The following is a 220,178-nucleotide window of genomic DNA, read 5'->3' as shown; positions in this document are numbered from 1 at the left end:
GATATTTGTTTCGCTCCTCCACCAACAAAGGACATCGAACGTCCTCGAAAGGAGCAAGGACAACAAACACCTGATCCACAATGGGAGTCGAACAGCGAGTTGCTGCCACAACGGAAGTGTTAACGGTGCAGGATTTGTGGATGTCCCGCAAAGGCCAAACATAATAACAAAGTCCCGCGGAGAGAGGGGGAGCGGAAATCGACGGGTTCTACGTACATAAGTCAGGCATCTAAATGAATGTTAGGGAAGATCTCCTAAGCGCAGCTCAATAAATATCATAACGATTGAATAAACTCGTCTACTTCACACATTTATACATTTAAGAGTAATCAGTCAAGTGGTAAAAATAAATAATCAATAGGGTTTCCTTTTCCTAGAATGATTATCTAAAAATCTATCCAAAATGAGGTACAATTTTGTAATCTCAGGAAACACTCGAATTTGATAAACTACTTTATCCAAAACAAAATAATTTATCAAATTCAAATTAATATTTTCATTCTTTATGAGAGATGTCATTGTTGGCACCAAAAATATAGTCTAGATAATTATTAACGATCAATTTTACAAAAGGATAATACATAATATATACATTGTATACAGATTCAGAGTGACAACTAAATTAGCCATCTACAATTAGCAATAGCCGTGCAAAATCTGAAGGATAAGTAAACATAATAAGTGTTGTCCTAAAACAAATAAAACATGTGAATAATTTCCCTGACAAATGTTGCCCTCTCCCCGTTGCGCATACGCCATGTGGGGGCTGGGCAGGTTTTGAAAGGAAGAACGTTTCAATTTGCGGGCCAGCAATTGGCAACGCTCGGGCGAATTTTGACCACCGACGGTTGACCAAACAGCCAACACGGGCAAATGGTCAAATGGGCAAATGGGCAAACGGACAAATGGGCAGGTGGACAAGGTGGACAAGGTGAGCGGAGCTGGCTCAGTGGGAGCTAATTGATGCATTGAACAACTGACGGACTGCAACTGGTGGCTGGGTGGTCCGCCTACAACCGGCTCGAGATGAGGCCGAATATGCAGTTGCTGGGAGCGGAGACACTTTGTCGTTGGGTTGCCAATTGCATGGACTCAGAAACCGAGACTTAGGGGCGGCAGCAGGGGCGTGCCCGGCTCACAGCTGGCTGCCCTGCCTCAGTCTCAGCCTCAGTCTCAGTCTCAGCCTGAGTATCAGCCTCAGTTTCGGTCTCAGCGCTTGTGTAAATATTTCCCCGTCTTATTTGTGCCACACAGCACACAAAGCCGGACGGTCAGTTGGTCCGCCTCCCTGCCGCGGACGGACGGTCGGGGGTTTTGGGCCAGATATTGTTTTAACACATTAGCAGCGCAATGCAACAAATAATTTCCATAAACTGCTGCGCCGAACCTCTCTGGACCTCTCTGTCGCTCCTCCGGACCCTGGGCTAAATGGAGCGACAACACGGCAATAGACTCTCGGCCGAGACAAAACAACACAGCCAACAAAAGTAAATTTCAATGCACGAAAGAGATATGTCACAGGAAGAAAATATTAGTCTTTGTCATTAGGCAAAACAAAAAAAAAAAAATATATACAACAAAAAGAAAAAAAAAATGGGGAAAAAACGAAAAGAAAAGAGGAGATCGGAGGGAAAATCAAGAGGAAACTGGGGGGCAGGGGCACCTGAGTACATGAATGGGTTATGGGTTGTGGCGCGATTATGATCGTCGTCGTCGTCGTCGTCGTCGCCGCCGCGATGATGATGTTTGCCCACCAACAACGGCCGCGACTTGTTGTTGCCACATACTCACATGATTTAAGCCCGGTCCCAACACGAAATGTTTCCCATCATAAAAGACCGCTGCGCTCAGATTGGACTTCTTCTGCTACAGCTGGAGGTCCCAGTTCCAGTCGCAAAGTCCAAAAGCCAAGCGGTTCGAGCGGAGGAAAACCTAAGAGACCCTGAAAGACTGACCAAACTGAATGCCTGAAAGAGTGTCTTTCGGGCCAAAAGCAAACGAAATTAAAAACGGTTCAAATGCTTGGCTTGAGCAAGCAACTCACCAGCCCTCTCCACTCCATTTGGAGCCCCTCCTGCCCTCCACCCAATCGGAAATGCCCGGCGCGGGAGGGGACTTTTCTTTCCCCAATCGATCACCGCTGGGAAATCGCCGGGGGAAATCGCAGGGGCAAAGCCCAAACCATTGCGAATACATCTAAATTTATCCATTAGCGATACATGAAGTTCTAGGCCGGAAATGGTAGGGAAATTCCCCATGTAAAGCCATTTAAATTTCCCTAAAAGCTAATAGTTTTCGTCTAACTACTAAAGCAAAACCCCTAAATAATATATACTAGGTTGACAAATGGTATATATAAATTAAAAATGTATTCAAAAGCCATTTAATTAATTGAATCACAAAACTAAGGATTTAAATACTTTGCCATAATAATTACTAAGCATAAGTTTAAATTATATTTGTAAATCGTTAAAAGGTCAAGAGACTGGATCTTGAATATAATGAACAAGAAGTTGAAAAACCTTCAGCTTTGTGTTTTTTACAGCTAAATATAGTAATTATATGTAGATACACAACATTCAGCATACGCACAATAAATAGCAAGAGCTTAATGAATCATTGTAGTTGGTTCATAAAATGATCTGTCCATTAAACGATTGCCGCGAAAAACTCTAGTCACACAAACTACGCAAATTAAATTATCTTAGGCTTGTGCCACATTCGCATTTAATATGAACTTACCGACTTGACGTCAGAAATACAAGCGGTTCTCAAGCGCTTCTACGCCTATTTTCAAGTGCTATCTGATTTCCGCTTAAATTTCTATTTAGATTAGATTAGGGCGGGCAAAAAATTTCTCAGGGGTCTGGGGGTCAGAGTTAAAGTTTCGGTGGAAAGCTATGGGGATTCCGGGAAGACCTAACCATTTCCCAATAAGTTCAACACCCATAACTCGCTCATTTGCAATTGTATAACTTGCCGTAAAATGAAAAGAAGTTATTCTGTTTTTAATTCTGTCGGAAATTCCAATCGTTCGCCGGTAGTCCTTATCTGGACTGGACAGAGCTCCCCCCCCCCTTCCTTCACCTATTAACGGCCAAGGTCGCCAAACATTTCCCGAGGGCCGAAGAGGCGCCCTCATCTCGCCTCCACATCCCCAGCAGCAAACGTTCGAGCATCCAGGTCCCAAGCTCAAGTCGCACATTTAATTTTTCGGAGAAAAACGCCAGAGTTTCTCGCAATTTTATGATAAATTCATTGAATTTTTTTCGTGCGCCGAAAAGTAAAACAAGCAAAGTAAGAAACTCGAACAGCGACTTGAGAAGCACCCTAACAGAAAATAGTTACTATATAATATAGTTTTTGTTAATGAGTAAAGTAAATCCTTTCTTAACTTAAAAAGGTTTTATCATTGCTAATTAATTTAAATAGTTTGAATTATTGATATATATTTGCTTGCTGGTGATGGTTAATATATGGGATTGTCATGGATATACCTTTTTACCAGGGTATCCAAATAAGGCCGCAAATAAACTCGCTCGCGGCGGTGACGCTGAACAACAACAGCAACAACAAGTTGTGTTGGCTGGTTATTGACTCAGTGATATGGCAACAAAATCAGCGACTCCAACAACAACAACAAGGACTACAACAGCAGAACATACAACAACCAAATCGGTGACGACACAGATGCCCCAAAGAAGCTGCGTCAGTCGGTTGCAATTTCAACCGGCATATCACAAATGTTTATTGGCAATAGTTCCTCAATCGACTTATCAGTGACGTCAGAGGGCGCTGAGCTGGCAAACATAAGCAATCTGAAACTAAAACGGGGGTGGGGGGTGTTTTTTACACAGCGAGTCCATAAACAACACGAGCGGAAAACGGCCTATAAATAAACGCAAAATTGATGTTGGCGTAAGATGCTTAACATTTTCATTGACTCAAGACGGGACTTCTTCGCCGTGGACCGTAGCTGGCGACTGGGATGATGATGGAAGGCCCCGGGACTCATCCTCATCCTCATCCTCATCCCCAGTCCGGTGTCAGAGTCTGTCATCCCCGTTGATTTGTGTCGAGGAAGCAAGTGCTCCAAGTCGCCAGCCCGAAGAGGGAGCTGCTTGGGAGCTGATCTTCACGATCATGCTCATCCCGTCATCCCGCGGGAAGCACACTCAGCGAAAATCTGCGGAGCCAGCTTAGGACCCAAGGACCCCATAATCCGCACGTTACAACTTGGATAAATATATTTAGTACCTTGAAAATAGTTTTCTATTTTCGATTATTATTTTTAAAAGACTAATCAAAGATGGAATTGTAAAAAAAATATTTTTAGTTGGAAAAAAAAAAAACTAATTTTGCAGGTATACCATTTTGTAGTCCCATTTTTATTTTTATATGTTTTAAACTTCGAAATTTTGAGTTTTGTCACCTATTCAAAAAATCTAATAGAGGCAGTACAAGTTGTGGCTAAATATAGCCAGATCATGGAATTCTATTTTAATCGCTGAGTAGACGAATCTGTTTTTATTAACTAGCTAGAAAAATTAAAAAAAATTTTTCCAAATTAAAAACAACAATTTTAATGTAGATTAACAGCAAATTCAAACACTAGAACTCAGTTTTAATTGAGTCAGTTTTAATTGAGTCATTTTTCTGCAAAGTTACTATTATCAGAGTGCGAGTGTGTCCAAATAGAAATAAATTTATCGAAACTCACCCAGATAGTGGCGATTTCTCGCCGTGCAGATGGACGACGATCTTGACGAACTGGAACGCCTGGAACTGGCGCGCTTAGATGGATAGCCCCGGAGATTTATCATCAAGCCACTCAAGGGGCACAATTAAAGCCGCTCCATCTCTCTTTCTCGCTCCATCTCCGGAGTGTTGAAAAGTAAGGAAGCTTTAACAAATTACCGCCCAGTGGCCGCTCGCTTGGTCGCTTGGTCGCTCGGTCGCTCGGCAACGGGCTGCTTATAAAGCGCTGTAAAAATTTGCCAAACCAACACCAGAGCCCGGGCCCTTGACCATCTTCAGTTCCATCTTCAGCTTTAGCTTTAGCTTCAGCTTCAGCTCCAGCCGCAGCTCCATCTTCATCTCCATCTTCAGCTCCATCTCCATCTCCATCGCCGTCTTCATCTCCATCTCCATCTTCAGCAGCAACTCGATGTCCGTTCTTTGCCAGCGGCAAACTTGGGCGCATACTCCGGAACGGGGGACACTGGGGGATAACTGCGGATGGTGGGGTAAGGTGGATAACTGGGGGGTTCCGAAAGGGGGAGGAGGGGCATTAAAGGAGAGATCTGTGGCGCGGACCTTATAGAGCGAGCATCGCCGGGGCAGAGTCACTCATGTCATGACAGCAAACGAGCGAGCGGCAGACTTATGACTGAGTAATTGCTGGTGATATTTATGCGAGGAAGCGTCCGACTTTTGCGGTGCGTCTCTGTCGAACCCCCCCCCCCACCTACTCCCCAGTTCGCTCTCCACCCCCTCCCCTCCCCTCCAACGCTGCTGCTTATTATCGCTTGCCCCACAACGCGCTCGCTGCGGCATATTGATTAGCAGAAAAACAGTCCACACGCCTTGAGTTATGACATTTGACTTGTACACCACGCCAATGGGTGAGTAACCAGACTAGGATGTCAACAAACACAATACCCCCCCCTTCTTATAACTTACCGAGATTTGAAATTTTTATTTCATTCACAGGGAATGCTGAGTGATGCAGTTGCATGGTAATTTTGTTTTCATTTATTATAATATAATAAAAAAAATCCAAGAGTTTGATTTTTAAAAAAGCTTATCGGTTAGTGATATTATTTTTATTAGCCATTGGAATATAAAGTACAAGTTCAGCTGTTTTTCCAAGTAATCTTTATTATTATAATTTAAATACAGTTAATCAGGGACTCCAAGTAATTTTAATTTTCATTAATTTACATGGAATTTTTTTTGGAATGATTGATTATCTTTTTGAAAATAATTAGTTTAATAGTTTGTATTCATTGGAGCATTTCATAAACATATTACTGAGATAAATCGTATCCATCTTCCTGTTTATGCTTTCCGGATTATTTACCACAAATCTTTACGAAGTGGTTAGACAGTTGAGTCAAATAGCTTTTAAACTTGTTGTTTTTTAAATGCTAAATTATAAAAAATAATTTATATATTTCTGTAGGAGATCTGGGGATTCGTTGACTTGGCTCTTCGTTTTGGGTCTGACTTCTGACTTGGGGCACATGCACACACTCTCAGCTGGATGTTGCTGCCGTGCATGTTGCTGTTGCTGTTGCTGTTGCAGTTGCTGTTGATGTTGCTGTTGCTGTTGATGTTGCTGTTGTGCTGTTGCTTTTGCTGCGCTTGCTGCTCGCATAACATCACATACCGCAAAGCAGTGTGTTTGCTGTCTCTCGGAATGTAAATCATTCGCTAAGTACGCTTGATTTAGGCGACCATCGCACTACATTCTTCGACGAGGACAGAGCCGCCGGGGGGAGGGGGTCGGAAGACTGAGACTGGGACCGGGACTGGGACTCAGGCCGAGGCTGTGAGCCTGGCTGACAGATGGCTGGTAGTCCGTCCGAGGTTTCGGCGGCGCGATGCAGATACACGAGCACTTTCCAGCCAGGGCTTCAAGCTGACGAGCTGACGACGAAAGCAATACGCCATACATAACTCATCGCACATAATGAGACTGCAATAATTCACTTGCTCTCCATGCTCTCGCTCTCTCTCTCTCTCTATATATCTCTCTCTCTTTTTCTCCGCCTTTCTCCCCGTCTCTCTCTCTTTCTCTCTATCCCCATCTCTATCTGTCCCTGATCCCCATTTCACCCGGCTCGCAGATTCAGAGATACTAGGCCCAGACTTTGGCCCAGACGGCTGCCCACACGCAGAAAAAAGTGTCATTGATTTAAGCGATTCAAAGAAACTTTAACAAAATTATTTTACATATATACAGCGTACGCACATACAGCTTATAAAAATCTAAACCTAAGATTATCCTGAAGCCTTCATATTTTGTTTTGAGAAAACTATTTCCAGAGCGACATATACCTTTTTGATTGATTTCCAGTATATACAAAAAAAATGTTGAAGAGTACATTGAATCCCTAATTTAATGATTATTTAACATTCATAAAAAATTCAATGTATGCAGTCCTTGAAAAAGAAATATTCATTTTATTAGTGTAACTAGTCCGATTGTTGTTGATTAATTTACAATGGTTTACATAAATAAGATGTTTTAAAAAGCGTAATTTATTGTTTAGTTTTTGTTGAATCATTAACATCTTTTCGAGTTGTAATGTCCAAAGTACGAACTTTTGAAGGCTATTTAAAATCTTTGGTATTTGAAAACAAATATGCATTAACCCCGCAAAAAAAATATCACCTAAAATAAAGTACAAAATCCTTAAGTACCCAATTACGATTATAACATTATATGAATACAATTTCTTATTTGTTATGTTATCATCGTGAATTCACAAATTATTAGGTAGTAATTAACATGTGTGCTCCTGGTTATTTGTTTCAGTGCCTCCTTGGAGGCAGAAGCTTCGGAAACTCCTCCTCCAGCCCCGTTTATCTTTCCGATTCAACTGCAGGTTCACGATCAGGTTGGCGATCGCACTCGCATTCGCATTCGCGTTCGGAGTCGTCCGTCCGCAAGTGGAAATCTTCATGCACTCCTAGTTTTCTGTAATTAAGTGTAATGAGCGTAATTGCTAATGTGTAGCACGGATCTCCGAAGATCTCTTTCTCTCTTTCAGATTTAGTTATAGCTCAGAGCCGAGCAGCCCCATTCCGGGCCAAACCCGCTGGATCGAGGATCGTGATCTCGGCAAAGTGAAATTAAAATGTATGACAAAGTGCGTGCAATAATTCGTGCAAGTTTAATGAGCGGAGCCGCAATGCGATGGACATCGTCTAATTGCACTAGATATGGATATTTTAATTGAATGAGAACGCTGTCATATTAGTGGCCAGTAATTAGTCCGATTTGTCCATCGCCGGACGACGGGCCACACTTGGTCAGTTCCCTATCCTTTGCCATTTCTGCAGTCGCTCGCCGCCACCGATGCCTCCTCCCTGGATTTGTTAATCAAATATTGTCTCGATCCGGTGCACAGTGGAAAACATGATTTAGAAATTGCCAAAAAAAATTACAATTTTAGTGAGATATATATAACAAAATTCAGAGGTTATTTACTAATAAGACAAGAAAGTACATTCAAGACTTGGACAATAAAACGCCGTACATTAAGGTGGCTTACCTCAAGAAGTTTTAATTTTGGTTCGTTTTAATTCTAAAGCTATTGAACATGTTGTAGCCAGTTTTTGATGGTGAAAAATTGAACTTAATGGATGTATAAAATACAAAAGTATTTTTGTAATTACCCAAGCTAAAACTTGTGGGGGAGGTAGGGTTTTGAAACCATTTCGATCCAAAAGTTGACCAATAAAACTTCCATTCAAAGAGGCTAAAATACTCTTAATTAAATCAATACTTTGACTTCAACGCTTCGTATTCCGATCTTATTTTTTCCCACTGCATACAGCTGCCGTTCGCCTCGGATCGATCGGCTGGGATCGGATCGGGCCCAGACTAGCTCCATAATGGGCAACCAATTAACTGCAGTCCAGTCGCGTTCGGTTTAATGAACTGTCCAGGATAACATGAGCACTCGAGCACTTGAGGACCGACTGCAACTGCATCTGAAACTGCAACTGCAACTGCAACTGCAGCGATATCAGTTAACAAGATCGACACCGCATTCCACATCCCTTAAGGCGGTGAGGCGGGGGAGAGTGGGACGGCGGGGGAGGGAGCGGCATGCCGGGATTCCATATTCAAATATTTGACCATCGCATTCGCCTGTGAAGTTTTTTGTCCTGGGCCTTTGTCCGAAAGGGGTTCCGTCAATATTTGACGGGCCACTTGTGAATTGTGACCTCTTCGCCCCTTTTGCCAGCGTGTGTGTGTTCCCATTGAGTGATTGCCTTCGTGTTTGACTGATTGACTTGCGCATACCCCCCACCCCTTTCTCCCCTCCCCCTCTCCCTCTTCATCTTATTATCCGTTCTGTTTGCGCCCTGATCCTGTCCAGCGATAAGCTGGCACCACCCCCGCCTCCTCTGACAGGATATCGCAGGCACACGCTCATCAATTTTTCCACCTTTTCTGATTCAACATCAGATGCAAAATATGTGCACCTGAAGAAAATACTTTGGCTATAAATCTATTAATCTTTTTTACTAATCATATATTAAATATGATTTTAAACACATGAAAATGTAGGATTGCTAAAAAGGTTATTAAATTATCGGATGTTTTTATAAGCCCCAAAAGAGAAAGTTACATATAACATATTTTGGTCTGATATCAGATTTATTTTCCATGTTTCTCTTTCCTCTCGATTAATTGACTTTTAATAGAGAATATATCACTACTTTTTCATATGTATATATTAACATATTTTTTTCCTGAGTGTACGCTGTGCCTCTCAGTTGCCGAGTCTCTCTTCCCTTTTCGTGTCCCGAAAGTCTGGCGCCAAACTGGCCATTAATTATATCAATTCCATTGTCGCAACGCTCATCAAAATCGGCATCTGAATCGGCTGCGCTGCGCTGGAATTTTTAGGGCCTTCTCACCTGGGTGGTGGACCACCTTTTTCGCACGGATCGCAGCCTGGAGGGCGCAGAAGCAACTGTTTCCCAAATAGCCGCAAAAGGTCAAGAGCTGATGTGGCATTCATTGACAATTAAAAACGCCTGCCCATTGTCCGGCACTGATCACTTCATTGTGCGATTGTCCAGCTGCCCCTCGCCCTTCGTTGTCCTTGTACCGCTTCACCATCACCCTCCCCCCCTTCCCCATGCGCTGTACCGCTTTTGTCCCGCTGGCAGGCGATTCAATTGTCGTTTGTTGCCCGTTGCCCGTTGCAGAGTGGGCGCGTCACCTTTGATCTCGCTCGATCGATCCCTCGGTGGTTCTTTCATAATTTGTGTCACTTTATGTTTGCGGCCCTCTCGAGTGCTGTTTTTCCGCCAGACAATTGAATCCCATTTCGCAATTGAAAACACCTTTGGACCTTATTAAGCGGAAAAGCGGGGGGTTGCATGAAAACGCCAAAAAAAAAAAAAAAAAAAAAAAATTGTCATGAAAAGGCCTGCTCATTGTTAAGTGATCGTAATTTATTTGGGCCAAGGCGCCGCTTAGACGGCTTCAGACTGGACCATGTCCTGGTCAGATGGTTCTTGAATGACCCGATTTCGGGGCAAACAAATAGAGAAAGTTAAAGGGATTACAGCTGGCCAAAGGATGAGTTATGCTGTAAAGTGGGCATCTTTTGATGGAAATATTAAGGATACCAAATGCTAAATCTGGGAGATCATTTTTGGTAATGTAATAAGGAGATGTTAATAATAACTCAATAAAAATTTCTATTAAAAACCTGTTAATTTATTTGTATAATAAACACTAAGCCACTGAGGGAGGTAAATTTAGCATGACAGAAGTGCAATTTTAGATAATTAAGCGGCAAACTCAATTAAACTAAATGTTTAAAGATAACCTCGTTAAAAACACAAGCATAGGCTTTTATTTATAAACGCTCACGTGATTGTTTAATGATCTTGTGATCAAATTAAAATGTTTCCTTGGCTTACCTTGTGATGGAAATAAAAACTTTCCTTGGACTCGATGAACTTCTTGGAAATGTCACACTTTTCCTTCTCGAGCACTTTTGCGTTGGCCTTCTCTGTGAAATTGGGTTTTTCACAGCCGTCAGCAAATGGAGCTCAACCTCCAATTTTGCAGCTCGACAAATGTGTTTACAGTAAGATCTCTTCTTGAGGAAACTTTTTTGGGGGCGGGGGAGCGGCGACTTGTTGCCCAAGAGCAGCTGGCCAGCGGATTGAGAAGCGGTTTCGATTCCGTGAACGGAGAAACTGCTGAGTTGTGGACGGAGATTTCAACACCTCACTGGAGCAACCCCCACCTCCCCCCCTCCCTGAAAATCTTCCGTATTGCGAATAGATTCCCACAGGCGGACGGATTCGATGAGCCAGCGATTATTGCAGTTCGTGGGAGAGTCGCGAATCGAAAAGTCCACGCGAATCGTTTTACAAATCGGAACTATTGGATATACTGGACACTGGACACACGCCTTGATGGGCGGGCTGCCCCCCCCCCTGCATCCCTCCCCCCTCCTTGCCGTCACCCTGCTCGTGGGGCCTTGGGAACATTTAGGGAACATAAATGTAACGCCATTATCTGAGGAAATCAGCAGCGGAAAACATAACTCAAAAATACACACAGCAAATACAAGTTAAATATAAAATAAGAGGGAAAACAAGAAAAACACAAATGAAATAAGATATTTTAAATTAATTGCCGCCGCGTTGAAGACCAAGACCAGACAAAAAAAAAAAAAAAACAGTTCAGTGCACGTGACTTGTGACGGGAACAGTCGGACACAAAATATCCAGATTCAAAACTGAACAGAAAACAGAAACAAAACAAAATAAACATTTAGATTAGATCAGTGGCAGGCGCAAAAGTTCATTCAGCAGGAGCTAGGAGAGGAGAGGGCCCAAATGAAGGTATCGACCACAGGAATACCTAGCTTTTCAGTATTAAAATAAAGTTAAATGTTTTCCAAAAAGTATCCATATAAGATAAGAACAGTGCAGATAACAAATATTTACTATAAATAGTCGGTAAGTGTTCTTTTTAGTGGTTTAAGTAAATGTGTTGTTAAAATTGCATATATTTTGTATCAATTTTTGTAAAACAATATTTATTTTTAAATACTAGTAGTAAATTTGTTTATTTTCATTGATGCTGTTTGTGTGCATTTTTAAAAGACATTTTAACAAGCAGTATTATTTAAGGCCATCTAACCACAAAACAAAAATGGGCAATATTGCAAGACTAACCATTAATGACCATTAGTACTTAGCCCTTGGATCGCACAATCTGAACGATAACGCATATGCCCAGACAAATAAAGGGTTTCCGGACTGGGAGAGCTGAAGGAATTTCAACATTTCTCATAGAAAGACATAATTTTCAATTTAATAAAGGTCAGGCCAATAAAAACCTATCAAAACTGAAGATAGATGTGCGCTACGTGCACCTGAAAGGGACAAAAGGGTTGACGCTGGCCGTATTGCATGCAAAGCAGCGAAAAAGAGAGGGGTTGAGTTGACTAAAGTAGAGATGGCGATGGCGATCCGAAAGGCCATGAATGGGATCGCATAGTTGCATGTGCGCCGCCTGCCCCATTCGGATCTCGGACCTGGCCAACATCCCAGTGATCTTGGCCAGAGATCACACGGAGAGGCTGCCGCAGGGAGAGGACACAATAAAATCAGTCCGATAACCATCTTAACTGGGGATGGGAACGGGGAACGGGAATGGGAATGGGAGTGCATCCCTCTCTGTCGCTCTATCTTTGGCATATTAAATTGTTGAATCAGTCACCGAAAAGGAGTCGGAGTAGGAGTCGGAGGAGCAGTGCTGGGCAGACAAATCGGAGCACGTACACCGAGTCCGAAATTAATGACAATTGCTGATTGTGTGCGATAAAGCCGATTCGGGTACTCCGGCAAACCGCAGAGGAGAACATCAAAAATCCAGTGCTCAGTGAAGGTGCGCGCTTAGATCCCGGCCCAGCGATAAGTCCCGGGAGAATTGGTGATCTGGGGAGGGGGTGAGGGAACGGAGAACGGAGAATGGAGAATCAAGAGCGGCGACGAACATTTCTTGTCGTTAAACCGCTGGTGTTGCTTGTGTGCAGCGCAGCTGACAAAGGGACAAAGGCGAAGGTGACCCAGAGGAGAGAATTATTATATGGCTCATAAAATATTTGAACAAGTCTATAAATGCCGCGTAATTCTGTTGCAATTAAAGCCGCGGCGACGATCGTAAAAGGAAATTGCTTGGACACTTTTATGTCTCTCTTTTACTTTTGGGCTCTCATCCAAAACGGGGCGTATGCGCAATTTCGGTGGGAATCTACACCGAGTGTAATTGATATGGCGCCAGCAGGAATCCCCATTCCCATTCCCCCTTCATCGAACGACCACCCGGTCGGCAGAAAAACTCCCGATACGTGTGTACTTTCAATTGTTTTATATTTGATTTCTAAAATGTTAATACCTACACAAAGCTATGTTACATAGAGGTGTGTATAAACGTTCATATATCCGTGTATATAGTCGGGGGAGATATATAGCTTGTGGCCTTTACTTTAATCATCTACTATCACAGCATCGTAATACAAGGCAATGTATATCTAAGTATACTTAGTATCTAGCGGAATGTGCGGCAGATTGTTGGCGAGTTGACATAATAAATAATACAATGGGACTTACAGCTACGCAAAAAACAAAAAAAAAATACATTCGTCCTTAGATATCGATATCATTCGCTTTTGTTGATTGGTTGATTGTTCTCATTACTTATTCGGTTTTTTTCATAGCCTTGGGTGTGTCTGGGATTCCTCGTGATTCGTCGTGACTGGTGGTATGGTGGCGTGAGTAATAAATAGAGGATGTTTAATAAATTAAGGATGTCTTATGTCTTCATGGAATGAGCCTCGTTTTCGTGGAATGGAGGTTTCACCGGTTGTGAGCTATTAAGTATAAGCTTAAGCTCTTTCTCATTAGCTTTTGATCTGTTTGACTTTGCCACCTGAAACCATCTGCAAGGACTTCTTCTGGCACAGCTGCTTCCGCTGGCCGTCGAGGATCTTGCGAATGCTCTTCAGGTACTGGACGAACTCCATTTTGACGAAGAGTGCGTCCACCTGGAGGTCGTTGGTGGCGGGGGGCGGGGCCACTTCCGCGCCGCTGGCGGCCAAGGTCGCCTGGTGGTGCAGCTCGACCAGCGGCGTTTTGAACTGCTGCAACCGCTTCTCCATCAGCTTCAGCGGTATGATCTTGTAGGTCACCAGCGGCGAGGCCTGCCGCTTTTTCTGGCGCTGCTGACGGGCCTTCGACGGCGGCTGGCGGCCGTACAGCAGATTGGTCAGGTTGATGGCCCCCTCCACGCTGCAGAGCACCTGCCTCGCGGAAGTGCGCATGCGCAGCAGTTCCTCGGACAGCACGCTTTCCGCCTGCAAATTGGCATAGTCCCAGTGCATCTTGGCGTGCCGCAGATAGCTGAAGGCGCCCACGTAGAACTGCAGGTCGCGGTGCACATGTCGCAGATTGAGCTGGAATGGGTTAAGGAAAACGGGAATCGGCTTAGTTGGTTTGCCAGCACAAAACCGCAATGCTTATAAAATAATCATGAGTGATATTCGTGTGAAGGTTCTAAAGTGCCAAGGTATCTTGAGTATCTCTTTGAAGTAAGGCCTGTTAGCAAGTTTCTAACCGCAGATGCTTACAAAATTACAAGGATAATGTTTATAACCAAAGAACAGTGATAATAGGATCCTTTAAAAAAAAATATAATCAATCATATTTTAATTTTTGTCATTTAATGTTTAATTCGGGTGCATATTATTTTTACCTTGAGTCATTTTACATTTAAACTTTTTCATTCTGAAGATCATATTGATATGAAATATAAATTACGATTAAGTTTTTATTATATGAAAATTTCAATTAATATAATCTTATGAATGTTATTCGTAACTCGATAAGGAAATATTTACACAAAATTTTAAAAAGATATCAATATATATAAAACTGATTAATAAATCGTTAATACAAATTTAAGTATTGTGACCCAAGATCACAGGCTCATCTAATGTTCTTAGTTTTGGTCCCATTGTTTTTAAAGCAGCTTGGTGTTGTTGATATCAAAAAGCCTTTAATGATACGATATAGTGGTCTTACTTCTTGCAATTAAAGTCCCATCATGGAATTGTAAAATCAAGGTATTACGAGGCAGGGGACACTGGATATGTGAACGTGCTGTTCGCTATCTATATGGCATATATTTAGTGGCTATTTGGCATATAGCCCGACCAATAGTTCGATTGTTTTGGGTTGAGTGAACCGCGTTGGCTGCGCTGCTTCGTCGAAACCAACACTTCCCTCCCCCCCTCAAAAAAAAAAAGAAAAAAAATGAATGTATCTGCCCGGCGGCTGAAAGTGAAAATTGAGCCGAACGCTCGGCGCTCTCTCGTAACTGTTGTTTGAGGTCTCGGCTACGCTTCGGCTGCTTGCTCGTGACGTATTCGTCGTATCTTCGTTTCATTCATGCCGCTCGCGGCTCGCCCTTTCTCGCTCGCTCTCGCTTGAGTTTCGGGGGAACCCACGGCTCGGTTCGGCTCGCATGAATCACATATCACATATCACGTATACGTACCGCGAATTGCGCCCCCTTCCCCCCTCGCACCATCATCGTACCGCCCAGCGAACGCGAGTGTGTCATTTACAATAAATGAGCGTTGAAAACTGCTCAAACAAATCATCGTTAAACTCCGTCCTTCTTCCGATCCCGCTGCTATCAGCGGTCGGAATATGTGACGTAAAAAGACGGCCGCTTCTCGGTATCGAAACGAACCGATGCCTATAAATAGAGTTCTTCTATCAGTCCGTCTTGGCACCTCGTCATCGGATCGGGTTCCGTTCTGGGCTCTGTTCCGCTTGGGGATGTCAACAATTAGTTGGCGCAATTGGCATTGACGTAGCCGATATTGGCCAAATATTGACACTGCACACATCCCGAGCGGCAAGTTCCCAGCTTGGTACAGAGCGAGAAAAGGTTGTAGAAAAGTGGCTTGAGGTCTTAGATCGTTTACAAAAGTGAGACGGGAAATAATTTTTTTTTTCAATTTAAAAATTGGTTTAAATGACAAATTACAGGCTTATAGCCTCCAATATAAGTCTGTGATTTGTCATTTAAATGCCTGTGTTTTCTCTCTGTGTGATCTCAGATTCAGGTACTTTTCCCCACCTATGACGACAATTGAGAAATTTCAGCGAAAGCCAAACTTTGCTCATCGCCCTGAATAGGCGATTGAGTGAATTGGCAAATGAACGGAGTGATGGTGTTGGCTAAGTTTAGCAGAACGAGTAATAAAAAAACTCCAAGTTGGTTTGACCTTTGAGACACCTGTACTCTGATCGCGACGTTTGGCTGACTTTAGATGAGTCGGCTATTTCCCTGGTCCAAATGTGGGCTATTTCGAAACCAAAACCTCCTAACCACGCTCTCGATTTTAGAAGGGGGGCCCTCATAAAACCGTTTATGACTATGCCAAGTGAACTACCCTCATCTGGTTATCTGCAGATAATTCTGTCTTACACGAAACTTTCCCGGACACCTTCGAATTAGCACATTGAGGCAACCAAACCGATCTCGATTGATCCACCCCCTCAATGACGTCCAATGACGCCTAGAAGTGGGTTAGACCCTTTTTGGGGTTCGGTTTGCCATGTGGTCACGTCGTATTGACTTGTACCCGCCGTTACGATAAGCCGGCTCCGCGATTAGTCAATTATTCCGCGAATACTGGCTCCTACATTCCTGAGCCCATACTCCACACACTCCACACACTCCACACGCCCCACTTGCCCCACCTAACCGGCGACATTATTCACGGGCTTATCGGTCACCTCGGGTTTTTCCTCAGCTGGGTTTGCTCATTTCCCATGCCAGGGCGAAACTATTTCCGAATTCCCAGCCCCCGAAACGGTATCATTTGTCGGGGGTGCCAATTTGCCATTACTAAATGGCTACACTTCAGTTAAATGAAATTGTGTGGGCCCTCAACCAATCTACGCTCCAGACTCTAAAGTTTCAAAGTGAGAAGCTCCATAATTTTCCTCTATCCGTCAACACAATAATTCAGATATCGATGCCGAATATAATTCAAAATTTGATTACCTTCTGTTTGTTGTTGTTTACTTGTCAAGAGTGTAAATAAATAAAATTTCACGCTTGATTTTATTTTGTTTGTCCAACGAATTATCCACTTGGAATTATTTAGCTCGGTTTTTCGTTTCAGCTTTGAATCGGTTTCGAATCAGAACGATCCAATATACGGGGTAAGGCAATCATAAAACGTGATCTTGAATCAAGGCCGGTTCGGTGGGTAGGGAGATGGGGAGGGGGGTTTGCTGCGATGGATCTAAATAAACAATACTCAAAAAGGCGAGCGCACGCCGTCAATTTACTCTTAATCTTTATGTGGTTATGGCATCGATTGCTAATGTTCCCCCTCGTGCTGTTGTTGTTTGCCAATGCAAATCGACGGTTAATGGGGCGTCCCGAAACGCTGGCTAATGCTGACGAATCGGGGCGAGGTGCGGTCGGCAAGTTGAGGCTCTGTGAACTGGATGAGGGACGCTACTCTGAAACTTTTCTAACCACTTCTAGCTAATCTCAACTACCATGCCCATCATCCAGTGTCAACGATCAGTTTAGTGTTTTGGCCAAACTATAGAGACCACTCTCGCGTCTACCGGCACGATTCCTCGGACTCGGACTCGGTCTCGAACTCGGACTCATATGACCGCTCCACTCGCAGTTAACTTGTGACGGCCTGTTTGCACCTACGCAGGCCTCACGTGACCCTCTTTTTTATCACCTCAAGCTGCTCCCTGGCAACAGAAGAACCCACTTTGGCGTGTTTGATGTTTGTAAGTGATCACTCACTGGATGGCAACTGAATGGTTGTATCTTAGGGAAAAGTAGTCGGATATTTAGCTCACCTGCTGACTGCTGTTATTCAGACGGGGCAGAAACTTGTAGTTGACTTTGTGCAGGGTCCACTTTCGCCTCTTCATGATATCGAGGGCCTTGGAGTTGTTGGTGGCCAGTTGGTCCGGATTGGTGGTGGTCCTGGCCTTGTCCTCGGACTGAACGTGCCTCAAATTCCGAGCGGTTTCAATTTGCAGGTTCTGTAAGATCTGTTTTTTTTTTCAATTAGTTTGGTCCTTTTGCGGGGGGTGTGATTTAAACTTACCATTTGTCGCTTCTTGCAGCGTTTCGCCTGGCGATTGCGCTTCGGATTGAGGCCGGTGCGATTGTGCCCGCAGGTGTTCTCCCACTCCAGATGCGATCTGCTGGCCTTCAGTTCCTCCTGGAATCGCAGCCAGAAGGTGACCCCCGAGTGGCTGCGCTTCTGCAGGTGCTTCAGCGGGACTATGAAGCTGGGAGCGGAGGTGGAGGTGGTGGCGGGGTCGGGCGTGGGTGCAGCCGAGACGCCGCAGCCGCCGCCGGAGCATGGGAAGTGCAGAAGCTGGCTCATGACCAAGGCGAGCGTTAGCAGCGACCAGATTCCTTTCGGACGACGTCGATCCACGGACGGCGGCGACAGCGGCGGTTGCGTTGGATCCCTTGTGCTGGCCGTTTTGTTGCCGCTTCCGCTGCTCCTGCTGACGTCGAGCGGGCGGTCAGCTGTCGTCTATTGGGCGGTACCGAAAAAGAAAACAAAGAACAGACAAATAGGGTTTAATACAATGGCACAAACCTTTGGCTAGCCTTGACGTCAAACATTGGGCGCACGTTAGTATTTAACATAAGAAAACCCAACAGGTTTATATATTGGTCTAGACAATTTTCGGATATTTATATATATATTTATAGATTTGCCAAAATGAGGGCTTGGTGCTCGAGCGATGGTTGAATATGTTACCCGCCGAGTAGGGACCAATTACCATAAGTCAAGACTAACGGACGCGTGTATGAACTTAACCGACTGGTTATATATTATCTCCCCCCCTCCCCCCTTTTTCCCCACACTCCTTGTGCTTGGCCAACATTTGCTTAATATCAACCAAAAGCAAAGCCAAAACCAAAACCAAAACCAAAACAACGAACCCAAGCACGTGAGTGTGTGAGTGGGCGATGATGATTGTTGGCCGCTCTCGGGGATTCCCACCTGGACATATAATCGCAATTGTTTGGGGTCCCGAAGCGTGCGTGATTTGTTATTGTTATCGTTTGCGCTTTTTAACTATTGCTGTCTTTATCTGTCTGACATAATTATTTAAAATTAAAAATAAATTTCTTTATTTGGCCGCCTTTTCTGGCTGAATCATCGTGTGTCGGGGTGGAGGTCGACTGGTGCTGGTGATTGTGATTGTGGTGCCACTGCCATTGGCAGGTGGTGCTGGTGGGGTAGGCCCTGTCCGATCCACACGTATCTGTATCTAATACACTGGACAACATGGTCAACGAACTTGGCTTCTTGCAAACTTTTGTGAAATTCGCCCGCTCTGGGCCGTTTCTCTCTGGCTTTATCGCCCCGGCCCTGTCCTCCGCTCTTGGCTCGAACCTTGTCCATGCCGAATCGTTGTCGCTTTTCGCCTCAACCGCTGACGCATCCATTCGCCGGCCAACTACCAATACACCACCCCCCCCCACCCCCATACCTCTGCCCCCTCCCCCATCAATGGACGCACGAAACGTGTAAATTAATTTCACATGTTTCGCTCTTTTGCTTTAGTTTTTTTTTTGATTTTCGGAAAGGTTTTTAAACAGCCCAAAAGAACCAAAAGTATTTGCGTATCTATAGTATCCTAAAGAAGGGTTCCAAACAATTTATGAGTTTTCGTAATTGTAATACTTATAAAATGCGTGATTCACTTATAAAAACAAATCTTCGGAGGCTGTCAATATGTTTTCCTGGAAATTCTGGAAGTGATCCATGATAATTAGTAATTTTTTTGTGATTCACGAACGACCAGACTCATAGGAAGCTGGAGATAGAAGGGCCCCTCTCTGCTGATTAATAACTATTCCTGGGTCATCGGAGTCCCTACCCCGATATGTTATTGCACTGACTATTTCATCAGTCATTCCTGGCCATTACATTAAACACCTGCACTTATCAGGTGGCTTCCGTTCTTTCCACCGTCGAAAAACCCCAACCATAACAAAAGCCAATCTCCCTTGCGATACTGATACTTAAAGTAGTCACATTTACTCACCATTTACATAAAAATCGTTGTCTGTGAATTCCGCACAAATTTCAGTTTTAGTTGACACGCTTAACTTGGTTGTTTTTTTTACGGAAGGAAACTTCCAGAATCCAATGCAAAAAAAACGAAAAAAAACAAAACAAAATAATAACTCAAGCGAACGCGGAATCGCAAAATTGGCGAATTTTTGTATCTCGGTGAGAGGGACTATCGCGCTAAGTGTCGACGCGCTGCCTTCGACTGTCCGCTATGATTTGATTCCGAACCGATCGAATTGCCCGCCGTCGAAGTCGACTGAAGTCGCTGTCGATTTCTGGAGAGGCGGACGTGGAGAGCGATGCCGAGAGTGGAGTGTAGTGTAGTGTAGTGGAGTGGAGTGGAGTGGACTGGAGTGGATTGGAGTGGCTTTCTCGCTTGTCTTTTCTTTTTTTTTTTTTTTTCCCCTTTTTCTTTTTTCGCATGCAGCTATTTGGGGCCGGCGGAGACGTACCGAACTTCTCGGTCACTATGAGAATACTAATGAGGAGGCGGACGCCCGACCGCCGGGCCGCTCGCTCGCGAAAGAGAGATAGCAGCTAGGGGCGGGAGTGGGAGTGGAAGTGGGAGAGGCGAAGAGTGGGAGAGGAAGAGCCTCTCTCGACGGACGTGAGTGTCTCGCTTCGGTCGACATGAGTGTGCAATCTCCAGGGCAGCTCAAGAAAAGCGCTCAAAACATTCGCAGAGTGCCAAAAACAAAGCGAGAAAGCCATAAAAGAACACAGCTGAGCGAGCGGATGGCTGAGACTGGGTGTGTTTGGGCCTGGAATTACCCTGTACATCGGGACAAGGTATAGCAGAAGGAATGGACAGAAATGGATTTATCATTATCCCCTCAAGTAAGTTAAGAACAAAGACGTAGAGTGTCATACAAATATGTCTCAGACAGAAAACCACAGTAACATATTTTAAATAATCACTATAAAAATATTCCAGTATCCTAAAATAATTGAGATAAGGTTATTTTAATTGCAACCACTTCTTCAATATGTAAATTGGGTATGCTGTTTTTTTGAAAACATATCTTATTGGGCTTAAGAAGTTTCTTAATAGAACTAAATATTTATTCTGAATGCTAATAAAGAAAACTTGTATTAGAATATTGTATAGGAATATTAAAAGTGCTACTTGGCTTAGTCAACCACTTTCATTTGTAGTAATATGGCAACAATTTATTACCAGCTTAGCGCGAACCAAATAGATTTATAGCCAATATAACCCAGCCTAATGGCCGTGAAAAAAACCGTTTAGTTATTGATTAGGCCAGCCAGATTTCAACACGATGAGAAATGCTCAAAATACTCAAAACTCATTACAAATTAGCGCTCTCCAGCGGATGACACATGCTCGCGCCGCGTAGAGTAATTGATCGATCGTTAGGTGGGCCGATCTCGGCCAGATAGGGCCCAGTCCATATGGCTATCTAGCCGGGCGGCTCTCCCGCTCGCAGATAAACAAAACACAATTCGTTTGCCGGTCTCTGCGAGAGTGGAAAATGACTCTTATCGGTTGACTTTCACTCGCCGCCACTTCCGATTCTCCGATTCTCCGATTCCGATTCCGATTCCAGTTCCGATGGCAATTCCGAATCGGATTGCGATGTAACCCCCGCAAATACTGAGCATGAATTTCAGTTATTTCCGTTCAATTTCACAAGAATATTACTCATACGCGCCGTCGGCAGACAAGGTTTCTCAACTGCGAGCCGAGCTCTCACGCTCGTTAAAACACAGCGATTCATTCATGGTTGCCGCTCGTCGGTCCGCTCGCAGAATGCGGATGCCCCCTAGGGTAAGGGGCGAGGGGCGGGGTGGGGGAGGTGGTGTAGTTTGGTGGGAGATGACATGGGGGCGTGGCATCCTGAAAAGCAGTCTAAATTTCACCGCGCGCCAAAATCATGATCAATCGAAAAGTTATTGAGCACTCATCGTTACTCATGGACAAGTGGCGGCGACGTCGCCGTTTACCGCTCAGTTTAACCAAACACCATCGCCACCCCTCCCCCCTTCCCCCTTTCACCATGATCCATCACGGGCGGTCAATCAGACGTATTGTAGCCATTGTCATGATTGGGTCGAGCTATTTTTAAACTATTGTGTCGAACACAACCACGGATCGGATAATATTGGCTTTGACTTGAGCTTATCGTGTTGATCTGTCCAATTGGCGGATACCCGAAATCGGTATTGGGCTCGAATTGACAAAGATTGGCTGTTACCTATTCGTATTGCCCCTTGCCAGCGTTGTCTGTATTATCGCAATCATTATCATATTCGGTGGCGTTAGTGTAAAACCCTAATGGCTAATGCATGACAGCCGATGGCGATGACTGGGGTGTCGGTGGCGAATGAGTAATATTTGACGTCTTTGCCGTTGATCATGTGGGGGCGAAATGAGACACGCGTGCGGCACATGGGAAACTCAGTCTCGGCGAGATTTAATGAATGGAAATTGCTGGCCAATGTGCCGATGGAATTAGAAAAAAATCGAGGGGAAAAATGCACATAGTGGAAACGTTTTTGGCCAGTGGTGGAAGATTTTGCATTGGGAAAAAAAACTCAAACGGACTTTGACACGTAATCGGGCATACTGCTTTCGAGGGGTCCAGTGGAAACGTTGAGCGGGGGAAGAACTTCTCGGGGCACATCTCGAACTAAACACCTAATTACAGTGAAAAGTACGCGAAATGTTACATTTTAAGTGGCTTATTAAGTGTATTTCGCGATTGAATGCAATGTATGCTAATATGCTTCGAGAAGGATTTAATTAAGTTGGAAAATAGTTGACTTTCTAGAACTTATAGAAAGTAAATTAATGTATTACCGCAGGTAATGTACATATGCGGTTTACATTCCTCGGTTAGGTACAAAAATATCTCACATATTTTACAAGTCATGCTATACTTTTATTTATTAGTAATGGATGCATTAATTTTTAAACACACAATGCCTACAAACAATTATATGAAAAATAGCTTAAAATTGCAAATATTTAAGAATTCAAGCCCTAGATCATAAATTAGATAAGATAATATTTTATTAAGATGGGGTAATAAAGTTGAGTCGTTTTAATCTTAAATGGCTACCGTAGCTTACAAAAGGGAAACACAGCGACTTCCGGAGTGTTCTCCCGATAAGATCGTATTCTATATTCTGTTTTCTAACAAGTTCGCGTCAATGCATCGCAATTTTATCAAATCGGACGTGAAATGAGTGGGCATAAAAATCATTCAGTTGGCCCGAAATTCCACCGTTATGATATAATGTCTTGTGATTGTAATCTTCGGAAATTAGTTGCCTAGGCGGTGCTGATAACACTCCGTGAGTCGCCCCCGCAGAGAACTTTGAACCCGCCGCTGTCGGCGGGATGATGGTGCCAGCTCATCTCGAGGAATTTGAGTGGCTGTAACCGCATAATGCTAATTTATTGTCCAATCGATTTGAAACAGCAACTAAAAGCTGCAAAGTCAGAAGGAGAATGAAGCAGCGGGCTGTGGAAGTGAGTCATAAAAGCAGCGAAATCGCGGGGCGAGAAAACAATGCCAAATATTTTACGGCTAATGAAATTGGCTGCAGTGTGTCAGGGCGCAGTGTTCTCGTTTTGTTTTACTCATCGTTCTACACACTATAGCCACACTACTTCATTCATAGATGGTCGCCCCGCCACATGGCGTATGAGCAATTTGCAATTGCAAATTAATAGCTGGCCGTGTTGATACTTTCTGCTGAGGGAGCGGGGGCCGCGGGGCCTTTAATGCCCTCCAATTTGGGGGGATACCACGGCGCGGTTTTCATCTTTGCCGACCCAACGAATTTTAAAAGTTTCACACATAACAAAGTGCGAAGGATGCAGTCAAAAGAGCCCAAAAAGAGCCAAACTTAATTAGCGCCCATTGCAGAAATATTTACGGCAAAACAAAATAACACCCATTAAGGCAGCCCCGGCGGGGGTAGCGGCCCCGGGAGGTGGGTGGAGGGGGGCCCGGTCGGAGGGGTGGCGCAAATGCGTGATGATCACCGGGTAACGCCCCTCGACAAAGCCCCAAAAACGGAACCACAGCAGCAGCAGCACCAGGAGCGTCCACAGAGTGGGGAGGGGGGGAGGTGGGGTATTGGAAGATGGATGCATATGGAGCGACCATCAAAGGCACTGCACACTGCAAGAAACTTCTGCCAAGTCCCAAAGTTATATGTAGGTCTGCAGAAATTCCGCTGATTTATAATCATTAGTTGCACTGAACTTTTCTTTATGATCTTATGTTATTACGAGCTGTTAAAATCTTAAAGTCGTTTTATATATTTATAATTACATATATAATGATTAAATTTCTAGTCGCCTTATCCAAGTTAGAAGTGTCCGTAAATGAATTTTATTTTATTTTTCTTAATTTTAGTAATTTACATTTTATATTATAGGTTTAAATAATGTAAGCTGTAAAGTATATGCAATAGTATGTTGCTTGTCGTTAGGTAATGGACTATTAATATAGTAAGTATTGTACTTTGCAGTCCTAAAATATATTTATAAGGGCTCAAAGAATATTTGTTTTTGGGTTTTTCAGTTTATTGTGCTCTTCTCCACCGACTTTTCCCGCCGTGCTGCGACCAAGGGAGCGGGACCGGCGACTCATCCATGGGAGGTGCAAACGCCTCGGCGCAGCCCGATTTGATCCCAGCCGATCCATGGCAGCCCGGCCCATCCGTGCTCACGTTCTTGGCCATGGCCCGTCATTATGAGCCGTCACCTTGTTGTGTAGACATTGGCCATGGCCACCGCACAGACGCAGACAAAGATGGAGCCGGTCGGCAGTCGGCGGTCGGTGGATGTGGCTGTGGCTGTGGATGTGGATGTGGATATGGATGTGGATGGGGATGGGTGATCGGCGGAGGGGATGCAACTGCTAATCCGGTTCGACTGCGGCGGCAGCGGCGGCGGCAATCGCTGGAGTGAAATCAACTCGTTAACTCGTTACCAAAACTGATCCCATTTAGCGGCGGCGCATCGCGAACCGGCGCCAGTCGCACAGCCCCTTGGAATGCCCTACGGCAAGGGGAATCTATGGCATCTAGGTGGCTCTGTTGATGGCCAACTTGGGTGTTTTAGCTTGCGTAGAGCTCATCAACATTCAAGACGAATTAATATTTATGAAAATACTTCTAAATATAACATAATAATATAATAATTATTTGTTTTATATTTGTCAATTTTGTTTAAACTAAATAACCTATGAAATCTTTCATACAAACATTTGTTTATGAAATTTAAATTGTAAAAGTAGGTAGGCTTTTATAACTGAAACGTTTCTGCATGTTTAATTTTGGTAACTCTTTGTTTTTAAATATTTACTTAAATCTTGAATCTTGTGTCAAACTTTATGATTAATAATTGTTCATTTCCCCAACACATTTCAATATTGTGATTATATTTGTATACCTATATTAAAACACTAGATAACTGTTAAGTCAAGGCTGCAGCGTATTCGATGGCCGTCTTAGCCTGGTCAAAAGTAGAGCACACAGCGGGCCAGGGGGCGTGGTGAGCGGAGGGGGTCCGGGGGCTGGGGTGGAGCTTTGGCTATAGCTCTGGCTGTGGTTGCGGCGCATTCGCGTCATCAGCATCATCATCGCCAACACCTTCATCATTATCGGCGGTGTCGGCGTCTAAACCATGCCCATGCCCATGCCCCTGCCCCTGCTACCTACCCCTACCCCTTCCCCTACCCTCTGCCCCCTACCCCTGCCCTTACCCATCGCCCAAGGCGGTGGCTGTTGCGGTGGCGGCGCTGCTCTCTCATCGGCCGCCAATTGCCGGATCCCAAAGTCGAAGTCGCAGTCGAAGTCGAAGGAGGGATCCCAGTCCCTCCAGATCCCATCCGTAGGTGGCTGTGATGATATACTTTGGCCATTCGGCTTAGCTGTTGAAAGGGGGCTGCAGGAGGAGCTGCAGATGGAGATGGAGTTGAAGCTGAAGCTGGAGCTGAGCAGATCAGAGCAGGAGCAGCTTCCGCTGCGAACTGGCAATATTGTTGCATTGTTATTCTTATTGTTATTCCTCCGCCAAAAGAGGGGCAGTTGCTGAAGGATATTGGAGCCTCTGCGGCGGCTCTGGCATCCATGTTATTAACTTATTTTCAACCAATAAAACGGCAATGAAGCGCGGTGCTAAGAGGGGTGGGAGGAGGGGGGGCGAGCGACAGAGGCACCGCAAATCAGTTCCCACAGTTATTACTTTTCATAGGCTCAGGGGCAGCTAGCTGGCGTGGAAGTAATGCGATGTCGGAGTCGATTTCGCAGAGTGCGGGGGAATCGAGGTGGTCGGGGAAGTCGGGGTGTTCGGAAAGGAAGGAGGTGATGGCGCCTCCGTTTGGGATTGCCCGTTGATTGGGCTTGACCGCAGGAAAGTGTCAAATGACAGTGGAGGAGCTGCCAGTGGACTGTGACTGGAACAGGATGAAGTCAAGTCGAGTTTAGGTCGGAGGAAGCACTGCAAGTGTTGATGGCGCCCGCTCGCCGAGGGCTGATTAATGCGCAGCCATTAATCCTCGGCCAGCAATGGAGTTGCAGAAAGAGACGGCATCGAATCTGGAGACCACACAATGCGAGAGCGCTGGCCGTAATTGCAGCAGAAGCGGCAGCAGCAGCCACTAAACAGAACAGATCTCAAAACAGATCACAGCAGATCGGATCTGAGGATCTGAGTATCTGAGGATCGGGGATGGAACACACGAAAAACTAAATCCCGCACCAGATGATAATTATGTAGAATGATAGTTCCTTTCTTGTCCGATCCAAAGCGAACTGAACTGAACCGATCCCATCCGATCCATGCCCCTGCCCCTTCCCCTGCCCCTGCCCGACCCCTTGTTTTCATTTTGAAGTGTACAATTTCACAACATTTAATTCAAGATTTGACGGGTGGCCAAGTCGGGCAGGTCGTCTGAACAGGTTCCAAGGCTCCGGGGATTGAGCGACAGGTACGCACACCGGCCCACGGAGGCATTGTGTATGTGTGTGTCTTACAAGACCTCCCGCACATGTAAAACATGCCGATTCATAATTCCGCATTTTGCTGCTTAAAGAGGAGCGAAATGAGTGGACAGCCGAGTCCAGCAGTCCACCTGTCCAGCAGTCCATCAGTCCCGCGGTCCAAAAGCAGGGTTCCTGGAGATGGGGAGATGGAGATGGAGATGCCTCACCTCAGCTCAGCTCACACAAGCGTTGACTGACAGGCCGCAGAGGAGCGGGAACGGGAGCGGGAAGGGGGGAGGGAGCGGGGGAAGAGGACTTGTCCCGGACCGGGGACAAAAACTGCTCTGAAAAGGGGAGACGCCTCGAAGTATCGGGCTGTGGCCGCAGGCGATCGATAAAAGAGGACCACCCGAGAGCTCCTGGCTTTCCAGTTGGCAGTCTTCTTTGCGATCCGAAGGTGATCCTGTCGAAATACCTCGTCAGTTCCTGGGCAAATGCAAGCCTCCTAGAAAAAAACCTCCCATTGGTTGGTGGATGGTGGATCCACCCATTCAACCATCTGCAATTGCCGCTAAAATAACTCAGGCTTGGGGTCCTTTTTTTGTCTCAAGGATGTTCTAACCTTAGCTACTTGGATACCCATTTCTAGTCCTGGCCAAGAACACAAATACTCCCGCACACACACACGCTGGGCTACGAAAAAAACACACACACACAGATACTCCGATGCGAAGACAAATGAAGCAGCGGCCAAAGCAGAAATACGATAATTGAGTGCTCATTTGTCTTACACGCAGCCAACAGACAAGTCGGGAAGGGGTCATTGGAGGGGGCTTAGGGCGAAGGGTGGGACTGGTATTGTATCTGAAGCTCTGTATCTGTCTTTAATGCCCACATTGAAGTCTTTATGACAGCGCCGCAATGGGACTGGGACTGAAAATGGGAATGGGAATGGGAATGGGCATGGAAGTCCGCTGGGATCGAGAGCTGCAGTCCTGCATCAGTGTATCGAATGTCCTGGCACTTGATTTCGGGATGACAAAGGTAAACGAATCTGCAGTCCATTTCCTTGGTGTGCCTGATTTCGCATAATTATACAGATGTCAGCTGTTTGGGCCACATGTATGCACGTCGGCTTGATTTGATTTTCCTCAATCGCAATTGTTTTGTAATGGCCATGCCATGTCGATGGCCAGATAGTCAGATAGCCAGATAGCTAGATAGGCTAGCCATCTAGCCATCTAGCCAGCTAGCCATCTAGCCTGCTAGTCAGATAGCCAGATAACCAGATAGCCAGTTAGACCAAGAGCCAGTTGGCCAGTTAGACAGATCGACAGTTGGCCAGACGAAGTGGGAAATTGATAACCAAGACTGGTACTGGTACTGCCACTGGTAGAGTGCAACTGCAACTGCATACCGTATCGGGTATCACTGGCGGCTCATTCGATGGCAAATTAATATAATTATCGTTGCACGAACCGGAATTACACGGCCGGCAGCGGTGCAATTGTCAGAGCCAGAAACCAAGTCCCCCAGCCACCTCTTTATCCAGTCCAAGACCGAGCAAATAAACAATCGGCTCAGCCCGGTCCAGGCTATAATTAACGCCACAAACGCAAATATTAAGCCAGCATCGATAGCAGCAATCTGCCAGTCACTCAGATTTGTATCTCTGCCCGTGCATCGTGATCTGCATCTGCATTTGTATCTTATTGCATAAATAGAAGCGCATGGGAAATGGGGAGTGCAGTGGGCGTGGCAGGGAATCGGCATTGGATTCGAATTCGGTTTCGGATTCGGGATCCGTTGATTTTCATATCTGAAGGTTAGTCCGGGGCCAGTGCCATGTCACTCTCAATTTCCATTTCAATTTCAATTTAAGTCTCAGTTTCAGTTTCAGCTTCCATCTGCAACTCAATCACTTTTTGATGTCTTGATTGTGTTGCCAAATTGTGGCCAGACTGCGACTTGTTAGCAAAGTCAATTAAATGTAATTAGTCGGCGCAAGAACAGTTCAATTAGAGTACAAAGTCGGCCATAGACTAGAACAGCGAACACCTGATACCCTCTCCGGGAAAACCCAAACTCTACCATGGTACAGACAGAAAAATAGTGTGGCTTGCCTAGATAATTCTGTTATGGACACTAATCACAATACATTTACATAAATATATGTAGGTTACATATTTTATTTAGATTTATAATATTTATGTTCTTTAGCGCTTCTCGTATTTCAATAAATCAACCAAATGATTACCACTTGCCTTCATTTATTTTATCTCACTGAAAAGAAATCCTCTAATTAAAATTATAAATTTTGCAATCACTTAAAAAAGTTTAAGAAGACTTTTTTCGATACAAATTAATTTGTTTCATCTCCAGATTTATACCTTGTAACTGACAACCCATAGAGAAGAGTATATAACTATTGTACACATGCCAGTGCATTCGCAAAGTCTCGTTAAAGTAAACTGATGTCAAAAAGTTGAAGCCGATAGGTGTTGGAACCACTTTGTCATTATTGGTTCTTAATGGAATAAAAATTACAGCTGTTTGAAAGTGCCAACGACAGGAACTGTTCAAAGTGCCAAAACGAAATACGAAAGTTGGGCAGCATATCACAGCATAAATTGATATGGGAGGCCACTTCTTTCGGCGCGGTGTAGATGATCCCGACCTCCGGCAGAAGGTGAAGATGAGCTCGCAGGAGGTTCGCGTATGTGGGTACAAATGCCAAATTGCAACTGCAATGGGGAGTGGGTGATGGCCAGTGGGTATGCCGATTGCGAGCCGAGGACTGCAAGACTGCAAGACTGCAAGTCGTGACTTACCCTCGCCGCGATCCGATAACCGCAGCTGGGAAAAGGAGAAGAGAAAAATTTACCCACCAGCAGGATATATTTAAGACCACAAAAGACCACAAATGTGTTGGCCAGAAGACTGGTCGGTCGGTCGATCGGTCGGTCGGTCGGCCTGCGACGATGATGATGAGGCACAAAAAAAGGCAAACCTCTGGGCCAGCCGAATCTGAATCTCAGCCTGTTGCCGAGGCACTGAGGCACTGAGGCCTTGCAGTTGATTAAGCGGCGGCAACAAATTTGCATATTTCATTGAGCAGTTCAATCAAATGGAGGACAGCCCGACGAGGCTGAAACAAAACGTGGCTGTGTCCCCAACTGCCACTTTTCGTTTCGCAGTCGCAGTCGCCGCCGCAGTCGCACTCACCGAAGATGTGGCAGGAGTTGGCTTTTGGCTGTTGGATGTGGCTGTTGGATGTTGGATCTGTGGCTGGAGCTGGAGTTGGAGCTGGGAGTCACAGTCGGCGACAGATTCAGATTCGCAGACGAGGCGAAGGCATTTTTGTCGTTGGTCGAGATGCAAACGGAGCGATTAGGTCCGAAATAACTCATTCATACGCAGAGACCAGGGCCAGGATGTGGCTCTCTCTCTCTCTCTCACTCTCACTCTTGCCATCTCACCATCCCCCCCTCCTCCCCCTAATCAGCGGAATGCCATCGCAGGAGCCACAGAACAATGGCTCAGTGGATCAGGAGCAGGAGCAGGAGCGGGCATCCTGGAGGAGGTGGTGCAGCGGCTCCGGAGTGCAAGATGGCGAGAGATCAGCCATCGGCCTGCCAAGATGGCGATGCCTCCTCCTCCTCCTCCTCCTCCTCCTCCGCCGCCGCCCCCATCTCCCCACCTTCTGTGGAGGCATTTGCATAACCACTATCTGCATCTCCTTCCCACAACACTTGGCTCCTCCTCGCCTGCCGTCTCGCTCTGTCTGTGGCTCGTCGAAGCGTGCTTAATGCGGGCGGACACTAAGCCACGTGTGAAATTCAATCACCAGCTCGGCCAGGATCAGCTTGTCTCACTCTCACTCGGAGCAGAGCCAGTGGCTCGAATATCGCCATCGTCATCCTCATTGTCGTCGTCATCGCCTGGACACCTCGTTAGGGCCTCAGCAGAAAGGAGAAAGAGGAGGACGAGGACGAGGAGGAGGAGGAGGAGGAGGAGGAGGAGGAGGAGGAGGAGGAGGGAGGAGGAGGAGGAGGAGGAGGAGGAGGAGGAGGAGGAGGAGGAGGAGGAGGAGGAGGAGGAGGAGGAGGAGGAGGACCGCACAGCGGCGTGGGGTCCACGATTCCCGATTCCACAATCCAGAACCTGAACCCAGAACCCAAGACGGGGCTCGCTTCACTGCGGTTTCGGTGTCGGTTTCGGTTTTCATATTTTGAGGTTCACCGATGTGTTAACAGGCGGCGGCTGTCGCATATTAGGCGGCCTGGCCCCCGATCCGCCGGCCAACTGACCACTGACCACTCACCACCAACCACCAACCACCGACCACTTACCGCGGACCAATACCAACGCCAGTGCCAGTGCCACTACCAATACCAAATACCATGGGCCCCTGGCAAGTGTCACGTCAAGCACATAAATTAAACACACAACAAGTAGGAGCTGTGTTTTCGACTAGGAGATACCTTGATGCCTTTGAAAAGTTTTATTAAATTGTTGGCAAATGATATTTGATGGTTTGGGCATGGATGCACTTAGGTCTATGCCACAAACAAACGCCCTACCATTAACACATTCGATTTAAAACTAATTGAATTTTAGTGACCAGTCTTCTTAATGTGTGTTTTTATCGTAAATAAATGGAAATGGAAAAACAAAAACTTCTTTCCAAATTGGAAACTTAACGAAAATGGGAAGAAACAAGTTTATATAAAATAACAGCAAATACAATATATTAGGGATCATATAGATTATATTACTTAAGCCTATTATTCAAGTATTTCAAAATAATACAATATATGATTAACACTTATTTTATAAATATTTTGGTATTAACATTTTCTGCCCGAGATACGAGCGACATTTCGAGGACAACAATGCTTATTGTCCTTAGTGATCTTTAACATCCCCCCCCCCACGAAGGACATTTGCCATGCCCAAACAGCTATGCCCGATGATCGGGAAAGGGTATGGGTAGCATCTCGGACACGAGAACATGAATAAGCAGCCGATCGAAACGAGCACAAGACAAGATAAGCAGATAATTTTCTAGCTCCAGCTCTGGACTGCGACTCTTGGCCGCCGGCAGAGCGCAACAACAATGGTAGCGAAGACGAAACAGCGGCATCGGCATCGACGACTCCAAATTGGACCACAGAGGCTGCTCCCCAGCCCGTTCCCCGATCCCCCCCTGGTCCCCTTCCCCCTGTCTGACCCAGTGCCTGGTACCCTTAACAGCGACATGATGTTTTACTAACCAGCGAACGGCAACCGGCAACCGACAACCGGCAACTGGCAAAAGACGGGCTGCTAATAATTTGTGTACGCGACGCCGCCGAACAGGAAAGCCGGGTCCCCATCTCGAGGACCGCTCACAATGGATCCAATGGTTCCGATGGCGATCGAGGAGGGGCTCCCCCTGTTTGGGCCATTGTCGTCCTTCGCTTCGCTTCGTTTCGTGCTAAACGTGTTGTTGCCAAATTGTGAACAAGATTCATTCATGTTTCAACACATTGAGCAACACGGTGTCTGGGTCTCAGTCTCAGTCTGAATCTGAGTCCGAGTCCGAGTCTGAGTCGCCAGATCGGGCAGCTCAGGATGTGCTTTGGCTCCGCCGTTGCCAGGGCCATCAACCGTCGTCAGCCAGCTCGTGTGAACTGACGCCGCCTCATCGAGGAACTCGAACCCCCACCCCTCCCCCTTCAGCAAACCCTTTATTCAAATCAGTGCGGTGAAATATTTAGACAACTTCGATCTACGGGGCCGAGATCGGTGATGAATGAAATGAATCCGGGTAGACAGTAATTAGGAAGGGCTTTGGCTGTGGGACAATGCGAATCGCTAGACACACGAGAGACCCCCTGACTCACCGATGGAACTTTGACCCTCCTTCTAACCATAAGCACCCCCGCACCCCCCGGTTGGAGATCTTGTGGGCCAACCGGAAACGTCCGACATTCCAGCGGCATTCCACCGCAGTTGGCCATAAAAATAAATACAAAAAACAACACGAAATACACACGAAGTGCGCGCTCGCTTATTGTGTGCCTGAAGATGTTTCTTATTATGAAATTAGACTGAACCGGCGGCGCGACACTTGGCCAGCGCTCAATGAATGAAACCGAAATGAGAAATGAATGATATCATGCGCATTGTTAGCTCCCCTCCTCTCATCCTCTCATCCGATCCCTATCCCTATCCCTATCCCTATCCCTAACCCAAAACACAGAGCCTGCGGGTCGCTGTCGATCCCAGGGACCGGCAAACGAGAGAGATCAAATGCGATAGCGCCACGAAAACGAGCCACCAGCAGCAGCAACAGCGGCAACAGCAGCAACGTGTTGCTCATTTAGCTGGCAGCCCAAACGCGGCCATAATTCAACGCTTTTGATAACTGCGTTAGGTTCGGGCTGCTCAAACTCCTTTCGACCGGCGGCCCAGGATCGGCGCGCGTCAGCACTTGGAGGGACCCGGGAAGCGAGACCCGAGACCCGAGTCCCAAAACCAGAGACCCCAGGCACAGTGGTATGAAAGGTCTTTAATTTACCTCTTCGTAAAATAAACTTGACCTAAAGTGCCACTGCTGAAGTTCCTTTATATCGTTGGAAAGTCTTTTACGGGCTCAACAAGCTATTACATTTCATAAATCATATTATTTGCGTTGCTTTAATCAATATTGATCAACAAATTAAGCTTTAAGAAAATTAAACGATTTTTGATTGTTATTTATCCACAACTAATTACTTAAGGTACCGATCCACTTTCCTTTTAGTTCGATTTCGAGATTCAGGATTGCCAGTTGATTAGTCATTTTGTAACGACATCAATAGGACGTGACATTCCACTATTAAACCATTATTTGCCTTGTTGTGGTCAAAATATTGCGTCTTTTTGGGCGAAAAATCTTAGTGGAAAATTAGGATCAGGACTTAAACCTTTTTTAGTTATAATTTGTCCAAACGTGGACCCATAACTGGATAACAGAAATTTTTGGAATGTTAGCTTATAATGTTAGTCTAATCAAAGAAAGATCTTCAGCACTTTCAGTCGGAATTCGAAATTTTTTTTCAATTTTCAAGTTTTTCAATTAGAGTTCTAAATATATAACATATTGTATACTTTTGAACAAATAAAAGGGGAATATTGTATAGTATTGTATAATAACAGTCATACTATATCTACAAGATGAATACTAATCGTTATAGATAACTTCAAATTTCATATTCTTGCACCACTGTAACGTGCAACTTGGCCTGCCTGGTAGTACAATTTGATTTCGGTGTTTTCCTGGCGATTTGTTGTGTTTGATTTGCTGCCTCGCCGTCTTGCTCCATCCTGGTGTGCCCCGTCGCACCACCCTCGCAACACCGCACCACCGCACCACTGAACCACTGAACCACCGCACCGCTCTGTCGCATTCCAGCGGTGCCGCAGCGCTTACATTGTTCGCTTTTCGGTTCATTCAAATCCTTTCGGTAAAATTCTTTTGTTTGGTGTCAAGTTTAACAAATATTTGCGGCCTCTTGTCTTGTTTGTCCCATGTTCCTCGCGTGTTGCTGCTGCCGCCCGTCATTGTTCGTTTGCCGAAGTGGCTGCGGTACACGCTGTACGACTACACTCGTATTCGAATTGGTATTCGTATTCGTATTCGTATTTGTATTCGTATTCGGATTCGTATTCGGATCCCTGTGCCCGGCGACATGGGGGCGTATGAGTAATCAGTGCCGCCCGCAATTAGTTGGCCTTAGACAAGGAGCTCCGTGGAGTTCCGCGGAGCTGAGGACTGCGAAGAGTGAGAGTGAGTGGCATGCAAGTGGAGTCCTAGGCAAGAGCGATTTGCTTCCCATGATTGCCCAAAGTTATTGCTGTTGTTGCAGTTGGGCTCCATTGTTGCAACTCTCTTATCAGTGCGCTTTTTTTTCGAGCCTTTGTGCGAAATTTTTGACTCCCTGCTGCGTGAGTCGCACAAAATGCCACAAGAATTGCTGCTGCTGCTGCTGCTGCTGAAGCGGTGCCCCCTGGTGGGCGGGGCCGGGGGGCGTGGCAGGGCACAGGCAATGGCAAAGGCACTGCTAGCCAAAATGGAGACTTGCAACTGGCATCCGGCGACTGGCGACTAGCGACAAAAGTGCCACTGCAGCAACACCATGACCAAGCTGCAACTTCAACTTCAACTCCAACTGCAACTGCAACAAAATGAAACCGTAATTGTTTGTTTATTATGACTCTGAGCAGTTGTTGTTGCTATCGCATGTTATTGTTGCTGCTGCCGTTGTATTGTTAAAATGTTAAAGTGCTACACAATATTTATATTGGCATTGTCTGCGAAAGCTGCCACAAAAATGCTTCCAGCTGAGATCGAACTGCCAATGCCCTAAGTTTTAGGCTTTGCGCTCATTATTTATAGCAAAAGAAGCAGAGTCATCAAATAGGTAAGCCACATAGTCAACTGTATTTTCCGAGACTCAGCTTATTAAGTTATGTTTTTGGATATCAAAAACTGTCTATATTATATTTAAAGCATTTTTAAAATACTATCCAAACCAAATAGGGAATTAAATAAGTTTTTTTCAGCGTTCTTGTTTTAGTGTTAGCTCACTTGAGTTCTAGACATGCTAAAAATGCATTAAGTGTATAAATGATTTCACACCCGATGTTGATATTTCTGGAACTTTGAGTCTGAAAAACATAATTTTGAATACCGCCTTAAAGGCAATCACAATACGACATTACAATACTCACCAGACAGCTACTGGCATGGCCAGCTGGTCCATGGACCCTGCGGAGCTGCAGGGCAGCGTGGAGCGGAGCAGGCCGAGATTGCCATCGGAGACACCCTCGCCGGCGCACAGAGGGGAACCCAGCAATGTGTGGCACTGCTGACACTTCAATGGAGCCCCTGCGCGGAGCGGGGGGGAGGGGAAGGAGGGAACTGGGCACTCCGAGGTTGCCTCATGCTGTGGCGCTATGCTGCGATTATGGCCACGGATTAACTTCCTCTTTTGGCCATCATCATTGTGGTTATTGTTGCGGTTGCTGCTGCTGCCGCTGCTGATTTCCGATTGCTGCGGTCCGGCACTCGCGCTTAATTATATCTAATTCGGACGAACCCTTGCCGCCTCTTAGGCGCTGATTGCGACCTCGCAGCTCGCTTATCGGACGATTACGCCGACGTGACTTGGCGGAGATAAGAAAGCCCGGGGATTCGCTCCCTTCTGGAAAATTAGCCCCGGCAAGCCTAGAACTATGCAATGGCAAGGGATCAGCTTCGGCAATCACATTTCATACCTAAACCCCCGTCATGAACAACACTCCATAGAAATCAGAAAGTTTAGTTTTACAATGATTGGAGATGTTTAATTCTTTCCGAAATTCAACATAAAACCAATTCAAAGTTCTAAATAACAAGTTGTTGTACTTTTAGTAAGTTCTTAACGAATATTTAAAATGTTTTTCTTTACAAAAATAATGTGGTTTTCCTCCTTCCTATATTTAATTCATGTTAAAGTCTTTTAAAGAGAGACAAACATTAAAAGATAACTAATTTAAGTTTGCTTAAAAGCTCATTTCTTGACCAAAATATGTTTTTAAATATAGCTTTAAAATGATTAGTTTTAAATATTTAACAACTATGTGGTCGATTAGGCGGACTTTTGAACACCTCTCATCTGGCATTTGATGTGGCAGCATCTGTCTCGCTCACACTTCTACCTGGGCAGGTCTAACACCTTATAACACCCCATAAATCAAGTGCTTAACCGTTTTTAACGATCGCCGTGTTTCGCAACCTTTCCGAAACCTTTTGGCTAAGCTCCCCTTTGGCGGCTGCTGAGCCGGCGGCAAGGTCAGCTCTTTTTCGGCCCGATTGTGCAACCCCTGACATTGAGCAATGTGAAAATGTGTGTGGTAAGGGGGAGGGGGGTGGAGGCAGAGGAGGTTGGGTGAGTGGACAGGAAATGCCGGCCGACATTCAACTGCAACACTCCCCCTCTCTTTCCATCTGCAAACGGGAGACATCTTTTCACCTTGGCGTCGGCGTTGACAGTTTTCAGTTTTCAGTTTCAGTCGAGATGTGAGACGAGTTTTCCCAGCGGCGGCAAAGTAGAAACGGATCCCGAAAGCAGTCCAACAATGCCCCGGGGCCGTGTTAATAGAAACGTTTCGAGATTCGACAGAACGACAGAACAGAGAGACGAGACGAGGTCCAAGCGAGAGTTCCCGGGAACTCCATAAAAATAGCTAAACGTGCAGGGGCCGCCCAGAACTCTACTACACTCTACACTACACTCCCCACTCCCCGCTCATTTCATTTCAATTGACCGACTGCCGATGCTGATGCTGGCATTCTGGCATTCTTGGCTGCGAGTGGGAGAATTCACTTTCATCTTTTCAATAGGCAGCCGAAGGAACAGGACGATCAGCTGTGGGTCCTTTAATGTCTAAATTCCCGAGGCAGGCTCAAACCTGATGTGTCATACCGCCCAAGACTTGACCTGCTGCTGAGCTCAGAGCTCTGATCTCTGATCCTTTTGGGTCCTTTGTTCCCTGCTAACTGTTTCGGCCAGTCCCTTCCCCCTTCCACCTTCCACCTTTCTCCCTCTCCCTCTCCCTCTCCTCGCTCTTTGTCCGCCGTGTAAATATTTTCCCAGCATCCTGCAAACGTTTTGACAGTTTTTATTAGATCAAAAACCGGCTACAAGTGGCGTGTGATAAATTGCGGCCAAAACGCAGCTAAGCAGAGATGGGCCAGCCCAGATATAGACGCACACACACACAGGGAATGGGAATAGAAATAGGATTGGGTATATAGGGATAGGGAAAGGAATCGGGGCAGGGGTCTAGGAATAGAAGAAAGATCAAGTGTCGCTCACTTGGCTTCCCTTTTATTGTCTGATAAGTCGTGACTTTAACGCACACACACGGGGAATGAAAACGGGAACGGGAACGGGAACTCTGAGGCCATCCCACCGGAGTTGAGTGGCGGCAATTAGGCCAGGCCAAAGTCCTGTTCCCTCGAGCATCTCAAATCCGATTAGGATTGCTTACTCTAATTTAAGCACTTCAATTATTAGGACAATGAGATTTGGCAATCACTTCAATTCCTGGCAAATCCCTTTTCGTACGGACCAACATCAACCCTTTATCGTATAGTTTTGGGGCGCCTTCGCTGCGCATCATAACTCATCATCGACATTGGCAACCCGCGCGAGTGATTGATGAACTGCCGAATCAGTACTAGGCACACTCACTGCTCAAATATGCAGGATACCCCAGCGATGCCCCACTGATCCCCCATTGATTCCCCACTGATCCCCCATTGATCCCCCATTGATTCCCCATTGATCCCCCATTGATCCCCCACTGATCCCCCATTGATCGCCCATTATCGATATCCAATCGGGGAAGCCGTGTTGAGAACGCCAGAGAACTATTCGGTTCGAGCCGCACAACTGAAAATTTCGAGTCAACTTATTTCCCATTTATAGAGGATGCAAAATTCAACAGTGATCAGCAGGGTGAACGCGGGCCTGAGTCGCTGCCTGAGCCACCACCGGAAATTGTGTCGCAGCATCGCCGAGCTGGATTGCCTCATTTTCAACGACGAGTTCCTCAAGGATCCACGGACCCAGTGGTTGCTCCACCAGAGGCGCCAGAAGGAGGTCAAGCACAAGGTCAGCAGCTCCTTGGGGCGAGTGCGAAGTGAGGTGGGTCGTCTGCTCGACCAGTCCAACAATACGCTTTCTCCGCATTCCGCAAAGGTGAGCTGCGATTTCCTAGCCGCTGTAAGCACTTACCTATTTTCCCTTTCACAGAGTAATCTGGCGGTCACACGGGCCTTCTGTCAATTGCTTCAGGCCGAACCGCCAAGTGGAGTTCATACGCCCAGGTCCAGGACCCACACAGGACCTCTGCCCGCCTTCACTCCCTTGCCCTCGCCCGAAAGACGTCCCAGTTTGAGGGTCAGTGCCAGCCTGCCTCGCACTGAGAGGAAGGCCTCCTCCAAGGCATGTTGCCAAAGTGGTTAGAAAGGAGATCACAAAAGTCAGGGAACCTAATAAGAACCCCGTGAGATGGAAGAGAAATTGCTGGAGAAATCTTGGAGAGATCTGCTCCCAAGTCTGACAGAGATCTATGAAATGGATAGATCTGTGGCAGATTTGCGAGCTATATCTGTGGGATGTCTCGAAGTATCGGCAAGTGGCGATCTCCCCAAAAGGACTGAACTTATATATCCCACACATCACGGGATGCAACTGGAGGAGGAGGAGGAGGAGGAGAAGGAGGAGGAGGAGGAGGAGGAGGAGGAGGAGGTGTTGCCCCCGCGTCGGTATCCGTGCTGCTCTCGTTATTGTTATGAATAAGTTAATAACATGGCGGAAGGCTTCTTTTGTCGTGTCCCAAACAAGCAACAACCTGGCAGGCAGCGCTTATTAAATGATTGAAGCCTTTGGTGGGGCGAGGTGGTGGGGACATGGACATGGACTTCGACTTGGACTTGGACTGAGACTGGGACTCGGACTCAAGCTGGGGGCCCCCATAAAAAAGGTGGAAACCTGGTTCTCGTCTTTTTGTTGCCTGCTCTTTTTGAGCGCTGCTTTGTGGTTTTTTCCCTTTTGCGACCGACGACCAGCGACCAGCGACCACCATCAATAACAGAGCCCGGGCCATATTTATGATTTGTTAAGCAACGCCGAACGTGCGAAAGGATAATCACAAGCGCCTGCTGGCACGCCCCCCTCTCAACCCCCTCCCCTCCCCTCCCCACCCCTCGCTGACCCACCCATCAGACCCCTTTTTTCGAAGGGTTCGTCGTCGTGTGTGAGGCATTTCCAAAATTGAGTCAATGACTTTTATTTTTACGACTCGCCCTGGAGAATTGTCCAAGATGGATTGGATGGACGGTGCGGATCTGCATCCAAACGTGGCACTGGCTTTTATGGCACTGCGAATTGAGCTATTAGAAGGGGAATTTTGATTTGTAGATGGAGGATCGTAGTTGTGGTGGCACCTGTTCTGGATCTGCATCCACTCGAACTCTGACCACCGGCGTTGGTGAAACGCCCTCAATACCGCGTTGATTCCAATCGCTCTCGTCCACTCAACGACATCAATTATGTACTACAAAATTGTACAAATCATTTTCGTGAGGCCCTCGAAGTGTTCCAGCTGCCAGGGGAGTGGAGAAAGGTTGGACAGCTGTAAGGATCGCACATGGTGAGGACGAGGATGAGGATGAGGACGAGGAGGAGAGCTCTTTGACACGCTCGCAGGATTAGCACCGGTTGAGAAGTGGGAGCAGGAATGGGGGTGGGGGGTTGCAGAGAGCTGTGAAAATTCTTGACATCTTTAATGAGCGCCGGCTTATCAATGGCCTCCGCCGTCATCCGATCCACAGCCACATCCTCATCCACATCCACATCCACATCCTCATATCCACAGTCCATTCCCAGTCGCAGTCTGATTGTTAACCTTTGAATCGGGGCATTAAAAAACGTTAACAAGCTGCGTAGCGCCGTCGGCGGCGTTAATGTCGAAATTGGCGCTGGACCAGGAATGGCCAAGATCGCCAGATCGCCGGTGGAGTGATTGCGGGAGGGGATGGGGGGGGAGGTAAACTGGGGCCTGCGACTGCGACTGGGACTGGGACGAACGTGTTTCTTAATGAAACAAAGCTTGAATTTTAAATGAGCATCATAAAGAACAATGAAAATGCAAGGAACAGCAACAACAAAGCGAGACCGGCGATCCGTTCGATGGACAAACGAGATGGCAGGGGGAGGGGGGGAGGGTGGCGGTGGTAGCGCGGACAGCGCGAAATAAAAGCGCAGAAATGTTAAATAAACAATAAAAAACAATCCGCAGCCACAATCCCCCCGTCGCGGAGTCTGTCAAACTCGGCCAGCGGATTAAGCGCGGCCTGCGCACAAGACGCACCAGAGATGGATATGGCTGCGATCCCAGGCCATCCCCCAATACCCGACTTCCCGTTCCCCCGATCTCCCGATCTCCAAACACCCCGCCCCCCGAAGCCCATTCCCCTGCGAAAACCGCGGCAAAGCCAAATCGGAGCAGGATGGGGAGAAGTCAGGAGGAAGTGCGTCCCAGTTGACGCGCCGACTGGTGGATGCTCTGCTTATCAAATGAAAATCTAGTATCCCTAAAGGAATATGAATATGAATTCTTGGGCCACCATATTACGCATTCAAAAAAACCGTTCAATTTGTTGTATGATATGTATGTACATCAATAAACATCTTGGTCTATTAAACTTAATTTTAATATTGGTTAAGTTTTTAAGTGTTTATGATTTTAGGTTGTCACTTTTTCGTTACCTTCTCATCTTTGCTAGTTCAAACACTTTTTATTAATCAGAATAATAATATAATTTGTAAAAATCAAAAACATGCAATGTTTGACTCTATGAATCAGTACATATTTACATCTTTATATCAAATACGTATTAAAATTGCTTTGAAATACATTTTTTTAAAAATATTTTTGTGTGAAATGCAATGTTTTGTTTATTGCTGTGCAATTTTAATTTTATTTTTGCATGTATTTTTATTTAAATAAGATTGTTCTGAAAGGTATGTCACTGAGCTCACTAATTAATAAGGGTTCCTTAACAAGCTTCCAATTTATTTGTCCCAAAGAGCCTCTAAAATGGTTGGACTCCTTTAAAAAGTCAAAGTATCGCTCGATAATCATGTGGGTTGGGATGTAAAACTTTTGCCGTCGCTGCTTAAAGGATTCGCAAATGATTCTGCGGTCAAAGATGAAATGAAATGAGCCCAAAGGATTCGGGGGAGGGGGATGGGGGATGGGTATGGGGATGAAGGGAGCTGGCCATAGTTGATTCTCTGGTGCTGGCCATAATTGGTGCTCATCTTAATGGCATTAAAATTGCATTATCGCTGTATTTATTGAAACGGTTTGTTTTAACAAGATTAACTCGACGATACCGCCAACAACAACAGCAACAGCAGCAACAAAAACAAAAACAACGACGACGGAGACCACAAAATGATTAACAGCAAAAGCCGCCACAAACGGAATACAACAAAAAAAAAAAAAAAAGAAGAAAAGAATGAGAAAACGACGATTCGGTGTCGATCCGAAAACAGCGTTAAAATACGTGATATTTATGTGGTTGCTGCTGCCGTTGCTTGTTGTTTGTTGTTGTCGCTTGATTGGCCACAGCCATTGTTGTTGTTGTGCTTGTTGCTGCTGCGGGGGCCATAAAATATTTATAACATAATTTCATATCATTTTTAGATGATTAGATTCAATAAGGCGGCTTCCAGTTCAGCAGCTGGACTTGAGATACATTTGTATCTTCGAACGGTGTCGTCTATCTCCGTTCTCCGGATTCCCATTTGAATGGGACTCGGAGCTGCCTACTCCTGGACAGGAGCAGCACTCACAGCTGAGTCAGCGATGACGCCCACATGCATTCCCAGAACCCTAGAGTAGACCCAGTTCAGACCACCAGTCAATCCAATCGATCGATGATGATCCAATATTGCAACCCTTCCAAAGAATTCCGAGAAACTCTCATAATTATTATTTATGCATACAAATTAAAAGCAGAGCGCAGTATTTGCCAAAATCCGATCAAAGCGTTTATTTATGGCCGCCCGGTTATTTTTTTTTTTCTTCTCCTCAACGCGGTTATTTCATCAGGCCCCGAAATGCCAAAGAGTTTGGAATGCCGCGGGCACTAAAATGCCCTAGTCGAGATACAGATATGCGGCGGTACTCCGATCGCTCTCCATTTCGAAACTCCCGTTAGGTGCCCCTTTCCCAGCAGCCTACCATGTTCTTCTTGGACGAACGTGTTTTATCAGATCCTTAAGCATTTGGTTATATTAACGCTTTGGGGAGCTTTGGTTACACCAATAGCCGAAATCCGTTGCCAAGGGCTGGAGCCTCCCATTCCGCTCCAGATACCAGATACCAGATTTGACGCATCCACTTATCAACGGCGATCGTGCGTCAGCGGCAACAATTAAATAGATTGAATGCGGATTGCGGCGATTTATGACCTGCAGCGGCGCTCGACACTTGGCACTTGGCATTTGCAATTGATTGTCGTGTTGCCCAATTAAACTTATTGCGGGCCGAGTAAATGAAATGTCAAATAAGTTAATTAAGCAACGGCCGGTCAGCGGAGCAGACGAGCCTCCGTTACGGGGGCGTGTTGCCCCGATAAGATGATAACATGATTACACCTGGGATGATAACACCGACGACCTTGTTGCATCACCCGGTGGCGCAGTTGCTGCACAGCGAGAAAGGATACGAAGTCATTCAAATTCCTAATTCAAGGATGCCACAAACAGCATTAATATAATGATTCTAGTTAAATCTAGATTTTATTGATCAGCTTTTGAGTGCTTTTCATCTGACTTTTATGAATCGCGCAGGGGTCGGCGATCAATATCAAATGTGACTCTAAGCCGGTTAATTAATCTTAAATTGCCCGTTATAAAAATTCTAACGATTGTTAAACGATTATGTTAAGTCAGGAATGTAAGGAATGCTTTGATAAGATTGCAGCGGCTTTTGTTGCATTTTTAACACAGAAAAAAAAGAGTAAAGATTAATGGGGTAAGTATTAAATAAATATATCATAAACCTTTTCCAATTTGTGACATTCAAAAGCTGTGTATAAAAAGTTCAAATATCCCATTACAATTATTATATATCTTCAAATTTTACAAATTCATTAACTAAATATATCTTTAGCTAAATATATTAGTTTGCTGGTGAAATAGTTTAGGTTCTGCGGACCGAAAATTGAAACCAACAGAAAAGTGATTGCTGATTGCAGATTATCTCCTTGCGACCCATTCATGATCGTTCGTGCTTTCACATTTCAAGTGTGATTTTGTTTGATTAGATTGCGATTATCGCCATTGCCTGACCCCTTTTCTTGCCGTGTAGCTGTGGCTGTCTCCGGCTGCAGTGTTAACCACCAATAAACAGAGTAACCACCGTGGTGGTGCTGACTCATCGGGTGGTTGCCCCGCATAGCGACACACTCTGATTTGCAAGCCGATTTCAATTTGCGGGGGCTTGGATTCCGAGCACCGAGCTGAGTTGGTTTCTCACCTGGCGGCGTTTCCAATTAACAAATGCGAGTCGCGTGCCTTGACGTCATTGGGGCTCCCACCAATGCCCAACCCCTCCCCCCCCCCCACACTTTGCCCACTTAACCTGTGATATACAAAGGTCGCCGATCGATGTTTACCCCATAATTTCGAGAGAGAGACATGAGACAGCTCATGTTTTCAGCCGGCTACGTCAGCGTGCCTCGATTTCAAGAAACATACAGTTGATCTTGGGGGTTTTCAAAGATAGCGGTTGCACATTGTGAAATTCAGTTGTGGAAGCGAAGTGTGTGTGTGGGGGGGGGCGACATCGGAAGTGGAAAAAGTGGGGCCCACCTTGTTGCCAATTGTTGAAATGAATTGAATTGAATTGCCGGCGGTTTATGTCAAGTGTCTTGGTACTTTTTTTCAACTTGACTTAGGTTAGGATTTTCCAGCGATTCTGACAAGTGATGTTGTGAAATGATGGCAGATTGAGTTTGCCCTCTAAAAATAGGCATACAATGGAAGGGATTACCCGGCACGATCCGGTGATCTTTATGATATTTGATTTTCCACCTTCATTAGTGGTTAGTAGTGAATGCTGACGGATATTTCACCAGCGGAGACAGGTTTGTGTTTAGCCCAAATGTTGGCTATTTTTAGACGCCAAACGCTATCTTCGTCACTCTTCCCACACTTTGTGGGTCAAGACGTTCCGCTTGTGACGTCACGAAAGAAGCGGCGCGTGTGCTCCAAAGTTCGGCTTGCCATGGCTGCCAAACTCTCCACCTCCGTCTTCCATTGGCAGCTAAAGCTTTTGTGGCGTCATCTACGCATGACGCATGTCTCACCTGGGCCAAGTTCATTGCGTAGGTCGTTCGCACAGACTTTAATTGGGTTATTAGGAAACGATGAGTGCGTCGAGTGTATATTTTTGGCACAACGCCTCGCTTTGCCATGGTTATAATTGGCCATGGTCTGCTACCCCAGTCCCAATAATAATATTCCCGATGCCCCCAGTCCGGAAGCAGCTACCCATCACCCCAGCTCCGTCTGGCTGCAGTTCGCCGGACGGATTCGTTTTAATTAGCCGTTTATTGATTGACGCCAATGGAAACATCTGAATCTGTCCCTCGGCCCACGGGGGCTGAATCATCGCGAAGATAAGATGGCCAGGCAGCTAATTGATTGATTGCCGAATGACCAGATCTAGGGCGGGTCACCCTTTCCACCTTTTTGCGTGGGCTACTCTTGGCCAGCGCAACAAAAAAAAAAACAAAACAAAACAAAAAGAAAATAAAAGTAAAGAAAAAAGGTGGAAACCCTGGGCAATTATGCGCGGACACTCGACTCGTTTTGCTGCACTGCTGCAACGTCGGCGGCAGCAGTTCAAAAACCTCGAAATAAAATGCAACTAAACCCTGAAAGCCTCCTTCCCCGCATTGGCTGTATCAAATTTTGTTTAATTGTCGGCTGGGTTCAGTGCTCAGTGCTGAGTGCTCAGTGCTCAGTGCTCAATGCTCAACGCTCAGTATGCAGTCGTCTTCCCAGACATGGATTCTTCGACATTGTAAGCGCTTTTGCTGCGTTGGCATCTTGTCAACCTCAACCTCAACCCCCCTCCCCCCCCTCCCTCCCCTCCCCCCCTCCCCTCCCCTCACCCGTCTTTAGATACTCGTACTTCTGTGCCAGTGGCAGATGCTTCTCCATTCCTTCGGCTGGCTGTTGTGATCCCGTTTCTGATGCTCCATTTGCTGGGCGAGTTGTTTGCACTGTAAATCGATACATTTGCACTTGGCTACTTACAAATGTCTGTCCGCGGACAGGCAGCAACATGGACAACATGGACAACATGGACAACATGGACAACAGCACAGCGACGACGTGATTTCAGTGCGGCTTTGATGGTGGTCATTGCATGCCACCAAAGCCACAACAAGTTGATCAGGCCTCCTCAGTGGAGCCACAGCCTCAGGAGTGGGGGCTATCTGGAGCTGGGACTGGAGCTGGGGTATCCTCTATCTAGGGCTGGGTCGAAGCACTCGCAGCCCTGATCGAGTTGCAGTGGCAGTGGCCCACCTCATTAGCCTTATTACATGTGCCACATCAAATTAACAACAAGAAGCTGCTCCGATGTGACTGCTGTGCCAGTGGCAGTGTTGCAGTTGCAGTTGCAATTGCAGTTGCAGTTGTGGCAGGAAAAAAATGGAAAAAACCAGTAGAAACGATGTGCTAGACGCTGAGATACTTCCTACTTGCAGATACTTTTTACTCAGCTGAAAATTCTATAAATTGCTTATAGTAATTTGAGAAAACATTACAATGCCACTACACAAAAATAAAAAACAGGCATAATAAGCATGTGATACGACTGAATTGAATACTATCTAATTTTAATTGTCTGATATGTGGACACAATTGATAAGCTCTTGAGTTTTTATGACTAAAATTACTAAGACGATTGTAAAGATTTTTGGGAAGTGGAAAAACCTGACTCATCTGCAACTTTTTGTTTGCGGATACAATTTCCAAAGACTCAAATGATTAATGGGCTTGAATCAAAGGTATAATTTGTGTGTTTATGGATGGTTATTATGCGACCCGATAGTATTTATTGCGCCGCCATATACCCTTGAATGGATACCAATGCTGGGTAGATGGCAGAAATCCGTCAGAACCAACAAAAGCCACTGTGGGAGCCTGAAAATAGCCAGTGATAGAGAAGGGGGAATTGCTGCGAGTTTCCCCCAGAGAAAAGCCCGGCAGTCTCAGCTGCATGACCCTGCCCCCGGTGGTCCCGCTCCGATTTCTGGGTCATATTTTGCCCAACTTCCAGTGACATTTGAAGCTGCCGCCGTGCAAAAAAAAAGTGGAGAAAAAACCAACAAACAACCAAACAAAGGCGGGCAAAAAGCAACCAAAAATAAATAAATAAGAAATGCAGGCAAGGCACGACATGGTCAGGTTGTTTTAAGACCCAACTCCGCCGCGCTTTTTTTATGAGCCAAAGTTGCTGTTGCTGTTGCCGTTCGTATGTAAATCAAGTGGATGCGTTTTGGAGCGGCCAACTGAGTGTGGGGGGGGGTGAGGGGGCGGGGTCTAAGTGTACGTGTGGAATCTTGAATTGCAATTTCAATAACGAGACACGGAACACTTTCAAGAAAACGCCGCAATCCCCAAGGCAGCCGTCGAGGCAACACCCGAAAGACTCGGTCACTGGAACTACGGCGAAGATTAGATACACTAGCCAAATAAACTGTAATCAAAAGTGCAGTCTCTTATCGTGCGAAAAACCATATGCATATAAAAGGGGGACTCCCTTTCTTTTCGACCCAGAAAAGTGTTTTTATATGAGACCTCATCAGGTGTCTCAAGGCCAACTGTCTATCTGTTTTTGACTTTGACTTTGTTAATATTTTTCAAAGGTCGACTTGCATAAGAAATAAATGCAATGCAGCGGCAGTAGAAAGCGATAGAGGTATACGATAAAGTATAGGTTCAGTTGCGGTGAATGGCTGGTCTTCGCTTTTGACCAGTACATCTATTTACCCTTTTTAGGGTATCCTCTGCGGGTGAACCTTGAAACAGCCGAAATGAGCCATCAAAATTGGAGTTAAAGAATTCAAGAAAGGAAATCGCCCTGAAAATGGTAGCCGGGACAGAAGCTGAAGCCGAGACAGATCTTCGGCACAGCGCAGGCGATCGGAATGCCGTTCCGGTTAGCCGGCCATCAAGAAAAGAGACCAAGAAAAAAGCCAGCCAACAAAAAAAAAAAAACGGCTGGCAAAGGCGGGCAAAAACAAAAACATTAATTGCTCATCAATTGCTGGGAAAGGCAATCCGCAAACGAGTCCAAAACAAAGCGGTCGAACTGACCCACACAAACACTTGTTGTTTGCTCTGCTCTTCAACCTCCCTACCTCTCCCCCCCTATCCACTACCCCTACCCGCATCCCCCTTTCCGCTGCCCTTTAGTGGAAATTAGGCGGTGGGGGCAAGGCCGTTGCGCCTATGCAAACTGCGAAATTTATTTTTGGCAACAGCATCACCACAGAATCTTGGGCTTTCTGCTTTATGTTTGGCCACCCGAAGACGAAACGGAAGTGTTTTCGCGATGTGTAAGAGCGCCAAACGCGAAGATGGGAAACTTGGAGCCCGGATCACGAAGACCGCAGCTCGAGTGAAGTTTGCCGGCGGGTAAAGGAATCCAACCGCCGGCTGGGAAACACGCGATGAGTGGTCCTCAGTCAGATACGAGAATCATCTGAATCTCAGCTAGAAATTGCCCATGGCTAAGGGTATTCTAACATCAGGTATCAGACCGATCACAAGGCCAAATTCCGTTCATTGAATTGACTTTTGTTAAAAATAATCTAGTGTAAAACACTGCGAAAAGTAACAAGCAATTCTTAACACTGAGAATGCAGATTAATACAAAATTAGACCACAAAACTGATCAATTATTACATTTTAATTTAATTTTACAAGCTATAAGCCACAAAAAGGCAATCTAGTTTTTTCAAAAACTAAGCAATATTTTTAATCGTAGTTAAATAAAATTTAAGAGGCATCTGGTTGAAGATAATCTAGTGCAAGTTTTAAATTCTACAAAGTGAGAGAACTTGTTACTGGTCTACCAGCGACTTGCAATAAAAAACAACTTAAATGAACTAAATATCAATTTGCATTTATATCTAAGCCCTATGGCTTTCCATTGACTATAAGGAGCTAGGTATTAGGAATGATGGATGACCCCTTAAATATCTTAAAATGCCACTTGTAAGATTTAGCTTTCAACATTTAATACTTTTAAATGAGCAAATTTGTTAAGAGCTGACAACTGATAATTTATTTGTATTCTGTACAACTTTGAGCTGGGGAAATGGAATTAATCCCAGACATGGCTGGCGAATTGGTTTATGAAGCCGGTTGAATCATCGCCTCTTGTATCTCAGAGTAATGTCTGGCTGCCCCCAAGTTTTAGTGACTAACCCCAGCCACAATTGGGGTGCTCAATCAACGAACCTTCCCCCTGCAACCCCCCTTACCCTCCCCCATAAGCCAAAACCAAAAAAAAATGAAACACCCATGTTTGCCGGCAGTGCTGCCGTTGTCAATTTGCCAAGCGCAGGGCGGTGTGTGTGTCAATAGTCGTCCGCTCGAGCAGAACCGCTGAACCGCTCGAGCGGAGGAGGAGCTGGAGGAGGAGGAGGGGGTGGAGGGGTAGGAGGGGGAGGAGGAGCAGCGCTGGAAGCAGCGTTCCCAGCGGCGCACGCGACACTTGTTGACACATTGAAGCGGCGGCAGCGCAGTCCGCGTTACTTGTTGTTGCTGTTGCTATTGTTGTTGTTGGCACGCGATAAAGTTCGTAGCTCGACTCGCGGTTAGTCATAGTCATAGGTCCGGGAATGGGTCACGGGGTTCGGGAATGGAAATAGCAATGGGAATGGGAATGGGAATGGGGTGACGGGTCTCCAGCTCTATGCTAATTACTGATCGCCCAGCGACAAGTGATAAGTGGCGATTTCAATTATGTTGCCACGCATTTATATTAATAACGGCGATAATAATCTGGCGAAGTCGTTGCATTAACCGTGCGATTTGTTGGCATCAAGGTATCAGAGTATCAGAGTATCATAATACATTGAGTACCAGAGTATCAGAGTATCAGGGTGTCGCTTGTGTATTATCGATTGTTTGCCATGCCCGATACTGATAATAAACGGCAATTACATCGAAATTCGCAATTGGCCGAGGCTCTTGTATGGGGGGCTCGCCAACGTCACAGAACATGACACCTACGTCAGCGGAGCGCAAATGCCAGTGGCTAATTTTAGCGCCAGGTGCTAAGCTGGACTGAGCCGATTGGGTTAATTGGGTGCGCTGGTGGGGGATGTATGGGGGAAATCGCAGGGGGATAATCCAAAATAAGCAACGATAATTGCACTTGCCCAGTGGAAGGTCCTAGTTACTAGCACTCTTAATGCCTAAATAGGAATCCCTATAAAATGAAAAACCATAGTGGGACCAACTGAGATAGGTAAAGTCCGCTTATTAAACTTAATATATAATTAAGCTTATTAATATGGATCTCTTAATGAATTTATATTATGATTTATTATTTTTAACTTAAGCTGAGGTGCAGCCCCAATTTCTTTTATTGGCTGGCTGAAATACGGTAAGGGAATCTATTTATTAAATGCCATTACCATTACTGCTATTTTTATCACTGACATGACAACTAAATACAAGTTGTGGAACTTCAAGCTTCAACGGTAGACTGATTAAATTCTTGACTCTGCCGTCATTATCTGGGTATCAGTGCGAAAGATACAATACACCAGTAGTATCCCCATTGATTGATCTAGTAACTCAATTGTCCCCTGTGCGAAGAGCGACCTCCGGCTGAAGAAGTGCGGTGAGTCAGCCCATTCATGTGTCCAGTGGATGTGAGTGGATTCCTCGCATATCCATCGACCCACTGCCGTGGAGTGGTGGCGAGTATCTGGGTATCTGGTTATCTGGGGTTGGCGGGGGCGGCGCCAGTCTTGATTATTCATTCATGGAACGGAATTAGTCAACACCCATCGAAGACAATTGGCTGCGAGGTGAATTCCCCGGCCGACGACGCCTCAAAGTTCAGCCTCTGACGACGCGTGGCGATAAGAGTTCAGTGGAAAAGTTGGCTCAATTACTGTTAACCGGCACACTGAATCAAAACTTTAAGTGCCTCCCCTTCGATGTAATTAGCTCCCGTTTTGGGAGACAATTCGGCCAATTAGGCCACAGTGGGTCGCAACAGCCGGAAAAGGCCCACCAACCCATCGATCAACATTCGGGGATGGCTTTGCTTTGATTCTGTCCGATGCCATCCCACTGTGACTATACAATTTTTCCACGCTACCTTATCAGTCTAAAATAGAAATAAACACAAAACGGCACGTCATTTACGCACTAAAGACCCCCAAAAAGTTGGCCAAATATTTGAAGACGTCGGCAAGTCATGCATTGATTTTCAGCCGTGCAATCGATTTTAACACGAGGGATGAGTGTTGTTTGGGTGCAAAGTTCACCCCGTTTGGGGATCGTGATATCACGTATGAGGTAGCTGGGAATTTATCAGGGAAGCGGGTGGAAAGACCATTAGAGGATCCGACGATCGTAAATCAGAGCGGCGATCTTGTCGAGATACTGGAGCAGGCCAAGAAACTGGACTATAAAGCTATCGCAGAGTCACGGAAGAGTCCATTCCCAGTTCGTTGGCCCGTTGTCCGGTTGGCCAATGTGCGTCAGTTGGCATTGCTTTGGGCAGATGATCTAATTACCGATCAGATTTGGTCGGGCTCTTCGCGGTCAATGGAAAGTTCCGCAGTGAAATCGTGACTGTGCTTGCTCGCTGGCCTTGCGAGTGTTGAATGTTGAATGGACTTAAATCACAGTCCTTGCAACTTACTCCTTGTGTCACCAATTTCATAGATTTAAGTACGATCACCTGTACCTGTGACAATTGGGTTAGAAGTAAGACGACCAAATCCAAAAGAGGTGTACGGAAATATCAAAAAGGATTAAAAATCATTTTAAGACTTGTATCACGCGGAATAAAGCCAATAAAATAAACAAATTGAATGTGTGTAAAATATCCTAGTTTGAAGTCGAGTTGGCATAAGTACAAATATCGATTGTTATCTGTGTTGAACCAAATTAAGTCTAGTTAATTTTAATCCGTCGGCCTTATTAGCCTATTTAGTACCAAAGCTGTTGACTTCTGGTGCCCAAGTCAACCTGTTTTGGCCACATATGATGATCTTGTGGAAGAGTAATTCTGACGTGGGACTGACGAGGGGGCAGCCATACATGTGGCACATGTGGATGATCGACCCAGAGATCTCTCCATTGTCGCGCCCAAGATTTCCCATGGCCTCTTGGCCGCAGACCAAAAAATCCCCCTTGTTGAAAAACATGATTTTTGAACCCGGTCCCCAATCAATGCAATTAATTTCGCATTGAGACCGTCGAAAAAAAAAAAAAACTAACTATGCCACGCCCACCACCGCTCGGGCGGAGGAGGGAGTTGTGTGTTGTGTGTTGTGACGCAAACAAAAAACCTCAATGGCAGACAACAAAGTGAAGGTGTACATAATGAGACACATGTACGTACGCACACCAGCTCGCTTCCAAGAAAAATCCCCTGGCAAAGAGTTGTGTGGGAGCCCCTGGCGGAGGGTTCACTTCGGGTGGGGTGGTGGACCAACGCCTAACGGACCCCAACTACTCGTACGTAATTGATGAAAAGTAAATACGAAGTGCAAATATAAAAATAAATGTGTGAACGATGGTGGGGTGTGTGTGGGGGGGGTTGGAGCTCTGCCGCTGCTTGGGCAATCATCAAATCCAATCCAATAATAATTATAAGCGTGGCGCGCACTTCTGACTCCCATTTCGATTCCGATTCCGATTCTTTCGCACGACGGCACTTCGTTGACTTCATTGACGTCCACGCCGGCGTCGACTGCGCCGCTCTGCCTGGGAGATAGCAGGAGCGGCAGCAGCAGCAGCGGCAGCAGCAGCGGCAGCAGAAGCGGCAGCAGAAGCAGTACCGGAGACGGAGGAGCTCGCCGGTGGCGGCGACTGAGGCAGCGGCGGCGACCGAGGCAGCGACTGCGACTGGGACTGCCTCACAGGCGGACGGCGATTTTCGTATAAATATAAAATTATGCGACGGGCCGAGACCATGAATCAGTTTCGCTTAGACACACGCCAATGCTAATTGTCCCGGCCTGTGAACCCGACACAATCCGCGACACAATCACACCGTACAACCAACTCCGGTCCGAGACTGATCTCCCCAGTGAACAGCTACAGCTACACCTACACCTAATCCACAGTATTAACCCAGTATTAAGCCACACACAGTATTCCTCGATGGAGAGTGCCAAAATAGAACGTGATCCAGCCCCAACAATGCGACATCACAGTAAGTAGGGGGTGCAAAGTCTGACTCGTTGTTTTTTGGGTATTTGTTTTGGTTTTTTTGGGGCATTCTGGTTCGGTTCAATTAGATCACCGCTTTCCCAGCCCCAAAAGCAGATAACTTTCCCTGTCTTTCGCAATTGTTTATAAAAAGATGATTTGCTGGCTGGCCCCGGCTACCCCATTACGGAATAACTTCGATCGGTTCCCATGATAAATGCTGCGTGTGTGTGTGCTAGTGTCTTCTGGCACTGGGGTGAATCCCCGTACGGACGGCGAGTGATCGAACTGTTAATAATCGGCTTCGACGCTAATGCCAATGCTAGTGGCTAGTAGTTGGCGAGGTGGAATGTGGAAGGTGGAGGTGCGATCCATTAGCGACCCAGTGAGGGCCACTTACTTACCTCCAAAGCGGGTTCAATAAAAGCTTTGATAAATACCAAAAAAACATCTTCCTAAGTTTTGTATTTAAACACTATCGTTGAAGTGAGATAAACAATCAGTTATCCTTTAGGTACTATTGTGCTTCCAGATAGGTTATTGAACCCAGTGAATCAGTCAACTTTTCCTTTGCCATTCCTTTTGGCCAATACTCCAAATTTTTCCTCCCACAAATATTTATAGCTCCGATAAGTTCCGTCCGCATTTGATTCACTGCGCTTATGCTATCGCACTGGATTCCTCACATGACCACGCCAATCGATCGCGTGCAATCCTCTCCAGCTGCGATCTAATCGCCGATCGGCTCACATGAGTTTTGGGTTCCTGCCGGGAACTGGGAACAGGGAAGCGGGAGGCGGGAAGTGGGAGGCGTGCCACTTTCGCTGGCCCAGTGAGATCGTAAAGCACTATCACGGGTATTAATCATCGGATTGCGGTGGCGTCGGCTCGTAACCAGAACTTTCCAATATCTCGATTACCGGCCAATTAGTGATTATGGCCTTGGCCAGCAGCTGATCGCAACAACAACAACTAGCCGGGCAGCACGTGCCTTATCGAAGTCGGCTGAGCAGCCGGCCGAGCAGTTGGCAGCTGGCAGAGCAGTCGGCGCAGCGTTATCAAGTCGCTGACCTACGGCAACATCGACTTCCAGCGGCTGGCTATTGGTCGAGAGCGGCTGAATGGCTAAACGGCTGAACGGCTGAACAACTGAACAACTGGACGCTTGAGTGGGAATTTCAATTATTCAAAAGTCGAGCGTGCTGCCTGGGTGGCGGGCGATTTTTGGCCGGCCGACTGCGCTACGTCACCGTTTAGAGCAGCCTCCGTTGACGTCTGGCACACTGTCTGGTGGCGAAAAACCCAAATACCTATGAGTAATATTTCTGGTGAAATTCAGCCAAAAGTGGAGAGGCGGCCGCCGGCGAGAGCGACTGGCGAGAGCGATTGGCAATGCCCGAGCATGACAAATGCTCAAAACAATTTCGAAAATTGCTCAAATTGCCCGATCGCCAGGCTGCTGTAATTGCACTCACTCACTCTCTCTCGATCGATTGGGATTCCGAGATTGAGACTGAGACTGAGACTGACTCGAGTGGCGGAGTGCGTGAGCGACGGACGGCGGACGGCGGACGACGGACGACGGACGACTGCTGACGGCTTAAAATTTTGAAGCACTGCTGGAGCGGCAGTCACTTAGCCAGCAGCCGTCGAGCAGGAGAGACCGCAGCTCGTCGCAGTTAACCGATTGTGATAGTTGGCCAGCCAGCTAGCCAAGTTAGCCAAGCAGCAACCACCAGTTAGTGTTAGTGTTAGTGTTTAGACGCGAGTGCGTGCTACCTACCGGACCAATGCCAGCCTTTACCTTAAACGGTACGCCCGGGGTTTCCATTTTCCCTGCTCCATCATGGTCAACAACGTCCAACAACCCCCCCCCACTAACGCATTCTCCTCTGCCTCTCTTTGCAGTCAGCGAACAAAGCCAAAGCAGCAGCAGCGATAGCAGCAGCAGCAGCAGCAGCAGCAGCAGGCAACACAGCAGTGGTCAGTGGAGCTGCCACAGCCGGCAGCTTCTGCTGGTCATCATGATCCTGGCCGCGGTGGTGCCACAGACACAGGCACGCCACCTGCGCGACCAGGTGGCATTGGACTATGCCTACGACGAGGACAACTCGGCCGGAAGGTCGGCCTCGTCCTCCTCCTCCTCCTCCTCCTCTTCATCGGGCGGTGTCCTGCCCGCCTTCAATGCCGATCCGTACCACGGCCTGTCCGAGAGCTTCGGCGAGGGCAGCTACGACAGCGATCTCAGTCTCAGCGAGAGCAGCTACGAGGAGATCGCCCAGGCGGCCATTCGGGCCGCCAAGAGGGAGATGCGCCGCCAGAGGACGCGGCACGCCCGCAGCCACAACCTGCGACTCTTCGCCGGCAGCAAGCCGGACGTTCCCGAGTGGGAGAATCCCTGCGGCGGAACATACACGCCGGACGAGAGCCTCGGCGACAGCAGTGCGAGCCAAGGACGGGTGATCAAGCGCAAGGTGAATATAGTCCCTGAAATTTGGTCTTAAGACGAAAGCCAGCCAGTCACATACCAAGAAATTGGGTTTCATTTTCTCAAAATGATATCAACATGAGTAAATATGTTGGCATATTTATGAAGAAATGATGAATAGAGCTTATCCATTTCCCAAATACAAATAGTCGTGGGTGGATTTAATGGCTTCGATAGCTAATTTAGCAGAAAATTGAACCAGAAAGATCATTTTGTCACTCCGCGAAGATGCATTACTCATCGTTGCCCCTCTTCTGCCCCTTGCAGCACCTCGAAAACCTGCGGAACATCACGATGAGCGAGTACCAAGACATTACCCACCGCGCCACGCTGGAGTACGGCAACCACCAGCACTTTCAGCGCGAGTACAAGTTCCTGCCGAACATGACGAAGCCCACGAGTGCGGTAAGTGTTGGATCTTGAGTGACGATGAGTCTGAGGAGGCTGAGAATGAGGCTGACTCTGAGACAGAGCGAAGCGGACCTGCTCCGCCCTGGGCGGCGCAGACCAGTTTCGCCATGTCCGGGCCATGTCCGCCTCATTTGCATGCCCTTCCCAGAGCATCCAACCATGCCAAGCAAGCGACTAAGGAACGTCTTATCTCTCCTCTGCAGGTGAAGCTCAAGACCTGGTACCGCCACATGCAGACCTTCGTGGGCAGCTTCTCGTATCTGGGACGGGCGCAGTACAAGTTCCGCAAGGATCAGCAGAAGAGCCTCAACGAGGCGGTCACCCGGGAGCTGCACGACCTGCTGGTCAGCGCCAGGTCCATGCTCTGCGAGATCGAGTCGACCATCAACGCCTCCTATCCGAACAGCAACGGGGCGAAGCTGAGCCGTGTGAGTCGCCAGGCGATGGAGGAGCGGCTCAACTTCCACACCCCCGCCGACGGTTCGGCGGAGGCGGACCAGCGGGACCTGAAGGTCAGCAAGGAGCTGTACTTCCAGTACCTGGACAACGTGTGGAAGACGCTGCACCGAGCCCTGCGCCGGCCCAAGCGCAACAGCGGCGAGCGGCGCCACCCGGCGGCCCACCGAGCGGGAGGGGGAGCGGGGGCGAGCGGCCTGCGGGCGGGCAGCTCCGAAATGCTCGACCTGGGCTCCAACTCCTCCAACGGGGCCGGACTGAACTCCGGCTCCGAATGCGGGTCCGCCGAGTGCTAGGTGGAGTCCACCAGGCCGAGATCACGCCCTTCCAGTATTACAGCTCCACAGCTTGAAAGCCAAATAGAGGACCACCCGACGAACAGAGCGGGAGAGAACGAAGAATTTTTGTCGAATGCCATTTAGACACGTACTACTAGTATTTATTTATTTATTGAGTATTGAGTATTGAGTATTGAACATTGAGCATTGAACATTGAGCATTAGAGCATCATTCCATTCCAGTTGCCAATCCAATCCAATGCAAACCATTTCCCATCTGGACCAGCGCCACCTCGACTATTTATTTCCCATTTAGGATATGCCCACTTTTTTTTCTCTATGTGTAGTAATTTATTTATTTATTATTTGTATCAATATTGTATTTATACCTATTTATTTGTGAACGGCGGTAGAAGTTCGCCAACAAAAACCAACAAAAAACCAGCCACAAACAAAAAAATGCTTAAATCTACTGTGATTTATTTTAAGTACTTTTTTTGAATAGTTCTTAGTGAATGTGAAAAAAACGATTGTGAATGAAAACGAAGCGAAGTATTGTACAGACATCCTTGTGCTTAGTTGTAAGTTTGTGCAAAATAAACTTAGAAAAGACAAACGTTCCTGAATATTTATTTGGTGTGGTCTTAGATGGATTTTACTCCACATCGAATTTTAATTCCTCAGCTGTGTACTTACTGTTGGGAAATACAAGTTGACAAAATCCCCTTATACATTTTGCTATTGTAAGCCTATACTTCCGATCATAGGCAGCTTATCGGGTGAGATAATCATTATCTACTCATTTATGACTTAATGGGCTATCCAATAATTGACCCCCGTTTGATTCGAGTAAGGGTAAAAGGGAAAGCTACCTTCGGCCTGTTGACATGTTTATACACTTTCAGTTAACGAAGAGTTTCACCTAATTTGCCAGTAAAAATGCGATTCTTATAAAATTATAGTCGTATTGCTGGAGTCTTAAAATAAAGCAAACGAATTCAGCCAAAGACAGCAATAGTTCAGATTTGTATACCACCTGTAATAGAATAAAGTCTATGAAATATTTCTAAAGGTAATGAAGGACGGCAATACTGATATATAATACAATTTATATATAAACATTATTAGGTCGAAAATGCTTTAAACTCTAACTCTATATTCCCTTTTAAGGGCCGTAAGTTTTAGTGATATTATAAGCCATATTTCCACCATTGATTGCACAACCGATCGCTCCCCATTGAGTTTCCCGAGGGCTTTCGTCACTTCCGATCGGAAGCTGGCTATCGGGCAATTATATTGGCCATATCTACCCCTTTATGGCCCAATTAGCTGGCCACTTGTGACACTCGTCCGCTTGCCCGATTGAGTCCGTTTAACCCAACTAAATGGGGTTTTGTGTGGAGTGGCGCCCCTTCAAAACGCCAAGAGGCATAGGATCGAATCGGATCGGATCGGTCAATGGGTTTCCGTTTGCACTCCACGCAGGAATCAGCACGTCCGCTGCCCGCATTCCTTATCGAGGGCGCGCATCTTATCGCGTTATTCATGCCCGCGGCATTCGATGAATGCAGTCCGCGGTTGGTTTAATTAACTCATTAAAGAGCTTGACCAAACGGCCGTTGGCCAGTCATAGTCACACTGTCTGGGTGGCTAACTGGCTACCGTTGCCGTAGGTCGCACTGCCGTCGCATGCCGGTGTACTTTCCGCTGCACCCGCTCGCAAAATCACTGCATTACTCATACGACGCGTGGCCGCAGACACAAGCAATCGCACGCCCCCTAGCGGCGACTTTGGTGTAGCTGACTATTAAAGTTAAGCTTTTTCCAAGCAACAAGCTTATGTCAGTTAGCACTTGAGGCGCACCACTGTAATGTATTAATACAAAAGCGCGAGAGTATGCAACACTTGTTCAGCGTATGTAAAAGTATGCTACATAATACGTACACTCATTTTACAGTATTTTTGAGCATTCGTTTTTCAATTTAACGTTGAACAAATTCTTGCCCCATTTTCATGTCAGATATTTCTAATTTTCCGATGACTTGTAATATAGTGACCCAAAATTGGATTTCGAGTGTCCATAACTTTACCAAATTTAATCCGATTCCAAAGTGACATACCTCTAAAGACTTGTGATTCGATCCTCCAAAAATCTACATTTAAAATTTTCAATTTAACGTTGATTAAATTTTTGACCCATTTTCATGTCAGTTATTTCTAATTTTCCGATGACTTGTAATAGAGTGACCCAAAATTGGACTTCGAGAGTCTATAACTTTACCAAATTTAATCCGATTCCAAAGTGGCATACCTCTTAAGACTTGTGATTCGATACTCTAAAAATCTGCATTCAAAATTTTCAATTTAACGTTGATCAAATTTTTGACCCATTTTCATGTCAGTTATTTCTAATTTTCCGATGACTTGAAATAGAGTGACCCAAAATTGGACTTCGATAGTCCATAACTTTACCAAATTTAATCCGATTCCAAAGTGGCATACCTCTAAAGACTTGTGATTCGATCCTCTAAAAATCTGCATTCAAAATTTTCCATTTAACGTTGATCAAATTTTTGACCCATTTTCATGTTAGTTATTTCTAATTTTCCGATGACTTGGAATAGAGTGACCCAAAATTGGACTTCGAGAGTCCATAACTTTACCAAATTTAATCCGATTCCAAAGTGGCATACCTCTAAAGACTTGTGATTCGATCCTCTAAAAATCTGCATTCAACATTTTCAATTTAACGTTGATCAAATTTTTGACCCATTTTCATGTCAGTTATTTCTAATTTTCCGATGACTTGTAATAGAGTGACCCAAAATTGGACTTCGAGAGTCCATAACTTTACCAAATTTAATCCGATTCCAAAGTGGCATACCTCTAAAGACTTGTGATTCGATCCTCTAAAAATCTGCATTCAACATTTTCAATTTAACGTTGATCAAATTTTTGACCCATTTTCATGTCAGTTATTTCTAATTTTCCGATGACTTGTAATAGAGTGACCCAAAATTGGACTTCGAGAGTCCATAACTTTACCAAATTTAATCCGATTCCGAAGTGGCATACCTCTAAAGACTTGTGATTCGATCCTCTAAAAATCTGCATTCAAAATTTTCAATTTAACGTTGATCAAATTTTTGACCCATTTTCATGTTAGTTATTTCTAGTTTTCCGATGACTTGTAATAGAGTGACCCAAAATTGGACTTCGAGAGTCCATAACTTTACCAAATTTAATCCGATTCCAAAGTGGCATACCTCTAAAGACTTGTGATTCGATCCTCTAAAAATCTGCATTCAAAATTTTCAATTTAACGTTGATCAAATTTTTGACCCATTTTCATATCAGTTATTTCTAATTTTCCGATGACTTGGAATAGAGTGACCCAAAATTGGACTTCGAGAGTCCATAACTTTACCAAATTTAATCCGATTCCAAAGTGGCATACCTCTAAAGACTTGTGATTCGATCCTCTAAAAATCTGCATTCAAAATTTTCAATTTAACGTTGATCAAATTTTTGACCCATTTTCATATCAGTTATTTCTAATTTTCCGATGACTTGGAATAGAGTGACACAAAATTGGACTTCGAGAGTACATAACTTTACCAAATTTAATCCGATTCCAAAGTGGCATACCTCTAAAGACTTGTGATTCGATCCTCTAAAAATCTGCATTCAACATTTTCAATTTAACATTGATCAAATTTTTGACCCATTTTCATGTTAGTTATTTCTAGTTTTCCGATGACTTGTAATAGAGTGACCCAAAATTGGACTTCGAGAGTCCATAACTTTACCAAATTTAATCCGATTCCAAAGTGGCATACCTCTAAAGACTTGTGATTCGATCCTCTAAAAATCTGCATTCAAAATTTTCCATTTAACGTTGATCAAATTTTTGACCCATTTTCATGTTAGTTATTTCTAATTTTCCGATGACTTGGAATAGAGTGACCCAAAATTGGACTTCGAGAGTCCATAACTTTACCAAATTTAATCCGATTCCAAAGTGGCATACCTCTAAAGACTTGTGATTCGATCCTCTAAAAATCTGCATTCAACATTTTCAATTTAACGTTGATCAAATTTTTGACCCATTTTCATGTCAGTTATTTCTAATTTTCCGATGACTTGTAATAGAGTGACCCAAAATTGGACTTCGAGAGTCCATAACTTTACCAAATTTAATCCGATTCCAAAGTGGCATACCTCTAAAGACTTGTGATTCGATCCTCTAAAAATCTGCATTCAACATTTTCAATTTAACGTTGATCAAATTTTTGACCCATTTTCATGTCAGTTATTTCTAATTTTCCGATGACTTGTAATAGAGTGACCCAAAATTGGACTTCGAGAGTCCATAACTTTACCAAATTTAATCCGATTCCGAAGTGGCATACCTCTAAAGACTTGTGATTCGATCCTCTAAAAATCTGCATTCAAAATTTTCAATTTAACGTTGATCAAATTTTTGACCCATTTTCATGTTAGTTATTTCTAGTTTTCCGATGACTTGTAATAGAGTGACCCAAAATTGGACTTCGAGAGTCCATAACTTTACCAAATTTAATCCGATTCCAAAGTGGCATACCTCTAAAGACTTGTGATTCGATCCTCTAAAAATCTGCATTCAAAATTTTCAATTTAACGTTGATCAAATTTTTGACCCATTTTCATATCAGTTATTTCTAATTTTCCGATGACTTGGAATAGAGTGACCCAAAATTGGACTTCGAGAGTCCATAACTTTACCAAATTTAATCCGATTCCAAAGTGGCATACCTCTAAAGACTTGTGATTCGATCCTCTAAAAATCTGCATTCAAAATTTTCAATTTAACGTTGATCAAATTTTTGACCCATTTTCATATCAGTTATTTCTAATTTTCCGATGACTTGGAATAGAGTGACACAAAATTGGACTTCGAGAGTACATAACTTTACCAAATTTAATCCGATTCCAAAGTGGCATACCTCTAAAGACTTGTGATTCGATCCTCTAAAAATCTGCATTCAACATTTTCAATTTAACATTGATCAAATTTTTGACCCATTTTCATGTTAGTTATTTCTAGTTTTCCGATGACTTGTAATAGAGTGACCCAAAATTGGACTTCGAGAGTCCATAACTTTACCAAATTTAATCCGATTCCAAAGTGGCATACCTCTAAAGACTTGTGATTCGATCCTCTAAAAATCTGCATTCAAAATTTTCCATTTAACGTTGATCAAATTTTTGACCCATTTTCATGTTAGTTATTTCTAGTTTTCCGATGACTTGTAATAGAGTGACCCAAAATTGGATTTCGAGAGTCCATAACTTTACCAAATTTAATCCGATTCCAAAGTGGCATACCTCTAAAGACTTGTGATTCGATCCTCTAAAAATCTGCATTCAACATTTTCAATTTAACGTTGATCAAATTTTTGACCCATTTTCATGTCAGTTATTTCTAATTTTCCGATGACTTGTAATAGAGTGACCCAAAATTGGACTTCGAGAGTCCATAACTTTACCAAATTTAATCCGATTCCAAAGTGGCATACCTCTAAAGACTTGTGATTCGATCCTCTAAAAATCTGCATTCAAAATTTTCCATTTAACGTTGATCAAATTTTTGACCCATTTTCATGTTAGTTATTTCTAGTTTTCCGATGACTTGTAATAGAGTGACCCAAAATTGGATTTCGAGAGTCCATAACTTTACCAAATTTAATCCGATTCCAAAGTGGCATACCTCTAAAGACTTGTGATTCGATCCTCTAAAAATCTGCATTCAACATTTTCAATTTAACGTTGATCAAATTTTTGACCCATTTTCATGTCAGTTATTTCTAATTTTCCGATGACTTGTAATAGAGTGACCCAAAATTGGACTTCGAGAGTCCATAACTTTACCAAATTTAATCCGATTCCAAAGTGGCATACCTCTTAAGACTTGTGATTCGATCCTCTAAAAATCTACATTTAAAATTATCAATTTAACGTTGATCAAATTTTTGACTCATTTTCATGTCAGTTATTTCTAATTTTCCGATGACTTGTAATAGAGTGACCCAAAATTGGACTTCGAGAGTCCATAACTTTACCAAATTTAATCCGATTCCAAAGTGGCATACCTCTAAAGACTTGTGATTCGATCCTCTAAAAATCTGCATTCAACATTTTCAATTTAACGTTGATCAAATTTTTGACTTATTTTCATGTCAGTTATTTCTAATTTTCCGATGACTTGTAATAGAGTGACCCAAAATTGGATTTCGAGAGTCCATAACTTTACCAAATTTAATCCGATTCCAAAGTGGCATACCTCTAAAGACTTGTGATTCGATCCTCTAAAAATCTGCATTCAACATTTTCAATTTAACGTTGATCAAATTTTTGACCCATTTTCATGTTAGTTATTTCTAATTTTCCGATGACTTGTAATAGAGTGACCCAAAATTGGACTTCGAGAGTCCATAACTTTACCAAATTTAATCCGATTCCAAAGTGGCATACCTCTAAAGACTTGTGATTCGATCCTCTAAAAATCTGCATTCAACATTTTCAATTTAACGTTGATCAAATTTTTGACCCATTTTCATGTCAGTTATTTCTAATTTTCCGATGACTTGTAATAGAGTGACCCAAAATTGGACTTCGAGAGTCCATAACTTTACCAAATTTAATCCGATTCCAAAGTGGCATACCTCTAAAGACTTGTGATTCGATCCTCTAAAAATCTGCATTCAAAATTTTCAATTTAACATTGATCAAATTTTTGACCCATTTTCATGTTAGTTATTTCTAGTTTTCCGATGACTTGTAATAGAGTGACCCAAAATTGGACTTCGAGAGTCCATAACTTTACCAAATTTAATCCGATTCCAAAGTGGCATACCTCTAAAGACTTGTGATTCGATCCTCTAAAAATCTGCATTCAAAATTTTCCATTTAACGTTGATCAAATTTTTGACCCATTTTCATGTTAGTTATTTCTAGTTTTCCGATGACTTGTAATAGAGTGACCCAAAATTGGATTTCGAGAGTCCATAACTTTACCAAATTTAATCCGATTCCAAAGTGGCATACCTCTAAAGACTTGTGATTCGATCCTCTAAAAATCTGCATTCAACATTTTCAATTTAACGTTGATCAAATTTTTGACCCATTTTCATGTCAGTTATTTCTAATTTTCCGATGACTTGTAATAGAGTGACCCAAAATTGGACTTCGAGAGTCCATAACTTTACCAAATTTAATCCGATTCCAAAGTGGCATACCTCTAAAGACTTGTGATTCGATCCTCTAAAAATCTACATTCAAAATTTTCCATTTAACGTTGATCAAATTTTTGACCCATTTTCATGTTAGTTATTTCTAGTTTTCCGATGACTTGTAATAGAGTGACCCAAAATTGGATTTCGAGAGTCCATAACTTTACCAAATTTAATCCGATTCCAAAGTGGCATACCTCTAAAGACTTGTGATTCGATCCTCTAAAAATCTGCATTCAACATTTTCAATTTAACGTTGATCAAATTTTTGACCCATTTTCATGTCAGTTATTTCTAATTTTCCGATGACTTGTAATAGAGTGACCCAAAATTGGACTTCGAGAGTCCATAACTTTACCAAATTTAATCCGATTCCAAAGTGGCATACCTCTTAAGACTTGTGATTCGATCCTCTAAAAATCTACATTTAAAATTATCAATTTAACGTTGATCAAATTTTTGACTCATTTTCATGTCAGTTATTTCTAATTTTCCGATGACTTGTAATAGAGTGACCCAAAATTGGACTTCGAGAGTCCATAACTTTACCAAATTTAATCCGATTCCAAAGTGGCATACCTCTAAAGACTTGTGATTCGACCCTCTAAAAATCTGCATTTAAAATTTTCAATTTAACTTTGATCAAATTTTTGACCCATTTTCATGTTAGTTATTTCTAATTTTCCGATGACTTGGAATAGAGTGACCCAAAATTGGACTTCGAGAGTCCATAACTTTACCAAATTTAATCCGATTCCAAAGTGGCATACCTCTAAAGACTTGTGATTCGACCCTCTAAAAATCTGCATTTAAAATTTTCAATTTAACGTTGATCAAATTTTTGACCCATTTTCATGTTAGTTATTTCTAATTTTCCGATGACTTGGAATAGAGTGACCCAAAATTGGACTTCGAGAGTCCATAACTTAACCAAATTTAATCCGATTCCAAAGTGGCATACCTCTAAAGACTTGTGATTCGACCCTCTAAAAATCTGCATTTAAAATTTTCAATTTAACGTTGATCAAATTTTTGACCCATTTTCATGTTAGTTATTTCTAATTTTCCGATGACTTGGAATAGAGTGACCCAAAATTGGACTTCGAGAGTCCATAACTTTACCAAATTTAATCCGATTCCAAAGTGGCATACCTCTAAAGACTTGTGATTCGATCCTCTAAAAATCTGCATTCAAAATTTTCAATTTAACGGTGATCAAATTTTTGACCCATTTTCATGTTAGTTATTTCTAATTTTCCGATGACTTGTAATAGAGTGACCCAAAATTGGACTTCGAGAGTCCATAACTTTACCAAATTTAATCCGATTCCAAAGTGGCATACCTCTAAAGACTTGTGATTCGATCCTCTAAAAATCTGCATTTAAAATTTTCAATTTAACGTTGATCAAATTTTTGACCCATTTTCATGTCAGTTATTTCTAATTTTCCGATGACTTGTAATAGAGTGACCCAAAATTTGACTTCGAGAGTCCATAACTTTACCAAATTTAATCCGATTCCAAAGTGGCATACCTCTAAAGACTTGTGATTCGATCCTCTAAAAATCTGCATTCAAAATTTTCAATTTAACGTTGATCAAATTTTTGACCCATTTTCATGTCAGTTATTTCTAATTTTCCGATGACTTGTAATAGAGTGACCCAAAATTTGACTTCGAGAGTCCATAACGTTACCAAATTTAATCCGATTCCAAAGTGGCATATCTCTAAAGACTTGTGATTCGATCCTCTAAAAATCTGCATTCAAAATTATCAATTTAACGTTGATCAAATTTTTGACCCATTTTCATGTCAGTTATTTCTAATTTTCCGATGACTTGTAATAGAGTGACCCAAAATTGGACTTCGAGAGTCCATAACTTTACCAAATTTAATCCGATTCCAAAGTGGCATACCTCTAAAGACTTGTGATTCGATCCTCTAAAAATCTGCATTCAAAATTTTCAATTTAACGGTGATCAAATTTTTGACCCATTTTCATGTTAGTTATTTCTAATTTTCCGATGACTTGTTTAACGTTGACCCAAAATTGGACTTCGAGAGTCCATAACTTTACAAAATTTAATCCGATTCCAAAGTGGCATACCTCTAAAGACTTGTGATTCGATCCTCTAAAAATCTGCATTCAAAATTTTCAATTTAACGGTGATCAAATTTTTGACCCATTTTCATGTTAGTTATTTCTAATTTTCCGATGACTTGTTTAACGTTGACCCAAAATTGGACTTCGAGAGTCCATAACTTACCAAATTTAAGCCGATAATGCAGCGCAAAATCGACATAGCTTCATTGTTTTTAGTAATATAGGCATACAAATTAAAATTTAGTGGTTTTGTAATAACTGCAAGGGTATATAAGCATTGGCTTGCCGAAGTTTGGCTTCCTTTATTGTTTTACATGATTTTACTTACATGCGGTTAAAACATTTGTTATTAACAAATAATTGATTCAGTCGCCTTAACATGACAACAAATTTTCTAGGAAGAAATATAATGATGAATTAAATGAGATCTCTGCTTAATGAATTTGAAGAAGTGTGAACCCAATTTTGTGTGTGTCCCAGGTGTGTAAAGCAAACATGTCAAGTTAAAATTTCAACTGTTCAGTAATTTCTACATTTTCACCAATAGCGCCACCTGGATTCAACTTCCCTGTATTGCTGAAGATACAGGTTCTTTATAGCAGGAGCCTTACAACTTCCGTTCAATCAGTTTGAATCCCGTTGGTTGAATAGATATTGTTAACGCTTTCTCATGGAATTCCCCTTTTTCAAACTCAAGCAAAGAATATGAGGAGTTACAGAAGCATTTTCCACTGGTTTCGCCAGTAAGCCCGGCTTAAATCACTTTTTCTGGGGCGAAAAGGGGAAAAGCGGGGTAGTTGCTGGGCCAAATCAGCCGCATGATGCGATGACAACGAATTTTCATTGTCGCCATTCAAGCGCAAAGTGTTCGCAAATCGCCCATTAATAATTTGAATTAACTTTTGTTGCCTAGCCAAACACTCGGCAGTTCGGGAAGAAACACACACACATACTGGGGCACGTGAATACAGGGACACCCACACCCACACCGACACTCACACACACACAGAGGACGCATTAAATTCAATTAACGAGACATTGTAAATATTGTCACACCTTTCACAAAAGTCAACACGGGGCCAACACTCGAAACTTGTCGTTGTTGCCACTTTATTCTTTGTGCATGCTGTGTTGCTGTTGTTTGCATATGGATAGCGCGGACCAAGGGGGCGGGGCTGTGGGCTGCATACACTGCAAAAAAAGAAGAACAAAAGCCACCTGTTGGCAATTGAAATAGGGAAAGAAAGCAAAAGAAACTTTTAAAAAAAGGGAACATAAGCAATGGTAATTGAAATAATAACCTACCGAAAAGTACATAAACCATGTTGTTCGTTTTTAAATTCAAATAAAAAATCAGTAAACGCTATCGGTTTTACAAAGTACTTTCATTGCACCACAGCTTTTTAATTTTTTTCTTTAAAGCTTATCTTTTTTAAATATTTATGATATTAATACACTTGTTTTGGCAGTAAGAAATTCGAGATACCAGCACCAGTAGGAAAAACTGTGACAAAATGTACAGAACCAATAATAACTTGAAAATACTATTTTACTAAGCTTTAAGAAAAAAATTAAATTCTTTTACATTTTTTTTAGCCCGAACAGTTTTTTTCTCCTAGTGCAAAGAGCACGGTAAGCAGCCAGGTAATGGATCAATTCCCGCCCTGACAACTCGCCAATTTTTGATTCCAGGCACTAAGGTTAGAGGTCACACGGCTATGGGACATTACGTACGTGAGCTGAGCCCAGACTTTTCCGAGTGCAAGTGTGTGCGTAACTGTGTCTATTTGATATGTTTGGCTTGTCTGCCACCCATTTCGATGATTGTCGCGGCCAGAGGGGGGATGTGGGATGGGGGGATAGGAGATGGGGGGTGGTAGCATCCTGGGCAATATACATATGCGGGTGTGGAAGTGGAAGTGGATTAACGGCTGGCGGGTGCATTCCGTACCAGTACCAGCCAGAAACGGAGATGCTCTGGGATTGCTCCAGGACTGGATGTAGGGATGCCTGACCTACATTGCAGAAGGGGCAGCGAGGGGGGAGCCCTCCGCTCCAGGACCCACAATCTCAACCCACGTAATTACGGAGCGCTCGGCGACCGACTGGGGGCCACTGGCGCCATTAACCCTAACGAGGCGGCGTCCTTTTAATGAATATCGGGTTAATGAATATTTTATAGAAAAATGTGCAATGCTCGCAAGGCCGCAGATAGTCGTACCTGGCCTGGCCTGGCCGGGACTCAACTGGTCAGCTCGGGGGGTTAGAGAGAGCTCTGGTTTTTTGCGAGCTTTACTTTGAAGAACCCTCGCTGGGGCATCCCTTTTTATCCCACTCAATAAAAATTGCAGCGCATAGCAAAAGGGTCACGTACTTTAATTTGGCTTACTCCGTGAATGAGTGCAATTGAAATGAATAGAAATGTGCAGCCGCTCGGTTCGTCGAAATGGGAAAGCTGTCGCCTCCTGAAAACCCCTTAGCCCCCTCCTTAGCCACCCTCCCCCCTCCCCCATGACCCGACTACGTGTGAGCTTTGAACAAATTGAGCGTGGGCGACCGACTTACGATGCTTGAAATATTTGCTAAGTGCCAGCGAAAGGGTTTCCAGTGCATTTGCATGCCGGCAGCCCAATATTGGATTCCCCCCTCCCCTCCCCCCTTCGATTTCAAGGTGAAAACCAGCTAAGAAGGCAGGCGAAATGCTCTAAAGGGGACTCACCCAAATTAGATGGGGGCAATTAAGCTGCCAAGTGTCGGAACTGGTAGGTGGTAGATGGTAGCTGGTATTTTTACCCTAATGGAGCCGTGACACACTTCTGTTGCACATCCTTTTTAATGCCCGGCAAACTACAAAAGTCGCCCTGACAACTGCATTTTTTGTATTCATTCCCATTTTACCATCAAGCCAGTGAGCCCGGTGAAATATTAAAAAATGTATGAATACAAGGTAATCTATACAGGCACAAACAGCAGCAGCATCAGAAGCCACAAAGCAGCGTTTTCCCGTTTTCCCGTTTTCCCGTTATTCTCGCTAATGATGTGCCACTTTCTGGCTCCGATTTCAGTTAGCCTCTGACCCAAATATTTTTAATTGGTATCGTGTGCATTAAAGTTAATTACTAATCCTGGCATTCACTCCACACGGACAATAGCGATTTTTCGGAGGTGGCCTTTGTTTTCGGCTCATTACTAAGCTGCAGCCATTCGCTTCGCCAACTAAATATGATGGCCTCATGGATATAAATTGGACGTAATCGGTTTATTAGCTGGGATCGAGGAGCAGCCAGCAACCCCTTCGCCCCGGGGTTGCCTTTGCTGCCTTGGGTGCTTTGGGTGCCTCGGATGCCTTGGATTGTTCTGGCCGGGACAGTCGCCCGGCTTAAGGCAATTAGGCATCAATTTTCATTGCCGTTTTGGCCATTTTGGAGCCACACTGTTTTGGGCAATTAGCCGAGTGCGAGTGCGAGTGCCAGTGCCAGTGCGAGTGCACAGTGGAGTGGAGTCGTAGCCTTCCAGTCAATAATAACTGAGGACTCGGGAGGGACACCCCCCCTCCCCTTTCGAAGGCCGTAATTCAGGGGGTTTTAAGTTGTGGCATTGATTTGCTGCCAGGGATTTGGCCAACGGGGAATCCAAGTTTAGGCCTCTCTGCAGGAGTGTGTGTTAATGCGGGCTTTGTTTGGCCCAAGGCTCAAGAAGAACAACACTGCGAAAAGTCGGAGAATAGAACGGAGAAGCATTTCCCAAGGCGGGCGAAAGTCCAAATGGCAGGTGAGCAGTAGTAACAGCAGCAGCAGCAGCAGCAGCAGAAACATAAATAAATTATTCAACTCTCTACCAGGCCGGCCAGGAATGGCACAAGGCCTAGTCGTTTGGCTCCTTCTTCCACCCCCTTTTTTCAAAAGGGCAAAAAAAAACAGGACTCAAGGGCATCTGCTGAAGGGCGGTTCGGGTCGGGTCAATCGTTCACGTGAATGCGTTTTGAGTTGACTACTACGCACACACAAAGCCGAAAAAGAGAGCGGAATTGGGTCAACTTGAATTGGCGTTTGATGAATACGTTACGACTTCGAGGAACGGCAAGTTGGCGGGGAGTTTAGCTCGGTCTTGTCTGTCGAGCGAGGCGACAGGAAGTTTTACTATTTTTGGCCGTCTGTATTCGGTATTCCGTATTCCGTATTCCTCGATGGGTGTGCGTGTCCTCATTCGCGGAAGGGACAACCGAATCGAAGCCCAGGATTCCCTTTAAATGCCTCCTTAGTTATCAATGCATTCTCCAGCATGAACAGCTTACTAAAGGATCTATTCAATTCGGATTAATTCTCAGTTTGTACTCTATTGTTCTTCGTTAATTCAAAATGCTCATTGTGCCGCTGCAATTGCTTTGTTTTGAACACCAAATTTCTGCCTTATTTGGTTGTTAATTGTTTTCGAGGAGCAGCTTACGAATTATGGGCTAGCATGAGCCATTAAATTTAATTAATATTTTGACAAGCTATTTCATCAATCAGTGGTTTACCCTTTCTGTGATTGCTCTACCTTATTTCCCGGTTGACAAAACTAAGACACCCCACGACAGGGTACCAATAAAATGGGGGGGGAGTCGCTGAGAGAGAGCAAAGTCTGGAAGTTAGTCAACTTGGCTGAAGTCCTGTCACGCACGTAAGCCTTGAAAGCCGAGTCGAGGAAGATGGGAATGAGAATGGGGATGGGGATGGCCAAAGGAGGCCCAAGGATGCAGGGAAAAGACATGGCCAGACATGGCTACTGACCGCCAATAGACGGGCTCCACCTGGCAAGGACTCAATATCCACGTCTTCCAGCTGCGAATCTGATTTATCAGGCAGGACCAGCTCCAACCAGCACTCGCCAGCTGCATTTTGATTAGGCCAGCAAGGTTAATTGGATGCGATGGGAGTTCGATTGAAGGCCGGACCGAGCCACCCTCCCCTCCCCTCCTTACCACACCCATCACCCTCCTCTGTGCTCCAGCTGTAGTGTCCCATTACCGAATTTCCCCTTCGGGCTAAACAAATTGCTGTCAACGACAAAAGAAGCCCATAAAAGTAACGCAAATAAACAATTTCACTTAAATATAAAACACGGACGGAACCACGGGGGGGGTGGGCGCTGTGGGGTCAGAGGTCGATGTCGATGTCGATTCGCTTAGACGCTTGATCGATTCGGATTTCAGTTCCTGTTTGGAGCGCCGAGACGTGGACAATTAGTTCGCAAGCAAATGGCCCGAGACGCCGAAAGTACCGCAATGTGGTCCTCGACGGGGGCGGGAAACCCCACTCAAATTAAGTGACAATGGCAAGCAAATACATAATGAATTATTCCATAAGCTGCTAAACTGGGTCAACTGCTCCTTAGTCGCCAGCCACCGTTCTGGGGAATCGGAATGGGGAATGGGGAATGGGGAACGGGGAATGGGGGTGGCACCATCCTGGAGTTCGTGGCATCCAGGACTGCGGCTTGCCGGCGGGCAATTGTATTTGATATTTATCGCCCTGCAGTTACGGCGGCGAGTACACAGCGAAATAAAGCAGAACAGCCAGCGGCTAACGGGAATGTCAAAGATTTGTGGCGGAAATAAAAATATGAACCGGCAGGGCAATGTGACAACAGAACAATGAGGCCGGGCCCTTAAGATAAAATACATGTTACTGGAATCCCGGGGAATGCCTGAAGACACAAATGCATCCACGGTTTTTATGGCTTGTACAAGTGTTTCAAAACCCCACACACATTTTATGGCCAAAAAGGTGAGTCCAATGCGTATTTTTGTGTTTATTACTTACAGATTACAGATGTCAAAAGTAAAACAAGCAAATCATTTCATTCATAGAAAAGCCTTTTAATAATTCTAAAAATCCTTTAAAATTAATGGAAAGCTCTATTAGCATCTATTAATTTTAGCTTAAGTTACCTTTTAATCTCGCCATGTGCAATGAGCTATGGCCCAGAATACGTGCAATTATTTTCTTGGCCTAACGCTTAACTCTTGAAGCTTTAAACACCACACTTTTGATGACAAAAGTAATGCACATATTCGCTTTAAGATATTTGATGTCAATCAACAGCCCCCATTTCGCAGTAAACCTAAATCGCTTTAACCGAAAATGGAGTGATTAAAAGCCTAGTCCCCACTATTTGACGGCGCCCACAATAGAAAGTTATACCTCCACTGCGATCTCCGGTTTCGCCCCCATCCTCATCCTCCTCCTCATCCCCCGGAACTCGGGGTGTCATAATTAGCCATTGTTCGGCTCGACTTCTGTGCGAAAGCGCGCTGGCATCGTTCTGGTTACAGTTTCTGTTCTGGTTTCGCTTTCGCTATCGGTATCGGTATCGGTTTCCCACCCGCCCTTCTACAATCCGCCGCCGGGGGAGTGGGGTGGGTGAAGGGGGGGGTGGGGGAGTGTCACGGGCTCGACAACAGCTGGCACCCGGCACCCGGGGCGTATGAGTGATAGGCGAGCAGGCGCGAGGAGGCTGGGCGCCTGGATAAATCATCCCCATTATGGCCCGCGGATAACGCTCCGCTCCGCCCCCGCCACGCCCTGCTCCCTTACCACCCCCCACCCCTCCCCTCCCCCTCCCCCAGTCCGCTACACTCCCGCGTTGAGGCTGAGCATATGCACTTCTGGTGTATCTTCCCAGGACCTTAGGCCAATCCCGGCTAATGGGTTCTATCATCGCAGTGCATTAGCTAATGCCGGGCACTGGTTAAATCGCATAATTGATGGCTGCTGAGTGACAGGCGGTGCGAATTACGCAAATGGAACTGGACATTCGACATTGGACCTGGGCAAATTTACAGCGGATTCGAAGCTCTGATTAATGAGACGAGTCTAAGAAAGATAAGCCCTGCATGGAAAATTAGTCGAGAAAAGCAATATAAAATCATCCACAGCAGTCGAGCATTATTTAAAATCAAGATCTAGTCTAATTAGGCCTTTGAGCCAAAAAAAACTGCTCAACATGGGAGATTCGTCGGAGAAAGCAATAAAACATTGTCGAAAGCTCATTACCAGTAGTGAAATAATTTAGGAGCATTATTAAAAACATGATTTAGTCTAATTACTTATTTTATTGAGGTCCTTTGAGCCAAGTTGCTCGCTGTGAAGCTCCTGGCAGGACCGGAATTGCTAGGCAGCCTTTCCAGTTACCAGTTCGCTGTTCGCAGTTCGCTGTTCGCTGTTCCGCTGAATGGCTTCCGTTCCGTTCCACCGTACAATGTCAATGAACTTGGTAAACAATTTTTAATCACATGCCTCGACACCACCAAGCCGACTTGACGCCGATGCCAAATTAAATTGAATAAATCTCAGCACGCCCACGCGAAGGCAGCTCAACAGTAATGAAGTTGTGCCTGCTGTTCCCGAATTAGAGGGCCAGGCACTTGACTCTGCCAGGACTCCATCCCCCATTCCCCCCCTCCACCCCACTGTTTTGCTATTTCTCTGCCCCCCCCCTGCTCCTCGTCCTTTCCCTCCCCTCGTCCTTTCCCGCCCCTCGTCCTTTCCCGCCCCTTTTGGCACGGAGGCAAACAAAGGGCCGCGTGAAATATGCCACGAAGCGAAAGGACGTCCTGCGTCCTGCGTCAACACGCAATTGTTGACGAGTTGCCAAAAGATTTGCTGCTGTATTGAGCGAGGATGAGGATGGGGACGAGGAGAAGGAGAAGGAGCAGAACGAGGACGCAGGGAATCCACCTGCGTGCCTGGCCAGCGTTCATCTTGTCCGGGGTCAGCGGGTGGCCCAGGCGAGCGGGGTCAATGGACGAGCGATTGTTACGTGCTACGTTTGGTTTTTAATTGGCAAAACAAACGTAATTAAAGCATTTAGCAGCCAGATTGAGTAATGAGTAATCGCCAGCAGAACCCCGACACTAACAGCAATGGAAACCAAATCCATCCAGCGAACCAGCAATTAGTGGCCAGTGCGAGTCCAACGAGGAGCGATAACCAGGAGCAGAACACCCATCCAGGCCAGCAATTCCACTCCCTTGGTGGTCAACTGACTACCACAACTACAATTCACTATTTATTATAAAGGTTTCAGACGAACGCCACCAGCTTACAACGTATAATTTAGTGCTCTTTGTGAGTGATGTTACAAAATGTTTATATTCTATTCTTTTGAAATAAGAGTTATACTAACAAAATATATAGTCCAAATCGCGGTTTTATTGAAATTCTATTTAAACAAAGTTGGTTTTGAGGTGTGTCGGAAATTGTAATTTGAATTGCGTGGCATTGGTAAAATTCCTATGGTATCTGAATAGAAGCGAAAAATTCGACATGCTTCGAAGGTTACTTTGAAGTGGGGTTATACTATCTTATCAACTGGCATATGAAAGAGCTTTAATATAAGTAGGTTCTCTGTACCATGAAATATAATTGAGAATATAGCTAAGGGTTATGGCAGCCAGGCAGCAGATGCAATCCTTTTTTTTTTTTTTTGGGCGGCACAAAGCTCAAATTTCAGCAACTGGCGACTGGGGCCTTGGACTGCGGAGTAAGATTAGCTGACAGCCATACCATAATTAGTTGGCAATTGTCTTGGCCTTGATGTCCACCACCCAACGATTTGCGGAGCAGCCCAACATTCTGTCAGCCATTTGGCTAAAATTAAACGACCCAAATGCCGACTTGATTTGGGAAATGGCTGGGAAATCCATTTACATTTTGGCAGCTCGACACGCTCGATTAACAATTCCAGCCAAGCACAAATCCTGATCAGGAATGCACTGCCAAGGCTGCTCCTTTCGGGGCATTTGGAAAACTTTTGAATGCATTTCAATTATTTTGCATGTTCATCAGATATACAAACTGGGATTCCAGCCCCGGAACGAGCCAGGGGAGGGGCAGAGGAGGGAGAGGGGGGTTGGTGGCATCTCAAAAATGCCAGTCACCAGGCAAAAATGCATTAAACAACTCAAGTTACGAAACACGACGATGACGATGACGATGACTACGCCGAGGACGTTGACAATGCCAGCACCGAACTCAGTTGAACTGGCAAAGGATATGCAATGGGTGACGGATGGATGCGAAGGATGCGAGGGATGAGGCGTGGAGGAGTGGCCCGGCTTGAGCCACCTCACCGCATCGCACACTATTGATTTAATCATTCAAACCAGAAGAAAAAGCCTCACTGGCCGGGATTGAATACCCTGAAATTATTAAATATTTTATTAGCTTCAAGAGCGGCACATATATTCCTTATAGATTTAATAGGCTATCTATACTTCCTCAAGTATCAGCGAATGCATTTATATTTATTAGCTTTAGGAGTGGCACATATATTCCTTATAGATTTAATACAATATATACAACAGGCTATTTATCTAATAACTGGATATCTCCAAGTATCAGCGAATGCATTTGTATTACAAATAAAGGAAGAAAAATAGAAATAAAGTTCCACTTACAACCGAATTCACTTTTACTTTTTGCCTTCTAGGACTGAATCTGAAATTTAATAAACGGCTTTAATACCTGCCAAAGTAAAAAGAACAAGGGAGTAGCTGTTGCCCCACTGAGGGTATCAAAAATGAGGAGTCTGTCGAGGAGGAGCTCATACGGAGGAGGATGGAGGATGGCTAATCTGAGCCCAGTGGCAGTACGGGTTCCACGACCCAACCTACTGAACACAGCGCCCAGCAATGCCGAATGTGGAACATGCTGCGTCAAGGCATTTTTGTGGCCAAAGTCGCAAAGTCTGAGCCCAGCAGTGAACGTAGCAAAAACGGGTGACTGAGCGTAACTCAATGGGGCGAGGGGATGGGCTGGGGTGGATTGGCAGGAGCGGTGGGACCACCAGGACCTCCAGTTCCACCAGGACAACTTTGTGGGCGGGGCAACGACAATAAGCAGCAAAGGACAAGCAACAACGGCGACAACAACAATATCTAACAAGAGCAATAACAACTGCCATCGACAAAAATGGGGGATGTGGGGTAAATGCGACAGGGGGGGGGGGTGTAGTGTTGTATACAGCAGGGCGCACAGAAATTCTTTTGAAAACTCTTTCACGGCAATTTCGCCAATCTTTTCTCTTTTCTGGTCTGCTTTTTTTTCGCTGCTCGATGGCAGGAGCATCCAATTAAGGGGCGTCCTAAGGATTCCGAAACTAGTTTCCAATGTGAGCCTGCGTAGAACAGAATATCTAAAAGAGCGTGCACGAATTTTGTTTAAAAGATAAAAATGTAATCTGAGTACCGTTGTTCATCAGTACCTGTGAACTTTTTCTTTCTAATGAACTTTAAAAAATCACAAGTAGGTAATACTCGTGATATAGATTGTTCGCAATTTGCCCGCAAATTGGAAGCTGAAGCACATTTAATTATCCAGAGCAGCAAGAAGCAGTTTTCATTTCAATGTCCATTTTTCCTTCCTTCCTTTCTTCTTTTCTAAATAACAGCGTTCATAGCTCATAAAATTCGAATTTTTAAGTAGTTTTAACTGCAAATCAACAATTAGCTCAAATATTTATGTATTTTTTTTTTTGGTTCAACCAATTTAATTTAGTTTTGAAACAAATTCATTTTCTGAAAGTATTCAGTTTTAAGAGACAAGCATAATATTGTGTTAGGTGCATTTTCTAATGCAGCCAACAACTTTAGTGGCCACCCTCGTTTCGCGAGCTTTGCCACTGACCTACTTACCGAAAAATGGCTGACTCGGCGCAGGCGGAAAGGAAAGCAAAGGAAAGCAAGGGAAAGCAAAAAAATGGGAGGCGGAAAGGCGGGTCTGTCTGCTTGCTGAGCCAGAGGAACACTCGGCGCTGTTTGATCTGCCTGGACGGGAACGAGAGCGGGAAAGGGAGCGGGAATGGGAGCGGGAATGGGAGCGGGAACGTGGACCTGGACTCGACGGAGGCATTTCGTGGGACTGAGAGTGCCACACTGGCAGCCTCTGCTGATGCCAAAAGCTGAAAAGTCGCGTCGCAAGGCGACAATAATTGGCGCAAGGTGGCCCAGTCAAGGAAAAACACGCAGCCACACAGACAGACACTTGAGGCGGCTCACCAGGCGAAAGGGGGTGGTGGAAAGGGGAGGTGGAAAGGGGGTGGTGGAAAGGGGAGGTAGAAAGGGGGGCCTGCCTGACAGAGTTGACAATCAACAAAAGGACACTCACACACACACACACGACAAAAATGACAGGAAGCAGCGACGCCAGCGCCAACTGCAACCGAAATCAAAATCAAAATGAGAATCGCAAAATGCAAAATGTAAAACGCCGCAAATTGCTTGTAGGCAACGCAGACAACAACAAAAACTATAACAACAACAACGACCGCGCTGGCGACGGATGGAAAAATGGAAATAGAAGATGAGCGGAAAAACTGAGCGGTACAACGATAAAAAGCGGGTACTGCAGCCACAGAAAATAGTTTCTGCCACTGGCTAAATCGGAATCGTCTTAGCGAATTGGAAACATAATGAAAATACAGTCTTGGTGACATAACAACACATAGTAATAAATAAAGAAATATAATTTATTTTGTACTTTATAAAATTTGGTTTAATATACAACTAACAAATCAAAATTATAATGTCATTGTATAAACAAAATGGATACCAAAGTAATAACATTTTAAAATGTGAAATCTCTAAAAATGTTTAATATTTCTATAGACAAATATTAAACCTTTTCACGACATTATTTCTAAAACAGGTTAAGATAATAAAAAAACTAATTATTTTTTAAAAAGTCCTTATAGCCGAAAAGGATCTAACATATCTTCCAACCAAGTGAGCTCCATCTCTAACTGAACTTTCGCTATTCTTTTGTTGGCCCAAAGGATGGGTGTGGGAAAGGGGAAGGGGAAACTGCAGCGAGGTGGCGAACACACACATACACACATACACACACACACACACACACTCAAACACACAGTGACAGTGGAGAAAACAGGGTGAAGGACAATGCGTGCATAACGCTTATTGAAATAGTTCTCAAGTGAGTTCGACGCTGGCGTCGACGTCGTCCTCATCGTCAACGTGGGCTTGCCAAATGGGCCGAATAGGGTGGCCAAAAGGGTGGCTAAAAAAGGGCGGCTCCAAAAAGGAGGGAGGGGGGGGTGAGGGGTGGAAGTGGCCTACTAGTTGTGTGCTAACTAGGAGGCTGCCATTTAATGCACAAGCACAACCGGTTGAGACAGCTGATATTTGCAGGCTGTGCCTGCCTGCAACTGTCTGGGTATTACACGACTGTCTCCCGCACTTTCTCCCACTTTCTCCCAGGACCCCGCTATCCCGCTATCTGGCTGCCATTGCCGTGATTGTCAATACGCAATCCGTAATCCGGCGAAGGCTTAGGAAACCGAAAGAAGATAAGCACCAGCTTACCAGCAGGACTACTGCTGCTGCTGCTGCCTTCAGCTGCCTTCAGCTGCCTTCAGCTGCCAACTTTTCTGGGTGGTTGTGGGTGGGTATTGGTCCTCTGCAGCTGTGGCCATCGCCAGCTCGGTGTTTTATATTTATATTTGTTTTGATTTCATGCGCTGCTGGCTGAGCCCCAACCTGGGCTAGATTGTTTGCCTACCAAACACCCCAACAATCCAACCACCCCTCACCCCGCCTCTGGGTTACATCATAAGGATGAGAGCAAAAATATAGCAGCTGCAGCGGCCATCCTGTTGATCAACTTCCTTGCATTCAAGTGGGGAAATTTTGGCCCAAAAATATTCCCACTTTTCAGTGGCACAATGTTGAAAGCGAGGGAATTTCGCCGCTTTCAACCGAGCGTTCAACGGAGCGTTCAACGGCGTTCAACGTCAATAAAGGGAGGCGTGCCAGCCAGTTGCCACTCAGTTGCTCGTGGGCACTCGAACGGCATGGACGTGTCGCAGCAGCAGCAGCAGCAGAAGCAGCTGGAGCATCATCAGCAGTAGATTGGCCAACTCTCCACCAAGTGGCAGCAACAGATCACACACTGCCAACTGTTCTGCTTTTTTTTCAAGTTTTTGTTTGGTTTTTTTTTTTTGGTTACTGAAGGGCTTACCCTAAAAAGAAAGCAAAAAACAAACTGTGTTCATAAAGTTAGAGTGGAACTGCGATAATTGCAGAAAAGCAAACTTGTTGGTGGTAAAAATAAAAAATAAATATACAAAAAAAAAGCGAGTGTCGACCAGTGCGTGAGTTCAGTCCGAAAAGGGATTCAAAAGAAGGGATTGAGAGGCGGAAAAAGTTTTTGGCGCACAAAAGTAGGCAACGGAAACGCAGCGTGAGTTTGGGTGCTTGGCTAAGCCGTAAGCCGTAAGCCGAAAGCCGTAAGCCATAAGCCCTTTGCCAAACTGCAACCGCTGAACGCATTTAAGTGCAGATTTATGTTTTGCCTCTCCGACAGCTCCTCCACCGCCGAGTAGTCCTGCCACCCACCGAGCCACCGAGCCACTGAGCCACTCAGCCACATCGAGACACTGCCAATTAAAGTTGCCCCAGCAGCTGCAACACCCAGTCACTGCCAAAAAAAGCGACGACGAAGAGGAAAGACTTTAGCCAGCAGCTGAATTATATTCACAGTTGCGAATAAGTTTTCGAAGAACCACTGCCGAAGAAACAACAATAGAGCAGCACCACCACCACCACCACCACCACCACCGCCACCATCACCACCGCCGTCAGCAGCAACAACTACAACTACAACTACAGCTACAACAACGTGTTGCTGCCACAAAACGCAGCAGCCGCAACGAGAGCGTCATCTCTGCCCTTCGCACGCCTCTGCGGGTAAGTTGACATTTCATTTTCATTTTGAGTGCATTTTCCCGCCCAACGAAACCCCACCATCCCCCACCCCCAGCACCATTTTTAGTGTTAGTATTACAGTGGGTCTTGGTGTGTGTGTGTGTGTTTATGTGAGTGTGTGTGTGTGTATGTGTGTGTGTGTGTGGGTGTCGGGGTCAGCGCGTTATTACAAGTTATGCCCTGTGCCAGCAGCTCGCAACTCGCAGATTCAGATTCAGATTCAACAACAATGGCCCTGGGCACCCCTTAGTCCTTAGCCCTTGGTCCTTGGTCCTTAGTCCATAGTCCATAGTCCATGGTCCTTAGTTCTTAGTCCTTAGCCAGCACCCAGGGCAGTCGAGAGCGCAATCCAAACTGGCGGCAAAAGTCACGTTTGTCGAGTGGCAGCACAACACATTATTTAGAGCCAAGTCCCGCCAGTTGAAACTGACAAGCTCCGGCTCGCAGCCAGAACGAGCTTAAAATGTGTGGGTCAAATGTTAAACGGCCATCAGCGGCATCAGCTGGCAGCAGTTAACGACGGTCCCCCGGGATCCACCGCCCAGCGAAATATGGACTGAGCGAAAAAGGCTGTCTACTGGCATCGAAATAGAGCGCTGCCACACTATGAACCACAGTGTGCCACACTGACTCAATTGCAATCTGAATAAGTGAAGAGAATAATTACCTTATTAAAATTAAAATTAAGAAAATCTTCCCACAAGCATTTATTAGGTGTTCAGCTTAAGTGGTTCATAAAGTAATATTTAAAAAAAAAATTAAGCTTACTTTGCTGACACTAAAGACCTATAATAAAGTTTAGAAAATATTTATTGATTGTGTTTTATAATTTAATTATTGACAGGCTCACTTCACCAATTAACTCTAGATATTTTTCAGCCAAAGCTTTCACATTAATAAAGACATCCCTGCAAAATCTTAATAAAGCGAATAGACACCAGTGTTGCCATTGTTTCCTTTTTATACCCTTGCAGAGGGTATTATAATTTTGGTCAAAAGTGTGCAACGCAGTGAAGGAGACATCTCCGACCCTATAAAGTATATATATTCTTGATCAGGATCACCTCCTGAGTTGATATAGCCATGTCCGTCTGTCCGTCTGTCCGTCTGTCCGTCTGTCTGTCCGTCTGTCTGTTTCTACGCGAACTAGTCTCTCAGTTTTAAAGATATCGAATTGAAACTTTGCACACACCCTTCTTTCCTTTGCACGCAGTATATAAGTCGGAACGGCCGGGATCGGCCGACTATATCCTATAGCTGCCATATAACTGAACGATCGGAAATGCCATAACTTTGGTGTTTGTAAAGTTAGGAAGTTGGGATTTTCTATGGGTTTTGTATTTGGCTAATCAATCCGACATGCCGAATTTCATAAGGATCGGCCGACTATATCCTATAGCTTCCATATAACTGATTGATCGGAAATGCCATAACTTTGGTGTTTGTAAAGTTAGAATGTTGGGATTTTCTATGGGTTTTATATTTGGCTAATCAATCCGACATGCCGAATTTCATAAGGATCGGCCGACTATATCCTATAGCTGCCATATAACTGATTGATCGGAAATGCCATAACTTTGGTGTTTGTAAAGTTAGGAAGTCGGCATTTTCTATGGGTGTTATATTTGGCCAGCCAACCTACCAAATTTCATAAGGATCGGCCGATTATATCCTATAGCTGCCATATAACTGAACGATTGGAAATGTCATAACTTTGGTGTTTTTAAAGTTAGGAAGTTGGGATTTTTTATGAGTATTAAGAATGCATCATATGAATAATTTTGGAGAATATAATTTACAGAGTATTCTGCAAGGGTATATCAACTTCGGCTCCGCCCGAAGTTAGCTTTCCTTTCTTGTTCAGGAAAGATTTGTCCATTTTTAATGGTCTTTCCTGGAAATCTGTTCTTTTTTTTAAGAATCGATATGTGCATTTGAAAGAATCTGATTTTCAGCAATTTTGAAAGTGAAGACATTTTTGTTTCCTGTAGATTTCGTGAAAATGTAGGAGTATGGTAAAACTGAATGACTTTTATTTATAAACTTACCGCAGAAGTTTATTTGTGCCGTAACCAAATTGATTGATTGATATGATATGAATGTTTGAAACTTACTATGGCGTTTCACAAAATAATTCTTTAATGATTAAGCCTGGCAATGCATTTCTTTAAAGACTCAATTCTTAAGCATCCTCTGTTTAAAAGTGTTTTTTTCTTTTTTGTTAAGAAAATTATGAAGTAAAATAAGCTATTAAGCTAATTTAGTACGGAAATCATGCAAATTTCTCTGTTTTTTGTTGACAGTTTCTTCTGGTTTTTTTGATTTATCTGTCCCTTTTTGATGTCTTCTGCCAACACTGTTTCGCACTAGTTTCTCCCCGTGGATACGCATCCTGGCGACCTGCCTGGGTGTTCGCACGAGGGAAGGACACTAAGGACACACACTTTGCATGTTTATCTCGCCGTGGGTGGCAATCCCGGCGGAATGGCCATCGCCGTTAAGCAATTTCGATAACTGCGAAGCGACAACGTCAACCGGTCATGCCAATTTATGGCCAAAGTTGCTACTGTTGCTGCTGTGCATACAAATGTAAATTTAAATTGAAAATTAATCGGGCAGCGCAGGCGCCGCTCTTAGCGATAAGTTTTCGATTAAAAACTCGTTTAGCGAGCCACCAGAAAATCGGGCAAAAAAAGAGCAGTGAGCGTGCGAAAATTCGGCTGCCTTGGGGTTTTAATTAAAAGCTTAATTGGAGGGCGGAAAAAATTAAATAAAATGATTGCGTAATTAAAAGCAAACAAAGCCGAAAAATGCCAGTCGCCAAAAGGTGGTCAACAAACAGAAGCAGCAACAGCAGCAGCAGGAGCGGCCATGTCCTGCCAGGGAAATTAAAAACTTAATGGTCAGAAAGGACACACATGGCAGACTGTCAACGCTCAACGACTTTGGCCAACAGATGGAACAAGTTTATCGTGTACATTTTATGGGGACAGGGGATGGTGATTAGGCAGCAGCGCCACCAGATTGGGGAACTTTTCCGGCGGGCGCAGTACAATGGTGCCGATATAGACCAAAATAATCATAGTCAGCCAGAGTCTGATTTAAAATTAACAATGAATATCAATAAGTGGTGAGGTGACGTAACAATTTTTGAACATGGAAAAGAAAAATCCAGTTTAAAATGTATTATCAAAATAATTTTGTTGGCTTTTATAAATCTACATTTTTTTGGCCATGGTGCAATTCGAATTCCCCATCCAACAGTATTGTTAAATGTAGCATTGACCTACATTAATCTTTTTGCCATACAGAGCTATAATTTTAGTAAAGCCAAAAAACAAATTAAAATTTACCAAGTCAACTTTAAATTTTTTTTCCCGTGCTATACACATACGATGTATTTTTTCCGGTGTGCTTTCCCCATTCAAACCCACTGTCCTTGACTTCTTGCCTTCCCCATGATTCTGGGAATCTACTTAAACTTTGTCTTGAGTTGATTTCCTTTTACAGTTTGCTTATTTTTGTTGCTGGAAAAACTTAATTTGCCGTCCGTCCGGGTGTGGGTGTCCATATGAGAGTGTGTGTGAGTGTGTGTGTGTATGTGTGTGGCTGACATGGCTTGTCCTGCTGGCTTGTCACTAGGGCCACATCGTTTTGTGTGTAAATTAAAGCCCGAACAGTCCAGATCCGCCCAGAAAATAGAAAAACTGTCCACTCGCACACAGACATATGGCGAGGCGCACACATGCAAGGATATTCATCTATGTCGCACATCGTTAAGCGCTGCCAGTTTGACTTAATTTGCGTTAAACTTTTTTGTTAAACATATCATTCGCCAGCCAGGCCCCGGCCGCAATGGGGGGGAAATGTTGGGAAATGGGGGGCTCTGGCAGGCCCCAAAAGAAAATAGCCGAACGTGAAGCGGGAAATGTAAACAAAGGCATTAATCATGCCAGCACACATGCGCCAGCAGACAGGGATAGAGATAGATGGATCGCTGTGGGGGAAAAAAAAAGGAAAAGCGGGAAAAACCATAGCAGGTCCATTAAGCTACGCTTCGGTTTTGCCTTTTCCTTTGGCTTTGCTTTCCCTTTTCCTTTTCCCTTTCCTGCGTTTCGGTGGGAAGATAAACAGGCCAAGTCACTCTCACATGGCATTGTCTACTACCCCCATGTTTGTTTAAATGACAAACTGCTGTTTGTTAACCGAATAAAATGAGAAAGCCAAAAAACGAGAAGGGGTTAAGGGGAAAGGGAAGAGGAAACGTAAAATGTAAAACAAATCCAGGTCTGAAATCGAGGGATGGGACCCTGGCCACAACCAACCGATCCGGGCTTCTATTTATTCGCCAGGCAAACTAAACCGCAATAACTGTAAGTGCTCGGCAAACAGCAGCGGCGAGGAGCTCGAAAACCAAAAACTAACAAGCGACAGTTGACAGTCGACACCCACACACCCCAGTGGCACCGAGCAGGCACCACCCTGCACCACCCGGCACCACCCAACATCACCCTGCACCACCCTGCTCCACCCACATTGTCAACCGACCGAGGCAGTCGTGTGTGTCGGACTGGTCCGGCGAATTATTATGATAATCGCTGGCATAAATTATGCCTGGATCCGACTCGGATTGGGAGTCGGAGACACGTACACGTACACGCACACGCACACGCACACAGACTCCGAAACCGACGCCCGGACTCAATGCAGGTGTCGTTTGTCCTACAGTGAGCACTCTCGGCAGGAACCATCCGGTCCCCAGTCGGTGGTTTCGCCTGGTTTTCGAAGGCTTTTATGTTGTGCCTTGGGGAAATTAAGTTTGTGTCATGTTTGTGTCACCGCACAAAGCTCTAAGTAAAGGTGTTCTCCGAGTGTTATGCTTTGCCCGCAGAGCGCCCACAGTGCGTATGCGTGATATGCAAATGGCGGGCCAAAGCAAAAAAAAAGTGCTGCATACTTTGCGGCTGCAACCGGAGGCTTCAATCCACGCTCTTTTTGTTCGCCATTCTGACACAAAGCCATTAACGTGAGCCCGCTGTTTGCCCTTAAAGCTCAGCCCCCTCCCCTCCCTCCGGCACTTCACTCTCTTTTTGCCACGCTTCCTTGGCCAACTGGCTCGGGGGCAATTTATCAAATATTTTATACGAATTTCTGCTGCCTGTCAACGTTGATTTTAGCGCTTAGCCGGGCGCGTTATGTGGGAGTGGCGGGCCAGGAGCAAATAAAACACACCTGTTGCCGCAGCCGACACGTCAATAATGTGCGATACAAACACACACACACACACTCCTCGCCGGAGTGTCCTGTCGCATAATAAAATACACACATGACGAGCAGGAGAAGGAGGACCAAAGTTCGACTGACAGCCCAGTAACATGATGTTTTTCTTGTTTCTCCGTTGTAGGTGTTACAAGATGATGCCGCCTGCCAGGATTGCCAAGATCGCAACCAATTCTGCCCGGGCTTGTCACCGGCAAAGATTCTATGAACCCAATGCAGAAGTACGCTGGCAGCACTCCGAGCACTAAACAGGCTGAGTGGAGCCACTAGCACCCCGAATCCCATCAGGTATTTTCCCATTTTCAATCCCCTAATATCCCCCGATGGCCCTTGCCATCCACTCTACATTCTCCACTCTCCATTCTCTATTCCCCATTCATGGCCAAACTTATTTACGGGCCGCAATTATTTCCAGCATTTTATTTTTACGTCTCTCTGGCAGTTGCTTTTCAATTTTTCGTTGATTTGTTTGTGCTGCGCGTCGGCAATCAAAGTCCCAATTGTTACGCCAGTTTCGCCCCCTTATCGCTTGTTTCTCTGTGTGTGTGTTAGTGTGTGTGTTTGTGTGTGTGTGTTAGTGTGTGTGTGTGTTAGTGTGTGTGTGTTTTCTTTTGCGCTTTGTTTTTATCGCACTGTGTACAAGTGAACGCTTCCGTTTCCGCTAGTCGCGTCACAGTCGGCTCGGTTTGAACCACCCCCACAACCGCCTGAAAGGTTCTCCCTATTTAAATTACATCGGCACTCGCACATTCCAAAGCCATTCATTCCGGGTCCCGACTATTTTTACACACAATTTCTTTGGTGGCTCGGGCTCGGGCTCGGGCCCGCTTTACTTACACAAATTAAACTCGATTCGCAGCGGAGGCAACAGCGGAGGAACTATGATAACGAGGCTCTACAACACCGAAGAGGATCCCGCCTACTGCTCGTTCATCTGGGGCGCCAATCTCACCAGCAGCGCCGATGTCCTGGCCAATGCCACGTCCGTCTTCAACACCGACCTGCGGGACGACTTCTATCGGGTGAGTGCGTTTGCTTTTGGCCATTGAATAGTTGCTGCTTCTGTTGGGGGCACCCATCACCCATTACCCCTCCCCCTGCCCCTGGACCAGTTGCACCTTGGGCCAGTTAGTTGCCCTGGGAACTGGTCGTGTCCTGCGTAGCCCTTGCAGGATGCCTGCTGCGCAGAAAAACGGTTGACTACTTTCGGGCGCCGCGGGAAATGTTTTTCAAAAATGTTCTCGGCTGAGCATGAGCCGGAGGGGCAAAGGGCAAAGGGCGGGGAAGGGAGCTGAGAGGAATTGCTCATTTCAGGGCACAGCAGGCTTTGTTGCATGGCCTCCGTTTCCAAGACACCCAGTTCTGCCTGGCTCGCTTAACTCTTTAAAGTCGAGCTAAACCTTTGGGAGAACCAGACCAATATTTTATTTTGACTCTGCTATTAAAAGTTTACACACTGAATGCTACGAAAATTAGACATTGGTTGTGTAGGTGTAGGTGCCAGGAAATGTATTCCATCAACTCAGATTTAAGCTTAAATCCCAGACTTTATGGGTGTTTAAAAGTATGTAAATAAAAAGGGGACCGTCGTCTCACAAACTCAAAATATAGTGTTGTTGATAAATTTGAACTAGGTTTTTTGGCAATAGAGTATATTCGTATAGGTAATTTTTTGAAGCAGATATAGATACCTTTTGAAATCATTGAGAGTTCATAGGTGTATATTTTGCCAAGCATCATACCATACCTTTACTAAAAAAGGGTACCAAAAGTTGCCCACGCTGGCTGACAGACAACCAAAAGCTGCTTTGTTCGCAACTTTGGCTCAAGGCGAGCCCCGGAAAATGCAAAAATAGAAAACAAAGGGCGCAAAAGGGGTGGCAGTGGAGGCTCCAAAGTGGTGCCACCAAAGTGGTGCCACACACATGGCAACGTAGGAGCAGGGGGCATGCGGGGAATGCGTGTGTGCATAAAAAGTCACAAAATAAAAGTGTCAAGTTGACTATTGAATTTTTATCTGCGGCCGCCCATCCAAGAGCCAACAAAAGGGGCGAAGCCACAAAGAGATGATTTACGAGCTGTTTGGTAGCCCCTTCACACCCACCCACTTGTTTACTATCCTTGCAGGATGTGGAGGATCCGCGGACCGAATCGCTGAGGGAATACTGCTATGGCCTGGTGCTGCCCATCATCTGCGCCATGGGCATCATAGGCAACGTTTTCAACCTGATTGTGCTCACCAGGCGCAACATGCGTGGCACCGCCTACATCTACATGAGGGGTAAGTACCGGGGCACGACCACACACCCGCACACCCACACACTCACGCACACAGAGTCCCAAGCAAACAGGAAATTCTTGAGCCAAAGGACCAACCTCAATACATGATACATTTCGGCAGGATGAAATTCCTATTAATCTGCAAACACAGCCAAACCAGTTATTCGTGTATTTGCGCTTTGAGGCCGTGTTGCACATTCCTAATACACAAGCCTAATACTCGACTGATGTTGGTGGTTTATCGCAAACCCAAGGCATGCACAATTGCTCAAAACGGGAATCCAAACCGAACAGTTTCCATTTTAGCCTTCCTCAACGCTCGATTTCTTTTGGTTGAAACCCCTTTGAAAGGCAGCCCAAGCAAGGTGTCCTCCCATTTCAGTAATTACTGCAGTTATGCCTTTGTTCACTTGTAGCTGTGATTCTGTGCCACCGAAAATACACAAAATTCAAGTGTGAACCAAATTCATTTAATTAGCAAAAACATAAAGTCCTTTAACACACAGCATGGATTTATTGTTCAACTGCAGGGATTATTGTATTTTTGATTCATTTGCAAATTAAAATAGAAGTAATATTCAGTATTAAATTGTAGATTCCATCAATATAAACAGTAACCATTTCAAATCTAAACTTACATAAAAAAATGCTAAGTCGTTTTTAGTTTCTGTTAATTAGGATGCTATTTTCCTTTGTCACCGAAATTAAACAAAATATTCTGCAACAAATCCAATTTAGTTGGCGAAAAGGTAAACTCCTTTGACGCCATACGGCATTCTCTCATTTCATTAATTAAAACACAAATAATTTTCTATGCAATAAATTGTAATTGCCATGAATTGTAAACGGTATCCGTTTCAAATCCAAGCTTATTTAAATGTCATGTCTTTATTAGTTTTTAATCAATAGCAAACCAACAATGAATACTGCCAAAGTAAGCAGCACAAAAGATTGCAATTTTCATTAGATGTGAACCGGATCTATTTCACACTTTCACACTTTCACAATTGACAATTCAATTTATGTGAAGGTGAATTCCTTTGTCATCGAATGTATGTGATTTTTTGTCACTTCAATGAGCACTGTTGTTGCTCGTCCATGAAAATACATTGGAATTTTCGTGAAATGTGAGCAGTAAATGATTTCAATTTTAATTCGCTCAAAGGTAAATTCCTTTGCCTAAGCAAACAGTTGCAGTTTATGGTCTGTGCATGCAGTGATTAGTGAATTTACGTTCCTTTTTTTTTTTTTTCTAGCAGCATAAAGGGAGGAAAATTTCATCAATTTTCAATTTGCAATCTTTGACTAAAACTGCATCATAATCCTTGTATTGTTCGCCAGGACTCCACGCTGCTGCCCGTAATGAATTTAGGGCTCTGATTTCATTTGATTACCACATATTTCCCATTTGCCAGAAAGATTTTTTTGACTTTTCGCAACAAGTCCAAAGCCCATGTTGCGATTACCCATATTGGATTTCTGGCCCAGAGACACACTCGTACGTCTTCGCCCACGCAAACATTGAATTTCCTAAGCTTCATTGCCATTCCGGTGGGAGGAAGGGAATTGGGCTCCAGTCTTGACTGATTGTCAAATTGAGTTTCGCTTTACAACATGTGTATTCCCCACCGACGAACGTTTCTGGCCATTGTGCCCCCGAATTTATTCATTAACCTCGACGATTTCTGCCGAAATTGAAGCTGCCACAATGCGGCTAATATATGCGCACTGCCGTCGTGTCATGTGCGTGTGCAGCCTCATTGAAAGTTATTTCATTAGATGAGACCGGTTAACCCCGTGGAAATTTATGCAGAGCCAGGGCCCCTAAGCCTATGCCACGCCCATTTCCCCCCCCCACAACTACCCCTTGCCACAACATTCCGTTGTGTTAGTCAGCATGTCAACTCTATTAGACACTCGTTTGCTTTATGGCGCTTTAATTGATTAATGAGGCCCACTCTTTGGGGCGGGAAAAAGGAAACTTTGTCACTGCGCCGCCACTTGCTGGTTATTTTTTAGCCTCGACTATCACTCACGAGGAAGGAAGAGGCGGCCCAAAAAGGCAACGAACAAGGAAAACAGAAACAGGCGACTCACTTTACTTGTCAAGGAGTCCTCGCAAGTCCTCGCAAGCCGAAGCATTGAATACCCTGAGGTAGATGAGTGGATTGCAGAGCCCAATGATTTAGGCCAAAGTTATGATATCCCGAAGACCCCAAGCCATTCTAAATACAGATCTCAACAATGCGTCTAAACTTTTCCCTAGTCTCCGCACTCCCATCCAATTACCGACCGATAACTCCTAGACTTTACGACCTGCCAAAGGGCAAAAGTGCGTGGCCGATCTGACTGGCATTTTAATACCCCATAAAAGAGTATCCTGCCCTTGCAAAATGCGAAAATAAAATGTAAAATGCTCCAAATGTAATACGCATGCTAGGGCAGCATAATTGATTGCCCTTTCGACTGCCTTGGCCAAAAATGTAGGAGGAGCGAGGAGTGAAAAAGGACTAAAGCCCGGAACCCAGAAGGAGAAATGCAAAGCGAGACCCTTTGGCTGGTGAGTGACTGAAATATCACCAGCCTCAGAGCGCTGTTCAAGTGGCAGTAAATAAAAGTTGTGAGGAGCCTCGGCGGCATGAGTAATAATGACCGAAATCAGAGCCACCGCCCCTCCCAACGCTGCTCATTTTATTAAAATAACAAAAATATTTTGCTGCTCGCAGCCTTTTTACGATGCCAACCGACTGGCGGCCCATTTGTTATTTGGCGGTCATTGCCACCAAATGGTCTCCTGTCCCTAGTCCTCGTCCTTTTCCCAAGGACTAGTGTGTGTGCTGACCAAAGTTATGCAGTTGCGGATGGGAAAAATGTTTTATTGCCAACTGGGGAATGCCAAAATGGCCAGGGAGATCCCCGATCATAGCCGTTTAAATCGATTTAAGGAAGATCTCGCTTAAAGCACTCCATCGCTATTCCAGCTACAAACAAATTCCAGAGGCGACAAGTCCAACACTTGAGATTTGTATAACAAGGGGGTGCTGATGAGGAGAGATAATGGCAGGACACTTGTCAGGCTTGGCGCAAACAAAACTGACATTTATATTGATGTGTCCCTGTACCCAATTAGATGCCCATCATTATGACAGCCTCCTTTTTCGGGGAAGTCATACATCGAACATTAAGCCCTGTGTGCACAGCAATTTGGCGGGAAGTGGCAGCAGGACGCACATGATATTAGTAATAATGTAATTATATGGTCATAAACAAAATAATAAATCAATAAACAACACACACGCGCGCAGGCACACGAGTGAAAGTTATCAAAAAAAGAGAAAGGGAAGTTGAGAAAGGGGAACCGGAAGGGAAAGCCATTCATTTGGCCGCGACTCGAGTGTCTCTGTGTCTGCATGTGTGTGGGTGTGTGTGAGTGTGTGTGTGTGAGTGTGCGTGTGTGTGCCGTTACTTCCTGTTGCCACATGGCGGAAACGGCGCCATAATTATGCCATAAACCCAACCATAAAGGACATTTTTATAGATTTGCCCGAGTTAATCCCTTTGTTTTTCTGCCCCTTCACCCCCCCCGTGCCCCGTGTGTGTCACCCCCTTTCCCCCCCTTTTCAGCTTACTCCACCGCCGCCCTGCTGGCCATCGTGTTCGCCATCCCCTTCGGCATCCGCATGCTGGTGCACAAGGATCGGGGGCAGTGGGAGGAGTTCGGGCCCGCCTTCTACACCGCCCACTTGGAGCTTTATTTGGGCAACGGCTGTTTGGGTGAGTCTCGGCTGATTGTGGACTTGCCACAGGGAGAGCTTTCGAAAGTAGGAAAGCCTTTCTTACCCGACATTCTTGGTGATTCAAGCTGGCCAAATCGCTCGACATTTTGTCAATATCCGTACTATACATATTTTGTATTACAAAATCCTCTACCGACTTCACTAAGGTTTTGAAATCACTTATAAAGATGTCTAAAAGTAGGCAAAAATATTTTTACGGGATTCGAAATCCTCTTTTTAAAAACTACTTTATTTTTTGACTGCATTCTTTTAGACACCTTTTCATGGTGACTTCATTGGCACCTTTCATAACCTTTTCGTTTATGTTTTAAGAGCTTTGACTATTTAATTGCCAGTCACGTTTGAATGCCTCTTTCATATATCAAATTTAATAATTTTATTATTATTTAATATTAGTTTTTTTGAAATATCAAGCTCAATTTATAACGTTAACCCCATTTCTTGGATCCATCAAGGCGTTGGCGTGATGATGTTACTAGTTCTGACCATCGAGCGCTACGTCTCCGTGTGCCATCCCGGATTCGCTCGACCAGTGATGGGACCACCAGGGTAAGCAGATTCGTTCTCTGGATTGGCCAGTTAAACCAATTCAATTTATGCCCTAATCCCTGCCAGAGTTGTGGTTTTCTTCACCTGCTTGGCCACGGTGATCGTCTACCTGCCGAGCATTTTCCGTGGCGAGCTGATCAAGTGCATCTTTGGCTCCAGCGACGCATTCGTGTACTTGCGGCGCGACAACACGATCTACCAGCAGACCATCTTCTACCGCGTCTACAAGATAATGCTGGAGGTGATCTTCAAGCTGGTGCCCACCCTGGTGATCGGTGGCCTCAACATGCGCATCATGATGGTCTACCGGCGGACCTGCGAGCGCCGCAGGCAGATGGTCCTCAGTCGTCCGCACGCCCACGCCCACGGCCACGGCCACGCCCACGGGCAGGGGCACGGACACAGTCACGGTTATTTGAAGGACGACGATCCGCGGAAGTTCGCCGAGGAGCGGCGTCTGTTCCTGCTGCTCGGCAGCACGTCCATCTTGTTCCTCGTCTGCGTCTCACCGATGGCCATTCTCCACATGACGATCGCCTCGGAGGTGTACCCGAGCTTCCCCTTCCAGGTGTTCCGGGCCAGCGCCAATCTGCTGGAGCTGATCAACTACTCGCTGACCTTCTACATCTACTGCCTGTTCAGCGAGGACTTCCGCAACACCCTGGTGCGCACCATTAAATGGCCCTGGCTGAAGGGCAAGTGCTGCCACCAGGCGGAGCACGAGGTGAGTGCCAGTCCACCGGCCACCGCCGGAACCGTAGCAGTAGCCGTTGCCGTTGCCGGAACTGGAACCGCGCCCGGCCACGTTACCAATTTTAATCCGGCCATTCCGGCGCTGATTCTCACCCCCGCAGAACACGAGGAACGGCCCATCCGGCTTGCCAATGGCGTGCTTCACTAAGGTAGATAAGGGGCGCCACAAACACCACATAACCACCACCTCGGGCCTGGGACGATCGAGTAGCATTTAGCCAACGCCCATCGTCCATCGTCCACCGCCCACTGCCCACCACCCACAACCACAACCCAACCGCCCATCCGCTACTCGAGATCCGCACTCCGAGAACCCCCCCAGCCCAGAGTAACCCCTCCAACACTCCCCCCAGGTCGCCGAGGTGTGCGGCCCCTTACTCTCGCTAAAGATACCGCTGCATTCAAGGTGTTGAGATAATGATAAGATAAAACGATATTTAATAACCAGCGCCAAGCATTGCGTATATAAGTGTCTGTGTATGTGTGTGTTCCTTAAGCGTATTTATAAATATGCGGATAATTTTTTTGGTAGCTTTAGGATTAGAGATTAATTCAATTTGATCGAAAATACATAAATAATCGGCAGAAAAAAGAAATGAGCGAAAACGAAAATGAACTATGAATGCAGCTTAACAACAGGTACGCAATTTAGTCCAAGGGATCTAAAATATAGTGTGGGTCACCTCATTTCCAAAGATCCGAATTTCTAAACAGAACAGAAAAGACAATTTGAATGGTTTTAAGAAATTTGAAATTTTACCAAAGTTACAGTAAGGTTACAAAATAATCGAGGTATCTCTTTCCAATCAAAAGTTATTAAATAAGAGATAGGGGAGACTTTTTCAAAAAAGTGCCATTTATGTAATATTGTAACACCTGTTTCTTTGGTAAAACTTCAAGACTTTAAAAACCACTCAAATTGTAATTACTTTTTTTGTTGGGAACCGAAAAAGCCAAAAAGTGTAAAGAGATTCGTAACTTTGAGAAATGAGGTTGTCCCCAACAGATACAGATATGATGATATCGTAATATTATACTTAAAGAGCTCGTATACTCTAGTTTTAGATGGATTTCACAGACAGATACAGATACAGATACAGAACAGATACAACAGACATACAGACTAACATATTAGACAGACAAGTGGGACAGAAACACAGCGAGAGAGAGCTAGACGATGATAAGATACTGACATACAATACTAATATATTTACTTACATATATCTATATGTGAACGATATTTATGTAAACGACGTATTTATGTATACACGCGTAACTTTAAGCGAATATATTTATATATGCATATATGTATCTATTGATTATAGCATTTAAGTGCGCGCAAGTGAAATCCCGATTCCAGCCCCAGATCCAGATCCAGATCAAGATCTAAATCTGGCATCCTGCTGAGCCCTTTCGTCTGACGAAATTGTATTGAAACTGTATTGTTGAGTGAATTGAGATTGAATTGTTAAGTTAATTAATTGTAGTCACACTACTTATAGTTCTACTTTTAATTCTAGTTATAATTCGAGGTCTAAGTTATCTAGGTATCTAGAGTAATCGAAGCGATTTTAGAATACCCCCCACCCCCCCTTGGTTGTCAGTCTGAAGGGGAACTCCACTGAACCCACTCCTCCGTTAGTCCAAGGACCATTGACCCCTGACCCCTGACCCCTTGCCCCGCCCCCTTGCAGCACGCGTAGCTAACTTTACTAAATGTGTGTACCTAGTATTTTAACAAAGCAAAGCAACCGAAACTTCCCAGTGATGTCTATTTACCCAGCGTCAGTAGGTGCTGCGCAAGTCCAAGGCTAAGCTAAGGCTTGCATTGCATTCAATTTACAAATATCTAAATGTATATCTACCAAAACGATATCCGCGGCAGAGTCCCTTTCGGCAAAAAGAGTTGGGTCAAACTAATCGGAATTCGAGAGGAGTGTCGAAACAACCAAAAAGCTGATATGGGCAAGGTGAATACAACCCCGGTACAAATTCTAAAAGAATATCGAAAAAATATATTAATGTTGAGATCCTCCTTAAAAATTTTTTTGCAAATTCAAAAACCATTTTCTTAAGTGAATTTTAAATTTCTATAAGAACTAGACAAAAACTTTTTGATTTAAAAACAGACTGGTAATCTTATGGCTTGCTACTTAAAAATTCAATAAAAATTCGTTAACCTATGTTAAAGGTAAAATATGTTAGAAGAAAAAGCGTACCGATTCGGAATTATGCCAAAAGTATACCATATTTGAATATGTGTTTAATAGTTTTTGAAATATGTAACTTATTCTGGTCTTTCTGCTTATTAACTCAATATTATTCTACTTCCTAAAAGAGCATTCTCAAAAATCGTTAAGTTATTAACAAATCATAAAATGCGTTATGGGGATTGGCCAATATATTATATTTTAAAATGTATTTGATTAATTTAAAAACTTTAACGATTCAATATCGTACAAAATTCTTGCAAAAAATAATATTCAATTGTTGACTAGAAAAACCTAACAAAAAATGGTGAAAAAAGAATTGCAATTACAATTAATATTTTAAAGTATATTCGAAAGAAGTTATCGAGCCCGTTACAAAATTAGTTAGCATACTCGCCAGGATATCGAAGAATATCCCTGCATTTGGCAGCTACTCAAAGGTGAATTATCACATTGATTGAACTTAGATCCTTTTGTTTTCGTTTTCCCGAGCTCAGCTCAAAGCCAAGAGAAAAATTAATATTTAGGAACGTAGATGAACGAATTGAAAAAGTGAAAAGTCAGGCAACTTGAGGCTTTTAGGACACCAGAAACCCGGAAATCAGAACAGGCAGCACGAAGGCAAATCAAGAATATCCAGAAATAGAGTCAGAGCAGCGTGAACGAAGGCAGATGGAGTTTAAGCGAATAAAGCATACAACGCAATGCATAACTTACCATAAACAGCATACAAATACCCAATCTAAGCAAAAATTTTAATTGGTGTCAAAGTTCAAGAATAAAAGTCAAGAAAAGCAGCTGAGGACTTTCATTTTGGCATGGTGACCGGGTGTGAATTGGAAAGGCTAAGTATTATGTGCAAAAAAATCTTTATTAGTAAACTATAATTAACAGAAAAAAAAGTTTGTTTGTGGAGGCGTGGGAAAATGGAAGAGCAGCGCGATCATCACACAGCAGCAGGAATAATACCGAAAGCGTTCTTACAGCTAACCCTTAGACTAGTCTCAGTTCCCGGATCTCTCTCTCTATCTCTCTCTCTCTCTCTATCTCTCTCTCGTTCTGGGGGGAGTCCTTCACCTTCACCAAGGTCGCCACACCACCAGACGCTGCTGGACCAGATCCGCCAACTGGCGCTGCCTCTGCCGCTTTCTCTCAAAGATCTGGTGGCGAATTTTCAGCAGGATGCTATCACGTGGTGCCGGCACGGCTGCACTGGAGGATTTGGCGGGCGAGGATTGGTGGAGCTGCTCTATGAACTCCAGGTCCATCTCATGTGGCGGCGACGGGAAGTGCACCTTCTCCGGTTCCTGCTCCTGATCGGTGTCCTGATCCGCGGCCAGATTGCACTGATATTGCAGCTTGAAACGTTGACGCTGGGGAAGAAAATAAGGCGAAAATCCAAATTAGTTTCAAAATAATAGTATTTCAATCCCTTTGAACCAAACTAAATATTTAGCTTACAATTAAAAACCAAACAAAGAGTTATCTTATACAATTTAACGTTTCTCAACTTTACTGCAATATGATAAGCCCACAGTTCTGGATTATAACACATATAAAATAATACAATATTTATTAATTTCCTGCTCCTAGCTCAAAAAATGAATTAAACTTCCCTCCAATTCTATTGGTTAATCTGTGGATTTGTTTTCGCTTTAAAGTGCGAAAGTTTGAAAAAATAAATAAAACATTTTTCCTAGTTCCATTTTTAGCAATATCTTCTGATTAGATTAAGATTAATTTGAGGTTTAGCTTTAATCCCTGGAAAAACTCTGGTTAACTTCCTGTTGAAACTGAGGTGCTCACCTTCTTTCGCGCCGCATTCTCGGCCAGAAATCGGCAGAGCTGCTGCAGTTGCTGCTCGGCCAGCTCCTCCTTGTCCTGCCCGATGTGATCCGGCTCCTGATCCTGATCCTGCTCATGCTCCTGCACCAGGTGATCCTCCAGGCGGCGCTGCTGCTGGCGCTGCTTGATGGCCGCCTGCACCTTGCACCTGGTGGCCGAGCTCAGGCTGAGATCCATGCTGCGTTGCTGCTTCAGTATCTTGTAGATGACGCCCATCGATGGTTGATGTGGCTCTGCTGTGGGTCCTGCGATATCACCGATACACTCGTGTCTATATATCTTCGATTCGAGCGCGTCGAGCTGCGGCCAAAGACTGTCCCGAACCGCTCGACTTCCCGGTCTTTATATCGCTGCTTTGCCCGTTTTGTTTGGAGATCGACTCTCCGAACGATTAAAAATAAAACATAACTCGTGGGCCCATGTGTTGCTGGTTGCGCGCCAAACTCGAAACTCCGACTCCAACTGCAGCCCGCTTTATGGGACATTGCTCAAGTGGAGTCGGTTCTATTTTCTGCTCTCATTACAATGCTTTTTAGCAGCGCAACGGCGCAACACATGTGGCAGCACCCAAAAATAGATCCTCTCACACAGCTGCAACACTTTCGCTGCACCGACTGCAACATGCAACATCCAGCGACGGCAGCAACATCGGCGCATGTGGCCGTCGCGCAGCCAAAGTCCCATTTCCATTTCCATCTCCATATCTCTGGGTCCTGCTCCTGCTCCTTCTATTTTTCCGTCTCCTCCGCCACATTCATTCCCAAATCACGAACCGAATTTTTTCGTAGCAGTTCGCCGCGAGAAACCGCATGTTTTGGCGCCGGTTTTCGGTTTTAAAGGGTAGCTGGGGTATATCGATTGTATTTCATAGGAACATCATGTAAGGCAAACACCAATAAATTACTATCTCGTATTTTCTAGTGTATAACTTTCGTATCAATGTTTAAAAAGCTATGGACATTAGTTGTTTAAAGGGTGCTATGCCTTTCAAATACAGATGTATTAAACAATTTTAATAAGTTGGTTTTCTATATATCCGCTTGCTTATCCTAGATAATTTCAGTCTAATAATTTGATTTTTAAATCCCATGTCATTAAAAATTATACAAACTATACCTTCAATAGGATTTATCTTAAACGTAGTTAAAATTAAATACATTTTTTTGCTTGTGAACAATTTATTTATTTTCAGGGAGCAAGAAAATATTGTTATTTGTGTATTGTACATATATTTTTAAAGGACTAAATGTTTTTTTTAAGCCGTCACAAATCAAACTCTTTTTTGCTAATACCCACAAATAAAACAAAAATAAATAAAACTCCATTCCCTATTGCTAAAAAATATGCAAAAATCAACCAAAACAATAAAATAGTATTAGTTTTTTACAAATCCGGTAACTATCTTTTTCGGTACATGGTTGTTTTTAGTTTCTTCCGGAAATTCCTATTAAAAAGGGGTACTCCAAGTGTCGTACCCTCCTCTAATGGATCATCACCGAAAGCAGCATTGTGTAGAGCGTCATAATCGCAGTGCCGCAAGATGGGATTGGATCGGATCGGATCGGCAACGGAAAATACATATTATAAATAGCGCCTGGGAAAAAACACTTTGCAGCGGCCACTCATCTGTGTGTGTGCGTGAGTGTGTGTGTGTGTATGTGTGTGTGTATGTGTGTGTGTGTCTGTGTCACGGCATGCACTTGAACTCTGCATTCACATGTTGTGTGTGCAATGCGACTCACTCCCTCTCCCTCTCCCCCTCACTCTCACTCGCACAGCCCTCTCACTCGCACCATGGTACTCGAACTCGTACTATCGCATGCCTGGCGTGCCTGCGCCTTGGCCCTATATATATTTTTGTTGGTCTTTCTCCTGTTTTATTTGGACTTCAAGATGTTTCAGAGTGCACTTCAAGTGCGTTACAATTTGTGTCTATTTTTGGCCGCTTGGGAATATCTCGGGGAATACACAGCGATAGCTGGTTCTTGAAGAGGGGAAAAGGGAGATAGATAACGGGGATTTTTATAATGTAAATCATTGCCGGCAACCCCATCTATATCGGTACGAGATGGGGTATAATTGAAACATGTTTAACGAGCAACTTTATAGGCGTTTCAGCCCATTGTCCATGGAATTAGATCCGCCTCTAGGGAATCGGAATGTTTGATTGTCGAGGTGATAAGCGTACAGTGGGCCAAGTTCGATTAAAAACCCAAAATAAGTCATAACACTTCGATGTCCATTTCCCAAAATTATCAAAGTGGACTATTGCGTTTGGAATATGTAGTAGTAATACCAATAAAAACCTTTCTCAATTTAAGCAAAATAACGTATGTAGTTACTGTAGTTTTTTATAGGTTTTAAACATGTTGTAATCTAAGCAAGTATATACAGAAATGATGCTAAAAACGTTTAATAAGTGGTCATTTAAGAAGTAACCTACTTTTTTGTTTCAATTGCATATCAATCTACTGAAGCTGAAGGATTTATGGCGTTACATAAGTGTTTAATTAGGTACTCAAATTATTTCCAGTGTGTCCGACCCACTGTGCCTCTAATGATCCCTTCCCGAGCGTCAGATTTTCGCGTGAGCGACCGCCCCTACTCTCTACTTAAGTGCGTCTGTTCTTGGATTTCAGATGGATATTCATGTGTATGTAAGCCCCATTAGCCAGGGATTGTGTACTAAAACGACTGTTACAAATGTAATTTCGATACTCAACTCGGTGAAGAAATTGAAGCCCTTCACTTGACTCAGAGCGGTTGGCTTCACTTGGCTCCTTATCTGTCGTCTGGGGCTGCGTTCGGGCAACCCTTAGAGTGACAATTAGCTGTTGGCCTGGGAAAACGTTTCCCACAATATCGGTCGATTGGGGGAACAAGCTGTGTCGTAAAGGAATCTTCTGGGGCCTGTTCGTAGAAGCAATACCGAAAAGCAGGGCGAACCGAATCGAGTTGCTACGAAACGAAATGAAACGAAGCGAGCCCAACAAGTGCAGGTTCCTGAGAGGGTAATAATTTGATGTCTCCATATCCCTCCGCTTGTCCCGGGCTAATCAATACTCGATACGATCTATAGTTTATGGGCTATACGTCTATTTCGGGACTTCCGCTGTTCTCCAATCCGAGATCTACGAGTACTGCGAACTTGGGCTGGAAATATGGAATCCCAGCCGTAATCCCTGTGACCCACTGATGCCGTCATGAACGCCCAACGCGTCGTTGGGCGCGAAAAGTTGTCAATGTCACCCGGTGGGGCCCCCAGAAGAGCGCGCCAATTTCCACCGCCCCACCATCCCACCGTCCCACCACCACCACGCGTAATTTCCCACGCTCCCAGCGAAAAGTTAGTGGGATGAATGGGGGGGGGAGACCTACGAGGGGGAAGCCCTAACAACTTGTCAGCGGAGCTGTTAATGAGCTGCGTGTGTTGAGGGAAGACGTGATGAATCTACACTGCCTCGGCCCACTTGTGGAGCTGAAAATCATAAGTTATCTGCAGGTTCTTAAAGATCAATCAAAACCAAATCAAGAACTTAGATCCCTTAGAAGAAATGCAATGTACAACAACACAGCGACTTGGCGGAATACTTTAAAGGCAATTTTATTTTATAAAACTACAAAAATTTTAAAAATGACAAAGAAATCTTGAATTCTTGTCTAAATTATATATTTTTTCTAGTTTTTAATTTTTGTATTATATGTTTTGTTTTTATTGCATTTATTTGTATCTTTAAATCTTAAGAACGTAAATTGATTTATGAAGCAAATCTTTCCATACCTATATATCTCAATTTAATCTAAATTTTTTGAAAAATTCATTCCCAAAGAAATTAAAAGTTAAGATACTATGAGCCTCGTAGACAAAGCTCATATGCTGCAAGGTGAGGGTATCGAAATACATTACGATTTGCGCACGAGCAGGGCAGACAGAGGGAGTAGTGACAACTATGAGATGATCTGGGGATCGGACCAAAGTTCTCTGGCACACAACATGTGTTGACTGCCCCAGCCTCCCCTCCCCTCCCCTCCCCCTGCCACGCCTCCTCTGATGGGGACGCCCCCTGTCCCTGTGTCATGTGTGGCGTTTAATAGCTTGCCTCAGCAGCTTGCCGCACTCGCGTGCACCAGGGCAAGTATGGTAAGTGAGAATCGAGCGTGGGAAACCCGCGCTTGCCGCAATCTCAAAAAGCCATTTGAAAAGCCCAGGCCTCTGCAGAAAGATCAACAAAAACAAAAACAAAAACAAAAAGAAGGCGATTGGCAGCAACCGAGACACTTCAGCTGCCACGGAAGCCACTGCAGAAAAGCCAAATAAACAGAAGCACTCAGAACCAGATTCTCTCCAGCTTCAGCTGAGGTTGTAATCGTCGGATACACGGAAAAAACTTACTCTAAAAAATTAAATTCAAATATATAAGAAAAAATTTAAGAATACACGACTGTATTTTGTGTTTTATCCATTACATAAATGAAGCTATTTCCAATTTTAATAAATCGAAAAATATATTTATAAAATCGTTAAATATTATCATTTTATATAATACAATTATATACTTTATACGATCTTGACTAAAATTATAACAATTTCCTTCCATTCATAGAAGGTAACATAATATAATTAGATTGGGCTATTTGAAGTATGTATTGTATTTGCCGCAGAGATATTGCAGATTTTATGTACGAGCTATTAAATTTCATCAATATAAAATTATGTAAAAAATTCAGATATAGCAATTAGCACTTATCTTTAATATTCCAATTAAAGTTCAAACCGCTTCAAATATTTTTTGAAGTGTGTAGATGTTACTGGTCATGATCGTGATATTGTCAAATAAGTATTTTGTGGTGCCGCATTTGGTGGCCTGATAGAACGCAATATGATTGCGTAACACAATTTCGGCAAGCGGATGTCGACTCCCTCCACCTCATTTTCCCCTGCCGCTTGACCATCCAAGTACCCCCCTGATCCGTTGCAAGATCCCTAGGCAAAATGTGTAAACAAAACCCGGCGACATTCATATTTTGCCATCGGGACTTTTTCTCAATGGAGAGCACGCATCTCAGTCGGCGTCGCTGCTTTGGTCGCGGAATATGACAGAAATCGGAGATGGTTGATGCGAAAAATAATTACAAATACATTAAGACTAGAAAACACCTCGCAGCAATTTTAACATATTTAACAGAAGACTGGAAACAATAAATAAATGCATAATATCAATAAAATAATGTTGTTCCCTAAAATAGACACGTTAAATAAATCAGGTAACAAAAATATATTATGCAGAAAAATAAAAGAGATTAGTGGAGAGGCCTTAAAAATCATGTAATAAAGATGTTTAAATATGCAACAATGTATTTTGAGTCCGGAAATCTGATTGATTCATAAGGAAAGCTTTTTCCCTTTAGAAATATCATTTCAATAAGCTATATATTTCCTTAAAACCAATATACCCTGAACTCCATTTTACGGGGTATCTCAAAAGTGGCGCTGCTCTACTCCGCTGTGCCATTCAGTCGCTCAAGACCCGGCTTACTATTTGGAGGCCCGGATCAGGAACTGGGCCCGGCTAACGATGCCAAGTCAAAAGGATCAGGAATCCGATGGACTGAGCGCGGTGGGGGCCATGTCCCGCACCCATCAGTACCGCAAGGTGATGAAGCCACTGCTGGAGAGGAAGAGGAGGGCTCGCATCAACCGCTGTCTGGAGGAGCTGAAGGACCTGCTCAAGGAGATGACCTATGTGGTGAGTGGGGTCACCAAAACCCAATCCTGCCTTTACATCTCAGCTTCCTGAGCAAAATTAGTGGCTACGAACCAAATTCGAGTTTAATCTTAAAAGATAACCTGATTTGATAAGTATCAAGTTGTTATTTGTACGGTTTTGTCTTCTTAAGAATATCGATTTCAATACTATATTTTTTAATTTTGATGTCTAAAGGATATGTTGAAAATAAAGATTAATTATTATTATTATTATAATTTACGTTTAAAATTAATAAGACCAAATTCACCATCCTATTGTCGGACAGATCTTTTTTCAAAGTTGTTGTTGTAAGCACAAAATTTAAATTTTTTGAAATTGTCAACAATAAACCAAATTCAAGTATGTAAACTGTAACGAACGTTTAAATAGAGTTGTACCAAACAGTCCGTTTTTAATAGGTCAGGCTATGAGTTGTTAGATCTAAATTCATGTATATTTTTAGGACGCCGAAACCTTGGTCAAACTGGAGAAGGCCGACATCCTGGAGCTGACCGTTCACCATCTTCACAGGCAGCGCTGCTCTGAGGCCACGCCCATCGCCGCCCTCTCCGCCAGCCAACTGCAGCGACTTTCGATGGAGCGGTACTGGTGCGGATTTCGCCAGTGCGCCTTGGAAGTGTCCCGATTTCTGCAACGTAACGATTGCCATCTCAGCGACAGGTTCCTCGAAGAGATGGAGCAGCTGGTGCCCTCCAAGCCACGCCTCTGGAGACCTTGGTAGCCATCCTGGGGAATCCCCGCCAAAGCTCCTTACCTCGCCTAGTTAAAATGGCACTTACCAATCGATTACTCTGGGTTAGTTAAGTCTGTAATTACGCAACAATAAGCTTCATAATCGAGGGTAGAATACCATATAAATAATGTCCTTTTTCAAGTGATTCCAAATCACTTTAGAAATATTTTACGAATAAAACTACAAATTAGATTTCTTTTGCTTTAAGTTTTTCTTTTCGCAATAATTCCAAAAACTTGTTAGTTATGTGTGTGTGTGTAGAATGTGTGTAGTGTGAGAATGAGTTTCCGCTTGGGATTTGTTTAGAATCGATTTAATTGTTAATAAACATTGCTTAATGCATTCGAATGCTAAACTAAGTATTGCTTATGTTGAATATAATGCACACAAAGTAAGGATTTCATCTGTTATCAGTATCGTTAACGTTATCAATGTAGTAGCTTACGAGATACCCAAAAAAAAATACATATCAATAGAGTAGTCGACAAAGAGTGTTTTCGAGATTATCTTTAAGCTTCCTATTAGCTTTAATAGCAATACGTGTTAGTGTCTGGCCGTGAAAATGGGATTTTCCTAGAGCCTAAGATGGTTTTTTTTTATGGTAGGCTCTCAAACTTTCCGCCGTTGTATGTACAGTACATGAGTTTCACAATAATTTGGAGTTTGAGTGTAAGAAGCGCAAAAATTGATTGTTGCTGCAGTTTGTTTTAGTTTGGTTTTCCATCGACCTGTTGATTTGTATCTGTTGCATATATGTATAGGTATATTCATAGTTTCGTATATATATTTATTGATATCTTATCAGCTTCGCTTGATTTCTTTTGTTTTTCTTTCTCGAGGAAGGCATGCAAACGTGTGCAGTGTAAGTGTGGGTGTCTTCTTAAAGTCAAATCGTTTCCAACAATAAATCTATGCAAAAACAATTTGCAAATTGCACAAGTAAAATACAAATGGGGATTTCTATATAATAATAGGTGTATATATAATTATAAATATCTGTGTGTGTATATATATATATATATATTTATTTCTCTCCCTATATATAAAGTGTGTATATCAATTTATTTGGCCTTTATCTATGAATATTTAAATACGAGTGTACAACTAGAAATATGTATCGGGTGCTGGGCAATCAAAAAAAAATAGGGGTAGAAACCTCGGAATCGGATTTGGAATCGGAATATCGGTGTCAGAGAGGATGAGACAAGCATTATCTAGGGCCGATCCAATCTGAAACCTCAGCGGCAAAGCAAAAATTCTATGTTAGTATATCGAATTCTTTTTGGTTTTTGATTTCTAAGCGGGAAGCAAAATTTATAGCCAAACTTAAGGAGTTCACTACAAGGCAACTTTATAAAAAGGGATTTATGTTTATGAGGGCGAAGGATTGATAGGGATATTTGGATATGGGTTGTTATAAGAGTGTTCAGATAACGGGCTACAGAGAAAGTTCCCTCACAATAAAGTTCATTTAACGATCTAAAGCTGAACCACATATAAACTATAGAAATTATTTTAGCATGGTGATTAGATAGCTCTTCTTTTTCAACAGAAGATGGGAACAGCTCATCCAACCAAAAAGTGAACCGAAAAGAAATTCATGTTTGTGTATCAGAGAGAGATGGAGCGATAGAGAGAGATAGAGAGTGAGTCCATGATAAGGGCGATAGTTTCTGTTTTTATTTTTGGTAAGGCATTAGAAGAGGGTTTCCCCCATTACGATATACTTTCAAGCTCTGGTGAGGTGTAAAACAAGTACAAATACAAGTAGAAACACACAATTTGATATTATCGTTGCTCTGGTAAGGCATGCACAATAAACACATAGAAAAAGGTTAAAGTTCTATCAAAGATTCATCTAGGAGTGGACTCCTCTTGTCCGAAAAGTGAAGGTACCATAGCAAGATGAAGAGATGAGGGGGGCCATTACATGGTCCACAGCAAAATCAGGTTGATTGTCAAGCTCAATGGGGAAGAATGAGGAGTGGAGAGTAAAGAATCGGGGGATTCAAGAGGAGTCCTTAAGCCGCATGCTGGTTATCGCTACATAATCCACATGCAAGTGTGTCCACAACTCTTCTGTCATCTCTATAACTTTTAGTTTAAAGGATCGATTATCTGGTTAGCTAGAGAGTAAATAGTGAGTGTGGGGGCCTTAGCTTAGTTTTAACTTTCATTTCGATTATCAACACGTTCGATTATCAACAGTTAGAGCAGCTGGCCTGGCAAAAACCCAAAAAAAAAGAAAAACAATCGATGGGCGTCTAAGCCAATAGCGAAATAGTATCGGTATAAATATCGGTATATGTACCAGCTAATTCGGTGCTGCATTATGTATGTATATTCATATTTTTAGGTAGAGTAGCTGTAGCTTCACTTGATTCTCATTTTTGTTTTTTGCAAAAAAAAAATTGCTATTTTCACTGGCCTAATTAATCGACCATCGCTTTCGCTTGGCTGGTGGCACTTATCAATAGTTGTCAATTTAAATTTCTCGTTTGCTTGGCAAGCATTTCAATAAAAATGCCTAAGAACATTATGGAGCAAGTGCCTAATAGATAATTTAAGTATGTTTTATTTTAATCAATACCTATATTTATCCATACTAGCCGCACACATAAATATATATATTCAAAAAAGCGCTTCCTTGAATTAAATTGGTGTTCTTTTGTTTTCAATTAGTTAGCGAATTTTTTGTAACAATTTTCTTTTTTTTTTTTAGCTTTATGCGGCTTGGCTCTTGTTAATTGAAATATTATGTATATATATATGCGTATATAATTTGCTATTAGTTGGAATTTCACTTAAGACGAGTTCTCAATGGGCTAAACACTGTGTGTGTGTGTGTGTATGAGCGTTCTTTGTGTGGGTGTGTTTGGATGTGTGCGGGAGGGGGGGGTTGGGTGTTGGGGGCTATCGAACTGCCCCCCAAAAAGTCAAATGGCATATGGTACACGGGTGTGTGTGTGTGTGTGGGCGTGCTTGTGAGGGCGACCTTTGACCCGTCTGATCGTTGATCCATCGTCACCTATCACTGTCACTATCGCTCCCTCCCCGCCCCTCCTCCACCGCCTGCGCACGACTACAGGTCCCGCGGTTAATCACCACCTAAACTTAACGCCTGCACTATACGTGGATCAGCTTTACTGCCCTCGCGGAATTCCTCCAGCGTCAGGCGATCGTCGTGGTTCTTGTCCATCTGGTCGAAGATCTTGTCCACCCGCTTCTGCGGCGTGTTCTCGTCCTCCGTCTGCTGCTGCTGGCCCTGCAAAGCGAGTGTTTACTGTAGTTGCATTGCCAACTGGTTGGGAGCAGCGATACTTACCACCATCTGGTAGATGGCATCCACTATGTTGTACATCTCCTCGCGGGTTATGTAGCCATCGTTGTCCACATCGTACAAACGGAAGGCCCCTGCGATATGTTGAACAGAAGACATTATCAATACTCATAAAAATAACCACATAAATAAACTGAGATTACAGCTTAATAAGAAAGGAAGCAAACTTCGGCAAGACGAAGTTTATATACCCTTGCAGTTATTACAAAACGACTACATTTCGAATTCTATTCCTATATTAATAAAAACAATAAAGATGTGTAGATTTTGTGTTGCATTTTGCGTTCGTTTCTATGGCAGATATATGATATTGTTGTCCAATTTTGACAAAACTAAAAACGAAATTCTGATACAGGATATAATTACTATATCTCACGGGAATATTTTGATAAACAGAAAAACAGCAAAGTAAAATATTTTTTAACTTATAACTCCCATAACTGGCAGTATGAAAAAAACTTTATAAAATTCTTTATATTCAAAAGCTTAGAGTTTGTGTAACAAAAGTTTTGTGTCTATAACTGATTTTCTTTCGATGGAGCTAAGACCTTCAGTTTATAAGAACTTTCTTTATATAAACTCATAGTTCTATCACCGAGAAGTGCTAATAGTTCTGCGTCATTCAGTAATAATTAACTTACAGTGCAGCTTCTCGTCCAGATTGCCGCGTGATGTTATTGACAGGGCCCGAATGAACTCCTCGAACTCAATGGCGCCATCCTACAAATAAGGATATAGAAATAGTTATGGCATACATTGTTAGTCAAATCTTTCATAAACATGGGGTGCCACTTAATAGGAGTTTTAAATTTCAGTCAAAAGGTTTCTAAAAGTATGCAGTGAAATCGAGAAGGTTGTTCCTCAAATTTTTTTTTTTCTTTTTTTTGTTTTTAATAATAAATCCGTTTAAATAGTATAATATCTATTATCTTTGTATATATGTCCTCATACGTCCGGTTATGTTCAAATGGCATTGAGCAATTCCGGCAAAAATAAATAAAAAAAAAAAAAAAAGAATGTGGCGTTAGCAAGATAGATAATTCCTGACATAAACTTACTATTTATAATGCCCTCCTTAGTAAATTACTTTCAGATAAAAAGCCCTGGCAAATGGCTTAAATTATTGTTATTAAAAATGCAAGACGTTTTAAAAAAAAATCATAATAAATCCATTTCAAAGTAAATTGTAGCATACTTTTAGAAAACCCATCAGTTATTTGAAAACACTGGTGATTTGTGAAGCATCCCCTGCATTTGAAAAAGCATACAACAAATCCAAGTGCTTTGGAACTATTTCAAAATGCTGCACAACAAAGGACGATAAATACAAAATTTGCAGTCCAGCACTAAGTACCCCCTCCCCCTCATGTCCTTAGCATACTCACATTATTCTCATCGAAGACACGAAATACCAAGGAGGCAAATTTGCTGGGGTCTCCGTCGGGGAAGAATTGCTTATAGATTTTGATGAAGCCCTGCGGGTAGAGAGAGAGCGAGAGGGCACGAGAAACAGATATAGAGAGGGGGGGGAGAGAGAGAGGGAGAAGGGAGATGGCAAGGAAAAGCGGTTAGACAAGTTAATGTTTGCTATTGCTATTGCTATTCAGTGGAGTTGAGTAAGCAAGTCAGAACTAGACACATAAAATAGCATTAAAGTGAAAATTTCGAAATTCTCCAGTTAAGTGAAATAAACGACTCTCACGGATGGGTGGATGGTATTTTGGTGACGATAAGGTATGCGTTCGTATATGGATTGTAAGTGTATGTAAGTGTAAACCCCACAAACGTGAATTTATGGGCATGGCTACTCCTCCTTTGGCATGAGAATGCAGTTTATTTGCTGGCACTGCAGCTGTGAATCGAAATACTTGAAAATGTCAAATCAATGAATGGATTACCCCGCCTCCGGCGACCGGACACATGTACGTATGGTACAACTTGCATTTATTTTATTCATGCCACAAAAGTCAGCCACAAAAAAAGGCAGTGAACGTTCGGAAAAAGGACAAACCGCATTTCAGGATCTCGGGGCGGAGTGTGGCTTAAATATAAATGTGTGTAAAATATATATGCAGTTTGCCGGGAATGACCCGAAATAAGAGGATTCCGTTTGTGGTCGGTTATGATGAAAGCCAGGGTAATGATGATGATGATGGCGATGATGGTGCGGGGATAAAACATGAGGGGTACTCACTTGTTCGGTCAGCAAGCCATTCGGACAGTCTTTGAGAAAGCCCTTGTGCCTTCGGTGTGTCAGAGGTCAGAGGTCGGGATAGCGGATAGCATAGCGCACAGAGTTCACAGGAAGAGACAGCGGGTGTACAGAGAGAGAGAGACGGGGAGAGATAAATAGATTAGCATAGGGGAAAGAGAGCCAGAGAGTGGACAGAGAAGTAACCAGAAATAATATGGATCAAAAATTAAATTAAAAACCAATAATTGTGGGTGCACGCACACAGACAACAAATGGAACATAAATATTGACCCGGGAAAATGTTTACCTCCGGGGAAAACTCGCACGCACACGCACACGCATGACCACGCTTTTGCATTTTAAATTCTATTTACATTTTATTCCGCACTGCCATTAATTTCAACTTTTCCCTCTGCGACCGCAGTCAGCAAGATCAATTTTGCTGCAATTCCACCCATTAATTATAGCCACACAAACGCATTGGAAAATGAAACATTTAAGTCGGCGCGCTATCGAATTGAAAAAGAAAATGAAATTGCTGGGACACAAAGTGAAGAAATCACACAAAACGAACGGGGCGTTTTTTTTTTTTTTTTTTGGGGGGGCTGAGGGGGTTTGAAATCCATGAAAATGCTTACCATTGACGAATTTCCTTCTCGGTGACTGCAAAGAGAGTTAAAGGGAGAATTTTCAGATTAGTTGAGCAATTGCAGACGGGAACAATGAAGCGACGGGCTAAGCGGCCGCACTTAGTTGCGCCTCAAGGGTCCCGAGGCTATCATTCTTAATATCAACATCAACCCAACACCCCGCTATCAATCCGCCATCCGATGCCATCCCCATTCCCCATTCCCCATTCCCCTCACCCTCCCATCATCCAGCACTCAAGTGCCTTTGCTGAGCCGCTGAGTTATGGCGGCTTAAGTTGGTCTAAGGCTAGGCTACCCTTGGAGATTGATGGCGCTCACTTGACAGGCTTAGCGGACAAGCCCTCTTGCCCCTCAATGCCCCTCAATGGCCAAGCCTCAATACCCCATCCACCCATCTCGTATCTTTTGCTGATGCTGCTCATACTCGCGCCACGCTGCGTATGAGTAATATGCAAACGCAATTTACGACCAGGCATCGCGAAGTGCATCAGCCACGGCTAGTGCACAACTCATTTAATAAATCATTTAATTAATTACAGCATTTCAGGGCCACCTTTACGAGACGGGTAATGTTACGTAGAGCTATGCGGTAATATCTCAAATGGCTTTAAGCCAGAGAAAACTATTTGGTATTCTAAAATGACTTGAAATCATTTAAAGGGTTTACCCATTTGATATGTTTCCTAAAATATCAATACTTCTACCGAAACATTTAACGCTTTTATACGCTAAACCTTACTGTCACTCAGAAAAACAAAACAATAAACTTATAATTCTAAAAAATTGTTGTTTATTTCTTACTCATGTATACATTTATGTCTTATGTATATCTAGATTAGGATCAATTTGAAAAGGAACAAAGAATCAAAGGACCAACACATAACTGTTTATTTGTGAACTAATGTATATTTGGTGTTTTTATTATCCAGATTATTCAGAATTGATTTTCAAATTTAAAGGGCTACTTTTTCATCGTTTGTTATTGTACGCCCTGCAATTACAGTACACCTTTTAAGCGCGTGTATAGGCCACAGGGTGAAAAGCACTTTCAAAATGAAAAACAAAACGGGACAAAGCTGCTGATGATGATGAAGATGTACATGGTCGATGATTAAAAGGGGCTGGGCTGAGCCCACCGAGAGGTAGACCATTTTTCCAACGCCCGGAAATGGGCACGCGTTGGGCGCCAAATTCAGCATAAGCTGCTGCACGCAATCGAAATTGGCCGACACATAGCACATACCACATAAACATATATGCGTGCGTATCTGAATAACCCACAGATTGCCCTGCAGGCTTGTTAAAAGTCTGCGCACGCCAACGCGTCGGCTAAGTAAGCTCCAAGGAGCGTTATCCTTGTCGACCGACGACTTTTACTGCGGCAACATGAATAATACATATCGCTGGCTGATGGCTGATGGCTCATGGCTGATGGTGCTGCTGTTTGTGAAGCGCCGGCAGCTGTGAAGCAAATTAGTACATAGTACCAGGGACTGGCAAAAATTATTTCGATTTAAATGTTTATTTGCACAAGGCGGCGAACCTTTTTTCTTCATCAAGCTGTTTGTGGCCCGCAGCGTATATTCAATTTCATTTTTTTCTTTCAGCCGCACAAAATGAACGAAAAATGCCGCCAGTTTAGCCTTTTTGTATTTACTTAATTTCATTATACCCTTGCAGAGGGTATTATAATTTTGGTCAAAAGTGTGCAACGCAGTGAAGGAGACATCTCCGACCCTATAAAGTATATATATTCTTGATCAGGATCACCTCCTGAGTTGATATAGCCATGTCCGTCTGTCCGTCTGTCCGTCTGTCCGTCTGTCCGTCTGTCCGTCTGTCCGTCTGTCCGTCTGTCTGTCCGTCTGTCTGTTTCTACGCGAACTAGTCTCTCAGTTTTAAAGATATCGAATTGAAACTTTGCACACACCCTTCTTTCCTTTGCACGCAGTATATAAGTCGGAACGGCCGGGATCGGCCGACTATATCCTATAGCTGCCATATAACTGATTGATCGGAAATGCCATAACTCTGCTGTTTGTTAGGTTAGGAAGTTGGGACTTTCTATGGGTTTTATATTTGGCCAATCAATCCGACGTACCAAATTTCATAAGGATCGGCCGACTATATCTTATAGCTGCCATATAACTGATTGATCGGAAATGCCATAACTTTGGTGTTTGTAAAGTTAGGAAGTTGGGACTTTCTATGGGTTTTAAATTTGGCCAATCAATCCGACCTACCAAATTTCATAAGGATCGGCCGACTATATCCTATAGCTGCCATATAACTGATTAATCCGAAATGCCATAACTTTGGTGTTTGTAAAGTTAGGAAGTTGGGATTTTCTATGGGTTGTATTTTTGGCCAATCAATCCGACGTTCCCAATTTCATATGGATCGGTCGACTATATCCTATAGCTGCGATATAACTGAACGATCAGAAATGCCATAACTTTGGTGTTTTTAAAGTTAGGAAGTTGGGATTTTTTATGGGTTCTATATTTGGCCAATCAATCTGACCTACCAAATTTTAAAAGGATCGGTCGACTATATTCTATAGCTGCCATATAACTGAACGATCGGAAATGCCATAACATTGGTGTTTTTTTTATTTTTAAAGTTAGGATATTGGGATTTTTTATGGGTTTTATATTTGGCCAATCAATCTGACCTACCAAATTTCATAAGGATCGGACGACTATATTCTATAGCTGCCATTTAACTGAACGATCGGAAATGCCATAACATTGGTGTTTTTAAAGTTAGGAAATTGGGATTTTGTATTGGTTTTTTATTTGGTCAATCTATCAGACATACCAAATTTCATAAGGATCTTTGGTGTGTTTTTCAGATTTTATTTTAAACCTAATTTAGAATTGTTATTGAGCACTGGTACATATAAGAAAATTTGTACTTAGTCATAGAATATGTCATAGAATATAAAATCAATCAATAAAATTCAACCCCCTCGAACTTTTCCTTAATGGTAATGCCAACTTTTGAGAAATAGATTTATTAAATATTATTTTGAATCTATCGCCGATACATTTTTATACCCTTGCAGAGGGTATTATAATTTTGGTCAAAAGTGTGCAACGCAGTGAAGGAGACATCTCCGACCCTATAAAGTATATATATTCTTGATCAGGATCACCTCCTGAGTTGATATAGCCATGTCCGTCTGTCCGTCTGTCTGTCCGTCTGTCTGTCCGTCTGTCTGTCCGTCTGTCTGTCCGTCTGTCTGTCCGTCTGTCTGTCCGTCTGTCTGTCCGTCTGTCTGTCCGTCTGTCTGTCCGTCTGTCTGTCCGTCTGTCTGTCCGTCTGTCTGTCCGTCTGTCTGTTTCTACGCGAACTAGTCTCTCAGTTTTAAAGATATCGAATTGAAACTTTGCAGACACCCTTCTTTCCTTTGCACGCAGTATATAAGTCGGAACGGCCGGGATCGGCCGACTATATCCTATAGCTGCCATATAACTGATTGATCGGAAATGCCATAACTCTGCTGTTTGTTAAGTTAGGAAGTTGGGATTTTCTATGGGTTTTATATTTGGCCAATCAATCCGACCTACCAAATTTCATAAGGATCGGTCGACTATATCTTATAGCTGCCATATAACTGATTGATCGGAAATGCCATAACTTAAGTGTTTGTTAAGTTAGGAAGTTGGAATTTTCTATGGGTTTTATTTTTTGCCCAATCAATCCGACATATCAAATTTCATAAGGATCGGCCGACTATATTCTATAGCTGCCATATACATAACTGAACGATTGGAAATGCCATAACTTTGGTGTTTTTAGAGTTAGGAAGTTGGGATTTTTTATGAGTATAAAGAATGCATCATATGAATAATTTTGGAGAATATAATTTGCAGAATATTCTGCAAGGGTATTTCAACTTCGGCTCCGCCCGAAGTTAGCTTTCCTTTCTTGTTTTAAACTGATTTAATTTCAACTTTTCACACACACACACACTCGGGGAAAGGGGGCGGCGGTGGTGACACAGCAAGGACCTCCCGCTGGGTGTGGCCACATGCTAATTAATGAATGGCTGTCCCCTTTCCATTCAGCCGCCCTTTTGGAAGGGTGGAAAAGCGGGAAGAGAAAAGCGGGAAGAGAAAAGCGAACTTTAAATGAGCTGCGAGCTGTGAGCTGCATGCGGGCCACATACATTCGAACACACAGGAAAAAGCACAGGCACTGTGCGTGTTTTTTGGCCACCAACTCGGCAACCTTGCAGCCAGCTCTCCGCAAGGATGTGCGTCGTCGTCCCGGCCCGGTTCAAATATTTACCAAACTTGATTAGATCCCAGCGATTGCGAGGCGGGGCAACAAGTGACCTCGCAGTGCTCGCAGGTCCCGGCTTAACCCTGAGCGCAGCCACATCGCATGTCTGCGGTTAACCCCTTGGTGGCCTTGCACGCAACTGAAACGCAACTGGCCCACCTGGGAGGGGGTCGAGCTTCCCCCTTCCCTCCCCCCTCGTTCGGCACTCATACACAGACACAGACACAGACCCTGGCAACCGGAGGAGCAACTACAGCAGACGCTGATTCTATCTGAAATTGGTTCTCGGTATGCGACCGAGATGCCGGTGCATTCACCCACTAATTAATCATGATCATATCTAAAACTAATTTTGTAAATATATGCAGACGCCTCACAGCGCCAAACTGTCGCCCAATTAATCCGATGGAAATAATTTATAAGCTAGTAGTCTAAAATGTAATAATGGTAGAGTGGTAGAGATATAACTACGGTTTTGAAATCACTTTTAAATTAAGTCATTTATATTTGCTACGTACTCTAAAAATCATTTTAAAATAGTTATTTCTGTGACACCCCCATAATTATATTGTTAAGTGAATCCCAACACATTAACCCTCACCTTATGTTAATTTATTATATAGGACTTAGTCCTCTTATTTGAAAGTGTACTGATTTTTAAACAATAAGTTAGATCCACCAGGCTCATGAAAGTACTAAGTTAATTAACAGTGGAAAATGCACAACTTCTGGGCATCAAAGTATTGTTCGGAATTCAGTAAAGCTCTTTGGTTGTGATTGCCTGCTGCAATGCAACCCGATCGTATAGCAATATTAGCAGTTCAGTTACCATTGATTCGATTCATTGCCGTGATTGAGTTTGCCTGCGATTCCCCACTCATTGTTCCTGTTATGCTGAAACGTAGCTGCCAGCCGAAGTTGACTCAAAGCACATCATAATTTCCCATCGATTGGCAATTTTCTAATGTCGTTATATGACGATGCCCCCTGCTGTTTCCCCTGGCGAATCGCTTTCTGTTTGATGCTTTATCAATTTGCGTCTATAAACGAGCAGCAGCCAGGGAATGGCAGCAACAGAATGCAACGGAACGGAGCTGAACCGACTAACTGAGTCAATAAATGGACGACTGATGCAAAAGGGCTCAATTCAGTGGGGGGAGGGGGGTTAAGCATGGTGGGGTGGGGGGAGAAGGGTTCTCTCTGCTGGCGCCATTAGCAAATTATACACAACATGTGTGCAAAGAGGGGCAGGACTGAAAGGACTCCGGAAATGGAGACTCGCTCTCCACCCACTTTTACAATCCTTCGAACGACTTCTGATTTCTTTTCTTACACTCAGGCAAATTTTCAAAAACCTTAAAGCATAATTTATAATATCCTTAATAAAAAAAAAAACAGAAAGCGCAACGGTTCATCATTAAAATTCCCTTTGAAAGGGGTGGAAAAATTTAAAAGAAGTTACACCAATTAAAATCTGATTATAAGTGAATTTATGAGCGCAGAAATGGGTGGCACTTTCTTATGTCCCAGATTCAGGACCCCTAACTCCGGAAAAGTGTTCCCTTATGCTCCCTGCATCACCAGATCCCTGTCCTTTGGCAAGAATTTTTCTTTCAGTGCAGTGCCTGCTTGTTTCTGGCTGTTCTGTGCTGTTCTGCTTTGCTTGTTGCTTGTACACATTTGATTTCCACTGCTAAATGCCAGACACAATGTCAGGACAAGCTGAGTGCTCCCTTAACCAGCCGCCCACACAGCCACATGTATGTAGTTGCAGAGGGGGGGAGGGAGGGAGGGGGGAGTTGACAGGGAACAGGGAACACAACAAGTGCAATAATAATTTCAGCATTGAAGTGAAATTTGAGTGCCAACCAATGCGTGCGAAATCAGCTGGGAGGAGCCATCACAGGATGGAGGATGGAACTGTGGAATGGTGGGGCAATGATGCAGTGAAGCAGTGAAGCAATGGATGTGGGTGTTACAGGACATAGCATCTTTTCCCAATCCTCGACATCCCCGGCGCTGTCTGTTTGCATAGTGGAATGCATGTGCCAAAGCCAAATGAATGCGGTTCCGAATGCTATTGCAATATGACATTGCTGCAGCGTGTCGTAAGCCAGGGGTGTGGGTTGAGGGGGGTTGTCGGGGTCCCTTGTCCCTCGGCAAGGGTCGTGCATTTTAGTTTTATAAGCGATTTGGCCCCAAGCCCCGCCACAGCGCCATGCCCCCTCCATTCTGCGACTGTTTGTCGAAGCGTAAAACAAACAGAAATTGACATGAAAGCCATGCATGCTGTGTGAGGGGCGAGAAGGGGGCTACGGAGGGGGTAAAAAAAAAGGAGGAGAGGGGGTTTTCAATGGGGTGCAGAAGGAGGGCAGAAGGGGTGAAAAAAAAAGGGTAAAGGCAAGGCAAATGGGAAGTCATGTGGCGACCTAAGGGGCGACGAAAAGTAATCAAATGTTGCACACATTTCAACTTGTTATTCTTTCGCCCGTCAACCATTGAGCTACTGTACTCTAATGCGTTCTCATTGGGTTTGCCTCGCCCATATGCTCCTTTTTTTTATCACTTTGCCCCTTTTCAATAAACAATTTTATAGCAGGACAATTAAAATTGACTCTAAAGTACATATATGTACTATAAGAACCAACTTTGTAACTTACAAATATCTGAATTTACTTAAAGATACACTTAATTAACAAATACAAATACTATTTCGAAATTCCTGAAAAGTGCCTTTTTTCAGATTATTTAAAAACCATTTATTATAATACCACAAAAAATAAGATACTTTGAATTTTGAACTTATAAATTCAACTAATAAGCTAATTAGTCCTCCAAATTGGAAGCTAATGAATTAGCCGTCTAATTTTACTACTGGTGAGTACACTAAAACCACATTTATTGGCCGCATAACTCTTTGGACAAACGCAATTGCTCCGCAATTTATTGCCATAAAATAGAGACCCATCAAACCGCTAATCGGAAACTAAGCTATTCAATGGAATTTCGAATAATATCAAAATGCCATAAGCCGTCTTTAAACGCACTGCATAAAGAACGCTAACTTGGAACTCACAAATGGCAATGAAACATATAAAAAGAAAGGAGAAAGGAGAAAGGAGAAAAGAGAGGCAAAAGTATTGCCTACTTATGGGCGCACTCAAGGCAATAAACAATAAAAGGAAACTCTTAAAGCCCATATAGCCAGGCGCTCGAACTGCAATCGAAGCGCAATGGGCCACCGGAGGAGTAGGAGGCCTCCAAAGGAGGCGCCTCCGATGCAGGACTCGGCCCAGGACGAGGTGGGTCGTGGCGGAGTGTCCCTCGGGGCGCACTGGCATGTGCAACTATTAGAACATATAAAACTGTGTGCTCCGTCGTTCGCTGTGAGTGCGCGTGTGTGGATGTCCAAGAGAAATTACATAAAAAATTAAATGGAACACAAGCCTTGGGGGGCCATCAGTATGGGCCATACCCTGCAAAGGCAGGGCAACGGAATCGAATCGAACCGAAATGTGTTCAACGGGCAACCAATTTTGCTACATTTTGTGGCAACTAAACAAATTAGAAAGTTCACAGTGTTCCCTGTGAGATCTTAAGGCAGGGGTATGTACTTTTCCCCTGGAATTGGTGGTATTTCAATGACAACTGAACTGGAATTTAATTGAACTGTCTTGATCGATTCACCCTATAAACGCTTCTTTGACAAAGACATTCTCTTACTTGACAGCTAAATTAGTTTATTGGTTTTTGCATTTACATGAGGTTAAGTAAAGTACCGCTCATGCCTTGATGTTTGTTTTTTATTTCAAAGTTCATTAAACATCAGACTTTTTTCCATAAGATGCAAATGCATAAAAATGCAAGCCATTTAAAACTGCTTCACAAAATGAAGAATTCTATGAAATTGGATTTGCAATTGCAATTTTTAATTAATCAGTCACTTATTTGTCAGCTTCTTTCCAATATTAGTATTAGACCATCAGATGTTATTCATTGGAAAGGGTTGACAGATACAGCTGTCAGCGGTAGAGATCTATGTTAAAAGGCATACCCGTGGGGTTACGGTCAACAATCATCCTATTCCGTTTTTGACGTGGTGGAGAGAAGACATACAGTATGGGAGTGTGAACAAGAAAGGAAAGCTAACTTCGGGCGGAGCCGAAGTTGATATACCCTTGCAGAATACTCTGTAAATTATATTCTCCAATATTATTCATATGATGCATTCTTAATACTCATAAAAAATCACAACTTCCTAACTTTAAAAACACCAAAGTTATGGCATTTCCAATCGTTCAGTTATATGGCAGCTATAAGATATAGTCGGCCGATCCTTATGAAATTTGGTATGTCGGATTGATTGGCCAAAAATAAAACCCATAGAAAATCCCAACTTCTTAACTTTACAAACACCAAAGTTATGGCACTTCCGATCAATCAGTTATATGGGAGCTATAAGATATAGTCGGCCGATCCTTATGAAATTCGGTATGTCGGATTGATTGGCCAAAAATAAAACCCATAGAAAGTCCCAACTTCTTATCTTTAAAAACACCAAAGTTATGGCTTTTCCGATCGTTCAGTTATATGGCAGCTATATGATATAGTCGCCCGATCCGGCTCGTTCCGACTTATATACTACCTGCAATAGAAAGACAACTTTTGGGAAAGTTTCGAGCAGATAGCTTTAAAACTGAGGGACTAGTTTGCGTAGAAACGGACGGACGGACAGACGGACAGACGGACAGACGGACAGACGGACATGGCTATATCAACTCAGGAGGTGATCCTGATCAAGAATATATATACTTTATAGGGTCGGAAATGTCTCCTTCACTGCGTTGCAAACTTTTGACTGAAATTATAATACCCTCTGCAAGGGTATAAAAATAAAAGATAATTGTGAACCAATAACAATCTAAATTGAAAGAAACGAAAATTCCTAACAGCAAATACTACTGTTTTTTGTTTCAAAAGGACAAAGTCAGGAGAATTTACCTTTACTTCGTCATGGACCCACCTAATTCTTGCAAGCTTAGCCAATATTTTCTCATACCTGCCTTTGCAGTTTGCGGCGTACACTCACTTTGATAAGTATGCACACTCTTATTTTGGTTAAATAACATCGACGCCTGTACTTTATTTGAATGACATAAAATAAATGTATGCGATCTTAGTAACTTTTTCGCTATAGATCCTGTGTTCCCAATAGCATTTACCTTATAATTCACCCTACATTTTATGTAGCTCATTTATTATATTTATATTTAAATTATACATATTGTACACATTATATTTTCGTGGAATTATTTGAGTTACATGAAAATGAAAATTGTTTAAATTAGGAATTAATGACAGGAAAATGGATAACTAATGAAATTACTGGGAAGTAAATAACATAAAATAACTAATCGGAATAAATACCCCCACTCCTAGACTCCGACTTCGGAAAAGATCCCACTCAGAATCTGCATTGTATTGTGGTATGCTATTGTGTAGCATCAATTATTATTGAAATCTTTCTGAGAAATCTGAAGTAGTAAATCATTTTCATGTATTGCTTTTAAAAGACCCACTGCTTTTATTGTAAAAACTGTAAGCATATGGCTGCATTTTACCACCCGGCGATAAAGAAAAGGAGCTTAAGAATGTGTTGGCCATCCACAGCTAAGTAAAATGAAATTTGCTGACCAAATCCCAGAAATAATGAATGGCCAGTTGCGGGGCAAATGAGCAGTTGAAAAGGATTGCGCTTTTCCCGAGAACAGCGAGAACATTTTCGCCCTGATATATGAGCGCCGTAGCCTGTGGGCATGGGACATTACCGGAGCTGCCAAAAAGGCTTTCAGGCAACGCCACCGGACCACTCGTAACTCGTAACTCATTTCGAGGAGTTCAAGGCTGCCAACGCACCAGGCCGTGATTGGTGATTTGTGGCCCGAATGCGCAGCCAGATATATGTGGCAGATGGAGATGTACTCACAGTATGTGTCCGTTGTCAGCCGATCGATGGTGTCCTGCTTCAACTTGGAGTTCTTCTTGCCCATGGTGAAGGTTCCTGTTTCCGATGCTGATGCTGATGGTGCTCCTCCTCCTCGTCCTTTGTCTCGTCGTCCTTCTCCTCCTGTGTTTTTCTGGGCTAACTGGCCAAGTGGGTCAGTAAGAGCAGGTAATTGGAGGAGCGTGCCTTATCCCGGTTCAACCTCGGTTCGATCTGCAAGTACAAGTGGCAGCAGATTAAAGATAGTCATCATCCCTAAGCAGAGTGGCCGAAAAAACTGCACACTGTCAAGGGCCTGCACCTGCCATCCTGATGAGCCGTTGCCCCCCAGGCGAAGGGTACTTTGATATTTAAGCACGTCAACGCTGGCTTTCTGTGTGAGCCAGCAACACCAGCACCATTGGCGCCACCCACCCACCACCCACCAACATACCACCTCGAACATCACCGAAAACAAGGCAAAGAACAACCGCAACGACAACAGCAGCCGCAGCACAATGAGGGGGTGGCAAACTGTCCTTCGGGTCCTTCAGGTCCTTCCCCCCCCTTTGCCCCTCGGGCCATCCGTCAGTGCGTCATTCAACTCAACTAAACTCAGTTGAGCCGAAACTTACGGCGCTGGGTTTTGGGCTGGCTTTATCGCACGGTTCGCCTACAATTTCTGGCAATTTCAACCAAATTCCTCATTTCCATACACCGAAATAGCACTTCATTTTGGCAATATTGTTTCCTATACTAAATGCAATGTCCGCAGTTTAAGTAAATGGTATTCGAGGATACGTTTAAATTTCTTATAATACAGTATAAATATACATAACTTGTAATTGCACAAATATATGTCTATAGTTTAATAAACCTAAGACTTTTTGTTAAACTTTTTTAAATTTATTTGTACATAATAATAATTCATTAGAATGCGCCTTGGTATTTAAGTTCCATATTTACATTGTAATTGTTACTAAAATATCACTAAATATTTCTAAAATAGACTTCAGCCTGGAAAATGATAGATAAACGTATATTATAGCCCCCAATGATTTATCCAAGCAATTAACCAGTTGAGTTGAAAAATGAAATACAAGTATTTTAAGACCTTAAATGGAAGTGCAGGGCATTGGATGGTCGTCCTGAAAAAGCCAGTGAACATCCTGTTTGCCTTACCTTTTGCAGTTTTGTGTTTTGTGTACGACAACCATGACGACAATGGCAGCGACGACAGAGCGATGTCTACAAGTTTCCTCCGTGGAGTTGCGTAATTAAAATTTTAATAATTTCCCAGGCAAGTTTTGCCCCATTCCCCTTCCCCTTCGATTCCCCCTGGTGGCGGAGTGGAAACTTTTTTAATTCTTTGTTGCCACTTGACAAGCAAATTGCGTGAGACTTTAATTGACTTTGGATTGGCAATGGGAAGCGACCCCCTCACGTGTGTGTGCCCTAATAATAATTTATGGGCCTGCAACAGCAGAGGCAATAATTAGGCACGAAGTCCGCAAAGAAATCATGACAAATTAGACAGAGTCTTGCATAACGCGCAATCGTAAAAGATCTATCTGCCCGCCGCCCATTTTCATATTTCATTTTACGAGTTCACGAGTTGCGGACAAATTTTGATGGCCCCAAGCGGAAGCTGGCGAAGAAAATGGCCCCGACAGCGGAGGCAACTTTTGATGGAACTTTCAGCTTCAGCTCCAGCTGAAGTCCACAGCAAGTCAACGTGTGGACAGGCCACAACGACGACGACGACAACAATTCTCGACGGATGTGCCCAAAGTTAACTGCTGACAGTGGGAGAAAGTGAAGGGGGGAAGGGGGAGGGGGTCCCCGACTGATGGCTCATGGCAGAAAGGAAAATTAAACAGAGTCCGGAACACGTATAAATTATTCAGCAGATCCAGCTTGGAAATGCTGCACAATGAAGTTACAACTGGAACGGAATAAATCGATTAAATATGGCCATATAATATGGATATTAGCCAGAAGAGAAACTATAAAATTTATTAGCATCTAGAGGGAGCAAAAACGGCCGGGGGTCGTTTCCCAAAAATATTATTCATTCTTGAATAAAATACTATTTATGGTGAGAAATTTAGAAGCAAAACACAGTAAATCATCAAAAACACAAGACGCAGGTGCGTTGCTAGTTCAAAAAACTTTTTCAAAATAATAAATAAATACAATCTATAAGCAAATAGAACACAAATATTTATTATAGGTCTATGGTTGAAAAGAAAAAATGTCGCCAACAGGGGAAATGAATTAGAAAATAATAAAACGAATGACCAGGGCATGAATAAGCCACCACACAATAAGATGCTGTGAAAATTGATTCCCCTCTCGAGCGTCCCTTTAAAGATCATTCGGGGAGGCATTTTGGGCATTCCGCCCCGAGAGTCAGTGGGCAAAAAAATAAGCAAAGGAAGCAATTCCAGCTGAAAAGGGCAAATGTTGCCATAGAAATGGTGATGCAACTGCTAACGAATAGAGACCCACCGATGTGTCCAGTGCCACGTTCACATTCGAGTCCACAGCCATGTCCCTTTGAGTGTCCCTGTCCTTTTACCCTTCCCAGTTGAACAGTCACCCCCCTGTTTTCCCAACACCTTTCTTCCTGCCCTCCCCCCTCTTTTCATCCTGGCCCTAACGCCCCTCCCCACGGAAGTTGTTTGTGCCAGCTGCTTAGGGCGACTGTCTCGTCCCCGACTTCGTCCTCGTCTTCCTCCTCCGGCTCAGTTCCAGTTTCAGTTCCAGCTCCAGTGTCCATGTCCATGTCCATGTCCATGTCTGTGTCTGTCAGAGTCGGAAATTGAAAGGAAAGAAAACGGAGCATACTTTAAGGCGCCTCCGCCGTGGCCTTCTGTCTTGTCTCAGTGTCAGTCATGGCTGATTGTGATTCCCATTCCCATTCCCATTCTGAATCCTATTCCTATACCCACTCCACCTGGCTGTCCGGGGGCATTACGCGATTTCCGGCCAGCTCTAAATGCATTTGCCCCAACTTTCACCCACCAATGCCGCCCAACTCATCGCAGAAAATTATATAAAATGGCCATCGGCGTTGCCATTGAATTGAATAATTGCCAAACGACTTGTAAACAAGTTTGCAAAGACAGGAACGGTGTCTTCGGCTAACGAGCTCTAATGCTAATTTGTTTGGTATTTTCGCCAACTTCGGGGAAACGTGAAACGGAGACAAAGGCGTTGCTCTGGTCCCAACTTGCTCGCTTTAATTGCTTGGGCCGGGGCAATCAAACTGAAACTCGATCAAACTTGAGCTAAGTAAGTTAGGCAATGGCAAGAATAGCCGGCCAGTAACAGGTCGAACTTCTGAATAAAGGGATGAAAATTTCGATGCCCATAAATTAGGAACACCCCAGTGAATACTCAATTTGCAGGAGTTCTGCGTAACTTTTTGCCTGCTTCAAAATCATAATTTTCATCCAACCAGGCGTAACTCAAACACAGCGATAAGTTGCCTTTATAAATTAGGATATAAACAATGTCTCAAACACCCTCGCACCACCAACCACCACCACATTCATTAAGGATTGTGCTGACCACATTTTAGGATGCCTTAATACGAAGCTGCCTTAACGGAGGAGCAGACACGTCTTGGTTTATTTCGCCTTTTAATGGAATTTTTAAGCAAACAATTATTCACGCCAGCTGGAGTTTAGCCCCCCCTTTTTTGAATCAAGAAATTGCAATTTTGGGCAGCCAGCCAAAGTTTTCCGGAACGTCGGCAAAACGGAGGAAGTGGCAGCTTTTGCTGTACCAGTTTTTACCAAGTATTTTTTTGCGTTTGAAATTGTGCAAAATCGTCGCTGAAGAACGAGTTTCAAAAGTGTCCAGTGATTGCGGTCCTTTGTGTTTGATTGAAGATTGATTCGTCAGCTGGTTTTCTTATCGGGAAAATGGCATTAACTTTTGTTTGCCAAGTCCTCTCCGATGTCCTTGGTAATCCCATTAGTTACCTGAGCACTTCACACACCCCGAATTGAATCCCCCTTCCCCGTCGCCCCCAACAGCTTATCACTGTAATTTTTACCCAAAAACTTGCCTTATTTACAGCAGATAAGCTGGCAACCCCACTTTCGCCAATCCTACAAAACAATTTCGGGCTCCAAAGTTTGCCGGCATCTCATGTGTCTGGCTATTAACTTGGCCCTGTGAATTATGCAAATGCCAGCGGAGAAAGCAGAGCTAGAAATTAGTAATAAAAGTTACTTTCGGTCGAAAGAACGACGGGGAAACGGATATAAACAGAAACTCACACACAGGCAAAGTACCCCGAACACACAGAAACCGAGCAGCATACACACACGTGAGCGAAATTTACATAACCTCTTTCATTTTGATTTGATTATTTTCATTCAATTTCGTAAGCCACGCGAACAGGCGAAGGCTGTAGAGGGGGGAGGGGTGGGCGGATATCTGGGGCGTGGGGATTCGGGGAGGGGGGCTGGAATTGCTGACGTCGTCTGGCGCGTCAAAGCGCAACAGCGGGATAAAGAAGAAGCATCCATTGGACAGCAGAGAGCAAAGCGGAATTAGCAAAAAAAAAAAATATAAGACAAGGTGGTGGAAAATTTTGGGCAATACACCGATGTTTTTAATACCCTTGAAAAGGTCCGAATTATGTAAGCGAGCAAATAATACACTTTATATTTTGTGAATTTTAGAAAATTAAATAAAGTTCTGTGAATACAAAGCGATATTTAATAAATTATATTTTAAATATAGGTCTTAATAATATCTTGCCTAATAATAAAGATTTGTTTTATTTTACAGGTTAAATTTAAATAATTTATATAAATAGTATGCACCCCTTAAGTGTCTAAAAATTATAAGAATAAAACAGTGAGTTTTAAAACCCCAAAAGTCCAATACTCAGCAAAAAAGTTTTCCCACTTAATATAATAACCAGCATATACCATATGATTCAAGTTACAACTAAGATTAAGATAAGACATGTTTGTCCATAACTTTTTAAGATTCGACTATGTATATGTAAGGTATCTTCAGCTTAATCAAATGTTGTGTCCTCTAACCAATGGAAAACCTATGTCAAAGTGTCCAAGCTGACAGAAAGATGATATAGGGTATACGTGTTCTGGAGAAACAAACAGTGGGGACAAAAATTGAATATTTTATCACTGGAGAGGGAGTGCCAGTTACAATGTGCTTGTGTGCGGCTCTCAGTTACCCTTTTTTTGGGGGCTGTCCTGGGCAGTCTATTAGGCGGAGTCTAACCTGAACCCCCCCCTCCCCCTCCACCCCTTATTCAATACTTTTTCGGGGGTCATGTTATTCTGTGTCCTCGTACCTTTTCAGCATTTTTCATTCGGCTCTTGTCTCTCCCACTTTTGCTTTTTTTTTGGCTCTTTGGCTAAGTAAGTCGTTAAGTTGTCAGACTTGACTCTAAATGTGTGTATGTGTGTGTGTGAGCTGGCCCATTGTGTTTGTGTTCGTGTGGCTTTATCAATAAAGGAGCTCTTTGACAGGACATCAACTGGCAGGAGCCTCGCACTTGGCTGAGCAATATTTGCCCGGCTTTAACCCTTTACACCAGACCAAAACCAAATAAACAAACATTGGGATCGCTTAAAATATTTTCCAGAATTTGTCTTACATTCCAAACAGATTTTTTTTCTTTCCTCTCGTCTGCGGTTTTGGTTTTTCGGCTTTTTTGGCTTCGGTTTTTTGTTTTTTGTTTTTTTTTTTGTTTTGTGTTTTTTACATTTGCTAGCGCTCCACCAAGAGTAAACAACAACAGAAACAAAAAAATTAGAAAGAGGCGGATGCGGGTGCGGCGACTCCGGCTTTTTGGATGGGCGGAACTCGGACTCGGATGCGGATACGGATGCGGATGCGGATGCGGACAGAGGACTCGGATGGCTCCGGGCTCGGGTTTTCGTTCCGTTCGTGGCACGGTCTGAAAATCAACTGAAAAGCTTCGGTTCGGAGCGGAGCGCAATCAACAGTAGGTCGAATGTCCTTGCTGATACGAGCCGCCGACGAAGTTTAACGAGGCGCGTCCTCGTGATTCCGCCACTCCCCCGCAACTCCCTGGCATCCCCGAGAGCTTTCTGCAGAACGCAATCATCATGGCAGCAGCAGCAGAAGAAGCAGCAGCAGAAGGAGCCGCCGGAAGTCATGAGGCTGTGAGGGATTCGGGCACAAGGATGGTGGCGAAAGCAGCTAAGCCAACACAGATATCGCCCGAGTAGTTTAAATAAATAAATAAATTCTTGGCTTATTTTAATGGCATCAAGTGGCACAGGCTCTCTTTATATTTTTGTTCTTCTGTGCCTCGGGCGGCTCTCTGGTCACACTGGTGGAAATCCCCTTCAAGGAGCTGGGCGGCCCAGCAACCACAATGCCCGGGGGCCTGGAGATCCAGCAGAAGAGATTGCCGTCAAATTGGTAAACGTCCTCGGGCATTTGACAGCCGAAATCTGATCATGAAATCGGATAATATTTAAATTCCTATCTGCGGGGAATGTGTATTCCCTTGGCGCGCGCTTAATGTCCCCGACAGTTTTGCGGTCAATGCATTTAATTAGGACCATTTCTGGCCCAGGTCGGCTCTCTTGCGGCTTTTCGCTTTTTTAATTATGTAATGCAATTTATTAATTTCAATTTTCATTTCCATTTGTATTCATTTGCGCGCACCTGTGCAGGAAGCCCAGCAGTAGCGCTAGCAAACTCATGCAGCCAAAATGGGAGCAACGTGCCGTATGCGTAATATTAGCGCATTAATATGTGCCACAGCCATGTGTGTGCGGGTGTGCGTGTGTGAGTGTGTGTGAGTGTGTGGCCGAGTGTGCGTGAGTCTGACAAGAAAAGGCAGCGGCTTAAAAATATCCAGCGAATAAATACAGAAGGTATGCGGAAAGGAACGGGGAACGCCAGTAATTCGACATTACGAGCATTAACTCCCACGCCAGAGTGCCAACCTGCCACTCGCTCCCTCTCGCTCCCCCCTCCGCCCCATATTGCCCTCTCACTCCCACAACTCACCACAGGAGCTTTCCTTCTGCGACACAAAAAGCTCATGCTGCGGCGAAGCTTTTCCGCTGGCCATTGACGACGCTCAGCTGCTGGGTTTTTGGCGCCACGAAAAATCGTATCGCGAACGGAAAATCTCATCTAATCTAATCGCATTAAATCAGCGATGTTCACGCCAACGCCAACGCCACGCCCCCTCCACCCCTTCTCCCGCAAGGCAGCACCTGACCGCCCACAGCGCTTATCAGCGCATAAACAACGAAAAAATTGTTTATCATAAGCAGCGTGGGAAGTTTTGCGTATAGGGGTGGAGGATATTTCAAAAAAATTCTGCTCTTAAAATAAAATAATTTGTAAAGCTTAAAAAAGTTTAAAAAAAAAGGAAAAATTATGTATTTTAATCTGCTTTAAATGTTGTAAGCTTGCTCATCACCATCAGAAGGTAAAATGTTTGATGGCAACTATAAAGCAAGGGAACTGCATTAATATTACTGAAAACCATTTGGAACAAACATTTGGAACCTATTTAAAGGTATTGTGAGTATATATAATTTTTATGAGAAATAACCTAAATTGTTTTATTCATTTATTGAATTTATTTATTACAAATGATTAAACAGTTTACAAAACTGAAGCTAACATAGTACAAGGGCATACATTAAGAGTTAGGATTACTTTGTAATTTTTAGAAATTTGTTCCTTTAGGTGTGTTGCTTAAAAAACCCTTTTTACATTTCTGTTCCAAATTTTGTAAACTATCCATTTGCTTGAAATATAACCAAAACTGAAACTAAATTGAATTCGTATGCAAAATAGTGTAAACAGTCAGGAATCTAGTTTTAGCCACTATCCAAATCAGTTGGAATATTTATCATACGCCATGTGGTCAGGTGGTATTTCCCTTTGCGCTTATCGGTGCGGATGGCGGAACAAAAATATTTATCATACGCAGCGTGGTCCGGGCTGAAGGGTCGGCGTGTCGAGGAGTTTACCCCGCTGACGTTGTTGATGCAAAGTTGGTTCCGCCCTCAATGCCCCACACCCCCCCCCCTCACTCCCCTCGGGTATTTTGCACCCTTGCTCGAGCGCCATATCGTTTAACTGCCTTAAAGCCATTGTTAATTAGTGCACCGACCTTGTCGTAATTAGTGCGCCCACTGCACATGGCTTAGGCGAAGGGGAAGGGAAGGGGGAGGGGGAGGGTGAGGTAAAGGGGTTAAGGAGCAGTAGGCTGAGCAAACCTCAAGCCAACGAAAATTTTGTGTTCAGTTTTTGGCGAGTGCCGCCGGCGTTGCAAGAGGAATGGGGAAGGGGGGGGGGGCGGAGGAGGGGAATGGAGCGAATAGTTCCAAGGGGCTTGGGGCACGTAAGCCAGCACAAGCGGATAATAAGTTTTGCATTAGGCGGGAGCAAGGCAAATGCAATTTTCGGTTGGCGAATGGCCCCCCGAAGGCAAAAAGTAAGGGGCGGCTGCATTGCTTTGCAGTTTTGTTAAATAAGCTAATGATCCAAGAAGAAGAAGTAGTAAAAGCCGAGCAAATTCCAAGAACTCCTTAAAGTTATCCGAAAACTAAATCCCAAAATGTAGAAAAACAGAAAAATAAAAACGGGCATTAGCAAAGAGGAAATTAAGAAACGAAAGACTGAAGCTTAGGTGCTAGAGCTACACAAATTCAAGGCACTTGCATTCGAATGCGTGCAACAACAACCACTATGCTAATCAACGGCCATAAAAACTGGCTACGAAGTAAGCACAAGCTGAGGAAAAAACAATGGTGAGGCAACCAAATGCAGAACGAAGTGCATAAATCTCGGATTGAAATTATGCACACACACGAGCAGGGAAGTGCCAACAAAACGGGGAGGAAAAACTAGAGGAAAAGCGGTGGGACAGGGAAAATGCCAGCTGACGCAGCCTGCTGCTGGAAATCAATCTGTACGAGGAGCTTAGAGTGGCTTAATAGCCGGCATAGCTCACCCACTTTCTGCAGCCACAAAAAATACTTTTCAGACGCGCCGCAGATGTCTATTAGCTGGCTCAGTGCCTGCCACATTTAAATACAAATTAAAAAACAATTAAACATTTTCCCCAACGGAAGCCCACGCCCACGCCCTCACCCACGCCCACGCCCAAAAATAATTAAGCGCATAATTATTTAATTTGACGAGTGTGTGTGCGTGTTTGGCAGCCGAGGGAATTTACGAGGAAGTGCCTCATAAGCCAAAATGAGCGAAGGACAAGCACGAGAGTATTGAGAAATGCTGGCGATATGAAAATTAATAGACGCACTTCCAAAGTGGCAAAAACAGGAACAAACAAGAGCCCAAGGAGGCGGCGGAGTGGGTGGCCCGGAACACTTGAAGTGTCGTGTGAACGGGTGCTCGACTGCAGAACACCCTCCCCCACAAACTGGCACACCCTGAACCACCCTAAAACACCCCCTTCCCCCCCCTCCCACCATCCCAGCCAGAGGCGACAGCTTCCAGACACTTCACCGAATGCCGGCGCCAGCATCAGACAGAGGGGGAGGGGCAGACACATCGAGGGGCTACTGGTTTCTGGGTGTTGGGTGCGGAGTGCTGGGTGCGGGGTGCTGTGTGCTGGGGGCCAACAAACGTGGCGTATGCTTGATATTTGAGTAGGGATTCGGGAGCAAGTTGCAACTGATTTGGCAGATTGTCAAAATATTAAAAACTCAGATCTAATTGATGATGAGGGTGGGTCCCAGTGTGGTTTTCTGGATGGATCTCTAGGTGGATCCCTGAGTGGATCCCTGAGTGGATCCCTGGGTGGATCCCTAGGTGGATTCCTGGATGGATCCCTGACTGCATTACTGGGCTCCCCAAACTATCCCAGCCTTTCCGCCTTAATGATCCGCCTCTCTTTAAGCTGGCCCTCTTTAACTACCATTTGCCAACCCACCCATCTGGACCATTTGTTGTTATTATTAATTTTATGCGCCATATAAACGGTGGAAGGACCCTAAAAAGTCAGCAGCGTCATGTAAACAAAAGCCTCCAACGTCGCTCCATTGACTACAACAACGAAGGGCAACGAAAACAGCTCACAATATATAAAAAAAATGGCCACTGTGTGGGAAATACATATTAAGAAAAGGGACAGGCGACAAAGCAACGGATATTGAAGTGGGGAAACAGGGAAAAAGACACAAAAATAAACATAAAATATCGCATAAAAAATCGAGCGGAAATAGCTAGCATAAAACTTGGAATTTAATTATCATTTTTAAGTCGTTAAAAGCGTTTGACAACTTTTGACTAGGCCTGTAATATTGTTTATTAAAAAATAAGATAAAAGGCTAATAAAGAATATATATATAGTTTATGGGATCGGAAACACTTCTTTTCCTCTGTTAGATACTGTTTTCATAAACTCTATTTTCCTGCAAGAAACAGGTACAAAATCCCGAACATTGGTGTTTACTTTGCGTCTTAAATATCCTACTACTAATCAAACATATTTGTAGCCCAATTTCTTATATAATCTAGACAAGTTGTTTTAACCAGTTAAAGATAAATAATAACAAATGATCTTATTTATTAAAATATAAAGGCTTATATCAGAATTGTATTTCTATAGACTATAAACTAAGACACGGAAAACGCAGGATTGTCTTAAGTTCCATTTACCAATCCTCTTCTTTTCCAAAAACCATACCTTCCAACTCATTAAAAACTCTGACATTTTGGTCGCCTGCCAACTATCGCACATGTGCCTTAATGTGTATGTGGTTCTGTGGTCCATGCCATCCATGCCATTGTCATTGCCATTGACTTGGTCCCGTTCTTGGCCGTGGTCTTGGTCTTGGGTCCTGGTCGACGTCATATTGTGTTTGGCAAATCGTTTGCGATAAAGCCAACTACATAATGTCTCTGTAGGCCAGGGAAAGGAAAGGAGGTCGGGACACATAAAAATGCTAAACCAGCGCTATGCTGGCGTCGCAGCGCCGCACATACAAATACCAAATACCAATTTCCAACCCTCTGACCCCATCGCTTCCCTCCATATGTGGGTCCTGGGATAATGTGCGTTATCCTTGATTGCCTGCCTCGATATTGGGCCACGGGCTAAGGCTCAGGCTCAGGCTCATTCTCAGGCCAAGGGATATGGGATATGGGATATGGGAACATGGCCGGGCTGCAAACAAGCCGCTTAAACTTGCCTCTCGGTTCACCATCCTCGGGCAAAGTTTGATGCTCTTCGGAAAAAAGGGGTAATATGACTGTGAAATGAAGCTGGAATGGTCCGCTTTATTTTTCCTTTGTATTTCTAAGTCAAAATTTAAAAAGACCACTAAAAAACCATTGTAATTTAAATTAAATAAATTAAATTTTTAATTTGTCAAGCTTATTGTTCATTTATAGAATTTTTTGTATTGCGTTGTTATTCCTATTAAACATAACATTGACTTAATTCTTTACGTTTTTTAATTCGTTGGCAATAACTTTTTGCATTTTCAATTTTAATAGCATTTAAAGCCCCTAGAGAGCATCAGAACAATCACTTTTGTTACAAACTGCATAAATTATATTCACCATGCAAGTGTAAAGTTCAGTATGCCATTCCCTTTCCTGAGTGGATTATTTCTTCAATCAAAAAAAGTTATGGAAAGTATAGTGGTTCATACTTAGTATGCCCATTAAAATGAAATTGCTATATAAAAGCGTATGCCGCAGTTCGGTTTTTCGGATTACCCAAATCCTGATTGTTTCACTTTTCTGTGTCTTTGTCGCTGAGCCTATCGTGATTTGGCTCTTTTCGGCTCTGGGCGCTCCTTTCAGCTCCTGATTCCTTCTGATTCCTTTTGATTCCTTCTGGCCTCTTGCCTTTGTGCTTTATGCTCATCATCATTTGCCGGGGCGCAGAAATCGCAACAGAATCAGATTTTAGCCTCTTTTTCGGCGGCTAATTGGTGCCCAAATGCCGCCTGGCGGATGATTCCCATTCTGCCCCCTCCCCCCAGAAAAGCTAACTGGGGAATGGGATGGAGGGGTGGTGTGTGGAGGGGTGGTGTGTGGAGGGGTGGGCGACGTCGTCCAGGGGCAACTAGCTAAACAACAATTTTAATTGCGACCAGGCAGAGTCAACGTCTGGGACTCGAGCCAAAGGCAAATGAGCGAACGCTCCAAGAAATATGAACGAGGTCAATGATTGTTTACACTACCCTCGAATGCTGTTTACTTCGGGCATGAGACAGGGGGACAGGGGGACGAGGGGAGGGGGGTGGGGGGTGGGGTGGCAGCAGGTGGGGTGGTGGCACGGTGGGGTTAGTTGTAGTTACCAGACACCTTGGAGGCAACGCCTTCGGCGAACACCAGATAGTGAGAAAAACAAGGAAATTCAGTAATTACAAAAAATAGCAAGATATAATTATTTATCTTATCTTTATTTGTCTGAAAAGTAGAAAAATACAACTGAACCTCTAGTTTGGGCTTATGATTTGTATTTTTCTATGGTATTTGTAAAACGAAAATCAGCATCAACATTCCATCAACACACCACATTTAAAATTAAAAAAAGTCATTTTCTCTTATTCTTAACGTTCTTCTACTTGGATTTCAACTTCTAGCCTATAGATAAATGATAATCCTGTATCTCAAATCTAAGCGAAAGTGGTTGTCCCATTAGTTTGCAATTTATGTAAAATGTTTTTATGGAAGAGAGTTTATTCCACTGTAGCCGCCATTATGCCTCGAGTCTTCAATGAGCGCGTGTGTGCGGGTGTGTGCGTGTGTGTGCAAGTGTGTCTGGGGCACACATAGAAAGTGTGGGAGGGGGACAGAATTAAAGAACAAAGAAAGCGATGCATAAACACTTGCCTGTGCCACTACAGATTCCTCAGTTGTTGCCTCATTTAAGTGAACATTTTAAAGTGGCAAAATATGCTAATCAATAACAAGGAAACCGGAAGGAATTTATCCAAAATCCGTTGATAATATTGGTGTTTTTAAAATCACATTTAAATGCGTCTAAAAGTATATATTTGAATGCGAAAGTCCGATGTATTCATTCCAAAAGGCTACGCTCTATTTTCCATTGCATACTTTTGGACCCCTTGAAAAAAGATTTCAAAACCATTGTGATTTCCGTAGCATCCCCAATATTATGAACCCAAATTGAAATATCCAAAACCCAATCTAAGTAGTCGCCACCCAGAGTCTCATCGACGAACCGTTCAAAATTTGACCAGTCACAACATTTTCTACCTTTCTACCGGGTTAACATACACATCTACCTCTCCACAATTATTCACTACAATATCACTAATATCGATTATATATATATTTTTTTTTTCAATTTTCCCAAGATGCCTCGCTTTCAGAACTGTTCCTCGGAATTAAAGCGCGATCTCTGCGAGTGCTGGCTGATCGTGTTCTTCGGGATATTTGTCCGCTGGAATCAATGGCGTCTGTTGGCCCACGTTCCGGTGTCGCCACTGGATCCCCTGTACACCCATCCCGTGGCTGACAATCAACGCTGGGCGGGATTGTTCTTCGTCTCCGGCGTCCTGATGGCCATCCTGCAGTACAGACCGCTCTATGTGCGCCGCTGTCGCCATCGCATCCACCTGCTGATGCTGGTGGCCGAGATGTGGCTGATGCTCCAACTGGCCGAGTGGCTGGACTACCAGCTGTGGCAGCCCTTCCTGGGCATCATCCGCGAACTGCTCCTGGCCCTCGGACGGGCTCAGTGGGGCGCCTGGCTATTCGGCCATCTTCCCGGAGTTTGCGAATGGCTTTCAAGTGGCGATGCCTTCGACGCCTTCTGCCTGATCTCCTCGTTCGCCATCTTCTTCGCCGCCCTCGACTCGACGGCCGTGTACTGGCGGAAGTCGGTGAACTTCCTGCTGCTCGGCTGCTTGCCGGAAAATCCAGACCTCACGCTGTTCATCAAGGAGGCGCGCCAGCAAAGGGACCTCATGCGACGGATGAACGGCCTGCCACCGGATCCCTCGCCCGAAACCTTGATATCCAGGCGCATGTGCCACGCCTGCCGGCAGGATACAAAGATCAAGAACCGACGGGTTGCTTAGGTCCATTAAGAAACCAGACCTCAAGATACCCGATAACCTGACAACCTGACAACCCATTGACCAACGGAACGAACTCCTGAGGACCAAATGAACACTTAAAAGCCTAGAAGACTTTTCAAAAGAATCAGTGATATAGAACCGTATCTACTCAAAGACAACTGCAGCTTTTTACCTTAAATGTGATAGGCTAAATTTAATTCTGATAATCAGATTTATTTGTGATACTCTCTATATTTATGAATATAAATTAAATTTGTCTTAGGATGTTCTAAAAAAAAGCGTGAATTTGATTGTGTGTACATTTCTGGTAAGCATTGGTAAACACAAGATATATTAAAATATTCTTTGACATTTTTATTATATACATTGTACGTTCTATTAGATTTCTGGTAACCAAAAGTTGTCTACATCAAACACTTAACCAGTACTTCCTTGATAACCAGCGAATACTTATTTAAATACTCTTTAGCAAAACTTAATGTGATCTAGTAAAGCCTCGCCGAGATTTGTCAATTTTGGAAGGATTTAAAAACCACACATACTACATTGCATTTATTTTAACACTAACCACTTAACTACAGGTTAAACGCCTTGTGCTTACCTTGCCCACCAGAAATTAAGACCGACATAATTTCAAGAGGCGCTATTTCTTTAAGGGCCCTCTAGGAGCCAGTAAACCGCTTTATCATAAACAATGGAAGCATAAGGAAATGCCACAAGTCACTGGTCTAGGGTCCCCAAACTGCCGAGATAACCGCAGATTAAATTCCGCGCCCAAAGATGACAGCGACCACACGAGGGCCGCAAATCAAATGGGAAATGCAAACCAATCCGCTCATTAAACAAACCCCCCTTTTGCCGCAGGGAATCTGCCTAATTATTGGGTTTGCTGGGATAGATATGGGGTAATGCTGTTTATCCAGGGAACGCAATTCACATACCTGGCACTCATTTGTGGGCTCGTCGAACGCTGCGGTGGGTCCTCGGTGGGTCCGTGTTTGCGATGACAGTAATCAACTGATTAAGCGTAATTATAAATGTAATTTCCACTCAAACAGAAACAGAAACATAAACAGAAACACAAGCCTGCTACAAAGTCTTTTTTTTGTCTTTGGCTTAAAAACAAAGTGCAGGACCGTTTATCGCATTAGCGCGCACACTTAATTGGAATTCACTGGTTGTGTGGGGGTGGGGGGGGTGGGTGGTGGGAGTGAGTTTGGCAGAGGAAGTGATTTAAAATATGCACAGAGCACGCGAGCGGCCCAAAAAAAAAATATATATTCGGAAAAAAAAGCGAAAAAAAAAACAGAGAAAACAGAAGAAACAATGAGGAAACCGAAAATCGAGTCGCGAACATGCAACTTGTGCGAATGGCAATCGAATGCCAGCAGCCGCACAAATGCCCTGGGCCTCAGTCGCAGTCGCTGTCGACGTCGGCAGCGCTGCCGACGTTGGCAGAGCAATTGAGCAATTGAAGAATTTACTTTGCATTTCTTGCAGGTGCCGCCTGTCGTGGTTCGGCGGTGACTAATTATTGCTCAGGTTCTCAGCCCGGCTCTCTTCCTCTTGGCCTCTGCCTAAATATAGTAAATAATAAAAATTTCTGGCGAATAACAAAAGGCAAAACTGGCGAGCAAATAAACAATAAAACGGCAGCCGCAGATACAGATACGGATACGGCAGCAGGCAAATCAAACGAACCGTTTATTGGGCTGCTCCTATATGTATCTCGGTTGGATAGATCGGCGCCTCGACGAACTGTGCAGACGCTTCTCCTAAACAGCACCAGTCTCTTTGATCTACACCCTTCAGATTTCCATTTGTTAACGCTACTTTACAATCTGTCCAATCATTTAGGGAACACAATTAAACATTCTAAAGGTTTCCCTAAGACAATCCACAAACATTGATTGTAATTTCTGATTAGTTTCACAATGTAGAGAAAATTTCGATTTAGTAAAGTGAATTGCGCCATGTCACCGGCGATTCCCAATATTTTTAAATTGCAAGCATATATATTGCTTTCCATAGGAACGGTATCAATTTGTTTAGCTTTTTATTGCCTTGGATCATCTTTTCGCTTCTCAGAACAGAAAAGTCTTTAAGATATTTTTGGATTCGTCTTATCGTTCATTCTACAGTAGAATTTTATATTTTTCGCAGCTAAGAACTACACTAGCCGACATCAAAACAGAAAATTTTCCAATATTATAATTAAAGATTTTAAGTGACTACCAATACCAATATATCTTTATATTTATAGTGTATCGTATACAAAGTATTTAAGTTCAAATTCTTGCTTGTATTAAATACAATAGAAATCTATAATTAAATGCATTGTTCTTGCACAGTCTTATTGCTCACATGAATCAGAAGTTATTATAAGATTATTGATTGGTTTTTTTTGATTGGACTGTAATTGTTGCCCTTTCTACCAATTAAACAGTCGCTTGAGATCTGTTTATGGCCCATCAGATCATGTCCGCTAATCATTGATGACGAACAAGTGGTGATCACTTGACGGATCAAAACTAGCATACCATTTCCCATTTCAATTTGCAGTTCTCCAGCGAACGCGCGAAGAATAAATTTGCAATTGCGTACATAGGAGGAGAATTTAATGGGCGCACCTACGAGTGTGGTGGGGGGGGGGGGAGGGGTTCGACGTCGACTGCGGCAACAACGCCCGCCGGTTTACTCACTAATTCTCCGGCGATGCCCATGCCAATGTCGATGCCGAAAAGAATCGAATTCGAATCCGAAACAGGCCAATTATAATTACTGTTTATTTATTCTAGTTGTGTAGAGCAGGGGCGTGCAGAGGGGGCTCAATGTAAAAATTGTTAATTCGAACGTTTTCTCACTTGCGTTCCATTGTTTTCACATTTGTTTCGTACATTTTTTGCTGGCCCAGCAATGAAGCGGATTGTATAGATACATTCGGATACAGATACAGATACAGATGATGCAGCTGCAGATACAGAATCTATTTTGGTTTTTAATCTGCTAGCCTTTTATTATAAATAGTTGGGCTGCCTAGATAAACACGCTGCTGCTGTCGACGCCTCTGCCTCTGCCGCGGCCGCTGCCGCTGCCTCAGTCGGCGCATCTGCGGGCTTAATTCATTACTAATTCATGTCCAATTTCCAACGCCCGCGGCACGTAAAAAACCGCAAAAGGTAATCAAAAATGCGCGCACCCGCGCTCCAAAATGAAAAACAGCTAAATGAAAATTATCAAATGTCAACACTGCGGCAAGGCCTGTCATGAGAATTATGAAAAATGTAGTGTTTGGTTGGGAAATATATTAAGTTAATTTAGGGACGTGTTTTCTTCTCACTGTCAAAATTTCCGGACTAAAAAAGTCCTTGGTAAGAAAGTCTGTTTTTATTTAGAAGGGACCGAAACTTATTTTTAAGTCTTTTGCAACTCGACAAAATAGATTGATTTGCTTTTTTAAGCCTTTGCAAAGTATGTTTTTAGGGTAGATTTCATTATTGGAATATTTTTTGCTAGATCCCCCAGTTATTTTGCCCTTTTAAATGTTTTTGACAATTTTCAATGGGTTTTAGTGAATTAGTTCATCATCAATTTGCAGGACACTCAAAAGGCAAACGCACACACAGCACTGACATGTAAGTACATCAATTAGTATTAAGTACGACATCAATCCGGCAAATAAAGTTGACCTAACTTGCTACAAACTGCTAACATGTCAGACTGACCATCTAGACACTTGAGGTTTGCTTTGTGCAAACATTATACATTTATGTGCTCACGTTGCGTATACGTTACGTTACTTTCGGGGGCAAATCCATGTAATCGCCATGTAGAGCTGTCTCCGTTGATTGCGCATACGCCACGTGTGACTGGCCATAGCAGTTAATGGCCATTAAACAAAATGCTCACCAGCCAAAGCCAGGCCAAGCCAACTTGCCCATTAAGAGCTCGACAATTAAGTTGAAACTCTCATGCACTTGGAGGGTCCCCGAACGGGGAGCACTTTTGGAACATCTGGCTAAACTCCCAGGAGCTTGGGGATAACTTACCTCAATCAAAATAATTATTTCAATGGCTCCAGCCACCTTTGGCTGTCCCAATTTAATTATTAAATGAACAATAAAGACACTCTTATGCTCGCTTTAAAATTTTTATTTGAAGTAAGTAATATTTTCTGACAGTAACAAGATAAATTTTCCATTCCCCCTTAGGCGATTACTTAAAAAAAATAATTAAGTATTTTTCCTTGGTAAAAGAATTTGATTTTCATTTGTATGTTCTATAAAGTTTTCGTTTTTTTTTTGTTTTCTTATAAGTTTTTGCATGTGTTTACACAATAATCGTAATCGTCGACGTTGCCATATAATCATAATAATAACAATCGGAATAATCGGAATAATAATGATGATAAATAACGGTAAATAGAGTAGTACAAAGGAGATAACAAATGAACGGAAAGTCGAGCCAAGGTAAATGGGAGAACAAAATTTGTTCGTTTCTTTTTTAGCTTTTGTTTTTTTGTAAAATATACGCACTTTGCTTTAATTGTTGGTTTCGTTATATTTTTGGTTTTTGAATTCTTCTTCTTGACTTTATACATTTCGTTTCGTTCTTAGCAAAGAAATCAGATTCAAGTTTGCTAAAGAATATCACTAAAAATGTTTTATAATCTTCATCTTGCTATCTTCTGGCTTTTAAGTTTATTTTCGCATTATCAGACATTTCGCTTGGATATCTGTGTTTCTGTTATGCAATATTTTATTATTATTTCTAATTTGCCGTCGACTCTTTATTGCGGAGTGTGTATATAAGTTATGTATATATTTATTATCGTATATTTATTTATATATATTTACCCATATATATATATGTATATAATGCATGTATAAGTATGTAAAATATTGCTTGTGAAACATTTAACTTGACATTCGTGTGGTTTGTCAACGGCGGTGGAAAGAAACTCATCTTCGACTTCATCTGCTTTTTTTTCCGGTAAAAGCTTAACTCACCGGCCCATTGTAAATTAATATAAATATTCAATAATTTTCGTATTCGTTTTGTCGGCTATTACAATTGACTTGATTCGTTTCAAACCCATCCAATTCAATCCACAAAAAAAATTCCTTGCTCTAACTTACTGTTTTATTTTTTTCATATTTTCTTGCGTTTTTCGTGTTATTTTCTTTTTGTTTTTGTTTTCGTTTTTTGTTACTTAAGACCCGTTATATTTTGGTGTTAACAAACTTATTCGGTACTCCTCTTTCTGTCAGTGTGTGAGTGGGTATGCGCGTGTGTGTATGAGTGTGTTGTGTTGTGGTGTGCGTGATTCACTTAGTGTTATTTACAGTTTGATTTGCTTATTTTCGCTTCAGCTGTTACGCGTCTCCTTACAAAAAAAAAAGTCAACGTGAAAATTGCGTTGCGCTTTCCTCGTCGCCTCCCATTTCCTCTGTCATATAATAGATTAGTTAATATTATTTATAAATTGTTTTCCATTTCGTTTCGTTTTACTCAATTTCTTTTAACTACTAGACTACAGACACATTTGTTTTGTCAGCTATATCACTTTCGAATTATTTAATTATTGATTAAGTTTTCGCATTACGTTTATTGTTAATATACTCGTACAAGTGTGTGTATGGGTGTGAGCGTGTCAGTATGCGTTTGAGTGTGTCATATCTTTCGGTTTTTTTTCTTTGAAGAATTTCAGTGAGGTTTATAGAAGCGTTTTTGTATTCGTTTTTTGGTTTTCGGTTTTTTATAGTTCCTTAACTTGCTTTCGATTGCAGTGCTTACTATATAGGGTATATATAAGTTTAGGCATATATATATATATATACACATACATGTGGCTATATGTGTGCGTGTGTGTGTGTGTGTGTCGGTGTTTTTGGGGTAAGTGTTAAGGTTGCATGGCATTATTCTTAAATTTTTATCGTGTTTATTCTTTTAGATCGGTGCTTAAAGACATGGAAAGCATAGGAAAAGATAAACGTAAATCGGTCAATTCGGAATGTTTTCAAAGAAGGCAAAGCAGGCGAAATTATAAGAATTACTACTACATAGGCACTATATAGATATACAGTATGGGTGTTTTGGGTGAGTGTTCATGTTTTCGGGGAGGCCAAGATCTCCCACATCTAGATTACACAAAGGATACTAAAGATGGGGGTGGCGTGAGAAAACGTGGGATTCGTATTTATAGATAGTCATCGGAATAGTAAAACGGTTAACTGGTTTATTGAAAAATCAATGCAATAATAAAGCTGAACCGCATATAGAATAGAAATTAAATCGTATGATGGATTTGTTTCATTGTTATATACTCGTATATATCCTAGCTGCTCCAACTTCCTTGTTCAGCAACTGCTGCTGCTCCTTCTCGAGGATATACATATGTGTATATATATATGTTCATGTTCTGGCTGTTGATGTGGCTCTGGTTGTAGCTGTGCGTTTTTTGATTAGTTTATCATTTATTAATGGCTTAATTTCGCAGCTATTTCTGGGCACTCTTTTCAAGACCTTCGGATCTCCTCCTGCTCATCCTGCTCATTCTGCTCATCCTGCTTCGCCTATTGTCAATATGTTCGTGTTGTTCTTGTTGTTATTGTAAATGGTTTGGTTATTGTTGTTGGGAACGTATAACGTACATATAACGCTTAACGGAAAACAAGGCAAAGCAGGAAATACTGATAGAGAGTTAGAGAGGGAAAGAGATAGAGATAGAGGTGGAAAGAGAGAGAGAGAGAGAGAGAGAGAGAGAGCAAACGAAAGCAAACACTTTTTCCTGCGCCTGTTGGGTATGCCACACTTTTTGTTATCGCTGCTGCTTGGATTATGGCAAAAGTTCATCTGCAGATGCATTCTCTTTATCAAAGGGAGCTGGTTAACTGATGTAACAAGTTGCGTTTCAAGACTGTAAGGCAGCTGGTTGCGACAGCAAATGGTTTACAAAATTAAGCCTAAAAGCTATTTGTCTAAGCAATATCTAGTCTGCAGGTCATGAAACGCACTGTCTTGGGCTATGAAACGCGCTGTATCGAGCTAGGACTCAGACTTGTCTGAAAATCCTTTTCTCTTATGACGTGTATCGAGAAGAAATCTCATTTAATGTCTGAATTTTAGATATCAAAATATCAATTTAATACAGAAAAAATTTTATTATTTGAATTAAATTTGATTTACACCAGAAATTTTAAAACTATATTTATACTTACAAGAACTTTACTTAGGGATTGCCAAAATTTAAAAGTCGACACAGCCAAAAATATACATAGGCGTTTTGTGTGATATATCAAAGTAAAATGGTTAGAAATATCAGAAAAATAGTATATAGTTTGTCAAATGTCGCAATTAATGCCAATTATTTTAGGTTTTTATATATTTTAATTTTGTCCTTCCAACTTTCACGAGAAGAAAAATCAACGTACAAGAAAAAATTGGCTATAAAGTTCCTTCCAAATGAATGTAACCATAATCAAGGGGTATCAGCCAGTCGTTGGACCTGCTGGTGACTTTATTTAAGCCACCCCTTTTTGGGCCAGCTCCCCTCTCCTGTTTGACCCCCTCTAAACTCTGTTCGTCCTGTCTGCGGCCACGTCTCAGATTCATACATGTATCTATATGTATATATAGTAGGTGTGGATATAGTGGCTGCTGTTGGCTGTCGTGAGTGGAATTAGCTGACTGGGATCGAGTTTAGATAACTCGCTTTTTCGTTAGCTTTTGCTTAGAAGGCTGCGCAGTTGATTCGTCGGCTTAGTTCGGCTCTAATTGTATCGTTTAATTGTATAGTATAATTATGCTGATTTATTCGTAGGTTTAATTAGTTTACTCGTAATTGGTGTATGCTTCAAAAATTGATTTGCGCCTCACGCCTCTCGATTTGATTTAAAATTAGTATTTGTTTTTTTTTTTGTTTTCTTTTTTCATTATTGCTATGAACTGCGCTCTGACTACGCCACGATTTCCTATATATTTATATTCTGGTGTATATTTAAAAATTAATTTCATTTTCGTTTTCGGTTCGTTTATTTGGTTTTCCATCTCCTTTATTTTATACTTTATGCATATATCAAAAAATTATTATCATCTTCAGTGTCGCAAGCGACGCGCGGAGAATCGAGAATTGGGAATTGAGAAAAGCGTAGAGAGAAGAGAAATTGCAGAAAGAAGAAGCGAATGCAAACGAAGGGGAGTGGGCGTGGCACCGTACCGACCTCCCCTCCCCACTAATTTTTTTCTTTTGGTTTTTAGCGGGTTTTGATCAAATTTCAATATCGGTTTGTTCGGGTTATTGCGCGCTTGGTTTTTGTGGAATTGGAATTCTGGGTCTGTTATCGTTAATCGGTTTTTGTTAATCGATTTAACCACCACCTAAACTTAACGCCTGAACTATACGTGGATCAGCTTTACTACCCTCACGAAATTCTTCTAATGTTAATTTGCCATCGTGATTTTTATCCATCTGATCGAAGATCTTGTCCACTCGTTTCTGCGGCGTATTTTCGTCCTCCGATTGCGGTTGCTGTCCCTGTGTTTGAAGATTGTTTAAGGAAAATAGAATTAGAGGATTCTGCCATATCAGGCATTTGTTATCACTTTAAAAACACTGAATAAATATTCTGTATTTTGATTTGTATGCGTATGAGACTGTAAACAATGAAGCTATGTCGATTTCCCAATAAACTTTTCGATCCTTTCAATGTCATTTATATAATTTATATAAGAATTGACTATCTTATAAAATGAAAGAAATAATTCTGAAATTGTTTAAAACTACCATATCTCGGAGAATATCTTTATAAGTTTAAAAATAAGTTGTTAATTTTATGTCCCTTTTTTCCCGATTGTTCTATCGGACCTATATGGTATAGTCAATCAATCCGGCTTATTGGTAAGTTTCATCCCATTAGTTTTAAAAATGAGGGACTATTTTTCGTTGACAGACAAACATAGGTTGAAATTGAAAATAAGAAAGCTAAAAGTTTTCCTACTTCTCCATAAGACTCGAGTTATTTTTGAAGTTAAACGAGCATTGTTAGGTACATACCACCATCTGATAGATTGCATCCACTATGTTGTACATTTCCTCGCGTGTTATGTAGCCATCGTTGTCCACATCATATAGACGGAAGGCCCCTGTGGTTAAGGCATAAATGATAGTACCAAAATAATAATAAAAATATTTATCGACTCTTGGCTTTTTAACCAAAGGTTTGTCCAAAAATATGGCACCACTTACACTGCAGTTTTTCGTCCAGGTTGCCCTTCGATGTGACGGATAAGGCGCGTATGAACTCCTCAAACTCAATGGAGCCATCCTGAAGACCCATAAAAACGAAGGGGAGAGCAAGAGAAAAGAAAGAGAGAGAGCGAGAAGAAAGAACGCACCCACACAGAAGCAGAGAGGCACACACACACACAGAGAGGGAGACAAAGAAAGCAAATCAGTGCAGACATCAGACAGTTGACATTCTGTGGTTGGGGTACTCGGTAGAAGGGGCGAGGCCACGCCCATGGGCCATAAATAATAAAAACGAAAAACAACAAAAGCTCCCCAAAATTTATGATCGCCCATCCCATAAATGGTGAACAGCGGTGAGAGCAGGACATTAACCTGCTAAAATCAGTTTATTTTGTGGCCGTCTCAAGTTTTTAGCCAACGTCAGCACACTCAAAAGAAAATAAGCCCCACTCTGTTTTTAGAAAGAGACAACAAAAAATAATTTACATATCACTTTAATATTCCTATCCTTGTGTTTTATTCCTCATAACAAATTTGACTCGCCAAATGGAAAAACTAATTCGGCAAATACTCAAGGCAGAAAATATGTTTATTCTATAAAAATAAATGAGTAATTTGTACACATATTTTGTTTTGCTTACAAATATTTGTTTTCTTTTTAAATAAAACTTCTGTAGTACAAATGCTTACCTAAATTAGGTGAAGAAATTAAATTAAAATATAAAAAAATTAAGGAGTTCTAAATATATGGAATAGTGTCATTTTAACAAACATTAATTGACAATCTACAATTTTTTTGGGAAATCTGACTTCGTAAGAAAAAAGTGTGGGTCATGAACTGGGCGTGGCCGCCCCCCTTTTTTTGGGGAGGGGATTTTCGAGGGGATACTCACATTGTTCTCATCGAAGACGCGAAAGACAAGCGATGCAAATTTACTAGGATCGCCTTGTGGAAAGAATTGTTTGTAGATTTTGATGAAGCCCTGGAGAAAGTGGAGGGAGAAAAAGACAAAGAGACAAAGGAGAAAGGAGAAAGGGGAAAGGGGCAGAAGACAAATGCAGATAAATCAATTAGAGGCGTGGCACATATGTCACTGAGGAGCTGAGCTCGTGTTTGAATAATGCGCGCATTAATAAACTTCATTATCAACAAACAGCCGACGACGACAGCAGCAACATCAACATCTACAAAGGCAATGTCATTAGCAGTCGGGGTCGTCAACACATTTGGCCATCCCCTAACCTTCAGGACACCCCCCAACCCCCCCATTTGTATTATCAGGGAGTCCAGGAGACCAGAAGGACTCTCATGTCTGATGTGGCTGCTGTCGTGGAATTAGGCGGCGTAAATCGAGAGGGGGAGTTGGGCGCAAGGCGGAAAATTAACTTAATTAACCGTTTGACTTAAATGAATTGGCCTCGCTCAGGTGGAGCGTGCCACACACACACACGACTTAAAGCCTAAGATTTGGGGGTGCCACAGAAATTGCTTAAAAATGAGTCTTTAAGTATGCAACAGCATGAGTCCGCAAAATCCTTTGGATTCATTTCAAAAGACAACGTTCCATTTTTCAATGCACCTTTACAAGTGATTTCTGTGGCACGCCCCCATTAATTAGATATATCCGATACTTACTTGCTCTGTGAGCAGGCCGTTGGGACAGTCTTTCAGGAATCCTTTGTGCCTGGCGTACCGAAAATATTGTTACCCGAAACAAGAATATATTTAGTTAATTCCCGGCCATCAGCAACCGTCCGCTGGCATTTTTGCCAGCCCACTCACCATTGACGTATTTCTTTCTCTGTGACTGCAAATGGAAAACAAACAGAAAATAGAAGTGGATTAAATTTTTATGCGGTATTTGAAATATTTACAAGGTGCGAGTGGATTATTCAGAGGTGGTCTGTGCGAATTTGGTTAAATGCTTAATTGAGCTAAAAATCATGTGGGCTCTGTTGCCAATAAAATCGAACAGTGCGTTTCAAAGGTTGCCAGCCAGCCAGCTGACATAAACAATGACTTACTTTGCCATTTGCTTATTTACACAAGAGCTGTCATTAAATATACAGATGAACAAACGGTTACTGGTTCATTTGATTTATTTTTAAAAAGCGAGTTGGAAAAATGTATTTTTCCTGATACATTTAAAGTTGAATCTTATCGTAAATACTGTGCATTTATTTTAAAATAAAGCAAATCGCAAAGATCTGTTTTTATATATTTAAGGAGAGACCCCAGTAAAAGTTGCAATAAATATAGCTATGATTGATAAAATGGCCATTGTGGATGCCATTTGATCATTATTTTCCAGAGTTTTGATAAAAAAAACGAAGTTCGGCTTGATTTTTGCTTCGATGATAGCCATACAAAAATTTGTAAATGCTGTTTTGCTCTAACTTTATTTTTTTTTTAGCAATTTTTGAATTTTTAATGATTTTTAAAAATTTTTTTATGTTTTCTTCTTCAGAATTTCTAAGGTTGGTAAATATAATTGTAGATATGTTGAATTCGCTGTATAGAAAATAGTAGTAGCTTCAGGGAACTACAATAAATTATATTTGGAACTGTTCGTTTATAAATCAATTATCTCTATGTTTCACAACTAATGAAATTATCGATGCTAAATTATTCATTCATTATTGATTGCCGCTTGGTCAGTTAGCAGGGGGAAAGGGGGGGCATTCCCGGAATGACCTCTTCATTATCCATTTCTATGCCCTCCCGCTCTGCTCTCATATGCAAATGTTGAACTCATTCGGTTCGAGTCCTGAATTATCGTTCATTGTCTTTCGACCACGCCCTGGGCTTCATCTGGACCTCCTCCTTCTTCTCCGCCCTCTTTCTCCTCCACTTCTCTCGCCCTCCATTCATGCATAACCATTTTCTTTGTTGTGCTGGCATAAAATGTTCTGTTTTCCTTTTTTCATTTTGTTTGGCCATTGCCGTTGGCCTAATGGCCGTTTACTAAACGTTTAAACGCTGCTCCCCCCTCGGGAGGGCCACGCCCCCACGCCCCTGATGTCCAACCTGACCAGGGCCATATCCTGATCCCAGGTCCTCCGCCGACTCCTGGGCGTGTGAATGGCGCACATGTTCCCTGACCAGGAGCAGCCGGAGGAGCGGGCAATGGAAAGAACAACAAAAAATAAAAACATAAATTCACGCAAAATTACACACATCGGAATTGCTTTTGAGGGGGTGCTGCGTGGTCAATGGCCGGCCATTTGGAAGGCGGAGCGAAAGGGGGCGGGGCAGGGGGAGGGGCAGGGGCAAGGGGCAGTAACACCTCCAGGGATTCGGACAATTGGAACCGGAGCTGGAGACGGGCTATTGACTCGATGGCTGCCAGTTATCTGCAGCGGCCACTCGCATTATTCATGGCGCTGTGGTTCATATATCATCTAGAGCCCCATCCAAATACACTGAAGAAAATGTTCTGAAAACAAACACACCCGTATAAGGCATTCATAGAAATTTTGTGTAAAGCCACTTTCATTTCATAAGTTATTGCATACTTTCAGACATTTCAATAATCAAAATATACCCACTGAAATCTAAATTCATAAAATATTTTACTATTAATAAAAACGGGCAAACAAATATTCATTATTATCTAATTATAATATCTTAAGACATTTTAGGAACACCGAAATACCCTTTTAATTTAAAAAATATTAATAGCAATATCTTTTTAGTTCGTAGGGTTATATCTAGGTATTTAAATATGAACAGTCTTTCTGTTAACTTTATGATTTAACTAAAAATTAGAAACTCTATGGTAATGCATTTCATATTTTCAAAGTGTAACTCAATCCGATTTTTCTATATATTCTTCCCCTATTTCTCCCGTTCGGCTTGGTTATCATTTTTCATTTTGATTAGCTGACTGCCAAAGGAATCGCAGCAGCATTTGCATTTTAATTAGCCGCAAGATGAGCGCTTCGTGGGCTTAGCCCCCACCCATCCCCCCCTATCCCCCCACTTTGTGATCCATTATTTGTTGTCCTTATCCCGCAGGGAATGTCAATCCAATGAAGTCAACAATTGGCACAGCCAGCGCCAGAGGCAGAATTGATTGGTAATCGATAGCCTGGCTAACAGACAGACAGGCGTGCTCGCCCCCCTCCCCCTCCCCCTTGTATTATTGACGTGTGGCATGTAAAAATATAACGGCATTTACGGACCAGCATTGTGTGTGCCTTTCTTTTTTCTCCCTTTTCCCTTTTTTTCTCCCTTTTTCCCTTTTGTACGCTTTTACGGCGTCAGTTGTTCGCCTGTATTGATTGTAAATAAAGCGCATATTGCTCATACGACTTGTTGCCAGCGGTATCGGTGGCACTTCCCTTGCCAGCCTTCCGAATTGCATTGTCATTCGAATAGCAAGAGTCATTCTGTCAGCTCAAGTTGGGATGGAAAAGATTGCGGATCAGCATCGAAGGATGCTGCGGGGGTGCTCACTGGGCTCACCTTTCCAAAGGATGTGGGGTATATCGCCCCCATCGAATGATGACCGTGTATAACATATTCATTCCGCTGTGCGCAATTGTCGCTGGCATTTCGAGGAACCCTTGGAACCGGTGGATTTTCCTGTTTTCCACCAATTGAATGATATTATTATAACATGAACGTTTAAATTTCAAATCTATTTCCCAAGGAAATAATCAGATATTATGTTGGAATTTTAAAATAATTAAAATTCAGCAAATGAAAAACATCAGCTGGCACATACATTATTATGATGATTTTATAAATGTTGTAGAGACTGTGTGGAGTTTAACATAGTTTTCTTAACGAAACTCGTTGCAATTTTGCTTCCCTTAGTTGCATTTTACCTTGATTTCTTCAAGGTGATCGGTCTGATGTTCAGAACCAAAAAGAAGGCACATTTAATTAAATTTATCCAGAACTGGGCAAACAACACCTATGCGTTTGGGCCCTAATTCGAGACCCCTTGGACATGGAGTGTGTGGCCCAAACGCACTGGGGAATTTGCATTCACCGCCCTTCGCCTGAACTAATCAAATTTCTGTCCGTTTATTTACTTAATTCATTGCGAGTGGGGGTGAGTTTACGGCTGCAGAGGGCTAAGGCGATGGGGACTGGGGGTCAGTTTAATGTCCAATTGATTGGCATGTCAATGGACAGGACAAATATTGACCCATGCCAGCAGAAATTGCTCATACGACCCGTTGGCAATAAATTGAGTCCTTAGTTGATTCATTTGTTTTGCCTGGCCAAACAAATCTCAGCCAAGCAGCAGCAGCTGTTGCATACACACACTCACACACACACACACAATGGGCTCAAGGGGTTGGAAAATGTGGGCGGAAAATATGTGAGGGGGCGGGGGATATTGCAGTGTTCGAGGGAAGAGGATTACAATTATTGAGTTGCATATTTTAGCAGAGTCCGATGAATTTCATTTTAGGCAGGGCCAAGAAAACGCATTTTCCCATCCATTTTCCACCGCCCAACCAAGACAAACAACTTCAAGGAAAAGCCATTAAAAAACGGTGAAAACTTTGGCAGCAATCTGTCAACACTTTTCCACCGGCCCCTTTCCCTTTTGGCCAGGTGCCCGCAATGCCCAGCGGTAATTATTTATACGACCTACACCCAACCCCCCAGTTAACCCCTGACCTCGGTGCGGACCACAGAATAAGAAAATACAGGGAGGAAAAACGAAAGCAATTAGTCACAAAGTTTTGGGCTCGAAAAGTTTCTGACTTGCATTTTTAAGGAGCCAAAATGGCCAAAACAAAAAGCAGCAAAAGCAGAAGAACCAGCTAAGTAAATGTAATGTCCTGCTTAGCAGAAAAAAAAGGAGCAAATGAAAAAGAAGTTCCCCTTAGAAGATACAAAGCAGGGGGAACGCAAAGAGTGTCGTAAAATAAAGGTGTAACTAATAGTAACAGTTAACAAAACACATTGTATCGGCCACAACAGGTAACCACAAACGGTGGAGGTGAATATAAAGGTAAAACGAGGCAACAAAGCATACAATTATTGTTTACCTTTGGCAAATGGGGGAAAACGTCGTAAAAAGCGAGCTCAAATTAGCTATATTAAAAGTGCAGCTCTAAAAGTCGGAAAGGTTGAAAGATAATATTGGAAATGTATAATGCACTTGGGGTTGCAAACAAGAGACGGTCATTAAAATGTCAGAAACTATTAATAGGTAAGCGAGATAATAACCTAAGTATGGGTTACAATTTGCAAGGGTAACAATAATTTCCTTTTGTCCTTTTAATGACGTCCTATCAAATGTAACAGGCATTTTCCATATTACTTAATTATTAATTTAGCTGTAAATAAAAATACTTTCATGTCTGCAACCCACAATCCAAAATGTCCAGCTCCATTACATATTTTCTTAGAAATGTATTGGATAAAGATCTTGTTCCGTAACCAACAGCTGTGAGTTACAGATATAATATGCCCATTATATCCTTTGAAGATACGATCCAATATTAAATTCTAGCATTACTGTGATTGGCCAACAAAAGAAGTGCACAAACCTCGCTATTTTTAGCCAAACTCAACTCAAAGAAGCAATAACTGCAGCTGTCAGTTACAGCAACAATAACATGTCAATTTATAACAAAGTAGCAGCCAAAGTGGCTACTGGGGAAAAAGCGATAAAATTAAACCATAAATGTCAAGTGCTTCTCCAGATTCTCCTGGCAATTGGGAACGGGGAACGGGGAACAGGGAACGGGAACTCAATAACCAACGAATCCATCGCACTTCATTCTCCATTTATGCACCGAAGTTGGGAGGGCTAATCCCAAGTTTCTCAATCGAATCGGGCTCAGATGTTTGCCGTCAGTCGGGTGACTTTATTGCCATCCCCATGACTGATGAGTCAGTTAGTCCGCCTCGCTGATGAATAAGTTCTCGGGGAAAACACTTTTGAATTATGCATTTATCTGGCAGAAACGAATATGTGTGGAGCGGGTCTGCCGCGGAAAATGTCTGCACCTTTCCGTATTTTGATTGATGCTTGGGCAAACGAAAACAAAATCAAATCAAAATGAGAAAACGCCAATCGGGGAAATGGGAAATGAGTTGGGGCAAAAATAACGAAAGGCAATGCTGCCTCGCATAAATGCCCGGGCAAAACAAACAAATAAATAAATAAGGAAACGGAATTATTACAAGGTAAATCAAAGGGCGGGGAAAACATTGCGAATGGAAAAATAATAAAATAAGGTAGATGTGGAATTGATATAGTGTTTATTAAGGCAGCTTTCAACCTGAGGGTATATGTGAACATTTGTAAACAAGGCCAGGGATTAAATGATCAATTTAAATTCTTATAAAAAGCCGAAATTTATATTGACGTAGGCATAATAATGAGCACTACAATACTTTTTATTAAACGATGTAATATGAAAATTTGGCATCAATAATATTGATAAAACTTTCAATTTTATACAAGGTTGTATAAGCAATTAAAAATACTATAATTTTATATTTAGTAAGTCTACATTACATTATACATTAGGAATATTTAACCCATAAATAAGTAAAAGGTAGTTTAATAATTTAATTATATGTACACATAATATTTATAATAGTAAAATGATAGTTGAGCTTTCATTTTATACTTAAGATTCTATCCCTATTCAATATATAATTATATCACATATATTTTTGCTTTTGAAACGCACTGTACCATTTGATTGAGTACAAGTTTATTATGGTATTTTCGATTTACTTACAGTATGTGTCCGTTGTTAAGCGATCAATGGTATCCTGTTTCAACTTGGAGCTCTTTTTTCCCATGTTGTTCTTGTGGCGACTCCCCTAGTTACTGTTGTTGTTGCTCCTGCTGTTGTTGTTGCACTTGACTGCTATTGCTTTTTAGTGGCAAACTTTTTTGTTGCGCAAGTTCGACTTACTTTGCTTATTTTTGTTTGACTATTTTTTGTTGTTGCTTTTGTTTTGGGTATTCAAAACTTTGCCATAAGTATTTTAATATGCTTTATAATTTTCCTATAAAAAAATATTAAATGCCAAGAAAGAAGAAAGTATGGAAACAAGTTCACAGCACATTTGCTGATATTAAATCTATATATATATATACACTTTTTTTGTCCGTTTCGATATCTGTCGAAGATAGTTTATGAAAAGTTTGCCGCACTTTTTCTCGACTCAAAAGTTTTGAGGAGGGCTCAAAAAGGGCGTGTGAAGTGATCTTATCCGAAGGATGCCCCAAGCCCACTTGTATCCTTTTGACCCTCGAGACTCATCCATCAAACTTATCGATAATCCCCCATGTCCCGATTTTGATTAAAAACTATTTCCAGTTTTTGGCTATGTTCAATTAGTGATTTTCCAGACAACAAAGTCGAACTTTAACCATCACGTCGATGATTATAACGAGGCCAGGGGCGTGGCAGAAGGGGGGGCGTGGCAGGGAAAGCACACAGCGAAGGGGGTTATCGGGGGAAGAAAGGCATAAAAATACACAGAGCGACACTTTTCAGGTCAACTCTCGACTCGAACTTTTCATGACAGTTGGTAACAAAAAAAAAACCGTGTAGCAGGAGGCGGGGGGCAGGGAGAGGGGCGTGGCCCGCTGCAGAGGATGCAAACAAAAGCGCATAAAAAACTTAACCCTGTGTGTGCCGAAGGGGTGAATTTGGGTGTGGGGTTGGGTGCTTCTCTCTGTTGCCTTCTGCGGTTGACGCGAATGGCATAAAAATAAGTTGCCTTTGTTTTTTTTTTTTTTTTTTTTTTGTCTCCCTCCAGAGAAAACGGGGAAAGCGAAAGGAAAAGGGGACTGCAGTATGCAATGAAATAAATTCTGTTAATTTCAGATGCAGTCCCACCGAGATGTCGCATGCAAAACGCTCGCATCAAGTGCAGAAACGAAATCAAAAACACTCAATCCCCGAGGGGAAGTCAGAAGCTTTAAGTCGTGACAGAACTAGTGTTCTCCGGCAGCAATCCCAGCTTATCCCTTCCCAAAAGAACTCAAATTTTAATTTATTGGGGAGCAATAAATATAGTTAGCTCTTTAAATGTAATACTTTTCCGATCTCAACAACAAGTTATAACACTTTTCTATCACTGTTCGATTTTAAAATCCTCATCACAGAAATTGTACATAAAATTGGTAAACCACTTTGAAATCGGTATTCGATGGATCAACATATGGACTCTTGAAGTTTAAAGATCTTAAAAACTGCTGAGATGAAAATGGTCCAATATAAAATTTAAATGGTTAACTTGCAGATTATTATATAACTTTTTGGGGAATGCTACTTTCAAATCGGAATCCAAGCTATTGAGTTTTTAATTTTAAGTCAATTTTCTACAGGCAATATTGGGAATATCGGTTACGTGGATAAAGCTAACATAAAATTGGGAATATAAACTATGTTCACCAACACTAATAGATCAAAGAAAAATCTTTATAGGTATTGGAATTAAGTAAGAAATCCTAACTATTTTCCCCTTAAATATTTATACCCGTTACTCGTAGAGTAAAAGGGTATATTGTATTCGTGCAAAAGTATGTAACAGCTAGAAGGAAGCGTTTCCGACCCTATAAAGTATATATATTCTTGATCAGGGTCACTAGCCGAGTCGATATAGCCATGTCCGTCTGTCCGTCTGTCCGTCTGTCCGTCTGTCTGTCCGTCTGTCTGTCTGTCCGTATGAACGCTGAGATCTCGGAAACTATAAAAGCTAGAAGATTGGCATTTTGCATGCAGATTCTAGGAGTTCCTACGCAGCGCAAGTTTGTTTCAAAAAGGTGCCACGCCCCCTTTAACGCCCACAATCGCTTATATACGATTTTAAAAATTTAAATATTTCGGAAAAGTAAAAATGCAGTTTTATTGTGTTTATCAATACCTATCGAAATGTAGAAGAAATTTTTCAAATCGGACCATTCGTTAAAAAGTTATGCGTGATCAAAGTTTCTATCTCCATCTCCCTCGCACTCCCTTTACCTGAGTAACGGGTATCTGATAGTCGGGGCACCCGACTATAGCGTTCTCTCTTGTTTTAACTGTTACTGTGTAAACCTGTAGTATCCCTTCTAAGTGAACCATAAATAAAAAAATATATCAGCCTAGATTGGCTCACACAATGTAGCCAAATAAAATGTTGTGAAATCATTTATAACCAAGGTATCCAAAAAATACAAATAACTATTTCTGTCATTAAATAACACTTTGAATGGGACTCTTTAAGATCTAATAAGATCCCCCAATGGATGCCTACGAAAACGGCGAAGGGCTTCAATATTCTTTCCGGAGAAAAGCAAATATGGAGGATTACTTCAGGTAATGGGGTCACCTGCTTTCGCTTTTAATGAACTCCTTTATTATAAGGGTGGGCACAATTATGTAAAGCCTTGCTCGCTGTAGAGACCCTCAATATCTTCGTTCAAGTTGGGTGAAATTCTTGTTGCTTTTGACTTTGTTTGTTTACAAAACTGTCGCACACACACACACACCAACACCTAGGGATACACCCACACACCCCTTTCCTCCCCTCCTTTTCCCTTTTTCTCTTTTCTGCGAACATGAGCCATTGGCATTTGCTAACTAAACACAGTTTGTCTCTGTCGGTGTGTTTGTGTCTGTTTTTCTGTGTGTGAGTGTGTGTGTGTGTGTTATCATGTCAGGTGTGCTCTTGCCAGTGTGTGTGGGTGTGCGTTTACCTGTGTGCGTTTGTCGCAGTATTTCAGTTTCATTCTGTATTGCCTTTTACAACGAGCGACGAGCTGAAATTTGTTCACACTAAAAATATTTTTACGTTTATTTCGTTCACAGCTGGCTGCTAATGCAGTGCCAACGAGCGAGACGGCAATAGGTAGACAGGGATGGAGATAGAAGGAGGTCCTCGCTATCTCCCCCCCCCACCACCATCCCCAACCCCTCCCTCTTCTTTCCTTTTTGCCCCAAAAAGTCCTGGCTTGTAACTCGACTCGTTTATCTGTCTGAATGTGTCTTTCCTTCTCGCCTCCTTGTGTGTGCTTATTTTTTATGCTGCCTGATGCAGTTGTTGTTTTTGCTGTTGTTGTTGCTGTTGTTTGTGTTGTTGTTGTCATTCAGCCTCCCCTTCCCCCCCTTCTTTTGGCCACACCCCCACCTTATCCACATCCCCCTTTATCCTTCGGTTGCGTGTTCATCTCGCGTTTAGCCCGCGAGCATGCAACACTTTTCTCGCACTCATCTACACTCGCCAACAAAAGTGGGGAAACTGAAAGTGGAAAGGGGGAACGGAATGGGAATGGGCATGGCTTAAGGATCGAAACGCGGTGAATAGAACGGAGCTTCTCGCAAAGTTATTTGAATGAAATGGATTGTAAACGATACCCGAAAGCTGAATTACACGCATAAAAATAATTATTTTGGGATTGGATTCAATCTTATTAAATCCAAACATTCAAACATTTGCATAAGTTACAGAATTTTAAAATAAAATCTCTAAGCGCTCTATACAATCAGAATTTAAGAAAGCCAAGATTATACCACCCCGGTTTTCAGTGAACTTTTCCATTTCATTATATTTAGTTTGTAAAATCCAAATGCATTTTAAATGATACGCGAAACATGCTAGTTTATAATCACAATTTTGTTGATTGCAATCAAATTAAGTGGACTGCAAGGAATATTTTATTAGGCTAAACAAACTTGACAACGAAATACCAAAGCATATGATTCTTTTATCGTTTCGGAGCTACAGTTTAAATGAGTGGTTTCTGAATGATATAACTGTTTTTTGCCTGTGTAAAAATGTAAATAAAGATTGAGATGGCCAGGAGAAGAGGGGTAAAAGACTGAAGATGCGGAGCCCACAACGGCTGTCTACCCGCATCACCAGCGGAGGTGGTAAATTAATTTTTACATCCACTGGCACCGAAAAGGATGAATGACAAAAACGCCCCGAATATGAAGCGAAAGGCTCGATGCAAACAATGCACAACTCTCGAAGATTTCGAGGGCAGCCGAAGGAGGAGGTCCTCCGAAGGAAGGAGGCATAAAGGAGGAGATGGGTGGATTGCAATCAACTTGGCGAGGGATTGCCTAAATGTCAGTGCCTACCTTAAGGCGATTGGATTAGAACAGGCTCAGAGCGAAGCGACGGAGGCGAAACTCATCTCGGCAATGGAAATTCCTCAGAGCACTTAATGTGGAATTCCTTGGAGGAAACTGTGATTGGGATGGTAGGTCTTAGCAAATAAATGCTGCTATTATAATTGAAATATTTATGGCAGTAAAAGTTATCATGCAATTTTCATATTTGCAAACTATTTGGTTACCAAATATATTTTCTAAAATTACTCAACAAATAAATAAAGTTGGGTCTTGGCAAATAAATGCTGCTTTTCAAATTTAAATATTCGTTTTTTAAATCAAGCTAGTAAATAAATAAAGTAGCTGAAATATTTCAAATTCATCATTTCGTTTAAGGCTATTTGTTTTTGAGTTAACACGTAGGTGATTGGAATATTAGCTCTAAGCAAATAAATGAAATTTAACAGACATTTAGATAAATGGAAATCATTTGGGTAGATATTTCATAAAACAACATAATAATATTAATAAAATAAATAGTGAATAGAATAATAAATAAACCGTATTTAACGAAAATCATTTAAATAAATAAATAAATAAATAAATTGGAAAATAAAAATTTTATGTCTTGCTAAAGAACCTCCGAAATTTAAAAGGCTTTGCGAATACTTAATAACTGGCAATAACAAATTAATAAAAAGGCCATTTTAGTATTAATTCGTATAATACATTTTGAAAGGGTTTCAATATGAGACAAATACAACTAGTTGAAAAATAACAATTTTGAGATTATTTGCCCAAAACATACATTTTGAAGCTATATAAGAACACTTTGCGGACATCTCTCTCGGAATCAAATATCTCACTTTGAAGAACGTCAAATGGCGACAGATTGCCCAATTTGTTTGCAAATGAGGGAGGCAGAGATCTTATCCTTCGGATTCCCATTTGCCATCGCCGCCTGTTTTCGTGCTGATTCCGGGATTTTCTCGCCAATGGCCAATTATCAAATAATTGATGCAAATTAAAATGCATTTTGTAGCCGTGTTTTGTTTTGTCACTCGAACAAAAAGTCAGCAGGAATCGTGGCCAAAACGAGGAAATGGCACGCAAGGTGAGAGCGCTGCATTTGTGATTACGGACGGATACGGATTGTGTGCGGATGATTGCGGCCATTGATGGATGTGCGGGGATGGGACGAGTGCGGTAGTAACAGAGTAATACCCCCCCCCCCACACCGAGTCCTTGGAGGCTAAGTCTGAGCGTCGCGACACGGACTAGAGAGGGGGAGAAACCTATTTTTGTTTACATAATCCTTCCACGCTGTCTCGCTGTCGGTGCCGCCCCCACTTTCCCCACTTTCACCTACCTTCTCCACCCCCCCCCCCGTGGGCCCTTTTTTAGCGGCTGCTGCTGGACCGCAAAACGTAAATTTGGGTCAAGTTTTGTAAGCATAACGAATGGCGAAACCAAAACCAAAACTAAAAACCCCAACCAAACCGAAAGCCATCCCATATGCATAAATGCGAAAGTAACCTTCATCTTCCCGTCTCTTTCTGGCGCCTATCTTGCCATCTCTTTCGCTGTGTGTGTGTGTGTGTGTGTGGGTGTCCCTTTTGTGTAAATTAATCTTTGACTGCCGCACAAAAGTATGCTACACAAATATAAATAAACACTTAATCCCTTTGTTGATTTTTTTTAAGCACAACTATTATTTTTGTTTTGTCCGTAATGTTTTCATTTAATTTTCGCACTATTGCTTACTTTTTGTATGTTGTTTGTTGTTTGTTTTATTTTTATTTTTTTTTTGGTAACCGAAAAAAAAGTGTCAACTATTTGCTGGATAGAACTTTGAAAAAAAAGGAAAACAAATCAACTACATGTAATTGCTTTATTTTGTTATTGTTGGATTTGGTTGCTGCCAGAGGCGGCTGTTATTGTTGTTGCTGTTGTTGATTTCTGTGGACCGAAGAGCGCGTTTTGGCCTTTTTTTCGAGGCGTTTTGAAAAACCAGCCGAGCTGCGTTGCGTTTGTTTGGCGGTCAAATCAGCGACTGAAAGCGCTCTGCAAAATCCACGGCAAAAAGGCAAACGGAATACGGTGGAATATACGGCTGGCTATCAACAACTGAGAACTTTTTTGGTAAAATTCTCAATGGGCCGTGGTGGGTTTTTCGGCACCGATATCTCACGGGAGGGGGAGGGGGGGTTCGCCTCGCGACTCATAACCGACTTATATAACGCACACAAATGCAGGCAAGCCCGAATCCACCACACGAAACGATGACGAAGGCGCAGGCACCAAAGCTTTTCACCACACACACACACACACACACGTGCTCTTCCGCTCTCTTCCTCGCCTGGTAGTGTGCGTGTTGAGGCGCCTCTGTATGCGTGTTAAAAGCTGCAAGAACTTACAACAAAAACTCAAAGAGTAGCACCAGCGGAGGACCAAAAAATCCAGCGGAATAATGAAAACTCCACTCCAGTGCCAGAAGAAAACGGAAAAAGGGGTGGTGAATTACACACTGTATGAAAAACCCGTGGACACAAGTCCTGCAGCAGCAGGAGACTTCGACAATTACCAAAAGCTGGCAATGGTCTTAGATAAGAGGCCAAATCGACGAGGAGCAGGGAAAAGTCGAACAAGAACTGGGACAATCAGCCAAGCAGTTAGCGATAAATTTCCCCCACTTTTTAGCACACAGCCAGAATAGCAGCACCATCTAGTGAAAACTCAACATTTCCCGGAACTTGAACACATATTTTTTCATTAGTTTGATTAAGTTTTAGAATTTGAGTTCACCTCCGTGGATAATGTTTATTCGTTTTTTTCTTTTTCTTTCTTTATTTTCCTAAATTAAATTAATGTTTAGGTCTTAACTAATGAAACTTAACTTAATGAAATATTTCAAAATCATTCCAGTAGAACCCCCCAATTTTATACAATGTTAGATTAGTTTTATAGTTTTTTATAATATTTAATCAATTAAAAATAGTCACGTGGGGTTGTAAAATAAGATAATATATATTGAAGACCTTTTCATATCAAAAAGAATCTCAGAAAATAATATTTTATAATAGTTATCTGAGTATCTTTTTTCCAAATCATAAAACAAGCTAGTAAGCTGACACAATTTGGACTTAATAACCATATTTCGAAAATGTACTTCACAATAAGTTGTGCAAAAGTCCCAAAATTACTAAGGATAAACACAAGGCTCATACTTTTACAAGCAATCTTCCTCGATCCCCCAAACAATTTATTTACAACTTATTGAGAACAGTAAATTATAATGTATTTCAAAACTATATTTAATGTTAATTTTTGCTAGAAAAAGGAGATCGATTGGAGTCGAATGTTTGGCATGTTTTCTCTCCGTGTAAAAGCAGCAGTTGGCGGGGAAAAAACTTTATCGCCAGAGCGGCAGATACGCGGAATCGTGAAGGCGGGGGAAGTGCGTACGAGCGTATTCCCAGCCAGCGGCGGACGCACCTCAAGAGCGAGTCCTTTTCTTCGAAACCAATCCCCCCACCCCCTCCCTCCCTTCCCTTTTTGGATCCCTACTCTATGACGCGGCTGGGTAACAATCCAGCAATCCAACAAACGAACAAACAAACAAATACATGGCATAACACGATAATAATAAAAATACAAACATTTGCCATTGCGTGTCCCTCAATGACGTAACCCCCCTGAAAACACACAGAAAGACAAAGACAAGCAGAGAGTTGCGGGGGCGGGGGCGGGGATGGTAGGGGGTTGTAAAAGGGGCGGGGCAGGGACGGGCACTGAAACCACATCGAAGTGGGTGGGCGTCGGCGGTACTGGAAGAGCGAGTTCAGTTCGAGTTACGTTGCTGGAAATTTAAATTTTTCCATATGCCTACAGTGCGGTGCAAAAGTGTAAGGCAAGCAACTCGTCTCTCCAAAAAAAAACAACAGGCGTTAAGAAACTCTAAATTCCTGAAAACGGTACCTTGTACATTTTACATTACTTTTTATTTCAAGCAGATAATGAAAACAGCCAATTTAGCAATTACAAGTACTTACTCCATAAGTTTAGGCTCTCAAGTAATTATTATTAAAAAAAAATTAGGTTTTTCACCATAAATCAAAGCAATTTTGATATAATTAAGTATATTGCTTAATTGCTTTAATATTGAATTCCTTATTTATTTAATTGTTTCAAGAAATTATTTATTTTATTGTAATACGTACGCAATCACAGCAACTTTATCACTGGCCACAAATATTGGTGTATAACCTGAACATGTACTAATATTTCTAGCGACTCAAAGTTTTCAGCTTGAATCTATTAATTGCCCGCCTTACACCCTCGAACCGCACTGTACTTGTACACATCTCGCTGGCAGAGTTGTTGTTCCAGTTGTTGCCATGCCATGTTAATTGCCCAGCCAGTGGCCGCATCAGCTTTTATTGCCCTCCAGAGGACGGCGAGGTGTTAATTTCGGGAGCAAGACATCTGCGGATTCTCGCGGATCCTTGGACCAGTTCATAAAAAAAGACTCTTCGGATCGCGCGTGTGGATACACTTTGTGTGTTTATCCATTCAGATGGAAATGGCCAATTTATCAAAATCCAAAGCAAAGCCAAATAAGTTCCAGCTGCAATTAGACGAACTAAACTTTTATGAGTCAGACGGTTCAATGTTTGTTTTTACTTCTGTTTGTTTGTTATGAAATTTTCCAACCCAATCCAATCCCACCTCCTTCTGCTCCCCACCATGATCAAGTGGAAATGAAAATTGAAATGGAATGGAAATGGGAATATTTCTGCTCAGTTTATATGTCCAAGTTGAGTGCAGTGAAAGAAAACTAGCGGCAAACAAAACTCTTTGCCATCAATCAAATTTAGTTGTTTTTTTTTTTTTTTTTTTTGGTTTTTGTTGAACACAGTTTCCATTTCCATTCCGTTTTTTCGGTCGACCCGATTGCGTCACAGACAGTCGAGGGAACTTAATTTTAAAGTTCCCATAAGTTGCTAATCCTCCGGCTCACCCTCGTTCTGTCCCAAGATTTTGCGATACAAAACCAAGAAAAAAATTGGGTGGGGGGGGGGTGTGTAAAAAGGAGGAAACACGAAGAAGACATTGCCGAGTTGTCGTAAGCGCTGACTAATCAGCGTCATTATCAAAAAAGCCACAAAAGCACCACAAAGTACAACATGAAGGGACTTGGGGAATTCGGGAACATTTTGTGATTATCATTGCGAGGCGAAAGTGCTTTTTAATGTCGCCGAGCATTTTAAATAATTAGCTAAAGGGGAGCGGTAATGCAGCAGTGCCCCAACCATCCTTCTTCCCTAAATGCTCCATTTGTAATTAGCCCCCAACGTGCGGGGGCTTCTGTCTTGGCTCATCCGCCAGAAGAAGGAGTTATTTCGCGGCTGGGCTGATCCTCTCTTCCTGTCAAGGAGCGCGAGGTGGCAACCCTCCCAAGGCTGGCAACCCTGACTCCCCCTGATAGCCCACGTGGCGTATGCGGAATGCTGCCCCTTTACGACAGACATGCCCGTCGTTCCCTTGTTTCCCACTTCCTGCGGTGGCCACATTAAATTACTGGGCTCTGGATCAGGGCCTACCGGAACAAGGCGAAGCTACGCACAGGAAAAAAAGGTCCCCTCCGAAAAAAAAAACCAAAAAAATAACATGAAATAATAATAAATAAATTCATTAACATAAAACACGAAGCACAAATGAAGGGCTGGGGTGTCAGGGTGGTTGTGGGTTATGTATTAGGGGAGGGGGGTTAGCTTAGAGTGCTTGGAACAGGGGTGAAGTAGGGATGGAAGCCGACTGGGGGAGGGGGGTGGGTGGCAGCCAGGAATGCGTGACGGCAGACGGAAGCCAGGGCTGGCTCGTTACCTGCCTGGAGATTATCATCAGCGGATTGTTATTGTTTCGGGGATTTTCATTGTGCTTCCTTTTCTGTTTTTCGCTTTTTTTTCATGGTAAGCATCGTTAGCAGGACGACCCCCCACCCCCGGTTGGCCCATTCATTTGCATAATTTTTTATGCAGGGAGGGGTGTCGAATGGCGGTTGTCCCCACTCGAGAGTTTCATCGATGGCGGCAATGTTATCAAATATTTTTTTTCGTTGGACATCAAGCCCGACCAGTGGGTGTTAAGGGCCCCCAACTGGCAGGAGTGTGTGCGAAGGGTTAAAGCACTTTTATGCCTCATCAACGCAGTTTTACGCTCAATGCGCGCCGTCAACTTTTATTAATTGAGTTTTGTATGAAGTGACAAGGGGAAAAATAGGTTGAATGGGCAAAAACCAGTGGACAAAAGGGGCTATTTGGGGGCCAAAACAAAGGAGACGCATCCAAATATAACCCCAAAATGATAAAACAAAAATTAGGGCACTAGAGAAAAGTCACTGAAATGCAGACAAACTTCTGTAAAAGAAACCAATTTAAAAGTGTTCAAATATATTAGATAAAATACAATAATAATGCAAGTTTTGTAGGGGATGTACGGCATAAAAAGAGTTTTTCCTAATTGGGAATGTTCGAGTGTACTTGAACATGCAGGAGTATGGAACACCATCGAAGAAACCAAGTCATTTCCGCTGATTGCGTTGACTGGGCTGCAATGGCCATAAATCAATCGAAGCCACTAAATCATTAGCCATAAATGGCCGCAACCCCACATCATCAAGAAGTTTCAATTGGGCTAGAAATTGGGAATATTTCTGAGTCCGGGCTGTGAGTGATTTCATGTGGTTAGAGCATAAAAACCTTAACACTTTCCTTGATTGGGCGCAGTGGAGCCGCAGGGTCAGGTTATGTGTTCTATGGGGCCGTCCACTTCCACTTCCACTTCTCCCACTCCTCTGGCGGAAGTGGACAGCCATAAAACATGTGGCAAGAACAGCCGCCGCTGCTGCAACAACAACCGCAGAAACTTTAACCATAACCAACTCCCTGGCGAAGGACGACGACTGCTTATCAATTGCCCATGAAAGTATGCTACGAAATTCCTGCTCCCTCCTGTGCGTGTGTGTGCGTGTGTATGTGCGTGTGTGTGTGTGTGTGTGTGTGAAGATTTGCGATAGCGAGCTGAATTCATAAACAATATTCTACATGAATTGTTGCGCCCTTCGGCCCGCCCCACCACATTTCCTTCTGCCTGCCTGAATCGCCCTCTGAATGGCCTTTGCTTTTGTTTTGGATTTCCCAACTTGAGTTCGGGTAGCTTCAATAACATGATTAACTTGATAGCCAAAGGAATCCTGGAAAATCGCCAGAGTAAGCCATTCAAATCGACCCTCCCAAAGAGATTGCCAGAAGAATCTTGCTTAACTCAGTTATATTCAAGAACTTGCATATATATATATATTGCAAAATAAAAATTTGTAATGCAATTACTAAGAACAGAGTTTGTCTTCCTTCCGAGATATTTATGTGTAACATTTTAAATTACTACACATTTTAAAACATCTGGTAAATATATCTAAAATATATTATGGATTTAGACCAGTGATGGCCGGGCAAATAAAACAGAAAGTATTGTTTTTGAATCCCTAGAAATAACATTTCTTTAGGTTTGAAAAATATACCCCAAGTGATTTTGATTAACCTAATAATATGTCTTAAAGTTAGCAAAAGTTATTCACATTAAGTTAACTAGGAATTTCACAACACCAGAGATATTTGTGGCACACCCACCTGTTTAATTTATTTCATACTGAGATTTCACTTATTTGTGTTGAAAAAAGGCATTCACGTGGCGACTTTTCCAGACCGCAGTTTTTTGGTTCCGCATTTTTTTAGAGTTTCCCCAGATGGGGGGCAACCTGCTCGGGAGCAGCTTCCGCACAGACACCTCCGGGCTCCCCTGGCTCTCAGTTTCCCATGGAGTGGCTCCTCCTTGCCACCGCTTTTCTTCTATTTCCATGCTTTCCATTTCCCTGGCCCATTCCACTTTATGTAGCAGCACTAATGGCGCTTTATTATTGGCAAAGTTGCCTGGCCCCGGTTCCCAGAATGTGGATAAGGTGTGGGGGAGGGGGGGTGTCTAAAGAGAGATATAGAGAGGGGAGGGGGTAAGCGAGTAAGTGGCGGAGTGGCGGAGTGGCAGGGGGGGAGGGGTTTTTGGAAGCAGAGGCGAGCAGTGGATGCTTTTGGTTGAGCGGCAGCCAATTTATATGGAAATAGATGCGCGGCACATTTTCAATGCGGATTTTCCTATCCCTCCATCCTATTTTACCCACTTCCCCCCCTCCCCCTCTCTCCTCTTGAACCACCAAAACTCTCTAGAGAATGTGGGGTTTGGGAAGTGGAGACAAAAATCGATGCCCCTGGGAATGAGTATAAAAATGAGAATCTCAATCGTTGCGCCCGACACTGAGACTGAAGATTACTTTGCCCCCACCCCTCCCATCCCCTCCCCGCCCCCAGAATACCCTCAAATTTTACGGTGTTTCCTTTCTTTTCTTTAGCGCCTATGAACCCATCCCACCGCCCACCCATGCTCCACGCCCACATCCATTGTTTGGGCCGCATCATATTCCAACAAATTACGTGGCAAAAGGTCGTCCTGCCATGGGTCAAGCTCTTAAGCGGTGAAACGGTCAAATGTTCCAAACCTATTCAATGGCGCAAACTTCTAAAAATAGAAATATATAACGCGTCGAAAAGCGACCAAAAACAAATGAAGTCTCAGAGAAGGAGAGCATAAGTCGAAGGACGAAATACTCTGCCTGGACTCCAAATAAAGGATAATACACAGGTGCACATTGAGTGTTTCGATATTACTACTACTACTGTCAATTAGGAATACCAATTGCAATCGAAAAACCTAAATATTCATATTATTAAAAAGAGTAACTGCAATATAAATAATACCGGATTATTTATATTTAAAATGTTCTTATTAATAATATGGTAAGTTATTCGATAAGTTGTCTATTAGTGTTTATAGATTCATGTTTCGATCATATATTCTTTATATATTCTGGGTCAAAGCTACCTCAAAAATAGGAAAAACCACATTACAGAGCGTACGTGCGTAGATTCTCGCTCCTTGAATCCACTCCTGCACCTCCTTGCTTTCACTTAAATCTACCAAATTGGTTTTTCCTCGACCAGCAAATCGCTAAGGCAGCACATTTTCTACTTTCACTTACCTACGCCGGCCCGCTCTTGGCTTTCTATTGATCAAATCAATTACACAATCATATGCCAAGCCAGCGGCACGCCTTGCCAAGCGATATCGTATCCCCGTCAACCCATCGGGGGATTCCCCCCGTCGAGCAGTACTTGCCTCTTTTCCATTCTGACACTTGCCACACGACTTTCAATCAAATCAACCGCGCCAACAATTACCCACACACGAGCCACGCCCACACCTATCGCCAGGACCAATGCCGCCCCCAGTGAACGCATTTAGCCAAAGCAAATGAAGGTTAAACCGGAAGAACAGGGCTGGAGGAAATGGGAGCTGAAGGTGATTTGGGTTTGCCTCTGAGCGCAGTATGAGCACACAAAATTATTATATAGTAAATATTCCTCTTGGATCTATTAATGAGCCCAAAGGTCCAAATCGGGGTCACCGAACCCCAACATGGCACAGATTCCATGACCACAACTAAGGTCAAATCGAAATGTAACACAAATGTTAATTCATGTTAATAGATTATTAAGTTAATTTGAAGTGTGAAGCCAATAAGTCAAGTTATGTGCTCTAAAAAATAATGTTTGGGTCACCTTCCTGCAACCATAAAATGTTTAACCAAAATTCACAAAGATTAAAATGTAATATTTATTGGCATTTCATTAGAAAGTAGATACTGACATTAAAATTGGGATTCGATGGGTCACCTTATGGAATGAAAAGTATATGTCTGGGTCACATTTCTGTTGGGATGGGGTCAACCAACCCTATCCTGGATAACTGTTAATTTGTAATCATTTTTTCCAAGCAATTCATTAACACTATTAACCCGATATATATTATTTATTAAACTTGAACAAACACCCAGACTAATTTAATTTTGAGGTCACTCCATCCCTGGACTCCACCCACAAAAACAGCGAGGAATTTCGTTCACTCAATTTTTGTCAAATTTTTGGCGTTGTTTTTGTGTTTTTGGCACTCGTCGAATGGGGATGGTGATAAAAGTTGTGTGGAGGGGGGGGTATTGGATGGGGGGGGTGTATTGGGTGGGGGGTGGAATACCCATGGGGCAACTGGCGTGGGTGCGAACATTTTAAATGAATTTTACGCTTGATTTTAGTTTCAATTTCAATTCTGTGAGCTGTCGCCGCTCGACTCAGGTGCATTTTCATTTTCATTTTTGGGGGAAGGGGGGGTCGTGCGGGAGGAAGGAACACGGGAGGACGAATTCAATGGGCCAACGAAAAGTTGCAGCAAATAAAAGTTGCAAGTGTTTGCCAGGAGGATGGGGCATGAGGCAATGCCCATGGAAGCTGGATGGCAGAGTCAGGTAGTCAGGAACTAAATCTGTGGCAAGAATGGCGGGGGGGAGGGGGTCGAAGTTTAAATTGAGTGACATTTTGCCGCAATTGACTGTGCCGAAAGTTTTGAGACTCCCCCGCGTTTTCCCATTTCTCCTCAATTGTTTGGCAAACTGGACTGGGACCATCCATCGTGGGTGCAATTTGTAAGGAGGATTGGATGGTGCAGATAAGGTTGGTCGGTAAATGGAAACCCTGTTGCATGCCCAAACTGTCACACGAGCGAATGTTGCACATTATGTCAGAGGCGAGTAGCGATGTTTGGCGGATGGTGGTGCTCCGAAACTAGATATCAATTACTCAAATTCCGCATCCATTTACCCCCCGCTTGTTCACCAAACTTCCATCGAAACAAGCCCAAAACTTCATATGGATTCAGAAGTTAGTCAGGTAATTTAGGGTAGCACAATTAAAGCAAATAATACTGAATAGATTGCAGCAGACAGAAACTTTGAAGCCACTTTCCAGGGAGTTGAGGGCTTTCCTCTGTGGTATAGTAATACAAACACGAAATGTTCTTGAAAGCCATTTTGTTATTGTGTTATTTCAACTTGATTATGAAAGAAGTCAAATAAATGTACTACTTATACTGCATTTCGGTTCTACATAATACTAACAAAGCAAGCAATCTTTTGCTAAATAATAATTAATAATATTTAGCTAGCAGTTCATGGCTAAGTTATGTAGATAGTCTATAGCCATAAGATATAAGTTGTTTTTAAGATTCTGTGCGGATCCTTCCGATTTTTAAGAAAATACAATTTATTATTAGAGTAACCACCTTAATGAGTCTTATTTTGGTCTTGATGGTCTTGATGGTCTTGAAAACTCTTAAAATATGTCTAAAAGTATCCAGTGAAATAATACAATAGAATCAGGACTACCAATTTTTATTGTTGCATACTATTAGACACCTTTATAAGTGAATTTAAAAAAAACACGAGCAATTTCTGTGGTATCCCCTATATTTATACAATATTTGCTATGTGTGTTTCCCTCGGATTTTTGTACGGCAAGTATTGTGAAGATTGTTAATTCGCCTTATACGCATTTTTCGCATTTCTCACTTGGTTTACTTCCATATGTTTGTATTTTGTTGTCCGTATTCGCGTTTTTGTCCGTGACGCGGCTTGCACTTTTGCTGCTCCATTTCCTTTCGGTTTTTTTTCCAGTCACCAGCAATTATTGATTGGTTTTTTTTGGGGTTTTCTTGGGTCCAGTTCGGTTCGGTTCAGTACCGTTTGGTTTGGTTTAGTTGGGTTCGCATTGGTTTCGATTCGGTTTCCTTGGCTGTCCTTGACTTTTGCCTGGCTCGCACTTTGCGAACACTTTTTGGCAGCCTCATTGCCATCGACCCCCCGCTTTTCCGCCTTCCCGCCTTCCCGCTTTTCCCCGCCTTGTTATTGTTGGCTGACCAAGTTGTGTGAGAGTTTCAAAATAGTTTGCTTTCTTTTGCGTTCCTTTTTTTTTTTTATGTTTTTTGTTGCACGTTTTGGCCGAGTGACTTCTCTTTGTGTGTTTGTCCTGGGGACAAGGAAGGTGGGGCATAGTCAGCTTTAAGGCAATTTTTCGGCTTTGTTTCGCCTGCAGTAAACATTTCATGTTGTTGTTGTTGACTGTTTGAGGGCCGAATCTGCCTTTAAACAGTGGGCGGCGACGTTCGCGGGGGTGAGGTAGTGGGCCGTTGTCTATTTTGGAAACTCTTGCAGAACTGAAAAAGAAAATTTCAGACGAGTTCAACCAAACTGAAACGCCAGTCGCACAGTCTGTGGCTAAAGTAAGTGCTCCACGGGAGGCAAAACTAAGCATAAACAAGTACATATTCTTGCGATAATTGCCCATACAATAAACACTAGTTCGTGGCTCTTCCCTTTTTATGGCGAAGCAAAGTACTTTGATCATTTTCTTTATTGCTCAAAGAGCTTTTTTATTACTCGGGCCTTTTTTTATTTGCTGAAAAAAAATCAATTTGAAAGTGTTATTTATTTATGAGGCATAATAGGAAAATACGCAGCTAGTCATGGTCAAATAAAAATTCTATGGAGTTGGTGGATATATACATATAATACCAATAACAAAGATTAAAACACTAAAAATAATTTTAATTGACTTGACCCTATATTTTGATTTCATTTTACTGCAAATAAGGTCAGAATTTTCTAAAATGTTTTCCTAGTGCGAACATATTTTCCTATCCGGCCAAAAAGTATTTTTATTATTCAAATTTATAAATATTACAGAAATAAAATACACGTTATAGTTGTTTCTAGGTCCTCAAAGACTTAAAGTTAAAGAATCTCGAGTTGTGTAATATGATATGATATATTTTCCGCCATGAGGATACTTCTGCCCAGCACTGTAACTTTTACACTTTGTGAGCTCTGACTTGCAACTTTTTCGCCATTTTGGTGGTCCACTCGTTTGGGCTGCTTTGGTGTTTTATATTCTCAAAGACATATGCCGCTGCTGCAGAACTCGTAGATAAATTTTTTCTTTGGTTTTGCGTTGTGCTCTTTTATTTATTTTTTCTGCGCAAAGAAAACTCTGTATGTGTGAGTGTGGTAACATTATGAATACATATGTAGACCGACGTACATTTATGCATGGCTCTGCCCTTTCGCATTTTGTATTAAAAATTTAGAAAAAAAACCAACTAGAAACGAAAAGTTTTTGCCAAAGTTGCCTCGGGTCACACGTGTGCTGCCGCTATTGCCCCCTAACCCCCACCACCACCCCTAGCTATTGCCTTTATTATTATTTATTTCATTATATGTTTGCTCATTTTGTAAGCGAGATTTCACTCTCTCTCTGTCTTTCTCGTTGCTAATTATTAGGCTCATTTCGCCAGCATTCTATATGCACACGTGGACGTGAGTGTGTTTATGAGTGTGTGTGTACATGTGTGTGTGTGGGTGGGGGAGCCCATAAAAGTATGCAGCGAAACAGGGGCACGGCTGACTCATAAATCTGCCTGCGCATGTGGACAAATGTCCACACAATTCCGACACAACAAATTCATTTGCGCCCAAATGAGGCGATTGCGGGGGCGTGGCCATCCCACAGGCATCATTTGTATCGCATAATTACATATTTACAGACACCGAAAAAATAAATAATCTTATTAAGCAACCGAAGGTCAGTCACAAATTACTACAAGAATAAAACAAATCAAACTAATTGATAATTTGGCTGTTTTGTAGAGATCTAATCAATAATTTTGTTTAAAAAAATCAGAAAATTTTAGATTTTTTTTGTTCAGACAAAATTAGTTATCCATTGGCAATTTAACAACGAAAATAAATTTTATATAAAATCTCATTCTGTGATTTGTTGCAGTTTTATATATATTTAATTTATCTATGTAATAAAAATTTGTTTAGTTATCTGGGGTGTGTGAATCGCAGATTTCATATTGATTTGGAGCACATACAAGAATTAGAAATGTAACGGGATTGTAACAGAGAATTGAAATCAATTATACAAATGTATAACGGATTGCTGAGAAAAACAAAACAAAGTGTCCATTAAATATTATTCAAAGTAATTTAGGATTCCTATCAGAATTGTAGCCCAAAGAGGTTTTCAACGTGGAATTTTTTTTGTGTTCAGAGATGGGAGGATGTGGCTGATGGGGAGGGGGGAGGGGTGTACTGGGTTAGGGGTTCGGGGTTCGGGGTTAGAGCGAGACGTCAGCCTCAAGTTAATTGCTTAATAGTCGAGACATCAATAAATCAAAGAAAAATGCGCGTAAGCATAAAGCAAAAAACGGCGACGACAACAAAGAGAAATGGTTGTTGTGGGCGGTTGGGGCGAGGTGTTGCGGCTGCCTGCGCAAATGCAAACAGACTGATTGATGGCGGCAAGTGATTTATTTATGTTAATGCGAAGGATTCAGAGGGAGAGAGTCGGCGTCAGGGCATCAAAGTAAACGAGTGCTGACAGGATTTCCAAAAAGGCGAAATAGCCAAAAAAAAAAAAAAAAACCACTTTAATAATATTTAAGACTTTTGGAATTATAGATACTTTGAAAATTTAAATCAGTTAATGAACCTTGCCCATTTCATCAGTATGTGTTCGTTAATATAAGTATACCTAGTGTTTATTTAAACCAGCGATAAAATAATAGGACTTATTTTCAGGCCAACTATTTCAGCGATATTTCGACAGACGATAGCCAATTACGATAACTAGGTAGATTTGGCGGGAAAAATGCGAAACTGGAAGCGCAGAGATGACAGTCTTACTGTTGGGCGGAACTCCCTCCCCAGTCCAAGCCCCTCCACTCCCATTCCGGGGGCCCTTCGGCATTTTCACCTGCGACATTTGTCGTTGTACGTGATTCGAGCAACGATTAATCAACTGCGTGGGCGCCGGAGGGAAAGCGAGATGAACTCTGGCACTCCGGCGATAACAAAAGCACACGCACGATTCCGATGACGATGTTCCTCTAACTTAAAAAAATGTAATCGATTACATTTGAGTAATTTTACTCTAAGTGAATCGCTAAAAAATAAGTCGCTTGGGTTTTAAAATCACTATAAAGGTTTCAAAAAGTATTGAAAGATATATTTGGAATTAGGAAGTGCCATTCGTAATAAGTCACGAAAGACGTCGCCAATTTTTAATTCTATCCCTTGCTCCTTTATAAGTTATTTAGAAACCCTGAAGAGTTATTTTTTTGCACCTAATTGTATTTTAATATGGAATTTTTTAGTTATTTTGAATTGTTAATTTGCAATCCTGGCCAAATGCTCGAAACATACGATGTAACAGTCTGAGGGACAGCCAGGCGACAAGGAAGACATCAAATGAATTTTAATACGCGCCAGGGGAGTCGTCAATAATTAATCGGACAAATGGCCAGCGGCGAGGCCGAAGTTTTCGGGTCTCTCGTCTTGTTCTTTTATTGGCGGTGCTTCAATAATTGATTATTGCGAAATGGACTGCGGAAATGGCACGAGTTCATTCAATAATAATTCCGATTCGCCAGCGACATCTTTGTCGTGTTGGTGGCGCCTCTTCGACTGCCCCGAAAATCGCTGCAAAAAAAAGGGGGGATGGTCCAAGGAGGGGGCATGAATAAACATCAATAGGAATTTTATTGTGAAAATATTTGTCGCTGCCGGTGCTGTGGGTCAACAACAAGAACAACATCAACAAAATACTACACAGAAAAAAGTCACATTGAAATGGATAAGTCAAAAAGGAAATTTACATATTTTGATATGTGAACCATATTAAAGCAATATGCATTTTTAGACCATTTTTCTTTGGTAGCCAATTTCAATTTTGACCTCTGCAAAATAGCTCAGCTAGATATTTTTACAAACCATTAACTAATTAATGGTATGCATATTCGTTTTCTTTCTGTGTACAGAGACCAGCCTGGCAATGACCGCAAACAGATAGAAAAAGAAAATAACAGAGGGCAAATTATAGAGTAAACGAAAGTCATGGGAATTTATTGCCGTGCTGTGTGCAAACAAAAAGATAGAAATATCGTACAAACAAAGTTCACTTTAATAGCTCACACTAGTAAATAATTCCCAAGACGATATGTGTCCAGCAGTACATGTGTAGAAGTAAATACATATGTAACTTTTTTTCTCATGGAATGTTTTACCATATATGTATATGTACATAGAAAAGACTCGATGGGTATTTATTTTTAGTTAGTTTCGCAATTAGAGCAACTTATTGTAATTAAAAATTGTACCATCCGGTTAAAATAAAACAAGGAACTAACCAGTATATAAGCTCATTAAAATATAACAAGTAAGCGACATTTGGCAATATATTTTTAAAAATTATTAATAATACCGAAGCACACCTAGAAATTAGATATAACTAAATATTACTGGCTTTTGTTTGTGGGCACGAAAAAAATGATGCAAAAATCAAAAAAAAAATATTATTTTTATGCTGAAAATAGAATTTTAAAATATGCTGAAGCTAATATGTTCCCCTTTCTCTTTCTGCGGAAAATTAATTTTTTCAAATCGATTTGGTTTTTTTCTTTGCCTTTTGCTTGACCTTTTTCGTGGCGATGCGTGAACGATGACGTCGCCGGCAATAAAATTGATGTCACGTTTTTATGACGCCGTTGATAAGTCGTTATCTTTGATTTCAGCACGCAGGCTCGGTCTTAGTTTCCGTCTCCCTTCTACACTCGACCATTATCCTTGTTTTGTGTCCGAGACGCAAGTTTACAAAGCCGCATGCCTCACACCCACACGCACAGCACCCACACACACACAGCACCCACACACACCTACAAAAACACCAGAACACGCACACCCACGCAGACATCGACAATTGCGTCAGGTGGTCGCGGTCTTGCGGTCATTATTCTTCTCCTTTTCTCCGCTTGGCTTTTGTTGTTGTTTCCTGTTTTTTTAATTTACGCCCAGTTCAATTTACGCTTTTTGTTTTATCTCCAGCTCATAATTTATTGTTTTTGTCTTTTCTCTTCGTTTCGCTGGCATTTGCAAATTGAAAACAAGATGTAACGCAATGGTCGTGAGTCGCGACTTTGAGATACTCTACCCACTGTCCGCTAACCAAATACATTGCCTACTTTAAGGCGACGTTTATTTTAAAGGTTTAAATTAGGGCAGATACTTAATGCCATCTTAACTTAATTAAATAACTAATTACCTTGATATTAATGTCTCTTCTATATTTGGTATGGGTTCTCTCAGCAATGATGGCCTATAAATATTGCTTTAAGATAACAAATATTTCACTGTTGTTACGCACTTTTGCACTAGTACAATGTACCCCCCCTTGGTAAACGAATAATGGGTATAAACAGATGCGCGACCTTTTGTTGTTGGCAAACAACGGTAACAATTGCTGGCGCTTTTTGGTAACTGCTCTTCCTCACCGTTGTTTGTGCTCGTGTTGTTTTGTATGCTTTACGAGCGCCGCAGAGAACTATAAAACGCAGCAGCAGCAGCAGCAGCAACAGCAAAGTTAAAGAGAAGAGAGAAGCAAGATGGACCTTTACCGTTGTCCGCTCCTGCTCCTGGCCGCGCTGCTGTCGTCGCTGCTGGCGTCGCTGCCCGCCCAAGCGCAGATCCTGGGCCGCGGCCACTGCCGCCCCACCCTTATTCGAGTACAGGTGGGCGGCACAGTGTGCGAGCGCCTCTGCTACCGCCGCGACTACCGCGGTCCGCCCCTCCTCTGCCGCCGCGTCCACAGCTCGGGATTGGTGCCCGTCTGCGGCAACGGCTGCTGCCTCAGCGGTCCCAACTGCATGCAGCTCCTGTACACCTAAACCATTGATACTGCCATAATTAATGGGCCTCAGTACTCGTAGGACTAGACAAATTATTAAACTAAAAATTATTAAAATAAAAAAACAAAATACAATGAATCTCGGCTTAAAACTTACAAATTAAGTAGGACATTATTTTTACATTTATTTCTTCGATTGTTCGTATTTAAGCTATATGATATAGTCATCCGATCCGACTTATGTATATACTACCTGCAATAGAAAAAACACTTTTGGGTAAGTTTCATTAAAATAACTCTAAAAATGGAGACAATAGTTTGCATAGAAACAGAAAGACGGACATGGCTAGTTCGACTCTTCTGATGATAAAAATATTCAGATCGTTTAGAACACGCCAGCCTTTAACCAACATGTCGGATGAGTAATATTTTGACATAACATATAATAATACATAATTTTTGTGACACCTTTAGATCAGTACAGTTTCGTTATAAAAACAGTAGTATTTTGTCCCAGAAGGAAATTCATTATCAACCAACCCTAGAATTTCATTGGATTTAAATGTGGCTGAAACATTACATAACAAAGCTTAGTAAATTCTAGATTGATTTGAACCACAACAGCAACTGTGGCATGCCTAATGCAATTGCAATTAATTCCTGAAATATAAATTACTTAAATCAAACTATGTTGCATGCATAAATAAAAGCCAACATATGTACCCGGTAATTTAATAACAATTTTTTACGATGACCGCGTTTTAAATGACAGCTGCGATTACATTTCATAACTGTAAATTGCTTAAATACATCCAATGGAGTAGTTTGATGTTTCAGGTGTTTTTTGTGAAGCAAAAAACAATGCAGACATGAATGCGTTTAGCGCATGCTTTCGCTAAATTTAACTCAATTGATGTCAATTTCTACACAATTTATTTACCAGATAGCCGAACACAAAAGCCACCCACATAAGTCACACAATTTGGTTGCAATTTAATTATAATTTACCAAGCTAAACAAATCATATCGAAAATATTTACTGAGGGATTATAACATTCAATAAAACGAATTTCCGTTTTTTCACATTTTTTTAAAGGCGGTTCCTGAGTTTGAGCAGCATTGAATAAATCTTTTCCAATGGAAAAGTTAAATAACTTTCTATTACGAGTAAAATGAGTTTTCAATGACCGAAATCGGTTCACCAGAACATGATTCGTTTGTAAAGTGGGTGGAGACTTCAATTAAACAAAACAATTTCAGGGGCACAAAATGAGGGGCACGCAGTGGCCACGTTCGTCGCGGGCATAGCCCCTTGCACAATGGCAGCCCGTTGGGGATTTCCAGCACCGCTGGCTGGACTCCTGGCAGAAGGACTCGCATCGGCAGATCGGATTGCTCAGGCGGCACTCGTAGGCCCCACATCTTCGGGATCCGTCCAGTTCTCCCCGAATGGATAACACCATAAGGAGGAGCAGAAGCTGAACTGGAGACCACATGATTTTTTTCGGCATTATGCTTGCTTTCGTTAAGGCGTCTAGCTATTTATAGACAAACAACAACAGATGTCAGGTGTAATTATAAAAAAGCGTTCCTTGAAATTAATCAAATCTGGCGCTCTTTTTAAATTTAACGCTAAGAGTGTTGGAAATGTTCAATGATTGGACGGTCCCGTCGAAATATTAAATATCTAAAAGTTTTCAACAATCATTATCAAATGTGTAATTATTTAGTGGTAAAAAGTACCGATAATAACTAACGATTAAGCCCAATATTCCAATTCCGGAACTATTTACACTTTCACAGTTATTACATAATGTGGTTTTAAAACAAAAACATTTCGTTACTCCTATTTTTAATTTTAAAGTTGAGAGAATGTCGAGACCGAAACCCTGGAATTGATCATATTTAATGGGAAATTTATAAACATAGAACTCATTTGCAGAGGTTGCATGCTTGGCACTTCAAATTTAATTCTTTTAGATTTATTTTTTAATTGATTTAACGGTCGATTTTGTGTTAAATAGATATAGCATCTTTAATCGATATAACAGTGTTAAAAACGTCGTTCGTTATACGATATATTCGGGATGGTATTTGTTGGTCGTTCCACCATTGGTCACACTGGCGCGATCAAAATTTAAAATACAAGACGCTAGCCAGGAACAAAATATTATAACATAATTGAAACAAGATGGAGGGCGAAAAACTAAGCGCAGTGCGCATTGCAGTCCGCGAGGCGCCTTTTCGCCAATTTCTTGGGCGTCGGGAGCCCAGCATCGTGGAATTCCCGCCATGGGGCGACGGCAAGGTAGGTCAGGAGACTAACTGTACAATTGTCCAGTTACTTGATACAACCATCTTGTTTTCCAGTCCCTAGTGGTGGAGCAGAATGAGTTCCACTTCGACCACGCCTTTCCCTCGACCGTCGGCCAGGACGAGATGTACCAGACCCTGATCCTGCCGCTGGTGGAGAAGTTCCTTCAGGGATACCAGTGCACGGCACTGGCCTACGGACAGACGGGTACAGGCAAGAGCTACTCCATGGGAATGGCGTCGCCCGATAAGGTGGGTTCCAGTCCCTCGCCTTGACTTCCCATTAAAAATCGAATTCTCGAACTCTTTTGGAGAGGTTGTAGTCGAACATAACCCCTTCACCACCCACATTAGGGTTGCTACAAAACAACCAGATCACCCTTTTTAAAAATAAGCTAGAAATTGCCAAATCAAATTTTAAAAAATCTAGATAGTCCTTAATTTTTAAGTATGCGAATGGATATTACTTTATCTAAATTGTTCGAGAACACCTCCCTTCTTTCTATATTTTCTCAATATGTTCCCTTATCACCCTTTTAAGAAGTGGCTATAAAATGACCATTCTATGAGTATAATTAAGTCCCAAGTCAAAGGTAAATTGTGTTCTTCTAGTTTTCAACGTTACATACATCTAATTGTAAAAATCCTTTGCATTTTCTAGAAGCCCGAGCATCTTGGCGTTCTGCCACGCTGTCTGGGAGACATCCTAGATCACGTGTCCGCCAAGCAGGAGAACCAAGAGGACACCACCCAAGTGTATGCCTCCTTTATCGAAATCTACAACGAGAAGGCCTACGATCTCCTGGGCTCCCAGCCACATGTACCCACGGTGGCTTCTCGTTGCCAGAGCTGCACATGCCTTCCATTAAGCAGCCAGAAGGATCTGCAAACCCTATTGCAATTGGGCACAAGGAATCGGCGCGTTCGGCCTACTAACCTAAACGCCTCCAGTTCCAGGTCACACGCGGTTGTGACGATCCATGCCAGGAATAGCACTTTTCATTCCAGGATGAACGTTGTGGATCTGGCCGGATCGGAGGGCGTAAGGCGTACCGGGAACGAGGGCGTGGCCAGGCAGGAGGGCGTCAACATCAATTTGGGGCTGCTCAGCATCAACAAGGTGGTGATGTCCATGGCGGCGGGCCACTCAGTGATTCCATACCGCGACAGTGTCCTCACCACTGTCCTGCAAGGTGAGTGAATCGTTTATCTCATGTTATGTTTAACCTATAATTTGTTTATATTTTGCCAATGATAACATATCTATTCAATTAGCTATTTTTAAAATTTGTTTTATAATTAAACTAACGATATACTCATTTTTTTGTTATTTTCCATAAAGTAGGTCATTTATTGGGGGTTTAAAAAAAAGAGTTTTTAAATTTGCCTTAAAGTACTTATCAAACGTTGTTAAATTTATACCAATATTCACATCTATTTATTCATATATCTTTATATAGTAATACTTTTTATTTTTGAGTTTTTCCGGCTCGAGGTCAACAATTGAAAAAATGTTAAAACAAAAGTTTTTAAATTTTATTTTTTCCAATATATTTTGGTTGCACTTCCGCAACCGTCTTCAGGGCAAATAATTTTACACGTCTGCACCGTCGGACGTGGAGATACTTTTTATATTTGCTTGATTAGGGTACCAATTTGTATTAATGCTTTTTCCCCCTGATTTTTTTCAGAATCGCTAACAGCCCAGTCGTTTCTTACCTTCCTGGCCTGCATCAGTCCCCATCGATGTGATCTGAGCGAGACCTTGTCGACCCTGCGCTTCGGAACCAGCGCCAAGAAGTTACGCCTGGCTCCGATGCAAGTGGCACGCCAGAAGGTGAGCTTCCGAATCTTTTCATTCTTTCCAAGATTTAGCTCAGGTCCACGCAGTTAAGGATCACCACATACTCTGTTTGAAAGTTTATATAGAGAACAAAATCCAATTCCAATGGAGCAGTTACTCAAGTTTCGGCTTTCCATCTCTGTCTCTAATTTCAGCAATCGTTGGCTGCACGGACGCCACACACCTTCCGCCAAGTTCTGAGTAGCTCGACTGCCATCAAACGTCCCGGCGCCAATCAGAACAGCCATTCTGTTTCCAATATGCATATTGAATCAGCTAAGCCGCTAGCCAACATACTTCAACGCACTCGTTCGGAACTGGGCATGACCCCCAAAGCGAAGAAAAGGTCAGTAGATGTTGAAATTAAATGGGAAATGTTACTTATCTTATTCCATATCACAGGGCGCGGGAGTTATTGCAGCTGGAGGACACGACGTTGGAGCCGTCGACCATTGTCATGTCGGACACTCTTGTGGGTTTCAATGGCGAGATCAACGGGGACCAGCAACTGATGCCCCCACCTGAAATGGAGTATAGACAAGCTAGTAGCCAGGACTTTACCCCAGTGTGCAATTCCAAACAGGATGAACCGGAGAAGTCATCTACGATCCACCAGTCGGTCATTTCCCCCACAGTACGTTGCCAGCTTTTCAACACCAGTATCAGTTCCATTAGCCTGGGGGCATCCAGAATACAGCAGGATATCAGCGGCATACAGCCAATAGAGGAGATCTTAGAGCAGCGTCCACAGCCACCGTGCCCCCTGCGTCGCTCTGTGCGTCTGGCGAGCACATTAAGACAGGAAACCTCCGACGCTATTCCAAATATAACCAATTTGCGGCGCAGCAGGCGACTGGCAGAAATCCGGGAACATGTCGCTTCTGTTGTCGTTAATACGAAGAGCGAACCCACGGTCATCGCTGTGAACCCGCGAGCTGTAGTTCGCCCCCAACAAAACACCAGGCAGAGGGAAACAGCCCATTCGAGGAAGTTAAACCCTTCAGCCGATGAATGGCTGGCAAATCATCACAAATATTTCCTCGACTTGCTTAACAGCGGCAACCTCAAAGAGCTGCAGAAAATGCCCGGGATCGGTCCAAAGACAGCCTTTTCTTTGACCTTACACAGGTGACCATGAAAATCATTGTCTTGGGGTTGATTTTAGATCTAACCAATTTTTTTTGTTATTATTATTCAGATCCCACCTTGGCTGCTTCCAAGATCTGGACCAAGTAAAAGGCCTGCCCATTTGGCGCGGAACGAGTTGGGATAGGTTCAGCCAAGCAAACTGCCTGCATATTTAATTACAATTACTTTCAAACCTAGAATTTTGTTATATTTTACGTGTAATATTCTTGTCAAATTATGTGTATGTTCTTTTATGTGTAATATTCTTGTCAAATTTGATTTATTTATTTTTGTTTCTGACGTACCAAAATATTATTTCTTAGTTGATATAAAATCTGTTTAAATTATAAAAGTCCATCACTAAAGGTAAAATTATAAGGGAGCAGGATTTCCTAACATAGAAATATAATATAAGTTTATGTTAAGTGTAAAATTTCTGTTTTAATTGTTTGTGTTTATATTCGATGACAACTAGCTTAGATCTTAAAATAGCTCTATGTAAACCATTTTCTAAAGCAAATATACATATGTATTTTGAGTTAACGAGAGATGTATTTAATTTGAATGTCAATAAACAGCTTGGCCGAAAGCAAATCTCTTAAGATTGAGAAATCAAAAGTTTTTATGTAGGTCATATTATTTTCAACAATGTGCTAATCTAATTGTATATTCTTCAAACAAAGGTCGGAGTGTATCAATTCCTCGATAGTATAGTGGTTAGTATCCCCGCCTGTCACGCGGGAGACCGGGGTTCAATTCCCCGTCGGGGAGAATGCTCAAATTTATTTTAATTAATTTTTTTATTTGTGAAGTAGTATCTCTCCCAGGTGAATTGGCCTTATTTTGTTTTATTCTTATTAAATTATAAATTAATTTGTTCATTTTAAGCATACTTTTGGGGATCGATGTATGAAGCTAAATCAGATACATTCGCAAAAAGTCATCTGCATATGAAAAAAAGTCATTTCATATCGAAATTAAATAATATATTGTTAATATATTACTCTATAGTCAGAAACAAATTAATATTGAAAATATTGTAGAAACCAACTGTACGTATGTATCTTAATTGATTTATTTACAGGTTTTTTTTAGCTAACTTGAAGTATATATTGTTCAAAATGGTTTTATTGGTCGAATATAATATTTTCATCTTTAAAATAAAAACATAAATTTAACAATTTTTTACAAACGTATAACTTAAGTTTCTTGACTGGATCAGAAATCAAGAAAAAAGTTTGTTTAATTGAATAGGTGTAATCAGTAGTGATCAAATTTTGGGGCCATGCACGAATCAAACAGCTAATCATTGTAAATATTATTTTTCATAATTTTATCGTTGTAAGTCTTTTGGCCGAGCACTCTGCATGCACTATCTTTGTGCGAACTGTTGTGCCACCTTGTGCGGACACTTGTGACAGCAAATGCATCTTAGAGATACATCCGAAGACAAGGCACTTTTGCTGGCACTTCGGCCTATTTTATCAGCTCTGTAGTTAAACAAAAACAATTTGCTGACCGATATAGGAGGGTCTGGTTTAGGTTCTTGTTGGCATATTTGTTATTGGCTCCGTTTCGGTAAACAAGATAACATAACACGGCGGAGATACGAGAGGTGGGAATGGGGAGTTGGCTGGTGGAGAAGAGCTCGCAGGAATCTTCTAAATACTTATAAATACTTAGCATTTTCTGATTGGAAATCGCTGGCAGATAACGCCCGAATATACGAGTATCAGAGCTAGTCCAGTACAAAGGCAAAAGGCAACGCCGAACACCGAAAGCAAAAGAAATCAGCAAAACAAAAACAAGAAAAGCCGCAGCAGCAACAAAACATTGAAAGCAAAACAAATAGAGAGAAAATCGGGGCTTAAGGCACACTTGAAATACTCTTTCCAAAAACCGATCTTTCTTTGACTCAAATGAAATTTGGTATGTTACAAAAATTATAGTTTATTCTTATTTAATTTTGTATCGTGGTAGTTTAGTATGGGATCAGAAAACACATTCAGATTTTCTGTAGATCTCCAGATTTAGTATCCAACGTTAATAAAGTATCTTAAATTTACCATCGTATCAATGTGGTTTTCAAACTCATTTAAGGTATACAAACTGGAATATCTGTAGAGAGTACTTTCAGTGAATCTCACAACGGTCGGAGTATTAGATCCCTAGTTACCATAGGTCGTTTTGGGAATCCAGCGATCACTCGCTGGGGGCCACACCCTCTTACGAGTGGGGAACGCAGTCGCAATGTCCCGATTTCAGCGAGAGGGTACAGTGCAAGCAGAGGAGGGAAGGCAGAGGCGGAGTAGTGGAGCAACAGTGGGGGCCATATGCAATGTATGAGATCAAGAAGCCGGTCTTTTTTGTCTCTGTTTTTGTTTTTGTGTTCGCTTTTTTTCGTTCGCATCTTGTTGTGATCGCTCTGCCGCTGCTCTGTCGCCGTGCTGGCTTGTTTTTGCGGCGCAGTTAATGAATGCGCCCCCAAAACCCCCTCCCCCAATCACCTCATCACTCCACCGACGCAGCTGCGCAGTCGACGTCGACGCTGTGCGTTGCGCTTAAAATGTCGCAGCGACAGCGCTGCGAGCTCAGTCTAGCAGCAAAAGTCCAAGCGACTAGCAGTCCGGTTCCAAGCGATCGCAGTTGTGAATCTGGAATTCGAATTTCGATTGGGATTTGAAGTTTTTTTTTAGTCGGCACCACAGAGCAACTAAGACTAGTCACTCGTCCAGCATATACAGCACAGCACAGCACAGCACATCACAGCCTTCAAGATGTCGCAGCCACTCAAGTTCTACTTCGACTTCCTCAACCAATCGAGCCGGGCACTCTACATCCTCCTGGAGGCGTCCAAAATCCCCTTCGAGGCCATACCCATTTCGATGCTGAAGGGTGAGTACGTGCCCGGTGGCACACACACCCACAGTTTTGTAGGGTCTAGGTCTACTTAGGGCCCAAAGGTCGAGCCGTGGATCGTTGTCACACATTCCTATGCATTTATGCCGCCCTTTGTTCGCTCTTCGATTTCGATATTTTCGACGGCGAGTTTCCAAATAAATTTTCCGCTCGTTAAAAATTCCATAGTTCAACCGAAAAGTTTCCAAGGCGAAAGTGAACAGACGTTGCAGCTAGGGAAATCATTTAAATAATGTCACTTACTCCCAAAACAATTGCAGATATCTAAGTTTATTTAGATCATAAACACCATAGCTTAATGGATTTATTAATCAAACGCAAACGTGATGGTTTCAAAATAATATAATTTTAAGGAGAATTTGTTACCATTTCTCAAACGTGAGGTTTCCTTTAAACGAGGTCAAAAATACAAGTGTAAAACGTTTTTGGAGTGATCGGGCTAATTTTTAGCGGTGCACTTTGAACGTGTTTACTGTTAATCTTAACCCACTGGGGCATCCTAAAATCGCTTAATCGCTTTCGATTCACGCTTTAGTCGCCTGCTAGCAAACCAAACCACTGCGAAAACAAACAGTCGAACCTCTCTAAGTCAAAATAATCATATAATACAATGTCATAAGAACGGCTGACTTTCGAATTGAAAACGAAAAACCTCTGCTTATCTATTGAAGTCATTAAAACTTAAATCCTTAAATAACATGATTTATAATTTGTATAGGACATTTGAGTTCCAGGAAATTGAGTTGGACTGTACCCAAAAACCAGATTGCACTTTAATCGTGTTTACTCTGCGGGAATCTACAAACTGATCTTTGCGCTGGTTTTATCACCTCCTTGCCAAACTTGGACACTTATCAATTTTTTCTTGAGATCTACTGATTTGTGTGCTAGTTTGTTTTTTCAATACTTTACTTTACTTTTCGTTTGTGTTTTGTTTTCTTCTATCTTTTGTTGTTTTGTCAGTTTGTTTGCCGAGCTGCGCGTGCGCTTAGCACTTTTTGAAGACCCCAATACACGAAGGTGTGGGGAGGGGGGTGCTGGGGGTCTTAGTCTTGTTCGTTTTCCACTTGGTCAAGGTTGCGGAAACGCCATAAAGTGCAGAATTGATGCGAGGATGCAATCACCAGCCATCATCAGAGACAGAGGCCCATTAACAGCTGCATATATAATCACGATATCTGGTCGGGTTTGCATTTCTCGGTTGACGTCAACAATTCGCCAGGTAAATTAATATCCGCATCCGATACCGTGGTGTACCGGGACCAACTCACTACTATGCTAATCCCAAGGAGAGCTCCCCCTCTCCTCTATATGCCCCATTCCCACTACCGACACTTGGACTTTGCACTCCGGAGAGCCGCAAGCTCGGCGAGTAGTGCTTAGAAATCCGACTCGTCGCCAAGTGGCTGCATTCGAGTGGAGACAACCTTGTGGAGGTTAAAGACTCCGATGCGGGGGCAAGCACTTTCAGTAGTTGGAGCTCTGTTCACTATAGTGTTTCTGCTTAGAGCAACTCACCCGGTTTTCATGCCGCTCGAGCATGACGCAAGGAATCTAATCTGGTCGAGAGTTTACGAGCCAACTGCAATTCGGATCAAGTGGAAATCGAGTTAGGCTTTTGATTGGTCTATTGACATCATAAAAACTAATATTTTCCGACCCAATTTGGTATGCCCTCCTGATAGTTATCTACAAGTGGCCCCATCGATTTGCAAAGCTATCCATAGACTGCAAGCTGAGTTACTAGAGGTCAAAAAGGGTTGGATAGCCCACTATTCGTTATACCTTTCTAAAGCAATATATGGGTTTTCTTAGAGATCAGAGCAGGTTAAACAGGTTTATAACAGATATCTAATAGTAGTTAATGAAAAATATCTACGAGGACTAAAGACTATTAAGGCTCAAACGATTTCAACTGTTACTGAGTTACACAAAAATTTATATTTTCCAAAGGTTTTGGATGTGCAAACTTGTAAGATTTTGGATAATGTTATCTCAAGCCTTTTGGCTTTAATTGGCTTTAGTCATATAGATTTTGGTGCCCCCACAATGCACATGCGATAATAATTCGCTCGTGCTTCCGGTGACTTTTTGTTGCTAGTACAGGTTTTGATCACGAGTCTCCCTTTTGCTGGACCTACAATCCCGCTCGGCTAGAGCCATCACAACAGTCCGCTTTAATTTGCCAAATAGCAGCAAATTTAAAATTGAAAACTTGCCGCTGCTATTATTATTATTTGAATCGAATCTAATCAGCTGATGTCGGGAATCACAGTCCGCCACTGTTGCTGACTAATCAATTAGGTTTCCATGAAATGCTCAGTTAATTTCTTTGTTTATTCGCACCACCCAAATCATGATGGGATGGCGTGGAGTGGGTGTGGGTGTGGGTGTGGACAGGCATTCAATTTGCTTGTGCACCCATCCAGATTCCGGCTCAGAGCGGGTATTTTTAGAGCCGGAGGCCCCACAAGTGCGACACGATTTCGCACTCCTGCCACCCGAAGCCCCTTCTTATGGGACTTCTACTCCACTCCGGTGACCTTGATGAGCTAAAACTGGCGACATTGACAATGACTTTGCCGTTTCGTCGGCCAGACACGCCCCCCTTTTGAGGGCAATATTTCTTCCATTCCCCTTATCGTTATCGCTTCCAAAATTCGGCCCGTGATGGGGCACCTGTTGCCGAGTAGCAATATCTCGTTGTGATCAGGCGATCCACCGATCGGAACAGGAACATCGAACCAAATATTATTCAATTTATTGGTAAAAATAAAAAATGAAAATATATGACAATTCAGTGTTAATGTAATGTGAACTTGTTGATGTTAGAATGATTAAAGAGAAATAATTATTTGATAAAAAAAAGTGATTCCAAATAATCTTATGACAAATACAACTAAAACTTTAAATAGATAAAAAAAAGTTTATTATTTGACCTAAGTAGGGATCTTTTTTTGTGGGTGTATCATTATCTCACCCGTTCCCTTTCCCTTTCTCTTGCCCACTCCAGGCGAGCACTTGACTGGCGAGTTTCGGGACAATGTGAACCGGTTCCGCAAGCTGCCAGCGATCACCGATCATGGCTACCAGCTGTCCGAGAATGTAGCCATCTTCCGGCACTTGGCCCGCGAAAAGCTGGTGCCGGAGCACTGGTATCCACGACGCCACCTCGGTCGCAGCCGGATCGATGAGTACCTGGCCTGGCAGCAGACCAACATGGGTGTGGCCACAACGGAGTATTTCCAGCAGAAGTGGCTGGTACCCTATCTACAGAAGACCCGGCCCGCCGATAATGCGGTACGTGATCCTGATGCAGCTCCTCCTCCTCCTCCTCCTTCTTCTCCTCTAATCCGCGTCTCTTGTAATTGCAGGTGAATCTCGCCAGCAAGCAACTGGAGCACACGCTCAACGAGTTCGAGCAGCTCTTCCTCAACTCCCGCAAATTCATGATGGGCGACAACATTTCCTATGCGGACCTCAGCGCCATTTGCGAGATCGATCAGCCCAGTGAGTATGCCAAGATTTAAAGAACCTGAAAGAGAAAATAGTACTATAAACGGGGGAAACTGTTGACGACGTAATGCTATTGCCTCACCCGGTATTAACCTGGTATTTCTTCTTTACTCTGCAGAGTCCATTGGCTTCAATACGTTCCAGAACCGCAACAAGATGGCCCGCTGGTACGAAACGGTTCGGGAGGAACTGGGGCCCCACTACAAGGAGGTGCTCGGGGAGTTCGAGACCAAGCTGAAGGGCAGTGGCAGTGGGCAGCAGCAGGGCGTGGCCCAGGCGGTGAAGCAATAGCCGAGGGACCCGTCCGCCCTCGGACCGTCCACCAATCTTGTTTAGTTCCCTAAGGCAATTGACTATTTAACCCGTTTTTTTTTTAATTATACTTGCTCTTCCTATCCAATAAGTTTTAACTTTTCTATCACTCTACTCTATTCCTTTTTGTCTTAACCCACCATTTGTATTTAGAAGTGCTCATTTGTGTATCCCTGTTTTCTATCATACCTACGAAAAACCTTATATATACTATTAGAGCTTAGTTGTTAATTATGTATCTTAATTACACGTTTATAAAGTACGCTTACGATTGTTAAAGCAGTGCCTATTTGTTTGACGTCGAGTACCAACATGCTCACTTTTGTCTATACATTTACATTTACGCTTTATTCGACTCGATTAACATTTGCATTTCGCAGTGCAGGGTTCTAGGGGTCTGCACAACGACGACTACATATGAGGTGTACAAAATAGGATCTGCCTTGCCATATCACAATTAAAATTTGTATACACAGATAGAGAAATGCTTGCTGCTATGCACAAGAGAACTTCGTCCGCTCACTTCATCGTCGGATCTGGGAAAGCATCGCGAGGGGGCTTGAAGCTCAACATCATGATGTGTCGCGCATACGACTTGGTGGCCCGGAAAAGGGAATCGGTGCCATGGAGGCGATCCAGGACTCCCAGCACACCGAAACAGTTGTTGAATCTGTCGGGCAGGAAGGTGAAATAATATTAGATCAGTATACACATAATATTTTAAAGGGGCATATTCACTTTCAAGGGATTTCTTATTATACTAATTAAATAATAGTTATTCATGAAAAAAATCTCAGGAAATTCTTGAAGGTGAAAGCCAATATGCGATCCTAATGGATTACTTTAGATGGTGAAAGTCGTGCGCTTCGGGACTGGGAAAGAACGGAAGGTGGTAGCCGGAATGGGCGTTGAGCGTGGAAAGGATCGCCAGTGCGAACCACAGCCACGCGGTGGCCACATGGCTGCCCATGAGAAAGACGCCCAGGAAGGGCGGCAGAAGGTTGCTAAAGATGTGCTCGATGGGATGGCAATAGATGGCCGTCACCGAGATGGGGGCCGTCCACTCGTGGTGCTGCTTGTGGATGTACTTGTAGATGTGCTTGTGGTGCAGCAGACGGTGCGAGTAGTAGAATCCCAGCTCCTCCATCAGGATGCACACGGTCAGCTCGAAACAGACCCAGTGGAACGTGGGCAGGTCACGGATGTCGCTCAATCCGCGAATCTCCATTAGCCTGTAGCTGGCGTAGGCCAAAGGTATGCCTACGAATATCTGGTTGCAGACCACGCACCAAATCACCTAAAATGAGCCACAGACAAAGGAGGTTAGCCATGGGGTCAACCAGCAATTAAATCTCGATTTCCATCGATCAATTTCGAACCTTCAGCAGGCGACGCACTTCCACGGGTTCATTGGTGCCCGGCTGGATCTTGTACTTGCGCAGACAGGCGGGCCGGTTGGTCAGGTCCATGAAGGTGTACAGTGTGCCCACGGTCCAGTAAACGATCATGGTGAAAATAGTGGTGCCAAAGACCCATAGCACCATAGGCTCGTCACCTGGGAAATTGATTTGTTTATTAAGGCTTAATTAAAACATCTAAGGTAAAGAGATGAATTAAGATAACTAGGACTTTTCTCAAGAGATCTTTTATATAGGTTAAAAGGTAATGCATATACACAATACAAAAAATGTAATTCAAAATAAAGTATAAAAAATTAAATACATCTTCAAAACTTCCAAAATGAATATAATATGCTAGTTTATTAGTTTGGAGAATCTTTAACTATTCCAAAGAAAAAAAACTAGGAAACAGATATAAATTTCTTATATTAACATGGGAATTTCTACATTTTTAAAGAAGGCATAACAACTGATACAACTTATGGATGCTATAAAATGGAAGCTGGTAAATAAACTTATAAAGATAAAAGACCCTATATAAAGAGCATTAAAGCAATAAAGAGTGTGAATTGTAAATTGTAGGAGATATAAGGAAAATGCAATTAAGCAGCCTATGATAAATCCCGTAAATATTATATAGAACCCTGTTTGTTCAACAGCTTCCGACTTTGAGCTAAAGCAATTTCAGTTAACCGAAGTTCACTGCAATAAGCACAGAACATTGAGCCCATTGTGCAATGTTTAATTATTTGCTCTGGCTAAATAAAGTTAAATAATGGCAATATTTAAACAAAGTAGCTATTCAAGATTGGGGGTTATATGATGAAGAATTCAAATTCGAATGAGTAACGCGGCGATTCATTTTGCGTAATTGGCATCACTTCTGGCTGCGTTTGTATCAGTATCTGTGTCTTTTTATCTGTATCTTTGTATCTGTACCTTTTGTGCCTGTGCGATGGAATTAGTAAACAAAACAGTTGATGTTGACATTTTGTTGTCGCCTCTGGCTGAGAATTGCAATTTACACAATACCACATAGGCACAAAGAGAGGGACAAAGTACTTTAGGCATTTACCTGTGCCTTTCTCCATTCTTTCCCCCCCCCTTTTTTTGGAATTACTTACCGAACGAGTCGATGAATTTGTCCCACTGCGACTGCCAGAAGTCTCCGGAGGCGCCCCAAAAGCTCTGCAGATGCCTGGCATAGATATAAGAAACCTCGATGAATTTATCCTCCATGGTTCGTGCTCTCTATTTGTTCTTATTCTTATAGAATTGGCTTTCTCCCGATTCTTCGCTCTCCTCAATCGCTTTCTCTGCGCGTTTCGTCTGCGCTGCTGAGCGTCGCAAAAGCAAATGGCAATTGCGATCGCCGCATCGCGTGGAAAAGCGCAGTTCCCGAAATCAAAGCTCGACTCAATCCCAGACTCTCACCCAAAAAGAGAGAGCGGGAGAGAGAGAGAGAGAGTGGAGAAGAAAGTCTGTCCTCGGGAACCGAAGCTTAGAACACCCTTTCATACCTTTACGCTATATGTATTAAACTTATATCGTATTTGGTATGATAGTGTAAGAACCTATAACACAGCATTAGTTGCAATTTAAGATATCTGTGGTGTAAAAAACTACTGTCAACAAGTATGCTTTCAAACATTATTAGCTCTTACAAAAATTAATTAAGTACAAAAATGAGGTGAGAATTGAACCATACAGAGGATTTACTCAATTAACAGGTTGCGCTTTTTGGGTTTGGCATATCCGATAGGTTAAAGTCACATCAATAACGACCTGCGAAAATATAGTCCTAAGCCCAAGTTCACAAATAAACAAACGGACAGACTTAAATGCAAAAATAAGCATATTCTAGATTGCCATCCCCATTCTCTTTTCATGCGTAGATAGTAAAATACAAGATAATGCAACTTTTATATAATAGCCCAATCTGGGGTCACACAGGTTATCAAATTATAATGGAAAATAGGGTTATTAAGTTAGTGATGCAGATTTGTCTGCATAAAATTGATTGCATTATCAAAAAAAACTGTTGTTTCATAATTCGACGATCAAATATGTTATAATTAAATATTCCTCCTACATTCTAACCAAAATGTCCTATTGTTTAATGAAAAACTAAAACAAAAAATAGCTATTAAAGACCGTTTTTATAATGAATTTTTAGAAACTGAAAATAATAATTCGTTCCCTCAGTAAGTTTGTAGAATTTCGTAAATTGGTAGATAATGAATCTGTTACCGAGGCCCTAGAATGTATTGCCTTTTTTCAGTTGCATTATCCAAACTTTAAAATCCAAAAGATCTCCTAAGATCGGACTAATGCCCCTAAGAGGAGAGCACCAGAAAACGAGAGAGCTTATAACTTCTAACCGGAATCCGAATGATTCCTTGGAACTTGGATTATTACCAGGTGAGGACGTTGCGGAACAGGATAAAGGCGGCTAAAGCACAGGTGATGATGAAGATGACGCTGTGCAGCGAGGACAGCCAGACGTCGGCGGTGCGGGTGTCGTCCCAGTTCTGCAGGGGTGAGCAGGAGGATGGGTTCTGATCCTTTGCATTCTGCAGGAGAGGATTAGTCGGATTAGTTTACGGGGGGAGAGGAGAGGCTGCCAGGATGCGGCGGGCTTACCTCATTGAGATTCAGGTAGACCGGCGCCAGTCCCACCTTGTCCTTGAGGATGCCACTCCCACCGCCCAACGAGGAGGCGGAGGACATGGAGCTGTTTCCAGCGTTCCCGGGCTGCACGGTCACCGAAATTGGCGAGGAGGCGGACGAGGAGGAGGGGGAGCCCGAGTTATTTGGCGGTCTTCCGTGCGCCGGATTCAACATGTTTACGGCTTTTCCTCAGTTTTTTTCGATTTTTTCTGAGTTTCCTTTACAACTTTCCTAGTTGTTACTCTCTCCCTCGTCGTAGTTTCCCTTTTTGTTGTGGCTTTTCCGTTGTCCTTGACATTTAACGCACTTCGATTTTTCTATCGTGCAGTGATTTTAATCGGCCGGTTTGGAAATATAAAAATAAGTAGTAAATAAGCCGAATAAATAATTATGCATTTGTTGTTAACTTTGTGACATGAACAGTTACATTCAAACGTTTATTTTTTAAATCACCGCTTTTGGAAAAGCGCTCTCTCTTTCTCTTTCACTCACACACACGTAAGACGGTTCCCGAGTGACCATAAATCGCCAACAGTGGAAACCACTGGAACACTGGAATGGAACAACATACAGTGGTCGACATGGTAAACTGAATTCCTATGTGGAATATTCTGCTTATGTTAATACCATTAATTTTAAAGCGAGCCCAAAGATCTGTCTGAAAAAAGATTAAAATTTTAATTTGGCAATAGTTATAATTTAGTAATCATTTTGTTACGAATATATGTTTATTTATTATATTCAATGCTATAAGACATTAAACTGAGTTTTCTTTCTGCCGATAGTTGACCCCAGTCATCTCTATAAGTAGTGTTAGAAAATTTACAAATAAATAAATACTGTCTAGGTACGGATACAAGATATTTTACAATTACAATACTAAATAAATGTTTATTTTTCGTACATAACATATATTGTTGTGATATATATTTGTTGTGATTTTTGTTTCATTTTTATATAAAAGGAAATCTTGATACCATTGCCACAATTTTTTAACATATTGAATGTGCCCATTGGCAAATATGTTTAATGTACATTGCTTTGAACTTAAATTTTAGATACATACTTAACAATTTGTTTCCGCCGCTCAGTTAATGTGAATTTTCATCGAACTACTTTCTATTTATCAAAACATATATTATTTTCAAAATATGCATCAAAACTCAAAAGATGGCGCTTCTAAAACTGTCCAAATATCGATAGGTATTAGTATTTTTATGCTTTAAATACTAGAAACGCTTGTGGCCAGTGGAATCGGCCTATTAGATATATTTGGTATTAGGTATCAATTTGTGTTTTATTTACCTAGGCACTGTTAAATTGTACCTAACCGAGTTACACAGCCGCAAACATTTTCCAGCACTGTCCGCTTGCCAGTGCGTAAACAACAAGGGGGAGGGAGAAGAGCACATTAAAAGAGCAGAATAAGAAGCAGAGCAACAAAAAAATCGAAGGGAAGGATGTTGGTGTATGAATGTGAGAGCAAGTGCAGTAGTTAGCTGTAAATTCGAGATGACACAAAAAAAGCAGATTGAGCTGTAATTGGAATCCAAATCGAATCCAAAAAAGAAGTTGTGTTGTGAATTCCATTTGCAGCCCTCCAGAATTGGCCAGAAATGGAGGAGTCCGCATCGAATAATCCAGCTGCAGTTGCGTCACGTGGCCGCGGACGTGGGCGGCCGCCGAAAATAGCGCCTCCCACTGATGCGTCCGCCCCCAATCCGCCGCCCAATCCCCCCAAGGATCCGTCACCCACTCCGCCGGAGGATGCAGATGGCGGGCAGAACGAGTGCCGCCGCAGTTCGCGCAAGAAGATCATCAAGTTCGACGTTCGCGATTTGCTGAACAAGAACCGGAAGGCGCACAAAATCCAGATCGAGGCACGCATCGACTCGAGTCCAGGTCCTAGTTCGTCGGGGCCAGTCCCGTCGACCTCATCCGTGAGTCGTTTGTTCTCCATGTTCGAGAGCAGTCAGCAGTCGTTGCCGCCGCCACCGCCGCCGCCCGCTCTGGAGATCTTCGCCAAGCCCAGGCCCACCCAGAGCCTGATTGTGGCCCAGGTGACCAGCGAGCCGAGCGCCAATCCCGGCAACACGCTGGCCAACCTGCCAGTGGTGGCCGCCCGCAAGCGGGGTCGTCCGCGGAAGAGCCAGCCCCCTATGGAAGTGGCTTCGTCACCTGCCACTGCTGCGCCCAGCTGCTCGGACTCGGACACCAATTCCACCAGCACGAGCACCTCCACCGGCAGCTGTGGCGACAGCGGGGATCCAGCTGGCTTTGTTAAACGTAAGCCCAAGTCCAAGCTGCGAGTCTCCCTCAAGCGCTTGAATTTGGTGCGCAGGCAGGAGTCCTCCGATTCCGGGGACATGGTCATGGGCAGCTCGCCGTTATCTTCGTCGCCGGAGGTGGAGCCGCCTGCCCTGCAGGATGAGAATGCGCTTGACGAGCAGCCCGAAAACGAGCAGGAGGTGTCGCGAATTGTCGTTGCCGGGGATACCTCTGATTCCGATTCGCAGATCATATTCATCGAGATCGAAACGGAGAGTCCCAAAGCAGAGGAGCAGGAACATGAACCCCAAGCCGAAGGGGAGCCACTAGTAATCGACATTGCCAAGCAGGGCCAAAATTCCGACGCGGAACAAGATCTCGACGAGATAATGGTGGAGGTGTTAAGTGGACCGCCCAGCCTGTGGTCAGCAGACGACGAAGACGAGGAGGATGCGGCAGCAGCAGCTGCGGAGAGAGCCACCCCACCAGAAGGCGAAGTGGAAGCCGAGTCTTCTTCTCCGGCTCCGCGGCGCAGCAGGCGATCCGCGCAGCCAAGGGGCAGCAGCAGGCTGGGCAAGACCCTCGAGGAGACATTCGCCGAGATTGCTGCCGAGAGTAGCAAGCAGATCCTGGACGCGGAGGAGTCACAAGACCAGGAGGAGCAGCATATGCTGATAGATCTCATCGAGGACAGTCTAAGTCAGCCGGAGTCCCTCAGTACCAAGTTCATTTCGCCGTCGCAGTCACCCACTATCGAGAACATGGAGCTGGAGGAAGTCGAAGTCGAGACGAAATCAATGCAGGAGACAATCACTACCAAGCAGGAATCCGTCCCTGCAGTTGCTTTAGGGACACCAGAGACCGAGCCAGTTTCGCCGAAGCCAGCAATCCTTATTCCGGAGTCTAAAAAGATTACTCCAAACTCGGGAGAATCAATGCCTAAACTGAAAGAGAAAACAGAAGCTATACCAGAGGTAAAATTGGTCACCAAAGCTGTCGCGAATCCAGATCCGGTCGCCAAAACTGTTTCCAAGATAGAAACGGTCACCAAGGCTGTTCCGAAGCCAGAATCTGTCACCAAAGGTGTTACAAAACCAGAATCTATCACCAAAGATGTCCCAAAGGCAGCAGAGATTACTGGAGCTAAGTCAGCGACCACCATACATGTTCAGCCCGTAAAGAAACTGGGTAATAAATTAGATTCAGAAATAAAACGACCTATAGAAACTGTCCTACCTGAGAAGAAATCGTCTGAAGAAATCGTAGAAATGTCGGAGAAAAAAGATGAGCCTCATCCAAAGCCGTCGGAGAACGATATGCCCGAATCAGAAAGCGCAAAGAAATTAAAACCAGTGGGAGCCATTCCCCAGGCCAAACGGATTCCGCAAATAGAAGCCGACACCAAGGTGGCTCAAAAGGCATTTCCAGAACCTGTCACCCAAGGTGAAGAAATTGGAGAACTGCAAAGCGATCAGGCGTCACTGCTAACAGTGGCAAAAACGGAAGTGGAGGTGGAGAGAACTGAATGCCCGACTGAAATCACTGCACTGAAGACTGAGTCTGCCAGCGAAAAGAAGGCAGCCGCCGTGCCAAAATCCCTGCCAGAAATTAAGGAAAGGAAAGAGGAACCGAAGAAATCTGTTGTCACAGAGAAGAAGGAGCTCAAGAAATCCCTAACGGATATATCTTTAAAAAAGGAAAAAGAAACTGAAAAATCCTTACCGGTGGATAACCCTAAATCATCACCATTAGCTGCGGTTAAAAAGGAGGAAGAATCTATTGAGTTGGAAACGTATTCAAAAGTATCGCTTAAAAAAGATAAGGAATCGGAGAAGTCCCCCACGGAAAGTACGCTTGATAAGCAAAAAGGGGTAGAAAGGTTATCAAAAGAAGTTGATTTTGAGAAGGAAATGGAAACGAAGAAATGTTTGCCAGAAATTACTCTAGCTAAGCAAAAGCCAAAAGAAATTGTAAAGGAAAAGTCGCCATCAGAATGTACTTTACTAGCGATGGAGGAACTGGAGAAATCCATTACTAATACTAATCAAAAGGATAAACAAACTGCCAAAAGCCCACCAGAAGTTTCTTTTGCGGAGAAGAACGAGCCAACAAAACCACTACCAGAATCTGCTCCGCCAGAGATCTCGAAATTACCACCAGATCACGCAACACCCCATGAAACTGCAGTTGAGGCTCCCAAAGAGGAACAAGCTGGGAAGAAGCCCCTCAGCGACTATTCTACACCTTCCTGCAAATCCAAGGATAAATTCTCTCCAGCTTTCGTTGAGTGCGATGCCATGTTCAAGGCCATGGACAAAGCGAATGCCAAGATGCGTCTCGAGGAGAAGAGCAAAAAGAAGCAGAAGAAAGTACCGCCCAAGGTGGACTCCCCCATCCCCATTGCTTCATCCACGCCGGCTCTTGGCCAAAAGAAGTCGCTAGGCGGCAAGACCGGCACACGCCGCAACACCATCTATGAGGATTCTCCCAAGCCGGAGAGAAACAGCTCTCCTAGTTCCGATTCCACCCATGTATCCACGCCAGTTGGCAAGATGAAGCGGTCCAAGGCCAAGAAAAAGCTAAATGCAAGGCGCAGCACGATCTCTGAGGAAGCAAAAGATCTCAGGAATAGCAGCCCACCCACGGAGGAGCTGGTGGCAGCCAGTTCGCCTGTTTCCTCCTCATCAGATTGCTCTTCGAAACGAAACCAATGCAAGACAGCCTCCCCTGAGCTGGGCGGTGGCTCTAAGTTGGACCTGCGCCGGAACACCATCTGCGAGGATCGTCAAGCTGACACCGCCACTCCGGTCCCGCTCACCAAGCGTCGCTTCTCGATGCATCCCAAGGCATCAGCGAATCCCCTGCATGATACCCTTCTACGGACTTCTTGCAAAAAGAGGGGCCGAAAGGCGGGCAAGGGATCGCTGAGCCGCCAGAATTCGCTGGACTCCAGTTCAAGTGCTTCTCAAGGACCCCAGAAAAAGAAAGCACTGAAGACAGCGGAATCTCTACATGCGGCACTTATGGAAACCGAGTCGTCCGAGTCCACTTCTTCGGGAAGCAAGATGCGACGCTGGGATGTGCACACTTCACCGAATCTGGAGCCTCCCAATCCCCTCAGGGATATTGCCAAGTTCATCGAAGACGGGGTGAATCTCCTCAAGCGCGATTACAAAGTTGAGGAAGACCAGCGGGAGGAGGGTCAGGAGGATGTCAAACGAGAACCAGATACCGAGGAGGAAGAGTTTGCACAACGAGTGGCCAATATGGAGACCCCGGCCACAACGCCCTCTCCTTCTCCAACGCAGTCCAACCCGGAGGATTCGGCCTCCACTACCAACCTTCTTCAGGATAACAGTGGCGGCGGAGGAGTGCGTCGCTCCCATCGGATCAAGCAGAAGCCGCAGGGACAACGGGCTAGCCAGGGAAGAGGCGTGGCCAGCATGGCCCAGGCGCCGATCAGCATGGACGAGCAGCTGGCTGAGCTGGCCAACATCGAGGCCATAAACGAGCAGTTTCTGCGCAGCGAGGGGCTCAACACTTTCCAGCCGCTGAGGGAGAACTACTACCGATGCGCCAGGCAGGTGAGTAATGAGTACCCACATCTGATCCTCAGCAATAACTCATTCAATGCATAATTCTCGTCCCAGGTGAGTCAGGAAAACGCCGAGATGCAGTGCGACTGCTTCCTTACTGGCGACGAGGAGGCGCAGGGACATCTAAGCTGCGGCGCCGGCTGCATCAACCGGATGCTGATGATCGAGTGCGGACCGTTGTGCACCAACGGCCAGCGGTGCACAAACAAGCGCTTCCAACAGCACCAGTGCTGGCCATGTCGGGTTTTCCGCACGGAGAAGAAGGGGTGCGGCATCACGGCGGAGCTGCAAATGCCGCCGGGCGAATTCATCATGGAGTATGTGGGAGAGGTAATCGACAGCGAGGAGTTTGAGCGGAGGCAGCATCTGTACTCGAAGGATCGCAAGCGTCACTACTATTTCATGGCCCTGCGCGGAGAGGCCATCATTGACGCCACCTCCAAGGGCAACATCTCGCGGTACATCAACCACAGCTGTGACCCGAATGCCGAGACCCAGAAGTGGACGGTCAACGGAGAGCTGCGAATTGGCTTCTTTAGCGTGAAGCCCATTCAACCAGGTGAGGAGATCACCTTCGATTACCAGTATCAGCGGTATGGCCGCGATGCACAGCGTTGCTACTGCGAGGCAGCCAACTGCAGAGGCTGGATAGGAGGCGAACCGGACTCCGATGAGGGGGAGCAATTGGATGCGGATAGCGACAGCGAAGGGGAGATGGAGGAGGAGGAACTGGAGCCGGAGCCGGAGGAGGAGCAGGGCCAGCTCCGTAAGATTTGTGCAAAAGCAAAGCCCAAGTGCAAGCTGAAGGTGAAGTTGCCCCTGGCCACCAAAAGCAAACGCAAGGAGCAGCAGACCAAGCCCAAAGATCGTGAATACAAGGCTGGCCGCTGGCTGAAACCCACTGCTGGTGGTTCATCAGGATCAGGGGAGAAGGCTTCAAGGAAGCCGAAGGTCAGCAAATTCCATGCCATGCTCGAGGATCCCGATGTGCTGGAGGAACTGTCACTGCTCAGTCGCAGCGGGCTGAAGAATCAACTCGACACGCTGCGCTTTTCGCGCTGCATGGTGCGAGCCAAGCTCCTGCAGACGCGTCTTCAACTTCTGGGCGTTCTCTCGCGTGGAGAACTACCCTGTCGACGGCTTTTCTTGGACTACCATGGCCTTAGATTGCTACACGCTTGGATAAGCGAAAGCGGCAACGATAGCCAGCTGAGAATGGCTTTGCTAGATACCCTTGAATCCCTACCTATTCCAAATCGCACCATGCTTAATGACAGTCGCGTATACCAGAGTGTCCAGCTGTGGAGCAACGGTCTGGAGCAGCGGCAGCCTGCGGCGGGAGACGGGGATCAGGCCCAGACGCAGGCGGCTCTCCACAAGCGCATGGTGGCCCTCCTTCACAAATGGCAAGCTCTGCCCGAGATCTTTCGCATTCCGAAGCGCGAGCGGATCGAGCAGATGAAGGAGCACGAACGGGAGGCGGATCGCCAGCAGAAGCACGTCCATGCGAGCACGGCCCTGGAAGATCAACGGGAGCGGGAGAGCAGCGGCGATCGTTTCAGACAGGATCGCTTTCGGCGGGACACAACCAGCAGCCGAATTAGCAAACCAATCCGCATGAGTGGAAACAACACGATATGCACGATAACCACCCAGCCGAAGGGCAATAATGGATCCATGGATGGTATGGCCAGGAACGACAGTCGCCGAAGGCCCGACATGGGACCCTCTACGGAGCCAAGGCGCACGTTGTCCAAGGAGCTCCGCCGCAGTCTGTTCGAGAGAAAGGTAAGTACGGAGATCGGGGCAATAGCTCATCCATAACGCATTTCAATTTCCAGGTGGCCCTGGACGAGGCTGAAAAGCGTGTTTGCAGCGAGGACTGGCGGGAGCATGAGCTGCGCTGCGAGTTCTTCGGCGTGGACCTGAACACAGATCCCAAGCAGCTGCCCTTCTACCAGAACGCGGACACTCGCGAATGGTTCAACAGCGAGGACATGCCTGTGCCAGCACCGCAGCGCACAAAGCTGCTGTCGCACGCGCTGCTCTCCCCTGAAGTGGATGGTGGACAGGCTGTTTCCCCTATCGTGGAGTACAAGCTGCCAGCCGGAGTGGATCCCCTGCCGCCAGCCTGGCACTGGCGGATGACAAGCGAGGGCGATATCTACTACTACAACCTGCGGGACCGGATATCACAATGGGAGCCGCCCAGTCCGGAGCAGCGACTTCAAACGCTGGTGGATGAGGATCCCACACAGCAGCCGCTTCATGAGCTTCAGATCGATCCCGCGCTCCTGGCCACCGAGCTCATCCAAGTCGACATGGATTATGTGGGCTCGCTTAGCTCCAAATCCCTGGCCCAATACGTCGAGGCCAAGGTACGAGAGCGTCGCGAGTTGCGCCGCAGCCGCCTCGTCTCCATCCGTGTGATCAGTCCAAGGAGAGACGAGGACCGCCTGTACAATCAGCTAGAGTCCCGGAAGTACAAGGAGAATAAGGAGAAGATCCGCCGGCGCAAGGAGCTCTTCCGCAGGCGCAGGATCGACGTCACAGCGACACCTGCTTCGATTGCGAATTGCTCGGCCAATCCAGAAGATGCAACTACCGCCGGCAGTTCACTGCCCATCCAGGCCTATTTATACTCCTCCGACGAGGATGCGTCAGATGCCCCAGCTGCTGCGGACTTGCCCGTGGTAGAAGGGGCTGTGGCGCAGGTGGAGGAACTCGATTCACTTAATCTGGCACCGAGCACCAGTCACGCGGCTCTCGCTGCTCTCGGGAAGTCGGCCGGTCAGGGGACCCAGGCGAGTGGAGCGGCCACCAAGCGTAAGTTACCGATGCCACCGCATGTGCCGGTCAAGAAGCATCGCCAGGAGCACCGCAGCAAGAAGGGCAAGAGGTGAGTCGTTTGTTGGACATAACCTTCTGAGAATATATATATAATGCTTGTTTGTTTAGTTCCCAAAGCCTTTTGACTACCACGAGCGGACGCGAGGCACACGAAAAGTTCCGCTTCGAAATCAGCGGGCATGTGGCCGATTTCCTGCGTCCTTATCGCAAGGACAGCTGTCAGTTGGGTCGAATTACTAGCGACGAGGATTACAAGTTCTTGATCAAGAGGGTGCGTTCTGAGATTCCCACTTTTTGCGACAGTTTCCTCACACTCGTCTATTTCCCATTTGCAGCTAAGCCATCACATTACCACCAAGGAAGTACGGTACTGCGACTTGACCGGCAATCCTTTGTCGTGTACGGAATCCGTCAAGCACAAATCTTACGACTTCATTAACCAGTACATGCGTAAAAAGGGCCGCGTCTACCGAAAACCAGCAGAGAGTACCATATTTTAACTCCAATACCTAGCCGTAAAGGAGCAAAATTTTAATGGGGGGGAAAGGAACCCCAGGACGTTTTCTCTTTCTGCACCACAACCCGAACCAAATCCCACATGGAACTAAAACTATACATTTACGTCATTTGTACACACTAGACTAGAATTAAGATCCTTAGCGTGTGACCTACCCCTCGAAGTCGGTAGAGTCTTATTTAAACATAACTAGAACATTGTAGATCGTGGAAATAGACATAGACAACAAATATACGGAAAAATTATTGGAAAAAAAATTAAAAAAGCTGGAAGCTATAATTGGAAATTATTGGTGTAATTTCATATTTTGCAAACATAGGTAATTATTATAATTTTTTTGCTATTTACAAGCTTCCAAAATGTATTATTTGCTAAGTTTTCAATATTACTTATAAAATATTCCAACGTATAAAATTTTGATGTTCGTGTTAGCCATGTTGGCTATTCAAAAACTCAAGATAATAAAGGGCTAAACAATAAAGAATTTTCGTTTGGGAAGGGGATCGTCTTAACGAGTGCACACCGAATTTAACGTCTTGTTCAAAGTCGTTTATATAAGATTGTGAATAATATCGATTGCGTGACCCTATCTTCAGCACATATGTCTATTGCGTGGCTTAATACTTTTGGATGTTTCCCCATATTAGCTTATTGACGAAAACAACTTAGACCTTAAATCAATCTACTAATTCAAAGCAAATGTGTTTAGATGTTGATCGGGTAAAATAGTTTTTTTTTATTTATATAATATAATAAGATAATATTACACTCCTTGAACATGAAAAGAAAAGAGAGAGCAAGAAAATTCACTTTAAGTGCGAGCGAGAGCAATAAATTCCTTATATGAAACCTTTCCATATTTTACGTACATACATTTTAAGTTCCTGTAACGACGATATTTCGTCTTAGAGAATAATATATTTTTATTTTACTTACAGATGTAAGGATATAAAAGCTTCGGCTTGTGGAATTAAGCATTTTTTCTTTTTGACATCTTGAGCCTTGGAAATATTTTTTTTGTAATAAAAATAAAAAATAATCATTTTAACAATATTTAAATGTTTTAATAAATGAAAAGTACTGTAATAGCGCAGATTAGAACCATAGTATGTAAGCATATCTTAGACTTAGTGCCAAAGGTAACGACTACGAATAAAACCGAAAGCGGCATGTTTTGTGTACGAAATTATGTTGTGAAAAAAAATGGATTAATTTTTAAATACAATTATGTAATTTTATTAAATATAAATTTAATAAGTTGCTTTAATCGGGAGCAGTTACGAAAAACAATTGTTCATAAACGATATTCTTTTATAAATATATTATTTTTTATTTTTTCATCTGAATTTGATTCTTGGAACTCCTGAGCTCCAGGCGACAAACAAGCGGCCACTGTGTCTCTGTTTACCATGGACTTAATGGGGGAAATCTGTCCAAAAGCAGGGGGGAATTGGGATGGTGGGGCATTTGAATCACAGCGTTTCGGGGCAGGATGGCAAAGTGTGGCAAATTAACCGCAGAAAGCGGTGGCAATATGGTGAACGGGCGAACACGTGACTTGGAGCATTAAGCAATTTGCCGAGCGGATTGTTGGTCCTGTCCAATGGGCGCCTAAGCAATTGAATTAACCACCTTTCCCCCTGGTCAACAGGGGTCCAGATCTTTGAGGTTTCTCAGTAGCAATTGCAGCAAGTACACTCACAAAATCGAACAGTACAAGCTTATTAAATTGCTAAACATACTGTACATATTGACCTTAACAATTACCTAACACTTTTTTTTTTGAAACAAATTGATACCTTAAGTGAGTAAAAAACTATATTTAAATTTTGAATCAATTATGTATCTTAAAGTTGAGAAAAACTATTAAACATCTTAAATCAGGGATAACATCCTAGTCAAATTTGTTGATAGTTTGTTTTCAATAATTGGTAGCTTAAGGTACAATTGAAATATTTTTTCACATTTGATTTTTCTTTTAAAATGCTTAAATGTCTCATATACTTAATAATCCGAATAAAATAATAATAAAATGCAATTTATGCCAATTGCACAAGATCAAGTTCCCAGAACTGTTAGAGTGCATCGTGTACAGTGTAAATGCTAGTGGCCTGACCTCTTGACCCGTTAAACACCCATTCCTCCATCGACCCCCCCCCACTACCCCCCTGGACAACCGACGAACACATGAGAGTGCGAACCAGTTTACCGTTTCGATTACAATCCAATCGACTTGGGCCAACAGCTGCAGGGTCTCTTCACCGCCTCTCCAACTAAACTTGAGTGGGGATCAAGGAGTGGGCTGAAAGGAATACGGGGAGTTACACCCCCTTCAAAGGGGTTCTCCACTCCTACACTTGTTTTTGCTACCGTATCCTTGGGATATCGCACAAATAACTTAATGCAATTTATTAATGCACGAGAAATATATTGATAATTTTCAAAAGGGTATTTAAGCAAATACAAAGTAAAATATCAATATGAACTATATAAACTTCGGCTTGCCGAAGTTTGCTTACCCTTGCAGATATTACAAAACACCTTTTTAACTTGTATGCCTATATTACTAAAAACAATGTAGCTATGTCGGTAATTTTTGGTAAGTCATGGAATCTCATAGTCCAATTTTAAGTCACTCTTTTACAAGACATCGGTACATTATAAATAACTAATATGAAAATGGGTCAAAAATTTGATCAACGATAAATTGAAAAATTTGAATGCAGATTTTTAGAGAATCGAATCACGAGTCTTTAGAGGTATGCCACTTTGGAATCGGCTTAAGTTTGGTAAAGTTATGGACACTCGAATTCCAATTTTGAGTCACTGTATTGCAAAACATCGGAAAATTAAAAATAATTGACATGAAAATGGGTCAAAAATTTGATCAACGTTAAATTGAAAAATTTGAATGCAGATTTTTAGAGAATCGAATCACGAGTCTTTAGAGGTATGCCACTTTGGAATCGGATTAAATTTGGTAAAGTTATGGACACTCGAATTCCAATTTTGAGTCACTGTATTGCAAAACATCGGAAAATTAAAAATAACTGACATGAAAATGGGTCAAAAATTTGATAAACGTTAAATTGAAAAATTTGAATGCAGATTTTTAGAGAATCGAATCACGAGTCTTTAGAGGTATGCCACTTTGGAATCGGATTAAATTTGGTAAAGTTATGGACACTCGAATTCCAATTTTGAGTCACTGTATTGCAAAACATCGGAAAATTAAAAATAACTGACATGAAAATGGGTCAAAAATTTGATAAACGTTAAATTGAAAAATTTGAATGCAGATTTTTAGAGAATCGAATCACGAGTCTTTAGAGGTATGCCACTTTGGAATTGGATTAAATTTGGTAAAGTTATGGACACTCGAAATCCAATTTTGAGTCACTGTATTGCACAACATCGGAAAATTAAAAATAACTGACATGAAAATGGGTCAAAAATGTGATCAACGTTAAATTGAAAAATTTGAATGCAGATTTTTAGAGAATCGAATCTCGAGTCTTTAGAGGTATGCCACTTTGGAATTGGATTAAATTTGGTAAAGTTATGGACACTCGAAATCCAATTTTGAGTCACTGTATTGCACAACATCGGAAAATTAAAAATAACTGACATGAAAATGGGTCAAAAATTTGATCAACGTTAAATAAAAAAAATTAAAATTTTGAATGCAGATTTTTAGAGAATCGAATCACGAGTCTTTAGAGGTATGCCACTTTGGAATCGGCTTAAATTTGGTAAGGTTATGGACTCTCGAAGTTCAATTTTGGGTAAACGATAAACAATTCATCGGAAAATTAGAAATAATTATATATTTTCTAAAATTACTTCTTTTAAGTTTGACATATAAGGGTAGAGCCTCTTTTATAATGCAAGGGAGTGAAAGTAACGGTCATATAATTAATTATATAGGATATAGTCGGCCAATCCTTATAAATTTGGTTTTTGACTGAAATTATAATACCCTCTGCAAGGGTATAAAAATCGAATAATTTAAATTAAGGTTCCACAATAAGTTACTCCAATTTTGGTTGCGATTCTCTTAGTTTGAAAACCTGTATATCAACTAGCTGCATCAGTATTTGAGTAGTTATTACTTTGATTAGTACTCAATAAAGTATTCTTATCTACAACAAACCCTACTTAATGCCTTGGTCATGTGTCATCTCCTAACTGCTTTCATTTTCCCCCCAATAAATCATAAAAGTGTTAATAATAATAAATAAATGCCTTCCTCGCAGTGACACTGATTACAACAGAATGGTTCCCTGATTGAAACTCGCATTAATTAAATTACCTTACAAGCAATTGCCTCTGAAACTCTGAATGTTAACTATTTGAAAATTAATGCAGAAATGTTGGGGGACCAAAGAAAAGTGAGGAGGGGGAGTTAATGGGGGGCTGCGATGCAACGTGACCTGTCAGTCGTTGACATATTGACTCATCAATTGCAGACTAACAGCTTTGACAATAGGTCGAAACGGTAATGACAATTGCCAACCCCAAGACGAACCCGCAAACCCACGAACTGTCAGCAGTACTTCAAGTCCGCTTCCAAGGACACTCAAGAAAATCAAGTATTTATACATGGATACCAATGAAATTTTTTTTTATAATTTGTATTATGTAAGTAATTAGTTAAAAATTAAAATTCCAATAATTGTATTTTAAATAAAAGTTTACTTTTAAATTGATAACATAATAGTTTAATAGTTAATGGTATTACCAGTATTTTAAATAATAACTGTATTTCTTTTGTTTATGAAGTTCGAAAACTGCCTTGTTTTATTCAACAAATTGATAATAACTATTAATTTTTGTGAGTGTATCACAATGAGCAGCGGAACATCTGGAGCTGGGGCGACCATAACAATGGCCACTGTAGTGGAAGAAGCGAAATTTTTATGTTAATGAACATAATTTTTCTCTGTTTACTTGCGCTTGTGTTAAGTGTCGCAAATAAATTCATTAAAGTGGCATTTTTCAATTTTAATGAACACTCCGGCGAGTGGCTCGGATCCCTGAAATGGACTTCGAAGGAATGAATACAAATAATGCCGGGCATTATGTTGTTAATTTAAGAAATGAATTACGGCTTATTTATGAAAATCATCAGCGTGCGATTATCGTTATCGCCTGGTGCAATCGTTGCGAAAAGTTGTACACTCATTTATGGCAATTTTGCCAATAAATAGCTGAGTGTTTGACACTTTCAGTTGAGATGTTATCATTGGTTTTGCCATTACAAAGGGAAATCATCCTCGCTGCGTGTGTGAGCGATTGTAATTATAAAACGTTTCATTGGACAATCGAGGAAGTTTTAATTGCTCGCCACTGTGCGCACAATTAATTTTTGTTTGCCCTTGGTCATTATTACTCCTCTAATCAATTTCTTGTTAATTTAAATTCAATGTGAAATTAAAGGTATTTACTGCTGAGTTGAATGAGGAAATTGTATGCAATTGTTTCACAATTTATGAATCTAAATTTAACTAAAAATGTGCAAAAAATAAACTTATTTTATTTGGCACTTTCATTTGTTTTGATAACAACGAGACATTTTTATAAATTTATAAATTTCACTATTGAAAATATTATTAATTTTTTTTATTTTATATTTTTTACTATTTACAAACTTTTTATGAAGTCTGCGAAAAGTTGATTTATTAATAAGGTTTTATTCTGTCGAAACAGTCTAACTATCAATTGGTGGCTAGTGCCATAATTTAATTTATTATGAACTTGAATGCTTTTTTAAGAATACTTTATTTAAAGTACATGAACATTCAAAACGTGGGTGTTTTAAAATTAATTTTTCTTCATTTTATTTGGGTAAAAGTGAAACCTGTTTTCCTTGTTTCTCCTTAAATATTTAAGTGTCCTTGTATTATTAAAGTTTCGTCGTTTTTTGGGAGAAATGAGAAAAAGGAGAGGGAAAAGAAATGACTGCGGCTGAAGGAAGAGCTGACATTTAATATGGCTCGCGTGTGTGTGTGTGTGTGTGCGTATGACAAACATTAACATATCACTTTACAGAAGAGATAAGGTAACACACACAGGCGCATCTCCACCAGATCCTGCTCCTTCGGCTCCTGTGGATCCTTTGGCTCCTTCGCCATCTGATGGGCTTACCCAATTATGAAACATTAAAAATACGCGCATATAAATCGCTTCATTTTTATGCGCAATTACGCGGGGGAGACAGTAACCTTGGCTGCCTCCCAATCTGCCACTCGTACCCTTCCCTTTCCATCCCCATTTTTCCCGGTAGTTCCTTGCCATCTTCACTGTAATTTCTCATGCTTGGAGGATGCCCCTGATTCAGATTCTGCTCAAGTCAGTTGCTTCAGTTTGAGCCACTGATTATGGCTGAATAACACTTTTAAAAATCCAAAAAAAAAGGAAAAACATTTATATGATTTAAAAACCTGTTTAGTTTTTAATTTAAATAATAGCTATTTTATAAGAATATATGCCAACGCACTTTGATACGATAAATGGGTTATATTGGTCAAATGCAAGTTTGAAAGTGCTAAAAGTGTATATTTCAACTATTTCCGATCATTTTTAATGTTCTTCAAAAACATAAACCATTTAGCCATTTAATTTGAACTCTTATGTATAAAAGTTTAGAGAACATTTTCTTATTTGAAATTTTTTGTTTGTAATATTTTGAAGTAAAATAAATAATATTTCAAATAAATTAATCACAAGGGCAGTTTGAAAAATAAAATGTGTAACATCGCAGAGTTGCCAGTGTCTTATAGACATCACAGACCAACTTTGGAGCCGGTTCTTCCCCGTTTTGTGCTGTTCGCGCTACTCAATTAAGTTAATTCCCGTTTGCATAAACTAGGGGGCTCTTTTCCCACCGCCGAACCTCCCGCCGATGAGCGTTTTCCGGGCCCCGAGTCATGTATTTATACCCGTTACTCGTAGAGTAAAAGGGTATATTGTATTCGTGCAAAAGTATGTAACAGGTAGAAGGAAGCGTTTCCGACCCTATAAAGTATATATATTCTTGATCAGGATCACTAGCCGAGTCGATCTAGCCATGTCCGTCTGTCCGTCTGTCTGTCCGTCTGTCCGTCTGTCCGTCTGTCTGTCCGTCTGTCTGTCCGTATGAACGCTGAGATCTCGGAAACTATAAAAGCTAGAAGATTGGCATTTTGCATGCAGATTCTAGGAGTTTCTACGCAGCGCAAGTTTGTTTCAAAAAGGTGCCACGCCCCCTTTAACGCCCACAATCGCTTATATACGATTTTAAAAACTTAAATATTTCGGAAAAGTAAAAATGCAGTTTTATTGTGTTTATCAATACCTATCGAAATGTAGAAGAAATTTTTCAAATCGGACCATTCGTTAAAAAGTTATGCGTGATCAAAGTTTCTATCTCCATCTCCCTCGCACTCCCTTTACCTGAGTAACGGGTATCTGATAGTCGGGGCACCCGACTATAGCGTTCTCTCTTGTTTTTATTTATTTTGATTTAAAGCGATTTTCGGCACTTCTGCAGCCCCAACCACTCAACCGTGTGCACTTCTGGTTCGGTGTAAAAAGTGGCAGGCCTAGAGACCTAACACCACGAGGAAAAAGAACTTAAATACAAAAACCTTAAAAATTCAGCGACCAAAAAACAAAGAGAGGGACTCAAGTTGAGTACGGTCGTCGTGGCTGTGGCTACCAAACTTTCACCGGAAGTGGGCCAATAAAGAAGTATACACAGATACACAGATCTACCGAATGCCTCTAGACTCCAGTTCACTTTGCCTAATGCGATTATGTGGGGCTGGAATGTAGGCTCATTGTCCTGGCTTAGAGAGGAGAGCAGGACATCGTCCTGAAGCGATGCAAATAAACGGACAGCTGATCGCTGGGATATTCTGTGTTAGTCTCAAAAGGCAAAACCCAATTTTAAGACAATGAAAGCTTAAGGTATTTAAATAGGTTATGATAAAAATAGGCGGAATAAACCAATGAAATTTCACAATATTCGCAAAAAACTTTATGGGCTTATGGTATTTTGAAACTGTTCTCCTGAGGATTTATTCTGCTCACAAATATTTAATAAAAAAAATAGCAAAAAATACGCCAAAAAACACTTATTATTATATTATAAACACTTATTATTATCATATTAATTGATGTTAAATTTCATCTCAAAATTGTACTCAACAATTAAAATTACCATCTCTAGAAGAGTAAGTTTAACTTTTGGTGGAAAGGCCGCCCCCTTTTTATGCCCTAATGTGATTTCCACGCTGGCAGCAACAAACCGGAACAAAAAAAAGGAAATATTTTAACTAAAATGAAAAGAAGTCACCGACCAGCCAGAGATAAAATGGGCAAAGGCTCGGAGCTGATTATCTTGCCGCGCTGACAGCGAACTTGGTGGCGGTGGCCAATGGCCAGTGGCAAGTGGCAAGTGGCAAGTGGGAGCGGTTTACGGCCACGAACTCGGACTTTTCCGTTCCGAGAAGTCGCAAATACCGGGACAAGACGTTAATATTATTATATGCTTTGTAAACAAATTATGAATTATGTTGGATAAATAGAAAAACTTAATAATAACTTGATTGCGGCATTTGCCCGGCTGTCTACGTTTTTCCCTCTTCCCACGACAACTTATCGTTAGGTCTGCTTTCTTTGCATCTTAGGTCCTTGGGATGATGGCCGATATAAAGTACACTGAACTTTTTTAATGTGTTAAATAAAAATGTATTAAATGTATTATAATATTCATAGATTGGCTTAAACCTTCTGTTTTTAAAAGGATGCTTTTCGCAATCGAAAATTAATATATCTATTTTGGTTATGTTTATTCTAGAAATCAAATATTATTAATTTTATTTTAAAATAATATTGTCTGCTTACGACCAAATTTGTTATTATAGTTTATGTTAAATTTGTTCAAAATTTGTACATATGTATATATTATAAAATAATGTTTAATTTGAACAAAACTGTATATTTAGTTAAACTCATAGTATTTCAAAATAACCTTATAGATACCTTAATAGGGGATGTCTTAAATCATTTATATTTCTTAATGAAAAGAGTGTAGATTTGTATTTTATTTTTTTCAGTGGCTCTATGGGCGATAATAGCCAAAGCATCCGAAGAAAGTCCCAAACCCCGCCGGACTAATTCAAGGTGGCCGTAATGGTTGAATGCCCAACTTGGCAGACACCTTCGCCACATCCTCCTCATCCCCCTCATCCTATTAACCTGCCTATCCCACCCCTAGGATTCCCTTCGGTGACCTCGTCCTTAGACGACGGTTTGTATGCATTGGCGGCACGTTAATTATGGTTTGGAAATGGCCAAATTGTGCATGTTAAATACAAAATACTTACCAGACTGAGATAAACCGTTGGGGGCGGGAAATGGGGGGTGTGGCGATGCTGCAACAGATGACAAAGACAGAATGAAGGAGGCAGGCGGGGGAAAAGTAGAAACAAATTGAAAAGTTTTCCACGATATAAATTTGCATTAATTTTCGGACGCTCTTTGGCAGCCTTCGCCTAGCCCTCTACTCCAGAAAAAGACCATTCTATATGCATATACAAAAACTTACAAACATATATAGTCAAAAAATGGAGGACGGTAAAAAGTAGTCGAAAAGTTTTTTATCCTGCCAGGCAACATGAAAATGTTAGCTAAAAATAAAATGATTGAAAAATGAATGAAAGCAAGCATAATAAATAATAATTTGGTTATATTTTAAAATATATTAAATTGATTCAAGGTGTTACCTCAAATAATGTTTAGTGTTTGCACTGAATTCAGAAGAATAAATAGCTAATTTTAATAATACGTTTACGTAATCAAATAATATTACATAAAAATATGTAAAATGTACGTATTTTAAGTTAATATTACCGGTATTATGTTTTGTAAGTAAAATTGGCATGTGAACTTATAATAAAATATAACCTTTATTGTCAAAAGTATCCCTAATTTTGGTGATACCCAGTGAGCACAGCGAGCATAAAAATTGCTTAAATCGAAAAAGTTTTCTTTCTTTTTTCGCGTATTTGTGCTGCTGTTGCTGCTGCTGTTGTTGGTTGTTTATTTATATACCCTCCAATAAAGTCTTATGACATCATGTCTTATTTAAAATTTTGAGGATTAAAAAAAAAAACAGGATTACAAATTTAAAAAAGAAAATTTGTTTAATAAAATGATTTATTAAAAATATATTTCATTCAATATATCTCATTTAAATTATTAATATTAATGCTCTTAAACCATGTCATTACAATTTAGTTATATAACACTATAAGAAATTATTTAAATATTTAAAACAATGAAATATTGTGATAATTTTTGTAATAATATATTAAAAAATATTATTCCTGCCTTACAGTGCTGTATAAATATTACTTCTATTGTCGATCAATGACCTTACGTTATTTAAATATTTTAATATGACATTAACTTGTATTTGGCTTAACATTTTTGTTTATTTTTTGTAGGTTTGTTATTATTAACAGTCATTTTTATAATAAAATTTTAAAAATAAAAATTAAAAAATCAAATTTCCACTAAGAGTATGGAAAATCCCTCATGAATTTGCCGGCCTTTATATCTTATTTGTTGTCCACTCGCGCCCAGCGACGAGGTCCTGCGAGGCGCGAAGGGTCTGGATCCTGGGCGGGCGTGAGGTTACTGGCGGGGGCGGCAACAACACCTACAAAAATACAAAGGCGATAACGAAGCCGAAACTCCGAGCTGACCGTTGAATGGGGAATCCGGCTCCTTGTAAATCCCTAGGAAAAAAGGAAAAAATTAACAAAAAAGAAATACGGAGAAATGCACAAAAACAGGGGCAGCTGTTGTTATCCACCACCGGCTCCGAACATCCCGCTTTTTGGTTACCTTTTTGAATATTTATGAAAAATTGAAACGTTTTAGCGCGCCCAGATTTTGGGTATTCCACGGCTCTCTCGTTTGCCCGCTTGTTAACTAATTGTATTTTTTCGTTCAGGCTGATGGGGATTCGTGGCCCACGCACAAAAATGATTTAAGTGCGCTTCCATTAATTACGTTTGAGGTGGGTGGAAAGTGCGCACTCGTATCTCTGCGGCTGCTGAAACTTTAATATACCGAATTCCTGGATAATTAACACGCTAAGCGAATGAAAAATGCACGAGAAGGGACGCCGGCCCGCTTGACAGCGCTAATAATTGCCGGCGCTTAAATTTAAACTGAGATTGAGTTAGTTCAACCCTCATCAGCATCATAAACGGACCCAATTTTTATTTCCAACTCTTATAAAATATCCTGCCAGGTGAGCAAAAGGAGCAAAAGGGTTTAGATAGTTAAGGGCAGGCTGCGAATTGTTTTTCAAGCAAATTTCGTCAGTTATTCTTTATTAGTAAGTTAGCTGCTAAAGATCAAACAACTTCGGCAAGCCGAAGTTAATATACCCTTGCAGTTATTACAAAACGACTATATTCGATGTCTTTGCCTACCATATAATACTAAAAACAATGCGCTGCATTTTGCTATCAGCAATATGGTATTGTTTTCCGATTTTGACAAAACATGAAAACAGCAAATAATACATTTTTGCTACTCATTGAGTCATTATTCGTTGGAGAAAAAATTAAAAACGATTACTTGTACCTTGTTTGATTTAATACAAATTCAATAGTTAAAACTTATATTAAATATACAAAAAATTGGTTAATAAAATATAAACACGTATTTACAATTAATTGTATTATGTATATTTACGAATTTTTGCCTTCAAAACAATTTGAACACAAACGAAATTTTTATAGTTCTAAAAAACCAGCAAGCTGCCCAATAATCAAGTTTATCTTCAAGTTTACATATGTAAATATATATAATTAATAAACATAAAATCGTATAGTATCAAAAGGTGATATCTTAAATATAATATAATGAATTATCAAAAGAAGTCAATAAATGAATAAACAGCGGAATACACTATTTTTACATAAGGCCTTTAGTCAAAAATCGAAAATCATAGCCTACTTATAAGAGCAAATATCTTTTTTTTTTTTATATATTTATTTTCGCCGGAATCGTTCAATGCCATTTAAACATAACCGGACGTATAAGGACATATATACATATATAGTAGATATTATACTATTTAAACTGCAAGCAAATATCTTATCAAATATTTTTAGTGATTTTTATATTTCAATATGAAATCATATTTACTGCTACCTATGTGGCAGCTTGAGCAGATTGTCAATGGAGATGAGAGATATTTATTCAAAACTTTATTAATAAAATGATTAAACTTCACTTAAACAGCCGCATAATCTAAAATCGAGTTCAACAACAACTTATATGGATAAAGGAACTTAAATCCAGAAACTGAAGCAAAAGTTAATCATGGCAAGCGTAGTCATTTGATGAACGAAGCCAGCAAAGTTCTGGCCCACTTATTTAGGTAAATGCTTAGCCTATTTGGCCCCAACAAAAGGGTGTGCCAAATTCCCAAGTGCAGCCTTTTCCTCACTTTTCCTATGATAGACACAAGAATGAAGTCGGCAATTTTCCACACCAAAAACTTTCAACTATAACTAGTGCTTACGTGTTTGTTTTTGCATTTCAGTAGTATACACATACATCAGAGTTTCAGTTTTAAACCTATCAATTTAGTTTGCTCTCCTAATCCGCCCGTTGAGATCAATTAGTGTGGGAAAAGGAAAAGCGCACGAACTTAACACTTTTACTTCTACACTTGCCCCGACTCACGTCGACCCCGAAAAGTTTTCACTTCGAATTTTAACTTTGTCTTGCCGGAAATTTTAGTATTTTTCTTTGTTGCTGACGAAAAGTCCCTGCCAAACGTGACAGGACAACAACAAGAGGACATTGATACTCGGCGTGGAAATTTCTAATGAAATTTCTGGTGAAATGTTTGTACGAAGGCTGATTATATTGATCCCAAGTTAATAGCATTTGATTAACAAGGGTACCTGGGTTACTTTGTAAAGTATTTGGCAAACTTCCATTGGTTTTTTTTTTCGAAGTAAGCCCTCGTTCTAGTTATCCAAGTTAGATTAATGCACAGGAAAGTATTTCAATTATTGTTTATTATGGTTTGAAATATAATAATCAGCTATGGTGTTTAATAAATGATTTTGTAGGACATTTTCTTTCCTAACTTTCAATGACACTGCTCTTCATCTTAACCTGCTGCGATGTTTTCTTTGTGGGTTTGATTGACTAAGCTTCCCAGGTCGTGTTTGCGTGTAACCTCCGATAATTTTCCTATTTCCAGACCACAATCAGCTCAAGTGAATTGCGGGGAAAAGGGCGGTGGGTGGGTACATCGTCTGGGGCTTGCAGACAAATGACTTAATTACTTTTTTAAGTCGGTTAATTAGTTTCGGCCAAGAGCAGCAACCAAATGGAACTGGTCAACGAACGATGACAGAAATAGCAACTGGAACTGGAGAATGAAAAAACGAGTCAGAAAGTTAAACATAAATTACAAGAAACTGAAATGGCCTGCATTGACTCAAGTTCATAGTAGAAAAAAACAGAGTTTAACATTTATTAATGCTGTTAACACTTAAAGGTTTGAGTTCTCTGGCCAGTTTTCTCTATAAGCCAATTTATTTGGTGTCGTTGGTGCAAAGACAATCCATAAAACTTAGCTATGTGACAGTGGGTCAAAACTCATTAGTGCCTAATCTAATTTCGTAATTATTAAGGACCAATTAAAACTAATTTTGCTCTGTGAACTGCAAATTTCATTCAAATCTACCATAACTTTATTGCAATTCCATTTGAATAATTTTTTTTGGTCAGTGTTTGCATTTCCTAAAGCATGAATTATTAAGCTTGTTTTGCTAATTGTTCCATTTAATTTACGGACATGTGAGCAAATTTCAATGCCCAAATGCCTATAATTTTCCCAATTAAATTTTTGCGCGGCGCATAAATTTCCATTGTTGACCATTGTGCGGACAATCAAACAAAAAATTGAAATACAATTTATACATAAATTAATGGACTATCGATGGGCGTGGCTGAGCTGAGAATTAAATGCCGGCAGTGGGAGTAGTTTATTTGCGCTTCCCTTGCTGATTTTTTGCTGCTGATTTTCCCTTATTTTCCTTCGATTGTTTTTCCGCATTAATGCGCTGCTTTGCAGCTTTTGAATGGCCCGAAGTGATGAGGCGATGCTGATAATATCCTGTAGTTCTTATTTAAACAATCACTTTAACTATAAAAACTAAAGGGAATTTTATGGGTATATTTTGTAACTTATTCTATTTGATAACACTTATCTTCTATAAGCTTATGTCCCTTTATGTCCCTTTATGTCCCTTTATATTCTTTCTGGCACATTTTTTGATTAAAAAGGAAATAGGCCCTTATTGAAAGTTTCAAACTGATATAATTTTTTCATATAATTAATATTTTTAATATATAATTTAGAATAGTTTATTATTAACACATATAAATAAGTAAATTTATTTAACATTTTGCCTTGGTCATATTTAACTGCATTCCATATGCAAGGTAAATGTAATTCTACGATGCAAGGTACCTCATAGTCGACTAAGGAATCTCGCATTCTTTACGATGGCATTGCGTGTTTTATGGGACTATTAAATGGCCGAGGAGCGAGGCTCAGATCACTTCAGTTCAGTTCAGTTCAGCTCGGGATGAAATTAATTGCTTGCTATCTTCAAATTACTCATACGACCCGTCGTCCCTCTCGCTTTTGTTCATCTGCTTACAACGAGCAGCTCCTGCTGGCCTGTGTCATTTACATTTACCGTTTCAGTTACGGCCAGGGTCCTTTCTGCAAATCCTTTTCGAGATCCTGCCGGAAGCGAGCGCTCGTAAATTACCTGAATAATGCAAAATAACAATATTTACCCCATTGTTCTCGACCGCCCGACTCCCTTCGTAGGTGTTTCTTTTTTGAAGGAGATAATCTGCTCAGGTTTAAATGGAATTTTAATTATTTTAACCAGCCGGAGAACTTGAGTTTCTTTGCCAGCGGAGAATAGCGGCACTCAAAAGTTATAGCGGGCATAATTAAATGCGCAAACTAAGAAGAATAGTGGGAATTAAGAAAGCATTTCGATTACCCAAATTTTGGACATAAAAGCTAAAAAGTTAATGGGACGATTTTATATGAAATTTTCTGATTTTTGCCGATTTCTTGCTGTCTTCTGATTTATTATATATATCAATTGAAAAATACTTAAAGCTATTTAATGTTTTTTAAGCCCATCCACTTGGATTATTTCTTTGGTAACCAACTTACAAGCACTCTAATTTAATCAATTTAATTAGCTTTGAGAATATAATTAAAACAATAATTTATAAGTATTCCGTATTTAATGCTATGCTTTGTATTTACATCAAACACCACCATTGTGCCATAACAACACCGAAACTTGCAATACAGACAAAACTGAGCTATGTATTTGTATAAGTGAGTACATATATATGTATACATATATAGCTAGCACATCGATAAATGATGATGTTCATTATGTGCGGCGCGTCTTTTGCGATTTAATTAAAGCACGAGGGGGGTGATTGCTTCGCATGTCGGCCAGCGATTTTTCAGCCACGAACAAGGAGGGGAGGGGGGGAGGGGGGGCGGACAGGTCAAAGGAGATAGCATCATCGATGAATTGCCGTTGCCATTTAATAGCCGATGATGCCGACCGATTGCTTTTCCCCTGTCCCCGTCCCCCTCTCCCTCACCATCTCTGCCACAAAGTCCTGTCTCTTTCATTCCTGGCACTGCACACGTTCCAGTTTGTTGCTGCCATCGTGCACGTAATTTCCGTTTCCGTTTCAGCGAACGGCAGCCGGTGACACGCGACAGCTGTTTGCACATACTTAACGCACACACACGCACCCAGTGGGAGGCGCATCCTTACACACGCACACTTGCGCAGGCACACACTGGGAGAAAAAATGTCTTAACTAAGCTTTTAAAAACCTTTTAAAACGGCAATAAATTGTTAGATATTTTAAAAAGCTACAGACCTAGTTTTAAAAATAACTTTTTTCGACAAGGCACATATGTTTTTCAAAAAAGTGTACTAAATAACGAGGAAATCGATTTGAAAACAATTAATAAAGTTTCTGTAAGTAGGCACTGACTTAAATTAATCCAAATACATTATCTAGATTCGTTACAGAATTTAATAAGCTTGGTGATTTTATAACAAATTTAAATAGATATCTAAACTAACATTCATAGGTCGCATAAACTACAAATAAAAAGTAAAAGTAAAACTCAGCTTCCGAAGATATTAAACTTTTTTAAATCTCTATAGACTTTTATGTTTTAGAAATTTAAATTATCTTAAAAATATATGTGTCAAAACTTTGTAAATAATAATAATAATAGTAAATTGAGGTGAAATGTGTACCGAATCACAAAGCTTTCAAGGACAAGGAACCATCTTGATTATACACTTGCTTAGCATATAGCTAACCTTTCTTATTGATGATCGCTTAAGGACTTGCCCTGCACTTAATTTATTATTGGCTATGATTTCTCTCAGTGCACACACGCACACTCACGCATAGGTACCCTCACATGTCCCTCGGTTTGTTTGCATTTGTGTTACTATGCCATTGACTGCGAATCGGAGCGTGAAGGCCATTACAAGTCTGATTATATTGAATCAAAGATTCAATATTTAAAATTGCACGCACACAGCTCATACACACCCGCACATCAGTCCTGTTCGATGTTAACCGTTTTTGCGGCACAGACGGGGATATACATATATTGTAAATGTTTGTCTGTGCGTGTCGCTTTATGAGGAATCGAGGTGGAAATGAGTCACTGAATTGGGGGAAAATGGAAATGGAAAAGCGGAGGGGTTCGGGGAAGTTTTCCTGACTTGCCGACGGAGTCAAGCGGAAAGAGCAAACCATTTAAAATTATTGTTCAAGCACAACGAAGTCAATATTAATAAGTGAACAATTTGGGAACTTTATTTCAGCATTTCATATTTACCAAGTGATGATAAGCGTATTGAGGCCAAACTGAAGTTATTGCAAGCATTCTGGGAATTTAGTTAATCAGCAGGAAGGGAGAAAGAAAAATTGTTCTTGGGAAAATTTTATTCAGCCTTGTGATCTTCTTTTTAGTTTTTTTTTTGTAAAAAATTAATGTTGTTTAAATAGTGTACATTAATACGTACATGTAAACAAATTATTTATTCTGAGCCAACAGTACGTATGATCGATAACATTTTAGACCATTTACTTAAAGAAATATCTTTTATAAATATCTTAAATGCCTCAATGCATACTTTTAAAGTTCCAAGTCTCGTTGGATTTAACAAGCTCTATTTTGTCCTTTATAGACAGTTATGTATTCTTAAATTCACCCCCATCTCTATTAAAAATGTTTTCTTGAACAAAAAAAAAACAATATCCTTTTTTCGTAAAGGGTGCCAAAAAGAGTTTTCTTTTTGTTAGCCATTAGGAAAACAACAAACGATGATTTCCCGCACTTAATTGTTATCTTTGCATAAGCATGAACAAAACAATTGCCATTTAATCGCAATGAAAACGAACTTTTCGGGGCTTTCCAGCAGGGATATTTAATTACACAACCACTCACTGTCGCCGCCGAGAGAAAGTGAGAGTGAAAGTGGAAAAGTGCGAGGGAAAGTGCCAAGCAATAGGGATAATCCGAAAGGCTTCGCAAGCAGCTCACCAGCTTAGCACGCCAAACATTGTAAGCCAAAGGCATGACAGAGTTTTCCCGCTTTCCCCACTTTCCCGCATTCCCCACTTTCCCACCGATGTAATTACACATGTGTGAGCGGGGTAGATTATTGTTATTGTGAATGTTATTTTTATTTGCACGTCAACCGCAAACTCATCCAAGTGAAATTGAAGCAAAAACAAGGCTTAACATCTTAAGGCGGCGCATTGTGGGAGCCTTGCAAAATGATGACAACGCTTGAGGTTGTCCCCCTATTTTCCCAGGTTTAAATTTTCTTTTTGTCAACACTGAGAAAAACTTCTGCCCACGTTAAGGCTGTAAAAAATGCATATATTTTAAAATGTCTTCTAATTTTTGTTTTGTTGATATTACTCGTTTTTGAGTGATTTTGGGTGCGAATTAATTTCTGTGGTGGTTTTTTTAAGTCACCAGGAATATATTTACATTTCGCCATGATAACCTATATTTGATCGTATTTATATATTTCAGTGCAATATTTTCCTCTCTCTGTGCACCGCAATTTCATTTTCACTCGCTCACACTTTTCCTTTGTTGCCGCATTTTGCATTTGGGCTATAATTGTTTGTTTGTTTATTTAGCCTGCCACCTGCCTGCCTGCAGATTAGCAGAAAGATTTGATGAGCACACGCTGGGCGGTAACAGCAGGACTCGGGGACTCAGAAGGAGGGAAAGTGGGGGGGGAGTTTCTAGAAATATTGCGCCAGCAAGAATAATTCACTGCAATTATATGGAAACGCTGTAAGTTTCTTTCCCGGTTCGAGTGTTTGTTATACTGTGTAACAACCCGCAGAAACAAGGAGAATGTTTGGAGTGGCAATTGGTCGACAATTGGGTACCCTTCTCAAGAATATTGAATAAATTTAACTGATATTGAATGAATTTAAATAATAATAATATTTACAAATTTTGGTAGGAAATAGAAAGACAAATAAAATGATTGAATTAAACTACGAGATAAAAATAAGTGGGTCTGATTTGTTTCAGCAACTAAAAATTCCTGAAAAATAATTACTCAGTAAATATTGTACTTATCTTTTTTGATTTAATTTATTATAAATAGTTAGTTCCAAATGCGTATCATTTAAGTCCCTGCATAATACCCTACTTACCCTGTGATAACATCGCTTAAACCTTTTTACTTCTCATTTTTTTTTAACAATTCCCTGTAATTGAAAAGCGCTGAGCGGCTGAGGATTCTGCAATGCCGAAGTGGCGAATGGGGGCGAGACAAAGTGAAAGGGGCGGGGCTGAAAAGGGCGCTGGAGAAAGTAGCAAAGGAAAGTGAGGGAAAGTTAAGCAAAGCGGAGCAAAGTTTACTTATCATGGCAATGCCGCCATATCCGCCTGGTAATCGAAATTTGCAAAAAGGGATATAGGGATATGGGCTACACATATACGAAAATATACACTGAGAAAAACATTAGTCATCGGTGCCACAAATCTCTAAAAAAGAGCAGTCTTATTTTTAGCATAATGTTGACTACTCAAACATTGTTTTATAATATATTTCGTTTCCTTGTTTTCTTATTTTTACATTGAAATGCACGAAACTATTTAGTTTGATATAATTAGAAAATCACCATAAGACTTGTTAACTCCCGAACTGATAATAAATACTTTTAATACTTTAAAACTTCACAAAATGATTGCATATAAATACAGTAATTATTAAAATATTTGGGCTTGAAAAATCAAATTTTGTTAGTGTTAAAACTGACTTTCTGGCTTTGTTTTACATTATTTATTTCATTTTCATAGGCTTAAGAATCAACAGATTGAAGCAATGCTTTTCTCAGTGCACAGGCGTTCACCAGGTGTTTTGTTGGCCTCTGCTGTTGGCTCCCAGTGAAATATTCATTTGCATCTAAGGAAATTGTTTTGGTTTCAATTTTTCCCCCTTTTCTTCTCAGCTCATTGAGATTTACTGGGCATTGTGCGGTGAATGATGCCAACGATTTTCCCTTTTTCTTGCCAGAGAAATAGAATTGAAAAATTCTGCTCAAAAGTGAAAATCATGGCCAGAAGTTTACCCAATTCGTGGAGGCAGGGAGCGGGGAGCGGGGAGCGGGGAGCGGGGAGCTGGGGGTATTCTGGATTCCGCAAACATTCCTTTGAATTGGGATCGGGTGTGGGGCTTTGTGCGGTTTGAATTCCTGGTTTCGGGGCTGGCCACATTCCCATTCCGCCATAATTGGCCAATTGTCGGTGTCATTAACATGCACGTCATTATTGGCAGCAGTCCGTACTGTGTGTGGAATCGGTCCGCAATCTCCTGAATATTTCATCAACCCTCCTGACAACAACCGACTGACGGCAACAATGACACCGTTAAACATCAAATACAACACACAAAAGGTGTTTAAAAATTAAATTAAAGCTAAAAGCTCACAAAATAATGAAATGAGCGAAATGAGCAAAGTACTCAGACAAAGTGGTTAAAAACGTGGTTGTGTCGGTGTGACAACAACAAATAACGATTACAGTAGCCATTGCACTCAGCAAAAATGTATTTTTGTGATATTTTCCTTCTTTTAAAATTTGTTTTCTGTTTAAGTTTATTTAAAAATAAGCTTTTAGCAATTGTTGGTGAACATTTAATAGCTTTATTGGCAATAGCAATTTTTAATGAAAATGTCACAATGTTTTTTTAATATGTTTATCTCTTATTGTGGCCATTAATACATTTTTTATTTATACCTTTGGAAAGACTTTAAAATATCTCAAAATTATGTCAAATCAATAAAAAGAGAAATATATTTATGTAGCAAGTTAAATTTAAAATTTATGTTTGCATTTCTAGTACGTACTATTTATTTTTTTTATATAGATATATATCTTATGGCTTAAAACTATAAGGATTTGAAGTTCAGATTTTAAGAAAACATTTTTTTTTAGTGCGTCAGGAAGGACAGCAAAAAAAAACAACAAATAGTAGCGCGCGGCAGCAACAATAAAATCGCGGTAACAATTCAATTAAAATATTTCTGCATAAATTTTCAACGCTCGCAAAAAGCCGCTTGAGTGGCCGCAAAGCATGAAAAGCTTGTGGGCGGAAAACGCCTCGGGGGTGGTGGAAAAGCAAAACCCCCATTTCCACGGAGCGTGTGAGAGCGAAACAAACAATCAAACCGCAACGCCTATTGGGGTAGGAAGTGAATGATTGAATGACAATTGCATTTGCTCGGATGTTCGGCCAATTTTTTGTCTCTTTTTCCTGTCCAGTTTATGCGGTGTAAAGTTGACGCAAAATGGTAAAAGTGTGGTAGGAAAATGCCGGGGTAGCGGAAGTGACGGGGAAGCAATTAAGTCCCAATTGAAAGCGAACCACACCTGCAAAAAGGCATCATCGTTTCTCGATGTCAATCCTAAAGTAAAGCAGAAGTGAAATATTGGCAAGAGATTACAAAAACTATAAAAAGATGAGGCACATGGATACAAAGAAAGAAATATACTTGAATAATTGTTTCTACTTCTATGGTTGAAAGAGAAATAATTGTAGGGGCTTAAATAAAAATATCTATAAAATCAAAATAAATAATTAAGTTTACGATAAATAGGAAAAGTAATACAAGAGATTGAACTGTTAATTTAAATTTAAGTGAATCTTAATTAAAATCTTTAACTAAGTCCCACACTCAAAACTATATTTTAAGCGCAGGTAATTTTAAAATTCGGAATTAAAATAAATCATTTTGAATAAAAATATTTAAAAATAAGAGAAATTATTTTGTATTAAGCAATATATATTTTACAAAATTGTGAAATTGTGGACCACTACTGCAATTACAAATTTGTATGAAAAACTGCTACGGAAAAACACAAAAATTATTCCACCAAAATAAATGTTTAAAGCCATGAAAATTGTTGTTCCCACAACCCAGTTCATAAACTAACAAGGACATAAACATCCGGCCCGAATCCACAATGGGCCGAAAACATGTGTGTGTGGCGAATATTGTCAAGAGGTTGGTGTTTGCCGGCCTTAAGCTCGTTGACAAATTTTTTAGCCCCCGAAAAACGTTTCCTCGCGAAATGCATGCTTTATTGTCGCTGGCTGGCGATGCGTTCATAGAAATGATAACAATAAAATATAGTTGAAAAAAGCGTACGAATTTTCGCCCCCAAATTGTCCACTTTATCCTGTCCCGAGTTCCGTTCTGTGTGTGTGTGTGTGTGTGTGTGTGTGTGTGTCGCATCCTGTTCATCCTTGCTGCTCGTTCACATTCACATTGCCACCGACAACAACAAGCACCGCATTTTGTGGTTTTTGACAATTCGTCAGACATTGTTGACACAGAGTCTGAGCAGGTTCGTTGTCGCTGTCGTCCAATGCGGTTACTTGGATTGTCCGTTACCCGGTTCCTCCTCAGTTACTTCGAGTTTGTTTTCCATACCCTGCAAATATCCTGTCGCCTAGTGGGTATATTGCATATTGCATACTGCACAGCATAAACAGCCTCAGAGCTACAGCTCTCTCCCAATTACTTAAGCTTACGTTTCATAAGAGCGTAATTCTCAACGCAATCAACATATTATTGCTT

The 220,178-nt window shown here is 42.5% G+C and overlaps 15 protein-coding genes and 1 non-coding gene across 20 annotated transcripts; 10 read left to right on the top strand and 6 right to left on the bottom strand.

The window, feature by feature from the left end:
• Positions 1–13,519: 13,519 nt before the first annotated feature.
• LOC108044962 lies at positions 13,520–20,167 on the bottom strand. Its single transcript, XM_017124136.2, has 4 exons — positions 19,909–20,167; positions 17,940–18,380; positions 17,686–17,883; positions 13,520–14,231 (listed from the first exon to the last, which is right to left on the bottom strand). The coding sequence occupies exons 1-4, from the start codon at positions 19,909–19,911 to the stop codon at positions 13,680–13,682; spliced, it is 1,194 nt and encodes a 397-aa protein (XP_016979625.1). The 5' UTR covers positions 19,912–20,167; the 3' UTR covers positions 13,520–13,679.
• Positions 20,168–38,367: 18,200 nt separating this feature from the next.
• LOC108044972 lies at positions 38,368–39,331 on the top strand. Its single transcript, XM_017124148.1, has 2 exons — positions 38,368–38,680; positions 38,735–39,331. The coding sequence occupies exons 1-2, from the start codon at positions 38,411–38,413 to the stop codon at positions 38,945–38,947; spliced, it is 483 nt and encodes a 160-aa protein (XP_016979637.1). The 5' UTR covers positions 38,368–38,410; the 3' UTR covers positions 38,948–39,331.
• A 15,446-nt stretch (positions 39,332–54,777) lies between these two features.
• Positions 54,778–57,167, top strand: LOC108044982. Its single transcript, XM_017124160.2, has 4 exons — positions 54,778–54,799; positions 54,896–55,461; positions 55,743–55,880; positions 56,090–57,167. The coding sequence occupies exons 1-4, from the start codon at positions 54,778–54,780 to the stop codon at positions 56,636–56,638; spliced, it is 1,275 nt and encodes a 424-aa protein (XP_016979649.2). The 3' UTR covers positions 56,639–57,167.
• Positions 57,168–78,847: 21,680 nt separating this feature from the next.
• On the top strand, positions 78,848–95,421 carry LOC108045111 (probable G-protein coupled receptor B0563.6). Of its 4 annotated transcripts, XM_017124350.2 has the most exons (9): positions 78,848–79,237; positions 79,361–79,743; positions 85,166–85,329; positions 85,901–86,063; positions 87,169–87,322; positions 90,946–91,095; positions 91,574–91,667; positions 91,734–92,391; positions 92,522–95,421. In XM_017124350.2, the coding sequence occupies exons 4-9, from the start codon at positions 85,923–85,925 to the stop codon at positions 92,636–92,638; spliced, it is 1,314 nt and encodes a 437-aa protein (XP_016979839.1). In that variant the 5' UTR covers positions 78,848–79,237; positions 79,361–79,743; positions 85,166–85,329; positions 85,901–85,922; the 3' UTR covers positions 92,639–95,421. The 4 variants fall into 4 exon arrangements, with proteins under 4 accessions (XP_016979839.1, XP_016979814.1, XP_016979823.1 ...); XM_017124325.2 differs by having other exon boundaries at positions 91,734–95,421; XM_017124334.2 differs by having other exon boundaries at positions 78,848–79,283; positions 91,734–95,421.
• Positions 95,422–95,500: 79 nt separating this feature from the next.
• On the bottom strand, positions 95,501–96,917 carry LOC108044951. The gene is made up of 2 exons (XM_017124125.2): positions 96,437–96,917; positions 95,501–96,003 (listed from the first exon to the last, which is right to left on the bottom strand). The coding sequence occupies exons 1-2, from the start codon at positions 96,689–96,691 to the stop codon at positions 95,710–95,712; spliced, it is 549 nt and encodes a 182-aa protein (XP_016979614.1). The 5' UTR covers positions 96,692–96,917; the 3' UTR covers positions 95,501–95,709.
• Positions 96,918–102,035: 5,118 nt separating this feature from the next.
• LOC108044867 (enhancer of split mbeta protein) lies at positions 102,036–102,964 on the top strand. The gene is made up of 2 exons (XM_017124035.1): positions 102,036–102,222; positions 102,686–102,964. Exons 1-2 carry the CDS (start codon positions 102,052–102,054, stop codon positions 102,962–102,964), a joined length of 450 nt encoding a protein of 149 aa, XP_016979524.1. The 5' UTR covers positions 102,036–102,051.
• A 204-nt stretch (positions 102,965–103,168) lies between these two features.
• On the bottom strand, positions 103,169–134,704 carry LOC108045072 (frequenin-1). 2 transcript variants are annotated; one of them, XM_017124260.2, is made up of 8 exons: positions 134,459–134,704; positions 119,437–119,667; positions 109,149–109,173; positions 108,511–108,559; positions 107,702–107,791; positions 106,958–107,036; positions 106,302–106,390; positions 103,169–106,241 (listed from the first exon to the last, which is right to left on the bottom strand). In XM_017124260.2, the coding sequence occupies exons 2-8, from the start codon at positions 119,498–119,500 to the stop codon at positions 106,074–106,076; spliced, it is 564 nt and encodes a 187-aa protein (XP_016979749.1). In that variant the 5' UTR covers positions 119,501–119,667; positions 134,459–134,704; the 3' UTR covers positions 103,169–106,073. The 2 variants fall into 2 exon arrangements, with proteins under 2 accessions (XP_016979749.1, XP_016979757.1); XM_017124268.2 differs by lacking the exon at positions 134,459–134,704 and adding an exon at positions 125,084–125,373.
• Positions 132,656–133,705, top strand: LOC108045063. Its single transcript, XM_017124247.2, has one exon. The coding sequence runs from the start codon at positions 132,792–132,794 to the stop codon at positions 133,515–133,517; it is 726 nt and encodes a 241-aa protein (XP_016979736.1). The 5' UTR covers positions 132,656–132,791; the 3' UTR covers positions 133,518–133,705.
• A 2,949-nt stretch (positions 134,705–137,653) lies between the features above and the next one.
• On the bottom strand, positions 137,654–156,869 carry LOC108045057 (frequenin-1). Its single transcript, XM_044461010.1, has 8 exons — positions 156,574–156,869; positions 150,493–150,766; positions 144,551–144,575; positions 144,404–144,452; positions 143,661–143,750; positions 142,765–142,843; positions 142,573–142,661; positions 137,654–142,053 (listed from the first exon to the last, which is right to left on the bottom strand). The coding sequence occupies exons 2-8, from the start codon at positions 150,554–150,556 to the stop codon at positions 141,886–141,888; spliced, it is 564 nt and encodes a 187-aa protein (XP_044316945.1). The 5' UTR covers positions 150,557–150,766; positions 156,574–156,869; the 3' UTR covers positions 137,654–141,885.
• A 15,439-nt stretch (positions 156,870–172,308) lies between these two features.
• LOC108045036 lies at positions 172,309–172,590 on the top strand. The gene has a single exon (XM_017124210.1). It carries the CDS (start codon positions 172,309–172,311, stop codon positions 172,588–172,590), a length of 282 nt encoding a protein of 93 aa, XP_016979699.1.
• Positions 172,591–173,806: 1,216 nt separating this feature from the next.
• On the bottom strand, positions 173,807–174,028 carry LOC108045012. Its single transcript, XM_017124188.1, has one exon. The coding sequence runs from the start codon at positions 174,011–174,013 to the stop codon at positions 173,807–173,809; it is 207 nt and encodes a 68-aa protein (XP_016979677.1). The 5' UTR covers positions 174,014–174,028.
• Positions 174,029–174,655: 627 nt separating this feature from the next.
• Positions 174,656–178,377, top strand: LOC108045135 (kinesin-like protein Nod). Its single transcript, XM_017124360.1, has 7 exons — positions 174,656–174,858; positions 174,921–175,115; positions 175,525–176,056; positions 176,555–176,700; positions 176,862–177,052; positions 177,109–177,834; positions 177,905–178,377. The coding sequence occupies exons 1-7, from the start codon at positions 174,742–174,744 to the stop codon at positions 178,008–178,010; spliced, it is 2,013 nt and encodes a 670-aa protein (XP_016979849.1). The 5' UTR covers positions 174,656–174,741; the 3' UTR covers positions 178,011–178,377.
• Positions 178,378–178,533: 156 nt separating this feature from the next.
• Positions 178,534–178,605, top strand: Trnad-guc. The gene has a single exon. It is a non-coding gene; the product is annotated as a tRNA-Asp (tRNA).
• Positions 178,606–180,415: 1,810 nt separating this feature from the next.
• Positions 180,416–184,860, top strand: LOC108045095 (glutathione S-transferase theta-3). The gene is made up of 4 exons (XM_017124290.2): positions 180,416–180,729; positions 183,767–184,053; positions 184,128–184,263; positions 184,388–184,860. The coding sequence occupies exons 1-4, from the start codon at positions 180,612–180,614 to the stop codon at positions 184,558–184,560; spliced, it is 714 nt and encodes a 237-aa protein (XP_016979779.1). The 5' UTR covers positions 180,416–180,611; the 3' UTR covers positions 184,561–184,860.
• Positions 184,861–184,910: 50 nt separating this feature from the next.
• On the bottom strand, positions 184,911–189,134 carry LOC108045086 (fatty acid hydroxylase domain-containing protein 2). The gene is made up of 6 exons (XM_017124280.2): positions 188,625–189,134; positions 188,400–188,554; positions 187,106–187,179; positions 185,961–186,136; positions 185,424–185,878; positions 184,911–185,251 (listed from the first exon to the last, which is right to left on the bottom strand). The coding sequence occupies exons 1-6, from the start codon at positions 188,823–188,825 to the stop codon at positions 185,101–185,103; spliced, it is 1,212 nt and encodes a 403-aa protein (XP_016979769.1). The 5' UTR covers positions 188,826–189,134; the 3' UTR covers positions 184,911–185,100.
• Positions 189,135–190,020: 886 nt separating this feature from the next.
• LOC108045046 (probable histone-lysine N-methyltransferase CG1716) lies at positions 190,021–199,228 on the top strand. Its single transcript, XM_017124221.2, has 5 exons — positions 190,021–194,503; positions 194,570–196,303; positions 196,357–197,414; positions 197,474–197,636; positions 197,701–199,228. Exons 1-5 carry the CDS (start codon positions 190,268–190,270, stop codon positions 197,863–197,865), a joined length of 7,356 nt encoding a protein of 2,451 aa, XP_016979710.1. The 5' UTR covers positions 190,021–190,267; the 3' UTR covers positions 197,866–199,228.
• The last annotated feature ends 20,950 nt before the right edge of the window (positions 199,229–220,178 follow it).

The sequence above is a fragment of the Drosophila rhopaloa genome, unplaced genomic scaffold, assembly GCF_018152115.1.
Source record: "Drosophila rhopaloa isolate 14029-0021.01 unplaced genomic scaffold, ASM1815211v1 contig_3, whole genome shotgun sequence".
NCBI classification, from domain to species: Eukaryota; Metazoa; Arthropoda; class Insecta; order Diptera; family Drosophilidae; genus Drosophila; species Drosophila rhopaloa.
The sequence above is the reverse complement of the archived record's forward strand: the minus strand, read 5'-3'. Positions and strand labels throughout refer to the sequence as shown.

Excerpts from the sequence above, each read along its gene's own strand:
- LOC108044962 (XM_017124136.2), bottom strand. Across the intron at positions 17,884-17,939 it reads GCTGCAAGAAGCGACAAATG|ATCTTACAGAACCTGCAAAT; the intron begins GTAAGTTTAAAT and ends AAAAAAAAACAG. Across the intron at positions 14,232-17,685 it reads TGAATAACAGCAGTCAGCAG|CTCAATCTGCGACATGTGCA; the intron begins GTGAGCTAAATA and ends AACCCATTCCAG.
- LOC108044972 (XM_017124148.1), top strand. The coding sequence starts at position 38,411 with ATGCAAAATTCAACAGTGATCAGCAGGGTGAACGCGGGCCTGAGTCGC. Across the intron at positions 38,681-38,734 it reads TTTCTCCGCATTCCGCAAAG|AGTAATCTGGCGGTCACACG; the intron begins GTGAGCTGCGAT and ends TCCCTTTCACAG.
- LOC108044982 (XM_017124160.2), top strand. The coding sequence starts at position 54,778 with ATGCCAGCCTTTACCTTAAACG. Across the intron at positions 54,800-54,895 it reads GCCAGCCTTTACCTTAAACG|TCAGCGAACAAAGCCAAAGC; the intron begins GTACGCCCGGGG and ends CTCTCTTTGCAG. Across the intron at positions 55,881-56,089 it reads TGACGAAGCCCACGAGTGCG|GTGAAGCTCAAGACCTGGTA; the intron begins GTAAGTGTTGGA and ends TCTCCTCTGCAG.
- LOC108045111 (XM_017124342.2), top strand. The coding sequence starts at position 85,923 with ATGATAACGAGGCTCTACAACACCGAAGAGGATCCCGCCTACTGCTCG. Across the intron at positions 86,064-87,168 it reads TGCGGGACGACTTCTATCGG|GATGTGGAGGATCCGCGGAC; the intron begins GTGAGTGCGTTT and ends CTATCCTTGCAG. Across the intron at positions 87,323-90,945 it reads CGCCTACATCTACATGAGGG|CTTACTCCACCGCCGCCCTG; the intron begins GTAAGTACCGGG and ends CCCCCTTTTCAG.
- LOC108044951 (XM_017124125.2), bottom strand. The coding sequence starts at position 96,691 with ATGGGCGTCATCTACAAGATACTGAAGCAGCAACGCAGCATGGATCTC. Across the intron at positions 96,004-96,436 it reads AGAATGCGGCGCGAAAGAAG|CGTCAACGTTTCAAGCTGCA; the intron begins GTGAGCACCTCA and ends TTTCTTCCCCAG.
- LOC108044867 (XM_017124035.1), top strand. The coding sequence starts at position 102,052 with ATGCCAAGTCAAAAGGATCAGGAATCCGATGGACTGAGCGCGGTGGGG. Across the intron at positions 102,223-102,685 it reads TCAAGGAGATGACCTATGTG|GACGCCGAAACCTTGGTCAA; the intron begins GTGAGTGGGGTC and ends GTATATTTTTAG.
- LOC108045072 (XM_017124260.2), bottom strand. The coding sequence starts at position 119,500 with ATGGGCAAGAAGAACTCCAAGTTGAAGCAGGACACCATCGATCGGCTG. Across the intron at positions 109,174-119,436 it reads GCTGACAACGGACACATACT|TCACCGAGAAGGAAATTCGT; the intron begins GTGAGTACATCT and ends CTCTCTTTGCAG. Across the intron at positions 106,391-106,957 it reads TCTGGACGAGAAGCTGCACT|GGGCCTTCCGTTTGTACGAT; the intron begins GTAAGTTAATTA and ends AACATATCGCAG.
- LOC108045063 (XM_017124247.2), top strand. The coding sequence starts at position 132,792 with ATGCCTCGCTTTCAGAACTGTTCCTCGGAATTAAAGCGCGATCTCTGC.
- LOC108045057 (XM_044461010.1), bottom strand. The coding sequence starts at position 150,556 with ATGGGAAAAAAGAGCTCCAAGTTGAAACAGGATACCATTGATCGCTTA. Across the intron at positions 144,453-144,550 it reads GAGAAAGAAATACGTCAATG|GCACAAAGGATTCCTGAAAG; the intron begins GTGAGTGGGCTG and ends TCGGTACGCCAG. Across the intron at positions 142,054-142,572 it reads ATGCAATCTATCAGATGGTG|GGACAGCAACCGCAATCGGA; the intron begins GTATGTACCTAA and ends CTTCAAACACAG.
- LOC108045036 (XM_017124210.1), top strand. The coding sequence starts at position 172,309 with ATGGACCTTTACCGTTGTCCGCTCCTGCTCCTGGCCGCGCTGCTGTCG.
- LOC108045012 (XM_017124188.1), bottom strand. The coding sequence starts at position 174,013 with ATGGTGTTATCCATTCGGGGAGAACTGGACGGATCCCGAAGATGTGGG.
- LOC108045135 (XM_017124360.1), top strand. The coding sequence starts at position 174,742 with ATGGAGGGCGAAAAACTAAGCGCAGTGCGCATTGCAGTCCGCGAGGCG. Across the intron at positions 176,057-176,554 it reads CCTCACCACTGTCCTGCAAG|AATCGCTAACAGCCCAGTCG; the intron begins GTGAGTGAATCG and ends GATTTTTTTCAG. Across the intron at positions 177,835-177,904 it reads TTTTCTTTGACCTTACACAG|ATCCCACCTTGGCTGCTTCC; the intron begins GTGACCATGAAA and ends ATTATTATTCAG.
- LOC108045095 (XM_017124290.2), top strand. The coding sequence starts at position 180,612 with ATGTCGCAGCCACTCAAGTTCTACTTCGACTTCCTCAACCAATCGAGC. Across the intron at positions 184,054-184,127 it reads CCCGGCCCGCCGATAATGCG|GTGAATCTCGCCAGCAAGCA; the intron begins GTACGTGATCCT and ends TTGTAATTGCAG. Across the intron at positions 184,264-184,387 it reads TTGCGAGATCGATCAGCCCA|AGTCCATTGGCTTCAATACG; the intron begins GTGAGTATGCCA and ends TTTACTCTGCAG.
- LOC108045086 (XM_017124280.2), bottom strand. The coding sequence starts at position 188,825 with ATGTTGAATCCGGCGCACGGAAGACCGCCAAATAACTCGGGCTCCCCC. Across the intron at positions 188,555-188,624 it reads TCTACCTGAATCTCAATGAG|AATGCAAAGGATCAGAACCC; the intron begins GTAAGCCCGCCG and ends CCTCTCCTGCAG. Across the intron at positions 185,252-185,423 it reads CACGACTTTCACCATCTAAA|ATTCAACAACTGTTTCGGTG; the intron begins GTAATCCATTAG and ends CCTGCCCGACAG.
- LOC108045046 (XM_017124221.2), top strand. The coding sequence starts at position 190,268 with ATGGAGGAGTCCGCATCGAATAATCCAGCTGCAGTTGCGTCACGTGGC. Across the intron at positions 194,504-194,569 it reads ACTACCGATGCGCCAGGCAG|GTGAGTCAGGAAAACGCCGA; the intron begins GTGAGTAATGAG and ends TTCTCGTCCCAG. Across the intron at positions 197,415-197,473 it reads CGCAGCAAGAAGGGCAAGAG|TTCCCAAAGCCTTTTGACTA; the intron begins GTGAGTCGTTTG and ends TTGTTTGTTTAG.